This window comes from Pongo abelii, chromosome 8 (assembly GCF_028885655.2).
Source record: "Pongo abelii isolate AG06213 chromosome 8, NHGRI_mPonAbe1-v2.0_pri, whole genome shotgun sequence".
Classification (NCBI taxonomy): Eukaryota; Metazoa; Chordata; class Mammalia; order Primates; family Hominidae; genus Pongo; species Pongo abelii.
In genome coordinates this window covers 37,574,525-37,856,019 of record NC_071993.2, presented here as the reverse complement: position 1 = coordinate 37,856,019, position 281,495 = coordinate 37,574,525, and the positions used below count along the sequence as shown (strand labels likewise).

General features: G+C 41.0%; 3 protein-coding genes and 1 pseudogene across 27 annotated transcripts; 3 read left to right on the top strand and 1 right to left on the bottom strand.

Moving 5' to 3' along the window:
• The first annotated feature begins 43,864 nt into the window (after positions 1 to 43,864).
• On the top strand, positions 43,865 to 71,318 carry ZNF25 (zinc finger protein 25). 5 transcript variants are annotated; one of them, XM_009245291.4, is made up of 7 exons: positions 43,865 to 45,124; positions 49,187 to 49,293; positions 49,401 to 49,500; positions 63,603 to 63,729; positions 64,034 to 64,129; positions 67,391 to 67,454; positions 67,950 to 71,318. In XM_009245291.4, the coding sequence occupies exons 3-7, from the start codon at positions 49,486 to 49,488 to the stop codon at positions 69,016 to 69,018; spliced, it is 1,371 nt and encodes a 456-aa protein (XP_009243566.1). In that variant the 5' UTR covers positions 43,865 to 45,124; positions 49,187 to 49,293; positions 49,401 to 49,485; the 3' UTR covers positions 69,019 to 71,318.
• Positions 71,319 to 115,695: 44,377 nt separating this feature from the next.
• On the bottom strand, positions 115,696 to 159,626 carry LOC112135128 (zinc finger protein 37A-like). Of its 4 annotated transcripts, none has more exons than XR_008510379.2 (7): positions 159,034 to 159,626; positions 156,343 to 156,449; positions 148,479 to 148,538; positions 132,260 to 132,368; positions 131,889 to 131,984; positions 121,207 to 121,311; positions 115,696 to 115,867 (listed from the first exon to the last, which is right to left on the bottom strand). XR_008510379.2 is itself a non-coding variant. In XM_054522192.2 (6 exons), the coding sequence occupies exons 1-5, from the start codon at positions 159,050 to 159,052 to the stop codon at positions 131,893 to 131,895; spliced, it is 387 nt and encodes a 128-aa protein (XP_054378167.1). In that variant the 5' UTR covers positions 159,053 to 159,626; the 3' UTR covers positions 120,755 to 121,311; positions 131,889 to 131,892. The 4 variants fall into 4 exon arrangements, 2 of the variants coding, with proteins under 2 accessions (XP_054378167.1, XP_054378166.1); XR_008510381.2 differs by lacking the exons at positions 115,696 to 115,867; positions 121,207 to 121,311 and adding exons at positions 129,265 to 129,877; positions 150,483 to 150,585; XM_054522192.2 differs by lacking the exon at positions 115,696 to 115,867 and having other exon boundaries at positions 120,755 to 121,311.
• On the top strand, positions 159,626 to 246,495 carry ZNF248 (zinc finger protein 248). 18 transcript variants are annotated; one of them, XR_008510219.2, is made up of 11 exons: positions 160,618 to 161,096; positions 161,762 to 161,859; positions 161,957 to 161,998; positions 179,843 to 179,969; positions 180,242 to 180,337; positions 184,782 to 184,873; positions 212,720 to 212,788; positions 214,029 to 214,139; positions 238,111 to 238,155; positions 244,494 to 244,682; positions 245,795 to 246,495. XR_008510219.2 is itself a non-coding variant. In XM_063727222.1 (8 exons), exons 4-8 carry the CDS (start codon positions 161,984 to 161,986, stop codon positions 186,611 to 186,613), a joined length of 360 nt encoding a protein of 119 aa, XP_063583292.1. In that variant the 5' UTR covers positions 160,640 to 161,096; positions 161,573 to 161,618; positions 161,762 to 161,859; positions 161,957 to 161,983; the 3' UTR covers positions 186,614 to 188,942.
• On the top strand, positions 195,965 to 199,343 carry LOC103891617 (serine/threonine-protein kinase tousled-like 2; annotated as a pseudogene).
• Positions 246,496 to 281,495: the final 35,000 nt, after the last annotated feature.

Sequence of the window (281,495 nt, the reverse complement as noted above, 5' to 3'; positions counted from 1 at the left end):
GGACAGCTGTGTGTCAGTTTCCGTTTAAATATTAGGAAATAGATCTCGTCGATACGGTTTAAAAGACTTTGACACTATCAGCGATTCTTTGGGAGCGGGAAAAAAGGGGGAGGTGCGCAGGAAAGCTACTTCATCAAAATGGTTAAAGCAATAAACGGAAATTGTAGCTAAGTCAGAAAATAGACATAATCCGAAAGAAGAAAATAACTGTCACATATGATTTCCTCTGTGATATTAAAATTGCTTGAGTAAATGGAAATACTTTTAGTCTATCTGTACCTTAGGAAGACAAAATTCCTACAAGAGTATCAACAAATTTTTGTATGTATTTTTTCTCTTTGATCTTTAGTGTATTGTGTACTTCACAAAAGCATTCTCAACTTTATCTAGAATAAGTTAAAACCCAAATGAACAGCCAGTATACATTTTAAAAAGCAGGAAAAAAAAATGCCTAAGAAATATCTGTATCTATATCTATCTATATAATATTGCTCTATTCAAAATAGTTTGGCACCTGCTCCATGGAAATAAGACAGCTTGATTAAGAGTATTCTTTAATGTGTAGTAAATACAGCATTTCAAAACAGTGAGGGAAAGAATGGAGTATTCCAAAGAGCATGTCATTCCGAGCAGTTTGAAATGTAGAGATATACATAGATCACACATGATAAAATCTCACATGTATACAACACTTAAACATTTAAACCACTAAAAGAGTAAAAATTTCTGAAAATTGACAAGTGGACCAGGCACAGTGGCCCACACCTGTAATCCCAGCACTTTGGGAGGCGGAGGCAGGAGGACCACTTGATCCTTGGAGTTCAAGACCAGCCTAGGCACTATAGTGGGACTCCCATCTCTACAAAAAACTAAAAATAACAATTAGCCTGGCATGTAGGCAGGCACCTGTGATCCCAGCTACTCAGGAGGCTGAGGTTGAAGGATCACTTGAGCCCCGGGCTGCAGTAAGCCATCATGGCACCACTGCACTCCAGCATGGGTGAAAAAGTGAGACCTTGTCTCAAAAAAAAACAACAAGGGATGTGATGCCAAAGACAGAAACTATAAATTTAATATCAGTCACATTTTATAATAGAGAAAAATAAGCAACTCCATTCCAGCAAAACTTTTTAAGTCCATTATGAGAATTGAAAGTAATGCAAATATGGCCAGGCGTGGTGGCTCACGCCTGTAATCCCAGCACTTTGGGAGGCTGAGGCGGGTAGATCATGAGGTCAAGAGATCGAGACTATCCTGCCCAACATGATGAAACCCCTTCTGTACTAAAAATACAAAAATTAGTTGGGGAGTTGTGGTGCACACCTGTAGTCTCAGCTACTCGGGAGGCTGAGGCAGGAGAATCGTTTGAACCCAGGATGGGGAGGTTGCAGTGAGCCAAGATTGCACTACTGCACTCTCCAGCCTGGTGACAGAGCGAGATGGCATCTCAAAAAAAAAAAAAAAAAGGAAATAAATAAAATGCAAATATTTGAGTAAAAATACATGAAACATTTATTGAAATTTACATTTTTAAATTTATGCTTTATATACTGAAAAGTTCTTTATTTGATGCATAATTTTATGAGTTTTGACAATGCATAGATTTGTGTAAACACCACCACAAGCAAGACAGAAAATTGTTTCCTCTCTGTCAATAAAATTCCTCCATGCTACCTTTTTAAAGTCAGATTCACCACTCTTAGCCTCTTGCAACCACTGTCTATTCTTTGGGTCTATATGTTTGCCTTTTTTAGAATATTATATAAATGGAATCACACAGTATGTAGTCGTTGAATCTGGTGTCTCTTAACACAATGCAATTGGGGTCCCTCTGTGTTGTTTTGTGTACCAATACCCCTGTTTGCTTTTCCTGCTGTTAGAAACAAGTGCCTGGTGCCACAGAGAAAACCAGTGCATAGTCAGAAAATTCCTCAGCAAGGCAAATTTACTTCTGCAGAAGGGTGCAGCTTGTGCCAGTCACGATCGATCACAAGAGTATACTGAGAGGGGTAGGGCAGGGGATTTTATCCCTGATACAGCTCCTAGCACTTCTGTGTCCCTTCCCCATTGGCTGGGGTTGGACTTCACAATCTAAGCTAACTCTATTGGCTAAGGTTTAAAATTGAATAGGGTCTATTAGGCAGGAAGGAAGGAGGACTGTCCATTACTAGGCGAGAAGACATATCTGGACTTGTCTGGGCACGGCAAAGGCAGGAAGGTTGTTTACAGAACAGGTAGCTAGGAGACAAGGAAGTACAAGGAAGTTGGTCTTAAGCAACAAAGAACAGGGAACTTAAGCTTTTTGAAGAGGAATTTATCATCTCTGATATTGCTGACTCCTATTTCTTGGTATGGATTTACCAGTTTCCTTATCCATTCCCCAGTCCAGGGATATGCTAGTTGTTTCCAATCGGGGGAAATCGTAAATAAATAAAATATTTTTAAATTTAAGATTTGAAAAGATTGAAAAAAACACTAATATACACCTATGGTGTGGGCTTGGGGAAATGTTTATTCCCAGTGTATTAGTCATGATTCTCAAGAGAAACAGAACCAATAGGAGGGAGTAAGGGAGAAGGAGACATTGGTGGTGATAAATTGGTTCACATGATTATGGAGGCTAAGAAGTCCCACAATCTGTCATTTGCAAGCTAGAGATCCAGGAATGCTGGTGGTGTAATTCTGGTATGAATCCAAAGGCCTGAGAACCAGGGAAGCCAATGGTATAAATCCCAGTCTAAGGACAGGAGAGGATGAGATGAAATGTCCCAACTCAACAATGAGGCAGAAAATATGGGTGAATTCCTCCTTCCTCTGCCTTGTGTTCTATCCAGGCCCTCAGTGGATTGAATGATGTCCATACACATGAGGAGAGCAATCTGCTTTACTGAGTCCACTGATTCAAATGCTAATCTGTAAACACCCTCATAGATGCACCCATAAGTAATGTTTAATCTGGACACCCTGTGACCAAGTCAAGTTTACCATCGCAGCTATTCTTTTTTTTTTTTTTTTTTTTTGAGACAGAGTTTCACTCTTGTTGCCCAGGCTGGAGTACAATGGCATGATCTTGACTCACTGCAACCTCCACCTCCCGGGTTCAAGTGAGTCTCCTGCCTCCACCTCCTGAGTAGCTGGGATTACAGGCATGCGCTACCATGCCTGGTTAATTTTTTGTATTTTTACTAGAGATGGGGTTTCTCCATGTTGTTCAGGCTGGTCTTGAACTCCCGACCTCAGGTGACCCACCAGCCTCTGCTTCCCAAAGTGCTGGGATTACAGGCATGAGCCACCACACCTGGCCACAGCTATTCATTTTTATTGTGAATTTGATTAACTCTGTCTGATTTTTTGCCTCTCATTTTTTCTGTTTTTCTACCTTTTTCCCTTTTATATTTAGTTGACACCTAATAATTGCACATATTTAGGGGATATAGACTGATATTACAGTCAATCATATTTACTCTACAGAGCTGTGGAACACCAGAGCTCATTTCTTCTATCTAGCTGTAATTTTGTGTTCATATACCAAACTTTCCCCATCCTTCCCTCCCCACTACCCCCTCACCCTCTAATGCCCATAATTCTACTCACTACTTCTATGAGCCCCAATTTTTTTAGCTCCCAAATATAAGTGAAAATGTGCAGTAATTATCTTTCTGTGTCTGACTTATTTCACTTAATGACATCCAGGCCCATCCATGTTATTGCAAATGACAGGATTTCATTTTTATAGCATAATAATATTGCACTGTGTTTATATACCAGATTTTCTTTTTCCGTTCATCTGTTGGTAAACATTTAGGTTGATATTATATCTTGGCTATTGTGAATAGTGCTGCTATAAACACAGGAGTGCAGGTATCCCTTAGAAATATGGATTTCCCTTCCTTCGCATACGTGCCCAGCAGTGTGATTGTTGGATTGTATGGTAGTTCTATTTTATTTTTTGAGAAACCTCCACACTGTTTTCTATAATGGTTGTACTAATTTACATTCCCACCAATAGTGTCTAAGAGTTCCCTTTTCTATGCATCCTTACCAGCACTTATTTTTTGTATTTTTTATAATAGAAATTCTAACGAGGGTGAGATGATGCCTCATTGTGATTTTGATTGGCATTTCCTGATGATTAGTGATGTTGGACATTTTTCATATATTTGTTAGCCATTTGTATGTCTTCTTTTAAGAAATATCTATTCAGATCCTTTGCTCACATTTTAATCAGATTACTTGTTTTTGTTTTTGTTTTTGCTGTCGAGTTATTTGAGTTATTTGTATATTCTGGATATTAGTCCCTTTTGGATAAATAGTTTGCAAGTATTCCCTACTGTTCTGCAGGTTATCTCTTCTTCACTCTCATAATTGTTTCCTTTGCTGTGCAGCTTTTTAGTTTAATACAATCCCATTTCTTTTTGTTGTTGTTGTCTGTGCTTTTATTTATTTGTTTGTTTATTTATTTTGAGACATGCTCTCACCCTGTTGCACAGGCTGGAGTGCAGTGGTGTGATTATAGCTCACTAAAGCCTCTACCTCCTGGACTCAAGTGATCCTCCTGCCTCAGCCTCCCAAGCAGCTGGGATTACAGCTGCCCACCACCATGCCTGGCTAAACTTTGTATTTTTAGTAGAGGTGAGGTTTCACCATGTTGCCCAGGCTGGTCTCAAACTCCTGTGCTCAAGAATCTGCCCACCTCACCCTCCCAAGGTGCTAGGATTACAGGTGTATGCCACTGTGCCTGGCCTGTCTGTGCTATTTTTTTTTTTTTTTTGAGATGGAATTTTGCTCTGTTGCCAGGCTAGAGTGCATTGGCATGAACTTGGCTCACTGCAGTCTCCACCTCCCAGGTTCAAGCAATTCTCCTGCCTCAGACTCCCAAGTAGCTGGAATTACAGGTGTGTACCACCACACCCAGCTAATTTGTGTGTATGTGTGTATTTTTCGTAGAGATATGGTTTCACCATTTTGGCCTCAATCTCCTGACCTCATGATCCACCCGCCTCGGCCTCCCAAAGTGCTGGGAGTGAGTCACCATGCCTGGCCCTGTCTGTGCTTTTGGGTTTTTTTTTTTGTTTTTTTTTTTTTTTGAGATGGAGTCTCGCTCAGTTGCCCAGGCTGAGTGCAGTGGCCCAATCTCAGCTCACTGCAAGCTCCGCTTCCTGGGTTCATGTCATTCTCCTGCATCAGCTTCCCTAGCAGCAGGGACTACAGGTGCCCACCACTACGCCCGGCTAATTTTTTTTGTATTTTTAGTAGAGACGGGGTTTCACCATGTTAGCCAAGATGGTCTCGCTCTCTTGACCACGTGATCCACCCATCTCAGCTTCCCAAAGTGCTGAGATTATGGGCATGAGCCACCGCGCCTGGCCCCTGTCTGTGCTTTTTAAGTCTTAGTCATAAAATTTTTGCCTAGACCAATGCCCTGAAGAGTTTTCTCTAGGTTTTCCTCTAGTATTTTTACAATTTTGGTCTTATGTTTAAGTCTTCAATCCATTTTGAGTTGATTTTTGTACATAGTTATAGGTAGGGGTCAAGTTTTGTTTTTCTGCATATGGATATGCAGTTTTCCCAGCACAATTTATTAAGCAGGGGGCCCTTTACACAATGTACGTTCTTGGCAAGAACCTCATTTTAATTAAACTTTAAAGGACTTATAATATTGTAATTCCACTTATATACCTTTATAATAATAAAATAAATTATTGTTGATATATGTGCAAGTATATTTACATCAATCAGGGTTCAAATGGTAAAAGAGAGATCACTCAAGTATTACAACTGAGAGAATTTGATGAAGATTATTTAAAGCAGGTGTTTTAATGGTAAAAATGAACACTGAACCAACACAGGATGACAACATCAGGTAGCAGCTACCTGTCTAGGGCTGGGAAACAGTGGAAAAGGTTAAGGTCCTCAGAACCTAGAAACTCAAAAGAGTGGCCCCAGAGAGCTAGAATTAGACAGACAGTGGAGGCAGGGGCAGTGCCAGGATCATGATGGTACCTCAGGTATTCAGAGAAGAGCTTTGCAGAACTGGAATTCAGATGCTGTGCAGTTCCTATCTGAACTTCCAGAAAGGCGTGTTGAGGCATATTTTGTTCACCTCTGAGAGTCATTACTGTCCAGCTAGTGCTGGTAGCCAGAGTGGAATCAATGTGGAGAGTTCTGGGAGAGATAAAAGAAGCTGGAGGGTGATCAAAATGTTCTGGAATTAGATAGTGGTGATGGTTGTGCAACTTTGTGACTATAATTATTATTGAATTACACACATTTAAGGGAGTAAGTTTTGTATGTAAATTGTATCCCAAATTTACAAATACTTTTTTTCTTTTTTTGAGACGGAGTCTAGCTCTGTCACCAGGCTGGAGCACAGTGGCACGATCTCAACTCACTGCAACCTCCACTGAAGAAGGAATTCATGAATTTTACAAGTATAATCAAAGACCACCAAGAAATTTTTACTTTTTCCTTCAAAAGCTAAGTGTAATATAGCCCCCACCCTCATAGTCTAAGTTAGAGAAGAATACTAACTGCCTGGTTTTCCTTCTGTGCTCAGCAAGCCTTATCTGTACTCACCAGTTTCACATTCCTTGGGGCTCAGTGAATTCCTGCTTCACCTCCCTAGTGCAACTGCAAAGTTACAAGGTTGATAAGTTTATGTTACAGAAACATAGTTTCCCAAGGATGTGGAACATGTAGTATAGATAAATGTAAAACACTGATCAACTGCCTTTGTTCTCACTTCTTTAAGTACACTTCCTGCATCACATAGCTCCTGGGCATTGGAAGTTTAAAAGGAGGTTGCATTCTTTGTCCAGCGTTCAGACTTTCCTGGACGCTAGTCCTACTGAGCCAGGTGATCACCTTAATAAAGGCTTTCCTGAACTCTATTCGGTCTCTCGCATCTCTGATTGTCCCATAACATATCTGGGGGCCTGTCTGGGATTGGAGATCGCAGGTTTCTGTCTCCTTTGCCTGTGGGCTAGAGCCACAGGATGCAGGAGATTTGGGATCCTTGGTGCCACTGGGTAAGACTTAGCCCAGAAGGAAAATGGCTGTCCTGTGTATTGGAGCCTTCCCCTGACAGCGCAAATGGAACCGACTCAGGAGTTGCAGGACAGTCACAGGAGCAGCACAAAGGCAGACTACTGAACTGCGGTAAGGTTGGGCCCTGGAAAAGTCCGTCCCATAAGGACAGAAGGGGTGCTTGATCACCTTCCTGGGAACGACCACTTATCCAACCCAGAGTGGCTGGGGTCGCCAGGAGTGGCCTACCAATTTGGATGAACCTTGTGTCCCCACTAACAAGTGAAAGTAGTTCACTGGATCTGGAGACAGAAACTGGGAGGGTGTGGGTACATGTGAACCTACCCAGAACATGAGAGAGGCTCATTTCATCCGATGAGGAGTCTTGGGGTAGGAGTGGTCTGTGTATGTCTGTGAATGTGGAAGCCTACCTAGGCTCACCACCCAGGTCACAAAAGAGGCTCATTTCATCCGATGAGGAGTCCTGGGGCAGGGGAGATGCGAGAAAGTGTGTGGAAGAGATAGTCTCAGGAGAGGCTAATGCGGGGAGTGACATGGGGAGGTGCAGAACTCTTAGTGCAGACTGTGTCCTCTGAGGCGACTGTGGGACAAGCCAGACCTAGGTCACTGCATAAGACTGACAAGATTCGCTTCATAGCTTCACAGCAGTAGTTGGCTGTGACCTGGCCAAGCAGCATCTGAACCTCCTGTAATAGGACCCCATCTGGTGAATCCAAGAGTGAAAGTGAGAGTGAAAGTGCCCCATGAGGGAGGAAATAGGAGGGAAAGAGTCGAAGCCAACTCTATTAGAATGTATGTTGAAGATCTTTAAGAAAGGCTTTGATGGTGATTATGGAATTAAGTTAACACTGCAGAGGCTAAGAACCCTTTGTGAAATTGACTGCCCCTCCTTTAATGTAGGGTGGCCAGCTGAGGGAACCATAGATAGGAAAATAATTGGCCAAGTGTTTCAGGTGGTCACTGGGGTCGGAGAACAGCCTGGGCACCCTGATCAGTTCCCATTCACAGACTCCTAGCTGAACGTGATTCAAACCCATCCAAAATGGCTACAGGCCTGTTTTGAAAATTATTGTAAGACCCTAGTGGCTCATACAAAACAAGGAACCACAGAAAAGACCCACAAAGCATAGGCCCAGGAGAAAAAGCAGCAAGGAAAACAGGAAAAACCTGTCCTTCAGGCCCTGCCAAAAGAGCTGGAGACTCCACCCGCTTATGTTCCAATTTACCAGCCTCTGGCAAAGCTTAGGCAGGAAGTCACTCCAGCAGCTGCCTCCAGAGGGTCAGACTTGGAGGAGAGTACCCCCCAAACTTCACCATGTAGGGAAGAGCCAGGGCCACTGCCCAATAAATCAAAGGAGGAACTCCAGGATGAGGTTGGCCATTTCCAGTCAGGACATGCCTGAGCCATGCAGATGCCCCAGAGAGAAACTAGGGGACAGATCTATTTAGATGCACAAAATGAGGTTCAAGGAGGAGAATGGCTTTATGTTCACCAGCCCATCTCTACTATAGACATTTTCAATTGGAAACAGCATACTCCCTCCTATGCAGAAAAAGCCTGGGTTCTTATTGACCTGATGCAGTCCATCTTCTTAACTCACAACCCAACCTGGGCTGACTGCAAGCAGCTCCTTTTGTCACTATTCAATACAGAAGGATGCCACAGAGTAATACAAGTGGCTTATCAGTGCCTAGAAAGCAACACTCCAGTAGGCACAGGAGATATCCGACAGTATGCTGAGCAGGCTTTGCTGGTAGAAACTGACCCAGGCTGGGACCCAAATCAGGCCCAAGGGCTGCTGAACTTGCTGAGATACTGAGAGGCTCTGATACCAGGAATAAAGGCTGGTGGGGAAAAAGGCAACAAACATTGGAAATGTTTCAGAGGTCCATCAGAAACCAGATGAAAGCCCCAGTGACTTCTGTGAGAAGCTTTGTGAGGCTTACCGGCTCTACATACCTTTTGACCCAGAAGTGACAGGGAATCAGTGCATGGTTAATGTGGCATTTGTGAGTCAGGCACAAAATGACGTTAAGTGACATTTGCAGAAGCTGGAGGGGTTTGAAGGCATGAACATTTCCCAGCTTATCCAGGTGGCAACCAAAGTGTTTGTAAATCAAGATGAAGAAGCAAAGTGGGAGGCCAAATGTAGAGCAAAGGAAAAGGCAGAGTTCTTGGCCACAGCCCTGGTTGAAAGACAGGCTCAATTTGCAAGACAACATGGACATGGTCATGGATGTGGTCACAGTAAAGGACAAGCTAGGCCAGGTCAGGAGACCAGGACAGGTCAGGAATGTTGGTCTAGACTAGAGAGAAATCAATGTGCATGATGCAAGCAAAGAGGGCATTGGAAAGATGAATGTCCAGAGAAAGAAAAGGATAAAGGCAACAACCAGGGACAGAATGGCCAGGGACAAGGCCTCCTTCCACTGCTAGGCAAGACATAGTAGGATCTGATGTGGATCTAATTGGGCTGGCAGGAGCCAGTGACTACCTTGAAGACTGAGACAGATCGGGCTTCTTTTCATTAGGCTCTGAGGAGCCTACAGTCTCAATGGTAGTATGGAACCTAAAAATAGACTTTATGGTAGACACAGGTGCTGAACACTCGGTTGTGACTCAAACAATTGGGCTGTTATCAAAACTCTATGCTAATATTATTGGGGCCACAGGTATCGCAGAAGAAACATCTTTTTTTCAAATCAAAGAGATGTATGATTGGAAACCGAGAAGTCCAACACAAGTTCTTATACTTGCCAAACTGCCCAGTGCCCTTGCTAGGGAGAGACTTGTTGCAGAAGCTGCAGGCTCAAATCTCCTTCACACCAAGTGGAGATATGACCTTGAGCCTAGAGCAAAAGAAGGCTATGATACTAACTCTTGCAGTACCCAAGGCAGAGGAGTGGAGACTTTATGAAAGTAGTTGCCAGGAGTGTGGAAAGGAGTACAGCACAGCAGAAAAAGAAAAACTGTTCATGAACCTACTCCTTAAGTTACCAGGAGTCTGGGCAGAGGACAATCCCCCAGGGTTAGCAGTAAATCAAGCACCTGTCATAGTAGAGCTACTACAAGGAACCTACCCAGTGTGGATCCATCAGTATCCCATTCTCATAGAGGCTCACCAAGGGATTGCAAAACACTTAAAACAGCTCCTTGAGTTTGGAATAATAGAGAGATGTATCTCCTCATGGAATACTCCCCTATTGCTCGTGTTAAACCCTTCTGGCAACTACCAGCCTGTACAAGATTTAAGGGCAGTCAACAAGGTAGCTGCTACACTGCATGCTATTGTGCCTAACCCATACACTATGCTTGGACATACACCTGCTATTGCTGCTTGGTTCATATGCTTGGACATAAATGATGCATTCTTCTGCATCCGATTAGCCCCTGTAAGTTGAGACTTTTTTGCCTTTGAGTTGGGCCCATCTCAGTATACCTGGACTAGACTTCCCCAAGGATTTAAAAACTCCCCAACTATCTTTGGAGAAGCACTAGCCTCAGGCTTAAAGGCTTTCACACCACCAAGTGATCGCTGTGTCTTACTGCAATATATAGATGATCTGCTGTTAGCCACACCCACAAGAAAAGAAGGTATCCAAGAAACAGAGTCTCCTTCGAGTGCTGTGGGAAGCTGGCTATAAAGTGTCTAAGGAAAAGGCACAGATCTGTGGCCAAGGAGTTTGGTATCCTGGCCTTTACATATCCCAAGGGCAGCATGAGCTTGGGCAGGAGCAAAAAGAGACTCTCTGTAGCATTCCTCAGCCAGACACAAGGCAGCAAGAGTGGGAATTCTTAGGGGCAGCTGGTTTTTGCCACATGTGGATTCCTGACCACTCGCTCCTAGCAAAGCCTTTATATGAGGCAATCAAAGGAGGGGAAAAGGAGCCCCTCCTTTGGGGAAAAGAACAGGACATGGCATTCAAGGAAATCAAGAAAGCTTTAACCCAGGCCCCAGCACTAGGACTGCCTGACATGACAAAGCCCTTTTACCTGTATGTTCATGAAAGAAAAGGAATGGCTACAGGAGTCTAAGTGCCAATGCTAGGGTCGTAGTATCAGCCTGAAGCATATTTGTCCAAGCAAATAGACTTGGTGGCTATGGGATAGCCACCCTGTTTCAAGGTGCTGGCTGCCACTGCCTTGTTAGCTGAAGATGCTCACAAGCTCACATTTGGGCAGAAGCTGATAATTTGGGTGTCCCACATAGTTGTCACCTTGATGGAACAGAGAGGACTTCATTGGCTCTCTAACCCTAGGATGTTAAGATACCAAGGACTCCTATGTGAGAATCCATACATCACCTTAGAGACTGTGAATACCCTAAATCTGGCCACACTGTTACCAATAGAATGTGCAGAACAAGGAAAGCCATGTTATGTGCCCCAGGGTACCACTGCTGTGTAGAAACAGTGGATGAAGTCTTTTCAAGCTGGAAAGACATAAAGGATCAACCCTTAAAAAACCCAAATGTTGAATATTTTACTGATGAAAGCAGCTTCATATCTGAGGGTATCAGAAAGGTGAGATATGCCATAGTCACATTAAGCTTGGTGGCTGAAGCCTGCCCCCTAACTGTAGGAACCTTAGCGCAGAAGGTAGAACTAATAGCTCTCACAAGAGCACTATTTCTAGAGAAGGGAAAGTCAGTGAATATCTATACTGATTCAAGATATGCTTTTGCCACTTTGCATGATCATGGAGCCATTTACAATGAAAGAGGACTGTTAACTGCTGAAGGAAAAGAAATAAAGAACAAAAAGGAAATAGGCAGTTCCTAGAGGCTCTGTGGGCTCCAAAGGAAGTAGCAGTCATCCACTGTAAAGGACATCAAACAGGAAGAAGTGATAAGGCTGCAGGAAACAGAAAAGCAGACAAGGAAGCAAAAAAGGCTGCAATGACAGAAAACACAAAGAAGAGAATTATGCCATGCCCTTATTAGAACCTCCCCTTGCAGACACTCCTAATTACTCATCCAATGAGAAAGCACGGTTTGCACAGGAAAATGGGAGTTGTCAGAAAGGAGGCTGGTGGAAGTTTTCAGATGGGAGGCTTGCCATTCCAGAAGACATTGCCCCCTGATTTTAAAGCAGTTTCACCAAGGAACACACATGAGGAAGACAGCTTTAGAGATTCTCATAGGGCAGTATTTCTATGTGCCACGCCTAATTGCCATCACTCGAGTCGTCTGCAAGCAGTGTGCTACTTGCACCCAGAGTAACCCATGGCAAGGGCCTACTTGGCCTCCAGGAATTCAGGAAACAGGAGCAGTGCCATGTGAAAACCTACTTGTAGACTTTAGCAAACTGCCTCAGGCTGGAGGCTATCGGTACATATTAGTGTTTGTCTGTGCCTTTTCAGGGTGGGTTGAGTCATTCCCCACCAGAACAGAAAAGGCACAAGAAATAACCAGGATATTATTAAAATAAATTATTCCTAGATTTGGACTGCCTCTAACCTTAGGCTCAGAAAATGGACCAGCTTTTGTGGCAGAAGTAGTACAGCAACTAACTCAGATGTTAAAAATTAAATGGAAACTGCATACAGCCTATCACCTACAAAGTTCTGGAAAGTTTGAAAGGATGAATTGGACACTGAAACAACTGTTGAAGATATTTTGTGAAGAGACTTATTTAAGGTGGGACCAGGTATTGCCCATGGTCCTTCTCTGAGTCAGGCATACCCCTACTAAATTAACTGGTATTCACCCTATGAGATAGTGTATGGCCCACCACCCCCACTTATATCTCAAGTAAAAGCAAATTTAAAGGAAATTGGAGAACTGACCCTAAGAAGACAAATGCAAGCATTAGGTGAGGTAATGCAAGAAGTACAAGGGTAGGTAAGAGAAAGAATACCTATTAGCCTTACAGATACAATACATCCCTTTCAACCTGGGGACTCTGTATGGGTTAAATGCTGGAATCCTAACACCCTCGGGCCCTTATGGGATGACCCCCATATTTTGATCATGTCTACCCCTACTGCTGTTAAAGTTGCAGGTATTACACCTTGGATCCATCACAGCCAACTGAAATCTGCAGCCTCAGTTCAAGACCAGTGGATGAGTCAGCAAGATCTAGATCATCCAACTCAACTGATCTTGCAGAGGAACCAAGATGCAGCAGGAAAAGGTGACCACCCTGCTCTGACCACACCAGAAGCTGGTCTGTCAATGCATGGCTGAAGTTTAAAAGAAACGTTAAGCCCTGCTCTAGTCACACAACTGGAAGGTGACTAGTCTACGCATGGCTGAAGCTTAAGGAAAAGTCAAACCCTGCTCTAGTCACACAACCGGAAGCTGACTAGTTTATGCACGGCCAAAGCCTGAGGAAGCCAGCATTAGATAAGTAAATGTAGATTGAATTTACAAGTGTAGTTATACTATTGCTTATACTGATTGTCTGCTGTCATGGTATCTTTGCAATTGCTATCAAACTTTTTGCACAGGAGGATGCCTGTGCATAGTATAAACTTAATTGCACTAATGACAATAATGTTAACAGGCACAGGAGGAAACCAGGATAATTGTCATCATTGTATGATAGAAGGTTGGTCTTGTAAAGGTATAACTAAAACCTTGTTGTATCAAACTTATTATGAGTGTACAGGAACTCCCCTGGGGACATGTGTTTATAATCAAACCAGCTACTCTGTCTGTAACCCAGGAAATAGGCAAACTCGAGTATGTTATAATCCAGGCCTCCTACCCTATGACTTCTGGTTTGAAATTCAAATAGGGAACCATTTATTACCCTCATATGCCAGTCCTAAAGACGTTAGAACTGGAATACTCATAAGCAAAACACAGGTATTCCCTTATTCACATAAAGGATCTGTTTCTATATATTTTGATGCCTGTCAGGCTGCACACCTCAGCAACCTAAACAGCCTAGGAGTAGTCTGCAAGAACTTAGGACAAGAGAGAGTCAGCAGCAAGGCTGCTAAGATCATTACAGGAAAACCAGAAGAAGAAAGTCCTGATTGTAATATTCAATGGACCACACATGAGTTCAGCCAATGCCTTTATGCAGGGAGAGTAGCTCTGCTAACCAGCCAAAAAGCAAAGATAACTTTACCATACCAGAATTTGTTACAAGGTTCAATTCAAACCCAGGTGTCTGGCTATTAAAAACCCCTATCATTGGAAGATACTATGCAGCACAATGAGGAAAAGACTTTCAAACTCAAGTAGGAGATATGACTTGTTTAGGTCAGCAATATTTTGAAGAGTCTAAGAACAAGACAGTGGAGAAGCTTTATAGACAATTCCTCTGTACCATATTTTAACCCTCTCCCTCAGTTTCCAGCACTAAATCAATTGTGGTATCAACTAAATGCTCCAAATTTTTGGAAAGCACCGGCAGGTCTATATTGGATCTGTGGGACAAAAGCCTACTAACTATTGCCCAAGAAGTGGACCAGAGCCTGTGTTTTAGGGAGAATAAGGCCATCTTTCTTCTTGCTCCCACTAAAACAAGGGGAAGATTTTAGTTACCCAGTCTATAATGAAGGAAGAAAAAAGACCAGAAGAAATGTCGTTACTCAGATAAGTACTGTAGAAAAGATAAACACAAACATAAAGAAGGACATTGAGATAGGTAGCTGGAAAGATAAAGAATGGCCTCCTAAAAGAATTATCAAATACGATGGGCCAGCTACATGGGCACAAGATGGATCATGGGGCTACCGCACCCCTATTTACATGTTAAACTGAATTATAAGATTGCAAGCAGTACTAGAAATTGTAGTCAATGAAACAGCCTAAGCCTTGGATCTGTTACCCTTACAGGCCACTCAAATGAGAGATGCTATATACCAAAATAGTCTAGCATTAGACTACCTCTTAGCCTCAGAAGGAGGAGTTTGTGGCAAGCTTAATTTGACCAACTGTTGCTTACAAATCGATGACAATGGAAGAGCTGTTATGGAAATTACTGAGAGAATGTGGAAGTTAGCCCATGTCCCATTCCAGACTTTGTCCGGGTGGAGCCCAAACTCACTTTTTAGAGGATGGTTCTCATGGTTTGGAGGCTTTAAAACCTTGATAATTGGTTTCATAGCTATAGTAGGAGGATGTCTAATACTGCCTTGTCTTTTACCTCTCCTCATCAGAAGCATCCAGTCTACTATTGAAGCAATAGTGGACCAAACAACTACCACCAAAATAATGGCATTACAAAAATACCACTCAGTCCCCCAGGAAGAATGTGAGCCTACACAGGAAGAGAAAAATGATTGTGGTACTCTTTATTAATCTATATTTATGTTGAGCACCAAAGGTGGGGGATGAAGAAGGATTTCATGAATTTTACAAGTATAATCAAAGACCACCAAGAAATTTTTACTTTTTCCTTCAAAAGCTAAGTGTAGTGTAGATCCCACACCCCCGTAGTCTAAGTTAGAGAAGAATACTAACTGCCTGTTTTCCCTTCTTTGCTCTGCGAGCCTTATCTGTTCTCAGCAGTTTCACATTCCTTGAGGCTCAGCGAGTTCCTGCGAGCACCTGCTTCACCTCCCTAGGGCAGCTGCAAAGTTAAAAGGTTGATAAGCACATGTTACAGAAACATAGTTTCCCAAGGATGTGGAACATGTAGTATAGGCAAATGTAAAAGACTGATCAACTGCCTTTGTTCTCACTTCTGTAAGTACACTTCCTACATCACATAGCTCCCAGCCTCTGTTGGCTTAAAAGGTGTCTGCTTTCTTTGTCTGGGACTCAGACTTTCCTTGACACTAGTCCTACTGAGCCAGATGATTACCTTAATAAAGGCTTTCCTGAACTTTATTTGGTCTCTCCCATCTCTGATTGTCCCACAACACCACCTCCCAGGATCAAGTGATTCTCCTGCCTCATCCTCCTGAGTAGCAGGGATTATGGGCACACACTGCTGCGCCCAGTGAATTTTTGTATTTTTAGTAGAGACGGGGTTTCACCATGTTGGCCAAGATGTCCTCGATCTCCTGACCTCGTGATCCACCCACGTTGGCCTCCCAAAGTGCTGGGATTACAGGCATGAGCCACTGCGCCCAGCCCAAATACTTTATTAAAAGACGAAGCTGGAGACTAGAACTAATGGATAAAGTAAAGGGCTATTCCTGGGGTGAGATTAACAAAAGCATACTGCGAACAGGAAGGAGGAAATGCTTTAATCTGTTATCCTTCCTACAGTTATCATTATAAAATTTAAAAAATTAGGCCAGGAGCAATGGCTCACACCTGTAATCTCAACACTGTGGGAGGCCGAGGTGGGCAGATCACTTGGTGTCAGATGTTCAAGACAAGACTGGCCAACATGGTGAAACCCCATCTCTACTAAAAATACAAAAATTAACCAGGTGTGGTGGCAGGTGCCTCTAATCCCAGCTTTTCAGGCAGCTGAGGTGGGATAATTGCTTGAACCTGGGAGTCAGAGGGTACAGTGAGCAGAGATCATACCACTGCACTCTAACCTGGGTGACACAGCAAAACTCTGCTTCAAAAAAATAAAAATTAGGCTGGGCATTGTGGCTCACACCTGAAATCCCAGCACTTTGGGAGGCCGAGGCGGATGGATCACCTGCGGTCGGGAGTTTGAGACCAGCCTGAACAACATGGAGAAACCCCATCTCTACTAAAAATACAAAATTAGCCAGGTGTAGTGGCACATGCCTGTAATCCCAGCTACTTGGGAGGCTGAGGCAGGAGAATCACTTGAACCTGGGAGGCGGAGGTTGCAGTGAGCAAAGATCACACCACTATACTCCAGCCTAGGCAACAAGAGTGAAACTCCATCTCAAAAAAAATATTAGAATGATATTCAATGTTAAAAACACAATGCTTCATTAGCTCACACTAAAAAGATTCCAAAGTGGGGAGGAGCCAAGACGGCCGAATAGGAACAGCTCCAGTCTACAGCTCCTAGCATGAGTGACGCAGAAGATGGGTGATTTCTGCATTTCCATCTGAGGTAGCGGGTTCATCTCACTAGGGAGTGCCAGACAGTGGGCGCAGGACAGGTGGTGAGCGCACCATGCGTGAGCCAAAGAAGGATGAGGCATTGCCTCACTTGGGAAGCACAAGGGGTCAGGGAGTTCCCTTTCCTGGTCAAGGAAAGGGGTGACAGACGGCACCTGGAAAATCGGGTCACTCCCACCCGAATACTGTGCTTTTCTGACGGGCTTAGGAAATGGCGCACCAGGAGATTATATTCTGCACCTGGCTCGGAGGGTCCTATGCCCAAGGAGTCTCGCTGACTGCTAGCACAGCAGTCTGAGATCAAACTGCAAGGCGGCAGCGAGGCTGGGGGAGGGGCGCCCGCCATTGCCCAGGCTTGGTTAGGTAAACAAAGCAGCAGGGAAGCAGGAACTGGGTGGAGCCCACCACAGCTCAAGGAGGCCTGCCTGTCTCTGTAGGTTCCACCTACGGGGGCAGGGCACAGACAAACAAAAAGACAGCAGTAATCTCTGCAGACTTAAATGTCCCTGACAGCTTTGAAGAGAGCAGTGGTTCTCCCAGCACACCGCTGGAGATCTGAGAACAAGCAGACTGCCTCCTCAAGTGGGTCCCTGACCCCTGACCCCCGAGCAGCCTAACTGGGAGGAACTCCCCAGCAGGGGCAGACTAACACCTCACACAGCCGGCTGGGTACTCCAACAGACCTGCAGCTGAGGGTCCTGTCTGTTAGAAGGAAAACTAACAAACAGAAAGGACATCCACACCAAAAATCCATCTGTACATCACCATCATAAAGACCAAAAGTAGATAAAACCACAAAGATGGGAAAAAAACAGAGCAGAAAAACTGGAAACTCTAAAAAGCAGAGCGCCTCTCCTCCTCCAAAGGAATGCAGTTCCTCACCAGCAATGGAACAAAGCTGGATGTAGAATGACCTTGATGAGTTGAGAGAAGAAGGCTTCAGATGATCAAACTACTCCGAGCTACAGGAGGAAATTCAAACCAAAGGCAAAGAAGTTGAAAACTTTGAAAAAAATTTAGACGAATGTGTAACTAGAATAACCAATACAGAGAAGTGCTTAAAGGAGCTGATGGAGCTGAAAGCCAAGGCTCAAGAACGACGTGAAGAATGCAGAAGCCTTAGCAGCCGATGCGATCAACTGGAAGAAAGGGTTTCAGTGATGGAAGATGAAATGAATGAAAAGAAGCAAGAAGGGAAGTTTAGAGAAAAGAGAATAAAAAGAAATGAACAAAGCCTCCAAGAAATATGGGACTATGGGAAAAGACCAAATCTATGTCTGATTGGTGTACCTGAAAATGACGGGGAGAATGGAACCAAGTTGGAAAACACTCTGCAGGATATTATCCAGGAGAACTTCTCCAATCTAGCAAGGCAGGCCAACATTCAGATTCAGGAAATACAGAGAACACCACAAAGATACTCCTCAAGAAGAGCAACTCCAAGACACATAATTGTCAGATTCAGCAAAGTTGAAATGAAGGAAAAAATGTTAAGGGCAGCCAGAGAGAAAGGTCGGGTTACCCACAAAGGGAAGCCCATCAGACAAATAGCTGATCTCTCAGCAGAAACTCTACAAGCCAGAAGAGAGTGGGGGCCAATATTCAACATTCTTAAAGAAAAGAACTTTTAACCCAGAATTTCATATCCAGCCAAACTAAGCTTCATAAGTGAAGGAGAAATAAAATACTTTACAGACAAGCAAATGCTGAGAGATCTTGTCACCGCCAAGCCTGCCATAAAAGAGCTCCTGAAGGAAGCACTAAACATGGAAAGGAACAACCAGTACCAGCCTCTGCAAAATCATGCCAAAATGTAAAGACAATTGAGGCTAGGAAGAAACCGCTTCAACTAATGAGGAAAATAACTAGCTAACATCATAATGACAGGATCAAATTCACACATAACAATATTAACTTTAAATGTCAACGAACTAAGTGCTCCAATTAACAGACAGAGACTGGCAAATTGGATAAAGACTCAAGACCCATCAGTGTGCTGTATTCAGGAAACCCATTTCACATGCACAGACACACTTAGGCTCAAAATGAAAGGAAGGAGGAAGATCTACCAAGCAAATGGAAAAAACAAAAAAAGGCAGGGGTTGCAATCCTAGTCTCTGATAAAACAGATTTTAAACCAAAAAAGATCAAAAGAGACAAAGAAGGCCATTACATAATGGTGAAGGGATCAATTCAACAAGAAGAGCAACTATCCTAAATATATATCTACCCAATACAGGAGCACCCAGATTCATAAAGCAAGTCCTGAGTGACCTACAAAGAGACTTAGACTCACACACAATAATAATAATGGGAGACGTTAACAACCCACTGTCAACATTAGACAGATCAACAAGACAGAAAGTTAACAAGGATATCCAGGAATTGAACTCAGCTCTGCACCAAGTGGACCCAATAGACATCTACAGAACTCTCCACCCCAAATCAACAGAATACACATTTTTTTCAGCACCACACCACACCTATTCCAAACTTGACCACACAGTTGGAAGTAAAGATCTCCTCAGCAAATGTAAAAGAACAGAAATTATAACAAACTGTCTCTCAGACCACAGTGCAATCAAACTAGAACTCAGGATTAAGAAACTCACTCAAAACCGCTCAACTACATGGAAACTGAACAACCTGCTCCTGAATGACTACTGGGTACATAACAAAATGAAGGTAGAAGTAAAGATGTTCTTTGAAACCAATGAGAACAAAGACACAACATACCAGAATCTCTGGGACACATTCAAAGCAGTATGTAGAGGCAAATTTATAGCACTAAATGCCCACAAGAGAAAGCAGGAAAGATCCAAAATTGACACCCTAACATCACAATTAAAAGAACTAGAAAAGCAAGAGCAAACACATTCAAAAGCTAGCAGAAGGCAAGAAATAACTAAAATCAGAGCAGAACTGAAGGAAATAGAGACACAAAAATCCCTCCAAAAAATTAATGAATCCATGAGCTGGTTTTATGAAAGGATCAACAAAATTGATAGACCACTAACAAGACTAATCAAGGAAAAAAGAGAGAAGAATCAAATAGATGCAATAAAAAATGATAAAGGGGATATCACCACCAATCCCACAGAAATACAAACTACCATCAGAGAATACTACAAACACCTCTATGTAAATAAACTAGAAAATCTAGAAGAAATGGATAAATTCCTGGACACATACACTCTCCCAAGACTAAACCAGGAAGAAGTTGAATCTCTGAATAGACCAATAACAGGATCTGGAATTGTGTCAATAATCAAGAGCTTCCCAACCAAAAAGAGTCCAGGACCACAGGGATTCACAGCTGAATTCTACCAGAGGTACAAGGAGGAGCTGGTACCATTCCTTCTGAAACTATTCCAATCAATAGAAAAAGAGGGAATCCTCCCTAACTCATTTAATGAGGCCAGCATCATCCTGATACCAAAGCCTGGCAGAGACACAACCAAAAAAGAGAATTTTAGAACTGTATCCTTGATGAACATTGATGCAAAAATCCTCAATAAAATACTGGCAAACTGAATCCAGCAGCACATCAAAAAGCTTATCGACCATGATCAAGTGGGCTTCATCCCTGGGATGCAAGGCTGGTTCAATATACGCAAATCAATAAATGTAATCCAGCATATAAACAGAACCAAAGACAAAAACCACATGATTATCTCAATAGATGCAGAAAAAGCCTTTGACAAAATTCAACAACCCTTCATTGTAAAAGCTTTCAATAAATTAGGTATTGATGGGACATATCTCAAAATAAGAAGAGCTATCTATGACAAACCCACAGACAATATCATACTGAATGGGCAAAAACTGGAAGCATTCCCTTTGAAAACTGGCACAAGACAGGGATGCCCTCTCTCACCACTCCTATTCAACATAGTGTTGGAAGTTCTGGCCAGGGCAATTAGGCAGGTGAAGGAAATAAAGGGAATTGAATTAGGAAAGGAGGAAGTCAAACTGTCCCTGTTTGCAGATGACATGATTGTATATCTAGAAAACCCCATTGTCTCAGCCCAAAATCTCCTTAAGCTGATAAGCAACTTCAGCAAAGTCTCAGGATACAAAATCAATGTACAAAAATCACAAGCATTCTTATAAACCAATAACAGACAAACAGAGAGCCAAATCATGAGTGAACTCCCATTCACAATTGCTTCAAAGAGAATAAAATACTTAGGAATCCAACTTACAAGGGACGCGAAGGACCTCTTCAAGGAGAACTACAAACCAGTGCTCAATTAAATAAAAGAGGATACAAACAAATGGAAGAACATTCCATGCTCATGGGTAGGAAGAATCAATATCGTGAAAATGGCCAAAGTGCCCAAGGTAATTTATAGATTGAATGCCATCCCCATCAAGCTACCAATGACTTTCTTCACAGAATTGGAAAAAACTACTTTAAAGTTCATATGGAACCAAAAAAGAGCCCGCATCGCCAAGTCAATCCTAAGTCAAAAGAACAAAGCTGGAGGCATCACGCTACCTGACTTCAAACTATACTACAAGGCTACAGTAATCAAAACAGCATGGTACTGGTACCAAAACAGAGATATAGATCAATGGAACAGAACAGAGCCCTCAGAAATAATGTCGCATATCTACAACCATCTGATCTTTGACAAACCTGAGAAAAACAAGCAATGGGGAAAGGATTCCCTATTTAATAAATGGTGCTAGGAAAACTGGCTAGCCATATGTAGAAAGCTGAAACTGGATCCCTTCCTTACACCTTATACAAAAATTAATTCAAGATGGATTAAAGACTTAAGAGTTAGACGTAAAACCATAAAAACCCTAGAAGAAAACCTAGGCATTACCATTCAGGACATAGGCATGGGCAAGAACTTCATGTCTAAAACACCAAAAGCAATGGCAACAAAAGCCAAAATTGACAAATGGGATCTAATTAAACTAAAGAGCTTCTGCACAGCAAAAGAAACTACCATCAGAGTGAACAGGCAAACTAAAAATAGGAGAAAATTTTCACAACCTACTCATCTGACAAAGGACTAATATCCAGAATCTACAATGAACTCAAACAAATGTACAAGAAAAAATCAAACAACCCCATCAAAAAGTGGGGAAAGGAGATGAGCAGACACTTCTCAAAAGAAGACATTTATGCAGCCAAAAGACACATGAAAAAATGCTCATCATCACTGGCCATCAGACAAATGCAAATCAAAACCACAATGAGATACCATCTCACACCAGTTAGAATGGCCATCATTAAAAAGTCAGGAAACAACAGGTGCTGGAGAGGATGTGGAGAAATAGGAACACTTTTACACTGTTGGTGGGACTGTAAACTAGTTCAACCCTTGTGGAAGTCAGTGTGGGGATTCCTCAGGGATCTAGAACTAGAAATACCATTTGACCCAGCCATCCCATTATTGGGTATATACCCAAAGGATTATAAATCATGCTGCTATAAAGACACATGCGCACGTATGTTTATTGCGGCACTATTCACAATAGCAAAGACTTGGAACCAACCCAAATGTCCAACAATGATAGACTGGATTAAGAAAATGTGGCACATATACACCATGGAGTATTACGCAGCCATAAAAAAATGATGAGTTCCTGTCCTTTGTGGGGACATGGATGAAATTGGAAATCATCATTCTCAGTAAACTATTGCAAGGACAAAAAAACCAAATGCCACATGTTCTCACTCATAGATGGGAACTGAGCAATGAGAAAATATGGACACAGGAAGGGGAACATCACACTCTGGTGACTGTTGTGGGGTGTGGGGAGGGGGGAGGGATAGCATTAGGAGATATACCTAACGCTAAATGACGAGTTAATGGGTGCAGCACACCAGCATGGCACATGTATACATATGTAACTAACCTGCACATTGTGCACATGTACCCTAAAACTTAAAGTATAATAATAAAAAAAAAAAGATTCCAAAGCACATAAGACAAGCCTATGCTTTATTTGTAGGCTCTTGACATAAATGTAGTTAAGGGAACCACCACATAACTTTCACATAAACATGGATCTCAAGCCACTGTTCACACTGTGAAATTCTGTAACTCCTAAGACTCTTTCAAAAATTTTGAGGGAATTGAACTATTTCAACTTTTGAGCCTAACATGAGACTTTATTTATAAACATGATTAAGAATTCCCTTAAAGTATGAAAATTTAAATTCTTATAAAATATGAGAGAATATATGTTTTCTATAGGCTCATGTATAATGGATAAAATACAAGGGAAAGTTTGAAAAGAGCCTCATGAAACTGATAGCAGTCATTACCTTTGTGGAAGAGGCTACACTGGCGATGCTGGTCAAAAGAGCTTTTATACTTACATGAAAAGGCAATGCATTTTACTATTACTTATGACAGTGTAAATTAATAATTTCAAATAATAGACAACACAAACCTGATACATACACTCACAGTTGGGACAGCAGGAGGGGGACAACCTAACGTGGCTCTTTCTCTATGGCATGGGAAATTCCTCTCTCTGGTTTTCACTCTTCCCATCTTCAAACTGGGTCAATCTACTCTACCACCCAGGGTTCTGAAAATAAATTGTAGGAGCCCCTAGCCCAAGGCCTACCTGGAATATTGTAATTCCTCATTAAATGTGTTTTAAGTATTATATCAGGGTTCTCCAGAGAAACTAAGTGTGTGTGTGCATGTGTGTGTGTGTGTTTGTATACTTGCATATATACATGTGTATATATTTACATATGTGTGTATATGAGAGAGATTTATCATAAGAAATTGGCTTATGCAATCATGCAATTGTGGAAGTTGACAACTCTCAAGATCTGAAGGATGATGAGTCCATGTTTGGGGATCCAGGAGAGCCAATTGTATAGTTCCAGGCTGAAGGCCTGCAGGCATGAGACCCAGGAAGAGCAGAGGTTTCAGTTCAAGTCCTAAGGCAGGAAAAAGCTAATGTGTCAGTAAGAAGGCTTGTTTTATTCAATCCTTCAACTGACCAGATGAGGCACACTCACATCAGGAAGACAGTCTACTCAGCCTACCAGCTATGGCTTCTCTTGTTTTAGTGGGGGCTTTTGCTGTTTTTCTTTGAGGGGGGGAGTTATTTTTAGCATAATTAAGCTTTTTATGTTTTTAACTTTGTTTGATTTTAGATTCGGGAGTACATGTGCATGTTTGCTACATGGGCATATTGTGAACTAGTGGAGACTGGACTTCTAGTGTACCCATTACTTAAATAGTCAACATTATCCAAATAGTGAGCCCTCACCCCCTTTCCACCCTCCCCACTTTTGGAGTCCACAGTTGTCTATTATTTCCATCTTTGTGTCAATTTGTACCTATTGTTTAGCTCCCACTTATAAGTGTTAATATGCAGTATTTGGTTTTCTGTTTCTGAGTTATTCTGCTTATGATAATGGCCTCCAGCTCCATCCATATTGCTGCAAAGGACATGATTTAATTCTTTTAAAGGCTGGGTAATATTCTGTGGTGTATATGTACCATATTTTATTTATTCAGTCAACTGTTGATGGTCACTTAGCTTGGTTCCATAATTTTGATATCGTGAATAGTTCTGCTAGGAATATATAAATGCTGGGTTTTGTTTGTTTGTTTGTTTGTTTTTGAGACAGGGTCTCACTCTGTCACCCAGGCTGGAGTGCAGTGGTACATTCCTGGCTCACTGCAGCCTCAACCTCCTGGGCTCAACGGATACTTCTGCCTCAATCTACCAAGTAGCTGGGACTACAGGCGCATGCCATCACACTTGGCTAATTTTTGTATATTTTGTAGAGATAGGATTTTGCTATGTTACCCAGGCTGGTCGTGAACTGCTGGGCTCAAGGGATCTGCCCACCTCAGCCTCCCAAATTGCTAGGATAATAGGCATGAGCTACACATTTTTTTTTTTTTTGAGATGGAGTCTTACTCTGTCGCCCAGGCTGGAGTGCAGTGGCTTGATCTCAGCTCACTGCAACCTCTGACTCCTGGGTTCGAGCACTTCTCCTGCCTCAGCCTCCCAAGTAGCTGGCACCACAGGCACCTGCCACCATGCCTGGCTAATTTTTTTTTTTTTTTTTTTTTTGGTAGAGACGTGTTAGTCAGGATGGTCTCAATCTCCTGACCTCGTGATCCATCCGCCTCGGCCTCCCAAAGTGCTATGATTATAGGCGTGAGAAACAGTGCCCAGCCTAATTTTTGTATTTTTTTGGTAGAGACAGGGTTTCACTATGTTGGCCAGGTTAGTCTCAAACTCCTGACCTTGTGATCCACCCGCCTTGGCCTCCCAAAATGCTGGGATTACAGGCATGAGTCACCGCGCCCGGCCGTGTTTTTTATGTAATGTCTTCTTTTCCTTTAGGTAGATACCCAGTACTGGGATTGCTGGTTCTATTTTCAGTTCTTTGAGAAACCTCCACACTTTGTTCTGTAGAGGTTTATACTCTCACCAACAGTGTATAAGTGTTACCTTTTCTCTGTAAGCATGCCAACATCCATTGTTTTTTACTTTTTTTTTTTTTTTTTTAAGACTAGTCAAGTGCGGTAGTGAGAAGGGGAGAAGAAATAGAACGAGGAGTTCAGTCTATAACTGACTGGGAACAATCAGTTGAGATAACTCAGTACCTTCAGACCAGCCTTCACTTTTTAGCAATAGCCATTCTGCCAGTCTGCTGGTTTAAATGTTAATCTCATTCAGAAACTTACAGACACATCCAGAATGTCTGGGCACCCTGTGACCAAGTTAACACATAAAATTAATCATCACAAATATTAACCCTCATTGTTGTGCATAGGAGGAATCTGAGCCCAGAAAAGCAAAGTGAGATCACAGAGCACTCACTGACAAACAGGAACTAGCACCCCAGTTCCCTAATGAGGCCCCATTCATTGCTGCACAGGGACAACCTCCCAAGATGTGAAGGCTAATCCAAGTAGCCATGCAGAGACCTGGAATCCAATTTCCACAAACCCTGGCCCCACTCCCATCTGTGACTCCGTTTGGGATCCTTAATTCATTGACCATCTTTTCTGTCACCTGGAGTATGTCCTAGAGCCACGGTGGTGCCAGCCATGTCTACATCAGTGTTTTGAGCTGGAACAACCTGAATATGTACGCTGAACCCCCTCCCTGCTGCTTGGAGATCTTGAATTCCTTGTAGGAGGAAAAAGGGATGACTTGGTGATGAAATTCTTAGAATATGCTTGAGGTTATAACCCCTTATCCAGCTGGGTGATGACTTTGAAAGGTGGGACGTTAAGAACAAAGTTGTTAATGACAGGTCCAGAGTCTGAAAGGTGGGTAGCACCCATTGCCTCCCAACTCCCTTAAATAAAAGAACTGCAGGCCTCATCCCCAGAGAGGCCTTTTACTTCCAGGAGAAGCAGCCCCTCTTACCAGGATCTCGTTCACACCTATTCCCCCTGAGCAAAAGGGGCATGCTGGCTGCTGCAATCTGCCTTGCTCCCACAAACACAGTGGTAGAGCCCCAGAGGACTTACAGCCTCAGAACAGGGACTGGAAAGATGAGGGGACTATGGCAGCCTCAGAACAGCCACAAAGACTAACTCCTAAACATGTCAGTGGTGGGAACAACAGGTTCAGTGTGGACAGTGGTACAATACAGTAACATACAATGATCATGCCTTTGCTTCTCTTATTTTCTGGAATATATAAATGGCTATGAGACTTACGCTTTTAGCCAAGATGGAGTAACAGGAACCAAATTTATCCTCCCATCTGAAAGAACTCAAACAGCAGACAAAATATTGGAAATGGTGGCACACCAAACCATGGACATCAGGCAGTTGAAGGACAGCATTCCTGAGAGACAGGGATCAAGTGAGGTGAGCCCCCGACTGCCCCAGCTTACACAGACTGCCCCAGCTTACACGATTGCCCCAGCTTACAGCATGAGACATTCTAGGCAGTGGCATGGGGAGGGGAGCCCCAGGCATAGCCCAGAGCTCTCCCTGGTTAAAGAAAATGAAGCTGGGGCCAGGTGCAATGGCTCACGCCTGTAATCCCAACATTTTGGCAGGCCGAGGGGGGTGGATCGCTTGAGGTCAGGCATTCAAGACCAGCCTGGCCAACATGGCGAAACCCTATCTCTACTAAAAATACAAAAATTAGCCAGGTGGTAGTGGCATGTGCCTGTTATCCCAGCTACTAGGGAGGCTGAGCAAGAGAATTACTTGAGCCTGGGAGGCAAAGGTTGCAGTGAGCCAAGATTGTGCCACTGCACTCCAGCCTGGGTGACAGAGCAAGACTCTGTCTCAAAATACAAAATAAAAATAAAGGAAATGGAGCTGGCATTTACAGGACTGAGTCTGCAGGGGAGGGAGCTGCACCAAGAGGAAGCTCCAGAGATGATAAGCAGAGGAAAAAAACAGCCAGAAGAACTTAAGAGAACAGTGTCAAGCTTTAAACTCTAGCTTTTTAAATATACTCCTCCCATCATTCTGTCCTTTCCAGTTGGGCTCACTTAGCACTTCCAAGTTCCCAGGAAATTTCTGGAGTGGGTGTGGCACTGGAACTTGCCAAATACAAGTTATCTTTCTGTGATTTGCTCCCTTCAGAACCCTGGCACTTACACCTTAGTCCAGTGCCCCTCTGTGCTGGGAGAAAAGGGTCCATCACTCTGTGCCAAGGAGGTCCCCAGGCAATCAGGCAGATTCCCTTGGACTTCTCTCTGGAAGCCACCACACAGTCATGGCCCTGATGACACCCAAGGGTGCATAGAGCACAGGACTCCAGATGGAGCTCTGAGAGGAAATCTACCCTCTTACTTTCAAAATCATGGAAGTGAGGTTTGTGGATAGGTCAGAATTTGAATCTCCTTTGGAAAGTGACTCTTTTGGGGAAAGGGGGCACAGGTTAACGATCTGATGCGTGCTATGAACTGTCTCTTCAGAAACATGAACTTACTCAAGCAGCGACACAATTTTGCTCATTCAGTGAAGTTCATTAACTTCCTGCATCTCCTTAGCAGGCACCAGCTCAACAACTGCTAGAGACAAAGATGTCAGTTTCCTGCTTATCTGCATATGGAATCTGTGACTGTTCTTCCAAGTGGGGACTTGAGGAGCCTGAGCTTGATAAACAGAGCCAGCTGGTCACCCCGGGCCATTTCCTTCCATCTGGTTTAGGTGCATATGGCCTCCTGCTGGCCATTCTGATCCTAAGGCCAGAGAAAGGGTCGATGGTAGTCATTTAGCCACTTAGTCATGCAGGTGCTCAGTGAAGCCTGTACGTGGTCTAGATTTTGAGGCTTTGTTGGTTAGAGCCAGGCAAGCAAGAGGGGTTTGGCAAGGATCAGATCAACAAGCCAAAGTTTCCCACGTGCAGCAGTGTGATAACCTCTGTGCACAGATCCCCTCCATCTGTGATGGGCTGAACAGCATCCCCTTTAAAATTCCCACGTTGAAGTCCTAATGCCCAGTACCTCAGAATCTGACATTTTGAGGCAAGACCTTGGAAGACGTAATTAAGTTAAAAGGGGATCATAATCCAATATGACTGGTGTCTTTATTAAAAAAAAAGAGATTAGAACACAGACACACACACTGGGACGACCATGAGACAGACATGGGGAAAAGATGGCTATCTACAAACCAAGGAGAGGCCTCAGGAGAAACCAACCTGCTCCTTGATCTTGGCCTTCCAGCCTCCACACAGTAAGACCATAGATTTCCATTGTCTTTGCTGCCCAGGCTGCAGTGCTTTGTTATGGCAGCTGCAGCCACCCTACCACCCTGCCACCCTGCCACAGCACACTGAAGATGCTATAGCATGGGTGTCCAAGGGAGAGAATACAGTCATGGGTTCTTAGTTTCTGTTTCTGGTTGGGCCAGAAAAGCCCATTCCTCATCCTTCTTTTCCACTTATCGCTAGAGACAGAAACTAAAAACCATGGATTCAGGCTGCTAAAATCCTGAAATAAAACAAAACAGGACAACAACAACAAATAGGGTGGGTTAGACAAGTTTGGGAGAATAGACAGAAATCTGACACCTCCTGGAAGTCCAAATGAGACTTCTGTTTGTTGAATGAAAGACAGACTTGGCTAGCTACAGTGGCTCATGCCTGTAATCCCAGTGCTTTGGGAGGCTGAGGAAGGAGGATCACTTGAGCCCAGGACTTCAAGACCAGCCTGGGCAACATAGTGAGACCCAGTCTCCAGTAAATATTAAAAAAAAAAAAAATTGGCCAGGCACGGTGGCTCACACCTGTAATCCCAGCACTTTGGGAGGCTGAGGTGGGTGGATCACCTGAGGTCAGGAGTTCGAGACCAGCCTGACCAACTTGATGAAACCCCATCTCTACTAAAAATACAAAATTAGCTGGGTGTGGTGGTGAATGCCTGTTAATCCCAGCTACTCGGGAGGCTGAGGCAGGTTAATGGCTTGAACCCAGGAGGCAGAGGTTGCAGTGAGCCAAGACCGCACCATTGCACTCCAGGTTGGACAACAAGACTGAAACTCCATCTCAAAAAATATAAATAAATAAATAAATAAATAAATAAAGGCATAGTAATTAAAATGTTTAGCACAGTATCAATAAATAATTGATTGCAGCAGAACTCAGAACAGATGATGGTACACGGAAAATAGTGATATGTATGTATGTATTAAGTATTTAGAGATAGGGTCCTGCTCTGTCACCCAGGCTGGAGTGCAGTGGTGCGATCACAGCTCACTATAACCTTGAACACGTGGCCTCAAGCAACCTGCCACCTCAATCTCACAAACAGCTGGGATGACAGATGCACATCACCCCACACAGCTAATTTTCTTTTATTTTTTTCAGAGAGGGAATCTCATTATGTTGCTCAGGTTTGTCTCCAACTCCTGGCTTCAAGCAATCCTCCCAAAGCACTGGGATTTGAGGAGTGAGCCACACATGCACAGCCAGATATTGGTATTTGTTGGCTTCATGAAGAAGCCACAGCAGAGGTATGGTGTGGGTCTTTGAGCTGTAGAATCAGCAGCTCAAACAATGCTTGAGCCTGTTCACCATCATGCTTCTCTTTGCTTTCCTACGTTTCCACACATTTTTTCTCTTACTGAAAATGCATTCCAGTCACCAAGTAATTGGAACATAAACACCTCCAGTTATGACAATCTTAGGATAAGCTCTCAGTGGTTCAACTTAATCAAAAACTCATCAGTGAAATCTTCAATGTGAGACTAGGAGGGTGAGGTCCTGTGACTGGCCCATCTGGGTTAAGCACCAGCAGTAGAAAACTGTGAAAAGTAATGCAGAGCCTACAAATGCAACAGCCACTCCGAAGGATAATTTTGTATACAATAAAAAAGAAATTTCAAATCCATGAAATAATAGTGAATGAATTTAACAGTGAAAGATCAACTGGCTATTCATTTAGAAGAAAACAAAGTCAGCTTCTTAGTTCACACCATATTTATAAAGTAATAACAGACAGGGCTCAAGAGAGAATTCTATTTTTTAAAAAAGAGAGAGTATTCTATTTAAATTAAACACAGTTGTTTCATATGTTTTAAACAGAAGGAAAACCTGAAAAAAAAATGCAAATTCTAACAAGAATCTCGGCCAGGCACAGTGGCTCATGCCTGTAATCCCAGCACTTTGGGAGGCTGAGGCAGGTGAATCACTTGAAGTCAGGAGTTCAAGACCAGCCTAGCCAACATGGTGAAACCCCTTCTTTACTAAAAATACAAAAATTAGTGTGGTGTGGTGGTGCATGCCTATAGTCCCAACTATTTGGGAGGCTGAGGCAGGAGAATCACTTGAACCTGTGAGGTGGAGGTTGCAGTGAGCTGAGATCACACCACTGCACTCTAACCTGGGCAACTAAGTGAGACTCCATCTCAAATAAATAAATAAAATAAAAAATATAAATAAAAAGAATCTCATATTAACAAAGAAGAAACTTCTTTCATGTAATGGAATGACCACCAATTTTATTTCTAATCTTTAAATTCTGAACTTAAATGCCTTTATCTCTACTAACAGAAAAACTCCACATCAAACTGTTCAGTATCTGTGAGATAGGCAATATTATCTTCACTCTGCAGCTGAGATAACTGAGGTATAGAAAGATTAAACCACCACATAGGTCACACAAATAATAATTGGCAGAGACAGAATAGCCTGTCTGGGAAAACTATACTGTGGAGCATACTCCTAGGAAGGAAAATATGGCATTCCATCACAATAAATACAAATGCAGAATGTTCTTGGTTTATATCCAATCTGGGCTTCAGACAAATCAAAATAGGCACATCATTTAAACATATCACAAGTATAAAGCAGGAGAAATTTCTTCAAATAACATGCTTTTAATCTGCACAGTGTAATAAGTACTAGTGTTCAAGGCCACTTTTGAAAATTAACTCAGATATGTGTTATAAACAATTAGGTGCCTGATATTTGCACATTTAAGTAAACAATGTTTTATTAAACATTATTTGGCTTATCTGCCAAAAGGAGAGTTCTGTAACAATGTCTCTACACATTCATATATAATAGGAAAGAGAAGATAACACATATGACACATGGTACTTTGTATGTTCAAATGTTTCTTTTTTTTTTTTTTTGAGATGGAGTTTCACTCTTGTTGCCTAGCCTGGAGTGCAGTGGCATGATCTCAGCTCACTACAACATCTGCCTCCTGGGTTCAAGTGATTCTTCTGCCTCAGCCTCCTGAGTAGCTCGGATTACAGGCACACGTCATCACACTCAGCTAATTTTTGTATTTTTAGTAGAGACGGGGTTTCACCATGTTGGCCAGGTTGGTCTCAAACTCCCGACCTCAGGTGATCTGCCCACCTTGGCCTCCCAAAATGCTGGGATTATAGGCAGGAGCCACTGGGCCCGGCCAAAAACGTGTACTTTAAAATAAACATTTGAGGCCAGGCACAATGGCTCATGCCTGTAATCCCAGCACTTTGGGAGGTTGAGGCGGGTGGATCACCTGAGGTCAGGAGCTCAAGACCAGCCTGATCAACATGGAGAAAACCCATCTCTACTAAAAATACAAAACTAGCCAGGTATGGTGGCTTGTGCCTGTAATCCCAGCTACTCGGGAGGCTGAGGCAGGAGAATCACTTGAATCTGGGAGGTGGACGTTGCGGTGAGCCCAGATCATGCCACTGCATTCCAGCCTGGGTAACAAGAGCAAAACTCTGTCTCAAGCAAACAAACAACAAGAACAACAGCAACAAACAACTTCCAAAAACATTAAGTGGTCATTTAAAAAAAAATTCACCAAGTAAGATTGTTTCACTAGAGAAAAGATTCACAGAAATAATTTTGCCATTCCAGAAGTCAACTACTTTATTTTTATTTTTATTTTTGACACAGTCTCCCTCTGTTGGCCAGGCTGGAGTGCAGTTGTGTGATCTTGGTGATCTTGGCTCACTGCAACTTCTGCCTCCGAGGTTCAAGCAATTCTCCTGCCTCAGCCTCCCAAGTAACTGGGATTACAGGCAGGCACCACCACACCTGACTATTAGTAGAGACGGAGTTTTGCCATGTTGGCCAGGCTGGTCTCAAATTCCGGAAATCAGCTGATCTGCCCTCCTTGGCCTCCTAAAGTGCTGGGATTACAGGCGTGAGCCACTGCACCCAGACAACTACTTAATTTCTTTTCTTTTTTTTTTTTGAGACAGGATCTTGCTCTGTCACCCAGGTTGGAGTGCAATGGTGCGATCTTGGCTCACTGCAACCTCTGCCTCCCAGGTTCAAGCGATTCTCCTGCCTCAGCCTCTTGAGTAGCTGGGACTACAGGTGTGTGCCAACATGCCCAGCTAATTTTTGTATTTTTAGTAGAGACGGGGTTTCACCGTGTTGGTCAGGCTGGTCTCGAACTCCTGACCTTGTGATCAGCCTGCCTCAGCCACCCAAAGTGCTGGGATTACAGGCATGAGCCACTGCACCCGGCCTACTTTATTTCTTTATCTTGCCTGAATACTCTAGCAGATCCTCCAGAACAATGTAGTACAGATGTGGTTTGAGTGGAAATCCTTGTCTTGTTCCCAATCTTGGAGAGATTTTTGTATTTTTAGTAGAGACAGGGTTTCATCATGTTGGCCAGACTAGTCTCAAACTCCTGACCTCAGGTGATCTACCCACCTCAGCCTCCCAAAGTGCTGGGATTATAGGCGTGAGCCATGGCACCCATCCCCTTGCTTAATTTTAAGGTCTGAAGAATCTGTACTTTTTTTTTTTTTTTTGAGACAGAGTCTGGCTCTATCACTCAGGCTGGAGTGCAACAGTATGATCTTGGTTCACTGAAACCTCCACCTCCTGTGTTCAAGCAATTCTCCTGCCTCAGCCTCCTGAGTAGCTGGGATTACAGGTGTGAGCCACCACTCCCAGCTAATTTGTGTATTTTTAGTAGAGACAGGGTTTCACCATGTTTGTCAGGCTGGTCTTGAACCCCTGACCTTGTGATCCACCTGCCTTGGCCTTCCAAAGTGTTGGGATTACAGGCGTGAGCCATCGTGCCACTCTTATTCCTGATATTAGTCATTTGTTTGTTCCCTCTTTTCCTAATCGCTCTGGCTGGAGGCTTGTCAATTTTATTTCTCTTTTCAAAGGACCAGCTTTTCAGTTCATTTATTTTCTCTATTTGTTTCTATTTCATTGATTTCCACTCTGATGCTTATTATTTCCTTTCTCCTGCTTACTTTTGGCTATTTTTGCTCTTAAATGTTTCTGGTTCCTTAAGGTGGGAAGCTGAGGTCATTCGTTACAGACTTCTTTTTTTGAATGTTCAGTGCTAAAAATTTTCTTCCAAGTGCAGGTGTAATTGTATCCCACAAATTTTGATGTGTTTTTATTTTCATGCAGTTCAAATTACCTTCTAATTTCCCCCCTTTAATTTTCAATTTGACCCATGTGTTATTTTTTATTTTTCAAGATGGAGTCTTGCTCTGTCACCCAGGCTGGAGAGCTGTGGCACAATCTCAGCTCACTGCGAACTCTGCCCCCTGGGTTCAAGCAATTCTGTCTCAGCCTCCTGATAGCTGGGACTACAGGCATACGCCACCACGTCTGGCTAATTTTTTGTATTTTAGTAGAGACAGGGTTTCACCATGTTGGCCAGGCTGGTCTCAAGCTCCTGATCTCCTGATCCACCCACCTCAGCCTCCTAAAGTGCTGGGATTACAGGTGTGAACCACTGTGCCCGGCCTGACCCATGGGTTATTTAGAAGTATATTATTTAAGTAGGGTGCAGTGGGTCATGCCTCTAATCCCAGCATTTTATAGGCCAAAGCAGGAGAATTGCTTAAATCCAGGAGTTTGAGACCAGCCTGGGCAACACAGTGAGACCTGCTCTCTACAAAAAATAAGAAAAACTGCTGGAGGCATGGTGGCACATGCCTGTAGCCCTAGCTACTAGGGAGGCTGAGGCCAGAAGATCACCTCATCCCAGGGTGGAGGCTGCAGTGAGCTATGATCACACCACTGCACTCCTATCTAGGCAACAAACAAGAAAAGAAAGAAGAATAAGGAGAAGGAAAATGAGGAAGAAGGAGAAGGAGAAAGAAGGAGAAGAAAGAGGAGAAGGAGGCAAAGGGGGAGGGGGAGAAGGAGGAGGAGAGAAGAGGAAAAAGAAGAAGAAGAGGAGGAGAAAGAAGAAGAAATGAGTTTGGTATTTAGTTTCCAAATATTTGATTATTATCCAAATATAATTAGGTATTAATTTATAATTTAACTCCATTATGGCCAAAGAATGTATTTTGAATGACTTGAATTCTTTTAAATTTATGAGACATCTTTTATGGCCCAAATTATAGTCATTTTTGGTAAATGTTCCATGTGTACTTGAAAAGAATGTGTATTTTATTGTTGGAAAATGGAATTTTTTTCTTTTTTTTTTTTTTTTTTGAGACCAAGTTTCACTCTTATTGCCCAGGCTGGACTGCAATGGCATGATCTTGGCTCACCACAACCTCTGCCTCCTGGGTGCAAGCAGTTCTCTTGCCTTAGCCTCCTGAGTAGCTGGGAATACATGCATGCACCACCATGTGCGGCTAATTTTGTATTTTTAGTAGAGATGGGGTTTCTTCATGTTGGACAGGCTTGTCTCGAAGTCCCAACCTCAGGTGATCCACCCACCTCGGCCTCCCAAAGTGCTGGGATTACAGGTGTGAGCCACCGTGCTCAGCCAGGAAAACGGAATTTTTTATAAATGTTAGGTCAATAACCTAACATGGTTGATAGTGTTGTTTAGGTTTTTGATAGATATCCTTGTTGATTTTCTATTCCACCAAATATTGAGAAGGAGTATGAGATCTCAAACTATAATTGCAGATTGTAGTTTATCAAGCTTCCTGGTTCTCCCAACTATGGTTTTCATAAAATCTATAAAATGTCTGGCCATTAATGTTTCAAATAAAAATTTTACTGTCCCCTTCTCCACCCTCTTCTTGTGGATTTCAATTACATATATGTTAGACAGCTTAAAGTTGTCCCACAGCTCACTGATGCTTCTTTGTTATTTTTTATATTTTCTTATTGTTTCATTTTGAAGTTTCTACTGCTATCTTAAAATGTACCAATCTTCTCTTCAGTTTCTAATCTGTTATTAATCCTATTCAGTGTACTTTCATCACAGACATTGTAAGTTCCATCTCTACATATTTGGTTTGATCTTTTAATATCTTCCATGTTGGCTGTGTGTGGTGGCTCACACTTGTAATCCCAGCACTTTTGGAGACCAAGGTGGGTGGATAACTAGGTCAGGAGTTCAAGACCAGCCTGGCAAACATGGTGAAACCCTGTCTCTACTAAAAATACAAAAATTAGCTGCGTGTGGTGGCATGTGCCTGTAATCCCAGCTACTCAGGAGGCTGAGGCAGGAGAATTGCTTGAACCCAGGAGGCAGAGACTGCAGTGAGCTGAGATTGCACCACTGCACTACAGCCTGTGTGACAGAGCAAGACTCTGTCTCAAAAAAAAGAAAAAATATCTTCCATAAATATCTTCCATGTCTCTGCTTGTCTCTGAACATCTAGAACACAGTTATGGAAACTTGTTTAATGTCCTTGTCTGCTAAATCTGACATGTGCATCAGTTTTGGGTCAGTTTTGCATAGTTGATTTTTCTCCTCATAGTGAGTTACTATTTTTCTGTTTCTTTGCAAACCTGCTGATCATTTTTTTTTTTTTTGAGACGGAGTCTCACTCTGTTGCCCAGGCTGGAATGTGATGGCATGATCTCAACTCACTGCAACCTCCAACTCCCTTGTTCAAGCAGTTCTCCTGCCTCAGCCTACTGAGTAGCTGAGACTACAGGTGCCTGCCATGATGCCCAGCTAATTTTTGTATTTTTAATAGAGAGAGGGTTTCACCATGCTGGCCAGGCTGCTCTCCACCTCCTGACCTCAGGTGATCCACCCACCTTGGCCTCCCAAAGTGCTGGGATTACAGGCATGAGCCACTCCTGGCCAAGCCTGCTAATCTTTGAATGAGATTAGCAGATATTACAAATTTTATGATGCTTTTAGCCCCATAAAATGTTTTTGTATTTCTCTAAATATTCTTGAAGCTTCTGCTGGGGTGCAGTTAATTGATAGTATTGGGTCTTGCTTTTAACATTTGTAGCATTTATTCTAGGGCTAATTATTCTTTGTTGCTGAGACGAGATCATTCTGAGTACTCTACCCAATGCTCGTGAATCATGATTTTCTCATCCTGGCTGGTGACAGCAGGCACTTTTTCCAGCATCACTGGGCTCTATTCTCTTCAATCTTTTTGGATGATTCCCCAGCCTCAGGTGATTTCCTCATACACATGTTCCAGACAGCACTCTGCTGAGTTATCAAGGGGACCTTCTGAAAATCACCAGAGCTGTCTCTCTCTATGCAGCTCTCTTCCTTGGTAATTTGTCCTACAAACTCTAGCTGCCTTGGTGTCTCTGGACTCTCAGCTGCGTCTCCTCAATTCAAGAAGTCTATGACGCTCAGCCTGGGATCCCCCTCCTTGTGCCACAGCCTGGAAACTCTTTTAAGGCAGTAAGCTGTGGCAAATGTAGACCTTACTTATTTCATGTTTCATGGGTCACTCCTGATATCCAGTGACTTGAAAACATTGTTTCATATATTTTATCTGGTTTCTTCAGTTGTTTTAGGCAGGAGCATAAATCCAGTCCCTGTTACTCCACATTGGCCAGAAACGGTTTTTGTTTTGGTTTGTTTGTTTGTTTAGACAGAGTCTCCCTCTATTGCCCAGGCTGGCGTGAAGTGGCGTGATCTCGGCACATTGCAACCTCTGCCTCCTGGGTTCAAGTGATTCTTCCACCTCAGCCTTCTGAGTAGCTGGGACTACAGACACAGGCCACCATGCCTGTGTTGCAGGAAGTCAGGGACCCTGAACAGAGGGACCGGCTGGAGCCGTGGCAGAGGAAAATAAATTGTGAAGATTTCATGGACATTTACCAGTTCCCAAATAATACTTTCATAATTTCTTTCTCCTGTGTTACTTTAATCTCTTAATCCTATTACCTTTGTAAGCTGAGGATGTATGTGACCTCAGGACCACTATTGTGTTAACTGTACAAATTGAATGTAAAACATGTGTGTTTGAAAAATATGAAATCAGTGCACCTTGAAAAACAATAGAATAACAGCGATTTTCAGGGAACAAGGGAAGACAACCATAAGGTCTGACTGCCTGAGGGGTTGGGCAAAATAGAGCCATATTTTTCTTCTTGCAGAGAGCCTATAAGTGGATATGCAAGTAGGGAAGATATCGCTAAATTCTTTTCCTAGCAAGGATTAATACTCTGGGAAAGGAATGCATTCCTGGGGGGAGGTCTATAAACGACTTCTTTGGGAGTGTCTGTCTTATGCGGTTGAGATAAGGACTAAAATATGCCCTGGTCTCCTGCAGTCCCTCAGGCTTACTAGGGTGGGGAAAAACCCTGCCCCACTAAATTTGAGGTCAGCCTGGTTCTCTGCTCTCAAATCCTGTTTTCTGTTGTTTAAGATGTTTATAAAGACAATACATGCACCACTGAACATAGACCCTTATCAGTAATTCTGCTTTTGCCCTTGCCTTGTGATCTTGTTTTTTCCCTTTGCTTTGTGATCTTTGCCTTTGCCCTTTGCCTTGTGATCTTGTTTTTGCCCTTTGCCTTGTGATCTTTGTTAGACCCTTATCAGGAGTTTCTGATTTTTCCCTTAGAAGCATGTGATCTTTGTGACCTACTCCCTGTTCTTGCACCCCCTCCCCTTTTGAAATCCTTAATAAAACTTGCTGGCTTTAAGGCTCAGGTGGGCATCACGGTCCTACTGATATGTGATGTCACCCCCAGAAGCCCAGCTGTAAAATTCTTCTCTTTGTACTCTTTCTCCTTATTTCTCAGCCGGCTGACACTTATGGAAAATAGAACCTACGTTGAAATATTGGGGGCGGGTTCCCCTGATATGCCCAGATAGTTTTTGTATCTGTTGTAGAGATGGGGTTTCACCATGTTGGTCAGGCTGGTCTCAAACTCCTGACCTCAAGTGATCCACCTGCCTCGGCCTCCCAAAGTACTGGGATTACAGGCATGAGTCATCATGCCCAGCCCAGAAACAGTTTTTGAATTGGATCTTGAATCAGAAAAACAATTATCTATAAAAGTCTTAATTGAAGGCTGGGCATAGTGGCTCATGCCTGTAATCTCAGCACTTTAGGAGGATAAGATGGGCAGATCACGAGGTCAAGAGATCAAGCTCATCCTGGATAACATGGTGAAACTCCATCTCTACTTAAAAAAAAATACAAAAATTACCCGGGCATGGTGGTGCATGCCTGTAGTCCCAGCTACTCAGGAGGCTGATGCAGGACAATCACTTGAACCTGAGAAGGGGAGATTGTAGTGAGCCAAGATTGTGCCACAGCACTGCAGCCTGGGTGACAGAGTAAGACTCCAACCCAAGAAAAAAAAAAAGACTTAATTGAGACAATCAGTGAAATTTGAACATGGACTGTACATTATAGATTAGATATTATATCTTTGTTAAATTTTTCTGATTTTGAGCACTGTACCATGGTTATCTAAGAATTTTATCCTTGCTGATAGAAAATATACAGCTAAGAACTTAGGAGTGGAATGATTCCTACAACTGACTCTCAAATGATTAAGAAAAATTAATACATAATATACACAAATAGCAAAAATTATGAAGCAAATGTGCCAAAATATTAATGATGGAAATATCTTGGTGAAGGATATATGATAATTCAATTTTTTTTTTCTGAGATGGAGTTTCAGTCTGTCACCCAGGCTGGAGTACAATGGCATGATCTTGGCTCACTGTAACCTCTGCCTCCCAGGTTCAAGCAATTCTCCTGCCTCAGCCTCCTGAGTAGCTGAGCTTACAGGTGTGCACCACTACACCCAGCTAATTTTTGTATTTTTAGTAGAGAAGGGGTTTCACTATGTTCTCAAAGTCCTGACCTCATGATCCATCCACCTCAGCCTCTCAAAATGCTGGGATTACAGGCATAAGCAACCATGCCCGGCCTATATGAGAATTCTTTATCATACTTTTGCAATTTATTTATAAGTTAAAGATTACTTCAGGCCAGGTGCAGTGGCTCACGTCTGTAATCCCAGCACTTTGGGAGGTAGAGGTGGATGGATCACCTGAAGTCAGGATTTCAAGACCAGCCTGGCCAACATGGTGAAACCCCAACTCTACTAAAAATAGAAAAAATTAGCCAGGTATGGTGGCAAACACCTGTAATCCCAGCTACTTGGGAGGCTGAGGCACAAGAATAGCTTGAACCTGGGAGATGGAGGTTGCAGTGAGCTGAGATTGCATCACTGCACTCCAGCCTGGGTGATAGAGTGAGACTCTCTCTAAAAAAAAAATTAAAACTAAAATTACCTCAAAATAAATTAGTAAAATAAATTGCAATAATAAATTGCAAAACTGGTATTTATTGTTAGAAGTGAGGATGGGGGCTGGGCGTGGTGGCTCATGCCTGTAATCTCAGCATTTTCCAAGGCCGAGGTGGGTGGATCATCTGAGGTCAGGAGTTCCAGACCAGCCTGGCCAACATGGTGAAACCCTGTCTCTACTAAAAATGCAGAAAATTAGCCAGGCATGGTGGCACATGCCTGTAATCCCAGCTACTCAGGAGGCTGAAGCAGGAGAATCACTTGAACAAAGGAGGCAGAGGTTGCAGTGAGCTGAGATCATGCCATTGAACTCCAGTCTGGGCAACAAGAGAGAAATTCCATCTCAAAAAAAACAAAAAAACAAAAAAACAGAAATCAAGATGGGGCTACCTTTGAGAAGGAGAGTCATAATAGAGAATGGGTCATTCAAGGAGACTTCAGGCACTGGTAATATTGTCTTTGAACTCCTTGGTGTTTACGTGGTTGTGTTCACCTCTCTTCATCATTCACTTATCAATTATACAGTGATACACATGTTATTGCAAACTTTTGTATTTTTTTGTACTTCAATAAAAACATTTTTAAGTAAAATTAAATTATTCAAATATAACACCTTGAGGATTGCTTTCTTTCTGTGTCTTCTTTCCTGAATCCCTAGTGAAGTCCTCAGGTCAGGGTGATAGTCTCCTAGGTGGTTCTTTTCTTCATTTCAAAAGAATGGTTTTACTCCTTATGCTGTGGAGAAACCAAATGTAAAAATTCACCTTGTGTGAAGCCTTCACCAGTGACTTCAAATTGCTTCTTCTCTTGGAACTTACTAACTCCTAAAAATTAAGAGTGGACTTTCAGTAAATTTGAAATGAAACTTTTACATATGGCATACCAAATATCCATGACACCAAATCCCAGGAGCCCCACATGGATAGTTTATAGCCACCCTTAGGAGAGAGAGACCTCAAGACCAAATTAGAAAGAAAAGAAAAAAAGTATATATATATCTCCATACTGTTTTTTTTTCAATGAAAATTTTAACATATACTAAATTCTCATGTATATTTGGATCTTTCTGTGCTTTTTCGAAACTAGCATCAAACTTAAATTACTTATTTCATTTATTTATTTTTTGAGACACAGACTCACTGTGTCACCAGGCTGGATTGCAGTGGCACGATCTTGGCCCACTGTAACCTCTGTCTCCCAGGTTCAAGTGATTCTCCTACCTCAGCCTCCTGAGTAGCTGGGACTGCAGGCATGTACCACCATGCCCAGCTAATTTTTGTATTTTTAGTAGAGACGGGGTTTTACCATGTTGGCCAGGATATTCTCGATCTCTTGACCTCGTGATCCTCCCACCTCGGCCTCCCAAAGTGCTGGGATTACAGGTGTGAACTACCACGCCCAGCCTTAAATTACTTTTTAAATTTGCATTTTCAAAAAAAGTTCTGTCAATGAAAAAAGTCAACTCTGTAAAATATTTAAAGAGATTTATTCTGAGCCAAATGTGAGTGATCATAGAACTTGGCACAGCCCTCTGGAGGTCATGAGAACATGCGCCCAAGGTGGTTTGGGGTGCAGGTTGGTTTTTTACATTGTAGGAGGGCATGAGACATCAATCGAATACATTTAAGGGATACATTGGTTTGTTCCAGAAAGGCAGGACAACTTGAAGGGTGGGGGTGCTTCCAGGCTACAGGTAAATTTAACCATTTTCTAGTTGACAATTGGTTGAGTTTTTGTCTAAGGAGCTGGGATTAATAGAAAGGAAATGTTCAGGTTAAGATAAAAGGTTGTGGAGACCAAAGTTCTTTTGAAGTCTCATAGTGGCTATCCTTAAAAACAAGAGATGACAAATGTTTCCTATTCAGACCCTTTAAAAGGTGCTAGACTCTCAGTCAATATATTCAGAATTGGAAGAGCCTGGAAGGAAAAGGTCTAGCTATGTTAATAGAGATTATTTAGAGATGCGAATTTTCCCACAAAGGACAGCTTGCAGGGCCATTTCAAAATGTGACAAACATGTTTTTGGGTAAAATATTTTTATTTTCTTCCTTGTCTCATAATGTTATGCCAGAGTCAGGTTGGAAAGTAAGTCACAGTATATGGGGTTAAATAAAACCCATCTGATGTGAATTTATGGTTTGTAGGGCATAACTCCTCAGACCCCTTAGATAGAAATTTGGGTAAGATAAAAAAATAAGAGTTTAGTCTTCAGTTCCTTGCTATTCCCTGAGGTTGTTTCCTGAAGAAGTTGAAAGTTATTTTATCAAGTAAAACAAAACTAAGCTCCCCATTAAGATTTTTTTAATTTAAATTTTGATTGAAATTGTGTTACTTTTTATAGTTTTCTGTAAGGGTAAATATAAATATAAAAATTTGGGCTGGGCGCGGTGGCTCACGCCTGTAATCCCAGCACTTTGGGAGGCTGAGGCAGGTGGATCACGAAGTCAGGAGCTCAAGGCCACCTCAGCCAAGATGGTGAAATCCCGTCTTTACTAAAAATACAAAAAAAAAAAAATTAGCCAGGCGTGGTGGTGGGCGACTGTAATACCAACTGCTCAGGAGGCTGAAGCAGAGAATTGCTTGAACCCAGGAGGCAGAGGCTGCAGTGAGCCGAGATCATGCCACTGCATCCCAGTCTGGGCGACAAAGCCAGACTCTGTCTCAAAGAAAAAAATAAAACAACTGAATTTTCCTTCTTGCGAAAAGGGAAAAAGACCTTTACTCCTCTTTTCTTACAGCATTTCCTTAGGAAAACTTGTAATTGTAAATCCCTTTTCTGTCCCTGTGAGATTTAGCAAAACTTTTTAAAAAGTAAATAAGCTTCTTGCTAGTTTAACAACCCAGGAAAGTTTTTCTTAATGGCCTTGGGTTATGTCTTTGAAATGTAAGCATCAAGGAAGATTGCACCCCATCTCCCTGCCTCTGTGGTAAACTCCTAGGCTCCTGGCTACCTGCTGTTAACTACCTGCATATCATAGAGATACCAGAAACTTTACTTTTCATTTGCATAATGGCAATTAACTAACACTGATGGCTACCCTAATTATCAGGTGAATTTCAGATGAATTATGCATAGCAAATGTTGTTGTACAGTCGTCTTACTTGAGGACAAGTTATTTTTACCTTGAGAAAATGGAATGTGTTGTACCAGACCGGCTAATACAAAAAATGATAGTTCTTCCTGTCTTCATAAACTCATTAGTGGGTTGCCTGAGACGCACATCGCAATCTGGTTTAATGTTTATTCAATAATGCAACTGTTTTGTTCTTTTCTCCATCTGTGGAGAGAATTTTCTGGGTTGGCAAGAGGCTTTATTTCAAATTATTTCCTCAATACTTCCCATCCAGAAAGGTGGTGTGTGTGTGTGTATTATGTGTGCATTTTTTTTTTTTTTTTTTTTTTGAGACAGGGTCTCGCTCTGTCACCCAGGCTGGAGTGCAGTGGCGCGATCTTGGCTCACTGCAAGCTCCGTCTCCCAGGTTCACGCCATTCTCCTGCCTCAGCCTCTCCAAGTAGCTGGGACTACAGGTGCCCGCCACCACGCCGGGCTAATTTTTTGTATTTTTAGTAGAGACGGGGTTTCACCGTGTTAGCCAGGATGGTCTCGATCTCCTGACCTCGTGATCCGCCCGCCTTGGCCTCCCAAAGTGCTGGGATTACAAGCGTGAGCCACCGCGCCCGGCCGTGTGCATATTTTTTATATGTATATATATGTGTGTTTATACACATGACAATATATACCTTTTTTTCTAGATGATTCTACATGTTTTAATGTAATAAAGTTACTGACCAGGAAATACATAATTTGTTTTACATATACAGCCAAGTCCTCTCTGTATCCGCGGGGGATTAGTTCCAGGACCTCCCTCGATTACTCACATCCAGGGATGTTCGTCTCTGGTAGCAAATAACCTGGTATTTGCTTAACCTACACACCTCCCGTATACTTTAAATTATGTCTAGATTAATTGTACACCTAACACAATGTAAACACTATGTAAATAGTTTTATTGTATTGTTTAGGGTATAATGACAAGGGGGAAACTTTGTACATGCTCAGTAAGAGAATTTTTAAGTATTTTCATTCCGAGCTTAGTTGAATCCACAGATATGCACCCCCAGGATAAGGAGGGATGGCTATATATATTCCTTAGTGAAATGATAGTCATGGTATTCTATACCATTAGGTTAAAATTTGTGTAAATTCATGAGAAAGATGTTCACCTAACATTAAGCGCTTTTGCTTTTGGGAAGTGGTATACTCGTTTTCTGTTTTAGCTTATACATATTTTGTAGTTTATTACGTTTCGCGTACCGTTTGCACAATTGTGAAAGCTAGCATTCCTAAGAGGAAGCGGTTACAGGGCATTATCCTTCATTACTCCACGTACTCCTGTACCCACGGAGTTCAATCACTTTAACAAAACTGCCCATCAGTGTTCCTTGGAGCACCTCACGGTGGCCTTCTGTCTTCAGGCCCAGACCTGCGGTGTGCAGTTCTCCGGCCATCACTGAGCAAGGCCAGCGCCCTCTCCAGGAAACCCGACAGCAATCACTCAGGCCGCTGGAGGCGGCCGCGCCTCAGGACGTCATCCAAGATGGAGTCGCAGCCGGGCCTTCTGGGAAGCGTAGTTCTGGAGTAGGGCTAGGGAAACGTTCTGCGCATGTGCAGTGCCTTCTTTCTGGCGTTGGCGTTTTTGTCTTACGCCCTAGGGTGGGGAGAGGACTCCGGTGCCTTCGGGTCTGGGCTGGGCCGCAAAGGGCGGGGCCTGGGCCCGGCGCGGGCCGAGAGCAGAGGCCGAGACCCTGCAGGTGTGTCGAAGGCTTTTGCGAGAGGGCAGGGCCTGGGAGGCGGGGTCTCGAGCCAGGAAGCCGCCTCCTGGCCCCGGAGCGGCCTCCGCGGAGGGCCCCGGGTGGGAGCGGCCTGGCGGGGAGGTTGGCAGTCTGCGCTGGCGCCCCTGCCCGGAATGGCGTTTGCGCGATCTGCTTGAGGGGCGGCCAGAGGAGGGCTGCGGTGGCTGGGCGGTGGGCGCCCGGAGCAGCCGCATTGTGTGACGTGACCGGAGCCGCCACGTCAGGCGGCGCTGGCCGCTGCAGACGCGGCGCTCCAAAGCCGCAGAGACGTGGGCTCCGGTCCAGCGTCTGTAGGTGGTCCCAGTGCGGCTCGACGCCCATCTGGCAAATGATGGGGGCCTTTGGGTACTGAATAGGGTAATAGATGTAAAGTATGATACAGGACTCAATAAAGGTGAGCTGCTTCTATTATTACAAAACATGCTGTTTTCATTATTGGCTCATTTAATCATCCTAACCATCCTTTCGACTTAACCATCTCTATTTGAATAAATGTGACTACTAAAGATTCAGAGAGAGAAATCCGTTTATCCGCAGTATTAGCAGGTGGGATGTAAATCCTCACTTTTTCCTCTGAGTTAATGCGCCTTCCCACACTAAAATCCAGTCTTGGCTTGTATTTAGCACAGCATTTGTCCCTTGAGCACCACCAGAACGTAGCTGTGTAGTGTACTTGAACCCAGTCTCAACCAGGTAGTGTTCTGTTTCCAGAAATGCTTGGGGAATCTTCAGAGCCCTTGAGTCAAAAGGTGAATTATTTAAGGCCTTCCTGCATCTTCCAACCTTAGTCTCTTCTCAGAGGCCTGTGAAACATAGTATAAATTGAAACCACAATTTGAGCCCTCAATTTTGCATTTTACAGGAGAAGCTGGGAATCCCATCCAGCCCAGAGGCTAGTTTCTAAAGACAGGAAGTGGGACAAAAAATTTTTTTAAAGATGAGAACTGCAGTTCATCAGTTCCCCCATTTTATGGTGGTGATATTATAATGCCTCTCATTGGCTGATAACTGAGCTTAGGCATTTTGTAAGCACCATGCTAGCTGGAAGCGGTTTTTGCTGCTTATTTTAGTTTTTTTTTTTTTTGGTACATAATGCACATATTTGTGGGGTACATGCGATATTTTGGTATATGCATACAATGTGTCATGATCAAATCAGGGTAATTACAATATCCACCACCTCATTTATCATTTCTTTGTGTTGTGAATATTCCAAATCTTCTAGCTATTCTGATAGCTAATAAATTATTGCTAACACTTGTAACCATACTGTGCTATTGAACACTAGGACTTATTCCTTCTACCTAACTGTATTTTTGTACCCATTAACCAATCTCTTTTCATTCCTCACTCCCTACTTCCCTTCGCAGCCTCTGGTAACCATCATTCTACATCCTGTCTTCATGAGATCAACTATTTTAGCTCCTGCGTATGAGTGAGAACATGATATTTGTCTTTCTGTGCCTGGCTTATTTCATGTAACATAATGTCCTCCAGTTCCATCTTTGTTGTTGCAATGACAAAATTTCATTCTTTTTATGTCTGAATAATATTCCATTGTGCATATATACCACAATTTTCATTATCTGTTCATGCATTGATGGGTACTTAGGTTGATTCTGTATCTAGACTATTGTGAATAGTGCTGCAATAAAAATGGGAGTGCAGAGATATCTTCAATATACGGATTTCCTTTCTTTTGGATATATACATAGCAGTGAGATTGCTAGATCATATGGTAATTCTGTTTTCAATTTTTTGAGGAACCTCCATACTGTTTTCCACAGTGGCTGTACTAGTTTACATTGCCACCAAGGGTGTATGAGGGTTCTCCTTTCTCCATATCCCAGCATTTGTTATTTTTTTGCCTTTTTTATGATAGCTGTTTTAAGGGGTAAAATGGTATCCCATTATGGTTTTGATTTGCATTTGTCTGATGATTAATGATGTTGAACATTTTATCGTATACCTATTGGCCATTTGTATGTCTTATATTGTGAAATGTCTGTTCAGATCATTTGCTCAGTTTTTTTAAATCAAATTTTTTGTTTTCTGGCTGTTGAGTTTCTTGTATATTCTGGTTATTAATTCCATGTCAGATGGGTAGTTTGCAAATATTTTCTCCTATTTGTTAGGTGTCTTTTCACTGTTATTGCTTACTTTGCTGTGCCGAAACTTTTTAGTTTGATGTAATCCCATTCATCTATTTTTGCCTTTGTTGTTTGTGCTTTTGAGGTCTTATCAAAATTTTTGCTGAGAACAATGTTCTGAAGCATTTCCAAATGTTTTCTTCAAGTAGTTTCATTGTTTCAGGTCATACATTTAACTCTTTAATCCACTATCATTTGATTTTTGCATATGATGAGAGACAGGGGTCTAGTTTCATTCTTCTGCATATGGATATCCAGTTTTCTCAGCATTGAAGAAACTGTCATTTATTGAAGAAACTGTCATTTCTCCAATGTATGTTCTTAGTGCCTTTGTCAAAAATGAAATTGGCTATAAATGTATGTATGTATTTCTCAATTCTCTTTTCCATTGGTCTATGTGTCTCTTTTTATGTCAGTAACCTACTGTTTTGTTTGCTATAGCTTTATAGTATATTTTGAAGTCTGGTAGTACAATGCCTCCACCTTTGTTCTTTTTGCACAAAATTGCTTTGGCTACTCGGGGTCTTTGGTGGTTCCACATAAATTTTAGGATTTTGTTTCCTATTTCTGTGAAGAAAGTCATTGGTATTTGGATATGGATTGCATTTAATCTGTAGACTGCTTTTAGTACTATGGACATTTTAACAATATTAATTCTGCCAGTCCATGAGCATGGGATATCTTTCCATTTTAATATCTTTCATCAGTGTTTTATACTTTTTTTTTTCTTTTTTTGAGACAAGGGCTCCGTTTGGTGCAATCTTGGCTCACTGCAACCTCTGCCTCCCAGTGTCAAGCGATTCTCCTGCCTCAACCTCCCGAGTAGCTGGGATTACAGGAGTGCACCACCACACCTGTCTAATTTTTTTTGTATTTTTAGTGGAGACAGGGTTTTGCCACATTGGCCAGTCTGATTTTGAACTCCTGACCTCAGGTGATCCACCTGCCTCCACCTCCCAAAGTGTTGGGATTACAGGTGTGAGCCACAGTGCCCAGCCTGTTTTATACTTTTAATCATAGGATCTTTTACGTTTTTGGTTAAATTTATTCCTAGGTGTTGGGGTTTTTTTGGTAGCTGTTGTAAATGAGATTGCTTCTTGATGTCTTTTTCAGATTGTTCACTGTTGGTGTATGGAAATGCTACTGATTTTTTTTTTTTTTTTGAGATGGAGTTTTGCTCTTGTTGCCTAGGCTGGAGTGCAATGGCATGATCTTGGGTCACCGCAACCTCCACCTCCTGGGTTCAAGCAATTCTCCTACCTCAGCCTCCCGAGTAGCTGGGATTACAGGCATGTGCCACCGCGCCTGGCTAATTTTGTACTTTTAGTAGTGACTGGTTTTCTCCTTGTTGGTCAGGCTAGTCTTGAACTCCCGACCTCAGGTGATTCACCCACCTTGGCCTCCCAAAATGCTGGGATTACAGGCATGAGCCACCGTGCCTGGCCTGCTACTGGTTTTTTAATGTTGATTTCGTATCCTGCAGCTTTACTGAGTTCATGTATTAGTTATACCAGTTTTTTCGGTGGAGTCTTTATGTTTTTCTAAATATAGGGTCATGTCACCTGTGAACAAAGATAATTTGATTTTTCCTTTCCAATTTGGATGCCCTGCATGGTTTCTGCTGCTTATGAAAAGGACCTTAGGATTATGACATGTAGTTGCCTTTTGCTACATATATGAAGTGCTTGTTTGATAATTATGATGATTAACTGTTATTTTAGAAGGTAGATTTGTGTCATTGTCAGCAGATTAGATTCTCAAGTCAGAGTTCATCAGGGCCTAATTAAATTTTACCTTAGGCCCAGCCCAAGTTTTGAGGGGACAGTGCATTGCAGGTACTGTCTGTATTGGTGATCTTGGGTGAAGACTTATCGAAGCAGAATGGTACATGAAGGGTTGTTCAAGATTATCTAATTCCTACTCATTTTAAAGACAAAAGCATTGAAACTAAGACAATCACTAAGTTTATTAATAGCAGAGCCTAGGGTAGAACTGAGTCTTTAAGTTCATTATATTTACATCAAAAGAAGGTTCTTGGAGAAATGGTTTCTGAGAAACTGCAATTTAGGGAGAAGAAATGTCTTATGTTTGAGAACTTTGAAAATTCAGACTTTCTAACCTTGGGTTTATAATAGAAAAAAATGTTTATGATCTGTAACTTAATTACCTTTTATGTGCCAATAAATATATCTCTTCAACATCATTTCTAGTGTCAGCAAAGGGCTCCATACTTTGGATGTATTATACATGTTATTTGATCAGTCATTATTGGATATTTAAGTTTTCGATTCTTTTGTGTTATTCAGAAAACAGAAACATAATTTTCAAAACAGCCAATAGGAAAGAAATGTGTAGATTCACTAAAAAATGTCCCAGGCTCATCAAGATTAATATCAGAGTCAGAAGTGGACAGGTGAGTGCTACTTCATCATGGTCCTTACTATGCTTTCTAATGGGTCAAAGGGACATTTTCTCAAAGGTATATATTTTACTAAAATGTTGTATGGAAATTTCTCACAGGTGATTCCTGGGGCTGCCAGCTAAGGTCCCTTATGATTTCTGCTCTGGCTTTGCAGTTTTCAGCCTTTCCCAAGAGCAGCAGAAAATGAGCAAGTTCCAGGTGAGTCATTTACTTAGCCCTTACTTTGTTTCACTGTGTGTGTGTGTGTGTGTTTAGTGAGTTTTATGAACGAGAGCCTGTATACTAAATTAGAAATGTACAAATAGTTAAAAATCACCTACAGCCAAAATACCATTTGAATAAAACAGCAATTCTCAAAATGTGGTCTGCAGATCCCTGGGAGCTCCAAGATCCTCTCAAGGGGTCTATGAGGTTGAGACTGAGAGTGCTAAGATGTAGATTGCCTTTTACACTGTTGATACTTGCACTGATGACATGAAAACCATGCTAAATAGGTTACTGCCTGTTTGGCATAAAGTAGACAATGACATTGATACTAACAAATGTGATTTTTTTTTTTTTTTTTTTTTTTTTGAGATAGAGTCTCGCTCTGTTGCCCAAGCTGGAGTGCAATGGTATAATCTTGGCTCACTGCAGCCTCTGTCTCCCAGGTTCAAGTGATTCTCCTGCCTCAGCCTCATGAGTAGCTGGGATTATAGGCACCTGCCACCGCATCCAGCTAATTTTTTGTATTTTTAGTAGAGAAGAGGTTTCCCCATGTTGGCCAGGCTGGTCTCAAATTCCTGACCTCAAATGATCCTCCCGCTTTAGCCTCCCAAATGCTGGGATTACAGGCATGAGCTACTGCGCCAGGCCACAAATGTGATTTTAAAAATATATTTTATAACAATGTGTCAACATTTGAGTAATATTTCTGAGGTATGTGTTTGAAGACAAACTCAAGCAATTTAGGAGGACAAAGTGATACAGAGAAGTGAGGAACGAGTTATAGGTTGATTAGGACAATGCTACCCTAAAAGATAATGTTTGAGGAAAGTCCTGAATTACAGAGAGAGCCAAGTAGAAATCTGAGGGAGCAGCATTGTGGGTAGGAAAAACAGCAAGACAGACACCCCAAGGCATGTTCCAGAAACAGTATGTAGGATATTGAAGCTAGAGAGATATGACTTAGGGAAAGAATGGCAAGAGGTAACATCAAAAAGGTAGAGGAAACTAGAGTATGTATGACCCTTGTAGGCTGTAGAAAACATTGAATTTTGTTTTGTTTTGTTTTGTTTTGTTTGCTCGTTTAAAAATCATCCTTTACATAATCAAAGGAATGTACATAATGAAACCTGACCTTAGGGGGGAAAGAATTTAGCCATTCAATAATAAGGATGGTATAAACTATGGATTTTATATAAATGCCTTTTATCAGATGAAGGAAGTTCCCTTCTTTTCCTAGTTCAGAGTTTTTATCATGAATGGATCTTGAATTTTGTCAAATGTTCTTCTGCTTTTTTGGGATAATAATGTTTTTCATTTTTAGTTTGTTAGCATAGTGAACTACACTGATTGATGTTCAAATGTGGGATCAACCTTGCATTGCCAGGGTAAATTGGTCACAATGTGTATATTTTTATATATTGCTGAATTAGACTTGCTAACATTTTGTTGAGGATTTTTGCATCTATCACCATGAGGAATATTGATCAGTGATCAATATGCTAGTAAATGTTTAATAATCAGATTTTAGGGGTTGGGAAAGAAATCTGGTTTATACTGTTTACCAATTTCTGTGGTATAAATACTCCCACCATGGCAAATTTGAAGCTACAACATGCCAGCCAGTTCCTGAAAACAACCATCAGCTCTTCTGAGCTGATACACACTGGTGCCAGCAACCACTGTAGTTGTCATTTCTGGTAATGTTATGTTAGATTTGGGTCTCAGGGTCATGTGAGCCTTATAAAGTGAGTTGAGAATGGTTATTTTTTCTTGGTTTTATGGAAGAAATTACATATAATTGATATTGTTTCTGCCTTATTGTTTGATTGAATTCACCAATGAAACCATTTAGGCCTGAAGTTGTCTTTGTTCAAAGGCTTTGTTTACTTGTTTTAATTGAAGTGAAATTCACATACTATTCATCATTTAAAAGTATACAATTGTGAGGTATTGATATTTAGTACATTCAGTGTTGTGTAACACCACCTCTACCTAGTTTCAAAACATTTTCACCATCTCAAAAGAAAACCCCATTCCCATTAAGCAGTCATTCCCTGTTCTCTCTCCCTCTTTTCCCTGGCAACCACTAATATGTTATGTTATCTATCTCTATGGATCTACCTTGTCTAGATATTTCATGTAAGTGAGATCATACATTAGGTGACCTTTTGTGTCTGCCTTCTTTTACTTAGCATGTTTTCCAGGTTCATCCACCTTGAAGCATGTATCAGTACATCATTCCTTTTTATGGCTAAAATGCCATTGTATATATACACCACAATTTGTTTATCCATTCATCCATTGACAGACATTTGGGTGGTTTCCACTTTTTGGTTACTATGAATAGTGCTGGTATGCAAATTTATCTGTAAGTATTTGATACCTATTTTCAATTATTTTGGGTATATACCTAAAAATGGTATTTCTGGGATGTATGGCAATTCTATGTTTAACTTTTTGAGGAACTGCCAAACTTCCACAGCAGCTGCACCATTTTACATTCCCATTAGCAATGTACAAGGGTTTCAGTTTCTCCGTATACCCCCAACACCTGCCATTTTTAAAATTATGCCCATTATAATTGGGGTGGTGGGGTAAAGTGGTATTGTTGTGGTTTTGCATTGCATTTCTTTAGAGATGAATGATGTTGAACATCTTCTAGTGTGCTTTTTTCTTCTATTTTTTTTCTAGTGTGCTTTTTAGCCATTTGTGTATACTGTCATCATTTGGTAGATGCAGGTGATTGGTTCCAGGACCCCTGCATGTACTTAAATCCACACATACTCAAGTCCTACAGTCAGCCCTTCAGAACCCATGTGTGCAAAAAATTGGCCCTCCATATGTGTGGGTTTCCAATCTTGCAAATACTACATTTTCAATCTATGTTAGGTTGAAAATAATCTGCATCTAAGCCTGTGTTGTTCGAGAGTGAGTTGTGTTATTTGGAGAAATGTGCACTCAAGTTCTTTGCACATTTCCTACCTGGGCTGTTTATCTTTTTGTTGTTGAATTATAAGAACATTTTATGGCCAGGCACAGTGGCTTATGCCTGTAATCCCAGCATTTTGGGAGGCCAGGGTGGGTGGATCACTCAAGGTCAGGAGTTCAGACCAGCCTGGTCAACATGGTGAAACCCTGTCTCTACTAAAAATACAAAAATTAGCTGGGCTTGGTGGTGCGCACCTGTAGTCCCAGCTACTTGGGAGGCTGAGGCAGGAGAATCACTTGAACCTAGGAGGTGGAGGTTGCAGTGAGTCGAGATGGCGCCACTGCACTCCAGCCTGGGTGACAGAGCAAGACTCTTGTCTTTAAAAAAAAAAAAAATTGGCCGGGTGCAGTGGCTCACTTCTGTAATCCCAACACTTTGGGAGGCTGAGGCAGGTGTATCACAAGGTCAGGAGTTTGAGACAGGCCTGGCCAATATGGTGAAACCCCATGTCTGTTAAAAATACAAAAATTACATGTGCCTGTAGTCCCAGCTACTTGGGAGTCTGAGGCAGGAGAATTGCTTGAACCCAGGAGGCAGAGGTTGTGGTGAGCTGAGATGGCGCCACTGCACTCCAGCCTGGGCAACAGAGGGAGACTCTGTCTCAGATGATTTGCAAATATTTTCCAGACTGTGTGTTGTCTTTTCTCCATTGTGACAGTGTTCTATAATGCACAAACATTTCAAATTATGATGAAGTAAAATTCATTTTTTTTTGTTTGTGCTTTTGGTGTCATATAGAAGAATCCATTGCCAAACTCAAGGTAGGCTATGTTTTCTTCTAAGAGTTCTACATATTTAACTCATATATTTAGGTCATTGATTCATTTTGAATTGATTTTTGCATATGATGTGAGGTAGAGGTCCCATTTAACTCATGCATGTGGGTATTGAGTTTTCTCAGTATTATTTGATGAAGAGACTATTCTTTTCCCACTGAATGGTCTTGACAGCCTCGTTGAAAATCAGTTGGGGCTGGACGTGGTGGCTCATGCCTGTAATCCTAACACTTTAGGTGACCGAAATGGGCAGATCTCTTGAGCCCAGGAATTTGAAACCATCCTGGGCAACATGACAAGACCCCGTCTCTGCAAAATACAAAAATTAGCTGGGTGCGTGGTGTGCACTTTTAGTCCCAGATACTTTGGAGGCTGAGGTGGGGGAATCACCTGAGCCTGGGAAGGTCCAGGATGCAGTAAGCCATGATTGCACCATTGCACTCCAGCCAGTGAGACCCTGTCTCAGGATAAAAAAAAAAAGAAGAAGAAAATCATGTGGTCATAGATATATGGGTTTATTTCTGAACTCAGTTCTATCCCATTAGATGGTATGTCTGTCCTTATGCCAGTACCTCACTGTTTTGATAACTGTAGCTTTGCAGTAAGTTTTGAAATTGTGAAATGTGAGTCCTCTGACTTTATTCTTCTTTCCCAATGTTGTTTTGGCTATTGGGGACCCCTTGCAATTCCGTATGAATTGGAGGATAATCTTTCCCATTTCTGTGCAAAAGCCATTGGGAGTTTGATAGGGACTGGTTTGAATCTGTAGATTTCTTTGGGTAATATTGTCATTTGAACCATATTAAGTCTCCCAGCCCATGAATACAGGATGCCATCTCATTTATTTAGGTCTCATCTTAGTATAGCCAGCCAGCTCTCTTTTGGTTACTACTATTTTCATGAAATGCCTTTTTCCATCCTTTCTTTTCAGCCTACTTATGTCTTTGGATCTAAATTTAATTTTAGAAGGCATATATTTGAATCATCTTTTTAATATCCATTCAGTCAATCTCCACCTTTAACTGGTGAGTCTAATCTATTTAAAGTGATGTTTGATAAAGACTTACTTCTGCAACTTGGCATTTTTCTTCAACATACTTTATATTTTTTCCTTTAATTCCTCTGTGATATGGTTTGGCTCTGTGTCCCCACCCAAATCTCATGTCAAATTGTAACCCTCAATATTGGAGGAGAGGCCTGGTGGGAGGTTATTGGATGATGGGGGCAGACTTCCCCCTTGCTGTTCTTCAGATAGTGAGTGAGTTCTGACAAGATCTGGTTAAAAGTGTGTAGCACTTCCCCATTTGCCCTCTATCTCCTGCTCTGCCATGTGAAGATGTGCCAACTTCTCCTTCACCTTCTGCTATGACTGTAAGCTTCCTGAGGCCTCCACAGCCATGCTTCCTGCACAGCCTGTGGAACCATGAGTCAATTAAACCTCTTTTCTTTGTAAATTACCCAGTCTCAGGTAGTTCTTTTTTTTTTTTAAATTGAGATGGAGTCCTGCTCTTTCACCCAGGCTGGAGTGCAGTGGTGTGATCTCGGCTCACTGCAACCTCCGCTTCCCGGGTTCAAGAGATTCTCCTGGTTCAGCCTTCCAAGTAGCTGGGATTACAGGTGCATGCCACCACACCTGGATAATTTTTTTTATTTTTAGTAGAGACGGGGCTTCGCCATGTTGGCCATGTTGAACTCCTCACCTCAAGTGATGTGCTCGCCTCAGCCTTCCAAAGTGCTGGGATTACAGGAGTGAGCCACCACGCCAAGCCTTAGGTAGTTCTTTATAGCAATGTGATAACACACTAATACCCTCCAATACTGCCTTCTTTTAAATTTTTTTCTAATGTACCATTTTGCTTTCCTCCTCATTTCCTTTTGTGAGTGTTTAAAGGTGTTTTTAGTGGTTACTCTTAGTATTACAATTAACTTTTCTAATTTTTAACAATCTGGTTTGAATTGATACCAACTTAGCTTCAGTAGTGTATACAAATTACTTATATATAGCTCTGTTTCTCCCCCCTTTATGTTGTTACTGTCACAAATTATATTTTTGTATGTTGTATGACCGTTAACATATATTTATAGTTACTATTTTATGCATTTGTCTTTTAAATCCTATAGGAAGCAAACAGAGGAGACATAATTTAAAAAATACCACAATACCAGCTTTTCTATGTACCTATATAGTTACCTTTACCTGTGTTCTTTATAGCTTTGAATGCCCTTGAATTGCTGTCCAGTGTCCTTTCATTTCAGACTGAAGGACTCCTCGTAGCATTTCTTATAAGGCAGGTCTACTAGAAACAGAGTCCTTTAGCTTTTGTTTATCTTGTAATGCCTTAATTTCTTCTGCGTTATTGATGGATAGTCTTGATGGAAAAGAGTTCTTGAAATAGAATTCTCTTCTTTCAGCACTTTAATGTGTTATCACACTGCCTTTTGGCTTTCATAGTTTCTGTTAAGAAATCTGCTTCAATCTTAATGGATTAATGGATTAATCTTAATGGCTGGAGTTGACTGCTTTCAGCTTTTCCATGCTGAGGTTGCAAGTGGCTAGTGGCTCTAGCATTCCAAACTATGGAGGGCAGTGGCCCCCTTCCCACAGCTCCATTAGGCAGTACTCCAGTGGGGGCTCTGTGTGGAGGCTCCAACCCCACATTTCCCCTCAACATTGCCCTAGTAGTTTCTCTGTGGTGGCTCCATCTCTGTGGCAGACTTCTGCCTGGACACCGAGGCTTTCCATTGCATCCTCTGAAATCTAGGGGGAAGCTGCCAAGCCTCCTTCATGCTTGTATTCTGAGCATCTGCAGACTTAACACTAGATGGAAACCATGAAGGATTACAGATTGTGCCCTCCTGAGCTGTGGCTCAAGCTGTACCTGGACCCCCTTTAGCTGAAGCTGGAACCAGAGCAGCTGAGATGTGGGGAGCAGTGTCACAAGGCTATACAGAGCTGCATTGCCCTAGGCCTGGCACCTGAAACCATTCATCCCTCCTAGGCCTCTGGGCCTGTGATGGAAGGCAGAGTCCCGAAGATCTCTGAAATGCCTTTAAGGCCTTTTCCCCATTGTCTTAGATTGTTACTTGGCTCCATTTGAGTCATGCTAATCTCTCTAGCAAGTGGTTGCTCCACAGCCTGCTTTGGCTTGGATTCTTTCTGTACCACAGGACCAGGCTGCAAACTTTCCAGACTTTATGATTTGATTCCCTTTTAAATATCAGTTCCAACTTTAAGTCATTTATTTGCTCCTATATTTGATCATAGGCTGTTAGGAGCAGTCAGGCCACATCTTGAATGCTTTGCTGCTTAGAAATTTCTACTGCCAAATACCCTAGGTCATCAGTCTTTAGTTCAGTCTTCCACAGATTCCTAGGACATGCAGCCAAGCTCTGTGCCAGGACAAAAGATGGGTGACCTATACTCCGGTTTCCAATAAATTCCTCATTTTCTTCTGAGACCTCATCAGCTTAGCCTTCATTGTCCATATCACTATCAGCATTTTGGTCACAACCATTTAACCCATCTTTTAGAAGTTTCAAACTTTCCCTCAGCTTAGTGTCTTCTTCTGAGCCCTCAAAATTCTTCCAACCTCTGCTTGTTACTCAGTTCCAAAGCTGCTTCTTTATCTTCAGGTATCTTTATAGCAATGCTCTACTCCTCAGTACCTATTTTGTGTTAGTTCTTTGCATTGCTACATAGAAATACTTGAGGCTGGGTCATGTATAAAGAAAAGAGGTTTAATTGGCTCATGATTATGCAGGCTATACAGGAAACATGGCACTGGCATCTGCTCAGCTTCTGGTGAGGCCTCAGGGAGCTTTTACTCATGGCAGAAAGTGAAGCAGGAGCCAGTATATCACATAGTGACAGTGGGAGCAAGAGAGAGAGATGAGGGGTAGGTCCTAGACTCTTTATTTATTTGCTTATTTATTTTTTGAGGTAGAGTCTTACTCTGTTACCCAGGCTGGAGTGCAGTGGCATGATCTTGGCTCATGGCAACCTCTGCCTCCCAGGTTCAAGTGATTCTCCTCCCTCAGCTTCCCGAGTAGTTGAGACTACAGGCATGGACCACCACACCCGCCTAATTTTTGTATTTTTAGTAGAGACAGGGTTTTGCCATGTTGGCCAGGCTGGTCTCAAACTCCTGACCTCAGGTTATCCACCTGCTTTGGCCTCCCAAAGAGCTGGGATTACAAGCATGAGCCACCACGCCTGGTGCCAGACTCTTTTAAACAACCAGATCTCATGTGAACCAAATGAGAACTCACTCATTATCAAGGGAATGGTGCTAAACCATCCATAAGAGATAGACCCCCATAACCCAAATACCTCCCACCAGTCCCCAACTCCCACACTGGGGATTATATTTCAATATGAAATTTGGAGGGGACACACATCCAAACTATATCAGTAGGCCAGTAAGAAAAAAGTGCCACACATTTTCTCCCCCAAATTTAGCAGCCTCTTTCTTTTTTAAGTACTCCACTGAGGCCGGGCACAGTGGCTCATGCCTATAATCCCAGCACTTTGGGAGGTTGAGGCAGGTGGATCACCTAAGGTCAGGAGTTCTAGACTAGCCTGGCCAACATGTGAAATCCCATCTCTACTAAAAATACAAAAATTAGCTGGATGTGGTGGTGGGCACCTGTAATCCCAGCTACTTGGGAGGCTGGAGCGGGAGAAGTGCTTGAACCCGGGAGGCAGAGGTTGCAGTTGCAGTGAGCTGAGATTGCGCAGTTACATTCCAGCCTGGGTGACAGAGTGAGACTCTGTCTCAAAAAATAAATAAATAAAAAGAAAAGAAAAAAAAGTACTCCACTGGTTGATGGTTTAAAAAAAAAAAAAGGATTCTAGAGTTCCAAAAAGTTTGATTCTATCAGTTTTTGTCAGCTTTAATGGTTGCCTCAGTGGAGGGACCAATTCTTAGAGTTCCCTAAGTCACCATTTCTCATGAAGTCACTCATGTTGAAAGGTTTTTAACTACAGATTCAGTTTATTTAATATAATTGATACCAGGTAATATTATTTATCTTAGGTATTTCTTCCTGATTGAGTTTTGGTAGTTATCTTCTTTCAAAGAATTAATCCATTTCATCTAAGTTGTAAAATTTATGCACATAGACTGGTTCTTAGTATTCTCTTATTATCCTTTTACTATTTGTAGGGCCTATAGTAACTATTCCCCTTTTCATTTTTGATATTGTTAACATGTATTTTTTATCTTGGTCATTCTGGATATAGGTTTATCAGCTTAGTTTTTTCAGAGAACCAACTTCAAATGTTATTTTCCAATAACATTAAACAAAGTGCTCACCTATTATTTTCAAGTATTTGATGACATTCCAGATAAGTTTCTGTTACTGATTCTAGTTTAAGTCTACTGTGTTCAGAGAATGTATTTGGTAGATTTCAATTCTTTTAGTTTAAGATATTTTTCTGGCCCAGAAAATGGTCTTTCAGTGAATATTTTATGAAAAGATGTGAGCACTTTGTTAACATATTTAGAAGTATCTTTGAAGGACAGTTTAGTATACAAAATAGTCTTTTCCTTCTCACTTCTTCTGTAAGCAGTCCATTTTAAATTTTGCAGTTTCCTGTTAAGGCTATATGAGAATTAAGTTCTTATTCTTATATAACTGTTAGCTTTTTTTTTTTTTTTGAGATGGAAGTCTCGCTGTCTCTCCCAGGCTGGAGTGCAGTGGCACAATCTTGGCTCACTGCAACCTTTGCCACCTGGGTTCAAGCAATTCTCTGCCTCAGCCTCCCAAGTAGCTGGGATTAAAAGCAGCTGCCACCATGCCTGGCTAATTTTTTTGTATCTTTAGTAGAGATGGGGTTTCACCATGTTGGCCAGGCTGGTCTTGAACTCCTGACCTCATGATCCACCTGTTTCAGCCTCCCAAAGTGCTGGGATTACAGGCATGAGCCATTGCACCTGGCCATCTGTTAAGTTTTTTTTTTTTTTTTTTTTTGAGATGGAGTTTCAATCTTTGTTGCCCAGGCTGGAGTGCAATGCCATGATCTCGGCTCACCACAACATCTGCATCCCAGGTTCAAGTGATTCTCCTGCCTCAGCCTCCTGAGTAGCTGGGATTATAGGCATGAGCCACCACGCCCAGCTAATTTTGTATTTTTAATAGAGACGGGGTTTTTCCATGTTGGTCAGGCTGGTCTCGAACTCCCGACCTCAGGTGATCCGCCTGCCTCGGCCTCCCAAAGTGCTGGGATTACAGGCATGAGCCACCGTGCCCGGCCCTATTAGCTTTTATATCTGATTTGCCATGTGATTTTTGTTTGTAGTTTGAGTATATTCTAGAATGCCTTGCAAATATGGTGCATCATTTGTATGATTTTAACATCTTTGTATTTATGAAAACATCTCTTTTAATTATCCTTGAATGAAAAATTTGGCAGGGCATGGAATTATAGGTTCAAAACCTTTATCCTTTGTGGGCATTTTTTCTTTGTCTTTTAGCATTTGGTTCTACATATGAGAAGTCATATGTCAGTTTTGTCCTTATCCTCTTAGGTAATCTCTTAATTGCTGAAATAGAATTGCTGTCATCTAAGAAACTAGTACTTGTATGTTTTCACAGAAATAGAAGTGTTGCTTTAAAAAAATACAGATGTATTTCAACAGAATAAAATGTCCATGTGTGTATATAACACAATTTTGTGTTTCTCTTTTTGTATTGTGCCCATATTTAGGGACCCTGGTGAAGTAATCATGTTGCCCAATTGACCCTGGTAGCATTATGTGGTGGGGTCTTTTCATCAGCTCTTGCTTTATACTGGATGCTGTTTGGTTTTTGTTGTTGTTGTTTTTTAAGTGGGGAGTCTTTAATTAATTTTCCTATCAGTCATCCTTCTGTCCTTGCCAAACCCCAGCCCTTTGACTCTGAGCATAGAAGTTTATATGAGCTCTTTGTTAGGATGTGTGTCCAAGAGCTGGATTCTCTTATCTGATCTTAGGAATACTAGATATTTCCAAAATTTCCCAAAAGGCCTGCTTACTTATTACAGTTTTCACTCCTTTGCTGTGCTGGTGTGTGGTTATGCTAATTTGGACTCTTTACATTTGGATTTTGAACTACAACTGTCCCTTATTTGTAAATCTCCCTTTCTTTGGTTTCCTAGATACTCCTCCTGGCTTACTCTTATGTTTAGAGAAGTTCTCTCAGGCTCCATGGTCTGGGCCTAGTCTCCTGCCATTATCTCAGATACTGGTGTTCCCACAGCTTCTTTCTTTCTTTCTTTTTTTTTGAGACAGATTCTTGCTCGGTCACCCAGGCAGGAGTGCAGTGGTGTGATCTCAGCTCACTCCAACCTCCACCTCCCGGGTTCACGTCGTTCTCCTGCCTCAGCCTCCCAAGTAGCTGGGATTACAGGCGCCCACCACCACGCCTGGCTAATTTTTTTTTTTTTAATGTATTTTTAGTAGAGACGGGGTTTCACCGTGTTAGCCAGGATGGTCTCGATCTGATGACTTCGTGATCCGCCCGCCTCAGCCTCCCAAAGTACTGGGATTACAGGCATGAGCCACCGCTCCTGGCCCCCACAGCTTCCTTTTTGGGCTCTTCTAGAACTCTATTTTTTATATATTTGAAAATTCTGTTTGTGGAAACTTACTCGTGTATCTGCAAAAATGGACAATTCCAGCTTTATGTTCCACAGTCACTTTAAGCCCAGAATGAACAAAATTCAACTCATTAACTCCTGCCCAACTTACCCTTTTCCTTGTATTCCTGTTTTCATTTACAGACTTCCTGGTTGCCACACAATAATGTTAGTTGGTAAAAAATTAGCCGGGCATGGTGGTGGGCACCTATAGTCCCAGCTACTCGGGAGGCTGAGGCAGGAGAATAGTGTGAACACGGGAGGCAGAGCTTGCAGTGAGCCAAGATCGCGCCCCTGCACTCCAGCCTGGGTGACAGAGTGTGACTCCGTTTTAAAACAAACAAAAAAACCGGCTGGGCATGGTGGCTCAGGCTGGTAATCCCAGCAATTTGGGAGGCCAAGGTGGGCAGATTACCTGAGGTCATTAGTTCGAGACCATCCTGGCCAACATGCTGAAACCCCGTCTCTACTAAAAATACAAAAATTAGCCGGGCATAGTGGCGGTCGCCTATAGTCCCAGCTACTCGGGAGGCTGAGGCAGGAGAATGGCATGAACCTGGGAGGCGGAGGTTGCAGTGAGCCAAGATTGCACCATTGCACTCCAGACTGGGAGACAGAGCCAGACTCCATCTCAAAAGAAAAAAGAAAAAAAAATGAACCAAGAATTTATATCCAGCCAAGATGTTCTGCAAGTAAAAATACTGCCTTTCAGATTTCATGGAATATAAATAAAGCAATAATTAGAGGAAATTTCATAGCCTTAAACAGTTTTACCAATGAAAGTGAAGGAATGAAAATAATTGGTGCTATGACTGTACCGACGAGCGAGACATACAGACACTATGGGAGCTGCCCTCCCCCTTTCTCCCAGTGGTTAGTAACTAATTTCCAATTAATTACAAAGTTGTGTTATACTTCTTTCCCCCACTGCTGTTGCTTTCATATAAACATTTTTCTTATTTTTCTAATGTGCCATTTGCCACTTCTACATTAAAATTTTCTCCTAAACCACTGATTTACCCCTATAACTCCAGTGCTTACTTGACACATCTCTTCAGTGACTCCTGGTTTCTGTATTTTGATCTACACAGTGAATGGTGAGCATCTCAGAGATACATAAGACATTTCACAGAGTATGAAATGACAGAATATCTATTTGTGTTTTGTCTTATATAAACAAAAACAAACTTGTTAAATTTATTATTTTTGAGATGGAGTTTCACTCTGTCACCCAAGCTGGAGTTCAGTGGCACGATCTTGGCTCACTGCAACCTCTGCCTCCCAGGTTCAAGCCATTCTCTTGGCTCAGCCTCCTGAGTATCTGGGACTACAGGTGTGTGCCACCACGCCTGGCTAATTTTTGTATATTTTAGTAGAGATGGGGTTTTGCCATGTTGGCCAGGCTGGTCTCAAACTCCTGCCTTGAGGTTATCCACCTGCTTCGGCCTCTGAAAGTGGTGGGATTACAGGCGTGGGCCACTGTGCCCAGCCTAATTTTTTTTTTTTTTTTTTTGATAGAGTCTCGCTGTGTCTCACTGCAGCCTTGACTTCCCAGGTTCATGCGATTCTCTCATATCACCCTCTCAAGTAGCTGGTTTTACAGGCCTTAGCCACCACACCCACCCCCCTAATTCTTAATAAACATGAATACATGCAAAGGTATGTATTATATTAATAAGCAGAGATTTGTTAAGTGTGTATGCAAAATATATTTTACTGGTCCAAAAGACGGATTCAGAATTTCTTCTTGTCCTGTCCCTTGACTTTTCACTGTAACCTTCTAACTAATCTTGGTCCTGTGCCTTACCATAAGTACATACCTACCAACCTATGGTATACACCTACCATTGGTATATACCCACAATAGGTATGATACCTACCAAGTTATATGTGGTTTCCTAAACTTGCCATTTCTCATGCATCCACACCTTTGCCAATTGTGTTTTCTTTATTCCTAAAGTTAGTCAGTTTGACCACCTAATAAAATCTAACATGATAATATGAAATGCAAATAATTACCCTCATTTGTGACCATCTCATGTTGTATACATGTTTCTGTCATGGCACCTGCCTCACATACTGTATTTTAGCTTTTTCACCTTTGTCTCGCTGGCAAAATATAAGCTCCTCGATAACAGGAATAGAGTCATGTGTCACTTAGTGACGGGGATATGTTATGAGAAGCATATCATTAGGTGACTTCATTGTGCAAACATCATAGAGTGTCCTTACACAAGCCTAGATGGTACAGCTGACTGCACACCTAGGCTATGTGGTGTAGCCCATTGCTTCTAGGCTACAAACCTGTACAGTATGTTACTGTACTGAACACTGTAGGCAACTTGTAACACAATGGTAAGAATTTGTGTATCTAAACATAGAAAACAGACAATAAAATACTATTTTTTATAGGATCATCATCATATATGGAATTTGTCATTACTGAAATGTCATTATGCGGCATATGACACTCATTTTTTTTCTTCATCTTTCTATCTTCAGCAGAGTTCCAGGCATGGAGTGGGAGCTTAGTAAATATGTAATGAACAAATATTCCTTCTATGAATAAAGCAGGGTACAGCATGGCACATATCCTAACTCTCCAGAGTGAACTTTGCAGTTAGTACACTAAGAGCTAGCTCACATATCTTTTCAATGGTATGCAATCTATTCTGGTTACTTCAGATTGAACTGAAGTATGTTATTCCAGGGACCCGTGACATTAAAGGATGTTATTGTGGAATTCACCAAGGAGGAATGGAAGTTACTGACCCCTGCTCAGAGGACTCTGTATAAGGATGTGATGCTGGAAAACTATAGTCACCTGGTCTCAGTGGGTGAGGAAAACTTCCCTAGGTGTAAATCCCAGTAGTTTGCATCTATCTTCTCGGTTACTGGAGTACAAAATGTCCCTATAGGGTTGAATGATTGACGTTATCTATGATTCAGCGGTCGAAGTTAATAAATCCATTTTGGGTACTAGAAAAAATATTTGTGTCCCTCTCTCCCCGCTGAAAGAATCCAAATTTGCCAAGCCTAACTGGAACCTTCATCATTATCCTGAAACTCCACTTCCTCATCTTTCCCAGTCCCTAAATTCTAAGCAACTTGTATCATTTCCTTGATATTTTCCATTCATAGGTTACCATGTGAATAAGCCAAATGCAGTCTTCAAGTTGAAGCAAGGAAAACAGCCATGGATATTAGAAGTAGAATTTCCACATCGGGGCTTCCCTGGTGAGTTAGAAGAAATTATGTCCCATGTTACTGGTGAGTGGTTCGTGCCTCTTGCCTTCTGAAATACTTATTGGCTATCTCTCACTTTTTTTTTTTTTTTTTTGAAACAGAGTTTCACTCTTGTTGTCCAGGCTGGAGTCCAATGTTGCCATCTCAGCTCACTGCAACCTCCACCTCCCAGGTTCAAGCAATTCTCCTGCCTCAGCCTCCCGAGTAGCTGGGATTACAGGCATGTACCACCATGCCTGGCTAATTTGGTACTTTTAGTAGAGATGGGGTTTCTCCATGTTGTTCAGGCTGGTCTCTAACTCCCAGCCTCAGGTGATATGCCCACCTTGGCCTCCCAAAGTGCTGGGATTACAGGTGTGAGTCACCGCGCCTGGCCTTGGCAGTCTCTTTATAAATGCCCTGTAGTTTTGGAAGCGATTAAGGACACTTTATTTGCAAGTGTAAAAAAACCTAATTCATACCTCCAATTTTTATTCTCTCCACTTAAATTCTCTTCTTTGCTAGACATGTTTTAAATAGATTTACTTCTCTTTCCTGTATACAAACTCTTATCCCTCCTTACCCTTATAAGACTTTGTCTTTTTGTCTAGAATCTCCAGTTACTCCCTGCCGTTAGAGTATGCAACTATAAAGTGTTTGTAAATCTGACTTATAACTTTTTTAAATGCCATCTCCCTCCTTTTATTAACAACAAAATACCTCAGTTACTTTGGCACCACTTTTAACTTCCCATTTTTTCTTTAAACTCTGAGCTCAGATTAAAAATCGGTATGCCGCTCATCAATTCTTTCATTTCGGAGTTGCTACTTCCTGCTATACAGTGTTTATCCTTCCCACAAAGGCACTGCTTATCCTCCCTAAATTTATTTGGATAACACTCAGACAATCTCATCCTGCCTTCTTAAATGTTTGTCACATATTTTCTAACTTGTGTGCAGATGTGTTGCCAGTGTCAGGAACAATGCCTAGTACATATTAGTTGCTCGCTAGATATTTGTTGAAAGAATGAATATTAATTAACAAGAGACTGGCTGGGCGTGGCGGCTCATGCCTGTAATCCCAGCACTTTGGGAGGACAAAGTGGGTGGATCACTTGAGGCCACGAGTTCGAGACCAGCCTGGCCAACATGGTGAAACCCTGTCTCTGCTAAAACTACAAAAATTAGCCGGGCTTGGTGGTGCACACCTGTAGTCCCAGCTATTTAGGAGGCTGAGGCTTAGGCACGAGAATCGCTTAAACCCAGGAAGCCGTGGTTACAGTGAGCCAAGATCGCCCCACTGCACTCCAGCCTGGACAACAGTAAGACTCATGTTCATGAAAAAAGAAATAAAAAATATATAAAATAATTAACAACAGACACTTTCTACTTTCTGCTCTGTGCTCTTTTTATTAACTCTTATAGGAGCTCATCCATTATTAAAGCCAATACATTGGTTTTTATGATAAGGATTCCTAAAATTGACCTCTCCATCATCTTTGCCGTATTTGTATTCTGATCCCATATTTTTACCTTCTTGTAAGATAGTTCTGCTTATTCTACTTCCTTCCTTGTTAGAGTCAAAACAAAAATTGTTGATTTAAATTCCCACAGTAGTTGTGTAATGCAGCAGATGTACATTGCCAGAAGTCTGCATGGTATACTTAATACTGACTCAGTATTAAGTCATTTAAACAAAATAAAAATCTTACAAGGGTAAGGAGGTATTAGTAATATTCATTTAAATGAATTTTCTGTCAGGAACTAGTCTAGCCCTCTCTTGCCCATGCAACTTATTTCTCCTTGTGGCCCCCAAACACCTGTTAATCTCCATTTTACTATGCTCTTAAATGTTTTCCAAACATAAGATTTTTTTTTTAATATATAGAGTCTCACTCTATTGCCCAGGCTGTCGTGCAGTGGTGCGATCTCGGCTCACTGCAACCTCCACCTCCCGGGTTCAAGTGATTCTCCTGCCTCAGCCTCTTGAGTAGCTGGGATTAAAGGTGCCCGCAACCAGACCCAGCTAATTTTTGTATTTTTAGTAGATGTGGGGTTTCACCATGTTGGTCAGGCTGGTCTCAAACTCCTGACCTCAGGTGATCCACCCACCTCAGCCTCTCAAAGTGCTGGGATTACAGGCATGAGCCACCGTTCCTGGCCCATACATATGATTTTATTTCATGTGTTCCTGAGTTAACGTTGCATAAGTCCCTATCAAGTGACTTTTCTTATGTATTCCCCACCATTGCTATGAAATTCCAACCCCAAGCATCTGCTGATAATCTTTCACTTGCTTTCATGCATTTAAAGATGCATAAATATGAAGGTCACTAAAGATTCTAGAATTATGTTCAATAATTGAACCTTTAAAGATCCTGTAGTAAATTGGAAGCAGAGATGGAGGAAGCAAGATATGAAAACGAAATTCAAGACTAGTGTTGAGTCATGAGTAACAAGTGCTTTAGAAGTGCAGGATTTGGTGGTCAGGATGAGTTCAGGATTGAAAATCTCTGGTGGTACAACTAGGAATTCATCCTTGTATAGATGGCTTATCCCGATGCTTTAAGAAAATCCTTCCTTTTGGATATATGTGGTCCTCCATCTTCCTGTCCTGAAAATAAAGCCAACTAGATGGAGAGTGAAAGCCCAAGCTACAGAACTCTTTCTCTAAGCATGAGGAAACTGATGTTCTGAGAAAGTCACTTTAGTATTGACACCTAGATTGCTGTGGGTGGATGAAGAGGAAATAAAGTAGAAGTTTGTCTGCTAAATACTAGGAATCCTAGCAGAGTAATCTAGGTTTGAGGGAATAAAGACCTATACTTCAGCTCCTTCTTTCAGTTTAATCTTTTCCATGTATTCCAGGGAACACTGTTGTCCAGTGGTTTTTCTTAACCTGCTTACTGTTCATGGTTCTTAAGGGGCTCACAGTATTCTCTATACGTCCCACACTCCCATTCAGCAACACTTTGAATGTCCTATGTTCTCCTCTCCCGGTTCTTTTTTTGTCTTTAACTTTCGCCTCCAAGCTCTTATGGTCATATTTGTAAAAATGTCAGAGTACATGGGTCTACAAGTAGGATCCTTCTTCTGTGTGTGACAGCAGTTTTCAATGTTTGCTTTAGGTTTTTTTCCCAAAACAATGAGCTAGAGGAAATTTGCATTTGAGGTTGTTTCATTATGAGAAATTGACCTGAAGCCTAAGAATCAACGCTATGACAATATTAATGTGTAATATTTATAAAGTATTACATTTTTGATTCCCTTGTAGAAGACCTATGGAGCATTCATGATCTAGAAGCAAGATACCAGAAAAGCCAAGCTGGAAATTCAAGGCAAGTTCAAGAATTAATGTTTAAGATAGAAGATTTGTAAGCAAGAGTCTTGAAGGAGTTACTGGAAATGGGAGGACACTAGTTAATACTAAACGTGAGAAAACTAACACTGCAGAGCAAATCCCAAGGAATATAACCCAAATGGGAATGCCCCTTTTCATGGAGACCTTGTGCAGGATTGGGAGATTGAAACTGAAGTGGTCTTTTTACTCTTCTGAATTAAGTAATAAAGGGAGTCTTTATTACACAAAATAGAATGCAGGCAATTGAGAGACCCTGTGAATAGAATGCAAATGCAGATTCACTTTACCAAATGTTAAACTACAGTGCAGGTCAGAGAATGCTCACAGTGAGGAAACCCTATGGATCCAGTAAATATGAGAACATCTCTAGAAATCGGTCCTCAGAGGTACTTGGAAAATACACCCAGTGGAGGAGGGGGAACAAAAAGCCTTAAAAGTTTTACACATTAATGAATGTCAACTTTCTGTCTAGGAATGGAGAACTCACAAAACATCAGAAAACTCGTACCACAGAGAAAGCCTGTGAATGTAAGGAATGTGGGAAGTTCTTCTGCCAGAAGTCTGCCCTCATAGTACATCAGCATACTCACTCAAAGGGCAAATCCTATGACTGTGATAAATGTGGGAAATCTTTCTCTAAAAATGAAGACCTCATAAGACACCAGAAAATTCACACGAGAGATAAAACCTATGAGTGTAAAGAATGTAAGAAAATATTTTACCACCTATCATCTCTCAGTAGACATCTGAGAACCCATGCAGGAGAGAAACCCTACGAATGTAATCAGTGTGAAAAATCCTTCTACCAGAAACCACATCTCATAGAGCATCAGAAAACACACACAGGGGAGAAACCTTTCGAATGTACTGAATGTGGGAAGTTCTTCTATGTGAAGGCATACCTCATGGTACATCAGAAAACACACACAGGGGAGAAACCCTATGAATGTAAGGAGTGTGGAAAAGCCTTTTCCCAGAAGTCACACCTCACAGTACATCAGAGAACACACACAGGGGAGAAACCCTATAAATGTAAGGAATGTGGGAAATTTTTCTCTAGGAATTCACACCTCAAAACTCATCAGAGAACTCACACAGGAGAGAAACCCTATGAATGTAAGGAATGTAGGAAATGCTTCTACCAGAAGTCAGCCCTCACAGTACATCAGCGAACTCACACAGGGGAGAAACCCTTTGAATGTAATAAATGTGGGAAAACCTTTTACTATAAATCAGACCTCACTAAACATCAGAGAAAACACACAGGGGAGAAGCCCTATGAATGCACAGAATGTGGCAAATCTTTCGCTGTGAATTCAGTCCTCAGATTACATCAAAGGACTCACACAGGAGAGAAGCCCTATGCATGCAAGGAATGTGGGAAGTCCTTCTCTCAGAAGTCACATTTTATTATACATCAGAGAAAACACACAGGGGAGAAGCCCTATGAGTGTCAGGAGTGTGGGGAAACCTTTATCCAGAAGTCACAACTCACTGCGCATCAGAAGACACACACAAAGAAGAGGAAGGCTGAGAAGTAAGATGAGTTGGGAAATTCTCTTGACTGAATTAGTCCTTCAAAACAATCAGATAATTCACACAAGAGGTACACCTTTTGAATCGCATCAATAGAGGGAAATTTTCAGCTACAATCTTTGCTCTCTCTGTGTATCAGCAAATACATAGATTCTGTACATTTATTTGGGAGAAAATTTTATCATATTGTAGGCTTTTCTAAATATTAGATAATATAGATGGCAGAAGTGATGCAAATTGTAAAACAGGAAGGAAACCTTTCAGAAGTCATACTTTTGTTTTGCAACATAGAAATCACACAGGAGAAAAATTCTGTAAGTAAAGCGAATGTCAAGACATTTTTTATCAGGGCAGCCAGCTGTAGACATCCAAAAGCTCACGAGTGAGAAGCTCCTTGAGTATCTAGAAATCTCTTTACACAATTGGAGCTCATGTACTAGAGAATTCAAAGGGATAACTGCAAAGACAGTGGTAGATATAGAAGCCTTTATTAAGAATTGGTGTTTCATTCAATGTCAGATCACTGGTACTTGGATAGATATTTTAAATATTTGGAAGGTGTTCAATAAAAATTCAAATAATTTGTACTGAGGGAAACAGTTATACTAGAAATCATGTTGCAGATCTGATGCCAAGATTGTTCTATTTTAAAAGGAAGTCTGCAAATGTCTACATATATGAAGCTTTTAAAAAGCACAAATTATGAGGCAACATCATTAAACATACATTATATATATGTTAGTATTATATATACTATATATATACACACACACACATATATATGTTAGTATATAGGATTTTGTGTGTATGTGAGTGTGCTATAACATGTAACTTGCGGATGTTCAGTGTGCATGTGGAATCCATCCATAATGGTACATAGTGAAATAATATAATCTTAGTTCAGTAACTATTATGTCTATGAAGATGTTGCACATTAAGTCTCAGTAGTGACTCTTGTTGTTAATATTTGTGTTGTAAGTGCAATATTCCTTTTAAATTATAAGGCATCTTTTTATCCTTTTTCTGTGTATTTGTAAATGGATATAGACAGTGGTACTAAACTAATCCTTCAAAAACAAGTTAAAATGTTTTTGTAAAATTTTCAAATGTCAGCTAAGTTTTGCATTAGGGACACATATATAGCAAAAGCCTGAGCTGTTTTTAAACAGCTAAAAACAGTAATATTTATTAAAATCTGCACAATGAAAACAAATAGTGCAATGTAAGAAATATTATGTATTTCACTGTTGATGTGTGAGCAGGGAGCAGAGCTATCTGCATTTGTATTTTGTGTGAGAGTCCTAAATGTTCTTCACCAACTTTTTCTTCCTCATAGAAGCAACATGACATAGTTAAGGGTGTGGACTCTGGGCTCCTGCTGCCTGGGCCCCGATTCCAGCATGGGGCATGCTACTTAATATCTCTGTGCCTCAGTTCCCATCCCATAAAAGAGTAGTGATAGTGACAACATCTTAGGATTGCTTTGAGGTCTAAATGAGTTAACATTTTCAAAGCACTTAGAATAGTGTCTGAGACACAAGAGCTATATGTTAGAGGTTATCATCATTATTTGTATTTTGTGAATTACGCTGCAAGGAAAAAAAAAGTTGGCTACCCAACATTCATCCCCCACCTTCTTGCTGCCAGTGCCTTGATTTGGTTGTTTGTTTGTTTGTTTTCCTACAAGTGATTTAGGGGCAGATCCTGACTACACTAAGTTAGGGTTTGACAAATGACAGTCCATCAGACAGTTATGGCCCACTACACATTTTTATATCCTGCAAGCTGAGAATGGTTTTATATTTCTAAATGGTTGAAAAAAATCAAAGAATATTGTGACACATGAAAATTATATGATATTCAAATTTCAGTGTCCATAAATAAAGTTTTGAAAACATGAATACACACAAAAAATATCTATTTATGTTTGACCTGTGGCTGTCTTTGCACTACCCCAGCAGGGTTGAGTAGTTGTAGCAGACACCACATGCCCTTGAGCCTACGATCTAGCACCTTACAAAGTAAGTTTTTCTGTTACTTAGATCTGAAAATAAAAGCAATGTAGAGTTACGCTTTTATAAATATTTCATGTTTCAGAAATGATGCATACAGCAATTTGTAGGTGGGTGGTTTTTTGCAGTATATTTATTTTGTGCATTATATTTATATGTTAAGAGCCTGAGCTTAGAAGTATTTTTTCAAAGAAATGTGTTTTTTACTTGCTGAATTGTCATAACATCAAAACAAGAAATTTCTTGATGGAATGTAGCAGTAAATATATGAAATAAACATTGTCTAAATTAAATCAAATTGTTCATTGATCCCTCCCCGCAGTATTCCTTTGTTTTCTCCCAAATCAATGGCCAGTTTTCCCTGTATTGTTTTATAATTTTCTTTCTATCCCTAAGATACCATTGGTAAGTCATACTTAGCTAACGTAACCCAATAACAAAAAACTTACAATACCCAATTCCATCAGCTACATTACTAGTAATCTATAAAATTATTGCCTGCACTTCATGTAATTGTCATATGCTGCTACAATCTAAAACTGCCAGTGTCTTACTTCCCCTTCCTAATAGAGACTTTCGTTGATGTTCAGCTTCTTTTTGTGTGTGTGGCAGGGTCTTGCTCTGTCACCCAGGCTGGAACGCAGTGATGTGATCTCGGCTCACTGCAACTTCCACTACCCAGGCTCAAGCAATTCTCCCACCTCAGCCTCCCAAGTAGCTGGGACCACAGGCACACACCACCACACCCAGCTAATTTTTGCCTTTTTTTTTTTTTTTTTTTTTTTTGGTAGAGATGGGGTCTCCCCATATTACCCAAGCTGGTTTTGAACTCCTGGGCTGAAGAAATCTGCCTGCTTTGGCCTCCCAAGCTGCTGGGATTATAAGCATGAGCCACCACACCCATCTAATATTAAGCTTCTTAATCATGCCTCATTGTGACGTTCTGACCTGTCTGATGTTTAGCATTTATGAACCCCTAATATGATATTTACTGATTACTTGTATCTCAAGAACGTATACTTTGTACCTACATGTTATAACTTAAGAATACTTTATGGGAAAATATTTTTACCAATATTTCATTCTACTCAGCATTGCCGTGAGCATGCCATCTTGATGGAGGTTTGAGGTAACATCTATCTATAGGTAAGCCTTTAGGGTGGTTCTTTATTTTACTGTGAAAGAAAATACACTCTAAATTCCTCAGGCTTCTCAATAAAAAATTAAATAAAAATGAATACTTTCTGGGGACAGTCCAATAACTGTGACAAATCTGTTATCAAGAATAAAGCCAGTTGGGTGCCATGGCTCATGCTGTTAATCCCAGTATTTTGGGAGGCTGAGGCAGGCGGTTAACTTGAAGTCAGGAGTTCGAGACCAGCCTGGCCAACATGGCAAAACCCCATCTCTACTAAAAATACAAAATTAGCTGGGCGTGGTAGAACTAGCTACACAGGAGGCCATGGCAGGAGAATTATTTGAGCTTGGGAGACAGAGGTTACAGTGAGCCAAGATCATGCCACTGCACTTCAGTCTGGGTGCCAGAAAAAATAAATAAATACATAAATAAAGCCTGTACTAACAAGAACACTTTAATACTCTTAATGATGAGAATACCCATGTTCTCCATAGTCAAGCCTGAGATAGTTTCTTGGCCATAGTCTCAAGCCATGAATGGGTAACCACAAAAATTGATAGGAGACAAGTAATCAGACATTGAAAGCAATTAGTCAGACAATCTCTCCTCAGTACACATGCTTATGAAAGTCACCCAATCTGAGAGCTATGCATTTCTGAAAGCCAGTCAGCACCAGCCTTCACTCTGACCATGCTTTGGAAAGTTAGCTTTTGGCTCAGGCCAGTGACCATGCTTTTACCACCAAAAGAAAGCCAGTCCCTCAACACTCTTGCTTTCAAAAGCTGGCCAATTCCTGAATCCCATGTTTCCTAAAGCTCTGTATCATCTCATACTTTGGCTGTGATTTACAAGTACAGAGTTCCTTTGGTTAGTGAAGGCCACAGATACACTATCAATTCCTTCCTGCCTGCCATTCTGGTCACAAGAGGGAGATTCTTTTCCCCATCTTTGAATCTGGACTGGCCTGGGACTTGCATTAGCCTAGTACAAGAGGGAGATTCTTTTCCCCATCTTTGAATCTGGGCTGGCCTGGGACTTGTTTAGCCTACTACAACATGGAGAAGTTCCAGGGCTACCCTTTAGGAAGTGTGGCAGCTTGAAGCTAACCATCATGCAAAATGTTGGACTAGTTTGAGGCCATGTCATGAAGAAACCCAAGCAACCCATGGTGAAGACCCTGGTACCAAGCATGCTTGTGAAGCTCCGTTAGCTCCTCCAGCCCAGCCCCTCCACTGCTGAATGTACCAGTGACCTGAATGAGACACCAGCCACAGCCAACTGAAGCAGAATTCCCAGTACACACAGAAAAGTAATACATCATTCATTGTTTTAAGCCATTAAGTTTTAGGTGTTTCAGACTGAATCAGAGAGTAAGCAACAAATCAAAGCTTTTTGTTTAATAAATTGAATGGTTAGTCTCCTGCACAACAAGAGTTATGCCACCTAAGTGGCCCTTAGAAGTTTGCCAATATTTGAAATGACAGTTGTTTAATCTGATTTCTAAAAAGGACTTACCCAGGCTGAGCACGGTGGCTCAGGCCTGTAATCTCAGCACTTTGGGAGGCTGAGACAGGTGGATCGCTTTAGGTCAGGAGTTCAAGACCAGCCTGGCCAACATGGTGAAACCCCATCTCTACTAAAAGTAGAAAAATTAGGTGGCCGGGCATGGTGGCTCACATCTGTAATCCCAACACTTTGGGAGGCCAAGGTAGGTGAATCACGAGGTCAGGATTTCAAGATCTACCTGGCCAACACAGTGAAACCCTGTCTCTATTTAAAAATACAAAAAATTAGCCAGGCGTGGTGGCAGGTGCCTGTAATCCCAGCTACTCTGGAGGCTGAGGCAGGAGAATTGCTTGAACCTGGGAGGCGGAGGTTGCAGTGAGCCGAGGTCGCATCATTGAACTCCAGCCCAGGTGACAGTGCCAGACTCTGTCTCAAAAAAAAAAAAAAAAAAAAAAAAAAAATTAGCTGGGAGTGGTGGTGGATGCCTGTAATCCCAGCTACTCAGGAGGCTGAGTCAGGAGAATTGCTTGAACCCAGGAGGTGGAGGTTGCAGTGAGCCAAGATTGCACCATCGCACTCCAGCCTGGGGGACAAGAGCAAAACTCCATCTCAAAAAATAAATAAATAAAATAAAAAATAAAAAGGACTTACCCAAATATAACAATCTGTCCCGATGAAAGAGAGGTAGTGTTGGCTAAATTGGATTGTCTTATACTGCAAGTTGTCACCCAAAACTATATCCAGACCTTGAAACTTACGTAACAAAGAATAAACCCTAATAACAGGAAAAACATATCCATTTTTTTAAATGAAGATTTTATCCAAGATATTTAACAGGCGACCAAATCTTGCCTCATCTGTAAAGTTTACAGATGGCTTAAGACACTCTCTCATAGAGCATTTAGATATTTACAAGTGAGTTCATTCAGCTACTTGAAAGCATTAATCCTCTTTAAATATTTCGTATAAATTGTATTTTGATTATACTTTCCCTTGTGAAATAACTGTTATTTTGATTCAAAAGCTTTTTTGTTTTTTGTTTTGTTTTTTGAGATGGAGTCTCACTCTGTCACCAGGCTGGAGTACAGTGGCATGATCTGGGCTCACTGCAACCTCTGCCTCCCTGGTTCAAGCGATTCTCCTGCCTCAGCCTCCCAAGTAGCTGGGATTAGAGGCATGCACCACCACACCCAGCTAATTTTTGTATTTCTAGTAGAGACCAGATATCACCATGTTGGCCAGGATGGTCTTGATCTCCTGACCTCGTGATCCACCCACCTCAGCCTCTCAAACAGCTGGGATTACAGGTGTGAGCCACCATGCCTGGCATTTTTTTTTTTTTTTTTTTTGAGATGTTGTCTTGCTCTGTTGCCCAGGCTGGAGTGCAGTGGTGCAATCTTGGCTCACTGCAACCTCTGCCTCCCAGGTTCAAGCAATTCTCCTGCCTCAGCCTCCTGAGTAGCTGGGATTACAAGCATGCACAACTATGCCCGGCTAATTTTTGTAGTTTTTTAGTAGAGACAAGGTTTCGCCATGTTTGTCAGGCTGGTCTCGAACTCCTGACCTTGTGATCTGCCAACCTCAGCCTCCCAAAGTGCTGGGATTACAAGTGTGAGCCACAAGCCTGGCCCAAGAGCTTTTTAATTTTGTTTCCAACCTGGAGAATCCATTTCCCAGTGAAACACTTAAACTATATGATATTCTCATTTAAAAAAAGTTCTATCACCTACATTGTCCTAAAAGCTCTGACAGGATAAAATAAGTGAATTGTTTCAGATTCAAAACTTTTGGACAGGCGCAATAGCTCAGGCCGGGTGCAATGGCCTATGCCTGCAATCCCAGCACTTTGGGAGGTCGAGGTGGGTAGATCATTTAAGGTCAGTCTTTCAAGCCCAGCTTGGCCAATATGGTGAAACACCGTCTCTACTAAAAATACAAAAATTAGTCGGGCATGATGGTGGACACCTATAATCCCAGCTACTTAAGAGGCTGAGGCAGGAGAATCATGTTGAACTCGGGAGGCAGAGGTTGTAATGAGCCGAGGTCACGCCACTGCACTTCAGCCTGGGGTGACAGAGCAAGAATGTCTAAAAAAAAAAACAAAACTTTCTCTGTGTTCTAAGAATGTAAATGTTGGACATAGTGTGGGAAAGCTTGTGCAGCTACAGGAGGAAATGAGAACAAGACTTGGAAGTAAGAATTTTCTTACACTCACAGGTCCCAGACAGGGGTCACCTTGTGCCACACAGGGCCGTGGAGCACCAGTGTCAGTCAGGAGGTAGAAGCAAGATCCAGGGGAAAGCCTAGGCTACACCCTTTATTGGGTTTCTGTGGGAAGGGCAAGGCAGGGCAGGGTGAACAGTTTAGGATGGGCTAGTCTGAATAACACCAGCAGGCTCTAGGTGTGGTCTCTAGTCATCTGGCACCTGACCCTGGGATGATCTAGGGTAGGAGAAAACTTGCTTGGAGGATTAGATAAAGAGATGATTGAGCCTGCGATTGTTGGTTTGCAAATCAAAGACCTGCTCCAGGCTGAGCTCTTTGCTATCTGTAGGAACTGGCTAATCCTGGGAGGGGCAGTCTCTCCCAAGCCAGCAAGATGTCAAAACATCATAGACAGAAAAACTTTTAAAACATAATTAATACACAATGCTTTTTAAAAAACTTCATATTTCTTGGCCTATAGTTCTACAGCTATCCCTAAGGATGAGGACAATGTGATCTAAACCTTAAAATACCTGTAAACTCATCATATGAAATTGTTACTGAATAGGCTGGGTGCTATGGCTCACATTTGTAATCCCAGCACTTTCGGAGGCTGAAGCAGGCAGATCACCTAAGGCCAGGAGTTGCAGACCAGCCTGGCCAACATAGTGAAACCCCATCTCTACTAAAAATACAAAAATTAGCCAGATGTGGTGGCACACACATGTAATCCCAGCTACTCGGGAGGCTGAGGGAAGAGAATTACTTCAACCCAGGAGGTGGAGGTTGCAGTGAGCTGAGATCGCATCATGGCAGTTCAGCCTGGGCAACAGAATGAGACTCCATCTCAAAAAAAAAAAAAGGTACTGAATAACCTGGAACTTGGCTTGAATTTTCCCTTCACAGATTCTAAATTGAGATTACCAGATATTTCATGTCAGATACACAGTCATATGCCCAACAGGTAAACACTGCCTTTCCAAAGAGAAAGTCACCAGAAACATCTGTACATATTACATAATCAGAAGACTAAGTATATGCAGAGACATAAATGTGTGTCAGCCTTCAAATCACATGGAAGATTGTTGTAACCGAGTGAGTTGTAGAGAAATGCCACACTCTGAGACTAATTCAGGAGTCCTTTATTGCCGGTGACCGAGAGATGGCTAGCACTCAAAACTCTCTCGGCCCCGAAGAAGGGTCTAGATTTCTTTTTATACCTTGGTCTAAATAGGGAAGGGGGAGTTTAGCTGAAGCAATTTTTACAGAAGCAGAATAGGCAAAAAGTTAAAAAATTAATGGTTACACAGATAATTGCAGAAAAATAAACAGTTCCAGATGCAGGGGCTTAAACTATCACAAAGAGATAATGCAGGGGCTTTGGGTACCATCCACTGAACACCCCAGGAGCTGCTGGTACAGCTTGCCTCAATATCTTTTCAGCAAGTGCATTCCTGGATGTGCTTGGAGTCAGCTTGCACTCATTATGCCTTTAAGGGAGGGGGGCTGTAAGTGAAGGAACTAAAAGAGAGTCTGTCTGGCTCTCTCAGCTAAGAGAATCAATCAGGTTAAAACAAGGTAGGTATCACATTCCCCACTCGTGTTATGGGGAATCAAATCATCGATTCCTTGGTTATAACAAGGGGGTTATATTGGGTTCTAAGATACATAAGTTTGACAGAAGCTATGCGCTGCTTTATAAAGTTAAGAAACCAATTTAATATACAAGGCCCAAAGACTAAGCCAAACAAGAGGAGGAGAAAGGGTCCTGCCAATCCAGTAATTAGAGTAGTTAGCCATGGATTCCAGTTAAACATGTTTGGTACCAGGGGGTGTTATTTTCCTGTTTCTGTTGGCATCTATCTAGATTTTTTTGAACTCTTTGGAGTGTAACTTTTATGACCCCAGACTGATTGGCATAGAAACAACAACTTTCTCCTAGAGCTATGCATAACCCTCTTTGGGAGAGAAATAGCAGGTCTAAGCCTCAGCAGTTTTGAAGTACTACTTCAGCTAGAGACTCTACCTGAGTATGCAGTATACTTATGGCTGACTAGAGATTGCTTAAATCAGCATCTACTTATTAAGACAGGGACATTAGTCCAGTTGCTCCCTGAACCAGGGCAGCTGTGCCAATGGCTGCTGATCCAGCTATGCTAAGGCCGGCCAGAAGGGGTACGAGGAGTGGGGTGACTCAGCAAAACCTGGAATGTAATTCAGGTGGAGCGATGAGAAGTCATCCTTCTGGCCTGCTCTATACACAGACCTGGGGCAGTACATGAACCAACACTCACAGGAGAGGTCCAGGTTCAGTCCCATTGATGCAGTGAGTGGGGCCTGAAGTGCAGGCCAGCCAGGTATTGTTGGGTGCCTGGCAGGAGACAGAGGCATTTAAGGAAGTAAGTATAGACTGATTACAGGTAGCCTGAAAGGGAGAAGCAGATAAGTTATACCCTGTGCTAACTATACAGAAGGTGTTTCCTGACATGTCTCCTAGTGTAAGGGCATGGGGCCTTGTATGATAACAAGAGAGTTAATTTTGAACATGGCTTCTATTCCTAACCCAACATAATATGGGGGTTTGGCCTTCAGGCACAACCAGCAATATTGGGCTAGCTTAAGCTGGGTGAGATTAAGGAGGTGATGTACCCCATCCAGAATGGACATCAGGCTGGGTTGGAGATGTTGTCATTCTAACTGAGATCTGGGAACAAGGAGTGGTGGTGGGATGGTTAAATCAACCCTGTCTGGGTGTCTTTACAACATAGGGTCACCTAAATCAGTTAAAGGTCCGACTGGCTTAGGAGGGCTCCATAGGACCAGAACCTTTTTCTGGATGGTGAACATAGTTCCAACATCAAATCCTGAGATATAAAGCCTTAATCCCCATGACATGCCGTAATACCATTGAGCTGAATTAGGGCTATGGACAGTCATAGTAAGAGGATTGCAATTTTTTACAGTACACTGTCTAGGATGGGAAGTGCGAGTTATGGAAAGTGTTGAGGACCAGGTTGATCCTCCAGGGTATATGGCCAGGGTTACACATGACCAGCGAGGGCAGAAAAACTGATAAGAATCTAGACAACTAGAGTCAGGGTGATTTCCAAGACAGAGGTAAAAGTCAACACTCTGGAGTCCTTTTTCTGCACCTTTAGAGCTTCCACATCTAGTCCAGCTCCCTGTGTGTCCGAACCCTGCAGCAAGGTTGACATTTCCTGCTCCCATAACCGGCAGGTTGCATTGTCTTTCATGGGTTTGGGCAGGCTCTGGGAACAAAGCATATAAATCGACTGCAAAAGAAACTTCCTTGGAGGTTTCTGCCTTCCAGGTGGTGTTTGCAAACACACATACTGTCGTGAAAGAAGTGAGGAGAAAAGAGTAGAGGGGGCAGAGGGCATAATAGGCAGAAGCAACAAAAGAGGTAAACAAAAATGATTAATCTGATGGCTTCACTTGACTTACACGCAGTTTTAAGGGGCGTGGCCCAGGCTTGGGGATCCATGTTTCTTGCTGGGCTTTGTTGGCCTTTTTGATGTGAGAGTGATGACTCCAAGCAGGAATGCCATCCACTTTCAGAGCCATTGGCGTGGTGAGGATGACAGTATGAGGTCCTTTTCAGGCAGGAGTGAGTCCTTCCTTCTGGAACTTTTTAACCTATACTAAGTCACTCAGCTAGAAAAAGTGGCAGGGCCCAGTCTGTTCAGGAACTGGATTGGAGTGTGCTCCCCGGACAAGTGGCTGGATGATGTCTCGTGCCTGTTGGAGAGACTGCAGGTACTGAACAAATTAGCTTGTGAGATTTCTGCTAAATGGGTATCCCTTAGCTTAGGCAAGATAGGTGGAGCCCTTCCATACATGATTTCAAAAGGTGAAAACCCAGTCCATTAAGGGATGTATCTTACTCTAAGAAGGGCTAAAGGAAGGAGCTTTACCCAATTCTCACTGGTCTCTAGGATTAACTTAGTAAGAGTACTTTTTATTGTGTGGTTCATGCGTTCTACCTGTCCAGAGCTCTGGGGTCAATAGGTGCAATGGAGTTTCCAGTTAATGTTTAATGCCTTGCTGACTGACTGAGCCATGGACAAGGTGAAGGCTAGTCCATTATCAGACCCTATGGCAAGAGGCAGCCCATGTCGAGAGATGATTTTAATGAGTAAAAGCCTAACTACCATGGTGGCAGTTTCGTTTTCAGTGTCAAATGCCTTAGTCCATCCCGAAAAGGTATCTATTAGCACTAGGAGGTATTTATACTCTGCCTAGTGCTGTTTTATTTCTGTAAAGTCAACTTCCCACCTTTCTCCTGGAGAGCCTCCCTGGAGGCGGTGGACTGAGCTGGGCTTAGGACCTTGTTTGGTGTTTACCTGAGCACAAGCCATACACCAGAGAGCTGCTTGGTTAGTTAAGTCGTGAAGGTTGGGGATCTTGAAATGGCTTATTAGAAGCCGGGTGAATTTTAGTCCTCCCAAATGGGTGGTAGAATGCAGATGATTGATTAAAGTCTCCCTGAGGGCTTGGGGCATAAAGATTCTGGAATCAGGAAGAATCCACCAACCTTCCTGATATTTACTGGCCTGAAGATCTGAAGCTTATTTTTCTTACTCTGGGGAGTATTGTGGGTGGTCTGGTAGGTCAGGTTGTGGAAAGGACACAGTGGGCAGCAGGGTCAAAGGCGTGACTGGGAGCCAAGCTGCCTCTCAAGCTGCAGAGTCTGCTCTTAGGTTCCCACAGGCAATGGCCATGCCTTCTCTTTGATGACATTTGTAGTGAATTACAGCCACCTGCTGAGGAAGCCAAACAGCTTCAAGCAGGGACAAAATTTCTTCTTTGTTTTTAATAGTCTTTCCTGGTGAGTAGTCCTCGCTCTTGATAGATGGCTTTGTGTACATGTACAGTAGGAAAAACATACCTGCTGTCAGTGTAGATGTTAATACATTTGTCGTTACCCCATCAGAGAGCCTGAGTGAAGGTGACCAATTCAGCCTTCTGTGCTGAGGTACCTGCTGGCAGTGCCAGGGCCCACAGTACATCTGTCTCCATAGCAACGGCTGCACCAGCCTTTCCTACTCCCTGTTCAAGGAAGCTGCTACTGTCTGTAAACACAGTGGAGTCCATCTCTTTTAGAGGCACATCTTGGAGATCAGGTTGGCCAGTTTATGTAGTCTCTAACAGTTCTTGGAAGTCATGGACAGGTGTGGTAAGGTCTGGATCAGGGAGAAAGGTAGCTGGATTTAAATACCTTGTGGGAGAGAAAGTTAAACGAGGCTGATCTAACAGTAAACTCTGATACTGCAAGATGCAAGCATTCGACATCCATTTGCCAGAGGCCCTTTGTAGCAAAGTCTCTATGGCGTGAGGAGCCATAAGGGTTAAATTCTGGCCCAGAGTCAGTTTATCAGCCTCCTGGACCAGGCTTGCTTTTGCCACTATGGCTCACAGACAACTTGGCCACCCAGAGGCCACAGGGTCCAGTCTCTTAGACAAATAGGCCACTGGGCATCGCCATGGTCCTAAAATTTGAGTGAGTACCCCTTTAGTGACTCCCTGGCTTTCATGAACAAAAAGGTGAAATGGTTCTGAGATATTTGAGAGGGCAAGAGCAGGGGCCTCAGTTAGCGCCTTCTTTAGATTTTGAAAAGTCTGTTCTTTGTCAGTCCAAACTAGTGGGCCATTCCCTCCGGTGGTGGTGTACAGGGGCTTGGCAATTTCTGCTAACCCCAATATCCATAAATGACAGTATCCCACAGCCCCTAAGAATTCATGTACCTGTCTCCTAGTGGTGGGAGTGGGGATTTGCAGGATGGCTTCCTTTCAAGCAGTGGCGAGTGCCCTTTCTCCCTTGTTTATCTCGTATCCTAGGTAGAAAACTCTGGGAAGACAAAGCTGGGCCTTCTTGGCTGAGACCCAATACCCGAGTTCCTGAAGGAGGTAAAGTAGGTCCCTAGTATGTTGCAGGCAGCTGTCAGTGGTTTCAGCAGCCAAAAACAGGTCATCTATGTACTGGAGAAGAGTGCAGTTAGGGTGACTGCCTCAGAACTGTATAAGATCTTGTTGGAGGGCTTCCCCAAAAAGGGTGGGGGAATTTTTTAAACCCTGGGGTAACTGATTCCAGGTTAATTGGGTGGTGTCTCCTGAGCCAGGGTCCATCCATTCAGAAACAAATATAGGTTGGCTTTTAGGGGCCAGAGGTATAGCAAAGAAAGCATTCTTTAAGTCAATAACAGTGTACGCTGTAGGTTCTGGTGGAAGCAGGCTGAGTAAAATATAAGGGTTAGGGACAGTTGGATGGATGGTGACTGTCTACTTGTTAACTTCCTGCAAGTCCTGTACAGGCTGGTAATCATTCGTTCCAGGTTTCTGGACCAGCAAAAATGGAGTATTCCAGGCGGACTGAATATGGGGATTGATTCACTCTCTAGCCCACTGACTCATAGGATATTGTTTTACCTGGACTGGCAGGGCAGTGGCCAGGAGTTCTTACAACTACTGGCAGATGGTGCTTTGCCAGTTCTGGGGGGTTTGACTTGGCCCAGACTCAAGGAAAGAGAGTCTGTAAATCCAGTAGGAGAGGATTAGTTTTATTCTCCAGCAGTTATGAGGGTGAAACTAAGAGATATTCCTCCGACAGAGGGTTGGTTAGCAGGAGCTGGGCGGTAGAGGCTGTTGGGTCCCCTAATGTGAGGTGAGCTTATTGGGCCGAGAGGGAGATGGATTCCTGCAGCTTATGAAGCAGCTCATGAAGCTTATGAAGCCCCTTGCACAGCCACGTTTTTATTAGAGACACTGACCAAGGGTGTTTGCAGTACCAAGTCTTCTGTCCCAGTGTCGATTAGAAAGCATACAGGCTGGACCCCCACTGTGGCAGTCACCATGGGCTCCTGGGGGCAAAGGAAGTGGCATCCCTGGCCCCAGCAATCTTCAGATTCATCTGCAGTGGGGAGGGTGAAGACCTTTTTCTTCTCTTGTTTTTCCTCTGGTTTTAATGGGCATTCTTTTTTCCTGTGTCCAATTTGTTTGCAATAAGCACATTGGTTTCTTTGTAGGGGAGCCCACTCACCTTTTTGGCCTGTCTGGTGGGGACCTGGGGTCCCCTGGCTGGTGCTCTGTGATGGGGGTCTTGCCTTCTTGCTTCCTTGGATGGCAGCCACTAAGATCTTTGCCTGTCTTTTTGATGCTTTGTCCACAGCCTTTTTAGCTGCCTGAGCTACCTGTTTTTGCCTTTCAAACTCTCAACTGTCAAAAACTTTCTGGGCTATTTGTAAAAGTTGGCTGCTGTTCATTCCAGCAAATCCTTCCAGCTTTTGTAATTTTCTTATAATATCAGGGGCTACCTGAGTCACATATGCAAAATTAATAGTACGGCTATTCTCAGGAGCCTCTTGGTTGAAAGGGGTGTAAGTCTGATAGGCCTCCAGGAGGTGTTCTAGAAATGCTCCTGGTGACTCCTCAGGCCCCTGGAAAGCTTCAGTTGTCTTGGACAGATTCATGGGTTTTTGAGTGGCTCCCTTGATACCCAAAAGGAGATACCAGTGAAAATTATCCAAAGCTCTCTTCCCACCTGACGATTTTGGATCCCAATCAGGCCAGGTAGAGGGAAAAGCCTCCTCAAGGAGGTCCCGGGCTTCCTTCTCTGGTCTACCAGCTGATGTGAGGAAATACTTTCTGACCTCTCTTCAGATATGGTCCCTCTCTTCAGAGGTGAAAAGGGTTAAAAGAAGTTGCTGAAAGTCATCCCATGTGGGCCGGTGAGTCTGGAGCATGGACTCCATCAGTGAGGTCAAGACCTGGGGCTTTTCAGAAAAGGGGGGATTATAAGCCTTCCAGTTGTACAGGTCAGAAGTAGAGAAGGGGCCATAAACTAAAAATGGAGCAGAGCGCTCATTGCCCAGAGGGATTTGGGCCTCTCTCAGTGGGAGGAGGAGGGCCACCTCCTCCAGCCGATGCCATAATTGGGTGGCTATAGGCAGAGAGGCCACAGGGGATGTAGTCGAGGAGACAAGGAAAGATTCTGGGGGAGCAGGAGGGTTATAAGGAGGCGGAAATGGGTGAAAAGAACTTTCCTCTTCTTCAGAAGGAGACTGTACAGGAGGAGCCGAGGGAGCTGAGGGTCAGGACAAAAGTGTGGTCCAGCTCAGAAGGACCTTGGAGGTGGGATCATGAATGGCACATGAGCGGAGCCATGGAGGAGGTCTCTGGACAAAATCTAGCCATTGATCAATGTAAGGGAACTGATTGGGGTGTCCAAGAGTTCCAGCCATGACCCTGCCACACAGCCTGAACAGTTGTGAGGTTTAATGACCCTTCTGGGTGCCACCCAGTTCCAAACTGTGGCCATTCTACTTCACAGAGTGTCTGGAGTTTGCCTTTCTTAAGATGGACTCAGTAATCCTTTGAGAAGCCCAGAGAGAAATTCTGCAACATATATTGGAGAGGGCTCCAATCTCTACGGGGCCAGGAAGAAGAGTTTCCCATTCTGGAGGCAATTAACAAGGTTTAAGCAGAAATATTAAACCCAGCACAGACACAGATATTCATGGCCTGGGGGGCTATAGTATCAGAAGAACAGAAGTATTATAACCAGAAGAAGTAGGAAAACAACTATAGCCAACACTTCTTGCCACATAAGTTCTGTCTCTTTAAGCTTTGAGATCTAGAGAGAGGACAAGAGGTGGGTCTGAGGCCAGTGGGACCTATGTGATCCCCCCTTTCCTTTTTGACTTATAGCCAAATATCTTTGGTGTCTCCATGACTCAAAGGCAAAAAGTTCAAACTCGGCCCTTTCTTTTAAGGGTTTTATGATGGAGAGTAGAGCCAAATCTTGGAGGTGCTGGACTTGCTGTGACACAGGAAAATGAGATGTGTGGGGTAAGGGATGGGGATGAGGAGGAAAAGCGCCACTCAGGTCTTTCCTAAGGTAGGACAGTAGCCACGGGGGGATAGAATAAGGGTCCAGACAGAGTAAAGCAGCACGGGCATAGGTTTCTCTGCATAGTGCCTTATTTAAGGGCATGGGAAAAGTTATGGGATGACAGAAAAGGTGAGCAAGGAGGTCTGCAGGGTGGCTATTTTGAATCCACCACTGGTCTAAGGAGGAGGTAGACCAGTCATTGGGGTGTGGAGTATGGCAATCTTAATGCCAGCAATCTTTATGATGCCAAAATCCCAAATGGGTGAATGTCTTCCACATCCCTCCCCATAACAACATCTGAATAGTTTCTGACAGAAAAGGCAGGACTGGGATGGCCAGCCCAAATGACTGATGAGAGACTTGACCTCCTGGGATAGCAAATCTGTACTGAGGACCTTGAAGAAGTCCTTGCCCAGTCATCATGGGCAGTATTGGCGACCAGACACACGAAATTCAGACAGACACAAAACAGGACAATAGACACTAGGGTATAAAAACAAGTATGACCATTTTTATACACAGACAAGGGGAGGGGGTCTCATGATGGGATAATCAGATGCCTGCCTGGCCACTCCCCTTGCAGGGACTTAGGCTCCTCTTGGCATTGGCAGACTGGTATAAACCCCTGGCTTAGATCGAGCTATGCCCCATGCTGCTCTAAGCCTTATGAGGTCACCACAGAATGGCAGGTGAGGGCCCTCTCAAACTCCATAGCTTTTGCTGTGGAGCTACAAACTGGAAATTCAAGCACAAGACCTTGAACTCCACATTCACTCACTCAGTGACAGAGTTTATTACAATATTTTTTATTCCCATTCTAAAACAGGTCTCCTAGAGACCCGAACGAGAGAAGGAGATAGAGAAAAAGAGAGAGAGACAGAAAGAGAGAGCAAGAGACTAGACTTAACAGAGAAACCTGACAGAAAGCAAGACTCTGCCCTCCAGTATCCTGGAGTGTGGACAGAGTCTGAGGGAGGACCCTTGTTAGGGCCATTTCCCTCCCAGAGAAACAGAGTCAGATCTGACTTACCTTTCTGGGACCGGAGACTGAGGACTCAGGAGTTGGATTTGGTTGGGCACACTGGCAGTCAATCCACTCCCCTCTGGCATACAGTGGCCCACAGGGCCCTGGAACGTCTTCAGGGGGTGCCTCCCCTATAAGCCCACCATCTGTCCGGGGGAGCCCAGAACGAGTCTGGTCTTCACCCGCTGGTGCATCTCGCTGGAGCTTCCAAATGTTGTAACCGAGTGAGTTGTACAGAAACGCCACACTCTGAGACTAATTCAGGAGTCCTTTATTGCTGGTGACTGAGAGATGGCTAGTGCTCAAAATTCTCTCGGCCCCAAGGAAGGGGCTAGATTTCTTTTATACCTTGGTCTAAATAGGGGAGGGGGAGTTTAGCTGAAACAATTTTTACAGAAGCAGAGTAGGCAAAAAGTTAAAAAATTAATGGTTACAGAGATAATTGCAGAAACATAAACAGTTCCAGATGCAGGGGCTTAAACTATCACAAAGAGATAATGTAGGGGCTTTGGGTACCATCCAACAAGCACGTCCCCAGGAGCTGCTTTTACAGCTTGCCTCAATATCTTATCAACAAGTGCATTCCTGGATGTGCTTGGAGTCAGCTTGCATTCTTTATACCTTTAAGGAAGGGGGCGCTGTAAGTGAAGGAACTAAAATGGAGTCTGTCTGGCTCTCTCAGCTAAGAGAAACAATCAGGTTAAAACAAGGTAGGGTATCACAAGATGACCATTTCCTACATTTACATCCTTAATCATGAATAAATATGTTACAAGAATAAAACCATCACTAAAAATTACCAGAATGTGTGGTCCACTATTTATTTCTTACTTTGGAACAAATAATAAAACAAGTTAAATTGTAAAGGCCCTTCAGATGAAAATAAATTCACTGGCTAAAGTAATCCTAAAAAAATAAAATTGAGCACTGTACTGAGGTGAGGGTCAGATGACTCTAGTCATGGACATTTTAGAATGGTTTTACTACATAAGGGTAGAGGACTCCTGACTGATGTGTTACCCACAGGGCCCAGGGGACACCAAAGTAATAAGGAGTGCACAAGTGCGGTGACTGTCTTCTATTGGCCACAGTTCATAGTGACATGAGATGCGTTGTGGAACAGATTCCCAAATGCCAGTGGAAACGACAAAATTCTATTAGGCAGCACTAACAGTCAAAAGCAAAGTGGGTAGAAATACTATAAAGGACAACAGGGCCAGAGTGGTAACTATGGGGACAGGCAGTAGCCAGCGAGAACATTGCTTATGTGACTGAAAAAGATCAACAATGCTTCACTTGGGTGAAGAGCAATATATGCTTATTGTCTTGTCCCATGACTATGTTAACTCTCCTTTTCTCCATCACAAATTATCCCTCAAGGACCTTATCATGCAATTTTGCAGAGCACCAGGATCCAACTACTAATGATATTACATCAATCTGACCTGAGATACAGCAAGCGGCAAGTACTCTAGATGCTGCAGACAGAAACAGGAGCAGCAGAGGGTGGGGAATAGATGCTAAATATAGTCTGGGGCTTAGCACATCAGTGAAGCTTTCAGAGATACAGGGTTCTGGGACCTGCCAAGACATCCATCCAAGGCAAAGGACAAGTCACTGCACCTGCACTGTCTACTACTAAGAAAGAGGCAGGGCAATTGACAGGCCGCTTTGGACTTTGGAAACAGTGTGTGCCACTCTTGGCAATACTGTCTCAGCCCATTTACTGCCTGCTATGAGGAAAAGAGGACTGTTTCAGAAAGGAACAGGCTGTGCTGTAAGCCACCCTACCAGTCGGGTCATAGATCCAGTGGTTTTGTTAGGTAAGAATGCTGTCTGGAATCTCTGGAAACCACAATAGGGACAGTCACAGTGCAAACTCCTAGGTTTCTATGGCTAGTTCTTTCCTCAAATGGAAAAATCTCCTCCATTTGAAGAGCAGCTCTGGGAGTACTACTGGCACTCTTAGTGTCTGACCAAGACAAGAAGTGATGCTGCAATGACACGCCATCATGCACTGGGTATTGTCAGAGGCACCCAGCCTTATGATAGAGCTCGTAGATGAAGCAGTAATTTATTGTATGATGGAAACGGTACATTCTGGAGGACATTACATTAAGTAAAAGACAAATACCTCATAATATTACTTACATGCAGAATCTAAAAACTTGAACTCATAAAGTAGAGAATAGAACACTAGTCACCAGGGGCTGCAGTGAGGGTTGGAGAGTGGTTAGGGAGATGTTGGTCAAAGGATACAAAATTTCAGTTAGTTTGGAAGAATAAGTTCAAGAGATTGACTGTGTCTGGGTGCGGTGGCTCATGCCTGTACTCCCAGCACTTTGGGGGGCCGAGGCGGGTGGATTGCTTGAGGTCAGGAGTTAGAGACCAGCCTGACCAACATGGTGAAACCCTGTCTCTACTAAAAATATAAAAATTAGCCGGGGAGGCTGAGGCAGGAGAATTGCTTGAACCTGAGAGGCAGAGGTTGTAGTGAGCCCAGATTGCACCACTGCACTCCAGCCTGGGTGACAAAGTAAGACATCGTCTCAAAAAAAAAAGAGAGATTGATTGTAAAACATGATAACTACAATTAATAATATATTGTCTTCTCAACAAATGCTAAGAGAGTAGATTTTAAGTGTTCTCACCAGAAAATAATATCTATGTGAAGCAATGCATATTAGTTTGATTTTGCCATTCTACAATGTGTGTGGGTGTAAACGCACATATATAAACATATATATACCCACATATGTAAATGTATATGTATACATATACACACACACACACACACACATATATGTTTCAAAATATCATTTTGTACACTATAAATATATACAATTTTGGCCAGGCATGGTGGCTCATACCTGTAATCTCAGCACTTTGGGAGACTGATGTGGGTGGATCACTTGAGGTCAGGAGTTTGAGACCAGCCTGGCCAACATGGTGAAACCGTGTCTGTACAACAAATAAAACTAGCTGGGCATGGTGGCATGTGCCTATAGTTCCAGCTAATTAGGAGGCTGAGATGGGAGGATCACTGGAGCCCGGGAGGGCAATTTTGCAGCGAGTCACGATCACTCCACTAAACTCCAGCATGGGCAACAGAGTGAGACCCTATATTTAAAAAAGGGGCAGGCTGGGTGCGTTGCCTCATCTCTGTAATCCCAGCACTTTGGGAGGCCGAGGTGGGCGGATCACCTGAGGTTGGGAGTTTGAGACCAGCCTGACCAACATGGAGAAACCCTGTCTCTGCTAAAAATACAAAAAAATTAGCTGGGCTTGGTGGTGCATGCCTATAATCTCAGCTACTCTGGAGGCTGAGGCAGGAGAATCACTTGAACACAGGAGGTGGAGTTTGCAGTAAGCTGAGATTGCACCATTGCACTCCAGCCTGGGCAACAAGATTGAAACTTCGTCTCAAAAAAAAAGGGGTGGGGAGGGGCCAGGCACAGTGGCTCATGCCTGCAATCCCAGCACTTTGGGAGGCCGAGGCAGGTGGATCACCTGAGATCAGGAGTTAGAGGCCACCCTGGCCAACATGGTGAAATCCCATCTCTACTAAAAGTACAAAAATTAGCTGGGCATAGTGGCGGACACCTGTAATCTCAGTTACTCGGGAGCCTGAGGCAGGAGAATTGCTTGAACCCAGGAGGCAGATGTTGCAGTCAGCAAGATGATGCCATTGCACCCCAGCCTGGGCAACAAGAGCGAAACTCCATCTCAAAAAAAAAAAAAAAAGGGTGGGGTGGTGCTTTGGCTCATGCTTGTGATCCCAGCACTTTGGGAGGCTGAGATAGGAGGACTGCTTGGGGTCAGGAGTTAGAGACAAGCCTGGGCAACACAACGAAACCCCATCTCTACAAAAAAACACAAAACAGCCAGGTGAAGTAGCATGTGCCTCTAATCTCAGCTACTTGGGAGGCTGAGGCATGAGAATTGCTTGAACTTGGGAGGCAGAGGTTGCAGTGAACTGAGTTGGCACCACTGCACTCCACTCTGGGTCACAGAATGAGACTGTCTCAAAGATAAATAAATAATTTGAAAAAAAAAAACCAGTGTTAAAAACAAAAGCAGAAAAGAACTTGATATGGTTTGGCTGTGTCCCCACCCAAATCGCATCTGAATTGTAACTCCCACCATTCACATGTGTTGAGGTGGGGACCCAGTGGGAGGTAATTGAATCATGGGGGTGGGTCTTTCCCATGCTTTCTCATAAGAGTGGATAAGTCTCACGAGATCTGAATGGTTATAAGGGAGTTTCCCTGCACAAGCTCTCTTCTCTTGTCTGCTGCCATGTGAGACGTGTCTTTCATCTTCTGCCATGATTGTGAGGCCTCCCTAGCCAAGTGAAACTGTGAGTCCATTAAACCTTTATTTTTTTTTTTTTTTGTAAATTGCCCAGTCTCAGGTATGTCTTTATCAGCAGTGTGAAAATGGACTGATACAGAACTGATCCACAACCACAGGGTGCATTATGCAGAGGTGGCCCAGTCCACGTTACTTACTACTGCTGCCTCACCCCTATCTCACACTCACACATGTGGCCTGTATGGGTTTCCTGTGACAGCTGATGGAGAAGGGACTCAGGCCTAATTTATGGATGGATGAGTTCAATGGAATAGTGAGGGTTAGATAATGACCTGTTGCTGTCCTACAATCCTCTGAGGGCTGCACCTGACAGTGGTGAGGAGATGTCCTCTCAGTGTGCATATCTTTCAACAGTAAACCTTGTCATCAACACTAGGTGTAGGAAAAATTGCTGGAAGTATGAATACACATGAATTATTTGCTGACTCGGAGCAAAGGAAAAGTAAGATTGGAAAATTGGAAACAGGGTAGCCTGGGTGACTCATAGGAGTGGACACAGGTATATGGTTCTTTGTATCTTATATCTATTGCCACGAGAAGGCACTCACCAGAGAGGAGACACTGAACAACTAGGTCAACAGAATGGCTCACCCAGTAGGCATCAGCCAGCTGTGTCATCAGCCACCCCAGCGTTTGCACAATGAGCCTGTTACACGAATAGTAATGGCGGGAGAAATGAAGGCTGGGCATGGACCTGACAACTTGCACTCTCTCTCACCAAGGCTGATCTAGCCATGGCTGCTTCCATATATCTGACCTAGCTAGTAGCAGAAACCAAGCTCTCAGTATAGTACCATACCCCAGAGAGTCACTAGCTAGAAAATGGGTAGCAAGCTGATTACATCAGACCCCTTCCATCCTACAGTTATTCATTGTCCTTGACTGACAAGTATTTGAGGTATCAGCTTCCTTTTCTACTTGCAGCTTATTTACCGGTACACCGATTGAAGGGCTCACAAAGTACCTCATAGACTGACCTGGGATCCCATGTATATTTTCTTAACCATTGGGCCCATTTCAAAGCAAAGGAGGGACAACATTGAACCCGTGGCTCCATCATCCAAAAGATGCTTTCATAATAGAAGATTGGAATGACTTCTTCAAACCCTGGTGAAGTTACTAATCCCCAATGTGATGGTATTTAGAGATGGAGTCTTTGGGAGGCAAGGTGGAGCCCTCACAAATGGGATTAGTGCTTTTATAACAGAGGCTTCAGAGAGCTCCCTTGCCCCTTCTATCATGTGAGGTTACAGCAAGAAGGCCACCTATGAAGGCAGTGGGCGCTCAGCAGACACCTGATCTACCAACACCTTGCTCTTGGACTTCCCAGCCTCCAGAACTGTGGGAAATAAATTGTTGTTTAAGCCACCCAGTCTGTGGTAATTTGCTACAGCAGCCTGAGATGACTAAGATGCTCATCAGCTGGAGATGATACCCTGCAGGGTCTGTGTGTGCTCCTTCAGAATGCAGGATATACATTTAACCTCTGCAACATTGAACTCCTTGAGCTCAAGAGATCTTCCCACCTCAGCCTCCCAAGTATGTGGGACTACAGGGACACACCACAGCACCTAGCTAATTTAAAAGATTTTTTTTTGTAGAGATGGGGTCTTGCTGAAAAGGCCCAGGCTAACCTTTCTAGATTCAGCTCACCATTTTCTAGCATATGAACTGGTCTAGGTTGCTTGCTTGGTATGATAACCTAGAACTTCATTCCTGAGAGGCAGAGGGCTGGTATCATATTGAGTGTCAGTGACTGTATATTTTGCTGTCAGGCTGAGCATTTGGCAGTGGCAGTAGCTTTCTTTGCTTCTGGAAATTTGTTACAGACACATAGGAGCTCACAGCAACCTCTTTAGGGCAAAAAGATTGTCTGATGAATTAAAAGTAAATGGATCCGGCTGGGTGTGGTGGCTCATGCCTGTAATCCCAGCACTTTGGGAGGCCAAGGCGGGTGGATCACAAGGTCAGGAGATCGAGACCATCCTGGCTAACATGGTGAAACCCCGTCTCTACTAAAAATACAAAAAATTAGCTGGGCATGGTGGTGGGTGCCTGTAGTCCCAGCTACTTCAGAGGCTGAGGCAGGAGAATGGTGTGAACCTGGGAGGTGGAGCTTGCAGTGAGCCAAGATTGCACCACTGCACTCCAGCCTGGGTGATAGAGCAAGACTCTGTCTCAAAAAAAAAAAAAAAGTAAATGGATCCAATGTTACTAGCAGCATTATTGATTATAGTCAAAAACTAAGACCAATCCAAACATTCATCAGCTGTTGAAAGGATAAAGAAAATGTGGCATATTCATACAATAGAATACCATTCAGCAATAACATGTAATGAAGTACTGACACATGCTACAACATGGATAAACCCTGAGGACATTAAGCTAGTGAATAAGCCAGACATAAAGTCCCACATATTGTATGATTCATTTATATGAAATATCCAGAGTAGGCAAATCCATAGAGACAGAAAGTATAATAGATTAGTGGTTGCCAGGGTCTGGAGGCAGAGGGAATGAGGAGTGACTGTTAATAGGTAGGGGTTTCTTTTTTGGGTGGTGAAAATGTTCTGGAATTAGATAATGGTCTCGTTGCACAACTCTGTAAATACCCTAAAAACCACTGAATATCACACTTTAAATAGGTGGGCAAGATAACCATATGTGTGTCATACTTAGGGTACTCAACTCTGCCCAGTTTGCCAAAATTTCCCCAGTTTTAGCACTGAAAGTCCTGAGTCTTGGGAAAACTTTTAGTCCCAGTAAAAATGGGACAGTCATCCTAGGCTGGGACTTAGAAGAAAATTCTAGAAAATCTAATTCTTGGGATGAGTTTTGTGGCCCCAGTTGGAAATTTTAGAACAGAAAAATATAAAATATAAAATTCACTGGATAAATTTAATAGTATAATAGAAATGGCAAAGCAAAGAGTAAGTAAATTTGAAGCACAATCAACAGAAAATGCCCAATGTATAGAAGAGATAGAAATAAACAACTTAAAAAATATAACATTTAACTCTGGAACCAACCAAAAGGTCTAATTTATATGGAATTAGAGTTCTAGGAAAGGAGAGAAAGAATTGTACAAAAATAATATCTAATCCCAAACAAGATGAATGAATATGAAGAAATCCAAGACTAAAAATATGAGAGTTAAACTGAAAAAAAAAGGAAAAACATTTAAATCATAGGTAGAAGACAGTGCAAAAACATATTTTTAGTTCTGAAAGAATGAAAGGTCGATCTAGAATTATATAGCCAATAAAAGTATCTCTAAAGAATGAAGGCTAAAAACAGACATTTCAGATAAAGGAAAACAGAAAATTTGTATCCAGCAGAACTTCACTATTTGAAATGCTAAAGAAAATTCTTATAGATGAAAAGAAATGATATTAGAAAAAGACTCAGATTTTAAAGAACTAATAAAGAGCATCAGAAACAGTACATGTTTGGGTAAATATAAAAGGTTTTTTCTCTTCTTGATTTCTTTAAGATGTATATTACTTTAAAGCAAAGAATATAATATTATCTTTGGTTACTCCACACCTTTTGATAGGTTGCATTTTCACAATTCAATATAGTTTTGAATTTCTCATAAGACATTTAATCTATATATTATTTAGAAGTCTGTTTTTTTATTTTTATTATTTTTTACTTCATGAATTTTTTTTCTTTTTTTGAAATGGAGTTTTGCTCTTCTTGCCCAGGCTGGAGTGCAATGGCACCATCTCAGCTCACTGCAACCTCTGCCTTCTGGGTTCAAGTGATTCTCCTGCCTCAGCCTCCTGAGTACCTGGAATTACAGGTGCCTGCAACCATGCCTGGCTAATTTTTTGTATTTTTAGTAGAGGCCAGGCTGGTCTCGAACTCCAGACCTCAGGTGATCCACCTGCCTCAGCCTCCCAAAGTGCTGGGATCACAGGCATGAGCCACTGTGCCCAGCAGAAATTTTAATTTCAGTTGCATATATGAACTTAGTTATTGTAAGATATATGTAACAGAATGTAAAGTATATTTCCTCTACACACCTTTTTATTGTGGTAAGAACATTTAACATGAACTATACCCTGTTAACATTTTTTTCTTTTTTTGAGATGAAGTCTTGTTCAGTCGCCTAGGCTGGAGTGCAGTGGTGCGATCTTGGCTCACTGCAACCTCTGCCTCCTGGGTTCAAGCGATTCTCCTGCCTCAGCCTCCCGAGTAGCTAGGATTACAGGCAAGCACCACCATACCGGCTAATTTTTGTATTTTTGGTAGAGACGGGGTTTCACCATGTTGGTCAGGCTGGTTTCAACTCCTGACCTCATGATCTGCCCACCTCAGCCTCCTAAAGTACTAGGATTACAGGTGTGAGCCACCGTGCCCAGCCAACAAATTTTTAAGTGTAAAATACAGTATTGCTAACTGTAGACACAATGTTGCATAGGAGAGCTCTAGGATTTAATCGTCTTGCATACATGGAACCTGCTGCATAGCATCTCCTCATTTCTCTGTATCCCCAAACCCTGACAAAAAAAATCATTCTACTCTTTGATTCTATGAATTTGACTATTTTAGATACAGTAAGTCCTCAATGTCATTGATAGGTTCTTGGAACTGTGATTTTAAGTGAACCGAGGTACAGAAGGTTCTTGAATAGTTGTTCCCCTACAATGTTGATGGGGGAAAAAAAACAAAAAAAACAAAAAACAAAAACTGGCTTTGTTATATGTCCCTTACCTTAATGTTACATTTTCCAAGTACCTATCAATGATGTTAAGGGAAGACTTCCTGTACCTCGACATAACTGAAATCATGCCATATTTGTCCTTCTGTAACTGGCTTATTTCACTTAGTGTAATGTCCTTACAATTCATCCATGTTGTTGCATATGGCAGAATACCTTTCTTTAAGGCTCAACAGCACTCCATTTTATGTATATACCGTATTTAAAAAATTTATCTGTCAATGGACATTTAGGCTGATTCTACATCTTGGCTATTGTGAATAATGCTGCAATGAACATGGGAGTGCAAGTGTCTCTTTGAGATCTTAATTTCCATTTTTTGGATACATACCCAGAAGTGGAACTGCTGAATCATATAGTAGTTCTATTTTAAATTGTTTTAGTAACCTCCTTACGGTTTTCCATAGTAGCTGCACCATTTTACAGTCCCATCAACAGTGAAAAATGGTTCCAGTTTCTCCACATCCTTGCCAAAACATGCTATCATTTTTTTTAATCTTAGTAATCCTAACAGGTGTGAGACAATATCTAATTATGGTTTCAATTTGTATTTCTTTGATGATTAGTGATACTGACCAGAAGTGTCTTACTTAATCACCAAATACTTTAGGATTTCCTACCTTTCTGCTATTGATTTTTAGTTTAATTCCATTGTGTTGTGAAACCATATTTGGATGTTTATCCTTTTAAGTTTGTTGTTTATTTTATGGCCCAGAATGTGATCTATCCTGGTGAATATGCCATGTGAGCTTGAGAAGAATGTGTATTTTGCTGTTGTTACATGAAATATCTTGTAAATGTAAATTAGTTAGTTCAACAATACTCGTACTGTTTTTCTGTCCGCTGGATCAATTACTGATGAAAGAGCACTGAAGTCTCCAATTATAATAGTGAATTTGTCTTTCTCCTTGCAGCTCTTAACAGTTTTTGCCTCATGTATTTTGACACTCTCTTGTTAGGTGCATACACATTCAAAATTGTTATGTCTTCTTGGACAGTTGAACCCTTTATCATTGTGTAATGCCCCTCCTTTATCCCTGATAATTTTCCTTGTTCTAAAGTCTACTGTGACTGAAATTAATATACCTACTCCAGCATTCTTATGATTAATATTGGCATGATATATCTTGCTCCATCTCTTTACTTTTAATTTATCTCTCTTCTTATATAATGTGGGCTTCTTATAGTTGTTTTATAATCCACTCTGATAGTTCCTTAAATTGCTGTATTTAGACCATTCACATTTAAAGTGATTATTGATATAATTGGATTAATATATACCATATTTCTTTCTTAACCTTTTATTTTAGGATCAGAGGTACATGTACAGGTTTGTTACGCAGGTAAATTTCATGTTGCAGGGGTTTGCTGTACAGATTATTTTCTCACCCAGGTAATAAGCACAGTACTTTACAGGTAGTTTTTCTTTCTTTTTTTTTTTGAGACAGAGTCTCACTCTGTCATCTCAGGCTGGAGTGCAGTGGCACAATCTCCACTCACTGCAACTTCTGCCTCCCAGGTTCAAGTGATTCTTGGGCCTCAGCCTCCCAAGTAGATGGGATTACAGGCACATGCCATCACGCCAGGCTAAGTTTTGTATTTTTAGTAGAGATGGGGTTTCACCATGTTGGCCAGGCTGGTCTCCAACTCCTGACTTTAAGTGATTTGTCTGCCTCAGCCTCCTAAAGTGCTGGGATTACAGGTGTGAGCCACCGCGCCCAGCAATGAGTAGTTTTTCTACCCTCACCCTCATCACATCCTCTACCCTCAAGTAGGCCCTGGTGCTTATACTTCCATTTTGTGTCCATATGTACTCAATGTTTAGCTCCCACTTATAAGAGCATGTGGTATTTGCTTTTCTGTTTCTGCATTAGTTTGCTTTGGTTAATGGCCTCCAGTTCCATCCACGTTGCTACAAAGGATATGATCTTATTCTTCTTTGTGGTTGTGTAGTATTCCACAGTGCATACTGCCACATTTTCTTTATCCAGTCTACCATACATGGGAGTTTGATTCCACATCTTTGCTATTGTGAATAGTGCTGCGATGAACATATGCATGCACATTTTTTTTAAGTTTTAAAAAATTTCTTTAATTTTTGTATGTACATAGTAGGTGTATATATTTATGGTGTACATGAGATGTTTTGATACAGGAATGCAATGTGAAATAAGAACATCAGGGGAAATAAGGTATCCACCCCCTCAAGCATTTATCTGTTGAGTTGCAAACAATCCAATTACACTCTAAGTTATTTTAAAATGTAAAATTTCTTATTGACTATAGTCACCCAATTGTACTATTAAATAGTAGGGCTTATTCATTCTATTTTTTTTTTTTTTTTTTTTTTTTTGAGACAGAGTCTTACTCTGTTGCCCAGGCTGGAGTGCAGTGGCCTGATCTCGGCTCACTGCAACCTCCACCTCCCAGGTTCAAGTGATTCTTCTGCCTCAGCCTCCTGAGTAGCTGGGACTATAGGCGCGTGCCACCACGCCCCCACTAATTTTTGTATTTTTAGTAGAGACAGGGTTTCACCATATCAGCCAGGCTGGTCTCGAACTCCTGACCTTATGATCCACCTGCCTTGGCCTCCCAAAGTGCTGGGATTACAGGCATAAGCCACTACTCTGGGCCTATTTTCTGGTTATTAATCCTTTGTCAGAGGGGTAGTTTGCAAATATTGTCTACAATTCTGTGGGTTGTTTTTTCACTTTGTTGATTGTATTTTTTGCTATGCAGAAGCTTTAAACTTGATGTGGTCCCATTTGTCCGTGTTTGGTTTGGTTGCCTGTGCTTGCGGGGTATTGCTTAAGAAGTCTTTGCCCAGATTAACATCATGGAGATGGTCCCCAATGTTTTCTTGCAGTAGTTTCACAGTTTGAGGTGTTAGATTTAAGTCTTTTATCCACTTTGATCTGTTTTTGTATATGATGAGAGATAACTGTCTTGTTTCATTATTTGCATATGAATATCCAGTTTAATCAGCACGATTTGGTGAAGAGACTATCTTTCCCCCAGTATACATTCTTGGCATCTTTGTCAAAAATGAGTTTACTGTAGATGTGTGGATTTGTTTCTGGGTTCTCTATTCTGTTTCATTGGTTTAAGTGTCTGCTTTAATGCCAGTACCATGTTGTTTTGGTTGCTATACCTGTGTAATATAATTTGAAGTCAAGTAATGTGATTCCTCTAGTTTTGTTTTGCTTAGAATAGCTTTGGCTATCCCAGGTCTTTTGTGGTTCTGTATAAATTTAAAGATTGTTTTTTCTTTTTTTTTTTTTTTTTTTTTTTGAGACAGTCTCGCTCTGTCACCCAGGCTGGAGTGCAGTGGCATAATCTCAGCTCACTGCAACCTCTGCCTCCCAGGTTCAAGTGATTCTGCTGCCTCAGCCTCCCCAGTAGCTGGGATTACAGGGACCCACCATCACACCCAGCTAATTTTTGTATTTTTAGTAGAGACGGGGTTTCACCATATCGGCCAGGCTGGTCTCGAACTCCTGACCTCAGGCAATCCACCCACCTTGGCCTCCCAAAGTTCTGGGATTAAAGGCGTGAGCCACCACACCTGGCTGTTTTTTCTATTTCTATGAAGAAGGTAATTGGTATTTTGATAGGAATTGCATTGAATCTGTGGATTGCTTTGGACATTTTAACAATATTGATTCTTCCAATCCATGAATATGGGATATTTTTCCATTTTTTGGTGTCCTCTTCAACTTCATCAGTGTTTTATAGTTTTCCCCTTTATAGAGATCCTTCACTTCCTTGGATAATTTCTAGGTACTTAATTTTATCTATGGCTATTGTAAATGGGATTACCTTTTAAATTTCTTTTGCAGATTGTTCACTGTTGGCATATAGAAATGTTACTGATTTCTGTATGTTGATTTTCTATCCTGCAACTTTACTGAATTTTTTAGTCCTATCAGTTTTTTTGGTGGAGTCCTTAGGTTTTTCCAAATATAAGATCATATCACCTGCAAACAAGGATAATTTGATTTCTTCCTTTCCAAGTTAGAGGCCCTTTATATCTTTCTCTTTTCTGATTGCCCTCGCTAGAACTTCCAATACTATATTTAATAACAGGGGTGACAGCATGTGTCCTTATGGTAGAATGGTTTCTATTCCTTTGGGTAGACATCCAATAATGGGATTGCTGGATCAAATGGTAATTCTGTTTTAATTTCATTTAAAAATTGCCACACTGTTTTCCACAATGGCTGAACTAATTTACTTTCCTATCAGCAGTATATAGATGTTCCCTTTTCTCCACAACCTTGCCAGCATGTTAGTTTTTGACTTTTAATAACAGCCATTTAGACTATTGTGAGATGGTATTTCATTGTGGTTCTGATTTCTTTTCTCTAATGATTAGTGATATTGAGCATTTTTTCATATGCTTTTTGGCCACAAGTATGTCTTCTTTTGGAAAGTGTCTTTTCATGTCCCTTGACCAATTTATAATGGGGTTGTTTGGTTTTTGCTTGTAAATCTGTTTTAAGTTCCTTACAGATTCTGCATATTAGACCTTTGTCAGATGCATAGTTGGCAAATATTTTCTCCCTTTCTGTAGGTTGCTGTTTGCTCTGTTAATAACAGAGTTTCTTCTACCGTGCAGAAGCTCTTTAGTTTAATTAGGTTCCGTTTGTCAATTTTTGGTTTTGTTCCAATTGCTTTTGGCATCTGTCATGAAATCTTTGCCCTGTCCTGTGTCCAGAATGATATTTTCTAGATTATCTTCCAGGGATTTCGTAGTTTTAGGTTTGTGTTTCTAATCTATCTTGAGTTGATTTTTGTATATGGTGTAAGGAAGAGCTCCAGTTTCAATCTTCTGCATATGGCTAGCCAGTTATCCCAGCACCATTTATTGAATAGGGAGTGCTTTCGCCATGACTTGTTTTTGTTGACTTTGTTGTAGATCAGATGGTTGTAGGTGTATGGCATTATTTCTGGGCTCTCTATTCTGTTCCATTGGTCTATGTGTCTGTTTTTCTACCAGTACCATGCTATTTTAGTTACTGTAGCCTTGCAATATAATTTGCAGTCAGGTAATGTAATACCTCCAGCTTTGTTCATTTTGCTTAGAATTGCCTTGGCTATTTGAAGTGTTTTTTTTTTTTGTTCCATATGAATTTTAAAACAGTTTTTTAAGTTCTTTGAAGAATATCATTGGCAGTTTGATATGAATATCCATGAGCACAGAATGTTTTTCCATTTGTTTGTTTCTTTGAGCAGTGTGTTGTAATTCTCATTTTAGAGATCTTTGACCTCCTTGGTTATTTCTAAGTGTTTTTTTTTTTTTAGATGGAGTCTCACACTGCCACTCAGGCTGGAGTGCAATGGTGTGGTCTTGGCTCACCGCAACCTCTACCTCCCAGGTTCAAGTGATTCTTCTGCCCCAGCCTCCCGAGTAGCTGGGACTACAGGCGCTCGCCACTACACCTGGCTAATTTTTGTATTTTTATTAGAGAAGGGGGTTTCACGATGTTGGCCAGGCTGGTCTCAAACTCCTGACCTCCTGATCCACCCACTTGGCCTCCCAAAAAGTGCTGGGATTACTGGCGTGAGCCACCGCACCCAGCCCCTAGGTATTCTTTTTGTGGCTCTTGTGAATAGGATTGCATTATTGATTTGGCCCTCAGGTTGGATCCTTGAATGTTGTGTTGAATATCTACCATGTTTCTGTTTTCTCTTTTTTTTTTTTTTTTGAGACAGAGTCTCCTTCTGTCGCCCAGGATGGAGTGCAGTGGCATGACTTCAGCTCACTGCAACCTCTGCCTCCCAGGTTGAAGTGATTTTCCTGCCTCAGCCTCTAGAGTAGCTGGGATTACAGGAGCCCACCACTAAGCCCAGCTAATTTTTGTATTTTTAGTAGAGATGTGTTTCACCACCTTGGCCAGGCTGGTCTCAAACTCCTGACCTCAGGCCTCCCAAAATGCTGAGATTACAGGTGTGAGCCACCATGCCCAGCCTGACAGTGGCTGTATTATTTTGCATTCTCATCAGCAATGAGTGAGAGTTGTTGTTGTTCGACATCCTCAAAAGCATTTGGTTTTATCAGGGTTTTGGACATTGGCCATTATGTGTGTAGTGGTATGTTATTGTTTTCGTTTGCAATTCCCTAGGGACACATGATGTTGAGCATCTTTTCATATGCTCATTTGCCTTCTATATATCTTCTGTGGTGAAGTGTCTGATCAGCTCTTTTGCCCAGTTTTTAACAATTTTGCTTGGTTTTTTACTGTTTTGAGTTCTGTGTATATTCTGGATAACCATCCTTAATCAAACATGTCTTTTGCCAATATTTTTTCCAAATCTATGGCTTTTCTAGCTCTTCATATACTTTCAAAAAGTTTTTTGAAATAAATTCAAATGTTGTCCTAGAGTTTGCAACATACAGTGTAAACTAATTCAAGACCACTTTCAAGCAACACTATATACTGCTTCACAGGCAGTGCATGTAGGTATTTTGTAACAGAGTGATATGGTTTGGCTGTGTTCCCACCCAAATCTCATCTTGAATTGTAGTTCCCATAATCCCCACGTGTCATGGGAGGGACCCAGTGGGAGGTAATTTAATTATGGGGGCGATTACCTTTATGCTATTCTCATGATAGTGACTTCTCATGAGATCTGATGGTTTTATAAGGGTCTTTTTCCCCTTTTGCTTGGCAAGTCTTGTTGCTGCCACCATGTGAAGTAGGATGTTGTTTGTTTCCCCTTCCACCATAATTGTAAGTTTCCTGAGGCCTCCCCAGCCATGCTGAACTGTGAGCCAATTAAACCTCTTTCCTTTATAAATTACCTAGTCTTGGGTATGTCTTTATTAGCAGTGTGAGAATGAACTAATACACAGAGTATCCCCATCTGTTCTCTTTCATCCCCTATAACACTGCAGTCATTAATTTCATTTATCCATTAGCTATAATCACAAAATGCACTTCAACTGCTGTTAGATCAGAATAAGAAAAATAAAACATATTATTAGGCCATTATTTATTCCTTCTCTAATTCCCTTCCTTTATGTATATATGAGTTTCAACCCCATACCACGTTCCTTCTCCTGGAAGAGCTTCTTTTACTAGATAGGTCTACTAATGACAAACTCCTTCAATTTTGTTTATTTGAGAGTCTTTATTTCACCTTCACCAGTAAAAGATAATTTCACTGGATTCAGAATTCTAGACTGGTTCTCTTTCACCCTTTTAAATATTTCACTCCACTCTCTTCTGCTTGAATAGTTTTTGAAGAAAATTACAATGTAATTATTATCCTTACTTTTCTATGGGTAAGTTGTTACCACCCCCACCCCCATTGGCTTCTTTCAGTATTTTCTCTTTATGTTAGAATTTTCTGTAGTTTGAATATGATAGGCCTGGGTGTGGGTTTTCTGGTGTGTCCTACTTGGTGTTCTCTGAGCTTCCTGGATATGTGGTTTATGTTTGTTACTAATGTTGGAAAATTCTCACTCATTATTATTCCTTCAGTTCCTTTTTTCTTCCTCTGTTATTTCCAATTTACATTTGTTACACCTTTTGTAATTGTCCCATAGCTCTTACGTTTTTTAAATTTTCATTCTTTCTCTTTGATCATCAGCTTTGAAAGTTCCTAGTGACATCTCCATGTTCACTGATTATTTCCTCAGCTATGTTTTATCTACTGTCTTCATTTCTGTTAGAATGTTTTTTATTTCTACCATTTCCTTTTTGTTCTTTTAGTTTCTCACCCTTTGTTTATATTACCCATCTATTCCTGCATGTTGTCCACTTTCTCCATCAGAGTTCTAAGTATACTAATCACATAAACTTTAAATTCTTGCTCCAATAATTCCACAACCTCTTCCATATCTAAATTGAGATCTGATGCTTTTCAGTTGGAGGGTTTTGCTTGTTTTGTTTTGTTTTTTTGTCTCTTAGCATACCTTTGATTTTGTTGTTGTTGTTGTTGTTATCAAAAGCCAGAAATGATATATTGGGTAAAAGGGATAGATGGATATGGGCCTTTAGTGTAAAGCTTCATTTAAACAAATTTTTTTAATCTTTGTTTTTAAAATTATTCCTGAAACATCAAAGTTTCATTTCATCTGGCTCGGAGTTGGGCTGCATTTACCGTTTGCTGTAGCTGTGGTGTCAGAAGCTAACATTTCCTCTAGTGTTCTTATTTTTATCTTCCCTGTCATCCCTATGTTTCCCTATTCCTTCTTAAGTAAAGCCTGAGGCTTGCAGTTCTTTTACCCATAACTCCATTATTATACAGGCAGCTGATTGATGTGTGTTAAGGTGTGAGGTGAGGGGAAACATTCTATACTGATATCATTGGGTCTCAGTCTTTTACTGAGCCTCTGTCCTTTTAGCTGATGTGGAAAATAGTTTGGTAGTTTCTCAAAAAGTTAAACATAGAGTTACCTTATTGAAAGGTAAAAGGTTACATGGTTAGGGTGGGTCCTTGGTAAAACTCATTTTGTTTTGTTTTGTTTTTAGATTGAGTCTCGCTCTATTGCCCAGGCTGGAGTGCAGTGGCACAATCTTGGCTCACTACAACTACAACCTCTGCCTCCCAGGTTAAAGCGATGCTCCTGCCTCAGCCTCCTGAGCAGCTGGGATTACAGGTGCCTGCCACCACGCCCCGCTAATTTTGGTATTTTTAGTAGAGACAGGGTTTCACCGTGTTGGCCAGGCTGATCTCGAACTCTTGACCTCAAGTGATCCGTCCAACTCAGCCTCCCAAAGTGCTGGGATAACAGGTGTGAACCACCGTGCCCAGCTGGTAAAACTTTTTAAAGAGAGCAACAGCCTGAGAAATCAGGCTGCAGGCACAGGTAAGGAAACTTGCACAAATCTCCAGCCCACTCAGATAAAGGAACTTGTTCCCAACACAGAAACGCCTTTGTTGTTTGTGCCTAAAGACATGCCCACAGCTATCGTGGTATGAGAACAAGACCTAAAACATAGAAATGCCTTTGTCCTTTGTATAACCAGTGGGCTTCCAGGAAATAGTCTCTTCGTTTTTGGGCATGTACACAGTGGGTTCCAGTGGGCAGTTCCCTTTCCTTTTCTGGACACGCTTTGGATTGTGAGCCGAGCCACTATGAACCATCACTTCAGCCTCTGATTTGTCCCAGGCCAAGCTTTCCCTTCAGCTCCTGATTGGTCCCAGGCCAAGCTGAGTAGCACTCTCTTCAAGACTACTTAGGATGTCCTTTCCCTTCCCAGTCCATAAAAACCCCAGCCCCCAGCCTCACAGTGGGCAACCCACTCGGGCCCCCCTCTTTGCTGCAGAGAGCTTTCTTCTTTCACTTACTAAACTTTCTCTCCAACCTCGCCCTTTGGGTCCATGCTCCTTAATTTTCTTGGCCCCTGGGTGATATCTCATAATGAGAGACTGCTACATTGTGGTGTATTGGTAAGACAGCAACATTATGCGGCAGCAATTCCACTCCTGGTTAAAAATAAATGTTGGCACAACAACTTGCAATATAAATGTTCATAGCAACATTATTCATAATAGCCAAAAAGCAGAAAGAGCTCAAGTGTCCATGAACTGAAAAATAAACAAACTGACATATCCATAAAATAAACTGTAATTCAGCCATAAAAGGAACTAACTAGCATTTCTCTCAAATGCTAAAGAATGTTTCTTAGAAACATCATGCTAAGTGAAAGAAGCCAGAAACAAATAGCCACATAGTATATGATTCCATTTATATAAAATTTCCACATTAGGCAACTCCATAGAAACACAAAATAGATGTAGCAGTTGCCAAGAATAAGGGTGAGGAAATAATTGGGACTAACTGCTAATAGAGATGGGACACTGAAACAGAAATAGGACATATAAGGAAAGTTTTGTTTTGTTTTTAAGACAGGGGTCTTACTCTGTCACCCTGGCTGGAATACAGTGGCACAATCATGATTCACCACAGCCTGGACCTCCCCAGGAGAGCGTGATCCTCCCACATCATCCTCTCAAGTAGCTGGGACTACAGGTACATGCCACAACATGTGGCAAATTTTTTTGTAGACACGGAGTTGCACCATGTTGCCCAAGCTGGTCTTGAATTCCTGGGCTCAAGCAATCCACCTGCCTTGGCCTCCCAAAGTGCTGGGACTACAGGCATGAGCCATCATGCCCAGCCCTATGTAGAGTCTGAAAGAAATCTCTAACTATGGACTTCAGTTAACAAAAATGTGCCAATATTGGTGTGCTAATTGTAACATACTAAGGTATGACATCAACAACAGGGGAAACAGTGTGAAGTAATATATGAGAACTCTTTGTACTATCTTCACAATTTTTGCAAATCTAAATTAAAAGTTTTAAATTTTTGTAAATTTAAAATTACTCAACAAATGGTGAAAAGTATAAAAAGTGACCCATAAAAAGCAGCAAAACAACAATGAGAAAAAGTGATTGAGTTAAAGAAAAAACCCTAAATCATCAATTATAAATATGCTACATGTTTACCAACTAAAAAGAAAATGATGACAGAAAAGAAATATATAACATATGAAGCAAATGGAAATTCCAGAGATTTTCTTAAAAATTACTGAATGTGGCCAGGCACGGTAGCTCACGCCTGTAATCCCAGCAATTTGGGAGACTGCAGTGAGTGGATCACTTGAAGCAAGGAGTTTAAGACCAGCCTGGCCAACATGGTGAAACAGTGTCTCTACTAAAAATACAAAAACTAGCTGGGTGTGGTGGCACATACCTGTAATCCCAGCTACCTGGGAGGCTGAGGCAGGAAAATCACTTGAACCTGGTAGGTAGAGGTTGCAGTAAGCAGTAAGCCAAGATTGCACCACTGCACTCCAGCCTGGGCAACAGAGTGAGACTCCATCTCAAAAAAAAAAAAAAAAAAAAGCAATATCGAAAAACCCTATAAACAACAACAACAAAATGTTAAAAGGAGACAGAGAAAAAGCATACAACATATCCTGAGGAACAAAGATTTAAAAATTATCTTAGACTTGCATCACAAAGTATCCAAGCCAAAAAACAAAGGAATGAAACCTTTGCAGTATTAGAAGAAAAACACCCCTAGCAACATAATCCTATAGCCATCTAAAAAATCTCCCATAAAAAGGCAAGAAATACCTTTTCATGCCCCCAAAAAACAAAAGCTGGGAACATTTATCACCAGGAAAACTGCATTACCAGAAATGTTAAATGGAATTCTGTTAAGCAAAAGGAAAAGAATACCAGATGAAAATCTGAATATCTACAAACGAATGAAGAATTTACCAAAAATGGTAAATAATGAGACAAATATAAAATATTTCTCATTCAAAAATTACTCTAAAAGGGCTGGGCGCGGTGGCTCACGCCTGTAATCCCAGCACTTTGGGAGGCAGAGGCGGGCAGATCACAAGGTCAGGAGATCGAGACCGTCCTGGCCAACATGGTGAAACCCAGTCTCCACTCAAAATACAAAAATTAGCTGGGCATGGTGCCTGTAATCCCTGCTACTTGGGAGGCTGAGGCAGAAGAATTGGTTGAACCCGGGAGTCAGAGGTTGCAGTGAGCCGAGATCACCCCACTGCACTACAGCCTGGTGACAGAGCAAGACTCCATCTCAAAAAAAAAAAAAAAATTATTTAAAAGGTAACTGTTTAAAGCAAGCAAAATAGTATAATGCAGGATTTATTGGAAACACAGCAATGGGGCCAGGTGTGATGGCTCATACCTGTAATCCCAACACTTTGGGAGGCCAAGGCAGGTGGATCACCTGAGGTCAGGAGTCCAAGACCAGCCTGGCCAACATGGAGAAATTCCATCTCTACTAAAAATACAAAAATGAGCTGGGCATGGTTGTGCACACCTATAATCCCAGCTACTCTGGAGGCTGAGGCAGGAGAATTGCTTGAACTCGGGAGGCGGAGGTTGCAATAAGCCAAGATCATGCCACTGCACTCCAGTCTGGGCGACAGAGCAAGACTCTGTCTCTCTCAAAAAAAAAAAAAAAAAAGAAATGGAAAGTATGACAACAATAGTGCAAATAGGAGAGGGCAAACTAAGTACACTCTAAGTTAAAGGATCTATTATTATTTGAAAGTAGATTGTGATAAATTAAAGAAACTGATGTAAATTTCAAAGAAACACCCATATAATAATGTTTTTAAAGTTGATCCAAATTGTGAAAAAAATGGAATACAAAAATATATTTAAAAAGACAGATAAAAGAATAATGAAATAAATAAAAAACAATTAGTCTAAATAATATGGCATACAAATGTTTCTGCCTGTTCCTCCTTTCCTCTGGAAATAACAAGGGACAAGAAAAGGAAATTCTGAAAAGTGGTAAGAAAAAGGTAAACTGGCATATGAGCCCAGAACTGAAGGAACAATGCAACAGCATGGCACCTTATCTACACAGAATAAGGCGTTCCAGACCCAACATTTCCCGACCTCCAAACTAGCAACAAAGCAGCCCTAGTAAGCTCATTCCTCTCCCTAAACTAAAGGGAGTCCCCTCTTACAGTCTCAGGCAAGCCTGAAACCCCTGGCAAAGGCGACTGACCTGGAGAATCCTCCAACAATAAGCAGGCGGAGAACTGCTCCCCTCCCCTACAAAGAGACTGAAGTAGGTGAGGCCCAGCCAAGAAAAGGTCTCATCCAGGAAGCCTCTTTGTATCCACAGGCCTAAGAATCCTCCATCCCCACCAACAGATACCTCATGGACTGGCCTGGAGAAACTCCTTTGGCTCCTTCAGGCAGCACCAACAAGAACCAGAGGCAGGCCCATCTGTACTAGATAAAAGGAGTAGACTAAAATAACACCAGAAAGACTCTGAAAACTGTCACTGGAACCACAGCCCATAAAGGTAAGCCAGGAACTGCATGCTGAAACCTAAAGAAGGTATCTGCCTGCAAAAATAAAAGATTGAAATACGACTCACAGTTTCCAAACCTAAGTAGGAAAAATGTACAGGATACCTTTAAAAATCACACATCCTAACAAAAACCAACAACAACAACTTGAAAGAGAGAAGAATCAAATGACACTAACACTGAGATGGATCAGATACTGGAATCATCTGACAGACTTTAAAGCAGCCTTTAGAAATAATGCTTCAGGCCAGGCGCCACGGCTCATGCCTGTACTCCCAGCACTTTGGGAGGCTGGGGGCGGGTGGATCACTTGAGGCCAAGAGTTTGAGACCAGCCTGGCCAACATGGCGAAACCCCATCTCTACTAAAAATATAAAAATTAGCCAGGGGTGGTGGCACACACCTGTAATCCCAGCTACTCGGAAGGCTGAGGCAGGAGAATCACTTGAACCCAGGAGGGGGAGGTTGCAGTGAGCCAAGATTGTACCACTGCAGTCCAGCCTGGGTGACAGAGTGAGACTCCGTCTCATAATAATAATAATAATAGTAATAATGCTTCAAAATCAATAATACAGGAGTGACATCACCAAGGTGGCTAAGCAGAAGTTCCTAGAGCTAGTGACTCCCACAAAAACAACTAAAACAACTTCTTTCAATGAAAACAACTAAAGGAGATCAGAATAAAGCACAGGAGTCAAAGAATCCTGCAAAGCACAGAGACACAGAGAAACTCAGGCGGGCTGCACAGAGAAGGAAAGGAAATACCTCACCTCTGCCACCCCATACCCCAACTGGGATCAACTTGGAACCAGGAAGGACTTCTCCCTGCAGGGAAAAGGCATGCAGGAGGATGCCAGCAACCCCCATTACCACATGGACACCAGCAGTCTTTGCCACTGGGGACTCCTACAGGCCATACAGGTGCTGAGCCCACCTGAGGGAGCTGCTCAGAGCTATGCTGCACAGCTAGACCAGTGAAACAGCATGGACAGCCCAGAAAAAAACCAAATATATATCGTGAACTAATTTTCAGCAAGGGCACTACGAGGACACAATGAGGAAAAGGCAATCTCTTCAATAAATGGTTCTAGGAAAGCTGGTTTTTCAAATGCAAAATAATGAAATGGGACTTTTTTCTTATATCACACAAAAATCAACTCAAAAATACATAACAGAACTAAAAATAAGACCTGAAACCATAAGATTACTTGAAGAAAACACAGAGGAAAAGTTCCTTAACAGTGGCCTTGGCAATGATTTTTTTGGATATCACACCCAAAGGTCAGGCTACAAAAGCTAAAATAAATGGAACTAAAACTAAAATGCTTCTGCATAGCCAAGGAAACAATCAACAAAATGAAAAGGTAGCATATGGATTGGGAAAAAATGTTTGTAAACCATATAGCTGATAAGAGTTTAATATAAACAATTTATTTAAAAACTCATACAGTCAACAGCAGAAACAAATAACCTGGTTAAAAAAATGGACAAAGGACCTAATAGACATTTCTCCAAAGACATAAAAATAGCCAACACGTATATGAAAAGGTGCTCAATATCAATAATCATCAGGGAAATGCAAATCAAAACCATATGAGATATCATCTGACACCCATAGGATGGCTATTAACAACAAAAAAAGACAAAAGATACTAAGTATCAGCAAGGGTATGAAGAAAAGGCAGCCCTTGTACACTGCTGGTGGGAATATAGATTGGTGCAGTCATTATGGAAAGCAGTATGGAGTCCTACAGACATTAAAAATAGAACTTCTGGCAGGGCGCGGTGACTCACGCCTGTAATCCCAGCACTTTGGGAGGCCAAGATGGGCAGTTCATCTGCGGTTGGGAGTTCAAGACTAGCCTGACCAACATGGAGAAACCCCATCTCTACTAAAAATACAAAATTAGCCAGGTGTGGTGGCGCATGCCTATAGTCCCAGCTATTTGGGAGGCTGAGGCAGGAGAATCACTGGAACCCAGGAGGCGGAGGTTGTGGTGAGCCGATATCACGCCATTGCACTCCAGCCTGGGCAACAAGACCGAAACTCTGTCTCAAAAAAAAAAAAAAAAAAAATAGAACTTCCACATGACCCAGCAATCCCGCTTCTGCCTACACCAAAAGAAGATGAAATCATCACCTCATAAAGATCTCTGCACTCTGATATTCATTGCAGCATTACTCTAAGTAGCCAAGATATAGAAACCACCTAAGTGTCCGTCAGTGAGCAAACAGATAATGAAATTGTGAAATATTTATACACTAGAATATCATTCAGCCTTAAGAAGGTGGCTCTGCCATTTGCCGCAACATGAATGAAACTGGAGGACATTATGCTAAGTGAAATAGGCCAGATACAGAAATTAAAATATTGCATGATCTCACATGCATAACTTTTTAAAAAAGTCAAATATTGAGACAGAATAAAACAGTGGTTAACAGGTGTAGCGGCAGAGGCAAACAAATCAGGAGAGGCAGGTCAAAGCATACAAAGTAGCAGACATGTAGGATGAACAAGGCTACAGATCTAATGTACAATGTGAGGACCATAGTTAATTATACAGTGCTGTATTTGGAAAGACTATAGCTGCTCTTGCCACAAAAAAAATGGGTAACTACATATGACGGATATGTTAATTTACTATTGTAAACATTTTGCTACCTATATGTATCTCATAACATCATGTTGCATAACTTAAATATACAGCTGGCCCTTGAATAACACAGGTTTAAACGGCAGTTCATGTAAATGTGAATTTTCTTCCACCTCTGCCGCCCCTAAGACAGCAAGAGCAACCTCTCTTCTTTCTCCTCCTCCTCAGCCTACTCCACGTGAAGATAAGGAAGAAGACCTTTATGATGATCCACTTCCACTTAATGAATAGTAAACATATTTTCTCTTCCTTATAATTATCTCGGTAACATTTTCTTTTCTGTAGTTTTATTGTAAGAATACAGCATATCATACAATAACCTTCAAAATATGTGTTAATCAATTAATACTGGCAAAGCTTCTGGTGAACAGCAGGCTATTAGAAGTTTTGGGAGAGTAAAAAATTATACATGGATTTTAGATTATGCAGGGGTCTATATTCTTAAACTTCACATTGATCAAGGGTCAACTCCACTTATAAAAGAAAAAAAAATAGCTGTAAAACAGCCTTGAGCAGGTCCTTCAGGAGGTATTCCAGAAGAAGGCATTGTCATCATAGAAGATAACAGCTCCACCCAAATTACTGCCCCTGAAGACCTTCCAGAGGAACAAGATATGGAGACAAAAGACAATGATATTGATGACCCTTTGTGTACACCCTGGATAATGTGTGTGTTTAAGTCTTGGTTTTTAACAAAAGAGTTTTAAATGTTTAAAAAATTAAATTATAGATTGGGCACAGTGGCTCACAACTGTAATCCCAGCATTTCGGGAGGCCAAGGCAGGCGGACTGCTTGAGACCAGGAGTTTGAGACCAGCCTGGGCAATATGGTGAAACCATGTCTCCACCAAAAAAGAAAAATAAAATCAGCCAGGCATGGTGGCTCACAGCTGTAGTCCCAGCTTCCTGGAAAGCTGAGGTGGAAGGATCACTTGAGCCCAGCTGAGATTGCGTTGGGCCATGATTGCACCACCGCACTCCAGCCTGGGTAACAGATGAGACCCTGTTCCAAAAAATAAAAATAAAAAAATTGAAAATAGAAAAGAGCTTAGAAAACAAGAATATTAAGGGAGGAAATGTGTACTGCTGGCTGCACAATATGCTTGTGTTTTAACCTAAGTGTGTTATTACAAAACAGGCAATAAGTTAAAAAAAATAAAAAGTTTGGTCAGGCACGGTGGCTCACACCTGTAATCCCAGCACTTTTGGAGGCCGAGGAAGGTGGGTCATGAGGTCAGGAGTTTGAGACCAGCCTGGCCAACATGGCGAAACCCCCATCTCTACTAAAAATACAAAAATTAGCCGAGCTTGGTGGTAGGTGCCTGTAATCCCAGCTACTCAGGAGGCTGAGGCAGGAGAATCACTTGAACACAGGAGGCGGAAGTTGCAGTGAGCTGAAATTGTGCCATTGCCCTCCAGCCTGGGCAACAAGAGCAAGACTCTGTCTCAAAAATAAATAAATAAATACATTTAAAAGTTTATAAAGTAAAAAAGTCCCAGAAAGCTAAGGTTAATTTATTATTGGAAAAATAAAAGTATTTTCTATACATTTACTGTAGCCTAAGTGTCCAGTGTTTATAAAGCCCACAGTACTGTACAGTAATTTCCTAGGTCTTCATATTCACTCATCACTTACTGACACACAGAACAACTTCCACTCCCACAAGCTCCATTCAAGGCAAGTCCCCTATACAGGTGCACCATTTTTAAAATCTTTTACAATGTATTTTTATTGTACCTTTTCTATGTTTAGTTACACATATACCACTGTGTTACAACTGCCTTCAGTATTCAGTACAGTAACTTGCTGTATGGTTTGTAGTCTAAGAGCAATAGGCTATATCAGATAGCCTGGGTGTGTAGTAGGCTATACCATCTAAGTCTGTGTAAACACACTCTATGATGTTCAAACAATGACAAAATCACCTAATGATACATTCTACAGAAGATATCCCCTATGATTAAGTGATGCATGACTATATAAAGAAAATCTCAGGGATTCACAAAAGATATCAAAATTAAGTTTATCAAGATCAATGGAAATAGGGTCAGTGTACAAATACCAAGTGTATTTCTATATACAAACGAGGGACAACTGGTAATTGAAATTAAATAATAATATTTACAATAGCACCCAAAACCAAGATATACCTAGGGAAAAATTTAACATGTGCAACATCCATACACTGGCAATTAAAAGCGCTGTTGAGAAAGAATTAAAGACCCAATTAAATTAAAGGCACAATTAAATGGTGAGAGATATCATATTCATGGATGCGTCAATATTAAGATGTCAATTTTCCCCAAAGTAATTTAGAGTAAATGAAATCCTAATCAAAGCAGCGCTTTTTTTTTTTTTTTTAAAGAAATTGACAAGCTCATTCTAAAATTTAAGTGGAAATGCAAAGGACTTAGAAAAGTCTAAATGATGCCAGGCGCATTGGCTCATGCCTGTAATCTTAGCACATTGGGAGGCTGAGGAGGGTGGATCACCTGAGGTGAGGAGGGTGGATCACCTGAGGTTAGGAGTTCGAGACCAGCCTGACCAACATGGTGAAAACCCATCTCTACTAAAAATACAAAAATTAGCTGGGTGTGGTGGCAGGCGTCTGTAATCCCAGCTACTCAGGAGGCTGAGGCAGGAGAATCGCTTGAATCCAGGAGGCGGAGGTTGCAGTGAGCCGAGATCACGCAATTGCACTCCAGCCTGGGTGACAGAGCAAGACTCCATCTCAAAAAAAAAAAAAAAAAAAAAAAAAGTCAAAATGATTTTAAAACAGAAAACAAATTTGAAGAACGTATAGGACTTCATTTAAAGATGTACTTTAAAGCTAAGGCAATGCTCTGTAAAGAAGATACAAAGGTCGATGTAATACAGTGGTCTCCAACATTTGGCACCACAGACTGGTTTCGTGGAAGACAATTTTTCCAGACCAGGGTGGGTTGGGGAGGGGATGGTTTCGGGATGAAACTGTTCTACTTCAGGTCATCAGACCCTAGTTAGACTCTTATACAGCACGCACAACCAACTCCCTTGTATGCTCAGTTTACAATAGGGTTTGCCCTCCTGTGAAAATCTAATGCCGCCGCTGATCTGACAGGAGGCAGAACTCAGGCAGTAATGCTTGCTTGCTCACCCGCTGCTCACCTCCTGCTGTGAAGCAGGGTTCCTAACAAGCCATGGAATGGTACTGGTCCACTACCTGGGAGTTGGGGACCCCTGGTGTAAAATAAAGAGTCCACAGGTACATAGCATCCCCCTCCCACATACAGGCAAACACACACAAATAATTAACTGGATTTCAACAAAGGTACTGAGGTAATTCAATAGAAAAAGTTAAACTTTTCAACAAATGGTGACGAAACAACTGAATAGTCAAGTGGCAGAAGATACATCTCAATCCTTAATTTATACCATACACAAAAATTTACTCAAAATAGATCACATTTACTCAAAATACACCAGACATTTTGAATAAATTTGCTCAAAATAGATCTAAAAACAGAGTTAAGGCACTGAGAAAACATGGGGAAAAAAACTTTGCTAACATTAAAGATTTCTTAGACAAGACCATTAAAGAAGAAAACTGGCTGGGTGCGATGGCTCACACCTGTAATCCCAACACTTTGGGAGGCTGAGGTGGGTGGATCACTTGAGGACAAGAGTTCAAGACCATCCTGGCCAACAGATGGCAATACCCCATCTCTACTAAAAATACAAAAATTAGCCAGGTGTGGTGGCAGGGACCTGTAATCCCAGCTACTCAGGAGGCTGAGGCACGAGAATCACTTGAACCCAGGAGGCAGAAGTTGCAGTGAGACAAAATCACTCCACTACACTCTAGCCTGGGTGATAGAGCAAGACTGTCTCAAAAAAAGAAAAAAACTGATAAACTGGGCTTTATAAAAATGAAAAACTTGTCTTCAAAATGCACAGTCTGGCTGGGCTCATACTTGTAGTCCCAGCACTTTGGGAGACTGAGGTGGGCAGGTCACCTGAGGTCAGGAGTTTGAGACCAGCCTGGCCAACATGGTGAAACCCCATCTCTACTAAAAATACAAAAGTAGCCAGGCATGGTGGCACATGCTTTTCGTCCCAGCTACTTGGCAGGCTGAGGCAGGAGAATCGCTTGAACCCCAGGAGGTGGAGGTTGCAGTAAGCCAAGATTGTGCCATTGTACTCCAGTCTGGGCAAAAAGAGCAAAACTCTGTCTCACAAAAAAAAAAAAAAAAAAAAAAAAAATTCCACAGACTGGGGAATAATATTCACAATGAATAGAGAATTCCTGAAATTCAATAATAGGAAGACAAAAAACCCAACTAAAAAGTGGGCAAACAATGTAAGCAGACATTTCATAAAATATGACATACAAATGGCTAATAAGTGAAAAATGCATAACATCATTATTCATCAGGTGAATGCAACTGAAAAACACAGTGAAATGCCACTATACACTGATTAGAGTAACTACATTAAAAACAGTGACAATGCCAAGTATTGGCAAAAATGTAGAATTAAAACTCTCAAACATTAATGACAAAAATGTAAAATGGCACAGCCCTAGGTTTGCAAAGTAAGTATATATAAAGCCAAATGAAAGCTTTACATGTACTTATCCTACAAACCTAGAAATTTTACACAAGTATTCACCCAAGATAAATAAAAACACATGTCTACGCAAAAATATATAAGAATGTCCCCTGGCAGCTGTTTTAGTACGTTTTGTGTTGCTATAAAGGAATACATGATATAATTTATAAATAAATTTTATTTATAAAGAAAAGAGGTTTATTTGATTCATGATTCTGATGTCTGAGAAAGTTTAAGATGCGACATCTTGTGAGGGCCTCAGACTGCTTCTGTTTGGCAGAAGAGACCCAGTGATCACTGTGCATGGAGATCAAATGGTAAGAGAGGAAGCGAGAGAGTTAAGGGAGGTGCCAGGCTGTTCTTAACAACCAGCTCTCATGGAAACTATTGGATCGAGGACTCTCTCACCCTTGAGAGAGGGCATTATCTATTCATGAAGGATCTGCCTCTAGGATCCAAATACCACCTGTTAGGTGCCACCTCTAACATGGGATCAAATTTCAACATGAAGTTCGGACAGGACACACATCCAAATGATAGCAGCAAGTATATTCCTTGCAATCAAAAACCAGAAACAACAGAATATATAAGTCAAAATATACACATACAATAGAATACTAGTTATCAATAAGATGGAGGTGTTGCTAACACATGTTAAAACATAGGTGAATCTCAAAATCATGCTGAATCAAAGCAGACAGACACAAATGAGTAAATCCTGTATAACTCCATTTATGTGAAATGCTACAGAAGATAAATCTAGCCTAGTGATAGAAAGTGGATAATTAGGGCCAGGCACAGTGGCTCACACCTGTAATCCCAGCACTTTGGGAGGCCGAGGCAGGTGGCTCATGAGGTATGCCTGGCGACAGAGTGAGACTCCATCTGAAAAAAAAAAAAGAAAGTGGATTAATTGGTTGCCAGGGCCAGGATGGGAAAAGGGGAAGTGAGTGACTGGGAAGAGGAATGGGAAACCTTTCTGGGTAATGGGTATGCTCTGTATCTTTTTTTATTATACTTTTTTTTAAAATTATACTTTAAGTTCTAGGGTACATGTGCACGACATGCAGGTTTGTTACATAGGTATACATGTGCCATGTTGGTTTGCTGCACCCATCAACTCGTCACTTACATTAGGTATTTCTCCTAATGCTATCCCTCCCCCAGCGCCCCAACCCTTGACAGGCCCTGGTGTCTGATGTTCCCCGCTCTGTGTCCAAGTGTTCTCATTGTTCAATTCCCACCTATGAGTGAGAACATACGGTGTTTGGTTTTCCGTCCTTGTGTTTGCTGAGAATAATGGTTTCCAGCTACATCCATGTCCCTGCAAAGGACATGAACTCATCCTTTTTTATGGCTGCATAGTATTCCATGATGTATATGTGCCACATTTTCTTAATCTAGTCTATCATTGATTAACATTTGGCTTGGTTCCAAGTCTTTGCTATTGTGAATAGTGCCACAATAAACATACATGTGCATGTGTCTTTACAGTAGCATGATTTATAATCCTTTGGGTATATACCCAGTAATGGGATCACTGGGTCAAATGGTATTTCTAGTTCTATATCCTTAAGGAATTGCCACATTGTCTTCTACAGTAATTGAGCTAGTTTATACTCCCACCAACAGTGTAAAAGTATTCCTATTTCTCCACATCCTCTCCAGCAACTGTTGTTTCCTGACTTTTTAATGACTGTCATTCCAATTGGTGTGAGACAGTATCTCATTGTGGTTTTGATTTGCATTTCTCTGATGACCAGTGATGATGAGCATTTTTTCATGTGTCTGTTGGCTGCATAAATGTCTTCTTTTTGAGAAGTGTCTGTTCATATCCTTTGCCCACTTTTTGATGGGGTTGTTTTTTTCTTGTAAATTTAAGTTCTTTGTAGATTCTGCTCTGTATCTTAAGTGTGGTAGTTACTACATGAGGGTATACTGTTGTAAAAACTCATTGTATTAGTCCGTTCTCACTGCTATAAAGATACTACCTGAGACTGGGTAATTTATAAACAAAATAATTTTAATTACTCACAGTTCAGAATGGCTGGGGAGGCCTCAGGAGACTTACAATCATGGTGAAAAGTGAAGGGGAAGCAGGCAACTTATTAACAGGGTGGCAGGAGACAGCAAGCAAGTGCAGAGGAAACTGACGTTTTTGAAAATATCAGATCTCGTGAGAACTCCCTCACTATCATGAGAACAACACGGGAGAAACCACTCCCATGATCCAATCACCTCTTGTCAGGTCCTTCCTTCAACACATGGGGATTGCAATTCAAGATGCGATTTGGGTGGGGACACAGAGCCCCAAACCATATCATTCATAAAATTGGCTAAACAGGGTATCTTTTACCATGTTTAAATTATACCTAAGTTGATTTATAAAAATTATCATACATTGTTTTAATAGTGAAACAAAATTTTGAAATTTCATAAACAGGAAAATGGACAATGTTTTATAGTTACACAAAGTCATTTACTATACTTTATTAAAATAAGTAAAGCTAAACATATCAGCAGGTAAAAAGGTCAAAACCATGCATTTGAAGACAAAAGCTGAATAACTTCAACTTTTGCAAATACTTGCAAAACAACAAAATGTTATTGTACATACACAATAGTATATGTGTATATATGGAAAGAAAGAATAAAAGTAATGAGATGTGGTATCAATAAAAGCCAAGTTGAAAATAAGGCTTAAAGGTGGTAAAGGTTATAGGAAGTTGAAGGAATTTGGGAATGATATGCAGATGCTTCAACTACTTGTGTAATACTTTACTTCCAAGCTGCAATAAGTACACTGATGGTTATGTTATGAAATATTTCACTAAAACTACACCAGCCCACGTAAAAGGGTTCATTAAAATTGAGTCAATAGGCTTGGATTCAAAAAATTAAGCTGTACTGAGCTTCCTGTGGCTCTGAATTGGAGACCAAGGTCACACGGGCTAGAGGTTTCTAGATGGTCCTCTAGCTTTGTACGCACACTTAATGTGGTTTCCAGTCTCTGCACCTAGGAAGAGGGGCAGATGCAGCCTCAAGGACAACGTATATCCCACTGCCTCTGGCTGGTCCCAGTGTACGTTCTGGTAAGAGCGTGGTCCATCCTGAGCTCCCCTAAGGGTAGGTCCATTAGGCAGAAAACGCAGAGGCAACAGTATAGTTGGAGGGCAGACTAATCAAGGACAGGAGAGGCTAATGATAGGAAGGGCCATGGGGTAACACTCTTTCCCCAAAAGTGGACTTAGAGACTGAAAATGTTATTGAATTTATTTGTGCTTTATAAAAATCTTCATACTCTACAGTTATTATTTGTATAGAATTCTATTTACAGTTATATTTCCATTTAAAAATTTGGGGTCAGAACAAAACATGACTGATTTTTTTAAAACATGACTTTCAGTATAATATTGTATCTAGAAGAAAATTTCTATTCATTATTTCCTAAATTGACACATTTCCTTTAACACAATCTTCAGATATAATAAGGTCTGAATTTTTGTTAATGTCTTCACATTCAAAATATCTGTTATGACTTTAACTCAATATGAATTATCTTGCTCAGTAAAATGGCATTTCTTGATATAGGCTCAACTACATTTGCTGCATTCTTTGAGTATCTCCCCTATTATTTCTTTAATACACAATGAGTAAAACTTGTGCATAAAGTTGTCAAAAGAAAAAAAAACCCACAGAATGTGGACAGTTTTTTCTAAATGTGGTTTATCTTATTTTTATTAATGGCCATTCTCTGGAAGAACATTTTCATATATCCATGTGAGTCATTAGATTATTTCCTATGTAAGTTCTTTAATAAACTCCAAATTATAGCAAAATATTTCCCCATATTCCCTACCTGTATTAGTAGCATTTCTTCTACATGTATTCAGTTACTTTGTAGTTGTCTCTTACAGCAGATTTTCAGATGTTCATTATATTATTAGGAATTTCCCCTATGTCTATTCTCTTATTTACTTTGGAAGAAGACTTATGGTAAAAGGTTTGCCAAATTCTTTACATTCACAGGGGTCATGTCCTATTTGATTTCTCCTAAGTATTTTCAGGTATGAATTGCTTGAGAAAGATTTCTCTCATTTCTACATTTATAAGCTTTTTCCCATGTGTATCCTTGGATCTGCTATGAGACTTGATTTCTCAGAGGGTTTCCCACACTGGTTACACTCATAGGGTTTCTCCCTTGTGTGTTTTCTCTGATGTACTTCGAGGCCTGAGCTGCAACTGAAGCTTTTCCCACACTGATTACATTTATAGGGTTTCTCTCCTGTGTGTATTCTCTGACGTTTAGTGAGATCTGACTTATGATAGAAGGACTTCCTGCATTCATTACATTTATAAGGTTTTTCCCCTGTGTGTATTCTCTGATGTACAGTAAAGACTGATTTCTCAGACAAGGACTTCCCACACTCATTACATCCATAGGGCTTCTCCCCTGTGTGTGTTCTCTGATGTGATTTGAGGACTGAGTTGCAAATAAAGGTTTTCCCACATTTGTCACAGTAATAAGATTTCTCCCCTCTGTGTGTTCTCTTATGTACTGTATAGTCTGCCTTATGGTAGAAGGTTTTCCCACATTTTTTACACACAGGGTTTTGTCTCCTGTATGCATTCTCTGGTGTATTGTAAGGTATGAATTCCTAGAGAAGAATTTCCCACATTCCTTACATTCACAGAGCTTCTCACCTGTGTGTGTTCTCTGATGTCTGGTTAGGTCTTATTTATTGTAGAAGGTTTTTCCACATGCATTACATTTATAAGGTTTTTCCCCTGTGTGTATTCTCTGATGTACTGTGAGGACTGATTTCTCAGAGAAGGATTTCCCACACTCAGTACATTCATAGGGTTTCTCCTTTGCATGTGTTCTCTGATGTACTTTTAGGCCTGAGTTACGACTATAAGTTTTCCCACACTGAATACATTCATAGGGTTTTCCCCCTAGGTGAGTCTTCTGATGTTTAGTGACATCAGACTTGTGGCAAAAGGTTTTGCTACATACCTTACATTCATAGGGTCTCTCGCCTGTGTGAGTTCTCTGATGTAAGATATGAACTCCTAGAGCAAGATTTCCCACATTAATTACATTCATAGGGTTTCTCACCTGTATGTGTTTTACGATGTATTGTGAGAACAGAGTTGCTTATGAAGGTTTTTCCACATTGATTACATTCGTAGGGTTTCTCCCCTGTGTGAATTATCTGATGTACTGTAAGATATGACTTATGATAGAAGCTTTTTCTACATTCCTTACATTCATAGGGTTTCTCTCCTGTGTGAGTTCTCTGATGTATTATGAGGTATGAATTCCTAGAAAAGCATTTCCCACATTCCTTACATTTATAGGGTTTCTCTCCTGTGTGGACTCTCTGATGTAAAGTGAGGAGAGATTTCCTAGAAAAGCATTTTTCACATTTATTACATTCATAAGGTTTCTCTCCTATATGGATTCTTTGATGTTTGGTTAGCTTTGACTTTTCATAGAATGGTTTTCCACATTGCTCACATCCACAGACTTCCTCTCCTCTGTGTGTTCTCTGAGTTACATTAAGTACTGACTTCTCGTACAAAGGTTCCCCTGATTTGTTACTTTCAAATGTTTTCTCTCTTGTGTTAGGAAAGCTTGATCTGCTAAAATTCCTACACTTTCAATATATTTATAGTGTTTCATCTCCAAATGAACTCTATGTTTCAAGAAAGTGGACTTCTCAAAGGTTTTTACATATTCATTAAACTCATAAAAGTTTTCTCTTTTTTCTGACATTTTATGGACCATGAGAGTTGAATTATTACAGAACACTTTATTATATTCATTATGTACACAACGACTCTCTCCTGTGTAAGCTTGCTACATGTAATGAAAACTGCCTTTCCATAGAAATCCTTTTCACATTCCTTATATTCAAAAGATTGCTCTAAATTTTGAATTTTCAGATATGAAATGAAGTCCTCCTTATGACTGAGACATTTTCCATTTTGAATAAACTCATAAGGTTTCTCTTCCATATGAGTTTTTTCATGGTTACTATTGAGGAACAGTTTTCCATATGCACTGAGGTCATGAGGCATCTTTCTTAAATAGTTTTTCTTACTATTAAATAAATCTGAAATGTATTGCAAACTCATACCACATAAGTCACATTTACAAGGTATTTTTATGGAAGGAAGTGGGTCTATGCTGAAATCAAACACTTTTCCTACTATGTTACCTCTCTCTCTAGTCAGTGTTTTGTTGTTGATATACGGAGCTTGCCAGATACGTCTGTCCTGGATTTCCTGACAGTGCTCCAGTTGATCATCCACTTTGCAGACTTCTAGAAATAAGAAAAAATAACCACAACTTATGAGTCTTGTGATATTTGTGATGAAATTACACTTACATACATATGTGCTTTTATATATGTTGACTTAGTTTCCTGGAATAAAGTAATCCAAAAAGTGTTAATCTCCTCCAGCCCTTTGGCTAGAAAAAAATAAACATGAAACCTTATAATGTGGAAAGCAGGGTGGAAATTCAGAACACACAATGGGCAATTTACAAATATGTACTTCGAAACAACACAGAGGTTATAAATAACCATAAAGGACAGTGAATATAGAATAGACACAAATAATGACATAAAACATTAGATATAAAAATGATACTAAAAATATATAAAATAAATAATATAAATATAAAAATGGCTAATCTAGAAATGGGACATGCAGAGAATGAGAGGCGCAAGAAAAACTAGTAGTTAACAGTTTTCTAGAAAAATATCAGAGGAGGCCAGGCGTGGTGGCTCACACCTGTAATCTTAGCACTTTGGGAAGCCCAGGAGGGAGGATCACCTTAGGTTGGGAGTTCAAGACCAGCCTGACCAAGATGAAGAAACCCCGTCTCTACTAAAAATGCAAAATTAGCTGGATATGGTGGCACATGCCTGTAATCCCAGCTACTAGGGAGGCTGGACAGGAGAATTGCTTGAACCCAGGAGGCGGAGGCTGCGGTGAGCTGAGATCACACCATTGCACTCCAGCCTGGGCAACAAGAGCAAAACTCTGTCTCAAAAAGAAAAAAAAGAAAAAGAAAAAAGAGAAGAAAAATGTCAGAGGAATGGTTTTATTCGTATGAAACATATCAAGTTTTAAATGGTGTTCTTCTACCACTTGAACCCACAAGGCAGGGGTTGTAGTGGTTAGTGTTTCAGGTGGTATGAGTGAAAAGTGAAAATATAAAATGTAAAAATATTTAGAAGACAGTTTACAAAAGTAAAACAGTAATAGATATGTTTTGTCTTGTTTTGAGATGGAGTCTGGCTTTGTCACCCATGCTGGAGTGCAGTGGCACGATCTTAGCTCACTGCAACCTCTGCTTCCTGGGTTCAAGCGATTATCCTGCCTCAGCCTCCCGAGTAGCTGGGATTACAGGCGCCCACCACCATGCCCAGCTAATTTTTGTATTTTAGTAGAGACAGGGTTTCACCATGTTGGCCAGGTGGGTCTTGAACTCCCGACCTCAGATGATCCACCCCCCTCAGCCTCCGAAAGTGCTGGGATTACAGGTGTGAGCCACTGTGCCTGGCCTTTTTTTGAGACGGAGTTTTGCTCTGTCACCCAGGCTGGAGTGCAGTGGCATGATCTCAGCTCACCGCAACCTCCATCTCCCAAGTTCAAGTGATTCTCCTGCATCAGCCTCCTGATTAGCTGGGATTACAGGTATGTGCTACCACACCCGGCTAATTTTTTTATATTTTTGGTAGAGATGGGGTTTCACCATGTTGGCCAGGCTGGTATCGAACTCCTGACCTCAAGTGATCCACCCACCTCGGCCTCCCAAAGTGCTGGGACTACAGGCGTGAGCCACCGCACCCATCCCAATAACAGACAGTTACTTAACATCATTAAGAAAGGAGGACAGAAAGACAAAAGTAAAATAACATTATAAGGGTCATTTGTGAGAACAGCAGGCTTATAGAATGTAACAAGATAAGTGATGAAGATTTATGATTTGTCAGTAATGATTTTAGTTTCAGTTCTTGCCAGTTTGCAGGGTATCAGAACATCCTCCCAGACTCCTGACCGCAGGTAAAACACTGCGTGAGTGGCCAAAGGCACTGGAAATAGAAAGGGGAAGGTCATCAGACCAAAACTTTGTATCACGGATATAGCAAGAGCTTATTATTATTTTTTGAAGATTCAATTTTATTGTTTTTCAACAGGTAATTTATGGTGATTACTGAAAACATATCAAGTTGTCTCCTAAATGTTTGTATCTTGTATTTTGTATCTTGTTAGTTTGTATCTTATATTTGTATCTTGTATTTACTATGACATCCACTGCACCTTTCTTCTTTTTGTACTTTGTTTTTTTGATATTTCCCATTTTTTCTTCTTTACATCTTTGGAAGTTATACTATACCAGTTTCTCAATGGTTGGCTACCCATTAAATTTTACCAAGCTCTCTCATTCATCAAGATTCAGAGTTAGTTAAGTAATGATACAATATCCATTATATGCCACATACCAAAGTGAGTTAATATCGTAAACCTCTTTTCTGAATTACAGAAGGATTTTGAAACACAATTTGATTATCCCCACCTCATTTATATGCAATTATTGTTCATTATATAATTGTGTCTTTTTTAGCACTATAAATTATCGTTATTATTTTATACAAACATAATTTAGATTTACCTATGTTTCCTAATTTCCTATCACTTATTTACCAATACTCCCATCTCAAGCATTCTTTTAGGGTTCATTTTCTCTCTTCCTGAATTTGCTATTAGAATTTTACTAAAAAATATGCAAAAGGTATGGTTTTTATAATTTATTGCAGGATCAATCCAATTTTAATTCTTTTTAAATGTTAAATATAGTGTTCAGTAATCAGTGCTGATAGACATTCCTTCTTCCTTACTCCTTTTATTTCCTCTTTTACTACTCTGAATGTGTCTTACATGGTTGTTTTATAATTACTAATACATCCGTGGTCTTAATTAATGGGTGTTTGAAAATATATTTTCGATTATTTCTGTTTACTCTCACAAATGACTTATTTCATCAGGTTTTGGTTTTAAGCTCATGTTTTGTTTAACTGTAAGTGGGAATATTGGGGATGCTTATCCTTGAGAGGAATTATTTTCCTTTCCTTAAAGCAAGCTACCAACCTAAGGTGACGGCCTAGAGTCTGGATCCCCTAGTGTGGGAGTATAGGAGAATAAGGGTGCAGAAAAGCCCTCTATCCCTACAGCAGGAGTGCAGAACTATATTGGGCCCAGGATCCTTTACTGACAGAAAAGTAGAGGTCTCATAACACTGAAGAAGAAGCAGGCACAGTTGTACCTCAGGCTCTGCAGGGGATTGTTTCCAGAACTTCCCTCAGATACCAAAATCCACAGGTGATCAAGTTGCACAGTTAGCCCTGCCACACCTGCAGATACAGAGGGCTGACTGTACACGGTGAAAGCCCCCATGCTGAGGCCCAGGCACACAGGGCCTGCCTATGACTAAGGCTGTGTTAGAACAACAGAGAACACCCTTGCCCCCACCACAAGCATAGCATAGAGTAACAGGGAGCAGCAGCCTATTGCTGGCAGAGGGGCAAGAGCAGGGAGACACAGGCTTAGAGGGATAGCTAACAGCCGACACAGAGAAGCATAGGGAAAATTCTCCTAATGCAAAATATCTAAGAACAATGGGATAACAGACATATACAAGTAACAGGAGACCCAGGGAAAAAAGATGAAAAACATCAAACCACAGTTGTGAAAAGTGAGAGAACAGCAAGAAAGAAAAATGTCACACACACACAAAAGGCAAAATCTATACATATCATAGCCAAACAGCTAAAAACCAAGGATAAAAAGAAAATCTTTAAGGTAGCCAGAGAAAACAGGATATTAAATGCAGAAAAACAAAGATTTTTAAATTACAGCAGGAAATAATATATAAGTCAGAAGACAACAGAATGAAATATTTAAAGTATGGAGAAAAAAAATGTCAACCTAGAATTCTATACCCAGAGAAAAAAAATCTTACAAACAAAGATAGTTTTTTTTAGACAAACAAAAGCTCAGAAAATTCACTGCCAACAGAGCTTTGCTTTATGAAATACTAAAGGAAGTTATTTACACAAAAGGAGGAAGATACACAAAGATATTAAAAATGCCTAAAATGTTTTCAAAATGGGGGGCAAATATAAAAGTCTTTTAAATCATTATAAAAGATGACTGGCTTTATAGAGCAAAAATACTATTGATACATTGTGGGGTCTCTAAGTAAAAACATATGTCTACAGTATCACATACAAAGGGAGGAAGACTTTAGCCCAGGAACTCAAAACCAGCCTGGGCAACATGGTGAGAGCTCGTCACTACTAAAAATACAAAACAACTAGACAGACATGGTGGTACGTCCTGTAGTTCAAACTACTCAGGAGGCTGAGGTGGGAGGATCACCTGAGCCCGGGAAGTTGAGCCGTGATTGTGTGACTGCACTCTAGCCTGGGCAACAGAGCAAAACCGTATCAAAAAAACAAAAAAGAAAAAAAGGGAAGACGGAATGGAGCTGTATCAAATCTTAAATCTTACATTGTTGTAAGATTCTAAGGTTATATGTGAAATAGTATAATATCACTTGAAAGGAGACTGTGATAAACTGATAATGCTTATTGTATATCATGGGGCAACCACTTAAAACAAAAATTAAGAAAGAAGTACAGGCTGAGTATCCCTTACCTGAAATGCTTGGGACCAGAAGTGTTTTGGATTCCGGGTGTTTTTGTATTTTTTATTTTTTCAGATTTTGGAATATTTGTATATTGTCCTTTGAGGGAGTACTTGTGTGAGGGAATCTAGGTGATATGGTTTGGATTCGTGTCCCTGCCCAAATCTCATGTCGGATTGTAATCCCCAATGCTGGAGGTGGGCCTGGTGGGAGGTGATTGCATCCTGGGGACAGATTTCCACCCTTTGGTGCTGTTCTCATGACAGAGGTCTCAAGAAATGCAGTTGTTTAAATGTGTGTGGCACCTCCCACCTCTCTCTCTTCTTCCTGCTCCGGCCACATAAGACGTGCTTGTTTGCCCTTCACCTTCCGCTATGAGTGTAAGTTTCCTGAGGCCTCTGAGTCATGTTTCCCATACAGCCTGCAGAACTGTGAGCCAATTAAACCTCTTCTCTCTATAAATTACTCAGGTAGTTCTTTATAGCAATGCGAGAATGCATATAGCAATGCGAGGACGCATATAGCAATGTGAGGACTAATATACTATGCATGTATACAAAGATATATCACAGCTAAAGGGGGTTGAGAGAGTCTTTTTCCCTTAGGGACACTGAATAAACTATGTGTTGTGCCCCTACACTTTGTGCCCCATCACATAAGGTGTGGAACTTTCCACTTGTGGTGTCCTGTTGGCACTCAAAAAGTTCTGGGTTTTCGAGCATTTCAGATATCAGATTTTCAGATTAGGAATGCTCAACCTGTAATACTAACAAGAATCCAGCGGAGATAAAACAAAATAAAAATTATCAATCCAAATGAGAGAAAACGAGGAAAAAAAGGAAAAAGAACAAATGAGCAAGGAGGAAACACTCGGCAAAATAATATGAATCCAAACATTAAAAAATTGTATTAAATATATGTGGTTGAAATATCACAATTAAGAAGCAGAAGTAAGACTGGGTGCGGTGGCTCACGCCTGTAATCCTAGCACTTTGGAAGACCGAGGCAGGCAGATCACTTGAGGTCAGGAGCTCGAGACCAGCCTGGTCAACATGGTGAAATCTTGTCTCTACTAAAAGTACAAAATTTAGCTAGAAATAGCTTGAACCCAGGAGGCGGAAGCTGCAGTGAGCTGAGATTGTGCCACTGCATTCCAGCCCAGGCAACAGAGTGAGACACCGTCCCCGCCCCCCCAAAAAAAAAAAAAGTAGAAGTTTTCACATAAGGTATAAAAGCAACATCCAACCACACACTATTTTAAGAAATTCATGGCTGGGTACAGTGGCTCATGCCTGTAATCCCAGCACTCTGGGAGGCCGAAGCAGGCAGATCACAAGGTCAGGAGTTTGAGACCAGCCTGGCCAACATGGTGAAACCTCGTCTCTACTAAAAATACAAAAAATTAGCCAGGTGTGGTGGCACGTGCCTGTAATCCCAGCTACTCGGGAGGCTAAGGCAGGAGAATCGCTTGAACCCAGGAGGCGGAGGTTGCAGTGAACCGAGATTGCGCCATTGCACTCCAGCCTGGGTGACAGAGCAAGATGCCATCTCAAGAAAAAAAATAAAAGAAATTCACTTTAAATATAAACAGATTAAAAGTATGGAAAAAGGTAAATAAAATTAAAAGACAACTGGAAGAGCTAAATTAATATCAAAGTAGCGTTTAGAACAAAGAGTATTACTAGGTATAAAGAGAGACATTACATAATTATTAAGTGGTTAATTCATGAAGTGGACATAGGGATCCTAATATATACAACTTAATAATGCTCCAAAATTCATAAAGCAAAAACCAAAATAATCAAAAGGAGAAATTCAATCCAAAATTGCAACTGAAGATTTCACTGTTGTGTATCACTGACACAGAAAGTTTTTGAGTGTTAGACCTTGACCTCATTTTCCCATTAGTCCTATGATTTTTATTGTACTCATTTGCACAGAGCAGTGATTCTTAGGAATGTATACACTGCATTTTAACATAATTCACTTTATTAGAATACTGTCATTCTCCCCACTTGTTTTTAGCCTCCACTTAATCAAATTAAATACAGTCTATAACGCCCAGGTTTTCAATAACACATTCTCACATTTGCTTTAGAATTAGTTCCTCAATTAAATTCAGAGGTTACCACCAATATTTTTACCATGCTTTTTGTGTCACTTCTTGGTTATCTGATATTCATCCTCTAATAAAAGGTCTTAGGGATAAAGGGCCCAGAATTCTTGCCTATTCAAAAAAAGGTTTCCTCTTTTTTGTTAAAGAATTGCTCTTTAACCTGGTATAAAGTTCTTAATATGACCCACCCTAATGATTTTGTAGCAATTGCTCTGCAGACTTTTATCAATTTTGTTTAGCAAATTTTGTTATGGAAAAAGCTGAGATCAGCTGGACTTTTTTCTTATATTGACTGGCTGTCAAAATGATTCTTTATCTTTGAAAGCTAGTAATATTATTAGGAATATATCACGATGTTGATCATTGTTGGTCTGCCTTCCTGAGGGATGGTTTGTCTTTTTATGTAGATTCAATTGTATCTTCTTTTCCCCAAAAAGTGTTCTTGGAATATTTTCAATATTGGTTCTATTTATTTCATTTTCTACTTTGGGGAATGAACTGTATGTAATAGCATATATGTGAAATATCTTTTATACTATCTTCTTTATGCTATATTCACCTTTTATTTACTTCAGTTTCTTCTTGCTTGAAAGGCTTTCCACATTTATTTCTAATGTACATTTCAGCAATGCCTATTCTTTGGGAATCCTCCTATTTGCTTTTATTTATATTTTTTTTTTGAGATGGAGTTTCATTCTGTTGCCCAGGCTAGAGTGCAGTGGTGTGATCTTGACTTACTGCAGCCTCTGCCTGCTGGGTTCAAGCTATTCTCCTGCCTCAGCCTCCTAAGTAACTGGGATTACAGGTGTGCCACCATTCCTGGCTAATTTTTTGTATTTTTAGTAGAGATGGGGTTTCACTATGTTGGCCAGGCTGGTCTCAAACTCCTGACCTCAAGTGATCCACTGGCCTTGGCCTCCCAAAGTGCGGGGATTACAGGTGTGAGCCACTGTCCCTGGCCCCAATTTGCTTTCTTTACGGTGATTCTTATTTTCTCTTCCAATTCTTTTCTCAGCCTGACATCCCAGAATGCATTTTATTAAATGAATTAAAACATTATACTGTTGCCTTAACATCCTTCTTGAACTCTCATATCATGCAGGTAATCAATTCAATTAGTCGTTTTTGAAATTCATGGTTTATTATTTGGCCCAATTATTTATCTACTTTATGTCCACTTTGATCAGGTGACATTTCATCACCTACTTTTTTTTCTAATCTTTTTCACCTCTTTATTCTTACAGTAGTTTTGTGGGGCATTTTATGCTGGTTCCTTTTGGATTACTCAGCTTCAAAGGACATGAGCTTTTATACTGCATCAGTTTTACTAGGTAAAGGGAACAGAGCCGTGTCTGAACCTAACAAGAGAGCTTCTTATGAACAAGTGTTTTGCACATACACCAAACTCAGTTTATGCATCAACCCAGATTGTCACTCCTTTCTTGCCAGAGTAGCCTTAGTAATGGCTTGCTCTGTTATCACCCTCTTGTACTTTCTCTTCATCCTAACCAGCCTTACTCCCCATTTCCTCACTTCTGTAGTAGGTCTGCCCATCCTGACCAATAGTTATTGAGTAAATTTTTATTTCAAATTGTTTGTAGGAATACAAGCTAAGATAGCATGTAAGTTTATTTCCCCACATACAGGTGTCTGTAACATTTTTTTCTAAAATGGAAAGTCTCATTTTTTGCATTGTCACAGAAAAATATGACTTGTGTGTCTGTTTCCATACGTAACCCTACATCAGCTTCACAGAACCAAACTGCATTCAAAGGAGCTCCAGCTGTCCTGTGCACAGCACTGATGTTATTCCAAGAGAGATTTAAGCTTTGCACCTCAGAGTATGTACTTTGTCTCTCTCAAGTATATTACCAGTTCCTTCAAGCACCAGAAATGTTTTTATTTCTTTTCATCTGCTGGTACATATAGCCCTCCTTAATTTTTCAGTGATTCTGACAGCATTTCCACTTGTATTGATTTGGGGTTTCAGATATCCTCTATTGTCATGAGATAAAGTTTGTGTTGCTCTTTTTCCTTATTGCTTCTGGATGATCTGTAGACAGAGACAGAGAAAATGCTGACTTTACACATCCTGCTTCAGAGAAGCCCACTTTCTCCGTGAAACACTGTCTTCACTTGGCTGCAGGACACTACATTCTTTGTTTTCTACTCATCCCCAAACTGCCTTTTCTTTCTTCTTTGCTCAGTCTCCTCACTTTCATGACTTCTGAAAGCTAATGACCCAGGGGACAGCCTCCAGTCCTATCCCAAAAGAGAGGTTATCTAATCCATCAGCTTTAAGTACTAAACTTAAAAACTGTTAACTACTGCCATAAGCTGATAATTTCCAAATAAATATCTTCCTCTTGGACTTGTCCCAAACTACCTGCTTATATGCCCAAATGCTTATTTGCCATGTAAACCTGGATATTTTATAATCACCTGAATCTTTATGTGTGCAAACTAAACACGTAACAATCCCTCCAAAACTGTTTCTCCTCAATATCCCCCAACTGGTATCCACTTATCCAACTGCTCTGGGTGAAATCTTTGTAGTCACTCTTGACTCCTTTCTTTCTTTCATGTTCCATATCCCACCCAATAGCAAATGTTACAGGTCCCACATTCAAAACATATTGAAAAGCCAACCACTTTTTAATTTTTTTTTTGAGACAGAGTCTTGCTCTGTCACCTAGGCTGGAGTGCAGTGGCGCAATCTCAGCTCACCTCAGCCTCTGCCCTCCGGGTTCCAGCAATTCTCCTGCCACAGCCTCCTGGGTGGCTGGGATTACAGGCACATGCCACCACACCTGGCTAATTTTTGTATTTTTAGTAGAGACGGGGTTTCACCATGTTAGCCAGGCTGGTCTTGAACTCCTGACCTCAGGTGATCTGCCCACCTCAGCCTCCCAAAGTGCTGGGATTACAGGCGTTAGCCACTGTGCCCAGCCAAAAGCCAATCACTTTTAATAATCACCACCACTCCAAAGTGTAAGCTACTATTCACTTTTAATAATCACCACCACTCCAAAGTGTAAGCTACTATTGCCTTTTTGCAGACTGAAATACTCTCCTGACTCATGTTCCTGCTTTCATCCCTCTGTCCCCAATAGTATTTTCTTTGCTTACCAGCCAGAGATATTCATTTAAAAGACAAATCAGCAAATGTTCCTTATTGGGTCAATAGCTTCTCATTTTACTCAAAATAAAATCATAGTCCTTACCATGGCCATATGGCCCCACATAATTTGGGCTCCCATTACCTCTCCAACATCAACTCATACCACTCTTGCGTCATTCATTCTTTTCAATCCACACTGATATTTGTGTGTCCTCAAAGACCACAGGTGCACTCCTGCCTCAGTGCCCTGCACTTGATGCTTTCCCTGCTATCAAGACTACTCCCAACTCCCACCCTCATATCATTCAAGTTCATAGCATCCAAAAGCCCAACTTTCTAAAGTTTAACACTCCATCATTCTTAACTTTCTTTAATTTCCTTACTATTTTACATAACCACTTGGCATATCTGTGCATGTGTGGTAGTGTTGCCATTTTTGATCCTTATCTTTTTCTCCCAATCAGAAGGTAAGCTCCATGAGGTCATGGATAAAACTCAGTTCACTACTCTATTTCCAGCACCTAAAACTTGAGTGACACACAGTAGGAATGAACATATGAGCAAACTCTTTTTTTTTTTTTTTTTTTTGAGACAGAGTCTCGCTTTGTCGCCCAAGCTGGAACACAGGGGTGCAATCTCAGGTCACTGCAACCTTCACCTTCCTGGTTCAAGTGATTCTCCTGCCTCCGCCTCCCAAGTAGCTGGGATTACAGGCACCTGCCATCATGCCCGGTTAATTTTTGTATTTTTGTAGACATGGGGTTTCACCATGTTGGCCAGGCTGGTCTCAAACTCTGACCTCAGGTGATCTGTCCATCTTGGCCTCCCAAAGTGCTGGGATTACAGGCATTGAGTCACTGTGCCTGGCCATGCAAATTCTTGAGAATTAAAAGAATTCATACCATGTCACTGGCATCGTTCTGCTTAATACATGCCAATTCACCTGGTTATCTCTGGCCTGGGGGCTCTTCCTCTAATATCCATGGCTGCTCTCCTTGTTCCAATTTGAAGATCACTTCTGGTTTAGGGACGCAATATCCTGTGAACGAGAAATGACATGGAAACTAGGTGAGGATAATGGACTTTAGGGCCTCTGAAAGAGGGAGAAAATGAAACTTCAAAAGCCAATTTCAACCATGTGTGGGAAAAGTAAGAAAACAATAACATTCTTTACAGCACCCCAAACAGTTCTTCTGCTTAATACCCTGAATATCAAGTTTAGTTTAATTAACCTCAACAAAACTTCCACAAGTTCCAGCAACCAAGAAAATATGTACACACTAGGAGTCTACATGAAAAACAGTTCCTACCTACCCACTGAGACGAGGTGGCTGTAGTTCTCTAGCATCACATCCCTGTACAGGGTCGTCTGAGCAGGGTCCAGATGCTGCCACTCCTCCTGGGTGAAGCCCACAGTCACATCCTCAAATGACAAGTACATTCCATTCAAATTTAAGCAATCAAAATTTAAAGACATAAACGCCGTAAGAGGATTATTATAATGTTCACTATTCACAGATAATCCGAAAATGTGTTATAGGATGTCTACTTTTGCACTGTACTTGGTTGGAAAAAAGAAATCATAATAGTTATACCCCACCGCCATGATAAGTAATTGGTGTCCCACCATGTGCCTATGTGTCACAAAGAATTCTCCTACTTGGGCGGAATATGAAGACAACTAAAACAATATTACTGTTCTCAAGGAAAATACAGTCTGATAAGCACAGGCAAACATATAATCACATAACTACAATAAGATGTTGCAGGTACTATAGTGAAAAGATGTAAAAAGTTATCTAAGCTTACAAAGGGGGAGAAAAGTTCTATTCCTGCTATTTGGTTGGGTTTCACTGAGGAGGTGAAGATTTGAATTCTTAAACAACTAGAGTGTTATTCATGAACCCAGGCAATAGCATAAGAATGGATACAGCTATCATAATGTAGTTAAAGGAGTAACAATAAGCACATAGAATAGTATTGTTTGGGACTCTGATAAGATAAAGAGCTATAGAGGTATTCAGGGAACATCATTGAGTAATTTTGGACTTGTTCCTATAGAATTAGGGGTATCCAAAATATTTGGATATTTTTCAATCCTGGGTAACCTTTTTTTTTTTTTTTTTTTAAGATGGAGTTTCGTTTTTGTTGCCCAGGCTGGAGTGCAATGGCGCAATCTCGGCTCACCGCAACCTCTGTCTCCTGGGTTCAAGCAATTCTCCTGCCTCAGCCTCCTGAGTAGCTGGGATTACAGGCATGTGCCACCACGCCCAGCTAAGTTTGTATTTTTAGTAGAGACGGGGTTTCTCCATGTTGGTCAGGCTGGTCTCGAACTCGCAACCTCAGGTGATCCGCCCGCCTTGGCCTCCCAAAGTGCTGGGATTACAGGCATGAGCCATCGCTCCTGGCCCTATCCTGTGTAACCTTTTTGTTAATTTATAAATTATAAACTTATATTGCCAATCTACGTATTAAATTTCACTCTTTTTCTTAGATTATAATATATGTAGGTAGGCATTTGAATATTTTCTTCTTTAATCCAATGGACTGTCTCATCTAGCTCAGAGATGACTGACTGCTGTGGGTAGTAGGAAGCCAATAAGTAGACACAAACCAGCAGAGAGAGAAAGAAGTACCATTCCCAGGTTAGCAGCACAAACAGCTGGTAAATGTTCATGGCATACACTGAGAACTGGAAAATAGAGGAAAAAAATAGGTCAGAGTGTAAAAGTGAGTGGAATAAGGCAAGAAAAGATATAAAAAGTTATAAGAATTAGAAGAGAATAAATAAAGCTATCAGTATCTGCAGATGTCATAATTCTGCATGAAGAACATGCAAGAGAAGCTACAAATTATTGTAAGTAAGAAGTGAATTCAGTAAGCTTTTGGATACAAGATCAATGTATAAAAATCAAGTGGAGGCCGGGCACAGTGGCTCACGCCTGTAATCCCAGCACTTTGGGAGGCCCAGGAGGGTGGATCATGAGGTCAGGAGATGGAGACCACCCTGGCTAACACAGTGAAACCCCATCTCTACTAAAAATACAAAAAATTAGCTGGACTTGGTCGCATGAGCCTGTGGTCCCAGCTACTTGGGAGGCTGAGGGAGGAGAATCGCTTGAACTCAGGAGGCGGAGGTTGCAGTGAGCCGAGATTGCGCCACTGCACTCCAGCCCAGATGACACAGCGAGACTCTGTCTCAAAAAATAAATAAATAAAATCAAGCGGATTTCGGCTGGGCATGGTAGTTCACTCCTGTAATCCCAGCACATTGGGTGGCTGAGTGGGTGGATCACCTGAGATCAGGAGTTCGAGACCAGCCTGACCAACATGGAGAAACCCCATCTCTACTAAAAATACAAAATTAGCTGAACGTGGTGGCACATGCCTGTAATCTCAGCTACTTGAGAGGCTGAGGCAGGAGAATCGCTTGAAAGTGGGAGGCGGAGGTTGTGGTGAGCCAAGATCGTGCCATTGCATTCCAGCCTGGGCAATAAGAGCAAAACTCCAGCTCAAAAAAAAAAAAAAAAAAAAATCAAGTGGATTTCTATATACCAGCAACTAATTGTTTCAAAGTACCACCTACAGTGCCATCAAAAACATGAAATACCAGCCAGGCACGGGGGCTCATGCCTGTAATCCCAGCACTTTGGGAGGCCGAGGCAGGCGGATCATGAGGTCAGGAGATCGAAACCATCCCAGCTAACACGGTGAAACCCCGTCTCTACTAAAAATGCCAAAAATTAGCCGGGCGTGGTGGCAGGCACCTGTAGTCCCAGCTACTCGGGAGGCTGAGGTGGGAGAATGGTGTGAACCTGGGAGGCAGAGTTTGCAGTGAGCCGAGATCACGCCACTGCACTCCAGCCTGGGTGACAGAGCGAGACTACATCTTGGAAAAAAAAAAAAAAAGAAATACCTCAGAATAAATCTAGCAAATCATTTTTAAGACAATTACACAGAAAATTATAAAGCATTCTCGAGAAAAACAAAAGACTATCTTTAAAAAAACAGAATATCTTTAAAAATAAAGGAACTAATTATAGTCATGGATTGGACAACTCAATATTACAAAGTTCTCAATTCTCCTTAAATTGGCCTATAAATTCTAGGTAATCCCAATCAAAAGCTTAGCAAATATTTTTGTGGAAACTGACAAGTTGCTTCTCAAGCTTATATATAGAAATTCAAAGAACCAGCTCGGTGCGGTGGCTCACGCCTGCAATCCCAGCACTTTGGGAGGCCAAGCCAGGCAGATCACAAGGTCAGGAGTTCGAGACCAGCCTGGCCAACGTGGTGAAACCCCATCTCTACCAAAAATACAAAAATTAGCTGGGCATGGTGGCGTGCACCTGTAGTCCCAGCTACTCGGGAGGCTGAGGCAGAATCGCTTGAACCCCGGAGGCAGAGGCTGCAGTGAGCTGAGATCATGCCACTGCACTCCAACCTGGCGACAGGTCTCAAAAAGAAAAAAAAAAAAATTCAAAGAACCAAGAATGTTCCCATCATCATAAAATGAAGGCAAAAGGCCAGGAGTGGTGGCTTACACCTGTTAATCCCAGCAAATCTGGGAGGCCGGGACAGGAGAATCACTTGAACCTGGGAGGTGGAGGCTGCAGTGAGCTAAGGCTGTGCCACTGCACTCCAGCCTGGGTGAGAGAGCTAGACTGTGTCTGAAAAAAATAAATAAATAAATAAAAATGGAGGCAACATTTTTAAAACCAAAAAAAAAAAATTTTTTTAAACCACCAAGAATGGCCAAGGCAGTCTTAGAGAAGAACAAAAAAATGTGTGAACTCACACTAATTGTGGTTGTCAGAATTCTAACATAAGCCTCAATGACTTACATCGTTATATAATCTCCTCCTGTTAGTGTGAGAATTTGTGGCTCCAGTAAAGATTATATTACATTATATGGCAAATGGATTTTGCAGTTATAATTAAGATACCTTAATCAGTTTATTTTGAGTTGATCAAAAGAAAGATTGTCTTGGTGGGCCTTACCCAATCAGGTGAGTCTTTAAAAAGAAGGTAAAGTGGCCGGGCACGGTGGCTCACACTTGTAATCCCAGCACTTTGGGAGGCCAAGGCGGGCAGATCACGAGGTCAGGGATTCAAGACCAGCCTGGCCAACATGGCGAAACCCTATCTCTACTAAAAATACAAAAATTAGCTGGGCATGGTGGCGTGCGCCTGTAATCCCAACTACTCAGGAGGCTGAGGCACAGGAATCGCTTGAACCTGGGAGGCAGAGGTTGCAGTGAGCAGAGATCGCACCACTGCACTCCAGCCTGGGTGACAGAGTGAGCCTCTGTCTCAGAAAAAGAAGGTAAAGTATCAGAGAAAAGTTCCTACTGGCCTCTAAGAAGAAGCAAACCATTATGGGTTCTCATTTATAGGAAATGAATTCTGCCACATGTGTATGGGGGACTCTGAGCCTCCATTAAGATTAGGTATCTCAGGCAATATCTCGGTTGCGGCCTTATGCCTGAGCACAGGACCTAACTAACCCATTCCCAGACTCCTGATCCATGGAACCTGAGGTAATAAATTTGTGTTGTTTTGTGGCAAACTTTGTGGTAACTTATAACAAAGCATTAGAAAACTAACACACTAGTGGATATAAGAATTTATTATAGAGTAATTTAAGACAGTGTGGTATTGGTGAAAGAATACATTGAAACACCAATAGAAAAAAAGTATGGTATAGAAACAGACCTTCAAACATGGATACCTGATTTATTTTTAAAAGTTTCACAGCCAAGCAGTGAGGAAAAGGACAGTCTCAATAAACTATACTGATTAAATGGGTTTAAATATGGGGAAAACTTGACTTCAATCTCACACAATATGTGAGAATCAATTCCAGATGAATTGTAGGTTAAAATGTGATGAGTAAAAACAACAGAACTTCAAAAACATAACATGAAACTATATTCAAAGCAAAGTTTTTTTTAAAGCAAGATACAAAAGCACTAACCATAAAGGAGAAGACTGAAATAAACTGGACCACATTAAGAATGTCAATTAATCAAAAGACACCATTAATGCAAAAAAAATGCAAATCAGAGAGAAGAAAATATTGACAACATATCAAACTTTTAAAGGGACTATACCCAGAATATATAAAATACCTTCTAAAATCAATACAAGCAAGATGGCCTAATAGAAAAATGGGGGAAAAGATCTGAACAGTCATTTCACAAAAGACAACACTAACATGGCCAATAAACATGCTAAAAGTACTCACCCTAAATAGTCAACCATTGGGAAAGATTATTGGGAACAGGATGTTCACATAGTCTCCATATTCCAGCCAAAGATTATTAGTTTAAAAAAAGGAAAAGAAAGGCTGCTTTTCAAATGGAGATATTTGGTACCATTACAAATAGTGGTACAAAGAGATTATATAAAAAGTACATAATAAACTGGCATAAGACAAATGTATAGGCTGGGTGTGGTGGCTCACGGTTGTAATCCCAGCATTTTGGGAGGCCGAGGCGGGCGGATCACGAGGTAAGGAATTCGAGGCCAGCCTGGCCAACATAGTGAAACCCTGTCTCTACTAAAAATACAAAAATTAGCTAGGCATGGTGGTAGGCGCCCGTAACCCCAGCTATTTGGGAGGCTGAGGCACAAGAATCACTTGAACTCGGGAGGTGGAGTTTGCAGTGAGCCGAGATCGTGCCACTGCACTCCAGCCTGGGCGACAGAGCTAGACTCATTCTCAAGAAAAAAAAAAAAAAAAGCAAAAAAGAAAAATGTATAATCTGAATCTAATTGTGAGGAAAAACAAATCCGTCAAATACAGATGTGCAGACATTCTACAACAGTGCTTCTAAGCATGGTTGCATATCACCTGGGTATAGGAATATTTAAAGAGCTTCAAATTATTCTAAAGAGCAGTTAAATTCAAGAATAACTGTTCAACAAGACTCCTGACCAGGACTTATTTTAAATGTCCATTATTATGAAGGAATAAAAAAAATCATCTTTGATTGGCTCTTGGGCCCAGCAAAGCTACAGAGGACATTATTGGGGAAAATGGAAATTTTGTTTTGTTTTTTGAGATGGTAGCTCATTCTGTCACTCACACTGGAGTGCAGTAGCACGATCATAGATAGCTCACTGCAGCCTTGACCTCCCAGGTTCAAGTGATCCTTCTGCCTCAGCTTCTTGAGTAGCTGGGACTAAAGGTGCACACCGCCATGTCCAGCTAATTTTTAAAAATTTTTTGTAACGTGGGGTCCCATTATGTTATTCAGGGTGGTCTTGTACTCCTGGGCTCAAGCAATCCTCCCACCTTTGCCCCACAAAGTGTTGGGATTGTAGGCATGAGTCACTGTGTCTGGCCTGGAAAAATTACATATAGATAAAGACAGAGAGAGAGCATGTGGAAGAATACTTAAAACTGTTGAATCTAGGTAAACTGGTGTTTATTGTCCTTTAAAAAGGACAAACTGGGAATAAGTATCTGTAACTTAAGTGACAAAGAAAAGGCAAAGCGTTCCTAGAAATACAGAAGGAAAGGCCGGGCGCGGTGGCTCACACCTGTAATACCAGTGCTTTGGGAGGTCGAGACAGGCGGATCACCTGAGGTAAAGAGTTCAAGACCAGCCTGGTCAACATGGCGAAACCCTGTCTCTATTAAACATACAAAAATTGGCTGGGCACAGTGGCTCATGCCTGCAATCCCAGCACTTTGGGAGGCCAAGGTGGGCGGATCATGAAGTCAGGAGTTCAAGACCATCCTGGCCAACATAGTGAAACCCCATCTCTACTAAAAATACAAAAAAAATTAGCCGGGCATGGTGACAGGCGCCTGTAGTCCCAGCTACTCACCAGGCTGAGGCAGGAGAATCACTTGAACCTGGGAGGTAGAGGTTGCAGTGAGCTGAAATCGTGCCACTGCACTCCAGCCTGGGTGACACAGTGAGACTCTGTCTTAAAAATAAATAAATAAATATACAGAAATTAGCCGGGGGTGATAGCAGATGCCTGTAATCCCAGCTACTTGGGAGGCTGAGGCAGGAGAATCACTTGAACCCGGGAGGCAGAGGTTGCAGTGAGCCAAGATCGTGCCACCGCACTCCAGCCTGGGTGACACAACAAGACTCCATCTCAAAAAAAAAACAAAAAAACAAAAAAAAAGATTACCCTTTAAAGTTTAAAAAAAAAAATAAAAAGTAAAAATTGCATTGAACCATTCACTCCTATCAGACTGGCAGAAACCCAAAAGAATAACACATACACTTAGTTTGGTTTGCTACAGGCATAAAAGCATACTCATAACCTGCTTGTGAGAATACAAAATAAGCAGCCACTATGAAGTGAAATATGGCAGTATTCAGTTACATTATATATGTATGAATTTACCACTGGACCTAGAAATCCTACTTCTAAGAATCTACCACAAAGACACATTAGCCAAAAATTGAAAAGATGGGGCCAGGCGCGGCTGCTCACACCTGTAATCCTAGCACTTTGGGAGGCCGAGGCGGGCGGATCACCTGAGGTCAGGAGTTCAAGACCAGCCTAACTAATATGGTGAAACCCCGTCTCTACTAAAAATACAAAAAAAAGTTAGCCAGACGTGGTGGGCACCTGTAATGCCAGCTGCTCAGGGGGCTGAGACAGGGAGAATCTCTTGAACCCAGGAGGTGGAGGTTACAGCGAGCCGAGATCATGCCATTGTACTCCAGCCTGGGAAACAGAGCAAGACTCCGTCTCCACAAAAAAAAAAAAAAAAAAAAAAAAAAAAATGAAAAGACGTAGGCACAAAGCTAAAGCAGTATTTATATTGCAAAAGACTGGAAACAACCCAAATGTTGATTAGCAAACAACTGGTTGAATGTATGTCATACACTCACACTACAGAGTGCTAAGCGACTGAAACAAGACCTGAGGAAGACCTGCATATCCCACTGCAGAGTGAACTCCAGGTTCTATTATATGACCAAAGGAAGTCTGGGAAAATCAAGTATAATGTGGCAGCTTTTATATACAAAAGGAAAATATGTGTATCCACATACAGATCTGCTTATATTAAAAATAACAATAAAAAGATAAGTCATAAAACAAAATAAATCATTCTTCATAAGGTGAGGAAAGGAACAAGGAACCAGATGGAGGGAAAGGGATGAATCCCAGATTGATCTCTGAATATACTTTGCTTTACAGATTTGTCTTTGGAAACATTTAAATATTTTTCATAATTATAAAAAATGATTCTCAAAATAAAAACTCTAAAAACAAACAGCAATGAAACAAATAAATCTAGTTATATCTAAAGTTGATGCCGTACCACTCAGAGAATTATTTCTGCTAAATTTAAAACAAAGGAATCTAACTGTATGTCACAATGGGGCTGTGCCCTAAGGACAAAAGAAATGCAAAATAAATCTTAAACTGGTTTCAAAAATATTTTGTTAACAATAATATTGGTATTGTTATTTTGGTATATTATGCTTTACAGGATAAAGCAAATAATCACGTTAATGCCCTTTGGAATATAGATTTCCAAATTAAGAAAAAAGGCCAGGTACGGTGGCTCACACAACTATAACCCCGGCACTTTGGGAGGCCAAGGCGAGTGGATCACTCAAGGTCAGGAGTTGGAGACCAGCCTGGCCAACAGGGCAAAACCCCCTCTCTTCTAAAAATACAAAAATTGGCTGTAATCCCAGCACTTTGGGAGGCCAAGGCGGGTGGATCACTTGAGATCAGGAGTTTGAAACCAGCCTGGCCAAAATGGTGAAACCCTACCTCTACTTTAAAAAAAAAAAAAAAAAAAAAATTAAAATTAGCCAGGCATGGTGGTGGGCACCTGTAATCCCAACTAATTGGGAAGCTGAGGCAGGACAATTGCCAGAACCCAGGAGGCAGAGGTTGCAGTGAGTCGAGACAGCACCATTGTACTCAAGCCTGGGCAACAAGAGTGAAACTCCATCTTGGGGGAAAAAAAAATTAGCAGGGCATGGTAGCAGGCACCTGTAATCCCAGCTACTCAGGAGGCTGAGGCAGCAGAATTGCTTGAACTCAGGAGGCGGAGGTTGCTGTGAGCCAAGATGGTGCCACTGCACTCCAGGCTGGGTGACAGAGTGAGACTCCACCTCAAATAATAATAATAATAATAATAATAATAAGCCGGGCACAGTGGCTCACGCCTGTAACTCCAGCACTTTCAGAGGCAGAGGCAGGCAGATCACCTGAGGTCAGGAGTTCGAGACCAGCCTGACCAACATGGAGAAACCCCATCTCTACTAAAAATACAAAATTAGCCGGGCATGGTGGCACATGCCTGTAATCCCAGCTACTCGGGAGGCTGAGGCAGGAGAATTGCTTGAACCAGGGAGGCAGAGGTTGCAGTGAGCAGAGATTTACCTATTGCACTCCAGCCTGGGCAATAAGAGCGAAACTCTGTCTCATAAAAAAAGAAAAATAACACAAAGATTACTATAAAGGATTTCAAATTTATAAATTAGTAAAAAATATAGAACAAAATCAATAGAAAAGTACGTAAGGTATATGAAGAAAAGAAAACTGAAAGACTCAACCCCACAATCAGAGAAATTGAAATCAAAACAGTGAGGTTTTCTTTATCCACCAGATTGGCCATAATTTTAAAATATGGCTATATTAACTGCTAGGAAGAAGACAAAGAAAATGGTACTCTCGGCCAGGCGCAGTGGCTCACGCCTGTAATCCCAGCACTTTAGGAGGCCGAGGTGGGCAGATCACAAGGTCAGGAGATCGAGACCATCCTGGCAAACATGGTGAAACCCCGTCTTTACTAAAAATACAAAAAATTAGCCGGGCGTGGTGACGGGCGCTTGTAATCCCAGCTACTAGGGAGGCTGAGGTAGGAGAATGGCATGAACCCAGGAGGAAGAGCTTGCAGTGAGCGGAGATTGCGCCACTGCACTCCAGCCTGGGCGACAGAGCGAGACTCCATCTCAAAAAAAAAAAAAAGAAAATGGTACTCTCATAAACGGCTGTGGCATGGTAACTTGGTAGACAAACTAGTAGCACCAGGTAACTCTGGAAATCTCGCTCTGTTGCCCAGGCTGGAGTGCAGTGGCTCAATCATAACTCACCGCAGCCTTGAACTCCTGGGCTCAAGCAGTCCTCTTGCCTCAGACTCCTTATTAGCTGGGACTAGAAGCATGCACCACCATGCCCAGGTAATTAAAATTTTTTTTTGTAGAGACAAGGTCTCCCTATGTTACCCAGGCTGGTCAAAGACTCCTGGGCTCAAGCAATCCTCCCACTTTGGCCTCTCGAAGTGCTGGGATTACAGGCGTGAGCCACTGTGCCCAGCCTGGAAATCCTTTCTCTTTATGCAGACAAAGTAAAGGATGTTTACTGAAGTATTACACACAATAAAGAAAAACAGAAATGACCTAAATGTCTTTCAATGAAAAAATGGATAAATGCAGTATGGTCTCAGAATATATGGAATAAAAAGGAATAAACTAATCAACTTGGATAGATCTTCAGTGCAATATTAATTTTTTTTACAAGCTGCAGTAACATATATACCAAATGAGATGGGCTATATAATTCTAAAAAACATAATAAACAAAAATATATACTCTTCCATGATACAAACATACATCTCCATGTACTTATACAAAGAAAGTAAGAAGCCAATGCATGTATGTAAATAGGATGGAACAGGGAGTCAAGGATCAACACCCAGATGTGGTGGGCTGAACAATGACCCCACAGATATCCACGTCCTAATCCCTGGAACCTGTGACTATGACCATAAATGGCAAAAAGGACTTTGCAGATGTGATTATGAAACTTGAAAAGGGGAGACTGTCCTGGATTATCCAGGTTGGCCATAAATGTAATCACGTGTCTTTATGGAGTCAGAGGGACATCTGACTACAGATGACAAGGCATTTTTCAGACAAAGGCTGACTGAAGTCATCACATGCTTTGAAAATGGAAGGGGCTGTGATAACCTGAAATAAGCAAGAAAACAGATTCTCCCTTCACAGCCTCCAGAAGGTACCAGTCCCACCACCACCTTGATTTTAGCCATATAAGACTAATTGCAGACTCCTGATTTCCAGAGCTCTAAGATAATAAACGTGTGGTTTATGCTACTACATTTGTGATAATTGTTACATTCAGAAACAGGAAACCAATACATGGGGGATATGTTATTTACCATGAGGTTGAAAAGATTCCTTGAATGAGATGTCATTAGAAGGAAGGTAAGAGAAGAGGGTGGTGTGGTGCCACAGGAACCAGCAGCACAGGCTGTGTAGAAAACAGGCAGTAGGGTCAGGTGCTGCAGAAAGGTCAACTAACTCAAAACCTGCAAAATACTGGTGACAGACCCCAGTCTGGGAAAATGGCAGAGAGGGGAACACCCACGGTCCATCCCTCCACAGAAATACGGGGAAAAAAAGTCAGAGTAGCTTTATTAGAATTCTGGAATACAGACAAAGGTTTACAGCAACTAAGCAAATCTTAATCAGGAGAATGGCAGGTAAAACCTGGTAGGAAAGATCTATGTTGTTTTAACTCACCTTTGCCCCATCCCCCTCACAAGCTGTATGAGTTTGCTAGCGCTGTCATAATAAAGTACCAGAAATCAGGCAGTTTGAATGACAGAAATGTATTTTCTCACAGTCTGGATGCTAGAAGTCCAAAGTCAAGGTGTCAGGAGGGCTACTTCCTTCTGAAAACTCTGAAGGAAGGTTCTGTTCTAGGATTCTCTCCTTGGCTGGTAAACAGCCACCTTCCCCATGTCTTCACATGGTCTTCCTTCTGTACGTCTCTCTGTGTCCAAATTTCCCTTTTAAAAGGACACCAATTGATATGGTTTGAATTTGTGTCCCCGCCCAAATCTCATGTCAAACCGTAATCTCAAATGTTGAAAGAAGGGGCTGGTGGGAGATGACTGGATCATGAAGGCAGATTTCCCACTTGCTGTTCTCATGATAGCGAGTTCTCACAAGATCTGGCTGTTTTTAAAAGTGTGTAGCACCTCTCCCTTCACTGTCTTCCTCCTGCCCTGGCCATGCAAGATGTGCCTCTTTCCTCTTTGCCTTCTTCCATGGTTGTAAGTTTCCTGCAGTCTCCCCAGTCATGCTACCCATACAACCTGCAGAACCATGAGCCAATTAAACCTCTTTTCTTTATAAATTACCCAGTTTCAGGTGTTTCTTTATACCAGTGCAAGAACGGACTAATTAATACACCAGTCATATTAGATGAGGGCCCACCCTCATGACTTCACTTTAACTTTATTATCTCTGTAAATAATCTATCTCCAAATAAGGCAATGTTCTGAGGTACTGTAGGTGGAGACTACAATGAGTGAAATTTGCAGGAGGCACAATTCAACCCATAACACTGACTCAGTAACAGTCCTTAAGATGAAATCCCGTATTCCTGGTATGAGTTCCCAGTGCTTGAAGGAGCAGAATAGAGCTGGTTCTCAAACAATTGGGGTTGTCTGTTTTGCTCTGTCTGGTGGTGGCCGAAAGAGTAACACACAGTGCTAAGAACTCTCAGACAGAGAAATGACAATGTGGCAGGCACCTATTGAAATCATTTAAAGGTAAATGAACCAGCTGTGGCCTTTGGGGCAAAGGATATTAGTTGGGGTGAACAACAGATACATAAAAATAAGCCTGGGAGGAAGAGTGAGATGCTTTTGGGCTTTGGAAAAGCTTCCATATACTCCTGGGAATCCAGATGATGACACAGCAATCTAGGACAAGGCCCATGTTCAGAAAAGACCTGAGAAGGCCCTAATCTTTCACCTCTGTTAAGCGGTAAAACTATCTCTACTTGTAGATGACATGTTCTTATGAACAGAAAATCCTTGAGAATCCACAAAGAAACCATTAGAGCTAATAAAGAAATTCAAGGCCGGGCGTGGTGGCTCATGCCCGTAATCCCAGCACATTGGGAGGCTGAGGCGGGCAGATCACGAGGTCAAGAGATTGAGACCATCCCGACCAACATGGTGAAACCCTGTCTCTACTAAAAATACAAAAATTAGCTGGGCGTGGTGGTGCATGCCTATAGTTCCAGCTACTCCAGAGGCTGAGGCAGGAGAATCACTTGAACCCAGGAGGTGGAGGTTGCAGTGAGCCGAGATTGCACCACTGCACTCCAGCCTGGTGAAAGAGCAAGAGTCCATCTCAAAGAAAAAAAAAAAAAAGAAAAAAAGAAAAAAAAGAAATTCAATAAGTTGTAAGACCAAGATTAACACAGAAAAACTAGCCGTTTTTCTATAGCAATTAGAATCCAAGAAGTAAATTTTAAAAACAATTTATAGTTAAAAAAATTTCTAACTACAGTAGCATCAAAATAATACTTAGGAATAGATTTAACCAAGGAGGTCTAAGACTTATACACTGAAAACCATAAAACTTTTGCTGAAAGAAATTAAAGACCTAAATAAAGGGAAAGATATTCCTCGTTCATGAATAGAATACTTAATATGGTTAAGAAGGCAATACTTCCCAAAGTGTTCTACAGATTCAATACAAAATCGAATAACCTTTTTTGCAAAAACAGACATGACCGTCAAACTCATGGAACTGCAAGAGACCCTGAAGAGCCAAAACAATTTTGACGAAGATAAACAAATCAGGACTTACACTTTCTGGCTTCAAGACTGCTACAAAGCTACAGTAAACAAAACAGTATGGAACTGGCACAAAGACAGATATATAGATCAACTGAATGGAATTAAGAGTCCAAAAAGAAACCCATACATCTATGGTCAACTGATTATCAACAGGGGTGCCAAGACAATACAATGGGAGAAATAATAGTTTTTTCAAAATTAGTGTTGGGACAACTGGATATCTACAGGCAAATAAATGTGAAGTTGGACCACTTCCTCACACTATAAACAAAAATTAATCCAAAATAGGTCAAAGTCCTAAATGTAAGCGCTAAAACCATAACACTCTTAGGAGAAAATATAGAAGTAAACCTTCATGACCTTAGGTTTGGCAATGGATTCTTAGATATGACATCAAAAGTATGTGCAACAAAAGAGAATATACATTAACCAGACTTCATCAAAATTAAAACCTTTTATGAATTAAAGGATACTATCAAGAAAATGAAAAGAAAACTCATAGAATGAAATATTTGAAAATCATATATCTAATAAGGATCTAGTACACGAAAGTACTCTTACAATAAACCTGATTTAAAAACGGACAAAGGACTTGAATAGACACTTCTGCAAAAGAGATATACAAATGGCCAAGAAGCACATGAAAAGGTGCTCAAATGCATTAGTCACTAGGAAAAAGCAAATAAAAGCCACAATGAGATACCACTTTACAAACACTAGAACGGCTATAATTTAAAAAATAAACAATAACAGGTGTTGTCAAGGATGTGGAGAAACTGTAATCCTCAAACATTGTTGGTGGAAATGTAAAATTATGCAGCGCTGTGAAAAAGTTTGGTGATTCCTCAGTAAAAGACAAAATATATGATCCAGCAATTCTACGTCTAGGTATATATCCAGAAAACTGAAAACAGGTGTTCAAACAAAAATTTATATACATATATTCATAGATGTACTATTCGCAATAGCCATTAGGTATAAACAACCCAAACATCCAGCAACTGATGAATAAACAAAATGAGGTGCATCCATGTAAGAGATCATTCAGCAATAAAAAGGAATGAGGTCAGATACATGCCACAACTCAGATGAACTTTGAAAACATTATACTAGGTGAAAGATGGACATACAAAACACATATTGGCTAGGCACAGCGGCTCATTCCTGTAATCCCACCACTTTGGGAGGCGAAGGTGGGAGGACTGCTTGAGCCCAGGAGTTCAAGGCTACAGTGAGCTATGATTGAGCCACTGCACTCCAGTCTGTCCTGTCTCTATTTAACAAAAAAAAAAAGCAAAACCCATAGTGTATGATTACATTTATATAAAATATCCAGAATAGGCAAGTCCATAGAGACAGAAAGTATATTAGTGGTTGTGAGGCAGTGCACTCAGGGGTGAATGGAAAGTGACTGTAAAGCATATAGGTTTCCTTCTGGAATGATGAAATGCTCTGGAACTAAATAGTGATGATGGTGGCACAACATTGTGACTATGCTAAATGCCACTGAATTGTGCACTTTAAATTGTTAATTTTATGTTATGTATATTCTACCGCAATAAACAAATATATCATTGGTGATGTTTACAGACCAAAGTCCAACAAATGGTAGGAAATAATCCATTCTGCATGAAGCATGGGTTGAAAATTTGATTAAGTGCAGAAACATTTGCCAGAAAATAATCTCTTAACTGAATATTCTACAGATTAAGCAAGACTAAGAATTTTGGAAAGTTATTTTAAAGACATATAGTCAATTTATTCTCTATATGATTAAAGTTTTATCCAGAAAAAAAAAAAAAGACTAACTGAAAGCCATTTACATGGGCTCTAGTAACATGGTCCCTAAAAAACTTCATTAATTCAGTGTTGCTGAGTACCTTGCTTTTTGCTTTCACTAAAGAATAATTACAGGTGTTTATTTCATGGTTACCACCAGAAGGCTGTCCATCATTGTATAAAAAGCAAAAGAAAGGCCAGGCACGGTGGCTCACACCTGTAATCCCAGCACTTTGGGAGGCCGAGGTGGGCAGATCACGAGGTCAGGAGCTCAAGACCAGCCCGGCCAACATGGTGAAACCCTGTCTTTACTAAAAATACAAAAAACCAGCCAGGCATTGTGGCACTCATCTGTAGTCCCAGCTACTCAGCAGGCTGAGGCAGGAGAATCGCTTGAACCCTGGAGATGGAGGTTGCAGTGAGCCGTGATCGCGCCACTGCACTCCACCCTGGGCGACAGAGCAAGACTCTGTCTCAAAAAAAAGGAAAAAAAAAAAAAAAAGCAAAAAAATATTTTTTTTCAGCTTTCAGTATCAGTCTGCACATACGTACCAAAAGGAACCAGGTAGCATCATTCTCATCAGCAATGAAAGCCTTTAACAGATCATCTCTCTTTGCCATAGTTACCAGAAAGGTCAGAAATATTTGCAATTCAAATCTCATAACTAACTCCACATGATGTGTGTGTGTATATATATCAATATATACACATATATAGATATATACACATATATACAGATATCAATACCTGTGTATGTGTATATATAATGCATATATATACACAATATACATACAGATATGTGTATATATACACATATATACATACACATATATACGTCACATATATATGCCAACTTTGCCCTTCTGATCTGCTATTCCAATGCTATTGGCCTATAGACCTGAACCCTAGCATCATCGCCTGTAATCTTGTTAAAAATGAAAATTCTCAGGCCCTGTTCTGTTTTAATAAACTTTCCAGGTTACTTTTATGCACACTGACATTTGAGAATCATTGTGTTAACCCTGTTTCTTTGAAGTTCATTGTATCTATTTCGACTTTTCCAATTTAAGTATAAGAGTCAACCTGCTAAGATCCACTGTAAAACAAAGTACAGAATTACTTCTTCAACTCACATAAGATTTCTTCATTTTCTGCTGATCCTGGAAAAAATGTAGACATCTCTGAAGGTTTACCTGGGATTAAAAAAAAAAAATGAAGGAAGTCACTAGAAATATGAAATGCTTTGGAATTGCCTACTTAAAAAACTGCAAACATCACCGGGCGGGGGGTGGGGGGGGTGGTAAAATGTCTCTCTGTTGGAGAACATCCCTTTCAACCTGGAGAAGAGGCAAGGAGAAACCCATGAAGATGCACCCATGTGTCTATTGGTGACAGTTATATGATCACATGGAGTTTGGATGTGTCCTTTTTTTTTTTTACTGAGTGGATATAACTGTTTTTGGCTGATTTTTTAAAACATGTGTACCACTTTGTGTTCTCAAAGAAATAAAATAATTATAACAAAAATGATTAAACAAATCACAACACACTAAATGCAGTAAAGCTATGTAAGCCTTCCTCAGAAGTTTCATCGAACATGGATTTCTTTTTCCTCATTTTACTCCTTAAGTTAAAAGAACTCAACCAAAGCTATGAAAGAAGGATTGGAGGCACTTTAAGGTAAGGTCACTTAAGCTGTTTTTCTACAGTACATGTAGTTTCTCAAAAGACTGCCTTTTAAAGATGTCTGTTTTAACAGTGATAATGTGATTAGCACCAGCCAGGGGGTGAGGAGACTCAATGTCTACTCTCAGCTCTGCCACTAACACAAAGCCAGGGAAATTCACTTACACTCTCAGGGCCAATTTTTCCCAAGCTCAAACAAGACAAACAGAAAACCTTTCTTGTACTACTGTCGTACAATGTCAGAAGAAAGGAATTCATCAGCATATCTTTTGATGCCAGATTCATGGAGTGCAAAGATCTTGGGATCTGGGAAGAGGGAGTGAAAAAAGAGTGGGGGCTATACTGGGATTGGTGAAGACGGAATGTACTCAGCTCTAGCTCTAAAACCACTTTACCCACAGCATGTCTCCCAAACTCCTCCAGTGAAGCTATATTTCCTGCACGGCCTAACCCCTCCTTCATTCCTCTCAGCCCACTTTCCTACTTTCTTTTGAAATCTGGTGCAGACCTTCTCTGAGGCGTGTCTTCTGGATGTGGCAACATCATCCAAATCTTACTTATTCTGAGCATTGTGGGCAAATCTAGTATCTGCTCCTTTCTGGGAGCTATTGCCTCTGCTCAGAAACTCCGATTTGGAGTGGTTCTTTTCCACGTGGATCTTGTTCCTCAAGATGTATTATTTCACATGAAAGGGTTGTGATTGAGCAATCTAGGGGGTATGTGACAGGGGCTTCATGCACCAATAGTCAGAGTGAATCAGAACAGAGCAGGGAGTTTCACAATGTTCTTCCATACGATGTCTGGAATCTATGGATAACATCGGTTGCTGAGTCATGAGTTGATTTTTAACTACTAGGTTTAGGCCAGGCAGGCCCAGGCCTGGTTTCAGGTCTGGTTTTGGGTCTGGTGCCTGGCGCCGGGCTGCCTGCCTTTGGTTTCACTTCCTTGTTTTTTTCTTAAAACAGGTACTGAGTATAAAACAATATAAAACAATATGAGAGGGTCTCTCTCTCTTCCCTCACCATGATCCAATCACCTCCCAATAGGCCCCACTTCCAACATTCGGGGTTACAATTCAACAGGAGATTTGGTGGTGACACAGATCCAAACCATATTCCCAGTCAAAAGTATATTGCGAAAAATAAAAAAAAAAATGAAGATATTTAAAATATCACATAATATACCATTATGACATCTAAGATTGGAAATCATTTTAAAAGTTATATGAAAAGCTTAATTTAAATACTAAGAAATATTCAAGCTTGATGTAGATGTGGGAAAAAATGTTTACTTCTATCAAATTGTATTAAGTTGTATAAACTTTCTAGAAGCTTCTTTGTATCATATTTCAAAATGAGAATATCTTTAGCAATCTTACAGTTAAAATAATCCCAATAAAATAATTGTCAAGTGATTCTATACATTAGTCAGTTGTCAGAGAAAAGGCTTACATAAATATGAAGGCTTCCTTGATCCAAAAATCTGCAGGGTAGGCCAGCAGGGAAGAGTTGCAGTCTTAGTCACAATGTAGTCCACTGGCAGAATGCTCTCTTGCTTAGGGGAGGTCAGTCTTTGTTAATCTTTTCTATTCAACGTTCACCAATTTAAATGTTAATTTATCCAAAAACACCTTCACAGAAACATCCAGAGTAATGTTGACCAACTATCTGAACACTGTGGTCTAATGAAATTAACACATAAAATTAACCATCACATATACCTTGCAAATGAGTTCATAACAACAATTGAAAGCAATGCAAAGACAAATTATGATAGAGCAGTAGATCACCATTAAAAGTATGGATGTGAATGTACTAATTCACAGTTGCGGGTGGTTTTCCACAGCATGTTTTAAAATCAAAATTGTAAATTCAAACAAGAATATGTAAGGCAGGCTGGGCGCGGTGGCTCACATCTGTAATCCCAGCACTTTGGGAGGCTGAGGTGGGTGGATCATGAGGTCAGGAGTTCAAGACTAGACTGGCCAACATGGTGAAACCCCGTCTCTACTAAAAATACAAAAAATTAGCCAGGTATTGTGGTGTGTGCCTGTAATCCCAGCTACTTGGGAGGCTGAGGCAGGAAAATTGCTTGAACCTGGGAGGTGGAGGTTGCAGTGAGCCAAGATCGTGCCATTGCACTCCAGCCTGGGTGACAGAGCGAGACTCTGTCTCAAAAAAAAAAAAAGAAAAAAAAGACTTGGTGTGGTGGCTCACGCCTGTAATCCCAGCACTTTGGGAGGCTGAGGCAGGAGGATCACCTGAGGTCAGGAGTTCGAGACCACCCTGGCCAATATGGTGAAACCCAATCTCTACTAAAAATACAAAAAAGACCAGGCACGGTGGCTCATGCCTGTAATCCCAGCACTTTGGGAGGCCGAGGTGGGTGGATCATGAGGTCAGGAGTTCAAGACCAGCCTGTCCAAGATGATGAAATCCAGTCTCTACTAAAAATACAAAAAGTAGTTGGGTGTGGTGGCACACGTCTGTAATCCCAGCTGCTCAGGAGGCTGAGGCAGGAGAATCGCTGGAACCCGGAAGGCAGAGGTTGCAGTGAGCCGAGATCATGCCTCTGCACTCCAGCCTGGATGACAGAGCGAGACTCTGTCTCAAAAAAAAAAAAAAAAAAAAAAAAAATACCCTAGATATAACACAGCAGACACGCATAGAAAGACTCCGAAAGGCAGAGGTTGGGCACAGTGGCTCAGACCTGTAATCGCAGCACTTTGGGATGCCAAGGCCAGCCTGGGAAACATGGCGGAACCCAGTCTCTACCAAAAAATACAAAAATTAAGACTGGCATGGTGATGCCTGCCTGTAGTCTCAGCTACTCAGGAGGCTGAGGTGGGACGATGGCTTGAGCCCAGGAGGCTGAGGTTGCAGTAAGCCAAGATCACATTGCTGCACTTCAGTCTGGGTGATAGACTTTGTCTCAAAAAACAGACCTTGTCTCAAAAAACAAAACAAAACAAAATGAAACAAACTGACAGGTAGAAAGAAGACGGCAGTCTGCCCAGGGACCTTGCGTCTTCAATGATATGATGAGTTCCATGTGTTGCCTCTCAAATATCATAGAGCACTACAGAAGCCTCCAAAAGACAGAAAAAAAGAGGCCCTAAATAGCCTTTTCCTCTAGACAAAGGACCAGAAAAAGAGTAGCCTAACAGAACCCACCCACTCCCCTGCCCTGTGGAAGCAGGTGGTGGTGCTCTGATTCCCCCGCTAATCCTCCATTCCCTTCCTGGTAGAAGCAGGCAATGCTCCAAGTTCCCCTGCTGGGTGATATTGGCAACCCAAGCAGGGAGCTGATCTTCTATGCCTACTTATGAGGAAGCAGAAGGTGTTCCAGCTGACCTCCTGGAATAGTGTTAATGGGCTGATCCAGGAACTAATCTTCCATATCTCACCTGGTGGAAGCAGGCAGTGCTTTGATTCCCTTGCCAAGATAATGACAAAGAGCTACAGTGCCAAGCTAAGCCTCCATCCCCACCTGGCATCAACGAGACCAAACAAGATAGTACAAGTCAGTGCTCCACTTTCTTTCTACCCCTCATGTCAGTAGGGCCCAGGGGGGAGCTAAATCTATGTAGCCACCTTGCCATCTGAAGAATTAGAACCTACATAGCCACCCTGTCATCTGCAGATTGTGGACATCATCAAGGCTTACTGCTTTTGCCATCTGGTACAGTACTTACTGCTTGAGGTGAACCTATGTAGTCATCTTGCCATCTGAAGAATTAGAACTTACGTAACCACCTTGCCATCTGCAGAATGTGGACACCATCAAGGCTTACTGCTGGGCCCATCTGAACAGTGGCTGGAGTGACTGAGGACCCGTGCACTGGAATGTGGTACAGGGCAGCAAACGCTGAGGTGCTGTGGGTGCCCTCTGGACACCTGGTCCTAAAGGTCCTAGATTGGAGGGACAGTCTCAAAGATTTCTCAAATGCCTTCTCAGTCTTTCTCCCACTGTCTTAGTGACTAGCATCTAGCTCCTTTCCATCAGTACCAATCTTCTTAGCAAATGGTCATTTGGCCATACCCTTGGTTGGCCCTCCTAAAGATGCCTTTAGATTCTTTATATGGCCAGGCTGCAAATTTTCCAAATCTTTCTACTCTGCTTTTTTTTTTTTTAATTATAAATTTTGTCTCTAAATCATTTCTATCTCCTTGCATCTTACTATGTGCTGTTAGGAAGGCCGAGGCGGGTTGATCACAAGGTCAGGAGATCAAGATTATCCTGGCTAACATGGTGAAAACCCATCTCTACTAAAAATACAAAAAAATTAGCCAGGTTTGGTGGCGGGCACCTGTAGTCCCAGCTACTTGGGAGGCTGAGGCAGGAGAATGGCGTGAACCCGGGAGGCGGAGCTTGCAGTGAGCAGAGATCGCGCCACTGCAATCCAGCCTGGGCAACAGAGCAAGACTCCGTCTCAAAAAAAAAAAAAGTAGCCATGCAGCTTAGGCTGGGTGTGATGGCTCATGCCTGTAATCCCAGCACTTTGGGAGGCCGAGGCGGGCAGATCACCTGAAGTCAGGAGTTCAAGGCCAGCCTGACCAACATGGTGAAACCCCATCTCTACTAAAAATACAAAAATTAGCCAGACATGGTGGTGCACACCTGTAATCCCAGCTACTTGGTAGGCTGAGGCAGGAGAATCGCTTGAACCCAGGAGGTGGAGGTTGCAGTGAGCCAATATCGCGCCACTGCATTCCAGCCTAGGGGACAGAGTGAGACTCCATGTCAAAAAAAAAAAAAAAAAAAGTAGCCATGAAGCTCCTTTGAGACTTTGCTTAGAAATTTTAAGTTCAGAAGTTCGAGACCAGTCTGGCCAACATGGCGAAACCCCGTTTCTACTAAAAATACAAAAAATTAGCCAGGTGTGGTGGCGGCTGCCTGTAATCCCAGCTACTTGGGAAGCTGAGGGAGGAGAATCACTTGAACATGGGAAATGGAGGTTGCAGTGAGCCAATATCATGCCACTGTACTCCAGCCTGGGCAACAAGAGCAAAACTCCATCTCCAGAAAAAAAAGAAATTTCTTCCACCAGATATCCTAGTTCATTACTCTAAAATTCTGCCTTTCACAAAGGCCTTAGGCACAAACACAATTCAGTCAAATTCTTTGCCACTTTGTAACAGGATAGCCTTTGCTCCAGTTTCTAATAAGATATTCTCCATTACTGTCTGATACCTCATCATAAAGGCCTTTACCATCCATATTTCTAACAGCATTCCGGTCATGACCATTTAAGTAATCTCTAGGAAGACTCAGACTTTCCCTGTATCTATTCTTATATTCTGCGCCTTCACCAGAATTACCCTTAATGTTCGTTTCATGGCAATATAGACTTTTCTAACCTCTCTGCCAATTCTTCTGTCTACCCACTACCCACTTCCAAAGCTGCTTCCACATATTTTGGTATTTGTCATAGCAACACCCCACTCTTTAGCACCAAATATTCTGTCTTAGTCCATTTTATACTTCTATAACATAATACCACAGACTTGGTGTATTGCACTGTTCTTGCATTGCAATACATAAATACCCGAGACTAGATAATTTATAAGAAAAGAGATTTCATTGGCTACAGTTCTCCAGGCTTTACAGGAAGCACAGTACCTGCAACAACTTCTAAGGAAACCTCAGGAAACTTACAATCATGGCAGAAGGTGAAGTGGGAATAGGCATGTCACATGGGGAAAGCAGGAGCAAAAGAGAGAGAGTTGAGGGAGAGGTACCACACACTCTTACAGAGCCGGATGTCATGAGAGCTCACTCATTATTGCAAGAACAGCACCAAACCATGAGAGGTCCACCCCCATGACCCCAACATATCCCACCAGGACCCACCTCCAACAATGGGGATTATATTTCAATGTGAGATTTGGGTGGGGACAAATATCCAAACTACATCACTGGGTAATTTATAATGAACAGAAATTTATGTGGATCATGGTTTTGGATACTGGGAAGTCCAAGATCAAGGGGCCGCATCTTGTGAGGGCCTTCTTGCTGCAACATAACACTGCAGAATAAGCACATGGTGAGACAGGAAAGGAGGCTGAACTCATCTTTTTGAAAGGAACCTACTACCAAGTTAAGGGTCTTAATCCAGTCATGAGGGCCCTGCCTCTAATTATCTATAATAGGTCCCATCTCTCAATACTGTTGCATTGGAGATAAAGTTTCCAACACATGAGCTTTGGAGAACACATCCAAACTGTAGCACATAGATCAATGGAATGAATAGAAAGCACAGGAATAAACCCGCACAAATGTGGTCATTTGATTTTTGACACAAGTGCAAAGACAATTCAGTAGAAAAAGGATAGTCTTTTTAACAAATGGTACTGGAACATTTAAACATACATATGCAGACTGGGCGCGGTGGCTCATGCCTGTAATCCCGGCACTTTGGGAGGCAGAGGCAGGCAGATCATGAGGTCAGGGGTTCAAGATAAGCCTGGTCAAAATGGTGAAACCCCATCTCTACTAAAAATACAAAACTTAGCTGGGTGTGGTGGCGTGCGCCTGTAATCCCAGCTACTCCGGAGGCTGAGACAAGAGAATCGCTTAAACCTGGGAGGTGGAGGTTGCAGTGAGCCGAGATCACACCACTGCACTCCTGGGTGACAAGAGTGAAACTCTGTCTCGGAAAAAAAAAAAGAAAGAAAGAAAGAAAAGAAAAATACACATGCAAAGAAACAAGCAAACAAGAATATTGACTTATATTTCAATGTCATAAAAAATTATCTCAAAATGGATTATAGGCTTAAATACACTTAAAATTCTACAACTTACAGATGAATATGTAGGAGAAAGTCTTTGTGGCCTTGATTAGGCAAAGAGTTTTTAAATTGTATACAAACATCACAATTTATAAAAGAAAAAATAACTAAATTGGACTTTATTAAAATTGAAACTTCTTGCTCTGTGAGAAGATACCGTGTAGAGAAAAAAAGAGAATGAAGGTTGGGTGCAGTGGCTCACGCCTGTAATCCCGCACTTTGGGAGGCTGAGGCGGGCGGATCACCTGAGGTCAGGAGTTTGAGACCAGCCTGGCCAATATGGTGAAATCCTGTCCCTACTAAAAGTACAAAAATTAGCCGGGCATGGTCACAGGTGCCTGTAATCCCGGCTACTCAGGAGGATGAGGCAGGAGAACAGCTTGAACCCGGGAGGTGGAGGTTTGCAGTCGGCCGAGATCACGCCACTGCACTCTAGCCTGGGTGATGAGAGTAAGACTCTGTCTCAACAACAACAACAACAACAACAACAAAAGAACGCAACCATTTGTCTTTTACCTACCTTTGACCTGGAAGCACCCTCCCTGCTTTCAGTTGTTCCGCTTTTGCCGCCTTTTTGGACGGAACGAATGTTCATTTTACATATGTTGATTGATGTCTCATGTTTCCCTGAAATGTATAAAACCAAGCTGTGCTCCGACCATCTTGGGCACATGTCAGAACCTTCTGAGGCTGTGTCACAGGCCTGCATCCTCAACCTTGGCAAAACAAACTTTCTTTTTCTTTTTTTTAAGACAGAGTGTCAGGCTGGTCTTGAACTCCTGACCTCATGATCCACCCGCCTCGACTTCCCAAAGTGCTGGGATTACAGGCGTGAGCCACAGCGCCCGGCCGCAAAACAAACTTTCTAAATTAACTGAGACCTGTCTTAAGTTTTCAGAGTTCACACAGGAAATCACCATTTGGAACACCATAGTATAATGGTTGCAGCCAAGATCCACCAATGATAACTAAAATCAGTGGAAAAGTAGAAATAGGGTATTTGCATAGTCTCAAAGAATCTCTCCCTGAATTTACTAATCAGTGTGGTAATTTAAAAATATAACCACAAATTTAAAATGGAGCTTATTTCCTTTCCCCTTGAGTGTGGGCTGGACATATAGAGCCACTTCTATATATAGACTGGAAAGGCAAAAATAGGGAGAAACCTATCAGACACCATCTTAACCAAGTGCTGAAAGACAAATTTTAGAAAATTAAGTTTAGCCGAGTTCATTTCATCAAAGAAAGATTCTTGAATCAGACAATACTCAGAACTAGAAGAGGTTCAGAGAAATCTATAAAGTGGGCAGGGAGTATTTATAGATAGAAAACAGAGGTGCTCTACAGAAACAGCTTGACTGGTTACAGCTCAACTTTGGCCTTATTTGGAAATGGTCTGATTAGCTGGCAGCCTGTAACTGGCTTTAGCTCAGCTTCTGTAACTGGCTGACTCAGCCAGTTATAAAAGTATAACAAGCTATGCTTTGTTTGTTTACATACCAAGGTAGGGTGCAGTTCCTTACATCGGCCCTAAAGGTAGGGAGGCAGCCTCAGGACAAATTTAAGTTAATTTAATACATGTAATCATGGTCAATTAACCAGTAAAAAGTCATGTTGATATCATGCCATCTGATATCACACTATGAGAAAGCCACATCCTGTTTGTGGGGTGCTTCCTAAAAACTCACAAACTCAGTCTAATCAGGAGAATGTTACTATGTGGGTTCTTCTTGGCTGCTACCTAGAAAAAAGACAATAAACTGAGAACGATAGGATTGCGGCAGAAAAAGAGTTTAATAATTGCATGGTGGCCAAGCAAGTATGAGAGATAATTCTCAAATCTGCCTTCCTAAGAATTTGGAGGCTATAGTTTTTCAAGGATGAAAAACTTTGAACCTCTCTAGCCTCCTGCCCATCAGGAGGCTAGAGAATGGGGAATGCTGATTGGCTGGGTCAGGGATGAAATCATAGGGGTGTTGAAACTGTCTTCTTGTGTTCAATTGGTTCCTGAAGGGGGTCACAGGATCAACTGAGTCCATTTTTTGCTATGGGTTACTGGTCCCAGTGGCACCAGGTAGTCCATCAGAATGTAAAGTCTGAAAAATAACTCCAACACTAGTTTTAGGTTTTACAATAGTGACATTATCTATAGTGACAATTGGAGATGTTATAAGTCTTGTGACCACTGGCTATGTGACTGTGGAGTAGCAAGCAGTTACAAAAAGGCAGGTTATAAAAGCAAAAACTGGTTAGAGTTTATGCCTACATCTTACAGAATTCAGGTTCCTACCAAAATTCTAAACTTGTGGACTTCCACTAGTTTCACAAAGATGGTTTTTGTCCCCAAACAAGGAGGGGGTTAGTTTCAGGAAGGGATCATTATCATTCTTGTTTTAAAGTTAACCTATAGGCTGGGTGTGGTGGCTCATGCCTGTAATCCCAGCACTTTGGGAAGCCAAGGTGGGAGGACTGAAGTCAAGAGAGCGTGCTTTCATCTTCATAGCAAGGTCATGAAAGCAAGGTAGGAGCAACAAACTACTACAAACTGGCCAAGGCTAAGACATGACAAGTAAATGTGCTGTGATACTGAGAGACAGGACTAGGTGGATTTCCTAGGCCCACTAAGAATCCCTAAGCCTAGCTGGGAAGGTGACTGCATCCACCTTTAAACATGGGGCTTGCAACTTAGTTCACATCCGACCAATCAGGTAGTAAAGAGAGCTCACTAAAATGCTAATTAGGCAAAAACAGGAGGTAAAGAAATAGCCAATCATCTATTGCCTGAGAGCACAGTGGGAGGGACAACGATCGGGATATAAATCCAGGCATTGGAGCTGGCAACAGCTACCCTCTTTGGGTCCCCTCCCTTTGTATGGGAGCTGTGTTTTCATTCTATTAAATCTTGCAACTGCACTCTCTTCTAGTCCGTATTTGTTACGGCTTGAGCTGAGCTTTCGCTCGCCATCCACCACTGCTGTTTGCCGCCTTTGCAGACCCGCCGCTGACTTCCATCCCTCCGGATCCAGCAAGCTGTCCACTGTGCTCCTGATCCAGCGAGGTGCCCATTGCCGCTCCCAAGTTGGGCTAAAGGCTTGCCATTGTTCCTGTGCAGCTAAGTCCCGGGTTGGTCCTAATTGAGCTGAACACTAGTCACTGGGTTCCACAGTTCTCTTCTGTGACCCACGGCTTCTAATAGAGCTGTAACACTCACCGTGTAGCCCAAATTCCATTCCTTGGAATCCATAAGGCCAAGAACCCCAGGTCAGAGAACATGAGGCTTGCCACCATCTTGGAAGCGGCCCACGACCATCTCGGGAGCTCTGGGAGCAAGGACCCCTGGTAACAATATCCTTGATTGGATGCTGGTACAGAAAAAGGGCATTAGTGGAAGAACTGCTTAAGTCTGAATAAACTCTGCAGTTTGGTTAATAGTACTTGTACCCATGTTATTTTCTTAGTTTTGATAAATATACCATGGTCATGTAAAATACTAACACTAGTGGAATCTGGGTGAAAGGCATATAGGAACTATCTTTGCAACTCTTCCGTAAATCTGAAATTATGAGCAAATGAAAAGTTTTAAAAAGTGGACAATGACCAAGGAATTCATTTTTTAAATGAAAAGTTGTAACACACCCACATGCTCATAGTGTGCTGAAAATGCCAGATGTGCACATAAAAGAATGTACGTGTAGTGTAGTTCTGGGTAAAGCATGGTTGGTTTTGGGAAATGAGTGCGTGCTTTCTTCTTCAAATTTGTTACTCAAACAGCTTTTTTTTTTTTTTTTTTTTTTTTTAACATATACACAATTTTATGTTTGGGTCTTGAATTGCTAGCTTCTGTTTTTCCTTATTCCAGAGAATAACCATACTGGTCACAGATGTTAGTTTTCTCTTTCAGTCTTTCAGTTAAACGTTACCATGAATGTTTGTGAATGAATTCAAGCACACCTTTCCTTCTCTTGGCTTGTGTCTAAAAGGCACACTGATTTGATCCACAACCTCTGGGGACACTGACAGAATCCTGGTTCAAAGCAGGAGTGGGTAACTGAGACAGTAATCTCTCAACCCACTATACAAGGCTGTAGGAGAGCCTTATTTGTGATGACCAGCATGATATACAATGGTGAGAAATATACTGAACAATTTATATGTCAGACACCGGTTTAAGTGCTTTTACAACGTAAGCGCCTCCAATTCTCATAAAACCCCTGCTAGCTAGGCACTATCATTAGCCTCATTTTACAACTGAGGGGTGCGGCCAGAGCAGACGGGCACCGTCTAGCGCCGCTTCCAAGCCCGGCATCCACCAGCCTAACTCGGGCGCTCGGCCTCTCCCTCTGCGCATGTGCATCCCCGCCTCCCCCTCCCGGCGAGTCTTTCCCCGGCCTCCAATCCCTTGTGGGAAACAATCCCTAGCCTCCGGGTCTACGCGGCGAGGAGCAGCGGGTGAGCCCCGGAGCACTGGGCGAAGGCCAGGGGGTCCCCGCGCTGCCCCGAAGGCGGGCGGGCGGCGGCCAGAGCTCGGCGGTGGGGAGGGACCCCTGGCGCCTGCGGCGTTGAAGGAACGGTGGGACGAGGGCGTCTCTGTCAGAAGGGGATGAGGTCTGGCTGGGAACGCGAGTTCCGGGGTTCCCGGGGGTCCGTATACGTCCAGTCCCTGCGCCTGGCGCTCAGCAAGAGTCTTCCAGCAGCGGGTAGGCAATGCGCACTGGCCCGAAGGGGACGGAACCGGCTGCGGGGAGGGGACAGCACGCGCGTGCGTAGCGTGTGACGTTTGCCGTGCGCGTGCGCATGGCGTTTGATGTGTGCGTGTGCGCTTGTGCCCTAGGCCCGCGGGGAGGGGGCGGGGTTGCGGGGGAGAACGACTGCGCCAGGTCCGCGACAAATGAATTAGACACAATTATCCACGGGAGACTCGGTTTTCCTCTCTGTAAATTACGGATATTAGGAATACTTGCCGCCTGGGGTTGTTTTGAGCACTTTCATTGTTTAGGTGCTGTATTTATTGGGTGTGCGTTCCCTGGGAGAGCCCGGGGGAGACGGCTCCTGCACCGGCCCCAAGGGCCTCTCTGCCCGTGGAGTGCAGGAGCGAAGGGGCTGGCCTAGCTGACCACCAGGGCCCCTTCTGGCTCTGACCGCCCTCCTATCCCAAGTAATTATTTACACGTTGCGCGTTCGCTTATGTATCATGTGTAATCATGGCACAGTATCCTGAAGCCGTCGGAGTCTGTGTGCTGGTGCAAGGTCTGGGACAAATTTAAGAAGAGAGAGGTGAGCTGGAGCTGAGGGGTGGGCGCGCAGGCTAACAGGAATGTCACCTCTGGAGAGTCTGAGGGCAGGGACGGGTGAAAGGCTCACGGCCACAGCGAAGGAAATGCTGTCATCACCCCTCCGCGAACACCCGGCACATCCAGATGAGCTGCTGAGCTTCCTCCTCTCTCGGCCTGATATCCCCGCCGGATGGTAGTGCAGGCAGGTCATACTTGGGTTATCTGTTTTGACCTTATTTGAAAGATGGTAAAACAAAATTGAGTTTGAGGAGGTGACTAGTTCAGATCTTGTCATTCGTTAGTGGCAGAACTGAGATTAGAAGTCAAGTCTGCAGTTTCCCGAGCCACTGCTGCCCATTTTGTTACTCTATATCACAGTTTCTCATTAAAAGATCCTTTTGAGGAATTGTTAACAAGTTAGAACAAACATTTTTAAACTTGCGTTTAACACCCTATCCCCCCCCCTTTTTTTTTTAGAGGTTTTTTGCGTTATCTGACCTCAGGGCATTAATGGTGTTAACAGGTAAATAGATAAACAATATGGCCTGAGTTTTTTTTTTTTTATTCCCTACAAGGAATTTTGACAAACTCATAGTGTTTCTTCCTTTAGATTACTGTTACTTGTTAAACTCATCTTTTCATGTTTTTAATTTTTCTGTGTCACAGAACCTAAATTGGTAATAAATCAATAAGAAATATTTACATTCACTCAGTGAAAAGTGTCATGTCTGAGCTCAGCATATATCGGAGCCACACATGGACACGTAAGTATCTTGTGTGTGGAGCTGTATAGGCAGGTGAATCTCCGAACTGCAAGGCCGGCGAAGGCTCTCCTGACATTCTTCCTTTCTAATCCTTCAGCTCTCCCTCTTCCACTAAGAGCAGAAAATGAACAAATCCCAGGTGAGATTCTTGTTTCTTTATTCCCAGTTTGTTTAAAAATGGATTTCTGAAGTTTATAAGGGTTTATGTTTTGAAAATGGAAAAATAGAAATAGGCAAAAATTGACATTAAGGGAAATAAAACTGAAGTAGCAAATCCAAAATAGTGCAGTTGGCAAATTAGATGCAGGATTTTTAATTTTGCAGAATTATCCAAGTTATTGTAATGTTATCTCTAATTGTTCTATTAACAATTCTGAAATAAATGCAGTAAATTGTTTATAAGTATTTCTTTGTAGAAACAAAGAACACAGTTACAGAGCAGAACTCAGTGCATATGCTTTTCAGGAGACCAAACGCTGAGGTTTGATGGTCCTGCTTGATCTAGGAATAAAACCTTGACCATGTGGAGGAATGGAGGGACTGCATGTCCTCAAAACAGTTTTCTCTAACTGTTTGTGTCAGCTCGTTCTTATTTCTAGGTTGAATCACTGACAGTTCCGACTTGTTTGTGTGTTTCTCATTTATGTTTCAATCTGATGAATGCAACCTTGTTACCTCACCTAAACTCACCTGAATCAGTTCTGGCAAAGGCCGCCAAATCATAGTCAAGGCTAGTGCATGTTTTTGCCTTTGCATTACTTGCCTGGTCTGCTGCATATATTGTTAACCATGGTCTTTGTTTGGAGAGTCTCCTCTGTTGGTGTCTATAATGCCAGCCTCTGAGCTGTCCTTTCCTAACTGATTCCCTCCCTAGTCCTCATGAAGGCATCTTTTCTTTTTGCTCCAGGCATTGCTTATGCGTGCGTTTCCATCCTTAGCCTATTTAAGTTCTTCTCGGTCTGTTTTTCCTGACTGGTTTCATTTTTTTTTCTTTAATAAAGTGCTTTTGAATTAATAATACATTAATGTAATAATACATTACTTTTACTTTTTTAAAAGTAAGTGATAACAAAAGATGTTCAGACATATCATACTCCCTTCCTCTGTTCATGCAGTTTCTCTAGGTCGGGTGTCATTTAATCATTCAAACCGAGACATTTTCACTGAGAGTGAAAGAGGTTCTATAAATAATTATGCCGAGACAACTGGCATATATTGGGACAGTCCCAGACATACTGGAATGTATGGTCAACCTACCAAAGATGTCTATTTTTTTTCTAGTTTTTGGTTTACTTTGCCAGTGTTTCTTTATCCAGTTTAAAGAAAATATGTATGTATATTCTTATTTGCTTCCTCAGTTTACTTAAAAAGGAATCTGTTATCTCTAGGGCTTATCAAACTTAGATGTGATTGTGCATTCCTGGCATCTTTTTAACATGCAGGTTCTGATTTAGTAGCTGTGGATGGAGTCCTTTCTTCTGAAGTTCTGATAAACCTCCAGCTTAAGCTGATTCTGATGGTTGACTTACACACTATTTTCCATTATTCCTTTTTCACTTAACAGCATACAGATGTTTCTATGACAGAACATGAATGGCATTTTCTCTCTTTGTCACAATTGCATAGTAATTCAAGTCTATAGTTTATTAAACTACTTCCAGCCGTTTGCTATGACAAACCATGTGGTAATGAATAACCCTGTACATTTATAATTTTGTGTGTATATGTTTATATATTAGATGAATTCCCAGAACTTGATCAGCTTAGTGAGAATGCCTGTCCTAGAGATAGTATTATTTTGTTTTCCCATTGGCAATGCATGGGAATGCTTATTTCTTCACAGCTCCTCCCATAGATTATGTGGTTCAACTTTTGGATTTGGGTCAACTGATAGGTAAAAAGTGGTATTTCATATAGTTTGCATCTGCGATTTTCTTCACTGAGTGAGGTTGAATACCTTTTCGTGTGCCTAAGGGTGTCTTATATTTATTTTTCTGTGAACTTAACTGTTAATATCTTTTGCCTATTTTTCTTTTGGGTTTTCTGATCTTTTTTCCCCCCAGTGTCTTTTACCCCTATGTATTATGTGAGTTGCAAGCCATTATTTTTTGGTATATCATTTGTCTTTTGATAATTGTTCATGGTGTTTTTCCCTATGCAGAAATATTTGGTTATTTTTGTTGTCCAGTTTATTAATCTTTTCCTTATGGTTTTGGACTGATAGCATTTGGAGACATAGTTAGAAAGTCCTTCCCACTTAATGATTATAAAGAATCTGCCCATGTATTCTAATACTTTTATGCATTTTATGTTTAAATCTTTAATCCATTTGGAGTTTACTTGTATGTAAAAACTTAATTAAATTACCGCAGTATCATTCCATTTACTCCACCCTCCGATGTGTGCTGTTATTTTGAAGCTTTCTTCTCCTTGTGTTCTGAACCCCACAAGGTATCTTTAGTATTACGACTTTAGAGAGTGGTAGGCTTTTGTATTTACTGAAATAATTGCCTTTCCTGTGCTCTTTCTTCCCTTTTGCAATATCATGCTTCATCTACAGTTATTTGCCTTTATCCCAAAGAAGTTTTATTGTTTCTTGTGCAGATCTTTTGGTGACAGATTCATCATTTTTTTTTGTTTAAAGATGTCTGTATTTCTTCATTTTGAAGGATATTTTCACTAAAGACAGAATTCTGGAGTGAGAGCTTTTTTTTCTTTTGTTTTTAGCACTTTAAAAATACCATTCCGGTGGCCGGGCACGGTGGCTCCTGCCTGTAATCCCAGCACTTTGGGAGGCCGAGGCGGGTGGATTACCTGAGGTTGGGAGTTCTGACCAACATGGAGAAACCCTGTCTCTACTAAAAACACAAAAAAATTAGCCGGGCATGGTGGCGGGCGCCTGTAGTCCCAGCTACTGGGGAGGCTGAGGCAGGAGAATGGAGTGAACCTGGGAGGAAGAGCTTGCAGTGAGCGGAGATTGTGCCACTGCATTCCAGCCTGGTCGACAGAGCGAGACTCCATCTCAAAAAGAAAAAAGAAAACAAAAAACCATTCCGATGACTTCTGGATTGTTGTTTTGTCTTAAATCATGCTCCCCCTTTAAGGCAATTGATCTATTTTCCTCTGGTTGGTTATGAGATTTTCTCTTTTCTTTTGGTTTTCAGCAGTTGTTACTTAATATAACTTGGTTTGGTTTTCTCTGTATTTATCCTGTAGTATTTTGGCGGGGGTTGATTCTGAGGTATGATATCCTTGTCAGTTTAAAAATTCTCAGCCTTGGCCTGGCACGGTGGCTCACGCCTGTAATCCCAGCACTTTGGGAGGCCAAGGCAGGCAGACCACGAGGTCAAGAGATCGAGGGTGAAACCCTGTTTCTACTATAAAGTACAAAAGTTAGCTGGGTGTGGTGGTGCACATCTGTAGTCCCAGCTACTCGGGAGGCTGAGGCAGGAGAATTGCTTGAACCCAGGAGGCAGAGGTTGCAGTGAGCCGAGATCACGCAACTGCACTCCAGCCTGGCAACAGAGCGAGACTCCATCTAAAAAAAAAAAAAAAATTATCTGCCTTTTTTTTCATCAAATATTCTCTACTTTCCTTTTGGTACTGCAGTTACACCTATTAGATCTCTCAGTTCTCTAAATTAAATAAAAACACAAAATGTGTGTACTGTTTCTATATGAAATATATATATTACATATATAAATACATATATAACATATAAATATATATTATATCTATATCTGTATCTATCTATCTCTATATATATATATAGAGAGAGATAGGGTCTTATTCTGTCACCCAGGCTGGAGTGCAGTGACAAATTAGATTCGTTTATCCACTACAGAATAGCTGAATTACCATGAAGATCTCTCCTGTTGCCCTTTTTATAGCCACACCTATCTCCATCCTGGTCCTGTCATTCCCCAACCCCAGCCAACCCCTACTCCTCCCTAAATTAATCAGCAACCTACTAATCTGTTTCTGTCCTTTCAAGAATGCTACAGAAAAGGAAACATATAACATTAACCTCTTGGGGTTAGCTTTTTTCACTCAGTACAATTCCCTGGTGATTCATCCAGGTTGTATATGTGTCAACAGTTCATTCCTTTTTGTTATTAAGTAGTAGTCCATGGTATGGATATATCACTTTCTTTTTTTTTTTTTTTTTTTTTTTGAGGTGGAGTTTCACTCTTGTTACCCAGGCTGGAGTGCAATGGCATGATCTTGGCTCATTGCAATCTCCGCCTCCCATGTTCTAGTGATTCTCCTGCCTCAGACTCCCGAGTAGCTGGGATTACAGGCATGCGCCACCACGCCCGGCTAATTTTGTATTTTTAGTAGAGACAGGGTTTCTCTCCATGTTGGTCAGGCTGGTCTCAAACTCCCGACCTCCGATGATCCACCCACCTCATCCTCCCAGAGTGCTGGGATTACAGACGTGAGCCACCGCGCCGGGCTGGATATATCACAGTTTAACCATTCACCTGTTGAAGGACGTCTGGGTTAATTTCCAATTTTGGGCTATGAAAAATAAAACTGCTGTGAACATGCCATTTTATATTTCCACTAGCCACTGTACACATGATCCAGTTTCTCTCTATCCTTGCCATCACTTGGTGTTAGTACTGGTTTTTTTTTTTTTTTTTGGTCATTCTGATGGGTATATAGTGATTTTTTTTTTGTTATTTATTTGCATGAAAATCTTTTCATGGGTGTATTTTCTGCCTGTATATTCTCTTCATTGAAATAGTCCTTCATGTCTTAGAACTGTAGTGGAAGAATGGTAATTTTTTTTTTTTTTTGAACGCCCGTAGGTTCTTAGTTGGAGTGAACCCCTGTAACGAGATAGATTAAGAAGAGAAAAGCAAGGTTATTAACAAGTATATTTCATATATATGTGGGGGACACCCAGAGAATGAGTGTTTCACAAAGAGGTGGCTTTGAATTCTAGCTTATATGGCATTTTCATCAAAGAACACGAAATTTTTAGAGAAGTGTTAAGGCAAAGGAAAGGGGCCTGGAATCTGTAGGTCTGGCAACTTGGGGGAAAGCAAATAAATGGCCAATACAGGCTACTTTGTGAAGCTAGTTAATGCAGATTCCCCTGGTACCATCTCTAGGACCATCAGTTCTCAAGTTGTCTTCAGTTGTTAACCTTTGTTCTCCTTGATAGATGGAGAGGCAAGGATACTTTTTGTCTTCGTAAATCCATGTCCTGCTTTTAGGCAGATAGAGACAGGACAGCTTGTGTCTACTTCTTGCCTTCAGCTGAACAATTCTTCATATTTTGGGGTGGCGTATTTCTGGTGTCCCACATTACTATTTTCGAATTGGATTTTTTTTAATGTATTGAGTTTTAATAGTTTTTTAAATTTTCTAGATAGTAATCCTTTGTCAGATATGTGGTTTGCAAATATTTTCTCCTTGTTGGTAGCTTATCTTTTCATCTTTTCAGGGTGTTTCACAGAGCAAAGTTTTTCACTTTGATAAGGTCCAGTTTGTCAATATTTTGTTACAGATGATGCTTTTGTTATCAAGTCTTAAGAACTCTTGCCTAGCCCTAGGCAAAGATTTTCTCTTTTTTTTTTGTCTAAAAATTATATAGTTTTATATGTTATATTTAAGTACTTCATCTATTTAGAGTTGATTTTTGTGTAAGGTGTGAGATTTACATTGAGGCTCAGTTTTTGCCTAGGGATGTACAATTGCTTGCAGCACCATTTGTTAAAAATTTTTTTTCAACAAATTTGTGAAAATGTTACTGAACTCCTTTTGTACCTTTGTCAGAAATCACTTAAGTATATTTGTGTAGGCCTATTTCTGGGTTATCTTCTGTGTTCCGTTGGTGTATGTGTCTGTGCCTCTGCTAATACCACGCTATCTTGATGACTGTGACCATATAGTAAGGTTTAATATTGAACACAGTTACTCCTTTTACTTTATTCTTCTTCATAGTTGCTTTAGCTATTCTTAGCACCTATGCCTTTTATATAAGTTTTAGAATAAGCTTGTCTGTGCTTATAAAAATCCTTGTTGGGATTTTGATAGGAATTTCATCAAGATACTGATTTTAAGGGTAAGATATTTTTTTGACTGACTCTGCTGTTTTTTCATCAAATATCTTTCCTTTCCCTGAAGTTAGCATTTTTTTATCTTTCTTAATCTAGTCATTCATTCATTTAGTAACTATTTATGACTGTTATGTATTACTAAATCTTGTTGAATTGCAAATGCTGTTCAAAGAGAGTTGGTATAGTTTAAATTGCTCACTTGTAATGTGACGGCTGTTTAGTATACAAGGAGCTTTAGGCTCCCTTAGCTGAGCATTTGGGGTAGAGGAAAACAAGCCTGAGGTGCTTTGTTAGCCATTTTTTTTTTTTTTAGACAGAGTCTCTTACTCTTTCGCCCAGGCTGGAGTGCAGTGGTGTGATCTCAGCTCATTGCAACCTCTGCCCCCTGGGTTCAAGCAATTCTCCTGCCTCAGTCTCCCGAGTAGCTGGGATTACAGGCACCTGCCACCACGCCTGACTAATTTTTGTATTTTTAGTAGAGACGGGGTTTCACCATCTTGGCCAGGCTGGTCTTGAACTCCTGACCTTGTGATGCACATGCCTTGGCCTTCCAAAATGTTGGGATTACAGGCGTGAACCACTGCGTCCGGCCCCCTGAACTTCTTTATATTTATTTTTATTTCTCTTTTGTACTATCTTCCGTGTTCATTCTATTTCTAAAACATCTTTAAGGGTTCTTTGAAAATTTTTTTTTTTTTTGAGACAGAGTCTCATTCTGTTGCCCAGGCTGGAGTACAGTGGTGTGCTCTCTGTTCACTGCAAGCTCTGCCTCCCGGGTTCACGCCATTCTCCTTCCTCAGCCTCCCGAGTACCTGGGACTACAGGCGCCCTCCACCATGCCCGTCTAATTTTTTTTGTATTTTTGGTAGAAACGGGGTTTCACCTTGTTAGCCAGGCTGCCCTTGAGCTCCTGACTTCAGGTGATCCTCCTGCCTTGGCCTCCCAAAGTGCCAGGATTACAGGGCGTGAGCCACTTTGCCTAGCCATTTCTTTGAAATATTTAAAAATTTTTCACTATTTGTGAAAATCTTACAATTTAACCATGTTTTTAAATTTCTTTCCTTTTTTTTTTTCTTTAAAGACAGGATCTCACTCTGTTACAGTGGTGTAGTAGTCAGTAGTCATAGCTCACTGCAGCCTCAAATTCCTGTGCTCAGGTGATCCGCCTTAGTCTTTCAAAGTGCTGGGATTATAGGTGTGAGCCACCATGTCTGGCCTGTTGTTAATTTCTTACTCCTCTTTCTTTCTCCCTGAAGGCTTATCATGGCAGTGTGTTCTTGGTTTATGGAAGGAATAGTTTTAAAAATCTGTTTGAAGATATTAGAATTAATTTTTCATTTCTATTTCTTATATTGATTTGGTTTCTTAGCATTCATTTCTAGTCATCTTGGTGAGTATGCTTTATGCTGTTGGTTTTCCTCAAATATCTAGTAAATCCTTATTTTCCATTCATATTTAAAAGTGAAGAACTAGTTTGATCAGCACAGGTAGCTAATGTGAATTCACTCAGCTGTTGAGAAATGTGTCCTCTATTACTGTCTCCCACACTGGAAAGGCCGATTCAAGGATTGTAGATGAATTGGTAAGGAAACATAATAGTTAAGAAATCCAGCAGGTTTCCTGCCAGAACCTAGAACATCTCCAAGCTGGTGGCTGTGCTTGAAATGGACTTCATGCCTCTGACTTCTGTTTGATCTTACCATTCTGTATCTTTCAGAAATTACTCAAAATGTTTCTTCTGCTGAGAGGCTCCTTCCCAGGAGTATTCTTTTTTTTTTTTTTGAGACAGAGTCTGTCTGGCTCTGTCACCCAGGCTGGAGTGCAGTGGTGTGATCTCGGCTCACTGCAACCTCTGCTTCCCGGGTTCAAGCAATTCTCCTGCCTCAGCCTCCCGAGTAGCTGGGATTACAGGCACTGGCCACCATGAATGTCTAATTTTTGTGTTTTTAGTAGAGACCGGGTTTCCCCATGTTGCCAGGCTGGTCTCGAACTCCTGAGCTCAGGCGATCTGTCCATCTCAGCCTCTCAAAGTGCTCAGATTATAGGCATGAGCCACTGTGCCTGGCTGTATTCTTTTTTTTTTTTTTCTTTTGAGAGGGAGTATCGTTATGTTGCCCAGGCTGGATGTAGTGCAGTGGTGTGATGTTGACTCACTGCAACTTCCTCCTCCCGGGTTCAAGCGATTCTCCTGCCTCAGCCTCCCGAGTAGCTGGGACTGCAGGTGTGTGCCACTATGCGCAGCTAATTTTTTTTTGTATTTTGGTAGAGATGGGGTTTTACCACGTTGGCTATGCTGGTCTCAAACTCCTGACCTCAGGTGATTCACCCACCTTGGCCTCCCAAAGTGCTGGGATTACAGGCGTGAGCCACTGCGCCCTGCCTCTTTTATGTTTCTTCACTGATATTTTTGGAGTTAGGATAGATAAATATCTATTTCAGGCTAGAAATACCCATTCTTCTTTTAGCTTTTTATTTTGGAAAATTGCAAACTTACACAAAAATGAGAAAATAATATATTAACCCCCATGTACCTACCCATTCTCAGCTTCCCCAGTTATCAGCTCAGAGCTATCTCACTTTTACTTTTACCCGTTCCTGCTGACATTATTTTGAATCAAATTCAAGATAAATTTTTTTTTGTAAACATATCAGTAAGTGTCTCTGAAAGTTGAGGCCTTTTTCTTAACTTTTAATATGAAAATTTTCAAACAAAATAAACAGTTGTATAATTTTTACCTAGATTAAGCAGTTAACATTTTTGCCTTATTTGCTTTACCTCTCCTCTGTATATACATTTTATTCTGAAATATATTTGAAAATAAGTTACCCACATTATAACACTTTACCCCTAAATAACTTGGTATGAATTTCTTCAGCATAAGGACATTTACTTACCTAACCACAATATAATTATCATTCTAAGAAAATGAGCAGTAATCCACACTGTTTCCTAAATCCGTTGTACTTTAAAGTTTCCCAAAATGAGACAGTGTTTTAAAATAAGAAATAACTAGGATATTAGTGGAAGAGGTTGTGGTGAGGAAGCATAGCCACAAAATATGTACGTGTATATAGTAATCTTGTGGCTGAGATTGAGCCACTGTACTCCAGCCTGGGTGACAGAGGGAGACTCTGTCTCAAATAAATCAATAAATAAATAAAAATAAAAATAAAAAGTTAGCTGGGCATGGTGGCTCACACCCAGCTACTCAGGAGGCTGAGGTGGGAGGATCAGTTGATCCCAGGAAGTGGAGGTTGCAGTGAGATGAGATTGTACCACTGCACTCCAGCTTGGGCCACAGAGTGAGTCCCTGTCTCAAACAACAGCAGCAGCAACAACAAAACACCACAATACAGTTACCACAACAAAATTTGAAAATTTCTTAATGTATAATCGCTGTTTTCCAGTTTTTGCATTTTTTTACATTTGTTAAATCAGGATTCAAATATGGTTGAAATGTCTTTTATCTTTAAGACTTTGTGAGTTGTATGTTTCTTCTCCATATCTTTATTTACTGCAGTGTATTTGTTGAAGATTTTCCTTGTTGTGTCACTGTGGTTATGTTTAACGTGTTTCTGTGATCCCTGTATTTTCTCTAAGTAGTTGAACTTAATCCTGATTGATGCTTATGTTTTGGTAAGAATTTATCATAGATTGTGTTGTGTACTTCCATCAGGGCCACATAACATCTCATTGTCCTCTCGGTTTGTTGTTATTTGTTTTCTTGAGTCAGGATCTTGCTGTGTGTCCCCTAGGCTGGAGTGCATTGGCTCAGTCATGGCTCACTCCAGCCTTGAATTCCTGGGCTCAAGTGATCCTCCTGCCTTAGCCTACTGAGTAATTGGAACTACAGGTGCATGCCACTATACCTGTCCAATTAAAAAAAAATTTTTTTGTAGAGACAGGGTCCTGCCACCAGGTCCTGTTGACCAGGCCAGTCTCAAACTCCTTGGCCCAGGCAATACTCCCATTTTAGCCTCCCAAAGTGCTGGGATTGCAGGAATGAGCCACCACACCTGGCTTCATTGTCTTTTTGTAATGTTTGAAAGTCACTGATTATTGTCTAAATTTAGTAATTCATTAAAGATTGCAAAATGGTGATATTCGAATTCTATAATTCCTCTTTCTGTTACCAAACCAAACTTGGGTCCTCTCACCAAGCACACAGAAAAACCTAAAACTGACATTGGGATTTGCAGCAAGAGAAATGGAGGCATTTATTGCAGGGCATCGGGCAAGGAGAATTAGGTGGTTAACGCCTAAGACCTGTGATCCCTGATGGCTTATAAGCAAGGGTTTTTAAAGGTGATGGTACATTTCAGGAAAGCAGAAGTTACAGGCAAAAAATCATACATCAGTACATGAAGGTTATACATGGATTTCGCCAGCTGTCCAAGGTTTGTACCAGTTTACTTTGCCAGCAGCAGTGCATGTATGTTCTTATTCCACACATTCATCCTGAGACTTGGTATTTTATTTTTTATTTTTGCTCTTCTGTTGCATGTGTTGTGGTACTCTTTTGTGGTTATCCTAGAAGTTACAGGGAGCATTTTTGACATATTACAATGAAATACAAACTATTCATTGTACTACCTAGACCTGTAACTCTGAAACATGTTGACTCCATTTATCCCCCTTCATTTCTAGGCTTTTCACTCCTTTCTGCCTTTTCATAGTTCTATTTTGGGTCATTTCTCCTTTTCATGAAAACTCCCTTTGATGTTTCTTATAATGCATATCTGTTGGTTGGTATTACTCTGTTTATGATTTCCAAAATCCTAAACTTTTATTTTTGCTATATATAGAATTCTACCTTTGAGTTTTTGTTTTTTCCTTTCACTTTAAAGTTGTCTTTTCATAATGTTTTGGGTTTTTATATGGCTGCTTTTAAAGTTCTGTTTTGATTTTGTTTTAGCTTTTGTTTATTCTTAGGATCCACTGAACTCTGTGAATGCTTAATTTTTTTCATGCTTTTTTTTTTTTTTTTTTTTTTTTAATCCATTCCGCCAATCTCTGCCTTTTTGTTGGAAGAATTTAACCTATTTAGAATTAAAGTTGGCCAGGCATGGTGGCTCTTGCCCGTCATCCCAGCGCTTTGGAAGGCTAAGGCAGGTGAATAGCTTGAGTCCGGGAGTTAGAGACCAGCCTGACATGGCAAAACCCTGTCTCTACAAAAAATACAAAAATTAGCCCAGTGTGGTGGCACGCTTCTGGAGTCTCAGCTCCTCAGAAGTTCAGGTGGAAGGATTGCTTGAGCCAGCCCCTGGGAGGCAGAGGTTGCAGTGAGCCTAGTTGGAGCCATTGAACTCCAGCCTGAACCACAGAGTGAGACCCCCATCTCCAAAAAACAAGAAAGAAAGAGAGAGAAGGAGGGAAGGAGAAGGAAGGAAAGGGGAAAGGGGGAAGGGAAAGGGAAAGGGGAGGGAGAGGGAAGGGGAAAAGGGGAGGGGAAGGGAGAAGGAAGGGGAAAGGAAAGGGGAAGGGAAGAAGGAAGGGGGAGGGAAGAGGAAGGGGAGAGGGACGGGAAGGGGAAAGAAAAGGAAGGGAAGAAAATAGTTAAAGTCATTTCTAAGAAGGAAGGACTGACTTCTGCCAGTTGCTATTTTTTTTCTTTCTAATTGTTTGTTCATTGCTTTCACTGCTCTGTTTAGCTGATTTTTTGTAGCATATTTTGATTTACTTCCCATTTCCTTTCCTGTATTTTTTAAGATATTTTGTTGGTGTTTACCATGGAGATTAACAATGAACATTCCACATTTATAACAATCTAGTTTAAATACCAGTTTTGTCTCAGTATCATACAAAAACTCTGCTCCTATACAGCTGCCTTCTCCCTGCGTTGTTGTTGCTACAGATTACATCTTTATACATTGTGCACTGAATAACATAGATTTATAATTATTGTGTATGCATTTTCCTAAAGTCCTTTAGGAAATAAAGATTGGAGTTAGAAACTACAAATTGGAGTTACAAAGTACAAAATGCTGGCTTTTGTACTTACTAGAGCTCTTTATTTCTTCATACAGCTTTGAGTTATGAAGATCTTTTAATTTCAACCTTCCATTTAGTATTTTCTGTAGGGCAGGGTTTATGATAATGAGTTCTCTTGGCTTTTATCTGGAATGTTTTAATTTCTCTTTCATTTTTGAAGGATCAATTTGCCAGGTTTACAATTCCTGGCTGGCAGGATTTTTATTTTTGTTTTTTCCCCCTTAACACTTTAAAGATGCCGTCCCACTGCCTTCTGGTCTCTGTGGTTTCTGGCCTCTGTGGTTGTTATTTGGCTTTTGATAGTTTGATAATAATGTACCTTCAGTGGATCTCTTTGAATTTTTCTTACTTGGGGTTTGTTGAGCTTTGTGGATGTAAGATTTGTGTTATTCATAGAATTTGGGCAGTTTTTAGCCCTTATTTCTTTGAGTAATCTTTCTCCCCATTTCTCTCTCTTTTTTCCTTCTGGGACTCCTGTAATTGTATGAGAGATAGTCCACTCAAAGGTGTGCCACAGGTCCCTTAGGCTCTATTCACATTTCTTTATTTTTTTTTTCTGTTCTGCTCCTCATACCAGATTACTTCAATTTTTATATTCTCCAATTCATGATTCTTTCAGCTGTCTGCTCAAATGGGTTGTTAAAACCTCTAGTGGATTTTTAAATTTCGGTCATTTTATTTTTCAGCTTTAGATTTCTACTTGGTTTCTTTTTACAGTTTCCAACTCAGTTCAGCCATTGTTGGCCTCATTTCTTTTAGTTATTTGTCATTTTTGATGACACTTAAGATAATTTATTTAAAATCTTTGTTTAGTAAGTCCAATATCTGGGCTTCCTTAAGGAAGGAATTTGTTTTCCTTGAGTAGGCTCTGTATTCTTGTGTCTTTGAATAACTTCTACTTTTTTGTTGGAAATTGGACATTTGAATATTTTAATATGGTAAGTCAGGAAATCAGATTCGTACCCTACCCCAAGGTTTGCTGTTTTTTTTTTTTTTTTTTGACACAGAGTCTTGCTCTGTTGCCAGGCTGGAGTACAGCAGTGCGATCTCGGCTCACTGCAACCTCTGCCTCCCGGGTTCAAGCACTTCTCCTACATCAGCCTCCCTTGTAGCTGGGACTACAGGCATGCGCCACCACGCCCAGCTAATTTTTGTATTTCTTTTTTTAGTAGAGATGGGGTTTCACCATGTTGGCCAGAATGGTCTTGACCTCTTGACCTCCCAAAGTGCTGGGATTACAGGCATGAGCTACCATGCTCGGCCACATGCTATTTTTATAGTCTGGTTTCCTTGTTCTATGTGTGTCACTGAAGTCTCTGTTCCTTAGCTTGCTTTCAGCTAATGTTTTTACAGAGATTTCTTTGAATCTCTGGTGCTAAAGACAACAAATAAACATTTCTCTCAGTCTTTGCACATTGACTCTGCGCTGGGGTACTCCTTAACATTTAGCCAGGCTGTTTACAACCTTGCTTTAGCCTTCGTGTCCTGATTGCACTGAACCTCGAGCATAGCTGGAGGTGAAAGCTTATGGTCTTCTTAAAGCTTGTATACATTCTGCCTTGGGTATGTGTCTGGATTTCGAATTTTCTCAGTATAGATGGGGTTTTTTGAAAGCCCAAATTTCCCAAAGAAACCCTCTCCAGGTTTTCTTCTCAGGCTTTAAGTAGTGTACTATATGTCTCAACCATAATCCTCTGCTGCAGACGACTGCAGATATTTTGTTCCCCTTACAGTGTTTTTGAGCAAGGACTATTTTTTTTCTATGCTAAATGAGTTCTGAGTTAGGTGAAACAGAGACAAGCATATTGCATCAGTCCTTCAGATATTTCCCACATAGTTGGAACAGATAAGCAATTCCTTGTAAGTAAGGTCTGCTCTGGTCCCTCTAGAATCAAGGACCAGGGACCCACACTTGGAATACGGGCTGCCGTCTCAAGGCTGTCACCAAGCCAAGGAGGGTTGGGGTGAAGGCAAGAAGTGCCACAAAGCTTTCCTACCATTTTGAAGTTGCCTTTTTTTTTTTTTCTTTCTGATTTGGCATCTACTTGGTTGCGGTCAGCCTTTGACCTTTTCAGAATTCTGACGAAGTTTATTTTGACAGTTTCTGCTTGTTTTTTGATGTCTCTGAGGGGACCTGAGTTTGGTGCTGCCTACTTCTCCATTTTGCTGACATCATTCCACTTCATTAATCTTGTCTTCTTACATGTTTCTTTCTTATTATATAAACTTTCTGCTTTAGGAGAGTTTTAGATTTATGGAAAAGTTGTGAAGACAGTAGTACAAAGAGTTTCCATATACATCCCATAGATACAGTTTCATTAACATCTTATATTAATGTAGTACATTTGTCACAATTAATGAAACAATACTGATATATTATTAAGTAATGACCACTTTATTGGGATTTTCTTAATTTTTCCCTAATGTAATTTTTCTGTTCCAGGATGCCCACATTCTACTTAGTCATCATGTCTCCTTAGGCTCTTCTTGGCTGTGACAGTTTCTCAGACTTTCCTTGTTTTTGATAACCCTGACAATTTTGAGGGGTTCAAGTCAGGTGTTTTGTAGAATGTCCCTCAGTTGATATTTGTCTACTGTCTTTCTCATTATTAGACTGAGGTTAGGGTTTCTTAGAGGAAGACTACAGAGGTAGTGTCATTTAGTCACATCCTATCAAGGGAAAATGCTATGAGCATGATTTATCACTGTTGATTACCTGGTGGAGGTAGTATGGTCATGTATCTCCACTGTAAAGTTACTCCTTTGTCCTGTTTTCGACTGTACTCTTTGGAATGAAGTGGAGGGTTACGCTACACCTCCTTGACGGCAGAGTATACATATAAATTATTAGGAATTCTGTGCAGGAGATTTGTCTGTTCTTTTTGTGTTTACTTATTTAATCATTTATTATTAATAAATTAATTAATCATTTATTATTTATTAGTATGAACTCATTGCTAGTTATTTTATCCTTTGGTTATAATCCAACACTACCTTGTTCATTTTGTTGCTCCAACTGCTTCAGCTTGGCCATGAGGCTGTGTTTTCAATTGGTTCCTGTGTCCCTTTGACATAGCCCACTATTGTGTTTTCGTTTGAGTACTTTCTCATTTTCTGGTACCAGAAGTGATTTCAGGCTCATTATAAACGTGCCAGCCCTAGAAGCAGCTGGTTTTCAAAGGAGCACTGGTTTTCTTTTTTTCTTTTTTTCTTTTTTTTTTTTTTTTTGAGACAGAGTCTTACTCTGTTGTCCAGGCTGGAGTGCAGTGGCATAATCTCGGCTAACTGCAACCTCTGCCTTCTGGTTTGGGTGATTCTCCTTCCTCAGCCTCCCGAGTAGCTGGGATTACAGGTGTGTGCCACTACACCCGGCTAATTTAGATTGTTTAGCTCTGTAAGAAATTGCCAAACTGTCTTCCACAGGTGCTATATTATTTTGCATTCCCACCAATTGTGAATCAAAATTCCTGTTATTCTGCATCTGAACCTAAAATTGATACCGTCATTGTTCTGGATTTAACCATTTTAATAAATATTATGGTATCTCGTTTTTATTTCTTTAATGACACATGATGGTGAGCATCTGTTCATATGTGTATTTGCTATTGGTCTGTCTGGTGACGTGTCCATTCAGATCTTTTGCCTGTTTTTCAAGTTGCATAATTTGTGTTCTTATTATTGAGTTTTGAGGGTTCTTTTGCATATTCTGCTTCTAACACCTTTTTAGGTAAGTGCAAATATTTTTTCTCAGTCTGTGGTTTGTTTTTTCATTTTTGCAGAAGCATCTTTTGCAGAGCAAAACATGAATTTGATGCTATAAATTTCTCTCTGTGAACTACTGTCTCTGCATCCCATAAATTTTGATAAGTAGTATTTTCATTTAAAACATTTAAAAATTTCTTTTGAGACTTCCTCTTTGATCTATAGGTTATTTGTATGTTGTTTAGCTTTCAGGTATTTGGAGGATTTTTCAGCCGTCTCGCTTATTGGTTTCTATTCAATTCCATTGTAGGCTGAGAACATGTTTTTTTAATGATAGCTATTGCTATCATTAAGTTCGTTAAGGTGTGTTTTATGGCCCAAAATATGTTCTATGTTGGTGAATGTTACATGTGAACATGAACAGAATGTTAGAATATGTATTTTATTGTTTGGGATGAAGTATTGTATAAATGTCACTTAGATCAAGTTGGTTGATAGTGCTATTTTGGGTCATATATGTACCTACTGATTTTCTGCCTGCTTGATCCATCAGTACTTACAGGGGTGTTAAGTCTCCAATTATGCTGTATATTTCCAAGTTCCCCTTTTACTTCTATCAGTTTTTGCCTTATGTATTTTGATAGTCTTTTGTTAAATGCATAAATGTTTCAGATTATGTCTTCTTTAATATGATTTTGAACCCATCCAATAAGCTTTTAATTTCAGATATTGTACTTTTCAGCTCTAGAATGTCCATTTTATGTATGTGTGTGCACGTGTGTGTGTGTGTATACATGTATAAGAGGTATCTGAGACCATCCTCAGGTTATTAATGATGCCCTAGGATGACTCAGCATATATTGGAGCATGGCATTAGAAACCAAAATTGGGGTGCTAGGTGTGTCAGTTGTTACTGATGTATTGTTTCTTGTAGACCCATAGCCATACTTATGGCTATGATTTATTGTAGACCCATAGTCATACTTATGGCTATGATTTATTGTAGTGAAAGGATACAAAGCAAAATCAGCGAAATTCCTAGAGGTTTCTCCCAATGGAGTCTCACAGAACACACTTAACTCCTCTAGCAATGACATGTGACAACGCACATAAAATGTGTACCGAGGAGACTCACTAGACATTTGGTGCCCAGAATTTTTATTAGAGGCTGGTAACATAGGTACTTTCTGCCTGTCATGTACCAAAATTCTAGACTCCCAGAAGCAATGCACATACTGAGTATAAACCATATTACTTATACAAACAGACAGCTCAGGCTCAGTGAGCCGTTCTTATCAGAGAAGGTTAAGGTCAGAACCTTTCTGAAATCCAAGTTCCCAAATGCCCATCAACGGTGATCTTTTGTAGCAGATCTTTCAAAGGTTAGTAGTCTCAGGCTTGCTGTGTTAACCTTTTTCTGTGTAACATACATACCATGTATGTGTTGAACTTCTCTCATTTTCTCTTTTATTTTGTTAATATTTTCTTCTGTTTTGTTGAACATATTAATTATAATTCATTTTGAAGTTCTTGTTTGTTAATTCTACTATCACGGTCACCTGTGAGTTTGCTTTTGTTTTTTGTTTTTTTTTTCATTGTCCTTATCTCTTCACATACCATGAAATTTTTTACTAGATACCAAATATTGTGTTTAAAAACAGAAACATTGGAAACATTGGTGGAAGCTCCAGAAGATGATCTCATTGAGTGGAGAGGATTCATCCTTTTCTCTGATGGGCATGTAGACTGCAGAGCAGTCACTTGAATCAATATGTGCTGAGCTTGGTCATATTCATTTCAATCCCATTATTTTAATAACAAAATTTTACTTCCTTGATGACAGTTAACTTGATAATGTAGAAGGTAATATGAAACAACTAATATTTCCTCTGTAACTTCAAACTCCTTGGTACACACTGCTAGTTCCTGCAGTGTGCAACTTAATAAATGTTATTCTGTGTATCTCCTTTTCAAGTCATAAGCACTCTGGGAACAGGGATCATGTTTGTCTGTTTTCACCAGTAGGATTTGCAGCAGCTAGCACAATTCCAGATCCTTAGTAGAAACTCAATTTATACAAGATATTTTGTATTCTATATAGCATAGCACAGAGGGAGGTAACCTGTCATTTTTTAGTAAACTATAGATTAGTTCTCTTAAATCTTTTCTATATCATCTAGTTCTGACCATTTCATGTAAAAAGAATATACTATTACAGGAACAAGTGTCATTCAAGGATGTATGTGTGGACTTCACTCAGGAAGAGTGGTATCTGCTGGACCCTGCTCAGAAGATACTATACAGAGATGTGATCCTGGAAAATTATAGCAATCTTGTCTCAGTAGGTAAGGAGTTTTTTTCCCCACATGGCTGTCAATAGCATGCATTTACTAGTTGATGCCCTGTAGTTTTCTGATGTAAAGCTTGAGATTGAAGGCTCTGAGATGACTGATCCCATTTGGCCACCATAAAGGTGCTCTTCCCTCGTCAGAGATTGGTTCATTTGTGCACCTTCTTTGAGTAGCTGGTGAAGCTGTGCCTTTCATCCCCATCATGTATTCAGAGCCCCTGAAGCCAAGCTATTTAGCTCCAGTCCTGTGGTATTTTCTCTTAACAGGGTATTGCATTACTAAACCAGAAGTGATCTTTAAGATCGAGCAAGGAGAAGAGCCCTGGATATTAGAAAAAGGATTCCCAAGCCAGTGCCACCCAGGTGAGTTAGTGATTTCAGGGCAGATGAAAGCCAGAGGAAATTAGAACTTAGGTAATTGGTTTAGGATTTGTCACCTTTGGAATATTTTTCACAAATGTCTATTTTTAGCCCCAGACCTTTGGAAATGATTAAAAACAATTGGCCCACATCCCTGTTACCTTAATCACTCCTCCATATGTTATTCTCACTCGTAAATGCTTTTCTTGGCTGGGTGCAGTGGCTCATGCCTGTAATCCCAGCACTTTGGGAGGCTGAGGCAGGCGGATCACGAGGTCAAGAGATCGAGACCATTCTGGCCAACATGGTGAAACCCCCTCTCTACTAAAAATATGAAAAATTAGCTGGGTGTGGTGGTACCTGCCTGTAGTTCCACCTACTCAGGAGGCTGAGACAGGAGAACCATGTGAACCTGGGAGGTGGAGGTTGCAGTGAGCCGAGATTGTGCCACTGTACTCCAGCCTGGTGACAGAGTGAGACTCAGTCTCAATAAAAAAAAAAAAAAACACTTTTTTTTTTTTTTTTTTTACATTTTAAAGTATTTTACTTATACCTATAATCCAAACCAGTTGGCTTCATTTTAGATATGTTTTCTTGGTTAGTTTGTCTTTATCTTTTAAAATTGTTTGCCTTCCTTCCGTTGTCTTAGACACCTTTTGTTAGCTGACAGGTATTCATGCAATCCTTCTATATATTCATTTAACAACATATGATGAGCACTCACTATGTCTGTTATGTTTTAGGTAATTAACAGAATAATGTCCCTGGTATCCTAGTGTGTGTATTACAATAAAGGACAAAAAAATGCGTGTGTGTGTGTGTTTACATGTCTGTGTGTGTGTATATATGTACACACCCATGTGCATATGTGTGTGTATATAGGTACACACACACTGTGTCGGGTCATGGTAATTGCTGTGAAAAGAATTCACACAGGAAAGGAGGATGAAGAATGACAGTATAGTCTGTTTGGCGGTAGGTTAGAGAAAACCTTTTTGAGGAGTTCCCACATTAGAGATGAGGCTTTAATGTGAAAGTGTGAGCTATGTGGATTCATTGTGGTCCAGGCAGAGAGAACATCAGGTACCAAACCTCTTAGACAGGTGTGTTCTTAGAATGTTTGAACAATGTCAGGGAAATCACTGTGGTTGGAAGCTAGCGGGCATGGTGAAGACTGGTAGGAGATAATGTCATGAGAAGAAACATGAGCTATGGTAGATACATTAATTTTACTTTTGGTGCTATGAGAAACTGTTTTGAGTAAATGTAAATCAGCTTAAGTCATCAGATTTGATTTACAGTTTAAAAGGATCTCTCTGACATCTATGCAGTGTATATACTGTGGTGGGTGGTTGTGGGTGGCATGAGTGGGGATAGGGTACCATTATGTGCTTCAGAGGAGAGAGGATAGTGGCTGAGACTGTTGGAGGTGCCAGAGGTACTGAGAAGTGGTAGGTTTGTACAAATATTTTGAAGATGGAGCCAAGAGCATTTGCTGTCAGATTGGATATGAGAGAAAGGAGAATCAAGTGTGACCCCAATAATTTGTCTGAAGCAGCTAGATAAATTAGGTTATCATTTACAGAGACAGAAAAATTAGAGAGGAGACATATAAGGGAGTTATCACAGATTTAATTTTGAACACCAGAAGTTGGAGATAACTCTAAGAATCGAGTCTGTTTTTGACTAAGAGATTGGATATGTGTAAATACGTGGTTGAGGTCAGAACTAGAAGTATCAATTTGAAAGGCATCAGCTTTAGATGATGTTAAAGGAATGAGGCAGAATGAGATCTTCAAGAGCAGAAGTCAACAGACTTTTTTTGTAAATGACCAGATAGTAAATGTTTGAGGCTTGGCAGGCCACATATGATCGTGGTTGCAGCTGCTCCTCCTCATCGTCTTTCTTTTCCTTATTCCTTCTCATTCTCCTCTTGCTCTTTCTCTGTCCTCTTTTCCTCTTCCCTCTTCTCTACTGCCTCATCCAGCTTTTTCCCTTTAAAAACTTAAAAAACATTCTTAGCTCAAGGGCCATTGCCGTGCAGTTATATGCCAACCCCTTTTCTAGAGTGTGATTGTATGTAGGTGAGAGTAGTCCTGGGACAATAATGCTTTTAGTAAGTATTAAATTCATCCCTTAGAGGATATTGAGGAATAACAATCTGAGCTACACAAAAACCAGAAAGCCTGGTTTCCTGTAGTCAAATGAGGTACATTCTTCCATCTTACTGCTATCTTGAATGGCAACCATGGCATCACCGTACTAATAAACCTGTTAATATCTCCTACCGGTCTCTTTGTTCCTATTGTTATTTTTCATTTAAAGCTATCTTCTACATACCTTTATATTCTCACTTTTCACTGATATAACTCAAAAGTAAAACTATGTGTTCTCTCATTCCTGACTCAGTCTCATTGTTAGTTGTCTAATTTCTAATTCCTAGTTGGTTCTTTTCTCTTTTTTTTTAGCTTAAATTATTCAATTTATCTTCCTTTAGCTTAACAAACCTAAAGTTGCTGCTTATTAATATATTACATTTCCCTTTCTTTTCTTTTCTTTTTTTAATATTAAACCTTTGTGTCAAGGACTGACTTTCAATAGATCGCAACAAGGGAGCTGCTCAGTAAATTTCCCTTTCAATGACTATAATAGTGTAGTCCTTTGCTACCTGTCTTAAATTTCTTTGTTTCTGCTCCCTAAAATTTATGTCAAATCCCATCCTATTCTATATCTTAAATTTTATTTGCAAATGTTTTCTCATTTACTGAAAAACTTCCGTTCTTGTTTGCTTTGCCTTTTTTCAAGTAATTCATACTGTGTTTGTAAAGTGTTTAGACATTGAATAGTAATGGCTTGTTATTATTTCACTTGTTTTAAGTTAGAACTTAATTTTTTGCTGGAACTTAGATAGCCCAGATTTTATGACATTAACTCACCAGTGGCTGTATGCCAAAAACTTAGACCTGTTCATATGGCTTAGGGTTGCTTAGGGTTTCTTTCTGTATTGAGATTTTTGTTCTCCAAAAGAGAAGGGGCTCTCTTACTAACTTGGGTATTTTGATAATTACTTTGTTGATTATCTGTATAGCCAGATTTAGGAGAGAGCATTCATTTTCATACATTCTGAAAGTATTCTATGATACTCTTCCTAAATACATATTCCCATATTTTGTCTTCGTGTATTATAGTTGATCAGGTACAGGTTGGAAATAATTCAGTGCACGTTGCTTTATAAGAATAATGTACAGTTACATTATAGTAACACCTGCCAAGATCTGGACTCTGGTCACAATAGAGGCGATAGCATTGAGCAAGGGATTTATTTTATGTTACAATGAATTATATAGACAGTAACTTCTAAAGGATGGAGCAAGTGGAGCCTTAAAATGGTAGAGATGTTATAGAGATTTTTGCTATTATTATTAGTTTTTGTTTTTAAGTTAAAGTAGCAGTTCACTGAGGGATATCCAGGATCTAAGGAGAGATAAGGATAAAATGTTTCTAGTTGAGTGGAAGGTATGTTATTAGGGATGAGCAATTTCTGAGAGTCTAATCTCTAGCCAAACTGCACAGAAATATTTTTAATAGATTTGCATGATGTTGAGAAGATGAGGGTGTAAACCATGCTTTACCTCTGCCAAAACTAATTCTTATGTTTCTCACTACCACTCTATTTCCTTTTTAAAAAAACAACTCCCTTGAACTCATTCTCTGTGCATTTCCTGCTCTTTGAAAGAACAGCTCTCAGAATATCTCCATCTCCTGTTTATCATGTCTTGAGTTTATTTCACCTTCCCTAGTATGCTTTTCCTACAGCATTAAAAAAAATTATTTCTTCTCAATAAAACTTAAAACACTGGATCTTGGGCTATATAGGACTATTCTTTTGAACCCAAGGAAGTTGGTGTTTTCAGAAAGTTAGTTTTCTTGCTGATTCAAAGATAGAAAGAAGCGTGTACTCTGGTGGGAATTCCACCCCAGCAAACTGTGTGAGGAGATTAGGACCAAGCTCTGTTTTGTCTCCACCAAACCTAATGCATCCTCTGAAACCCCTTGTCTGCTAATCTTCACCATCACTTTATTCAGTGTTCACTGTCTCTGTTAGGTTCACCCCATTTTCTCCAAGTTTTTCTGTTTGTGAATCAGCAACTCTGGTTCCCTGTGCTGTGAATTTTATTTCACCTTTTCTTTTCAGTTTTGAAGGTTATATTTATAAAGTGTTAAATATCATTGCCAATTTCCTCTCCCTGTTTCCACTGAAGCATGTTTTATGTTTTCCACCTAAACCTTGGAGGGTAAAGAAAATGTACACTTGAACTCAGTTCACACCAGGAAACTGAATTTAAAACAAAAGAATTGACTGTATGATAGGGCATTTGTGTAAGAGTCTGATTCCATCAGAAATGTATTAAGGTTCATAAGATGTGGTTATTTTTCTCATTTCTAGAAAGGAAATGGAAAGTTGATGACATGTTAGAGAGCAGCCAGGAAAATGAAGATGACCATTTTTGGGAGCTTCTATTCCACAACAACAAAACAGTAAGTGTAGAAAATGGAGACAGAGGAAGCAAAACTTTCAATTTGGGCACAGACCCTGTTTCTTTAAGAAATTATCCCTATAAAATATGTGACTCATGTGAAATGAGTTTGAAAAATATTTCGGGCTTAATTATTAGTAAAAAGAACTGTTCCAGAAAGAAGCCTGATGAGTTTAATGTATGTGAGAAATTGCTCCTTGATATTAGGCATGAGAAAATCCCTATTGGAGAGAAGTCTTATAAATATGATCAAAAAAGGAATGCCATTAATTATCACCAGGATCTCAGTCAGCCAAGTTTTGGCCAATCTTTTGAGTATAGCAAAAATGGACAAGGCTTCCATGATGAGGCAGCATTTTTTACAAATAAGAGATCTCAGATAGGAGAGACAGTCTGTAAATATAACGAATGTGGAAGAACCTTCATTGAAAGTTTAAAGCTCAATATATCTCAAAGACCTCATTTGGAAATGGAGCCGTATGGATGCAGTATTTGCGGGAAGTCCTTCTGCATGAATTTAAGGTTTGGACATCAGAGAGCTCTTACAAAGGACAATCCTTACGAATATAATGAATATGGGGAAATCTTCTGTGACAATTCAGCTTTCATTATCCATCAGGGAGCTTACACAAGAAAGATTCTCCGTGAATATAAAGTGAGTGACAAAACCTGGGAAAAGTCAACTGTCTTAAAACATCAGATAGTACACATGGGGGGAAAGTCTTATGATTACAATGAAAATGGGAGTAATTTCAGCAAGAAGTCACATCTTACCCAGCTTCGGAGAGCTCACACAGGAGAAAAAACCTTTGAATGTGGTGAATGTGGGAAAACCTTCTGGGAGAAGTCAAACCTCACTCAACATCAGAGAACACACACAGGAGAGAAGCCCTATGAATGTACTGAATGTGGGAAAGCCTTTTGCCAGAAACCACACCTGACCAACCATCAGCGAACACATACAGGAGAAAAACCCTATGAATGTAAGCAATGTGGAAAAACATTCTGCGTGAAGTCAAACCTCACTGAACATCAGAGAACACACACAGGGGAGAAGCCCTATGAATGTAATGCATGTGGGAAATCCTTCTGCCACAGATCAGCCCTCACTGTCCATCAGAGAACACACACAGGGGAGAAACCCTTTATATGTAATGAATGTGGAAAATCCTTCTGTGTGAAGTCAAACCTCATTGTACATCAAAGAACTCACACTGGGGAGAAACCATATAAGTGTAATGAATGTGGGAAAACCTTCTGTGAAAAATCAGCTCTCACTAAACATCAGAGGACTCACACAGGGGAAAAGCCGTATGAGTGTAATGCATGTGGGAAGACCTTTAGTCAGAGGTCAGTGCTCACCAAACATCAGAGAATTCACATGAGGGTAAAAGCTCTTTCAACATCCTGAATGTTAGAAGCCTTTGTACACTTGTGAAATTGGTTATACAGTTTCAAAAAAGGAGATCAGAGAAAGCCAAAGAATGTCAGAAATTTGTAGAAAATGACTTCTTGTTTGAATATGTAAAAGCTTTCAAGAAAAATTAAAACTTCATTAGAAAATTTGTACTGAGGGGAATTCTATTCATCTAAGTAATATGGTGAAAATATTTATCTGGAATTTATGTTGTTTAGTGTTATATTCCAGACGTGATACCAAAATTTTATTGTAAATATAATGGACAATATTCATTTATACCCATATTCACAGTGGAATCTGAAGCTTATAAAAGTTGAATGACAGCAGCATTAAACATATATGTGAAGAGTCCCCGATGTTTGTAAACCTTATGTGAGTATGCAAATATAATAAATTTGAGTATGCTTGATTTGTATGTTGGAACTCAACATGATCATAAGGAGAAAATACGTACCCTTAATTGAGTAACTACTATGGTATGTGTTAATATTTTCTACACTAAATACCGTTGGTGTCTTTATAGGTTGACATAATTATATATGTGTATGTACATATGTTTGTGTGTATATGTAAATATATTTCTACACACATACTTAAATATAGTGATGTGCTCATATAACCTCATACTGACTTAAAAGTTCTGATTGTTAAATTTTAAGGAATTTTGTGAGCCAGTTATTAAAAACAGTCATTATTTAAAATATGTAAACTTAACAGTTAAATTAAAAACAAAGGTAATAAATACTCAGCACTCATCACTTCCTAATTATTTTGCTACATTTCACTATTACCTTTGCTGTTTTACTTATTTAATCTGTATGATGAAAATAGTGTATAATAAATAGTGTGCACTGCACATCTGTCTCTTCCCAGCTCCACATTCAGTGCTGTCTTGGTAGCTTGGACTTAGTGGGAGTGTTTACACCATGGAAGTCGACAAACTATAAATCAGGGTTTTAATTTTCTCAGAGAACCTGCTGTCAAATATTTACAGCACATCACTGTGTATATATGAAAACGTATTTGGCAATACAAACCACATACCCCTTCTATTTCCTGACATAAATAAATGGCTATGGCCATTTACAGCTGAACTGCGTCTGCAAGAAAGAAGCCAAAAATATTTCCGTGAGGTTTTTAACTACCTCTGAATCCGTCCTACTCTAAATACTACCGGAGTCTCTTTGTAGGTTGGCCAGTATATGTTTTTAGTGAAATATTATTTCACAAAGAACTATATCACGTACCTTTCCTCTGACTGTTTCCTGGCATATATGCATGAATATGGCCATTATTGAACTATCACTTCAGTAAAGAAGTTAAACAGTACTTTTCTGAGGTTTTTCAGCTACCTCTGGGTCATTCTGTAATGTAAATGCTGTTAATAAGAATGGTTTTTACATAAATTATGCAAAGGTTAACAAGCAGTAATACTGCACTCCTTAAAAAGTGGCGGTATGTAATGAAAGGCTCCTTTCATACACTTGATATTTCATTGTGTATCTGTTTAGTCATGGTCTATGTAACACTAGTTCTGCGTATTAGTATTTTAGAGTATCTCTGCCTCCCTTGTCCTGTTGTTTCTTTTGCCCCCTTGGAACACATTGGTCAGCAGTTCTAAGAGACACTGCCCACGTGATGGCCATTCCCTACTTTATCCTTGCTGAGCTAAATTTTACATTTTTGTGCATCCTTCTCCCAGATGACTTAGGTGGTAAGTCCAGATTAGTCAAAGCTAATCATGGAAGTTCCATTTTAATGATTTTGTTGGGGTGAACTTGGGAGCAATGAGATGTTTGGGAAGTATTGTGTAGTACTTCTGGGAAAGATCTCCTTGATACAACATTGTCATGACATGAGAAGAGACTCTTTCTGCTGGGCTTTTTCATGTCTGTAACATGGTATTGGCTTATCGTTTTTATCTCTGAAGGGCAGTAGTCTGAAGATAACAGTGCACAAGGTGGGAAAAGCCAGCTCAGAGGTGACGTTGCCGAGCTACTCTGCTCTCTATACCTGTTCTCTACTGGGACTTTGTATAACCCTCAATAACTGTTTTTTATTTGGTCTTAGGGCTGTCTGATACTTAGAGCTGAAGGCATTCCAGCTGACACAGAGGAATATTTTTCTAAGTGTTAATGTTCTATATGGTAATTAGGGGGAAGAATTATTTCTTTTCACAAGTTAATATAGGGATGGCTGTTTGTATCAGCCATGGTTCTTTCTGGTGGAAAACAGAATTCTCCAACTAAAAACATTTTAATGGCAGACTGATTACAGTGGTGTGGGCCAGAAACAAGGGACAATGAAACACCCAGAGACTTGTATCAGCAGGAAGCCATTGCCATTCTGAGCCTTGAAGGGCAAGGATGGAAACAGTGTTACCAGGGCCCAGTAAGAACTGCTGTCATGGAGAAGGGGCCACCTTATAAGAGACATCATTACTACCAGAACTGTGGTGCCAAATTGCTGGTGCCTGTCTTTGGAGAAACCAACCAGATACATCTGCTGGAGAGCCCAGGAGGGCACAGAGAAGGGTGGAGAGAGAATCTGGGGAGAGAAATGGAGAATAAGCAGCACAGTGTTTTTCATTTCTGTAAATTCCTATGTAGACGGCTCAGTGTTAGAAATAAAGTTACTCTACTAGTTGCAAGTCAAGTGTTTCTGTTGGTTCTGCTTTCCTATTGGCATAAGTAAACTCCCTTTGGAACTACACAGGTATGTCTCTCCTTCAACATGTGTGAAGCAGACATTATATTAAATTACATTATTCATACGTCCCTGTGGTGTTTCTTATTGTAGGTGGTGTAAGGTAAGCAGCTCTGTATTCTTCCAAATAAATAGCCAGTTGTCTCCACACTGTTTGATTAATTCACCCTTTCTTGTGTTAGTTTGATACATTTTTATTATGTACTTAAATATGTGTTATGACTATTGCTTTTGACTGCTCAATGCAACTTTTCTGCATTCTTCTAGTATTAGAACCTATCATTGTGATCACGGGGTGGCATTTACCCCAATCCTGGCTCTGCAGAGTACTGTGTCTTCATGTCCTCCACGTTTGTATTGATCCAGAAATGATAGTTTGTTGTAAAATAGGCCAGTGACAAGCCCTCCTAGAATATTTTTATTGGGGGGTCACTGTAGACCAGAGAGTTTGTGTCCTTATTGCTTCCAGCAGTCATATTGAGAAAGTAGATTTGCTCTGTAATCTATTGAAAGTCAGTAATCTATTGAAAGTCTGTAATCTATTGAAAGTCAGTCCACAACACAAAAATGAAAAAAGAGAAGAAGATGGCTATGATAAGCTCCATAAAGAAAAATCAAAATAGGAAAAGTTGTCAGATACAAGGTTTGATTTTAGATAGGATGGAGAGGAAAAGACCTCACTGAGCAGGCTACATTGAGGGAGGAGTGATGTGGATAATATCTCGAAGAAGAGTGTGTGTTCACATGTGTGTATCTAACACATGCATGTAAACCAGCAAAAGATTCTGTTTCGTGAGACCCTTACCCTAATTACCTGTAATGTACTTTGATATTTTCTCTTATACTGCATTCTATTAAAAGAAATACTTTTTCCCATACGCTAAACTGATCTCACAATGAACAGTTTATCCCCCAGTGCACTCATGTTTAAACCAGGATGAGAATTGCTCGGTCATAGATCTGTGGTTTCTGAAATGACTAATCACTCCCAGTGCCTGGAAGTAGTTTTCTGATAAACTCCTAAGAGCCTGTTTTTGGAACTGGGCCTACTTTCTGTCTTGAAATTACCCTCCTCTGGTCTAGTGGGCCCTGTCACTTCACACCCTACCTGTATTTAGCAGGGAAATGTGGAACTATTGCCTCTGGGAGGGTTCAGCCCTTGGGTATCCTTGATGCCTTCAACCCCTACCCCTATTTGCTTCTGGCAACCAGAGACTGTGGCTGTGACTGCCCTGGATCCTTTTGTCATATCTCTCCTTTTCTGAGGAAGACTTACCTATTCCTATTCCTATTTTTCTACTGAGTCTTCATCTGTCGCCCAGTGACTGAACACTGCACACCCAGCCTCCTCCCTTTATCTGAGGAACTCCAACTCCCTTTTCCCAACCTACCACTCTTCTCAGATCTTGCATTCCCAGGCTTCTCTTTCAGACAACAAAGAACCAGTGTCTCTCCTAGAGAGCACTTATGAAGAGCAAGGTCTCAGATACTTTGGTAGGTGAGAACTGATGACTAATATGAAGCTATCCCATGCTTGGAGTCCATACTTTGGTATGGCCAAATACTCTTTGTTATTGGTTTCTTTGTCTACAGAATGGGGTAGTTATCCTCTCTACAAAAGTGGGCCTTACCCGTAAGCTTGCTTTCAGTAACAGCCAAAAATTATCCCTTTACTGATCCCCTAAAGGAAGCTCAAGACCTCAGAAAAGAAGAGTTCAGAATTTCTTCAACTCAGACCCCTAGTAAAGGCTTGCCCTATTCTTGTGGATCTCTGATAACATCCCTTAAAACAGAAAATGAACTTGGAGAAGCTTGGCAGCTATGACTGGTGCCCATGACATAGTGGGACTTCCTTAGCTTTCTCAGGCCTAGATTCCCCTATGCTGATGTCTGCACCAGCTGCCATTTCTGGAAGAATAAATCTTCTTTGGCATTTGACAGATGAGTTATCTTCAACCCACCTCACCCACATACTGGTTCACTTCCCTAAAGTAACTTGGTTTTTAGTTCTGTCTGGGCCTTTTTCCACGCACTGTAACCAATATATATGTGCCTGTAGAGAATTTTTAATACACTGGAGTTTTATGGGCATTTGAGTATTACAAATCAAGAAATATGGTCAGAATATTAATCAAATGCTAGAATACATACAAAATCATAAGAGATTTGTTGCGTGGAATTAGATCCAGGCATGGCCGGAGAGTTTTAAGTTGTATTTTTAATTGCTTCTAAAGAGAAATAAATAGTAGTATCAGCTCATCCACAGGAAATTAACTGTAGATGAATTGATACTACTATTATGTATGGTTTTTAGTTTTCTCAGATGATATGGTGATTTGTACAGATATTATTGTTACGTTATTACAGTTAAAAATATTTTAAAGTTCCTATAGAAATGTTACCTAAGTTTTGAAACTGGTAATGTTAGTGGTAGTGATGAAAAACGTACCTGAACGTCAATAACTTTAGAAGAACAGTCAGGTGCTATCAAAGGCTGTGAAAAACTTTAACCATGAAACAACATGGAGTTAGTTTAGTAGGTAATGATGAGGAAATAATACTCAGAAAATAGACATTAAAATCACTGACATGACTTTACCACAGAAGTCATAGGGTTACACTCTCTGAAAATGTGTTTTTCCACTTATTTATATGAGAAAATTAGTGGGGAAAATAGTACTTTCTGTTATCTGTGTGTTGTGATAGTTTTGTCAGGGACTTTTGGTTTATTTTACTTCTTATATTTCAGTGTCCTTTTAGGATACACACACACACTTACACAATGGAAATACAATATATATGGTGAACTCATTTATAGTACACGATTAACAGTTTTCCATGTTAGTTTTTCTACCCTTACCTGATCATTTTTACAACTACTTAAAATTTCTCTGATGGATCAACAATATTTTATCTACACCTTATCAATGGCTCACTTTTAGGTAGCTTCCCATATTTTTACTCTTACAAATGAACATTATGGAGGAACACCTTTGAGCATGTACCTTTCTACACTTGTCCAAGTTTTCTCTCTCTCTCCCCTTTTTTTTTTTTTTTTTTTTACCTGCAGACACAGGGCAACCAAGTTGTCATCTTCAAATTAATTTCTCAGAGTCTACTCTCTGGATAATAGGGGTGAGTTTATTTTCAGTTCTAATGAAACTGACTCCAGGAGGTCTGTATGGATTTCATTCCCATTCAAAGTTTGGAAATGTGACGGCTGGGTGGGGTGGCTCATGCCTCTAATCCCAGCACTTTGGGAGGCCAAGTTGGGAAGAATGCTTGAGCCTGGGAGTTCAAGACCAGCCTTGGCAATATGGTGACACCCTGTCTCTACAGAAAATACAAAAAATTAGCCGGGTGTGGTGGTGCACACTCATAATTTCAGTTAACTTTGGAGGCTGAGATGGGAGAATCACCTAAGCCTGGGAAGTTTAGGCTGCAGTGAGCTGTGATTCTGTCACTGCACTCTAGCCTAGGAGACAGAGTAAGTGCCTGTCTCAAAAACAAAAGAAAAAATTTGGAAATGTGGGCCCACCATTGTCACAGTGGGTGCTGTTCTTTTTTTTTGTTAAAAAAATTCCAAACTTACTAATATGACATGATAAAATATTTCTTAAACATTTTAGTTTCTAAATTTTCTACAGACATTGAACAATTTAAAAATATTGATTAACCCTCACTTTCTTAATGTTGGCTTATATCACTAGGCTCACTTTAATTGAGGTGCTCATCATTTTATAATAGCTAGTCATGGAAGATTATTAAGATATTTTCTTGGTTTATGTGCTCTTACAAATCTAAGTACATAGTTTACCTTTTTACAGGAACAATGGAAACTTGCTTTTTTCACTTTATGAACAACATATCAACAGGATAGTCTTTCTCATTTCTGGGAGGTATACTTTAACATTTGTCTATGGGAATTTTTTTTTTAAGTTTTCAAATTACTTCAAGCTTTTAAGTAATTTTGGCTGGGTGTGGTGGCTCACACCTGTAATCCCAGCACTTTGGGAGGCCAAGGCGAGCAGATCACGAGGTCAGGAGATCGAGACCATCCTGGCTAACATGGTGAAACCCCGTCTCTACTAAAAAAAAAAAAAAAAAAAAAAATTAGCTGAGCATGGTGGTGGGCACCTATAGTCCCAGCTACTCAGGAGGCTGAGGCAGGAGAATGGTGTGAACTGGGGAAGTGGAGCTTGCGGTGAGCCAAGATCTGCACTCCAGCCTGGGCTACAGAGGGAGACTCTGTCTCAAAAAAAAAAAAACAAAAAAACTTTAAAATAATTTTTTGCCTCTGCAATTGGTATGCAGTCTTAACATTAAGATTATAAATGCTCATTATAATTTTTAAATGCTTTGGTAGTTTACATTTTATATTTCCATGTGAAGTATATTTATTATGTGAGGTAAACATTTACACGTACCATGTGATCTACAGAGAGAACCACTTACCCCAACACCATTTATTAAATAGGCCTATTTCTCTCTACTTTGAAATGTCATTGTGATGGTTAATTTTATATGTCAACTTGACTGGGTCATGGGGTGCCCAGATGCTTGGTCTAACATTTTTCTGAGTATATCTGTGAGGGGGTATTGGATGAGATTAACATTTAAATCAGTAGACTAAGTAAAGCAGATGAGAGTGGGTGGGACCATCCAATTGATTGAAGGCCTGAATAGAACAAAAATGCCACCACTCATGAGTAAGAATTCCTACCAGTGACCTTCAAACTGGATATCAGCTTTTTCCTGGCTTTAGACTCAGTTGAAACATTAGCTTTTCCTGGGTCTTGAGCCTTCAGACTGGAATAACACTCTCAGTCCTCCTGGGCCTCAAGTTTGCTAACTCAACCTGCAGATCTTGGGACTTGCTAGCCTCCATAATCAGGTGAGCCAATTCCTTATCATAAAGCTCTTTCTATATATACATCTTCTTACTGGTTCCATTTTTCTGGAAAACTGACATAGCCACCATTATCATATACTGAATTCTTACATCGTCTTAGGCTTTTACATATTTTTTTTCAGACTCTAAAATACTTAGTTTATTCTAGCCATTAAAGATGCATCTTTGCCCTGGTATGGTGGCTCACGTCTGTAATCCTAGCAATTTGGGAGGCCGAGGTGGGTGGATCACCTTAGGTCAGGAGCTCAAGACCAGCCTGGCCAACATGGTGAAACCTTCTCTCTACTAAAAATACAAAAATTAGCCAGGCATGGTGGCATGTGCCTGTAGTCCTAGGTACTGAGGAGGCTAAGACACAAGAATCACTTGAACCCAGGAGACGGAGGTTGCAGTGAGCCGAGATCGTGCCACTGCACTCCAGCCTGGGTGACAGAGCGAGACTCTGTCTCAAAAAACAACCAATAAATAAATAAATAAATAAAGACACATCTCTAGTCAAGCTTTAGTCTGTATCTTCACAAAATTCTTGACCCCCCTCATTATTTCACACAAAATTTACATTGTCCTAGCACCAGTACAAAAGATTTGAAAATACAGAACGTTGAGAATTTGTTGGAATGTTGTGACATAATATCCTTCATTTTTTTGTTAAAAAAATGATTGGTTCCTGTTATTTGCTTTTTTTTTTTTTTTTTTTTGGAGACGGAGTCTCGCTGTGTCACCAGGCTAGAGTGCAGTGGCGCAATCTTGGATCACTGCAACCTCTGCCTCCCAGGTTCAAGCAATTCTTCTGCCTCAGCCTCCCGAGCAGCTGGGACTACAGGCACGTGCCACCATGACCAGCTAATTTTTGTGTTTTTAGTAGAGACAGGGCTTTACCATGTTGGCCAGGATGGTCTTGATCCCTTGACCTCGTGATTGGCCCACCTCAGCCTCCCAAGTGCTGGGATTACAGGTGTGAGCCACCGTGCCCAGCCACTATTTGCATTTTTTAAGCTGTCATCCAATAAACTTTTATAGTTTCCTTCACATAGCCTACACATTTAATTCTGTGTGTTTTTTAGAACATGTAAACATCTTGACCAAGTTTTATAGTTTCCTTCACATAGACCGCACATTTATTTAATTCTAGATATTTTTTAGAACGTGTAAACATCTTGATCAGGCTTGTCTAACCTGTGGCCCATGGGCTGCATGTTGCCCAGGATGACTTTGAATGCAGCCCAACACAAATTTGTAAATTTTCTTAAAACATTGTGAGCTTTTTTTGTGTTATTTTTATTTTTTTTTAGCTCATCACCTATCGTTAGTTAGTGTTAATGTATTTTATATGTGGCCAAAGACATTTCTTCCTTCCATTGTGGCCCACGGAAGACAAAAGATTGGACACCCCTGATCAAGATTGGACACCCCGGATCTTGGCTATATTATTATAATGAATATAACAGAGACATTTTATTAATATGTATTTAATAAATATATATTTACCACTGAAGATTCTCATGGTACACAGTTCAGTGAAGAGATTATCACAAAGCATCACGCCCTTTCTAAAAATGTCAGACTTTGCACTTCAAATGAACTGAGAGAATGAGTCATTTCTTTTAGATTGTTTTCTGAATTTTTTTTCATTTTTGTTTAATATATATGTAATTTTTCCAAGTTGATGTATTTTGCAACCTGGGAAAAAAAACAGTCATGGAGATAACACTTTAATTGTTGTTCTCATTCTCAGCTTTATTTAAATGTTTTTTTCTGTGTTCACAAGTGAAATTGATAGGCAGTTTGGGTAGCTTTCTATGTAGACACAGGCTGTTATTTAAGACCACTCCAGACCATGTCCTTTGTGATTGTGAAGGGGCAAGGCCTCCAGAGAGAGATTAATTTGAGCAGCACCAACTTATTACAACTTTTGGAATGATTGCTACCGAGTGTCTACAGTGGCTCATGGGACACTAAATTCAGCAATGTGGTGAGTTGGGCCTCTGACGACACCGGGAGGGGAAGGCATAGCCCCTTATGTGGGGCTTATGTTGTCTCCAGCCTCTGAGGGAGCTGATTACTGAGGCTCCAGTCTTTAGCCTTTATCCTTTGGAGAACTGGTTCTGGGCAGAGAACTGGAGAGGAAGTTTGTGCACTTTGGAATTGGAATTGGTTTGAGGGGAGTTCAGTGGTATTTGGTAGTTACAGAGAAAAGAAGGTGAGATTAGCTTATAGTAGGTGGGATCCAAAACTCCAAATGACTGTTATTGGAATCCATTAGCGTCTTGTGTTTTCAAGCCTGTCCTGGATGTAGGTAAAGGCCTTTGAGGATAGGCTGTGCTCCAGGGTCAGGGTTGAAGAGGGAGTAAGGGTAGGGACTGGGACTGAGCAGTGTGTTGGCTGTGGTTGCCTTTGTTGCTTTCTTTGAGGAAAGCTCCCTGTGTAAGTGGCCAGGTATGTTCAGTAAAATGTGCAGGCCTTAATTCCAGAAGAACTGACCCTCTGCAGCTGTCTGTACTGCGGAGTGAGGCTCTTGAATGTGATTGAAGAGTTGTTAAAGGCCGTCTAGTAAGAGCTGGACTGAGGGGTGAGAGCTGGACTGAGGGGTGTGAGCGATCCATAGTAAAGCACACTGTTCAAGAGCATGGACTTTGGAGTCAGTGAGGCCTGCATATACATCCACCACACTTAACAAATATGTGACTGGACAGGTAATTTAACTACTGAAAACCTCAGTTTCTTCCTCTCTAAATGCGAATGGCAGTAGTACCTACTTTGTGGGGTTATTCTGAGAGTTAAATAAGAACCAAGGAAATCCTAAATATATTCATCCAACCAATAGGTATAAGTCATTTTTATAGTTGCTTAGGAGTTATTTCTAAATGAAACAGACAAAACTCTGTGCTTTTATAGAACTTATTTTCTAGTGGGGCAATAAATATAAAAAGTTACCATGACTTCCACAATGGCAGCATAAGGACCTCTGTAGACCTACTTCTCAGTGAAGTGAGCATAACTGATTAAAATTATATAGGTCTTTGGGATCCCAGAGCACCTTTAGTCCCGGGAGACGCTCTGCCAGCCAGAAATGATGGAAGAATTGCATAGCCTGGACCCACGATGGCAGGAACTATTGGAGGCCAGGTTTACTAGAGTAGGTGTTAGTAAGGAAAACTAGAAAAGAAGATGAAAAAACAATAAATATGCAAGAAGAAATAAATACATTGCAAAACAGAATGGGAAATATTCAAGAGTTGGAGAATCAGGAAACAAAAGGCAAAATGAAGGAGAGTACATCAGATTTAACAAAGGGACCACTTAATAGTGAGTCTTCCAACCAGAGCTTGTGCAGCGTGGGATCCTCGAGTGATAAAGAAGTAGAGACTCCCGAGAAAAAGCAGAATGACCAGCGAAAGTGGAAAAGAAAAACTGAACCACATGGAACTAGCCAAGGGAAAGGCACTGCTGGGGGACATAAAATTAGTGATTACTTTGAGTTTGCTGGGCGAAGCGGGCCAGGAACCAGCCCTGGCAGAGGTGTTCCACCAGTTGCACGATCCTCACCGCAACATTCCTTATCCAATCCCTTACTGTGAGAAGTAGAACAGCCCCTCTGTGGTTTAGATGGCAGCTCTGCAAAGGAGGCGACGGAGGAGCAGAGGGGAGCTGGCCTCTGCTTCACTTCTGTTTCAGCTCAGCAAAACAGTCCCTCATCTATGGGATCTAGCAACACAGAGCATTCCTGCAGCTCCCAAAAACAGATCTCCATCTGGCACAGACAGACCCAGTCTGACCTCACAATAGAAAAAATATCTGCACTAGAAAACAGTAAGAATTCTGACTTAAGAAGGAGGGAAGAATAGATAATTTATTAAGAGCCAACTGTGATTTGACACAGCAGATTGATGAACAGCAAAAGATGCTATAGAGATACAAGGATGATTAAATAGATGTGTGACAATGAGCAAGAAAGTCCTCATAGAAAAGTCAAAAAGAGAAGATGGCATGTAGAGATAAGAGCATGCAAGACCGCTTGAGATTGGGCCACTTTACTACTGTCCGACATGGGGCCTCGTTTACTGGACAGTGGGCAGATGGTTGTGCTTTTCAGAATCTTATCAAGCATCAGAAAAGGATAAATTCACAGAGGGAAGAGATAGACAATGGAAAATGTTAGCAAAGCGGAAACCTCCTGCCATGGGTCAGGACCCTCCTGCAACCAGTGAGCAGAAACAGTGGAAAAGCAAGACCAATGGAGCTGAAAATGAAACGTTAACATTAGCAGAATACCATGAACAAGAAGAAATCTTCAAACTCCGGTTAGGTCATCTTAAAAAGGAGGAAGCAGAGATCCAGGCAGAGCTGGAAAGGCTAGAAAAGGTTAGAAATCTATGTATCAGGGAACTAAAAAGGATACATAATGAACATAACTCACAATTTAAAGATCATCCAACGCTAAATGACAGATATTTGTTGTTACAACTTTTGGGTAGACGAGGTTTCAGTGAAGTTTACAAGGCATTTAAACTAACAGAGCAAAGGTACGTAGCTGTGAAAATTCACCAGTTAAATAAAAACTGGAGAGATGAGAAAAAGGAGAATTACCACAAGCATGCATGTAGGGAATACTGGATTCATAAAGAACTGGATCATCCCAGAATAATTAAGCTGTGTGATTACTCTTCACTGGATACTGACTCATTTTGTACAGTGTTAGAATACTGTGAGGGAAATGATCTAAACTTCTATCTGAAACAGCACAAATTAATGTCAGAGAAAGAGTCTTGGTCCATTATCATGCAGATTGTGAATGCTTTAAAGTACTTAAATAAAATAAAACCTCCCATCATACACTATGACCTCAAACCAGGGAATATTCTTTTAGTAAATGGTACAGTGTGTGGAGAGAGAAAAATTACAGAGCTTGGTCTTTCGAAGATCATGGATGATGATAGCTACAATTCAGTGGGTGGCATGGAGCTGACATCACAAGGTGCTGGTACTTATTGCAATTTACCACCAGAGTTTTGTGGTTGAGAAAGAACCACCACAGAGCTCAAATAAAGTTGTTGTGTGGTCGGTGGGTGTGATCTTCTATTAGTGTCTTTCTGGAGGGAAGCCTTTTGGCTATAACCAGTCTCAGCAAGACATCCTACAAGAGAATACTATTCTTAAAGCTGCTGAAGTGCAGTTCCCACCAAAATGAGTAGTAACACCTGAAGCAAAGGCGTTTATTCGACGATGTTTGGCCTACCGAAAGGAGGACTGCATTGATGCCCAGCAACTGGCCTGTGACCCCCTACTTGCTGCATCATATCTGAAAATTGGTCTCTGTGAGTAGTCCTGCTGGGGCTGCTATTGCATCAACCTTTGGGGCGTCCAACAGCTGTTCTTCGAATTGAGACTGACTCCAAGGCCACAAACTGTTCAACACACACAAAGTGGACAAATAGCATTTAGCAGCAGGTTTGGAACGTAGAGAATCTGAATGGATCTGATGAAACCTGAACCAGGTGCTTATTTTCTTGCTTTTTTCCCATCCATTGAGCATGACAGCATGGATTCTCTTTAAGGAGAAACCATGGGCAGCTCCAGCCAGGCCTCATAGGAAAAGGCCCCGCATGAGGTTCCAGCATCAATGGCCACTGTGTATGGCTGCTCTGAGTGAGGAAAAATTAAAAAGAAAAACTGGTTCCATGTACTGTGAACTTGAAAACAGGCAGACTCACGGGGGTTCCTGATGCAATGCTTCAGATGAAGATTGTGGACTTGAAAATACAGACTAGATGGCCGGGCACGGTGGCTCATGCCTGTAATCCCAGCACTTTGGGAGGCCAAGGAAGGCAGATCACAAGGTCAGGAGATTGAGACCATCCTGGCTAACATGGTGAAACCCCGTCTCTACTAAAAACACAAAAAAATTAGCCAGGCTTGGTGGTGGGCGCCTATAGTCCCAGCTACTTGGGAGGCTGAGGCAGGAGAATGTCGTGAACCTGAGAGGCGGAGCTTGCAGTGAGTCGAGATCACGCCACTGCACTCCAGCCTGGGCGACAGAGTGACACTCCGTCTCAAAAATAAATAAATAACAAATAAAAAATAAAAGAAAATACAGACTAGGCTAGTCCAGTGTCTATATTTAAACTTGTTCTTTTAATAAAGTTTAGGTAACATCTTCTAAAAAGTTTGTAGCACAAAGGCTCAGCTGGGGATGGTGTTTGACTTCGGAGGAAAAAAAATGCTGTTGCCTATTAAAGACACTGGAGTTAGTGTTTGATCCCTAAATAATTTCAATTTTTAAAAACATGCAGCTTCCCTCTCCCCTTTTTTATTTTTGAAAGAATACATTTGGTTGTAAAGTGAAACCTGTATTAGCAAGTACGTGGCAATGTTTATTCCAATCAGATGCAGCTTTCTCCTCTCTCTGGTCTCCTGTTTGCAATTGCTTCCCTTCTCTCAGTAGGGAAAAAATTGAGTGGGAGTATTGAGATGTGTGGGTTTTTGCCATTGGACAAAGAATAAGTTAGAAGACTGCAGCTTGGAGTCTCTCTAAGTTTTCAACTATTCCTTCACAATTTGAACACTTGATGATTGTCCCTTTTAATTTATTTGAAGTGCTATTTTTTTAAAAAATCAAGGTTCATCCATGCAAAAAAAAAAAAAAAAGAAAATTATATAGGTCTTTGGAAGTGCTTCTTAGGGCATACAGCAACTAAGCACTACTTATTCAAGAAAAATCTACTAAAAGTCATTAGGAACAGTGAGAGTCTGTGGTATTTGAACCACAACCAGTGCCCTCCCGTCTTCCTCCCAGGTCAATATGACAAACTCTAAGTGGGTGCAGCCAAGAAAACAGAGCTCCCTTGCCTCCCAGCTCCCGTTTGAGGGCAGTGGCATCTACATGGGAGGGGCAGGCTGCTAGTATTTCTCATACATCTCCTGCAGGTTGTTTAAGAGGCTAAATTGCAGGTCAGTACAGCTGAGGAGAAATCCCGGACTCCCTTCCACCCAGACCCCATTCACATGACACAGGCTCTATCTCAGGCATGGTGTCCTGAGAATATAGGGGCCCAGTTACCCTTACTTTGACTCAGTAGTGTGGAGGTTCCAAGCCAGAAGAGGAAGGCCTAGAAGACCAGCACCCTCCTACCCTCCCTACCCAGCACCCTTCTCCTAAAACATGGGTGCTAGAAATAATCATTCCACTCTCTCTACCTTAGCCTCTGGGGCATGGCTCAGAGATTTCACCAAGTGGGGAAAACAATTCATAAAATCAAGAGGTCAAAAGCTCTGCTAATGAACTGACCGTATTTGAATGAGTGTACAGGAAAGGTCAAATCTAAGGGCACTCAAAAACGAGATTTTGATGAAAAACAAGAAGAAGCTGAGAGCTTCAGTGAGAATTCCAAGCTAAACATAGGCCACATGTTTACCAGAGGTGAACCAACAAAAGAGACAACTAATAATAGGCCCCCCTTGTGTCAGAACAAACCTCCAATACTGACCTCAAAAGCTTTTCCTGTAGGAAGGCTTGTGTGGCAAATTGTGGTTACGTGTGGTTAATTTTAGCTCTGAGCATGGTAGTGGCTACCCATCACCCGTGCCAGCAGCTTTGAATGTGTTCCTGAAGCAGCTTGCTGAAGCCAGGATAGGCATTAAGGACCCTGTCCTGCAAATATTGGGGAACTGTGCTGTAGTCACTGATTGCTCCTTCTGATCATGGAGGTGCAGACACGGAAGTGTAAACACAGAGGTGAGCAGCTATTGTAACTCATTGCCATTGTTGCAAGTCCTTCCCCTTTATTCACTGGAGAGATGCTCTTTTGATTTAATGAATTGTGTCCCCCCTGCCCCTCATCCCCCCTTCCTTGGCAAAATTTCTGAGCCATTCCCAGAGCCTAGGGTGGAGAAAGTGAAATGGTTCTTTCTAGCACCCACGTTTTAGATGAAGTGAATTCCTGAGGATTTAAAGACTTCGTGCTTTTCCCCTTCATTTCTCTCTCTCTCTCTTTTTTTTTTTTTTTTTTCCATTATCGGAACCAGAAACGTAAGGACTGGGACCTTTAGCAACCACATATACAGAGGAATTTAGAAAGTTGCCACGCATGCCCAGGAAAAGGTCCAGGCTCAGAAGTGACCTCAGAAGAGCCTGAGTTTACATCTCAGGCTAATCTTTCATATGCAGACACCCTGTAACTATTTTTTAAAAATAAATGAATGAGAACAAAAAGCCTAGCAAACCTTGGGTAATGGGGAGAATCTGATCTCCAGAGATACCACACCATAAATTTCAGATGTCCAGTTTTCAACAACAACAAAAAAATCACAAGATGAACAAAGAAACAAGAAAGTATGACTAGTTGAAAGCAAAAAAGAAAAGAAACTGTCCCTGAAAAAGACCAGATTGTGGGCTTACAAGACAAATTAAAAACACTGTCTTAAAGATGTTTAAAGAGCTAAAAGATAATGTGGACAAAGTCAAGAAAACTATAAACAAAATGGAAACATCAATAAAGATAGAGAAAACAAATTCTGGAGCTGAAAAGTACAACAAATTTGCTAGAGGGATTTAAAAGCATATTTGAGCAAGCAGAAGAATGAGTGAATTTGAAGATAGGGTCATTGAAATCAAATTTAAGGAACAGAAATAAAAAAGACAAGCTGGGCACGGTGGCTTATGACTATAATCCCAGCACTTTGGGAGGCTGAGGCGGGCAGATCACCTGAGGTTAGGAGTTTGAGACTAGCCTGGCCAATGTGGTAAAACTGTCTCTACTAAAAATACAAAAATTAGCCATACGTGGTGGCATGTGCCTGTAATCCCAGCTATTTGGGAGGCTGAGGCAGGAGAATCGCTTGAACCCAGGAGGCAGAGGTTGCAGTGAACCAAGATCATGCCACTGCACTCCAGCCTGGGGTACAGAACGAGACTCCGTCTCAGAAAAAAAGTCTGAAAAAAAAAATGAAGAAAGCCTAAGAGACACGTGGGACACCATCAAGTGGATGAATATATGCACTGTTCGGAGTGCCAGATAGAGAAAGCATAGAGATAATTTGGAGAAATAATTGGTGAAACATTTTAAAATTTGCTGAAATATATGAATATAAACCTAGAAGAAACACAATAAACTTCAACTAAGATAAAATCAAAGAGGCCCACGCTGAGGCACATTATAATCAAACTGTCAAAGGCCAAAGACAAAGTTTTAGAGCAGCAAGAAAGAAGCAGCTTATACATAACATACATACATACAAGCTATTCTCAAAGTTATTAGCAGATTTCTTATCAGATCTCGGAGGCCAGAAGGCAGTGGGTTGAAATGTTCAAAATGCTGAAGGGAAAAAAAAATCTGTCAGCAAACAATCCTGTATTTGGTAAAATTTTCCGTCAAAAGTGAGGCTGAAATTAAGACATTCCTGGATAAACAAAAGCTGAGGGAGTTTGATAGCAGTAGACCTGCCCTGCAAGAAAGCTAAAAAGAGTCCTTTAGGTTGAAATGAAAGGACAATAGACAAAAACTAATGCCATAAAAGAAATGAAGATATCTGATAAAGGTAAATGCACAGGGAGTTATAATACAAAGATGTATTCCTGTAACTTTGGTTGGTAATTCCACTTTTTGATTTTTACATGATTTAAGAGACTAATGCATAAAAAGGTTTTGTGTCTCTGGACACAGTGTATAAAGAAGTCACTTTTTGACATTAATAACTTAAAAAGTGGGGACAGCGCTGTGTAGGAGCAGAGTTTTTTGTATGTTATTGAAGTTAAGCTAGTATAAATTTAATTTATAGTGTTATGACTTTAGGATGTTAAATGTAACAAAACAGCCATAGAGAACATACATAAAACGAAATGAGAAGGGAATTAAAAGATTTTACTAGCAAAAATGTACTAAAAAGAAAAGAACTGTAATTCAGGAAATGAGGGACAAAAATGCTGTAAGACATAGAAAACAAAAGCGCAATGATAGATGTAGATCCTTCATTTTTGGTAATTACTTTAAATGTAAATGGCTTAAATTCTTCAATCAATAGACAGAGATTGGCAGAATGGATTAAATAAAACCAAATGTGATTGAACAGTACTATCTACAAGAGACTTGGGTTCTAATCTGTGTCCAAAGACACTAATGGGTTAAAAGTGAGAGAATGAAAAAAATATCCCATGCAAGTTGTAAAAAGAGCAGATGTGAGTGCAGTTGATCCTTGAACAATTGGTGGTGGGTTAGGGGCACTGACCCCCAACACAGAAACACACACAAACACATGCACACGCACATAACTTTGGCCTCCCCCAAAATGTAACTACTAGTGGCCTACTATTGACCAGAAGACTTGCCAATAACATAAACAGCTGATTAACATGTATTATGTATATGTATTATATACTATATTCTTACAATAAAGTAAGCTGAAGAAAAAAGAAAATCGTAAGGAAGATAAAAATATGTTTATTCATTAAGTGGAAGTGGATCATCATTAAGGTCTTCATCCTCATTGTCTTCACATTGAATAGGCCGATGAGGAGGAGGGAGAGGAGGAGTCAGTCTTGCTTTCTCAGGGGTGGCAGAGGCAGAAGAAGTGGAGGAGATGGAAGGGAGGCAGGAGAGGCAAACACACCTGGTATAACTTTCCAGAACTACATCATAATTTCTGACATTTTTTGCTTTTCTAAAAAGGTATCTATACAGTAACAGTCCTATTGTTTGTTTTAATTTCACCACCTGTATTATAAAAGGGTCCATGTCATAAAAGAAGTTAAAAGCAGTCTCGAATAATTGGAAACCTTCTGCCAGATTGTCTAATAGCAGTTTGTTTTACGACATTGTTTCTTGTACGTCTTCTATGTCTTATGCCTCATGGTCGGGCCTTAGAAGTGCTCATCTCTATCAAGTCATCTTCTGTTAATTCCTCTGGTGTGATATCTGTTAGATCTTGAATTTCTCCAAGATTCATATATTGAAATCTTTACTCTCCTGCTTCCACCACCTTTTTTTTTTTTTTTTTTGCGCCATATCCACGATCTCTTTTATGATTTCCTTGATTGTCTCTGTCATAAATTCTGTGAAGTTGTATACAACATCCAGATATAGTTTTCTCCAGAAGGAATTTATTGTTTTGGGGTCAATGGCTTCTATGGCTTTTTCTGTAACAGTCTTGCCACTTTCAGTGCCAGTGGTGTCATCCTTCCAGTCTTTCATGATGTTCTATCAGGGTTCTCTTCCATAGCATTAACCATCCTTTCCATGGAGTACCATTGTAATGAGCCTTGAAGTTCCTTATGCCCTCTTCATCTAAAGCCTGAATTAGAGACACTGTCTGGGGGCACATAGACCACTTTGATGTCTTTGGTGTTGAACTGATGGGGTTCTGGGTGGCCAGGGGCATGCTCAATATCAAAGGAGCTTCAAAAGGCAGTCCCTTACTAGAAAGGTATGTCCTGACTTCAGGGACAAAGCATGGTGAAACCTATCCAGAAAAATGGTTCTCACTGTCCAGGCCTTTGTATTGTGCAACCAAAAGACTGGAAGCTGATGTTTATCTTTTCTCTTCAAGGCTGGGTGTTAGCAGTTTTATAGATAAAGGCAGACCTAATCATAAACCCAGCTGCATTTGTACCAAAGTAGAGTTAGCCTTTCCCTTCCTGCCTTTAATCTTGGTGTCCATTTCTCTTCTTTAGTAACAAATGTCCTTTGTGGCACTTTTTTTCCTTCCCAAAGACACTTTTGTCTACATTAAAGACCTGTTCAAGCAGATATCCTTCCTCCTCAATGATTTTCTTTCTTCCTTTTTTTGAGACAGGGTCTTGCTCTGTCACCCAGGCTGGAGTGCAGTGGAGCGGTCATGGCTCACTGCAGACTTGACCTCCTGGGATCAATCGATCCTCTCACCCCAGCTTTCTGAGTAGCTGGGACTAGAGGCATGTGCCACCATGCCTGGCTAATTTTTGTATTTTTAGTAGGGATGGAGTTTTGCCATGTTGCCCAGGCTGGTCTCGAACTCCTGGGCTCAAGCAATCTGCCTGCCTTGACTTCCCAAAGTGCTGGGATTACAGATGTGAGCCACTGCGCCGAACCCTCAGTGATTTTCTTAATGGCATCTGGGAACTTGTCTGCTGCGTCTTGATCAGCAGAAGCAGTTTCTTCTGTTATTGTGACTTTTTAATTTTTATTGTTTACTTTTTTTGACACAACATCTCACTGTCAGCCAGGCTGGAGTACAATGGCATGATCACAGCTTACTTGCAGCCTCAACCTCCCTGGCTCAAACAATCCTCCCACCTCAGCTTCCCAAGCAGCTAGGACTACAGGGGCATGCCACCACACCTGACTAATATATATAAATTTTTTTGTAGAGACAGGGTTTTGTCATGTTGCCCAGACTGGTCTTGAACTCTTGGGCTCAAGCAGTCTGTCCACTTCTGCCTCCCAAAGTGCTGGGATTACAGGCACGAGCCACTGCGCCTAGCCTAGAAATTTCTAAAGCCAAACATCTTTCTAAAACTATCAAGCCGTTCTTTGCTGGCTTTAAATTCTCTAGCTTTAAATCCTTCATGGTTTTTATTTTTTTATTTTTTTATTTTTTTATTTTTTTTTGCTCTAAGTTGTCGTATAACTTCACTATTTCTCAAATTGCATTAGAGTCTATAGGTATGCCTTATGGCAATCCTGCAGCCACATAAAAACTGCATTTTCAATATGAGATTACAAGTATTTTGTTGAAAGTGCAAAGTTTTTGCACCTGTGGCACAGCTGCAGTGACAGCTTCATAAATTTTCTTTTTCTACAGTGGTTCTTACACTGGATTCAGTTGTCTTGAAATAGTGGGTAACCACAGCTGCAGACCTCAATCTAAAGTACATATTAAGCAATCCATCTTTTTCTTGTCATATCATGACTTTTCTCTGCTTCTTGGGAGCACTTGCAGCATCACTAGTGGTACTTCATATGGGTCCAGTAGTGTTATTCAGTGTTTATGGAAATGCACTAAAAATGATGAAAAATATGTGAAAACTGTAAGAGGTTACTTTTACTCTCATATGCAGTTTACTGGAGAAATGAACTGCTCACACAGAGATGATTAGCTTTACATGATATTTTAAGCAGATACTTCAGCTCACCACAATAGCAACAGGACTTGGCTGTGAAGTTATTATAGTAGTATAGTATATACTACAGGTAATTTTATGCCATTATGATTTAATACTACCTCTTCACGTCTGTTAACATTTCTCTTGACAGCTAATGGTACCATGTACAGTCTTTATTTGTGTATGTTTTAATAAATTTTAGCTTTTTATAGGAAATTTATGTATTTCTGGATAGTAAATGATAAGATAGACTAGTATCTTCAGATATTTTATACATTCATTTTATACCTCTTTTGCTTAATTTTTTCAGTATTTCTAGGCCACATGGTTTATCTGCAAGTTTTTTTCCAATTGTCACAAATCTCCAAAAACTTTTCCAATATGTTGGAAAAACTCCATATATAATAGACCCATGCAGTTTAAACCCATGTTGTTCATAGGTCAACTGTATGTTAACATCAGACAAAATAGGCCTTAAATCAAAAAGGTCACAAGAGATAAAGAAGGATATTGTATGTTAATAAAAGTTCAATACAGCAAGAAGATATAGCAATAATGAACATTTATGCACCTAATAAAATAACATCAAAATAAATGAAGTGAAAATTGACAGAACTAAAGGGTAAAATAGACAGTTCTACTATAATAGTTGGAGACTTCAATATGTCATTCCAGTAATGGATAGAACAACCAGACAGAAGGTAAGGAAACATAGGACTTAAAAACACAATAAGCCAACTTGATTTAACAGACATCTAAGTTAAATTATGTTTGCAGTTCAATCAAGGTTAAGGTTATTTTTAGGGCCTAACTGGCTTTGTCTGCTCTGGGATTATCCAGACCTGGTCTGCATTTAAAAATTTCCTTCAATACTCCCTTTTAGGATCAAGTAATACACAACACTATATCCAACAACAACTACTACAGAATACCTATTCTTCTCAAATGCACATTAGTTATTCTCCAGGGTAAACCATATGTTAGGTCACAAATTAAGTCTCAATAGATTTTAAAAGATAGATATTATACAAAGTATATTCTACGACCACAACAGTATGAAGTTAGAAAATAATAATAAAAGGAAAACTGGAAAATTTATAAATTTGTGGAAATAATTTAAATAATATACCTTTAAACAACCCATGAGTAAAAGAAAAAAATCACAAGGGAAATTGAAAAATACTTAGAGATGACTGAAAACAGAAACAAAACATACAGAAACTTATGGGATGCAGCAAAAGTTGTGCTAAAGGAGATATTTATAGCTATAGGTGCCTACATTTAAAAAGAAGAAAAATCTCAAATCAGTTATCTAACATTACATCTTAAGGACCAGAAAAAGAGCTAACTGGAGGCTGGGAGCAGTGGCTTATGCCTGTAATTCCAGCACTTTGGGAGGCCAAGGCTGGTGAATCACTTCAAGTCAGGAGTTCAAGACCAGCCTGGCCAACATGGTGAAACCCTGTCTCTACTAAAAATACAAAAATTAGCCAGGCATGGTGGCAGGTGCCTGTAATCTCAGCTACTTAGGAGCCTGCCGTGGGAGAATCACTTGAACCTGGGAGGTGGAGGCTGCAGTGAGCCAAGATCATGCCACTGCACTCCAGTCTCGGTGACAGAACTAGACTCCGTCTCAAAAATAAATAAATAAACAAACAAACAATAAATAAAAAGGACTAAGCTCCGAGGTATCAGAAGGAAGGAAATAAAGATTAGGGCAGAGACAACAAATTAAAGAATAGAAAAACAATAGAGAAAATCAATTAAACCAAGAATTGGTTGGTTGAAAAGATCAACAACAAAATTGACAAACCCTTAGCTAACTAGACTAAGAAAATGACTCAAACTACTAAAATCAGAAATGAAGACAGGGATATAAATACTGATTCTACAGAAATAAAATATAAGAAAGTACTAAGAACAACTTAGTACAACAAATTGGATAACATGGATGAAATGGCTCAATATCTAGGAACACAATATCATTGACATAAGTCAATACTGACTCATGAAGAAATAGAAAATTATGTAGGTACATAATTAATAAGGAGACTGAATCTGTAATCAACTCTTGACAAAGAAATGCCCCAGACCTGATGCCTTCCTTGGTGAATTCTACCAAACATTTAAAGACCGACTAACGTTAGTCTTTTTTAGGCTCTTCCAAAAAATTAAAATGAAGGGAACACTTCCAAATTTGTTCTGTGAGGTTAGTATTACTTTGATATCACAGCCATACAAAGATACTACATGAAAATAAAACTGCACAGTAATATCCCTTATGAACCCTAATGCAACAATCTTCAACAAATGCTACCAAACTGAGTTCAGCAACATATTAAAAAGATTGTGTACCAGCTGGGTATGGTGGCTCCTGCCTGTAATCTCCAGCATTTTGGGAGGCCAAGGCAGGTGGATCACTTGAGGCCAAGAGTTTGAGACCAGCCTGGCCAATATGGCGAAACTCCATCTCTACTAAAAATACAAAAAATTAGCCAGGTGTGGTGGGATGTGCTTGTAATCCCAGCTACTCAGGACACTGAGGCAGGGGAATCGCTTGAACCTGGACAGTGTAGGTTGCAGTGAGCTGAGATCACATCACTGCACTCCACTCCAGCCTGGGCGACAGAGCAAGATTCTGTCTCAGAAAAAAAAAAAAAAAAAAGAAAAAGAAAAAAGGTTATATACCATGACCAAGCAGGAATAAGAAAAAAAGGTTATATACCATGACCAAGCAGGAATTTTTTCTGTTTATTTCTGTAATACAAGGATGGCTCAACATATGAAAGCCACCTAATGTAATACATCACATTAATAGAATGGAGGGAAAAACATGATGTCAATTGATGAAGAGAAACCATTTGACCTATTTCAACACTCTTTCATAATGAGCTATGCACATGTGATAAGTCAACATGTGTAAGAAATAGAAGGAAACTACGTCAATGTAATAAAAACCTTATATTAAAAATACACAGCTAATGTCATACTCGGGTAAAAGACTGAAAGTTTATATTCAGCATAATATGGAAGTTCTAGCCAGAGCAATTAGGCAATAAAAAATAAATAAAAGGCATACAGATTGGAAAGAAGTAATTTTTTTTGTTCTTATATGATTTTATATGTAGAAAACCCTAAAGAGTCCATCCACTAAAAATGGTTAGAATAAATGGACTCAGCAAAGGAGCAGAATACAAAATCAACACACAAAAATCAATTGTGTTTGTATATACTAACAATAAAAAATCCTAAAAGGAAATTCAGAAAACAATTTCAGGTACTATAGCATCAAAAAAGATACATCCAGGAGGCAAAAGACTTGTACACTGAGAACTACAAAATGTTGCTGAAATGCATTAAAGAATAAATGGAGATGTGTAAATCCATTCATGTAAATTGATAGGAAGACTTAATATTGTTAAGATATTATATAGTACTACCCAAAGCAATCTACAGGTACAATGCGATCCCTATCAAAATACCAAAGATGTTTTTGCAGTAGTAGAAAAATATATCCAAAAACATCTATGGAATCCAAAGGGACCCCCGATAGTCAAAATAATTTTAATAGAGAACAACATTGGAGGTCTCGCACCTCCTGCTGTCACTCCTCCTGATTTCAAGAGTTATTACAAAGCTATAAATCATAATAGTGTAATAGTGTGGTGCTGCTATAAAGACAGATGTATAGAACAATGAAAAAGGATAGAAAGCCAAGAGGTCCTCAAAAATATGGGTAAATGGTTTTAGACAAGGGTACCAAGACCATTTAATGGCAAGGACAGTATTAAAAAAATGATGCTGGTGGGTGTGGCAGCACATACCTGTAATCCCAGCTACTCGGGAGGCTGAGACAGGAGAATCACTTGAACCTTGGAGGCAGAGTTTGCAGTGAGCAGAGACTGGGCCACTGCACTCCAGCTTGGGCAACAGAGTGAGACTCTGTCTCAAAAAAAGAAAAAAAAAAAATGCTGGGAAAACTGGGCATTGACATGCAAAAGAATGAAGTTGGATTTTTACCTAACACCATGTTCTCAAAGTAACTCAACATGGATTAAAGGCCTACATGTAAGAGTTAAGGTTGTAAAGCTCCCAGAGGAAAACATAGGGAGAAAGCTTGATGACATTGGATTTGGTAATGATTTCTTGGATATGACACCAAAAGCACAAGCCATAAAAGAAAAAATAGACAAATTTTACTTTATGAAAATTTATAACGCTTGTATGTTTTTTAAAGGACATTATCAACAGAATGAAAAGGCAACACAGAAAATGGGAAAAAATGTTTGCAAAACACATATTAGATAAGAGATTAATATTCAGAATATATAGATAACTCCTAAAACTCAACAACAACAAAATGAACAAATTGATTAAAAAATGGGCCAAGGGCTTGAGTAGACATTAAAAAAAAGATATTCAGATGGCCCATAAGCATATGAAAAGATACTCAGCATCACTAGTTATTAAGCAAATGCAAATTAAAACCACAATGAGATACCACCTAATCCTCAACGGAATGGCTACTATCAAAAGAAGGAAGGGAGGGAGAAAGAAAGGAGATAGGAAGAAAAAATATCAGGTGTAGTTGAGGATGTGGAGAAGTTGAAACTCTTGTGCATTGTTGATAGGAATGTAAAATGGTACAGCTGCTATGGAAAATGGTGCAGCTATTATGGCAGTTGCTCAAAAAATTAGAAATAGAATTACTATATGATCCAGCAATTCCACTTCTGAGTATATACCCAAAATAATTGAAAGCAGAGTCTGAAAGATATTTTCACACCCATGTTTATGGCAGCATTATTCACAAAAGCCAAAAAGTGAAAATAACCCATGTGTCCCCTGATGGATGAATGGATAAACAAATTGTAGTATGTTCACACAATGCAATATTGTTCAGATTGAGAGTGTTAAACATAACTTTACCATCTTGCTCAACAATTCTACTCCTAGAAATATACTCAAGAGAAATGAAAACAGATACTCAAATGCTTGGACACAAATGTTCATATGTACATGTTTGTACTGCATGTATTCATATTTGTCCTGCAAATGCAAGAATCTGAATACTGTACCATATGTATGTATACACACATATGCATATGTGTGTGTATCTATATATATAATATGCTATTGGTGAATATTCTTAACATTGTGTAGGTAACCGCCCACAAAAAAAAAAAAAGTCTAAAAACACTTTTTTTAGAATGATGCAAAAAGAGTATTATTAAGTTAGAATATTTTATACAATTTCCCTATCCCAGAGAATGGCTCCATCATGTACATTGACCCAGTGATTCCTTATATACTCCTCTTACAAGAAAAACAGACATGATGAAAAATTTTGGAGAGTTTACTTGAGCAAACAGCAATTTGTAAATCAAGAAACACCAAACCAAAAGAAGCATAAGGGACAGGTTTTTACAGAGTGAATGTGGAAATAAAGAAAATATTTGATGGGTTATAGTTGTACAGTTTCCTTATTTGGTCTATTCCATTGGAAAGTCCCTAGTTATGTAAGTTAGTTGGCTGCTTCTGATTGGTTTAGCATGTATCATATACCTCTGATAAACTGCTTTAAAGTCTGCTCTATCTGAAATTAATATGGCTATCCCCAGTTTCTTTTCATTAATACTAGCATTCAGATATTCAATTGTACCAGCATCATTTATTGTACAGATCATCTTTTCCTATTGAATTTCACTGGTAACTCAATAGTGTACTCTCTGCCTAGGTTCAGCCCATGTGGAGAAATGGTAAATGACCTAGTGAAGAAAAAGCTAGAAATCCTCAGGGTGCCCAGGCAAGTCTCCTCCTCTCTAGAATTGAATTTCTGTTGTCCTCATTACTTCTACCACTCTCTGACATCTTTGAAAATACAAAAAATACAACTTATTATTTGTCTAGTTTTTTTCTAGGTGTTGAAGTGGGAGCATTGGCCTAATACAACTTAGTAACTATATCCTTTTTTAGGAGTGGAACACAGAATGACATAATATGATTCCTTTTAAATTAAAATAAAATTGTAATGAATCAGAGTTTATAAGCTGATATACAAAATAAAGTATAAATAATGTTTATTATCATTATACAATTATTCAGCTATTAAAGAAGAATGAACTCCATTGCTTTAGTGCTTGTGAATGAACCATACTCTTATTTTATGGACTTGGAAACTTTGTCAATGATTTGATAACCCATCCTTGATATTAAGATTCACATTATTAATATCAGGCTGGGTGCCGTGGCTGACACCTGTAACCCCAGCACTTTGGGTGACCTAGGCAGGGTGAGTGGATCACTGTAGCTCAGGAGTTCGAGACCAGCCTGGCCAACATGGCAAGACCTTGTCTCTACAAATAATTAAAAAATAATTAGCCAGGTATGGTGGCAGGTGCCTGTAGTCCTAACTACTCGGGAGGCTGAGTGAGGATCACTTGAGCCAGGGAGGCGGAGGTTGCAGTGAGCCAAGATGGCAACACTGCCCTCCAGTCTGGGTGACAGAGTGAGACCTTGTCTCAAATAAATAAATAAATAAATAAATAAATAAATAAATAAAATAAATAAGTTTCACTATTATAATTCAAATAATCATTTTAATAATATATAACTATGTTTTCTACTCAGTAATTAAGTAGTATTGCTAGTTACAAGGTTGAAAAAGTATTCTTGAAAATCCTCAGTGTATGAACTGAAGTTTGATGTTATAACAAGATAGATATTTAAACCACCACCCTCAGGTACAGTTAATGTAGTAGACTGCACTCTGAAATATTGCTTGAGCCGGGGAGGCGAAGGCGACGGTGAGCCGAGATCGCGCCACTGCACTCCAGCCTGGGTGACAGAGAGAGAGACCCTGTCTCAAAAAAAAAAAAAAAAAAAAAAAAGAAAGAAAAAGGAAACAAGTTGAGGGAGGTGAAGTGACTTACCCAAGATCATATAACCAGCCACTGCAGGAACCTAGTTTTTGAACTCTGTTCTCCATGTCTCCTTGTTCTTTTTAATTATCCACCGTGTCTAAAACCCAACATTGTTATTCACAGCATTGAGAACTGATGTGCCTTCACAGGAAACTTGGCCCGTGTGTTTCCGGGATTCTTGATGTTTCTTCTGAGTTCCAGGGTCAGGCAGTATGATTGAAGTTTCTAAGCCAGGTAAGCCTTGTCCAGCATTTGTCCTTGGGGGACTTTGTTTGAATTCATGGATGGCCCAGGCCTTGATTCTCAGGGAAAGTGTGTTATCTGAAGGTCAGATTGAAGGTTCCAACTAAATTTACTTTGTCCCCTTGTCCCAGCATCCTTGGAATAAAGTAGCTTTTGAGGTAATAAGGAGTAGTCCCTAAGAACCCACGTGGAAGGTCACACTTCTGATCTGAGACCTTTCAGCAGAGCCTCAGAGCAGAGTGGAAAAGGCCAGGAAAGAGCATGTATGGAACTGCCTGTTCACTGAAGACGTTCTTGGCACTCCTGTACAGTTAAATAACACTTGGTGATGTCAGCACATGCAGAAACCATGGCAGACTGTCCAGTGGATGGGCTTTCAGGAAGAATTAGGCTGCCAGGGTGAGCAAGGGGCAGGCAGCACAGGAGAGGACACGTCACTGCCCACTGTGAGGACTGTGAGGACACAGTCTGGGAAAGGCATCGCCTAGATGGGGAACTCATCCCTGTGCTCCTCCATAAACCTGCTCCCTTCCTGCCTACTCACTGTCTTTGCAGCCTGTGGAGATGCATCATTGTTCCTATTCTGATGTTACAAAAATCAAGTGACAGTGTTGTATAAAGGTCAAAAAATGGGCCTAGAAGGTGTGACTTATTTAATCATTTCATTTGTTAGTGGCATACTCAGAAAATAACTCATTAGGGCTGGGCTCGGTGGCTCATGCCTGTAATCCCAGCACTCTGGGAGGCCGGCGTTGGAGGACTGCTTGAGTCCAGGAATTCAAGACCAGCCTGGGCAACATAGTGAGACCCGGTCTCTACAAAAAAAATTATCTGGCTGTGGTGGTGCGCACTTGTAGTCCTCCTACTTAAGAGGCCGAGACTGGAGGATCACTTGAGCTTCAGCCCAGGAGTTCAAGGCTGCAGTGAGCTGTGAATCATGCCACTGTGGTACAGCCCGGGCAACAGAGCCAGACCCTGTCTCAAAACAAAAAACAAAAAAGTCTAAGTGCCATCCAGTCTTAAACAATTAAGCCACGTCAAGTTTTTAAAATTAAAAGATCCTTTTGAGAAACTGCAACTGAGTTAAAATAAACAACTAAAGCACCCGCATCTGTTTTCTGGAAATGTTGAGGAGGATTTTCTAACTGAAGGGACAAGTACTATCGTTAGGAAGGCTGAGAAACAGTACAGCCAGGGTGTTTTTTTCCAGTGTTTTAATGACTGCAGTTTTTCTTTTCTGTATTGTAATTTGCTTGATTGATTCTCTGTTGTCTTAAATTTTTCTTTTAGCCAATGGGAGGGGAACATGCATTTTTTATGAATTAGTAGGAAATATTTACAGTGATCTAATAAAAAATTGCACGTCTAAACTTTTGGTGACCTGTCAGAGTCGGCATGGACATGTGGGTGTTCCTCCACAGTGTCTCTCCTGTTCTTAGGGTTAAAGGGACATTCCCCCCAGGGGCCTTGCATGCAAGTTTTCTAGGCAGGTGAGTCTGCAAGCTGCATGGCAGCCAGGTTGCACAGGATCTCATTCTCTTTCCTTCTTCCCCAGCTTTACCTTTATAATTATCTTCCATTCTCCATGAGTAACAAGAAACGAACGGATCCCAGGCGAGTTGTTTATTCCCACTTTGTTTTACAATGGACTTTGTGAGATTTATAAGGGAACAGAAATTAAAACAGAAAAAACAGAAATAGATAAAACTCAACATCAGGGAAACTATAAAGTAGCAGGTCAGTAACTGAGCAAAGTCGGTTTTCAATACATGCAGGTCCTGTAATGTCCCAGATTATCCAAGCTGAGCTGCAGATTTTTGATCTTTCTGATCAAAAATCCTCTGATCTTTCTGACAGCAAAAGAGAATTCAAAGAGAAGTCTTTCAGGAGATTAAAACATTGGGGTTCAAGTGGACAATTTTTCAGTGGTCTTGCTTCATCCAGACATAAGATTCAGAGTATCCAGAAGAAGGCTGAATGGTCTGCATGCCCTTAACATAGCTCTGCTTGAACAATTCCTTCCTTTCATCTGTGGTACTGCACATGAGACTGCCACTCACTCTGCTTCCTTGCTGACACTTGGTGTTGTCGGACTTTAGGCTTCTTGCCAATCTAACTTCTGTGAAAACTCTGTCATTTTAATATGCATTTTTCAGATTACTAATGAGCTTATATATCCTATATTTATGGGTTTTTTGTAAACAAATTACTATTTTTGAATCATTTTTCTATATTATTTTTAAGGCTCTCGTATATATTTTGGAGAATAATTCTTTGTGTATTATATTTGTTACCAACTCTCCAAGTTTTTCTCTTGCATTTTATTTATACATTGCCTTTGGCTTTATGAGAATATTTTTATCTAAGCTGATCTGTTGATTTTTTTGTATTTGATTTTTTAAAATCTTAAAGTTCTTATTTAATTCAATATAATGTTTTTTTTTTGAGACGGAGTCTTGCTCTGTCACCCAGGCTGGAGTGCAGTGGTGCAATCTCAGCTTACTGCAACCTCCCACTCCTGGGTTCAAGGGATTCTCATGCCTCAGCCTCCTGAGTAGCTGGGTCTACAGGTGCATGCCACCACGTCCAGGTAATTTTTTATATTTTTCATAGAGATGGGGTTTCACCATGTTAGCCAGGATGGTCTTGATCTCCTGACCTCATTATCTGCCTGCCTCAGCCTCCCAAGGTGCTGGGATTACAGGCGTGAGCCACCGCGCCCAGCAAATATAATGATTTTTTTTAAATGTTGTTTAGGCCGGGCGCAGTGGCTCATGTCTGTAACCCCAGCACTTTGGGAGGCCAAGGCAGGTGGATCACCTGAGGTTGGGAGTTCGAGATCAACCTGGCCAATATGGTGAAACCCCATCTCTACTAAAAATACAAAAATTAGCTGGGTGTAGTGGCAGATGCCAGCTACTTGGGAGGCTGAGGCAGGAGAATCACTTGAACCTGGGAGGCAGAGGTTGCAGTCAGCCAAGATCGTGCCACTGCACTCCAGCTTGGGTGACAGAGAGAGACTCCCTCTCAAAAAAAAAAAAAAAAAAGAAAGAAAAAATGTTGTTTAATGTTCATACACTGCTGGTGGGAATGTAAATTAGTACAGCCACTGTGGAAAGCAGTTTAGCAATTTCTCAAAGAACTTAAAACAGAACTACCATTCTACCTAGCAACCCCATTAGTGGGTATATACCCAAAGGAATATAAGTCATTCTGCCATAAAGACACATGCACACATATGTTCTTTGCAGCACTATTCACAATAGCAAAGACATGGAATCAACCTAAATATCAATCAACAGTAGACTGGATAAAGAATATATTGCACATATACACCATGGAATACTATGCAGCCATAAAAATGAATGAGATCATGTCTTTTGCAGCAACAAAAGGTGGAGCTGGAGGCCATTATCCTGAGAGAACTAACACAGGAACAGGAAACCAAATACTATATATTCTCACTTATAAGTAGGAGCTAGACATTGAGTACACATGAACACAATGAAAGGAACAATAGACACTGGGGACTATTTGAGGGTAGAGGATAGGAGGAGGGTGAGTGTCAAAAAACTACCTGTGGAGTACTATGCTTATTACCTGGGTGACAAAATAATCTGTAAACCAAATCTTCGTGACATGCAACTTACCTATATAACAAACCCGTACATGTACCCCTGAACCTAAAATAAAAGTTTTTTAAATTTTTAAATTAATATACTATGTCTAGTATTTTCTTTTTTCTTTTTTTTCCTTTTTTTATTTTTATTTTTGATAGAGACAGAGTCTCATTATGTTGCCCAGGTGTGTCTTGAACTCTTGGGCTCAAGCAATCCTCCTACCCCAGCCTCCCAAAGTGCTGGGAAAACAAGCATGAGCCACCACACCTGGCCTACTTCTAGTATTTTTTAATACTAGAAAAATATTTAAGTCTTTGAAGCAATTGTGAATGGGAGTTCACTCATGATTTGGCTCTCTGTTTGTCTGTTATTGATGTATAAGAATGCTTGTGATTTTTGTACATTGATTTTGTATCCTGAGACTTTGCTGAAGTTGCTTATCAGCTTAAGGAGATTTTGGGCTGAGACAATGGGGTTTTCTAGATATACTATCATGTCATCTGCAAACAGGGACAATTTGACTTCCTCTTTTCCTAATTGAATACCCTTGATTTCCTTCTCTTGCCTAATTGCCCTGGCCAGAACTTCCAACACTATGATGAATAGAAGTGGTGAGAGAGGGCATCCCTGTCTTGTGCCAGTTTTCAAAGGGAATGCTTCCAGTTTTTGCCCATTCAGTATGATATTGGCTGTGGGTTTGTCATAAATAGCTCTTATTATTTTGAGATATGTCCCATCAATACCTAATTTATTGAGAGTTTTTAGCATGAAGGGTTGTTGAATTTTGTCAAAGGCCTTTTCTGCATCTATTGAGATAATCATGTGGTTTTTGTCTTTGGTTCTGTTTATATGCTGGATTACATATATTGATTTGCGTATATTGAACCAGCCTTGCATCCCAGGGATGAAGCCCACTTGATCATGGTGGATAAGCTTTTTGATGTGCTGCTGGATTCTGTTTGCCAGTATTTTATTGAGGATTTTTGCATCAATGTTCATCAAGGATATTGGTCTAAAATTCTCTTTTTTTGTTGTGTCTCTGCCAGGCTTTGGTATCAGGATGATGCTGGCCTCATAGAATGAGTTAGGGAGGATTCCCTCTTTTTCTATTGATTGGAATAGTTTCAGAAGGAATGGTACCAGCTCCTCCTTGTACCTCTGGTAGAGTTCGGCTGTGAACCCATCTGGTCCTGGACTTTTTTTGGTTGGTAAGCTATTGATTATTGCCACAATTTCAGCTCCTGTTATTGGTCTATTCAGCGATTCAACTTCTTCCTTGTTTAGTCTTGGGAGGGTGTATGTGTTGAGGAATTTATCCATTTCTTCTAGATTTTCTAGTTTATTTGCGTAGAGGTGTTTGTAATATTCTCTGATGGTAGTTTGTATTTCTGTGGGATCGGTGGTGATATCCCCTTTATCATTTTTTATTGCATCTATTTGATTCTTCTCTCTTTTTTTCTTTATTAATCTTGCTAGCGGTCTATCAATTTTGTTGATCCTTTCAAAAAACCAGCTCCTGGATTCATTAATTTTTTGAAGGGTTTTTTGTGTCTCTATTTCCTTCAGTTCTGCTCTGATTTTAGTTATTTCTTGCCTTCTGCTAGCTTTTGAATGTGTTTGCTCTTGCTTTTCTAGTTCTTTTAATTGTGATGTTAGGGTGTCAATTTTGGATCTTTCCTGCTTTCTCTTGTGGGCATTTAGTGCTATAAATTTCCCTCTACACACTGCTTTGAATGCATCCCAGAGATTCTGGTATGTTGTGTCTTGGTTCTCGTTGGTTTCAAAGAACATCTTTATTTCTGCCTTCATTTCGTTATGTACCCAGTAGTCATTCAGGAGCAGGTTGTTCAGTTTCCACGTAGTTGAGCGGTTTTGAGTGAGATTCTTAATCCTGAGTTCTAGCTTGATTGCACTGTGATCTGAGAGATAGTTTGTTATAATTTCTGTTCTTTTACATTTATTGAGGAGAGCTTTACTTCCAAGTATATGGTCAATTTTGGAATAGGTGTGGTGTGGTGCTGAAAAAAATGTATATTCTGTTGATTTGGGGTGGAGAGTTCTGTAGATGTCTATTAGGTCTGTTTGGTGCAGAGCTGAGTTCAATTCCTGGGTATCCTTGTTGACTTTCTGTCTCGTTGATCTGTCTAATGTTGACAGTGGGGTGTTAAAGTCTCCCATTATTAATGTGTGGGAGTCTAAGTCTCTTTGTAGGTCACTCAGGACTTGCTTTATCAATCTGGGTGCTCCTGTATTGGGTGCATGTATATTTAGGATAGTTAGCTCTTCTTGTTGAATTAATCCCTTTACCATTATGTAATGGCCTTCTTTGTCTCTTTTGATCTTTGTTGGTTTAAAGTCTGTTTTATCAGAGACTAGGATTGCAACCCCTGCCTTTTTTTGTTTTCCATTTGCTTGGTAGATCTTCCTCCATCCTTTTATTCTGAGCCTATGTGTGTCTCTGCACGTGAGGTGGGTTTCCTGAATACAGCACACTGATGGGTCTTGAGTATTTATCCAATTTGCCAGTCTGTGTCTTTTAATTGGAGCATTTAGTCCATTTACATTTAAAGTTAATATTGTTATGTGTGAATCTGATCCTGTCATTATGATGTTAGCTGGTTATTTTGCTCGTTAGTTGATGCAGTCTCTTCCTAGTCTCGATGGTCTTTACATTTCGGTATGATTTTGCAGTGGCTGGTACCGGTTGTGCCTTTCCATGTTTAGCGCTTCCTTCAGGAGCTCTTTTAGGGCAGGCCTGGTGGTGACAAAATCTCTCAGCATTTGCTTGTCTGTAAAGTATTTTATTTCTCCTTCACTTATGAAGCTTAGTTTGGCAGGATATGAAATTCTGGGTTGAAAATTCTTTTCTTTAAGAAAGTTGAATATTGGCCCCCACTCTCTTCTGGCTTGTAGGGTTTCTGCCGAGAGATCCGCTGTTAGTCTGATGGGCTTCCCTTTGATGGTAACCTGACCTTTCTCTCTGGCTGCCCTTAACATTTTTTCCTTCATTTCAACTTTGGTGAATCTGACAATTATGTGTCTTGGAGTTGCTCTTCTCGAAGAGTATCTTTGTGGTGTTCTCTGTATTTCCTGAATCTGAATGTTGGCCTGCCTTGCTAGATTGGGGAAGTTCTCCTGGATAATATCCTGCAGAGTGTTTTCCAACTTGTTTCCATTCTCCCCGTCACTTTCAGGTACACCAATCAGACGTAGATTTGGTCTTTTCACATGGTCCCACATTTCTTGGAGGCTTTGCTCGTTTCTTTTTATTCTTTTTTCTCTAAACTTCCCTTCTCGCTTCATTTCATTCATTTCATCTTCCAGGGCTGATACCCTTTCTCCCATTTGATCGCATCGGCTCCTGAGGCTTCTGCATTCTTCACGTAATTCTCGAGCCTTGGTTTTCAGCTCCATCAGCTCCTTTAAGCACTTCTCTGTATTGGTTATTCTAGTTATACATTCTTCTAAATTTTTTTCAAAGTTTTCAACTTCTTTGCCTTTGGTTTGAATATCCTCCTGTAGCTCGGAGTAATTTGATCGTCTGAAGCCTTCTTCTCTCAGCTCGTCAAAGTCATTCTCCATCCAGCTTTGTTCCGTTACTGGTGAGGAACTGTGTTCCTTTGCTTCAAAGAGAATAAAATACCTAGGAATCCAACTTACTAGGGATGTGAAGGACCTCTTCAAGGAGAACTACAAACCACTGCTCAAGGAAATAAAAGAGGATACAAACAAATGGAAGAACATTCCATGCTCATGGGTAGGAAGAATCAATATTGTGAAAATGGCCATCCTTCCCAAGGTAATTTACAGATTCAATGCCATCCCCATCAATTTACCAATGACTTTCTTCACACAATTGGAAAAAACTACTTTAAAGTTCATATGGAACCAAAAAAGAGCCCGCATCGCCAAGTCAATCCTAAGCCAAAAGAACAAAGCTGCAGGCATCACACTACCTGACTTCAAACTATACTACAAGGCTACCGTAACCAAAACAGCATGGTACTGGTACCAAAACAGAGATATAGATCAATGGAACAGAACAGAGCCGTCAGAAATAATGCCACATATCTACAACTATCTGATCTTTGACAAACCTGACAAAAACAAGAAATGGGGAAAGGATTCCCTATTTAATAAATGGTGCTGGGAAAACTGGCTAGCCGTATGTAGAAAGCTGAAACTGGATCCCTTCCTTACACCTTATACAAAAATCAATTCAAGATGGATTAAAGACTTAAATGTTAGACCTAAAACCATAAAAACCCTAGAAGAAAACCTAGGCATTACCATTGAGGACATAGGCATGGGCAAGGACTTCATGTCTAAAACACCAAAAGCAATGGCAACAAAAGCCAAAATTGACGAATGGGATCTAATTAAACTAAAGAGCTTCTGCACAGCAAAGGAAACTACCATCAGAGTGAACAGGCAACCTACAAAATGGGAGAAAATTTTCGCAACCTACTCATCTGACAAAGGGCTAATATCCAGAATCTACAATGAACTCCAACAAATTTACAAGAAAAAAACAACCCCATCAAAAAGTGGGCGAAGGACATGAACAGACATTTCTCAAAAGAAGACATTTATGCAGCCAAAAAACACATGAAAAAATGCTCACCATCACTGGCCATCAGAGAAATGCAAATCAAAACCACAATGAGATACCATCTCACACCAGTTAGAATGGCAATCATTAAAAAGTCAGGAAACAACAGGTGCTGGAGAGGATGTGGAGAAATAGGAACACTTTTACACTGTTGGTGGGACTGTAAACTAACTCAACCCTTGTGGAAGTCAGTGTGGCGATTCCTCAGGGATCTAGAACTAGAAATTCCATTTGACCCAGCCATCCCATTACTGGGTATATACCCAAAGGACTATAAATCATGCTGCTATAAAGACACTTGCACACGTATGTTTATTGCAGCATTATTCACAATAGCAAAGACTTGGAACCAACCCAAATGTCCAACAATGATAGACTGGATTAAGAAAATGTGGCACATATACACCATGGAATACTATGCAGCCATAAAAAATGATGAGTTCATGTCCTTTGTAGGGACATGGATGAAATTGGAAATCATCATTCTCAGTAAACTATCGCAAGAACAAAAAACCAAACACCGCATATTCTCACTCACAGGTGGGAATTGAACAATGAGAACACATGGACACAGGAAGGGGAACATCACACTTCGGGGACTGTTGTGGGGTGGTGGGAGGGGGGAGGGATAGCATTGGGAGATATACCTAATGCTAGATGACGAGTTGGTGGGTGCAGCGCACCAGCATGGCACATGTGTACATATGTAACTTACCTGCACGTTGCGCACATGTACCATAGAGCCTAAAGTATAATAATAATAATAATAAAGAAAAAAAATATTTAAGGCTTGAATCAATCTGGAACTCATTATTGTAGATAATATGAGGACAAATATAATTTTACTTTTTTCCACATAACACCAGTTGCAACCAACCCTAGTTATTAGCGTTTTTCTCCAGTGAATTATAATGCCACAGTTATCATTACATGTATTACTATGTCTGTGTGTATTTTTTCTTCCATTCATCCTTAATTAATTCTCCATTAGGTTCGTCTTGTCCTGTCTCACCCTTCTTATGAGTCTTACTGAGTGTAAGCTGGCATCCTAACCGTGCACCTGATTTTCAGAGATAACTCAGGAAGTGTTAGCAAACACTGGAAGTTTTTTTTTTTTTTTTTTTTTTTGAGACAAAGTCTCGCTCTGTCACCAGATTGGAGTGCAGTGGCGCGATCTCAGCTCACTGCAACCTCCACCTCCCGCGTTCAAGCAATTCTCCTGCTTCAGCCTTCCGAGTAGCTGGGACTACAGGCGTGCGCAATCACGCTCAGCTAATTTTTGTATTTTTAGTAGAGATGGGGTATCACCGTGTTGGCCAGGATGGTCTCGATCTCTTGACCTTGTGGTTTATAGTTTTTCTGGTTTTCTAATAACTCTGGTCCAATTTTGGATACACATTTATTTTATTTTTTCACATACTTATTTTAAAATTGTACATTTTTTAGGTTTTTTATTATATATTAATCTTTAAAAGGCATGATTCTTAAAATCTTTAATCTGTAGTTAATGTTAATTTTTCATTCCAGTTTTTATCAGTTATTATATTGCACTTTAATAAGGAAGCTGTTGATTAGAAAATGAAAAACTGTCTTCTGGCTGGTCAAACATCTGAAGACCTAAAATGTTAGCATGTACATACAGGGTTGGCATTTTCAGATGGAGATGTCATTCTTTAAATACTCTGCAAGGAGAAGACATGTACACTTGACCTAACAGTGCCAGCTATTACTAGATAGTATATAGCAAACTGTGATGATTTATTTTTATTTTTATTTTTCTGTGTGTGCATATAGGTTGGGTAATGTACTTACATTTTGAAAAATTAATACAGTATAAACAATATAAATGTTACACAATGTGAATTCTGACTTCTATACCTGTTCCATCACCACCCTCCCCTTCTAGGGAATTATAGGGAACAAAGTTTTTACATGTGCATTTTTTTCATTTTTTTAATGCAGACAAGTAAATTAGGTTTTATATCAATCTACCTACCTGCATGCATATATGTGTATACATATATGTTTGTGTCCACACATAATATATATTTTTACCCCTTTCTTGTTATGTTTGTATTCATGTGAATATACATGTACATGTGTATCTGTGTATATATTTCTACACTCTTCTTACACAAAGGATAGAACATTATATACCTTGTCCTTTAATTTTTACATATAACAGTATATACTGGAGATCTTTCCAAATTAGTACACATGGAAATTCCTCATTGTTTTATTAACATTTTTTTATTGAGATGAAAGTCACATACCACAACATCCACTAGTTTTTAGTGTATTCATATAGTTGTACAACCATCACTCCTATCTGAATTCCAGAACATTTTCATCACTCTCAAAAGAAACCCCATAGCCATCAGCAGTCACTCCCCTAGGCAACCACTAATTGGCTTTTTGTTTGTGTAAATTTGCCTATTCTGTATATTTCATATAAATGGAATTATATAATCTGTGGCCTTTGATGTCTGACTTCTTTCACTTAGCATAATATTTTCAAGGTTCATTTATTGTAGCATGTCTCAGTACTTTATTCATTGTTAAAGCTGTGTTGTGTTACATTGTACAGATATACCAAATTTGGTTTATCTATTATCAGTTCGTAGACATTTGGATTGTTTCCACCTTTGGGCTATTATGAGATGGAAACAATGCTGCTGTGCATTTGTGTATACATTTTTGCATGAAAATATGGTTTTAATTCTCTGGATATATACCTAGGAGTAGAGTTGCTGAGTCATATACTAACTCTCAAATTTAACTTTTTGAGGAACTACCAAACTGTTTATCAAAGAGGAAGCACCATTTTGCATTCTAACCAACAATGTGCATGAGGGATTTAACTTCTCTACATCTCCCCAATACTTGTTTTTGGTCCATCTTTTTTATTACGGCCTTTCTAGTGAAAGAAGATCTCATTGTGGTTTTGAGTTGATTTTCCCTAATGGCTAAAGCTGTTGAACATCTTTACATGTGCTTGTTGGCCATTAATGTTATCTTCTTTTGAGAAATTTCTATTCATATCCTTTGCCTGCTTTTTAATTGGGCTGTCTTTTTGTTGTTGGGATATAATAATTTTTTTTTGAATATATTTGAATACCAGACCCTTGTCAGATATGTAATTTTACAAATACTTTTTCCCATTCTGTGGGATGTCTTTTCACTTTTTTGATGGTATCTTAGGAAGCACAAAAGTTTTAATTTTGTTGATGTTCAATTTATTCATTTTTTCTTTGGTAGCTCATGCTTTGGGTGTCATATCTAAGCAACCACTACCTAATCTAAAATTAATCTAAGATTTTGCCCTGTGTTTTCCTCAAGGGGTTTTAAAGTATTAGCTCTTTCATTTAGGTCTTTGATCCATTTTGAGTTGATTTATATATATATATCATGAGGTAGGGGGTCCAACTTCATTCCTGAAGCCTCCTGAAACACCTAGATCTTTGTTTAAAGTGTAATTTACATCCCCAGATACTTTGAATGTTTAACTTCAATTGCTTTCAAGAAACTATTCTTTACTACTCTGGTTGTATGTCTTTAGACAAGTTTCTTAATCTTTTTATGCCTTAGCTTCCTCATCTTTAAAACAGGGATAATAATATAACCTATCTCAAAGGGTTGTGAGGATTAAATCAGTTAGACTTAATTACTATTAGATGTTATAATTCTCTCCTTTCTTATCTTCCATTTGCAGTTAGGGGCTCTAGAAAAAAAAACTATATTTGTTGATGCATGAGGTTTCTTTTTTTCACCTTGCTTATAATTCTGCTGTATAACTGCCTCTATTTTTGTCTTCCTAATGTTTATGTGTAACTGATATTCTAATTGATTGATGGAGGAGCCAGTTGAGGGAGAGATATTTTTCTGTTCTCCCCCAAAATGGTAGAAACTACAGATGTGTGAACCAAGATGTAAAATCGAATTAAACAATATTATTTTACAAATACTTTTTTTTGCAAAAAAAAAGGTAACCTAGAATATTGAAAGGGGGAAAATGGGATTTGGTGATTAGGATCGGCTTATTACTAAACAACTCTGATAGACTAAGATGACTATATCAGCACTCATAAAAAGCTGTGAACGTAGTCTTGATACAAGGATAGATCATCATTTGGTGTATTTATTCCTTACAAGTATTAAAGATTTGCCAGGTATGGTGGCTGATGCTTGTAATCCAAGCACTTTGGGAGGCTGAGGTGGGTGGATCACTTGAGGACAGGAGTTGGAGACCAACATGGCCAATGTGGTGAAACCCTGTCTTTAATAAAAATACAAAAAAAAAAGCCAGCTGTAGGTGTGCATGCCTGTAATCCCAGCTACCCGGGAGGCTGAGGCACAAGAATTGCTTGAACCCAGGAGGCAGAGGTTGCAATGAGCCAAGATTGCGCCACTGCACTCCAGCCTGGGCGACAGAGCAAGACTGTCTCAACAACAACAAAAAAAAAAGTATTAAAGATTTGTGTTTGGAGAACACCACAGGTATTTCTATTTATTGCTTGCTTCCCCCCCCTTTTATTATTACAAAATATTATTTCCCATAGTTAGTTATATCAGTTAATCAAATAGATAGACTATAACCAATTAAGAGGAATTTGCATTTTCTTCCTGAGAGAAATGTATTTGAAGCCAAAGCTTAGCAACATTTAAGTGCAGTTGTATAACCAATTCATAATGAACATAAAATTCACCAGATGTGATTAATTTTCTTCTATTCTAGAAAAAGTCTGGGGACTCCAGAATATTCAACACCAGCAACCCAGACAGGTTATATTAATAAAAAACAAAATAATGATTAATAATAAAAGTACTTTACGTGGAAGGCATTTAATATTGGTACTAATCTTGTTGATTCAAGAAAAGTACTCTATCAGTAATATAATTCATATGATAAAAATTTGAAATATATTTCAGAATTAATGATTAGTAATAGAAACTGCATGAGAAAGGTGCCTCATGGATGTGATATATGTGGGAAGTGACATTGCATTTAAACTTGAGGAAACATCTACTGAAATTAAACCTCATGAATATAATCAAAATGGAAAGGATATCAGTCATAATGAATACTGTGTTCAGCTTCAAATTTTGGGGCCACACTAAGGATTTAATGAATATGGAAAACACTTTTATAAGGCAGACTCTGGCAGCCAAAAGAGATCTCATGTTGGGAGAGGGGGGAAAAAAATGCTTTTTGAATTTAATGACTGTGAAAGCACTTTCTTCCAAAAGTCAGTTGTCAGGATATATGAGAGAACTGAAATAGAAAGTAAGCCCATGAAAGCAATGAGCATGGCCAATCCTGCACAGTGTCAAAAAAATTATATCAAACAGCACATACAGGGGAGAGCCTCTTTGAATATGGTTCATTTGGGAAGACCTTTGGTTACTCATCAACAATTATTATACATCAAAGAAGTCAATCAAAGTAGACATCTCATGATTATCCTCAATGTATGAAAACTATAATTGAACCATCACATTCTACTGTACATCAGAGAGCTCCTACAGGACAAGAATCCAATGAATATAATGAATGTAAACAAGCAATTAAGATTTCAAACTTTAAGAGAATTGACAAAGTAGAGAAACTTTATGAGTTTACTGAGTGTAGAAATGCCTTACACAAAAAGTTCCACTTTACCCATTATCAGAGAACTCGCATAGAAATCTTGTGAAAGTAGTCAGTGTGGCAGAACCTTCAACAAAAAGTCTTATCTCACAAAACATCACAGGCTACACACAGGGGAGAATCCCTATGAATGTAGTGAATGTGGCAAAGCTTTTTATAGTAAGGTACATCTCACTAGACATCAGAGAATACACATAGGAGAGAAGCCCTATGAATGTGCTGAGTGTGAGAAAACTTCCTGTGTGACATCAACACTGAGTGTGCATCAGAGAACACACATGGGAGAAACCTTACGAATGTACTGAATGTGGGACAATCTTTAACCACAAGTCAACACTCAGTGAACATCAGAGAACACACACAGGAGAAACTATGAATGTACTAAATGTAGGAGAACCTTTTTTGCAAAGTTAAAACTCATTGGACAACAAAAAATACACACTAGGGAAAAACCTTATGAATATGTCAGATGTGGGAAAACTTTCAGTGGTAATTCATGCCTCACAGTACATCAGAGAAAACACACGGGAGAAACCCTATGAATGTACCGACTGTGAGAAAACCAGTAGCAATTTAAATCTCACACTACATCAGAGAACAGATACAAGAGAGAAACCCTATGAATGTACTGAACATGGGAAAACCTACACTCACAAATCAAGTCTCAGTGAACATTGTAGAATATAGGGAAAAAGCTCTGTGAATGTAATAAATGTGACACATCATTGTGCCACAGTTCTAGTCCTTACTAAATGTCAGAGAATTCAAAGAGGAAAGAAGCACTATAAGTATAATGAATGTAAGAAATCCTTTTGCTAGAAGACAAACTGTGGTACATGAGATAGCACACATAGCGGAAAATGTCTTTTAAATGTTGAAAATGTCTTAAACATTGAAACTCCAAAATTAAATCCATAAACCAAACTCATTATATATGAGAGAACTGATGAAATGCAGCAGTGAACATCAAATAATCATAATAATGCAACAAATTAAAAAAAAACCTTGCATATGTAAGCATAACTACTTGTACATCAAATTATTAGTCTAGGATTTAAACCTTATGGACAGTTGGTATTAACATTTGACAAGATTTAAAAAAATTATACATCTGAGAATCCATTTTTAGGGATCTTAACATGGAAAAACGTATTAAAAAGAAATGTCATCACAGTTTTTGCATCAGATGTGATGTGAAATATTTTATAGCGTAAAGCCAACATTCTTATATGTATATGTGTACACACATATATACATGGAAAAGTAGGAAATCCTTTAAAATTTGGATAAGTTTAATGATCAAGAAAATAGAAATAAACATATAAGGTCTCTGAGATCTATATGCATATGTTGCATCACAGGAATTATGCACATATTGGATTTGCATATGTGATTCCAGAATAAGTGGGTATAGAATGAATATATTTGCCCTTAATATCATCATTAGAACTAGGCCCACTGAATTCTCCACACCACTTTGCCTTAATATCTTTCAACACTTTTATTTATTATATCTGACAAATGTAAAATGTTATATTTGATACCCTTTCTTCAACATTTTGTTGGCCTAATTAGATGGTATTGGCCATTGGTATCGAACCACATCTTTAATAAAGAATCCGTGTTTATTGTTATTTGTGTTTGTTTATGTTTCTATATGCTTTATTTAAATAAAAGTTTTATTTTTGAATAATTTTTTTTTAGACAGAGTCTCTGTCTGTCACCCAGGGTGGAGTGCAGTGACGTGATCTCGGCTCACTGCAACCTCCGCTTCCCAGGTTCAAGCAATTCTGCTGCCTCAGCCTCCCGAGTAGCTGGGACTACAGTCATGTGCCACCATGCCTGGGTAATTTTTTTTCTATTTTTAGTAGAGATGGGGTTTCACCATGTTGGCCAAGCTGGTCTAGATCTCCTGACCTTGTGATCCGCCTGCCTCAGCCTCCCAAAGTGCTGGGATTACAGGTGTGAGCCACCGTGCCCAGTCAATATTTTTAAATTCAGAGAAAGTTTCAATGATAATAGATTTCCTGTACACCTTTCACCCAGTTCTCATGATGTTATCATTATATACAACCTTGGCATAGATGTCAAAATAAGAAATTAACATTGGTACAACACTATTAATGAAAAACTTTGTTTGGATTTCACCAGTTTCCGTTAATGGTGTTTTTCTGTAGACTGGCATCCAGTCTAGGATGCCACATTGTGTTTAGTTGTTATATCAGTTTTTCTGTCTTTTTCAAGACCCTGGCACTTATGAAGAATACTGGTCAAATGTTTTGTAGAATGTCTTTCAATCTGTGTATGCCTAATGTTTTCTTACAATCATACTGGGGTTGTGGAATTTGGGGAATAATACCACAGAGATTAGGTATCCTAATTGCATCATATGATGGTGTGCATGATACCAACATGACTGTTGGCTGATGGTGTTAACTTTGATCACTTGGTTAAGGTGGTGTCTGTCTGGTTTCTCACCTGTAAAGTTACAGTGTTTTCCTTTCCATACTCTTGTTTTTTGGAAGTGAGTTGCTAAGTCTAGCTCATACTCTAGGCATGAAGAGTTAAGCTTCACCCCTTGGAGTGGCGATAAATACATATATTATTTCTAGTCTTCCAAAAGGAAGGTTTGTTCTTTCTCATTTGTTTATCAGTTTATTCAGCCATTTATGTCAATGTGGCCTCATGGATATTTATTTTATTCTTGACATTACTCCTTTTGTTGCTCAGTTTGTTCCAGCTTTGGCCACTGGAAGTTTATAGGGAAACAGTTCCATGATGGCACCCTGGCAGTCTTACATGTCTCCATACATGGCCACATAGGACAGGCTCAACTGCAGGCTGACCTGTGTCTTGGCAGGTAGTGAGGAGCTATCATGAAATTACATCTCATTCACCTCCCTATCTTGTGGGAGGCAGTTTCTCATCTGCCTCTCTGGTCCCAGGCATGAGACTTTGTACCTTGTCACCTTCCTCCATGGGTAGATCTGCAAGCTATAAAACCACTTAACTGTGGTCTAGAATTAGCTCTTCTGCAAGAGAGTACCCCAGCTACTCATGCTGCCCATCCTGTGGCCCTTTTATTCTTGGTATCATCCTGTGGGAGAGGAGATACAGGCAGCTGACACTATGGTGATCTTGCATATGTGATCTATGTAAGGAATAAACTGTTTCAATCCATTTGTGCTTGCTATGTCCTTACCAGCCAATAGCTACAGTAGTCACTGCTGCTTAGAGACTGCTTGAGAGCGCTCTTTCAGGTTGCCTTCTGGGTTCTTTCAACATGCTGCCAACCTTTTGTTTTTAAAGGAATTAAAAGGTTTATTACATTTATAAGGTTAATTTTTATTCAAATGTCTTTCTTCTTTTTGTCTTTTGTTGCTGCTTTTAATTATTTGGAGAAGGTTATATGCTTTTCATAATGATGACATCCCACTGAAATCCATCTGTCTTCCACTTCCCTATTGTGGAGTGGCTATTTCAAGTTCATCAGATAAGCCAGAAGCTAATCTCCACTTCTTCAATTGGTATATGAAAAACAGAAAAAGTCCCATACAAAAGAGTATACCTGAAAACGAATATACCTGAAAGTAATAGAGTGCTAAAACTGCCAAGGCTTTACTCACATTTTTGTATCAGTGTATTCACATCTAGCATAATAAATGACCATTAACATATTGTAGAAATAAATAACAAAGGCCGGGCATGGTGGCTCACACCCAGCACTTTGGGAGGCCGAGGTAGGCGGATCACGAGGTCAGGAAATTGAAACCATCCTGGCTAACATGGTGAAACCCCGTCTCTACTAAAAATACAAAAAAATTAGCCGGTCGTGGTGGTGGGTGCCTGCAGTCTCAGCTACTCGGGAGGCTGAGGCAGGAGAATGGTGTGAACCAGGGAAACGGACCTTGCAGTGAGTTAAGATCGCGCCACTGCACTACAGCCTGGGAGACAGAGTGAGACTCCGTCTCAAAAAAAAAAAAAAAAAGAAAGAAAGAAAGTATAAGAGAAACAAAAACATAGACCATTTTTCAACCCCAAGGTGGGAACTTGACTGTTGTCATGTCAGAGCTAAAGTACACTTCTAGTACACTTTTTTTTTTTTTTTAAGATAATGGGGTCTTAGTCTCTTGCCCAGGCCAGAGTGCAGTTGTTCAGTCATGGTTCACTGCAGCCTTGACCTTCTGGCCTCAAGCAATGTTCCTATCTCAGCCTCCCATGTAGCTGGAGCTACAGGAGTGCACACTCACACTTGGCTAACTTTTTTTCATTTTTTATTTTTATTTTTTTAAAAAATTATTTATTTATTTATTTATTTATTTATTTATTTAGAGATGGAGCCTTGCTCTGTCGCCAGGCTGGAGTGCAGTGATGCCATCTCGGCTCACTGCAACCACCGCCTCCCAGGTTCAAGCGATTCTCCTGCCTCAGCCTCCCGAGTAGCTGGGACTACAGCTACTCGTACAGGCGTGCGCCACTACGCCCAGCTAATTTTGGTATTTTTAGTAGAGACCGGGTTTCACCATGTTGGCCAGGATGGTCTCGATCTCTTGACCTCGTGATCTGCCCGCCTCGGCCTCCCAAAGTGCTGTGATTACAGGCGTGAGCCACTGTGCCCGGCCTAACTTTTTATTTTGTAGAGGCAGGGTCTCCCTATGTTGCACAGGCTGGTCTTGAACTCCCAGGCTCAAGCGATTTTCCAGCCTCAGCCTCCCAAAATGCTGGATTACAGGCATGAGCCACCATTCCCAGCCCTAGTATACTTTTTTTTTTTTTTTTTTTTGACACAGTGTCTTGCTCTGTCGCCAAGGCTGGAGTGCAGTGGCGCGATCTCGGTTCACTGCAAGCTCTGCCTCCCGGGTTCACGCCATTCTCCTGCCTCAGCCTGCCGAGTAGCTGGGACTGCAGGCGCCTGCCACCACGCCCGTCTAATTTTTTTTTTTTTTTTCTATTTTTAGTACACACGGGGTTTCACTGTGTTAGCCAGGATGGTCTTGATCTCCTGACCTTGTGATCCGCCTGCCTCAGCCTCCCAAAGTGTTGGGATTACAGGCATGAGCCACCGCGCCCGGCTCCAGGCAGGTTTTAAGTACAATTGAAAGAAAAGATAAAGCTTGTGGTTCATTCATCCACTTCCTACTAGAGTGGAAGTAGTGTCCTAAAACTTCAGGTGTTCTTAGTAAACTAAGCTGGAGGAATTTTTCCCTTGTTCTAGTCCAGAGCAAATATTTGTTTATTGAGAAATATATAACTCCTTCCCCTATCTGTGTTAGTCACCTATAAAGAGATGAATACAGGCTGGTATCCTGTTCCTTTAGGCTTCTCAGTCAACACAGCTGATGTTATAGAGTTCATATTTTCTAAGAAGAAACTTTTTTACAATAAAGGTACCAGAGAGAGGCTGAATGCCATCAGCTCCATGTACTTGGGTACATTTTTGGATGAGTAAGCTCATAAATTATCTGTTGTTCTATAATTATGTTTGCACCTTGCCTGAGAGAAAAAGATCTTCATTGCCCTGTCCCTTGAAAGCACTGAGAAGGGGTTATCAAAAAAGACACTTCTGAAAATGGCTTATCTTTCTAGATTACCATAAAACACCATTTTAGTTGATACTGATATTCAGCAGACACCTTTTGAGCTCTTCCTGAAATGTTTGCCCTCTCCACCTAACAATAAGTTTATGGAGTCTGAAAAATTACTCTGTAGAGGGCATTTTTCCTCAAAGCAGTCTCCAATGGCTTTTTAGCAGTTTTTTTTTTTTGAGATATAATTTATGTAACTTAACATTCATCCACAGTGTGTACAATCCAGTGATATTTATTAAATTTTAAGAGTTATGCAAACATCGCCACGATCCAGTTTTACATTTATATCACCCAAAAACATTCCTTCATGCCAATATGCTGTCAGTCCCCACTCTAACCCCCAGCCAATCACTGATCTCCCTGACTCTATAAAGTTGTCTTTCAGCCTGGCCAACATGATGAAACCCCATCTCTAACAAAAAATGTAAACTTTAGCCAGGGATGGAGGCATGTGCCTGTAGTCCCAGCTACTTAGGAGGCTGAGGTGGGAGAATTGCTTGAACCCAGGAAGCAGAGGTTGCAGTGAGCCAGCACTCCAGCCTGGGAGAAAAAGTGAGACCCTGTCTCAAAAAAAAAAAAAAAAAAAGTCTTTCTAGACATTCATATAAATATTTAGTCTTTTATGTCTAACTCATTTTATTTAACAAAATGATTGTTTTAGGTTCATCCATGTTGTAGGGGTTCCAGTTTCTCCATATCCTCAACATCATTTGTTATTGTCTGTTTTTATAATAACCATTCTAGTAATTATGTAGTGGTATCTTATTGTATGTTTAATTTGTACTTCTCTAGTGACTAATGATGTTTTCTTTGTTTGCATTTGTGTATTTTCTTTATTTTTTGAGATGGAGTCTCATTCCATCACCCAGGCTGGAGTGAAGTGGTGGCTTCTTGGCTCACTGCAACCTCCATCTCCCAGGCTTAAGTGATTCTCCTGCCTCAGTCTCCTGAGTAGCTAGGATTAACAGGCACATGCCACCAAGCCTGGGTAATTTTTGTATTTTTGGTAGAGATGGGGTTTCACAATGTTGACCAGGTTAGTCTTGAACTCCTGACCTCAGGTGATCCACCTGCCTCAGCCTCCCAAAGTGCTGGGATTACAGGTGTGAGCCACCGTGTCTGGCCCTTGCATTTGTATATTTTCTTTGATAAATGTCTCATTCAAGTCTTTTGCATGTTTTGTTTTGTTTTTTTTTTTTTTGAGACGGAGTCTCACTCTGTTGCCCAGGCTAGGGTGCAGTGGCACGATCTTGGCTCACTGCAACCTCCACCTCCTGGGTTCAAGCGATTCTCCTGCCTCAGCCTCCTGAGTAGCTGGGACTATAGGTGCCCATCACTACACCCGGCTAATTTTTTATTAGTAGAGATGGGGTTTCACCATGTTGGCCAGGCTGGTCTTGAACTCCTGACCTCAGGTGATCTGCCCTCCTCAGCCTCCCAAAGTGCTGGGATTACAGACTTGAGCCACCGTGCCTGGCCAAGTTGTAAGTCTTTATATATTCAAGTTATGAGACTTATCAGAAATATTGCTTGCAAATATTTTCTACTAATATATGGCTTATCTTTTCATTGTCTCAATGTTATCTTTTGAATTACAATAGCGATCACTTTTAATGAAATCTAGTTTACTTTTTTTATATGAATTGTGCTTTGTTGTCTAAGAACTCTTTGTCTAACCAATGGTCACAAAGATTTTTCTTCTATATTTTCTTCTATAAATTTTATACTTTTAGCTCTTATATCTGGGTCTTTGATTCATTCTGCTTTAATTTTCATATATTGTGTGAGGTAAAGGTCTAAGTTATTATTTTTTTTTGGCATGGGTATGTACAATTGTCCCAGCATGATTTGTGGACATACAGTTTGTTTTAATGCCAAATTTAATTTCCTCTTGAAGTATCTTGGCACTTTTGTCAAAAATCAGTTGACCAAAAATACATAAATAAATAAATAAACCAAAAACTGAAAAACATACATACAAAAGCAAAACAGGAAAAAAGATCAGTTGACCAGTGACACATAGCATCCCGGGCAGTGAAAGTTTATTCCTGGACTCACTTAATTTCCATTATCTATGTGTTTGTACTTATGCCAGTGCCACACTGTCTTGATTTTGGTAACTTTATAGTATACTTTATTTATTTATTTATGTATTTTACTTATTATTATTATTTTTTTGTTTTGCGATGGAGTCTTGCTCTGTCACCCAGGCTGGAGTACAGTGGTGTGATCTCAGCTCACTGCAACCTCTGCCTCCCAGGTTCAGGCGATTCTCCTGCCTCAGCCTTCTGAATAGCTGGGACTACAGGCACGTGCCACCATGCCTGGCTAATTTTTTGTATTTCTAGTAGAGACAAGGTTTCACCATGTTAGCCAGGAAGGTCTGGATCTCCTGACCTTGTAATCCGCCTGGCTCAGCCTCCCAAAGTGCTGGGATTAAAGGCATGAGCCAAAGCGCCTGACCTATAGTATACTTTAAAATCAAGTAGTATAAGTTTTACAAATTCGTTCTCTTTCAAGATTGTTTTGGTTTCTTAGACATGACACCTAAAGCATGAGCTACCAAAGGAAAAAAATGAATAATTTGGACATCAACAAAATTAAAACTTTTGTGCATTATCACAATATTCAGCCTTATTTAATCCATAAACATGGAATGCCTCTTTATTCAGTTCATGTAAATAAAAATTTTCATAAAATACACAAAGGTAGAATACAATTATTAACCCTACAAAATGAATTTTGAGAAAGAAAGCAGCTGTAAACTATATTATACTTTGAAATCCATAAAACAAAAAGTAGTACTGTTTAAAAAACTAAACTGATCTTTCATACTCTTATTTTTTCAATGGAATGATTCATGTATAAACATACATAACATTAAAACTATGCAACCTCAAGTTTATGTCTACATTTTTAATTATTTGCATTATATAGTCATATAATGCATATAGCACTTTTTTCTTGTTTTTCTAATTTTTACTGGGTTGTCTTGGAACCAAATAGTAGGCTATTGGAGCTGATGTTGTTGGTTGCCTACTCTACAAGTTATTCCACTTCCACATTACTTCCCTGCTGTCAACCTGGATGTTAACCCTCCCACATGATTTGGGAATGACATGAAACACAGAGGCACTGTGGGCATAAAAACAACCTATAATCAGAATATATTTGAATCCCAAATAGAACAATTCACTGTTTTTCCAGAGTAGAAGGATTCCCGTGAAATCATCCTGCCAGAAGAATCTGATTGATCTCTGCAAAAAATGGTAATATATTGAGTGCTCTGCATTGATCTCTACTTCTGAAAAGTCAGATATTTAGCAGGAGCTTTATCAGCCTTAGTGAGATAAAACCCATGTTGTCAGGCCCAGGTATAGTTCCCATTTCCTGCTGTCATGGCTACTCCATTCTTGGGCTTGTGTGAAAACTCATGGGACCTAGGCTGACAGCCACTGGATAAATGATTCTGTCCACTGCTTCTTCTGTGGTAGCTGCTCTTTGATGGACATTAACAAAAGGCTCAAAGATCTGCACAATTTGTGTGCACGGCCAGATATCTAACCCCCTGCTTCTTTACAAGACCTCCTTGGCTCCAGTCTTCCAATCCTGTTGCAACCAATCAATCTATTTACCAATCTTCAAGAATCTGGGTATTACCTTAGCTGACTTTTCTTGCCACAAATAATAATAAACAAGTGTGTGATGTGAAGTCCTGTTCATTGGGAGGATTTCCCCATCATCACCATCTTTCAGGGACATTCCTGAGTGGAATTTTAGTGGCCATGGAAGACAGCAATGTGAGAGAACCAGGCCCAGGATTTTCCGCTGATACTCTGTCACAGGGAATACTCCATGGAGTGTTCATTCTTGGATGAGAGAGAAAGATCTCTATTGAACTCTCTACATGAATTGAAGTAGAGGTAGTCATATGACAGGGGTAAGTGCCATGGGTCACCTATTTATATAAATTACTTAAGTTGCTGAGACCTGTTCCGGCCCAATTCCCAATGCACCATTTTTGTTGCACAATAAACTGTTGTTTCCCTGCCTGTTTTATGATTTGGTGTGAGTCTGACAGTAACCCCAAATCACGGGCAGCTATAGTCACATAGTCAATAGATAACACTAAGTCAGCTGCTCAGTTTGTACTAGGATCAAGTAGTACACAGGAGCTGCTTTTGAAACAATGAGAGGTTCTTTGCTGCAGATGGCATGGTTTTGCTCCAGAATCCTAGAGGACTGTGCTGTTACTGGTCTATTTTGGCTTGTCAGAACCCCACACAGTGTTATGTTATACCACTGAGAACTTTAGTGCCATTGGATGAAGGACAACAGATGGAACCTGCTATGAAACCCTTTCCTGCTGTGGGCCCCACTCAAAACTGGCCTTCCTCCAAGGCACCCAGTAAGTGGGACAAAACAGTATTCCCAAATGTAGTAGGTGTTTTCCCCATGTGTAAACAGACCTTCCAAATACCTTTCTTTTTTTCAGCGGCAGGAAACGCAAGTTGTGTAATAGCTCGATCTTAACACTGGGGTAAGTGTCCAGCCTTGTACCAAACACCAAAATGCTGACATAGGTGTTTTTGTTTGTTTGTTTTGTTTTGTTTTGTTTTCCCTCAACCTCTACCAAACACTTATCTTACCAAGGTAAGCAGAGTACTTGCCTCTTTCTCCTCACCAGGTTCCATTGATGTGCCATCCATGTAGTGGCCAGGATGATGTTTTGTGGAACTCACTGTGTACTACACTGTGACAGAGGGCAGGAAAATTAACAAGACTAGGACAAGACAATATATGCTGCTATCTAGTCTAGAACAAAGTGAACTGCATTTGAGTCTTCTTCAGGGAAGTTGAAAAGGATCCTTTTGCAGTTTAATAGCTGCATATTAAGCTCCAGAGATTATTATTTTTTCTAGTAAAAGCACAATTAGCACAATAGCTATGGTTATTACCACTCTGCGATTGATATTGCTTCTGATTTACCAATTTAGCCAGGGAGAGGGAAATCTTAATTGGCAACACTGGCCTTAACTACAATTAATGGCTCTTACTCCACAAGTCCAGGAGGCAGCATGAAGGCTCTGGCGCCTAATAAGTTTATCTATTCCAATTATTCACTCAAGGGCTGAGTAAAAGACCGCAGGACATATCTGTATACTCTGGACTTTAAGATGGACTTGGATGAGGACTCTAACATCTGGCCTTTGTACATTCATAACATGCATACTGGTGGCATTTTGGATTGCCTGGTTTCAATCAGATTATACTCTGAATATAAACATTCCAAAGATCTAGTATTCCTTTTTTGCCAGTGTACTGTTGCTCTGGTAAATGCATAGACACCTCTTTGGGAGGCTGGGTACAGTGGGTTACGCCTGTAATCCCAGCACTTTGGGAGGCCGAGGCAGGCAGATCACCTAAGGTAGGGAGTTCAAGACCAGCCTGACCAACATGGAGAAACCCCATCTCTACTAAAAATACAAAATTAGCTGGGCGTGGTGGCACATGCCTGTAATCCCAGCTACTCAGGAGGCTGAGGCGGGAGAATTGCTTGAACCCAGGAGGCAGAGATTGCAGTGAGCCGAGGTCACGCCATTGCACTCCAGCCTGGGCAACAAGAGGAAAACTCTGTCTTAAAAAAAAAAAAGTCTCTTTGGGAGAAATATTAAGGGACTAGCTATTGTTTATAATTGCTATGGCTTTGGGAGGCCCTCAAAAAGATTCTTCCTTCCCTTCCATCCATAAACTGGATCTCAGAACTGGTTCAAGGAGGAAAACTGGGTGAGAGATTGTTAGTATTTTTCCATTACACCACCTAATATCAACCCATCCATTCTTGACCTGTTTTTTATTGTGTAAGCCAGATGTTTCAGGAAGTGAATTGTCACTTCTCTTTTCACTTTCTTGATAACATCATTTGATGCACAAAAGTTTTTAACTTTGACAAAATCTTATTTATTTTTTGCTTTGGCTGGTTGCACTTTTGGTGCTCTATATAAGACCACATTGCCATATCTAAAATCATGAAGATTCACCCCTGTATTTTCTTCTTAAAGTATTATGGTTTTATCTTCTATATTTAGATTATATATCTATTTTGAGGTAATTTGTGTATATGGTATGAGAGGGGTTTAGCTTTTTATGCTCTCCTTTAACAGTACAGTTTATCTCTTAATGGTAACTGCCTCCTGGGAATAAGATGGGGCATGATATGACCAGTGAATACTCCAGAGAATTGTCTATTGCTGGGTATTCTTGGCTGTAAACTTGGCACCATTCTTTGACTAGATATGTTTGGAAATTTAAGCATGTGACATAGTCCACTCAAGAGTTCTTGAGTGGTATGGCCTGCATCTGCCACGTAGATAGGAATTGTGCCATACCCAAAAAAAGGTTTCTAGCACAGTCAATGCTGGTAGTATCCTCAAGAAAAGGGTAGATCATCTGCATGGTCTATTTGCTAAGGCCTTCCAGGTTTGGTGCCCCAAGCTATGTGCCCTGGAGTCCCTTTGCCATTTGTATTAGTTTCCTGGGGCTGCCATGACAAAGTACCTAAAACTGGGTGGCTTAAACAATAGAAATTTATTCTGTCACAGTTCTGGAGGCTAGAGTGTAAGCCTCCAGAATGTGGCAGGCCCATGTTCTTTCTGAAGCCTGCTGGGGAGAATCCTCTCTTGCCTCTTCCTAGCTTCTGGTTGTTGCTGGCAATCCTTAGCATTCCTTGACTTGTAGACACATCACTCCAATCTCTGCCTTCATATCAAATGGTGTCCTCCCAGTGTATCTCTATGTCTACATTTCCCTCACCAGTCATTAGAAAAGGGCCTACTTAATCCACTGTGACCTCATTTTAACTTGATTACATCTAAAAATACCCTATTTCCAAATAAAGTTACATTCACAGGTACTGTGTGTTAGGACTTGAACATGTCTTTTTGGGAGGACACAATGTGACCCACAACAACCTGCCCTCTGCCCCACAACCCCTGCCAAAATTCATATCCTTCCTATGTGCAAAATATATTCACCTCTTCCCAATATGCCCCCAAATCTTAACCCATTACAGCATTAACTCTAACTCCAGCATCTTATCTAAATATAATAAATTCAAAAACTCCTAAATCCAATCTTGTAAATCATCTTAATTAGTCATGGTCCATCCTGGGGTAAAATTCCTCTCTGTCTACAAACTGTGAAACTCAGAAAAACAATCTGTTTCCAAAATACAATGGTGTGCAACATAGTACTAGAGGCAAGACCACAGTTGGTGGAGTGGTGGTTGGCTGCACATACTCCTGGTAGATTGACTTCATTGAATTCTTCAGGTGAGTTTTGCTGTTCCAGCCTTTGAAACTGAACCAGGTAATATTTTATTTAATGGACATCCATATACTCAAGTGTCTGTAACTGACAATGCTAAATCTATTATAAAAATTGATGTTTTCATTATGTGTAATACTTCTCCGAATTGTAAGGGATGTTCCCAGAGTAGAAATTACACAATTACAATGGATACTGGGACAAGTGCACAGGCAGTCTTCCCTAGCCCAGCCATGTAATGTCAGTCAATAAATGCAGGAGAAGATTAATAACCTTATTAAAGAGCTGGTAGAGACAGGAGTGCTTCACTGTTCAACAAGCTGTACAGACTGCTCTCCCACTCAGGCCAATTAGTCCTAATAAGCCTTTAGAGCTACAAATGTCAGTGCCTGGTCAATGTACAAACTACAGTCACCTAAGCCTCAATCACACCTTTCTCATACATAAAAAGGTAGCCAGTTACTTTCCCACGTGCGGGTAGCCCAGAGGTTGGAGTCTGTTGGGTGCTGGTACACTGAAGTCCCCGAGGAGGCCCAGACTGGGTTAACAGATTAGCTGAATTAACGGCTGAGGGGTGTACTGAGGCATTATGGCTGTGCAACTACAGGAAAAACTGTTACAAACTTTACATGAAAAAGAAAACTCCAACCAATGGGCAGAGTTGTGGGTCATGGGGCTTGTCCTGGATGGCACACCTTCAAATGCATCTTGCTACATTTTCACTGACTTATGGGCAACAGCCAACAAGATGGCAAGTGGTCTAAGACCTGGACGCAGGAACAAGTCCTAAACCCTGTCAGGTGGTACATTATGACAGCAGATAGTCCAGTATGCTTACCTCTGTCACTCACGTGGGCTCCCATGGAAAAGGACCCTTTACAGTGAATATCGGTGGCATCAACAGATGTTGGGTCCAGCTGATGGGACCTGAGCCACCCAGGTAAAGACCATAGACATCTGGATATACCATCACACAGGACATGCTAGTCCTATATTCCAGGACCCTTTTTGAAATAAAATCACATTCTAGAGTTCTGGGTAGACACACTTAAACCCAGTACAAGGGTCGAATTAACCATCATATCCTCGCAGTTCACGTGTCCCAAATGGTCCCCAACAAAAACGTGTCCCCATGGTCCCCAACAACTGCGCTCTGCGTCTTTTGCAATCTCCTGCAGTGCTTCCCTGCGTTTCCGTTCCTTGCAGAGATGCCCCGGAACCTTCAGGTCTATACACCACTCCGGGAGCGGGTTCAGCCCGAGTGTGACAGGCAGGCGAGCTGAGGAGGTTTGGGCTAGGGCCAGGGTCCCGCGCGGCTCGGGGGCAGTGGGAGCGGGGGCGGGGTGTCCCTGTGAGTCGGAGGGTGGCCGGGGATCGCAAGTTTGGGCGCGTGCGCGCGCGTCCAGGCCCCGCGCGGGGTGCGCGCCTTCGCCCTGGAAGGGCGCGAGCTTTGCTTCCAGGCTGAGCTGGGTGTGAATTAGTCCCTACGCGTGGGACGAGGAGTCCTCACCTGTAGAGGGATGCTGTTAATATGTCTATCAAGAAGAGTCGAAGACCAGGCTGCAATGCAGTAAACCATGGCGTTTATTGAGGTTTTAGGAATTGCGATTCGGGAGACGCATTGGGCTGGAAGCCAAATTGTATTCCAAAGAGAGGGAGGGGAACAGGGAGGAAATCAGAAAGGAAGCTACGGGTGTTTACGCAAGTTCTGAAAGAATTATCCGTTGGTGAAAGCGGGTGGCTTAATACCTGAGTCCATAGTTCATTGGTTGTTACTGTTCAGGAGTTGCAACACTGGTCAAGTTCAGCTGTTTTCCAGAATTTTGTGGTCGTTGCAGTTTGGCCCACTTCAAAGGTTCAAGGCAAGTTCCGTTTTTTTTTGTTTTGTTTTGTTTTGTTTTTCCCTGCAGGTTTGTAGGATGTGCAGGCAGCCCTTAGAATGACTTCCTACCTCCAGTTTAGAGCTCTCAATCAGAGTAAGCCCATTTTGTATAGCACATCCCATCAATAATATGTGCCATGAAGAGTGGTTCTGAGTTTCACATTTTTGGCATATGTAAAAAATTTGGCACAGAGCTTAGTAGTTAACCTCAGCTGATAAGGTATTTGGAAAATACTTTGTTCTTCTCATTAGCTCTTCTATTTAGTCGTTACAACAATCTTTATGTGACTGTCTTCCATCTTGACAAACAAGAAAACTGAGGGTCTGAGGGTTCAAGTGAAATGGTGAAGGTCACATGGCCAGGGTAGACCACCCTACCTAAAACCATCTTGTATTCCTGAAATCATACTGAAGTGGGTGGGGGGCGGCTGAGTGTCACCTTGTAGTCATGTATTCTGGGGTTTCTCAACATCTCGAAGCCGTTGGGTCAGGCTGCATGACTGTGTTGCTTGGACTCCTGCACTGTCCAACCTTCAGTATAGTCAGTGCCTTCAGAGTTTAGACAAGGAAGTTCTTTGAGATTTGGAACCCTGGGTGAAGCTTCTGAGTAAAATGATTTTGTCCATTAAGCTCAGGTTTCAGCTCCTCGGAATAAAGCAGTTCTTGTGAAGTAAGAAGGGGCCCTAGGAAAAGGAATCCCACCTTGAAGATTGCTTCTCTAACCTGAACATTGTCAGCTCAACTTCAGAGCAAAGTCAGGAAACTGCCAGAAAGGGCAGAGCCTGACAGTTTGCACAGCCTGAAGTAATTCTTCCTCCTGCTCAGAATGAGTGATGCTCTGTAAATGTTATCACATCCAGAAGGTCTCCCCACTATGATGAAAGGTTTGGACCACGTCTCAGAAAAGATAGGTGACTGGACTGAGTGGTGGCAAGGGGTATGCTGGTGGAAATATTAATCTTGGAGGGTTGGTGTGGGCATGGTCTGGAGGGAGACATCACTGGGCGTAGCTGGAGGAGTTCTATCTCCAGTCTTTAACCAACATGCCCCACATTCAGTCTCCATGGTCTTTGTCCAGATTCTGAGCTGCTCTCATACCATGTCCATTGTGATATGGGCCCTCTAGAGATGTGGTGCCGCCTTACCTACCCTGATCCTACAGAGGCAGAGAGTAGGGGTGTCTGTGTCTGCATCATTGCAAAGCTGAGAAACCTTGACTCTTGGATGTATAAGTAACCTGCCCAGACTCATCCAGTTTGTAAATGGCAGAGCAGGAATAGAAAACACCCATCCATCTTATAACAGGTAAGTCACCTGCCAGGTTCTGTTGCAACTGAGTTAGAAGCAAACAATCTTAAAACAGATCTTTCCCCAAAGCACTCCCACCATTTGCTGCAGCATGATTTCCTTAAGGGTTAGCAACTCAGTAGGAATGTAAGTAAACAAATATCCTGAGTATTTCATCTACAGGAGTGAACATGGCAGGTAACAATTTGTCTTCTGATATAATATTATTTGTTGAATTAGTCCCGGATTAGTTCTGAAAGAAAAATGAAATTGACCATTTGGAAGTGAACCCAGTGAAAAGTTGCATAGCCAACTTCTGTGAGATCTTGTCAGATTTACATGTGTGAATTCTCACTCATCATGGCTCTTGCTGTCTCCTCAAGGGCCGAAGAAACTTTTTCCCGTAGAAGAGTGTGTAACCAGTTGGTGGGCAGCAGTTTTTAGGAAGCTGAATCTCAAAGGTCCATAGCAGGCCAGATCTCGCATGACCACCCCTGTGTTCTTCTCCCGTAACTGTACATTCAGCTTCCCCTGCACTTTCCCAAGAGCAACAGAAAAAAAGCAAATGCCAGGTGAGTTGTTTATTCATTTCTCTTGTTTCCATTGCATAAAATGATAAAAGATTAACATGATAAAAATTATCAAGGAATTTATAGTTAACAGAGCTAAAATAGGGAAAAGTCAACATATTAATTATAAAGACATCAAGATAATTATAATAGTTTTATTTTAGTGTGTATATATTATACATTGTGTTGTATAACTGTAATTGTTAGTAACGTGCAGACTTATCTCTGATACTCTGTGCAAAAGGACAGTGCTTTGTTTTGACCGTAAGAATAAACAAAAGAGGCCAGGTGTGGTGGCTCATGCCTATAATCCCAGCACTTTGGGAGGCTGAGATGGGTGGATCATTTGAGATCAAGAGTTTGAGATCAGCTTGGCCATCATGGTGAGACCCAGTCTCTACTAAAAATACAAAAATTAGTCAGGTGTGGTGGCGTGTGCCTGTAATCCCAGCTACTTGGGAGGCTGAGGTAGGAGAATCGCTTGAACCCTGGAGGCAGAGGTTGCAGTGAGCTGAGATTGTGCCACTGCACTCCAGAGTCTGCATGACAGAATGAGACTCTGTCTCAAAAAAAAAAAGAATAAACAAAAGTAATTCTTCATGGAACACAAAGACTTCCTGGCCTGAAGTCTAAGAAAATGTCTTTAACTCTCTTCATGAAAGTAATGTAGTTGACACCCTCAGTTAACAAGCCTGAAATGCATGCTGCCTGTGATTGCCACGCTGTTTGTTCTTTAGTGGCACAGGAGGTAGAAAGTCAAAGGACAGCTCAATTGATCCAGGTGGTAGATTTCTTCTGTCTGCTTCATGTTCTTGTCTTCCTGGAGTTTTATAGCCTAGCATATCCCCAGGTGTTTTATAACTCTTACCCTATTTTTCTTGACTGATTACATACTCTCTAGATTTTTAACCATATCAAAGGATAAGATAACCCCTCGAGAGCTGAAACACAAAAGGTGAATTTAGTGCCTTTAAAGTGATAGCTCTCACTGGTTAGATGTGCTCTCACTGAGCAAAGCAAACTTAATTTTCTGTAGGATTTTTGCAAAATGTTGGTGTATTAATTTCCTGTGACTGCGGTAACAAATAACCACAATCTTTGTGTTCTGTTAACAGAAATGTATTCTCTCCCAGTTCTGGATCAGTCTGAAATCAAAGTGCCATCTGGGCCATGCTCCTGCTGACAGACCTAGAGGAGACTACTCCCCATTTCTTCTGGTGGCTGTCAGGAGAGAAGGAGGGAAATGGAATGGAGGAAAAACTTTAAGATGAAGAAAAATAACATGCCCTAAGCCCTGTGTCAATCACTGTTCTCCAGAGAAACAACTGATAGGATATGGGTGCATGTGCCTGTTTTTTTTTTTTCTGTGTGTGTGTGTATGTGTGTGTGTGTGTGTGTGTATTCATTTTAAGAAATTGGTTTATGTGATTATGGGGGCTTATTGAATGTAAAATTTGTAGGGCAGGCCAGCAGGCTGGGAGCTAGGCAGACGTTAATGCTGCAATCTTGAGGCATAATTCCTTTTCTGAAGCCCTAACCCCCTCAATGCCTCAGAATGTGACTGTATTGGAGATAGGGCCTTTACAGAGGTAATTAGGTTAAAATGAGACCATCAGCATGGGCTGTGATCCAGTCTAACTGGTGTCTTCATAAGAAAGAGAGATGAGGACATGCAACCAGGGGGATGTGTGTAGAGAGGATGACCTTGTGAAGAGACAGTAAGAGGATGGCCACGTGTAAGCCAAGGAGAGGGGCCTCAAGAAACCAACCCTGTTCTGACACTAGGAGCATGACAAATAAATTCCTGTTGTTTAAGCCACCTAGTCTGTGGTACTTTATTAGGGTATCCCCAGAAAATGAATGTATACATATAGTGATTCTATTTGTAACATTTTGAGGAAACACACCATACTCTTTTCCATAGCGGCTGCATTATTTTATGTCCCTCCAACAGTGACAAATGTTCCAATTTCTCTATATCTTCACCAACACTTACTTTCTGTTTTTTGATAGCCATTCTAATAGCTGTGAAGTGAAGTAACATTCTCTTGAGTATAATTGAGGATACTAATAATCTCCAGTGTCTCCAAAACACTCTCTTCTGATTTCTTGATACAGATTATTATTATTATTATTTATTTTTTAGACGGAGTCTTGCTCTGTTGCCCAGGCTGGAGTGCTGTGGCATGATCCCAGCTCACTGCAACCTCCACCTCCTGGTTTAAGTGATTCTCCTGCCTTAGCCTCCTGAGTAGTTGGGATTACAGGTGTGTGCCACCATGCCCAGCTAATTTTTGTATTTTAGTAGAGATGGGGTTTCACCATGTTGGCCAGGCTGGTCTCAAACTCCTGACCTCAAGGGATCCACAGGCCTCAGCCTCCCTCATTGTTTTTTTTTTTTGATAGTCACATCTTCAGTTCATATTGGTACATATGTAGCTTGTGTTACTGGTTCTGAAATTTCTAGTGAAACTTCATTTTCCATTTACATTTATAAGTGAAGATTTGGTTTGATTCATGGAGGTGGCTATTGTGAGTTTAGTCAGAAATGTGGAACGCTGTTACTTCATCTGTTTACTTCCCTCAATGAAAGAGCTGACTTCAAGGATCTGTAAATGAAATCATTGGAAAGATGAACAGGAATAAATTCCCTGTCAGGTTATCAACAGGAAGCATATAGGTGACTAAAGGGATTCTCCATGTCTAAAGTGCAGGTTTCTCATACTGTGGTGTTAGACCACTGTGATCTGTCTCATCGAAGACTTGCCTTAAAGCAAAATCTTTTTCTCTCTGGTTGATTTGGCCATTATCAGAGCCCCAAATATTTGCCCATATTTACATAATACATTCTTTTTATCTGCTTTATCTTTCAGCCTCCGCTGTGCTTATACAGTGGCAACTTCCCAAAGGGGTCTGATATTCCTTCAGTTGTTTCCTCGGCTAGTCCATCAGCACACTGCCCATTTGGAGTTCAGCGGTGTCTGGTGGCAATATGTATTATATATGTAACACACACAGACACACACAGTGCATACAGTTGGTTCTCACTTTGCACGATAGTGTGGCACTCTAAAAATGGCTGTAAAAGCAGAAACCAGACTAGAAATACTTTTTTTCTTTTTTTTTCTTAAGAGAGTCTCACTCTGTTGCCCAGGCTGGAGTGCAGTGGCATGATCACAGCTCACTGCAGCATCCTTGACCTTCCAGGCTCAAGAGATCCTTGCATCTCAGCCACCCAAGTAGCTGGAACTACAGGTGCATGCCACCATTTCTGGCTAATTTTTGTGTTTTTTTTTTTTTTTTTTTTTTTTAGTTTTTTGTTTTTGGAGAGATGGGGTCTCCCCATATTGCCTAGGCGGGTCTTGAACTCCTGGGCTCAAGCCATCTGCCTGCTTTGGCCTCCCAAAGTGCTGGAATTACAGGTTGTGAGCTACCACACCCAGCCTAGAAAACTTAATTGATGGGAAGCATTTCAGTTGTTCCATTACCTTTAGAAATGTTTGTCAAGGCCAGGCAGGGTGGCTCATGCCTGTAATCCTAGCACTTTGGGAGGCTGAGGCAGGTGGATCACTTTGAGGCCAGGAGTTTGAGACCAGCCTGACCAACATGGCAAAACCCTGTCTCTACTAAAAATACCAAGAAAAAAAATGTTTGTCAAAACATTAAAAAACACTTTTATTATTGGTTATAAATGTATATGGAACTGAAAAAATAGTACAAACTAGTATTTATTTAGTACCAAGTTCCCTGTCACTCAATCCAGCTGCCTAGAATGTCTTAAATGGCAGTGGGGTCAGCATTCCCATGGTCAGCTGTTTCTTCTACACCTGCATTGATATGTCCAGTTTGAATTTCACTTCTGCTGTAATCACTTTTCATTTCTTTACTGCTCTCTCATCTTTGTTTTGGCCAATTTCTTTTTCCTTTTTTTTTTTTTTTTGAGATGCAGTCTTGGTCTGTTGCCCAGGCTGGAGTGCAGTGGCATGAACTTGGCTCACTGCAACCTCCACCTCCCGGGTTCAAGTGAATCTCCTGCCTCAGCCTCCTGAGTAGCTGAGATTACAGGTGCATGCCACCACGCCTGGCTGATTTTTGTATTTTTGGTAGAGATGGGGTTTCACCATGTTGGTCAGGCTGGTCTCGAACTCCTGACATCGTGATCCGCCTGCCTTGGCCTCCCAAAGTACTGGGATTACAGGTATGAGCCACCACAGCCGGCCTTCTTTACCTTTTAATCATTTTTGCAAAATGTCTTAGGGGTTTGTTCCTGGGAGATAAGGAGGCCCTACACAATTACATGCTTTGTGATTTGTGAATGAACTGAGTGAGAGATGTGAGTGGTTAGCCACTGGCTGACTTTGAAAGAATGACATGATTAGTCATTGATCTTGGTGTGCGTCGATTATTTTTTTAATTTAATTTTATTATCATTATACTTTAAGTTTTAGGGTACATGTGCACAATGTGCAGGTTTGTTACATATGTATACATGTGCCATGTTGGTGTGCTGCACCCATTAACTCGTCATTTAGTGTTAGGTATATCTCCTAATGCTATCCCTCCCCCCTCCCCCCCACCCCACAACAGTCCCCAGAGTGTGATGTTCCCCTTCCTGTGTCCATGTGTTCTCATTGTTCAATTCCCACCTGTGAGTGAGAACATGCGGTGTTTGCTTTTTTGTCCTTGCGATAGTTTGCTGAGAATGATGGTTTCCAGTTTCATCCATGTCCCTACAAAGGACATGAACTCATCATTTTTGATGGCTGCATAATATTCCATGGTGTATATGTGCCACATTTTCTTAATCCAGTCTATCATTGTTGGACATTTGGGTTGGTTCCAAGTCTTTGCTATTGTGAATAGTGCCGCAATAAACATACGTGTGCATGTGTCTTTATAGCAGCATGATTTATAATCCTTTGGGTATATACCCAGTAATGGGATGGCTGGGTCAAATGGTATTTCTAGTTCTAGATCCCTGAGGAATCGCCACACTGACTTACACAAGGGTTGAACTAGTTTACAGTCCCACCAACAGTGTAAAAGTGTTCCTACTTCTCCACATCCTCTCCAGCATCTGTTGTTTCCTGACTTTTTAATGATCGCCATTTTAACTGGTGTGAGATGATATCTCATTGTGGTTTTGATTTGCATTTCTCTGATGGCCAGTGATGATGAGCATTTTTTCATGTGCTTTTTGGCTGCATAAATGTCTTCTTTTGAGAAGTCTCTGTTCATATCCTTCGCCCACTTTTTGATGGGGTTGTTTGTTTTCTTCTTGTACATTTGTTTGAGTTCTTTGTAGATTCTGGATATTAGCCCTTTGTCAGATGAGTAGGTTGTGAAAATTTTCTCCCACTTTGTAGGTTGCCTGTTCACTCTGATGGTAGTTTCCTTTGCTGTGCAGAAGCTCTTTAGTTTAATTAGATCCCATTTGTCAATTTTTGCTTTTGTTGCCATTGCTTTTGGTGTTTAAGACATGAAGTCCTTGCCTGTGCCTATGTCCTGAATGTCCATTCAGGACATATGTCCTAGGTTTTCTTCTAGGGTTTTTATGGTTTTAGGTCTAACTCTTAAGTCTTTAATCCATCTTGAATTGATTTTTGTATAAGGTATAAGGAAGGGATCCAGTTTCAGCTTTCTACATATGGCTAGCCAGTTTTCCCAGCACCATTTATTAAATAGGGAATCCTTTCCCCATTGCTTGTTTTTCTCAGGTTTGTCAAAGATCAGATAGATGTAGATATGTGGCATTATTTCTGAGGGCTCTGTTCTGTTCCACTGATCTGTGTCTCTGTTTTGGTACCAGTACCATGCTGTTTTGGTTACTGTAGGCTTGTAGTATAGTTTGAAGTCAGGTAGCGTGATGCCTCCAGCTTTGTTCTTTTGGCTTAGGATTGACTTGGTGATATGGGCTCTTTTTTGGTTCCATATGAACTTTAAAGTAGTTTTTTCCAATTCTGTGAAGAAAGTTATTGGTAGCTTGATGGGGATGGCATTGAATCTGTAAATTACCTTGGGCAGTATGGCCATTTTCATGATATTGATTATTCCTACCCATGAGCATGGAATATTCTTCCATTTGTTTGTATCCTCTTTTATTTCCTTGAGCAGTGGTTTGTAGTTCTCCTTGAAGAGGTCCTTCACATCCCTTGTAAGTTGGATTCCCAGGTATTTTATTCTCTTTGAAGCAGTTGTGAATGGGAGTTCACTCATGACTTGGCTCTCTGTTTGTCTGTTATTGGTGTATAAGAATGCTTGTGATTTTTGTACATTGATTTTGTATCCTAAGACTTTGCTGAAGTTGCTTATCAGCTTAAGGAGATTTTGGGCTGAGACAATGGGGTTTTCTAGATATACAATCATGTCATCTGCAAACAGGGACAATTTGACTTCCTCTTTTCCTAATTGAATACACTTTATTTCCTTCTCCTGCCTAATTTCCCTGGCCAGAACTTCCAACACTATGTTGAATAGGAGTGGTGAGAGAGGGCATCCCTGTCTTGTGCCAGTTTTCAAAGGGAATGCGTCCAGTTTTTGTCCATTCAGTATGATATTGGCTGTGGGTCTGTCATAGGTAGCTCTTATTATTTTGAGATATGTCCAATCAATATTTAATTTATTGAGAGTTTTTAGCATGAAGGTTGTTGAATTTTGTCAAAGGCCTTTTCTGCATCTATTGAGATAATCATGTGGTTTTTGTCTTTGCGTCTGTTTATATGCTGGATTACATTTATTGATTTGCGTATGTTGAATCAGCCTTGCATCGCAGGGATGAAGCCCACTTGATCATGGTGGATAAGCTTTTTGATGTGCTGCTGGATTCGGTTTGCCAGTATTTTATTGAGGATTTTTGCATCAATGTTCATCAAGGATATTGGTCTAAAATTCTCTTTTTTTGTTGTGTCTCTGCCAGGCTTTGGTATCAGGATGATGCTGGCCTCATAAAATGAGTTAGGGAGGATTCCCTCTTTTTCTATTGATTGGAATAGTTTCAGAAGGAATGGTACCAGCTCCTCCTTCTACCTCTGGTAGAATTCGGCTGTGAATCCATCTGGTCCTGGACTTTTTTTGGTTGGTAAGCTATTGATTATTGCCACAATTTCACAGCCTGTTATTGGTCTATTCAGAGATTCAACTTCTTCCTGGTTTAGTCTTGGGAGGGTGTATGTGTTGAGGAATTTATCCATTTCTTCTAGATTTTCTAGTTTATTTGCGTAGAGGTGTTTGTAGTATTCTCTGATGGTAGTTTGTATTTCTGTGGGATTGGTGGTGATATCCCCTTTATCATTTTTTATTGCGTCTATTTGATTCTTCTCTCTTTTCTTCTTTATTAGTCTTGCTAGTGGTCTATCAATTTTATTGATCTTTTCAAAAAGCCACCTCCTAGATTCATTAATTTTTTGAAGGGTTTTTTGGGTCTCTATTTCCGACAGTTCTGCTATGATTTTAGTTATTTCTTGCCTTCTGCTAGCTTTTGAATTGTTTGCTCTTGCTTTTCTAGTTCTTTTAATTGTGATGTTAGGGTGTCAATTTTGGATCTTTCCTGCTTTCTCTTGTGGTCATTTAGTGCTATAAATTTCCCTCTACACACTGCTTTGAATGTGTCCCTGAGATTCTGGTATGCTGTGTCTTTGTTCTCATTGGTTTCAAAGAAAATCTTTGTTTCTGCCTTCACTTTGTTATGTACCCAGTAGTCATTCAGGAGCAGGTTGTTCAGTTTCCATGTAGTTGAGTGGTTTTGAGTGAGTTTCTTAATCCTGAGTTCTAGTTTGATTGCACTGTGGTCTGAGAGACAGTTTGTTATAATTTCTGTTCTTTTTACATTTGCTGAGGAGTGCTTTACTTCCAACTGTGTAGTCAGTTTTGGATTAGGTGTGGTGTGGTGCTGAAAAAAATGTATATTCTGTTGATTTGCGGTGGAGAGTTCTGTAGATGTCTATTGGGTCCACTTGGTGCAGAGCTGAGTTCAATTCCTGGGTATCCTTGTTAACTTGCTGTCTCATTGATCTATCTAATGTTGACAGTGGGGTGTTAAATTCTCCCATTATTATTGTGTGGGAGTCTAAGTCTCTTTGTAGGTCACTAAGGACTTGCTTTATGAATCTGGGTGCTCCTGTATTGGGTAGATATATATTTAGGATAGCTGCTCTTCTTGTTGAATTGATCCCTTCACCATTATGTAATGGCCTTCTTTGTCTCTTTTGATCTTTGTTGGTTTAACATCTGTTTTATCAGAGACTAGGATTGCAACCCCTCCCTTTTTTTGTTTTCCATTTGCTTGGTAGATCTTCCTCCATCCCTTTATTTTGAGCCTACATGTGTCTCTGCACGTGAGATGGGTTTCCTGAATACAGCACACTGATGGGTCTTGACTCTATCCAATTTGCCAGTCTGTGTCTTTTAATTGGATCATTTAGCACATTTACATTTAAAGTTAATATTCTTATGTGTGAATTTGGTCCCGTCATTATGATGTTAGCTGGTTATTTTGCTCGTTAGTTGATGCAGTTTCTTCCTAGTCTCAATGGTCTTTACATTTTGGCATGTTTTTGCAGTGGCTGGAACCAGTTGTTCCTTTCCATGTTTAGTGCTTCCTTCAGGAGCTCTTTTAGGGCAGGCCTGGTGGTGACAAAATCTCTCAGCATTTGCTTGTCTGTGAAGTATTTTATTTCTCCTTCACTTAGGAAGCTCAGTTTGGCTGGATATGAAATTCTGAGTTGAAAATTCTTTTCTTTAAGAAAGTTGAATATTGGCCCCCACTATATTCTGGCTTGTAGAGTTTCTGCTGAGGGATCCACTGTTAGTCTGATGGGCTTCCCTTTGTGGGTAACCCGACCTTTGTCTCTGGCTGCCCTTAACATTTTTTCCTTCATTTCAACTTTGGTGAATCTGACAATTATGTGTCTTGGGGTTGCTCTTCTCGAGGAGTATCTTCGTGGCATTCTCTGTGTTTCCTGAATCTGAATGTTGGCCTGTCTTGCTAGATTGGGGAAGTTCTCCTGGATAATATCCTGCAGAGTGTTTTCCAACTTGGTTCCATTCTCCGCCTCACTTTTAGGTACACCAATCAGATGTAGATTTAGTCTTTTCACATAGTCCCATATTTCTTGGAGGCTTTGTTCCTTTTTATTCTTTTTTCTCTAAACTTCCCTTCTCACTTCATTTCATTCATTTCGTCTTCCATCACTGATACCCTTTCTTCCAGTTAATTGCATCATCTCCTGAAGCTTCTGCATTCTTCCTGTAGTTCTCAAGCCTTGGCTTTCAGCTCCATCAGCTCCTTTAAGGACTTCTCTGCATTGGTTATTCTAGTTATCCATTCGTCCAATTTTTTTTCACAGTTTTTAACTTCTTTCCCATTGGTTTGAATTTCCTCCTGTAGCTCAGAGTAGTTTGATCGTCTGAAGCCTTCTTCTCTCAGCTCATTAAAGTCATTCTCCATCCAGCTTTGATCTGTTGCTGGTGAGGAGCTGCGTTCCTTTGGAGGAGGAGAGGCACTCTGCTTTTTAGAGTTTCCAGTTTTTCTGCTCTGTTTTTTCCCCGTCTTTGTGGTTTTATCTACTTTTGGTCTTTGATGATGGTGACGTACAGATGGGTTTTTGGTGTGGATGTCCTTTCTGTTTGTTAGTTTTCCTTCTAACAGACAGGACCCTCAGCTGCAGGTCTGTTGGAGTTTGCTAGAGGTCCACTCCAGACCCTGTTTGCCTGGGTATCAGCAGCGGTGGCTGCAGAACAGCGGTGGCTGTAGAACAGCGGATCTTGGTGAACCGCAAATGCTGCTGCCTGATCGTTCCTCTGGAAGTTTTTTCTCAGAGGAGTACCCGGCCGTGTGAGGTGTCAGTCTGTCCCTACTGAGGGGGTGCCTCCCAGTTAGGCTGCTCGGGGGTCAAGGACCCACTTGAGGAGGCAGTCTGCCCACTCTCAGATCTCCAGCTGCGTGCTGGGAGAACAACTACTCTCTTCAAAGCTGTCAGACAGGGACATTTAAGTCTGCAGAGGTTATTGCTGTCTTTTTGTTTGTCCGTGCCCTGCCCCCAGAGGTGGAGCCTACAGAGGCGGCAGGCCTCCTTGAGCTGTGGTGGGCTCCACCCAGTTCGAGCTTTCTGGCTGCTTTGTTTACCTAATCAAGCCTGGGCAATGGCAGGGGCCCCTCCCTCAGCCTTGCTGCCACCTTGTAGTTCGATCTCAGACTGCTGTGCTAGCAATCAGCGAGACTCCATGGGCATAGGACCCTCCGAGCCAGGTGCTTGATATAATCCCCTGGTGTGCCATTTTTTAAGCCCATTGGAAAAGCACAGTATTAGGGTGGGAGTGACTCAATTTTCCAGGTGCCATCTGTCACCCCTTTCTTTGACTAGGAAAGGGAACTCCCTGACCCCTTGCACTTCTCGAGTGAGGCAATGCCTCGCCCTGTTTTGGCTCGTGCACAGTGCGCTGCACCCACTGTCCTGCACCCACTGTCTGGCACTCCCTAGTGAAATGAACCCGGTACCTCAGATGGAAATGCAGAAATCACTCATGCTGGGAGCTGTAGACCGAAGCTGTTCCTATTCGGCCATCTTGGCTCCCTTTCCATGTGCATCGATTATTAATATGGTGATTCGTGGACTTAAGAGCTAGGAGTGAAGTTTGTATTTTATGCAGTTACAGATAATATACCATGCTAAATGAAATCTGACCTTTGTTGTTAGGACACTAGTGTTACTTAACTGAATTGTCATAACTGAAATTCCTGCATATCAGAATCATGCAAAGTGTGGACCACCTGGAAATATATCTATATTCATACATACCTATCTATTGCTACAAAATATGTGGATGATGAAACTTTTTTCCTGGCTGGGTGAGTCATCAAATACTTTGGAGACCATTTGTTTAAAGGAATAATCTCCAAATTGCCACGTAATTCCATTCCCTAAACAGCTCAAGGAATTTATATCATTAGAGCTCAAACTTGACCAGGCTCAGTGGCTCACACCTATAATCCCAGCACTTTGGGAGGCGAGGTGGGCGGATCACCTGAGGTCAAGCGTTTGAGACCAGCCTGGCCAACATGGAGAAACCCCATCTCTACTAAAAATATAAAAATTAGCTGGGCATGGTGGCCTGTAGTCCCAGCTACTCGGGAGGCTGAGGCAGGAGAATCTTGAAACTGGGAGGCAGAGGTTGCAGTAAGCCAAGATTGCATCACTGCATTCCAGCCTGGGCAACAGAGCAGGATTCTCTCAAAAAAAAAAAAATGCTCAAAAAGTGTCTTAGGTGTTTTAATAGCCACATAAACTAGTGTGGATTCATGCATATAATATATTTTGTCTGCATGTCTTATGCATGAATTAGAAAATTAACTGGGTATTTTTAATGTTTTCCTTTCTCCCACAAAATATGACATAAAATAAAGAATATAGTAAACATCCTATATTAACTTTTTCTGATGATCTCAACAGTCAACATGGCAAATAATTAGTTCCTACATATTATCAGGGGAACCTGCCCCTGATAATTCAAAATGAGTCCTTTTCTATTTTCCTGGTGTTGGCTTGTCTGAGAAATAAAGGTAAAGAGTACAAAAGAGAGACATTTTAAAGCTGGGTGTCCAGGGGAGAGTCACATGTCGGCAGCTTCCGTGATGCCCCAAAACTAGCATGTTTTTATTAGTGATTTTCAAAAGGGATGGGAGTGTACGAATAGGGTCTGGGTCACAGAGATCATGTGCTTCACAAGGTAATAAAATATTACAAGGCAAATGGAGGCAGGGCGAGATCACAGGACTGGGGCAAAATTAAAATTGCTAGTGAAGTTTTGGGCACACATTGTCATTGATAACATCTTATCAGGAGACAGGGTTTGAGAGCAGACAACTGGTCTGACCAAAATTTATTAGGCGGGAATTTGCTCATCCTAATAGGCCTGGGAGCGCTACGGGAGACTGCGGCTTATTTCATCCCTTATCTTCAACCATGAAAGACAGACATTCCCAGAGCGGCCATTTTAGAGACCTCCCCCTAGGAATGCATTCTCTTTCTCAGGGCTGTTCCTTGCTAAGAAAAAGAATTCAGTGATATTTCTCCTATTTGCTTCTGAAAGAAGAGAAATACGGCTCTGTTCCGCCCAGCTCTCAGGGACCCAGACCTATTGGTTATCTCCCTTGTTCCCTGAACATCACTGTTATCCTGTTCTGTTTTCAAGGTGCTCAGATTTCATATTGTTTAAACAATTTGTGCAGTTAACACAATCATCACAGGGTCCTGAGGTGGGTGACATACATCCTCAGTTTATGAGGATGACAGGATTAAGAGATTAAAGTAAAGACAGGCATAGGAAATCACAAGAATATTGATTGGGGAAGTGATAAATGTCCATGAAATCTTCACAATTTATGTTCAGAGATTGCAGTAAAGACAGGTGTAAGAAATTATAAAAGTATTAATTTGGGGAACTAATAAATGTCCATGATATCTTCACAATTTATGTTCTTCTACCATGTCTTCAGCCGGTCCCTCTGTGCGGGGTCCCTGACTTCCTGCAACAACATATCTTTTCTGTCTTCTACTTTTTTTCATTGGAACGCAACAGAATCAAATGCAAACATTAAAATCCTTACTTTAATAACCATTATGACTTAATTATTGTAAATCACTGTGTTCTTTTTTATATTAATACAGTCTTTTATGTGAAATAATATTTGATACATTTTAAATATTACAGTAGCCAAAGGCCTGTGGGACGTGACCAACTCAGCATTCTGCTGAAGGCTATATGATCAAACAGCAAACTGTTTCTCATGAATGCAGGATGTGGGCAAACTCACACTGCCCTGCCAGCAAAAGGTTTGTTTAGGGACATCAGTCCCTGGTGCCAGACTCCTTGAAGTTATCTACTGAGAAAATTAGTACCTATTGTTCAAAGGATGCAGTCTCACAAGCCTGCTGTGAACCAAATGGCTGACTGAAAATTACCTGACAATCATCCCCTCTTTTTCACTATCCCTTTGGCCTAATACATATGGAGAGCTGTGTAAAGCTCAGGGCCCTAGTCCAGTAGAGGCGTGGTGCCCCTGACCCCTTCTTCCAAATATACTCTTCTTTTGTCTCTTGTCTTTTATTCCTGCATTCACTCCCCTTTGTTCAATCCAATAGGTCCGTGAAAAGTATCCTACTATAAGCATTTTTCTCTACCATTTCCTGGCATATATTAATGGAAATGACCATTGTTGTTGAGCTGCCTTTTCAATAAAGAAGCCAAACAGTGTTTTTGTTAGCCACACATTTTTTTAAAAAAACATTTACATGAAAAATGCAGTGATCAAGTACATAATTTTTACATTTAGCACAGCCTAAATTAGTTTAAGGAAATAGCTGAGAATAGTAATGCTCACTGCACTATCCCATAAAATGCTTAGTAAGAAAACCACCCGTATTTCAATATCTTGAAATGTCTACATGGGAAGCCTCGAGTGTACCAAGCTTCACTTGTATGTAACCCAGGAACTATTTGTATGTAGCACACGTTTGTTGTTATTTGCCATTACTTCCTAGTACTGGCAACCTGGTATAGTACAGGAGTTGGCCAAAAATTTTTATAAAATGCTATAAATACTTCAACCTTCCAGGCCACATACTTATTTCTGTCATTTTTCTTAACCCCCCATCCCCCAATCTTAGCTCATGGTTCATTGAAAAACAGATTCTCAGCCAGATTTGGCCTCTGGTCCAAAGTTTGCTTACCCCTGATACAGTGGTTAAGAACATAGACCTTGGAACTAGACTTCCTGGGCTTAAATCCCGGGTCTGTTACATATTAGGTGTGTGATCTGGGGCAAATCCTTGAACATAGGTTCTTTAGTTTCCTCTTCTGCTAAATGATGATACTAATGTTACCTCCCTCATGGGGTTCTAGTAAGGATTAGTTAAGCTAGTAAAGTACTTGACCAATGTGTAGAACATTCCAAGTGTTAGCACTATTATGAGGAGCATTATTCCTTGCAACAGATTTGTAGGAGCTTTTGCAGGTTTTTGATTTGCTACTCAACAGTTATCCCCCACTTATTCCATGCCAGGAGAACCTTGATTTTGTTTCATTGTCTACCTAGAATTATTAGTTCACCCTAATTTTGAAAAATGTTTCCTGGCCAGTGAAATACTGAGAATGCTGAATGAGATTTGAGACAGTACAATTTCATAATGATTAACAGATTTCATAAGACAGCCCTTTGATTTTGATAGATGTTCTTATGTCTGGACGTGTGATTCTATCTTTTGGTCTTGAGGTAAGATCTGACAATAGCAGAACACAAAACTGGGAAGCAGTTGGATTGATGGTCTCTAGCAGGTAAATTAACCAACTCTGAAGCTTTATATGAGATAATAGGTTTTTTTGGTCTCATTATACTGGTTTAGTTGGGATTTTCTATTTCTTAGAGCTGAAGGTGGTTTAACCAACTCAGGCAACCTTTTTGAAGAATTATTAATTCAGAAATATTAACAGCAGTCTCTGGGGAGAATATGCTCTTAGGAAAAATTGATTCATGGGTAGCTGTGTTTCAGCCCTAGAAATCTTCATGTGGCGAGCCTGATTCTTTGAAGTAAAGTTATTCACTATTCCATTGTAAGAAACAACGAAGCTCTGCTTCATTGCACTTTCATTGCATCAGCACAAGAAACTCACTTGGAAATTACCATTATCTCATGTATATCTTATATTTAAAATATGTTTACTAAGTTTAATTGTTCATTGATCTGTCCCTGTGTTGTTGCTATGAGGTAAGGATTTAACTTTGTTTTCCCAAATGAATAGCCAGTTTTCTCTACACCATGTGATCAGTTCACACCTTTCCCACTAATTTGAAATACTATCTTCATGCTAAATGGTCATTTCTCAGCACCCCATCCCTCTGTTCTTATAGTTACCAACCTGCCTTCATGACCTAAGGGGTGGCAGATATTCCAGAGATTTCACATCCTTCTGGCTCAACATTTATTCCAGGGAAGGGCATTTAATCCAAGATGGGCCAATAAGAGTCCGTGGGTTTTTGTAGTAGGAGATCATCACATTCTGTCTGTTGGTGACCTTGGAACTGCCAGTAACCCTGTTGAGAAAATGTGTCTACATGAAAAAGTTACCATGTGGACATTTGAAAGGCAGATGGAGTTGGGATGATGCACAATCCAGGAAGCAATGACTCTTTTCTTCTAGATACCCTAAAGGCCTGCACCATCATGCCATCTTGTTCTTGTGGTTTCATTATTAAGCCAACAAATACTAATATCCTGACATTTTATGTTTCTGACATTTGTTTCACTGATTTCTTTGTTTGTCCTCATACAAAAGGTAATGTTTTAGTATGTCTTTATAATACTTTTTTTTCCCCCAAGACAGAGTCTTGCTCTGTCATCCAGAGCTGGACTGCAATGGCATGATCTCAGCTCACTGCAACCTCTGCCTCTTGGGTTCAAGCAATTCTCCTGCCTCAGCCCCCTGAGTAGCTGGGATTACAGGCATGCACCACCACGCCAGGCTAATTTTTGTACTTTTAGTAGAAACGGGGTTTCACCATGTTGACCAGGCTGGTCTCGAGCTGCTGACCTTGTGATCCACCTGCCTCAGTCCCCCAAAGTGCTGGGATTACAAGCATGAGCCACTGCACCCAGCCTATAATATTTTTAATAAAGAATAGCACTTTAGGCCAGGCACAGTGGCTCATGCCTATAATCCCAGCACTTTGGGAGGCCAAGGTGGGCGGAAAGATTGAACCCAGGAGTTTGAGACCAGCCTGGGCAGCATAGTGAAAGCCTGTCTCTACAAAAAATTATCTGGGCCTGGTGGCATGTGCCTGTAAACCTGGCTACTCAGTAGGCTGAGGTGGGAGGATTGCCTGAGCTCTGGGAAGTCGAGACTACAGTGAGCTGTGCGTTGCACCACTGCCCTCCAGCCTGGGCAACAGAGCAAGACCCTCTTTCAAAAACAAAACAAAACAAAAAACCCAGCATTTTCTATTTCTTGAAGTTATTCCTCCATATATTTTTGTTAAAGGTTTTATTTACTCCATTTGTTAGTTTCCCTCACCCCATAAAAAATTTTGAGTTCTGATTGGATTTGCATTACCCTGAGGTGTAAAAACTTTTCCTTGCTTTCCAAGATCAGGCCAGAATCCAGGGATTGGGACTCAGATTGCACCTGCTTTTCCCTCTTCTGGACAGCTCCACTCCTCAGAACCACCTCAACATTACCAACTGCCTTGAGGTCAGCTCCCTGAGCCCTGATTTTGCCTCCTCCCTGCCTAGTGGTTCTTCCACAGCAGGTCTGTCTTCATTTCCAGCAAATGGAAGCCTCATCTGGACACCGATGCATCTCCAGGTTTTCTTTCTGTCTGCTTAAAAATGTCTTCAGGATGCCACGATTTGGGGTTAAGTGTGATTCTATTCAGAGCAGATTTTCCCACTCTGAATGTGGAGACAATATTGAGACTTTGGGCTCTAACCTCAACTTGGTATTTGCTTGTCTGACAGAGCAACATTCTAACCACTGCCTACCTGCCTACTAATCTTTACTAAAAAGGCTCTGTCTTGTTGGTTAGCTGACAGCTTTCACTAAGCCATCTATCTGACCATAGTTGTCTGTGTGACTAACAGAGATGAATGGATTAAGGGCTTTTGCCAGGGTGAGTGGCTGGGTGATAATTTCTCTCCTCATTCTTCACAGCTCTGGAACACATCCCCTGCTCCTGCCTTCGCACCTTCTCCCATCTGGAACACATTAAGGGGTTTCATAAGCAGATGTAACTTAGCATACTTCCTGACCTAGCACCCAATGTATAGTTTCATGAACTTGTTCATATGTGAACTGCATATTTCTGGGGAGTGTGTTGGTAGCTTCCATCATACTCTCAGAAGAGTCAACAAACCAAGAACCACAGCACAAACGAGACCCTCAGAAAACTCTCAGATGGCTTAGACTGCCCCCAAAGGCCACTTTACTGCTTTTCTTTTTAAATTTATTATACTTTTTTACATGGGTCTAGCAACCAAAGGAATGTTTTACTGCTTCTCAAATCTGCTCTGAGAGCCAACTTTGAGAGTTGGAGTTGAGGATCAGGGCTGCATGTTAACCTTGTTGGCTGTGAGAAACCTGCGTAAGTGGCTTCCAAGAGAGGTCCAAGGGAGTCCATCTGATCCTTCCTTGCCTAGTGGTTTCGTTTAGCACAGACAGCAGAGCATTCTCTCTGTAGCTCATTCAGAGCCCTTTCGCTCTGAACTGAGAGATAAAGAATAAGATGTCAGATGTGTTTCTGCATTGGGATAAGTAAGGACAATGCATATTCTGTGGGAAGGATAGCTTTTACACCCAGAACTGTCTGAGATTTCACAGTTAAGCTACATCAAAAACATTAAAAACAGGGAAACAAAAATATCAAGTAAGAATGAATCTAGTAGAAATATCTCAAAAGATAATAATAATATGTTTATATATTTGTACTTTGTGCTAATTATTTGTGAAATATTTTTCTTGCATGAGGCAATAGAGGCAACTCCTGCTTCTTTGAGCAGAATGAGAATTTAGTTTAAATATATAGGGGAGAAAATAGAATAAGTACTGTGGCATTGGATTGGAATAGGAGTTATTATGAGTATATGATTTTCATTAAAATAAGAAATATGTAAAAGTGCAAATGTGGGTGCTTTTATGCACACATCCCAGCTCTGTTCATTGAGGGGGCAAGGTAGCACTAATAAACTATTAGTAATAAGCATAGCTGGTTTCTACATTTTGGTTCCCAGATGCCATTCTTTACTAAAATAACCTGGTGTCCTTGAAGAAATAGCTGATTGCAGGACTGGGACAAGGAAATTACAAGATTAGCCTGAAATATTTTTTGTGTGAGGAAGTAAAGAAGTGCTCACAGCATGATGAGATTGTCGAAAGTACACAGTTTAAGGAAACCTAAAGGAACCCGTATTGGCAGAATCTGGGACAGTGTAAGAATAATGGTAGTAATGGACTGTAGAACATTGAGTAAAATAGAAATCCATAACTCTACACTAATACAAATGAATGAAGAGAAGAGAATGCTCTTCCTACCTGATAAATGCAGAAGGAATAATGGTACTAATAAATTACCATTTGGTTGTCATCACAGTAATGATTACTTCAGGCAAGAAACACGAGTGGATACCAAAATTAGTGGAAGAAAGTGGAATGAAGAATGGTATTTGATATAGTCTCAAGAGTATCACTCTACAACAGTCTTAGTAATTCAAGGGTGAAAAAACGGAGTGGAAAACATAGCAAACACCGTTTTGATCAAGTGATCAAAGTTAATACCATCAGTAATTGATTAAATCAGCATCATGGTGCCTCCTGAGAGGACGCAGTGGCAACTTGGCATCATTTCAGTGACAATTCAGCCACAGGATACTCTGGGTCTACTTCTGAGAAAACATCAGGCAGAGGAAAACTGAAGTATATTCCACAAAGTGACTGAGTTATTCTCAAAAACATCAAGGTAATCAAAGTGCAGGAAACTGAGGAACTTCTCCAAATTGAGGAACTGCTCTGGTTGTCTGATCTGGAGGAACTGCTCCAAATCGACAACCGGGTAAGCCACACAACCCTGGATGGATTATTTTCCTATAAAGGGCTTTATTAGAACGATTGGTGAAACTTAAATTTGGTGAAGTATATTCTTGAGTTTTTTTGTGCTGTACTTACTACTTTCCTGAAAGTTCAAAATTGTTTCAAGGATACCACGGCAACTAGAAAGTGAAGGAGGAAATCCAAGAAAAAGATTCACAGAGGGTGGAGTTCAAAATTCTGTACATAAAATCAGCTAGTATATCTAGCTGACACCTGAACTGCAAATTCCAACCAAGCCATCTTAGGCTGAAGAGATTTCAGCTGCTTTCCACGACCTAGTAGAAAGAGTTTGGAGTTTGAATCCAGACAATAAACTAACTACCGGAAGAGAAACTATCAGTAACATTTAGAGGAACAAAATAGAACCCAGAGTCTCTACCATCTATCATACACAACGTCCAGAATCACTTTGCATATGAAGAAACAGAAACACATGAACCACATCAGAAGAAAAGACAATCAATGGAGACAAGTTCTGAGATGAGCAAGATATTCATGGAAAAGTTATTTTTTTTGTTTGTTTGTTTTCTGAGTCAGAGTTTCACTCTTGTTGCCTGGGCTGGAGTGCAATGGCATGATCTCGCCTCACTGCAACTTCCGCCTCCTGGGTTCAAGTGATTCTCCTGCCTTGGCCTCCTGAGCTGAGATTACAGGTGTGTGCCACCACACCTGGCTGATTTTTTATTTTTTATTTTTAATAGAGACAGGGTTTCACCATGTTGGCCAGGCTGGTCTCAAACTCCTGACCTCAGGTGATCCACCCGCCTTGGCCTCCCAAAGTGCTGGGATTACAGATGTGAGCCACTGCACCTGGTCAGAAAAGTGTTTTTGCTGTTGTTGTTTTTTAAAGTGGCTTTTTTTTTTTTGGATGGAGTTTCACTCTTTTTCCCCAGGCTGGAGTGCAATGGCACAATCTCAGCTCACCACAACCTCTGTCTCCTGGGTTCAAGCGATTCCCCTGCCTCAGCCTTCCGAGTAGCTGGGATTACAGACATGCGCCACAACACCAGGCTAATTTTGTATTTTTAGTAGAGATGGGTTTTCTCTGTGTTGCTCAGGCTGGTCTCAAACTCCCAACTTCAGGTGACCTGCCTGCCTTTTGGCCTCCCAAAGTGCTGGGATTATAGGTGTGAGCCACTGCGCCCAGCCTAATGTGGCTTTTAAAACTGTGCTCGGCTGGGTGCGGTGGCTCATGCCTGTAATCCCAGCACTTTGAGGGGCTGAGGCAGGTGGATCACAAGGTCAGGAGTTTGAGACCAGCCTGACCAACATGGTGAAACCGTGTCTCTATTAAAAATACAAAAATTAGCCGGGCAGTGGTGGCACACACCTGTAATCCCAGCTACTCAGGAGGCTGAGGAAGGAGAATTGCTTGAATCTGGGAGGCGGAGGTTGCAGTGAGCCAAGATTGTACCACGGCGCTCCAGCCTGGGCGACAGAGTGAGACTCTGTCTCAAAAAAAACAAAAACAAAAACAAAAAACCCCAAAAAACTGTGTTCGAGAACATATACTCATAATGTCATATATGACATATGTTCATAATGAAGGAGAAAATGAATGGGAAGTCCCAGCATAGAAATATAAATTACAGAAAAAACCACATGGAAATTATAGATCTAAAACATAAATTACCTAAAATAAAAAATTCACTAGATGTGGCCAAGTGCAGTGGATCATGTAGGAGGATTGCTTGAGACCAGAAATTCAGGGCCAACCTAGACAACATAGTGAGACCTTGTCTCTTAAAAAAAAAAAAAAAGCCAGGTGTAGTGGTGTATACCTGTAGTTCCAGCTACTCAGGAGGCTAAAGCAGGAGGATTGCTTGAGCCCAGTAATTGGAGGCTACAATGAGCTATGATCATGCTACTGCACTCCAGTCTGGGAGACAGAGTGAGACCCTGTCTCTAAAAATAGAATAGGTAGGGCCCCAACAGTGGAGGAGTGTGCAGCCGCATAGAGGGGAGCCTGACCCTCTCCCACCCATCAGAGCCAGATTTACCTAAAACACACGAGGCCATGAATACCACAAAGATCTGCATGGTGACAGCACTTGGGCTCTTCTTGTGCTGCTCTGGGCCACCTTTGTATTTGGTTTGCCTAGACCCTCTCCTCCCAAATCCTATCTATCTGTGGAGGTCGCAGCCCCACATCTAAATAAGGATGGAAACGTGTGGCATGCAAAACTGACTCGTTTCTATCAGTGCTGAGACACAGCACTGGATGAGAACTTCACAGAAATCATCTTTCTTTCATCTTGGGCTTCGCAGAGTCTCTGGCTAAGTGCAGACTCAGACCCAGCCCTACAGTGCAGGAACTGGGTCTGTGGGTACATCTCAGGGCTTGGAATTATTCCTGGCACCTAGCATGGATGGATCCTGCCAGGGAAAAAGGAAGAAAAAAAGCACACATCTAGTGACTGCTATAATACAGCTTCTCAGGAGAGCAGCTATAAATTTCACCCAAAGCTTAGGGGAAAATAATGGCTAATGGTAGGTAACACAGAGTACCTACAACACTCTGTTATGGGACAAAGCTAAAAGGAGACTGCATGGTTAGCTTTCTTCTTAGACAGCTTGAGAGCTGAGTTCCTACAAGTTCTCCCCTTGATACATAACCTGCAGTGGGCACTAGAGGGCACAGCAGTGTCACTGTTCTGGTGCCTTCTGGACTTTCTAGAATGACAACTACAGCTCTGGAGAAAGGGGCACCCAACATGGACCCAGATCTAGGTTTCCCCTGTGAGCTGTCAAGACCTGCAAAGGGTCTGAGATTTTACTCTCCTGCAAGCTAACTCCTGAGCCTGCCAGTTTCACAAAAGCTGGCAGAAGACATGAGACACCTGTGTCAGAGGACAACAATGTTATTACACACAGAAGCTGCCATAGTCAGAGTATCTGACTTTTGTGATGCCAGTTTGTCAAGCCCCACATGGTGATGGAAAAGACCCAGATGATGTGGATGTGCAGTGGGTTGTTCTACAGGAGAGAAGCAGCGACCCTGAGCTTAGAGAACCTAGATCTTTTACACTGGCAGGAGGCATGGCTGCCGTTTGCTCCCAGGGACACACAGTCTCCACCTTCTAAGGCTGTTTGCTGCACAAACATCCTGGAAAAGAAAAAAGACTTTGTTCAGACAAGTCCTCAACAAAGACTTGCAGGAGACATGAGATATCTCTGCCCAGGAGATGAGCAAAACACAAGTGATGCAGGCAGCACTGTCTTCAGACAGTGGCTGTGCTTGGAAGTAAAGGCCTTAGAGATAGTGACCCACTAGTGCACTTTGTAGGAGCAGCTAAAGGGCTCAGGCATTAGGAGCCCGAAAGGAGCCCAACCAGCATCCATGCAGTCACTCATCATTCAATAAACTTTGCTTGAGCACCACTGTGTACCACGCATAGAGCACTGGTTCTACTCAAATTGGAGCCTTCACCTTACACTTTTGATGACAGCCTTCACAGTTATCTTTTATCTTTCCTCAAATCCTCTAAAAACATTCTTAATCTTTTGACGCGTTGGGTCTCTTTGATAGCCATGTGAAGCCTAAAGACCCTTTCTCAGAATATTTTTAAACTATTAAAATACCTAAGAAAATAAAACACCTAAATTAGATAAAATAAATATGAAAATAAATAAGGAAAATATCTAATAAACTATTACTGTTATTAAAAACCAGTTGTCAAATATTTTAAAAATATACAAAGTATACAGAATATTTTTAAAAACTTATTTAGGAATAGTCTACGTGCTTCTCTGAGCATTAAAATAAAAAGATTTAGTGCTGGGTCCGGTAACTACTATGACTTCAAAGTCGTGAGGAGCATAAAGGATATTTAGAGGTCTGCTACACAACAGTAACTCCCGACTCTAGACTGGCCTTCATGTTTTGGAATAATGCCAATATTTCAGACAAATGTACTCATTTGGGGTCTAGAGAATAAGACCCCTGCATATATATAGAATCTCAGAGGATAGAGACCATCTAGGAGGAAGGTGGAGCTCGGCCAGCCACTGTGTCACACCCTGGGAACAGCAACAGAAGAGTGCACGTGCACTTGGGTGAAGAAGGCAGCATCCGCATGGCCCAGCCCAGACCAGTGAGCAAAGACCCCATGAAGAAGGGTATGTCTTAGCAGAGGCCCCAAGAGCACATGAGGAGGAAGGGGGTGAACTGGACAGAAGGCGGGAGGCCCAAAGAGAGGAGCAGGAGTGGAATGGTGTGATGTGTGCCTGAAACTACAAGCTGCTTCAAGTTGCTACGTGGGAAGTGGAGGCTGGGAAAGTTGGCAGGCCAGGGCCTGGAGTTGGACAGACCAGGCAACATCAACCATTCCAACGGAGCCCATTCCCTGCTTTCTAGAATGTGGAAAGACATGGCCAGGTGCAGTGGTTCATGCCTGTAATCCCAGGACTTTGGGAAGCTGAGGTGGGCAGATCACTTGAGGTCAGGAGTTCGAGACCAGCCTGGCCAACATGGTGAAACCTTGTCTCTACTAAAAATACAAAAATTAGCTGGGCGTGGTGGCACACACCTGTAGTCCCAGTTACTGGGGCGGGGGGGCAGGGGCTGAGGCATGAGAATCGCTTGAACCTGGAAGGCGGAGGTTGCAGTCAGCCAAGATCATGCCACTGCACTCCAACCGGGGTGACAGAGCGAGACTCTGTCTCAGAAAAAAAAAAAAAAAAAAGACTTTCTTACTGGTTAGTAAATAGCAACTGCCCCAGGGTCCCTATACTAACCCCACTTACCCAAACAAGCACACTTCTCCCCATGGACCCCCACCACCCTCAAACTCAGAAATTAAAAGACTAACTCCCAGGCCATTTGGGGACCGCTATGCTCTGCCCCAGCATGCGTCTGCTCTGACTGATGAGTGTTCATGCTGCGGTGGCCTGCACACCCAGGGACCAGATGTGCTACGGAAGACAATGCACAGTCAGCTTTGCATGCTCAGGAAGTCACGCCAAGGCAGTAGGCTCACTTGGAGCTGCTTCCTTGGTCTTCAGCTTGAGCAGAAGGCTCTTAGCTGTGCGGATGGAAAGGCCCTGGCTGGTGGAGTGTTCAGGAGTGTCCTCTGGTGGCCTTCTTGGACCACTGTGAGTTGTTCTCTGCTGTCAAGCATTAAGTTCAGCCTAAAGCTGCCTCCTTATGTAGTTTAAGTTCACCAAAAGATTTCTCCATGCACAGTGAACTGTAATCTAACAGGATGTGTAACAGGCTGTCACCTACAATTGTGATTGTACCAATCAGAACTTCGGCCAGTCACAGGCGGCTGACTGCTCGATCTGTGTTCAAAGAAGGCAGAGGTGAAGCTGTGACCAGTCCAGCTGTTTCTGTGCCTCACTTCTGTTTTCTGTCCCTCACTTTCCTTTTTCTGTCCCTAAATATTATCCAACCATGGGGCAGCCGCAGAGTCTCTTAGAACCCCTTCAGGTTCTAGGGGCTGCCTGGTTTGCAAATCGTTCTTTTGCTCAGTTAAACTGTTTAATTTTTCTAAAATCTTTATTTTAATAGAAGTCAAATTGAAGAGCCAGCCTGCACACCCATGGTCTCCAGCATTTTCATGGTTCACTGCAGGACTGTGGGCTGAGTTTGCCCTCCTGATCCTGCCCCTTTGCAAGGCTCAGATGAGCTTTCGTGAAGTTGGTGGGGTGGCGAACCTGCTGGTTCCCTTCTAAATGACAGCACATCTGCTGTAGCTGGGTCTCCCTGCAACAGAAGTCAACCCTGATCTTGGATTCCCAGCCGTGAGCGTGGCCTGGGACTCCGGGTACTTCTGAGAACTCATCCAGGAACTACTTACCAGTTGGTTTCCCTGTGCATGTGATCAAAATTCTGGCTTCAAACAGCCTCTTGGTTCATGTTTAAAAAACAGATGGAGAAGGAAATATCATTGAAGAGAAGTAGCAACAGAAGAATACCCCCAAAGCAGTTGCCCTTCCCAGGGTAATGCAATAAGTGAAAACACAGATAATTCAAGTATTTTATTTTAGTCAACATTAATTGAATATTTCTTTCAGACAGGAATTTGAGGTTTTTTAGTTTTAAGTTTTTATTTTAGTGTAACTAGATTTGGTACAGTGCCTGGCATATAGTAGGTGCTCAATAAATTATTAAGGATAGTTCCAATAAGTTTACTGCACCTTTAAGTTAATAGAATTCAAGATATTGATATAATTATCATTAGATATCTTGGTGAAAAAAGTGAAAACTCAGGTGTCAAGCAAAACCCTCAGGAGACTCTATACCAGCAAAAAATTGGAAAGCAGTATTTAGTGAGAATAAATTTTTCTGTGGACAATATGCCTATTAATAACTGTGCTAAGTGTGCGTTTCTGTTTTTAAATGAGCAAAAATGTGTAAATGCAACTATTAGAAATGTAAAATAAATTGAAGAACAAGAAAACAGATTAAAGGAAAATAACTGCTATTGAATTAATAGATTGTATACCACTCCTAAAAGGAAACTATGTATATCAGCCTGAAAATTTCCTTCAAAAATGGAAATGTCTCCTAAAGGAAACAGGACCAGGTATGCTGGACACCTGACCAGGTGTGGTAGACACCTCTGTATGCTAGACACCTAACCAGGTATACCGCACACCTGACTAGGTATGCTGGACACCTGACCAGGTGCAGTAGACACCTAACTTGGTATGATAGATACCTGACCAGGTATACTGCATAACTGACTAGGTATGCTGGACACCTAAGAATGCTTTATCCTGACGGACAAGAGATCATACCCTGGAGTCAATCTTCCTTCTCAGGGCATTTAAATTGTGTTTAATGCCTGCTAAGGCATTTAAATTGTGTTTCTAAGTTGGTAAGATATTTTCCACATGACTTCAGAAAAATCTCAAATGGTAATAATGGCTATTATTTATTAAGCATTTGCTATGTGCCTTGCTCTGAGCTAAATGTTTAACATACATTCTTTTGTTTAATGCTCACAATACTTACATGGAATAATTTTTTACAAATGGGGAAACATTTAAAATTGGAAAATAATTGCTTAAATTCCCATGAATAATAATCAGTTCATCTGAGCACAGGTGTGTCCCATGTCCGACTCTTAGCTCTGTCACCTCCTGTCCCAAACAATGTCACTGGTTTGAGCCCACAGTTACACCTGCATAACAAGACCATAAATAAGAATATCTTGACATATACAACAGCAGGCAATCTGGGGGGCTTGTGTAAGCAGTTCTGCAAATACTTGGAGTGAAGAGGCGGTAGTCATTGGTGGCATCATGCCACAGGTAAGCATTTAAATGTTAGAGATGCTTTCATTTGATTGATAAAGCAATATTCTCAAACTTGATCTCATACAGCATACTAATACGTCTTTAGATCAGTATACCTGTAGGTCAGTGGCACAGATGTCCAAAGTGTGCTTTAATAAAATGCAAACACTGAGTGTATTTTTGAGGCTGGAGTTGTGTATTCCTCTTTGTGAGAAAAACAGGACTTTTTTTTCTCATTAGTGCTTGAGGCAAGCTTGAAATACAAGTTAATAGGACTCAAAATTATCTCCATTCAATGTTTTTAAAGGCAATCTTCTTTAACATAATCAGAGGAAAATAGTATACTTTGGAGACCAAAAAAAATTGGCATGCCTTAGATCAAAGGTTTTTCCTGGTGATTGTGTTTGATTATCTTTTAAAATATGCATAAGAGTTTCTAGAATGCAGCAATTGGATTTTTTACTTTATATACTTCCAATTCTGACTTTTATATCATAAGACAATTGGTGTGTCTCTTTATAATGATGGTAATCTAGAGAGGGGAAAACTATATTTTCTTAATTTTTCATGAATACATTTATTTCTAGAACTGTAACTAAGGTTTTTCAATAGCTTCACTGAGAACACAGCATGCCGCTGGCTGGTCCCCAAGTTTCTGGTGCCTTCTCAGTCCCATTTATGAGAAGATAAAATGAGAAGTCCTAGGCACCCAAGCGTATGATCCTGGTGTATGTGTGCTTTGAAGAACAGCAAAAGTCCAGGAGGGGTAGGACTTCGCATACAAATGTGGAAGGTCTGTTGAATGAGGCTTTTCTCTAGGTGGTACAAAGAAATCCCCTGTGAAAATACCTGATATTCACACAAAGGGCTTGGTATGGGACCAGCCTGTGGTGCACCTGGTAGGGAACAGTATTACTGTCAATATTGCAACTGACCAAAGTCATGCACTTCCATAGATGGATGTCTCAGGATGGCTGCTGTCATCCACACAGAGCAGAATCTGAATAAAAATAAGACACAGGAATTGAGAAGTATTTGTGGGCATGGCTTTGGGGCCAAGGGCAGTGGGGTCTGGAGGATGACCATAAAGGTGGCTGCCTGGGAAACAGACTAAATAATTAATAAGCTCGCCAAGGTCGCCCCACACGCTGCAATGATTTGCTTGATTTTGAGCTGTAGGAACAGGAGGCTGCCATGATAAAATGCCACAGGCTGGGTGGCTTGAACAACAGAGGTTTATTTTCTCACAGCACTAGAGGCTGGAAGACCAAATCAAAGTGTTCTCTGGTGATGGTTTCTTCCTGGCTTGCAGATGACAACCTCAATGTGTGCTCACATGGCAGAGAGAGAGAGAGAAAGAGAGAGATGGAAACAGAGATAGAGATGGAGAGAGACAGAGACAAAGATGGAGGCAGAGACAGAGAGACAGAAACAGAGATGGAGACAGAGAAAGAGAGAGACAGGGACAAAAATAGACAAAGACAGCTAGACGGAGATGAAGATAGAGACAGGGAGAGAAACAGAGAGAGACAGAAAGAGAGACACAAAGATGGAGAGAGACAGTGATGAAGAGAGGGGACAGAGCAATCTCTTCCTCTTCTAAATACTCCAGTCCTGTGAGAATTAGGGCCCCACTCTTAGGACCTATTTACCCTTAATGACCTCTTTAAAGATCCTGTCTCCAAATACAGTCCCATTGGTGTTAGGGCTTTAACTTATGAATCAGGAGGACACAGTTCAGTCTGTAACCAGGGGCAAGGGGACACAGCCATCTACACTGAATTCCTTGTTTTTCAGCACTGTTCCTGCTCCCAATCTTGATAAATTGAGGACCCTCCCACACACAAAAAAAACACCTTGAATGTCACAGAGAGACTCTTTATGCTGCGTTATATTTATAAAGTGGTAGCTCCTTTTGAAAGGAATGATTCACTCTCTCTGTGGGAACACCCTAAGTACACGAGGGGCAGAGCCTAAATACAAGAGGGACACTGAGAGAACAGGCTGGTGTCAGCTTCCTCCGTATGGGTGTCCAAGGCTGCCGCTCTGGCTCTGGCCAGCTCATCAGAATTGGGGCCGTAGCTTCAGAAAGATGAGAAGTGACTGTCCCCACCTCTGTGCTGGCCCCAGAGTCCTCAGGGTCAAGCCTGCCAGCTGTTGCTTGGCCCCAGCAGAACCACGCAAAAGGGCATTGTCCACGTGCTCACCATACACAGAGGATGTGGGGGTGCTGAGGGTGAGGCACGACTAGGAAAGTCATGCCCTCAGATGATACTGAGTCATGAGACCTCGATGGCAAGGCATCTGTCGGAGGCTGATGCCCTGAGAAAGGAAGCAGCGTACCCACGGGAACAGGGCCAAAGCGCCAAGGCTTGGACTCACTAGTCAGGCCCCTCTCTCAAGGGGAAAAGAAGACCCATAACAGGGCAGTGTAGAGCAGCAATGTTATTTCTAAAAGAATAAGTTCAGGCCAGGCTCACACCTGTAATCCCAGCATTTTGGGAGGCTGAGATGGGAGGATCCCTTGAGGCCAGGAGTTTGAGACCTGCCTCAACCACATAGCAAAACCTCATCTCTACAAAAAAAAAAAAAAAAAAAAAATTAAAAAATTAGCTGGACGTGGTGGTGTGTGTCTGTGGTCCCAGCTACTCAGGAGGCTGAAGCAGGAGGATCACTTGAGGTTGGGAATTGAAGGCTGCAGTGAGGATGATTATGCCATTACACTTCAGCCTGGTTGACAGAGTGAGGCCCTATCTCAAAAGAAATAGAAAAGCAAAGAAAAGAAAGAGTAACTTCAGGACCTTCAGAAAGCTTTCAGATTTGGTCTTATATTCAGCAACCGATGGGTACATTGCAGTGGCATCACACATGGTTTTACCATATGTGTTACTGACCTCCCTGGCCACATAGGATTATGTGAGCAGTTTTGCTGGAATACAGAAACCCAATCTCAACCTGGTAATTCAATCCTGTTAAGTGGGGCAATAAGAACAATGACAGATGGAAATTGATTCAGCAAGGATCTACTTTACAGTGAAAATGCTGGGCATACACAGACACACTTGGAGGGGACCTGAGGTCAGTTTATGAACCATGGCATCACATTTGTTACAGACTTCATGACACTGATGCTGCTCACAAAGGTAAGGGACTCGGAAGGAGCAAGGCTTGGACAAAATTATAACAGGGAGAAAAACGGACTTCAGAAGGTATGCCTATCCTTGACTGCAGACCTTGACAGTGTTTTCTCTAACAGGCTGACTTAGAGTAGTGTTTTATGGCAAACTGAAGTTGAATGGCAAAACAACTCAACAAAGTGATGGGCGTCAGGCCTGAAGAGGCAGCAAGTGATAACAACACAAAACAGGCTCCCACTCTGGCACAAGACCCAGTGAACTGTCAGGGAATCCCAGGTGCCCCTGCAGGATCTGTCTCATGGCAGGCAGAGCACATCAGCCGGGCCAAGGCCCGGGTGAACTGACCAAGGGGAGGTATGGACTTCCCAGGGACAGGGACATGGTTAGGAGCCATCCATTGGAAAGATAAATGATGGAAAAGCACTCGAAAGAAGTCTCTGAACTGTTCAGAGTGTAAATTTGGTGAAGGAGGGAATTTTAGATTTAAAAGCGAGGTGGATAAATACCTTTCCATGCCATAGAAAAATGGTAAAGTTCATTATTACAGCTGTAAGATAAAAGTACAGATGTTCTTAAAGTGTGTTTGTATAAAATAATGCAAGGTTACTCCACAACAGATTCTCATGACGGTGTTTAGGATTTCGAAAAGTTAGGAGAAAGAAAATGTAATCAATACAGACAGTTCTTGATTTATGCTGGTTCAGCTAGCAACTACATCAATAAATGACTTGAAATGTTTAACACCTTATTATAAAATAGGCTCTGTGTTACATGACTGTGCCCAACCGTATGCTAATTTAAGTGTTTTGAGCACGTCTAAGGCAAGTTAGGCTAACCCATGAAGTTCTATAGATTAGGTGTATTAAGTGCATTTTCAACTTAACCATATTTTCTTTTTCTTTGTCTTTCATTTTTTTTGAAACAGAGTCTCACTCTGTTGCCCAGGTTGGAGTGCAATGGCACAATCTGACTGTCTGTAACCCCCGCCTTCTGGGTTCAAGTGATTCTCCCCCATCAGCCTCCCAAGTAGCTGGGATTACAGGCCTTCATGCCCAGCTAATTTTTGTATTTTAGTAGAGATAGGGTTTCACCATATTGGCCAGGCTGGTCTTGAACTCCTGACCTCAGGTGATCAGCCTGCCTCGGCCTCCCAAGGTGCTGGGATTACAGGCATGAGCGAGCAAGCCCAGCCTTCAATGTACCATATTTTCAATCTGCAATGGGTTTATCAGGACACAACCCCATCACAGCTCAGGGGCATCTGTTCTAGACTAGACTACCCTTTGGTTGCCATGACATCCCCAGGCCTCCTTAGCATCACAGCAAAAAACAAACTGCTTTAACTGGGTGTTATATCCAATTGTACAGTAAGATGTGGCCAAAGTGTTAGAACCAAAACGGTATGTAAATTGCATAATCCCATGTGCAAGACAGGATTCAAAGAACCAGCTTCTAATTCATCAGTGACACATATGGTAGTCACACAGATGTAGATTTATGATCGATTGGGGATTTATGAAATACTTTTTCTTCCATAATCTTTTTTCTTCTGCAGTGAGCCTCTCTCACTCTCTTCATTCATCCTTGGGTTGTACATTCCTTTTTCTCTTAAAGAAGTTCTAATATTTTCTTTGTTGTTTTCATAATACTTTTAACAGAACATGACCCCAGATTTGAAAGCAGTAAAGAGTTGGTCAACATCTGTCCTAGGGAGGAATGACTGGATTTCCCTGTGCTAGAATTTCTATAGAAGGGGTCCACCTGGAGAACATGCTCACTCTCTCCCATGGAACCTTTGATTCTGTGGCAGTGCCCTGTGTCTATGGGCCACTCTTCACTGCCTCTCTCCAACAAGCAGCAAGGTTTCCAGGGCAGAGAAGTGCTTCTAGCAAACACCACTAACACCTTCCCAGGACTCCAGCAACCAGCAGGTGAAACATCACTTGCTGCTGCTGCTGCTGCTGTCCCCATTGTCCTTGCTGTGGTTCGCCTGGGGTGAGCAGCAATCTACTTAGGAAGTTTGTTTTTCTCTCACTGTCTGAAATTCTCACCAGAATCTCTTGTCTATTGTTAGCTACACACCCTGGTGGGTCCTTAGAGCACTGGTTTCTGACAATATAATAATGTGATTAAACCTATTTGACCCTCTTCTCAGAAAAAATCAATGTGGATATATACATGTGCAATAAAAATTTGCAGCTAATGTTAGGAAGTTTAAAAGCCACTGAAGCTTGAATGATTCTAAAGATTTCTGCACTAGAAAAATTTGGGTAAATAAAATTTAACCTCCTACAAAAACTTTTGGAAATTTTTTTAAGGTGTTTGTTTGGACTAACAGATTTCAATAAGCTGGTTGCTACTTATGTGTCTATCTTCACTCCCAACATTGTCTCCAGGGTGTTAGAACCACCTTCTGTTAAGAATTACATCTGTGAGCAATGCACAACTATTGAAATATTGACTGTGGTTGCCGTCATATATGTTATATTGCTCACAACATTGATTTGACTTTGGAACATGTTTGTGTCCCAGGAAACAGGTCTATGCCTCCTTTGGCTTTGGCTTTCTGCAGCCAAATCTCCATGGCCATAGGGTTTTCAGGCCTCTGCTTATATCCTTAAGATAGTCTCAGGCTGAGAGCCAAAAAGCTTGTGGGGGAAAGTTAGGTCATTAACTAGCAGGAGTTTTGAAAACAGTTCTCCCAACCTAAGAAAGTGTGATTATAAATACTATTCTAGAACAGTTTACATGCCTGCATCCTGATAGAGATTAGGCCTTTGTGTGTTTTTAAGACTACAGTCTCACTTAATGATATATTTGTTTTTAATAAAACTCGGTAAATATATTATCTCAGCATCTCCGGAGGATATTATTTTATAATTTGCTGCATTTGGATTCTAAATATTCTTCTTATTGTCCAGAAGAACAACAATACAAAAACTTTTATTAGCAGAGAGAAAATAAGACAGATAATCCTTGCCTTCCTGGAGGTTCTGTAAGTCAGACTGGCCTGCCCTGTGAAGACAGCATTCTTTCCTCTTTATCTTCTTTAATGACTGCTCTGCTAATCACACCTGACTCCTGTTATCAATCCTGTGGTTGTATCTTTTCAGGGTTTTTACTGTGGTCAGAGGTTTCCAGATACTCTATTATTATTATGAAAAAGAAACATTGTCATTATCAGACCTAACTTGGGACACAGAACAATGAACAATTTTTAGAAAGGAAGGAATCTAGCAGATATTCAGCTCTTGTATCTTTTTACTTTGCATCCTGAGAAAAGGCATCTACCTAGGTGACAGGAATTCAAGGGAAAAAAAAAAACCTGAAAAACAGACACAGAGTCTTTGGGACACTGAGAGGTTGGCCATTGTGTGTCTTCAGTCATGCTTTGCATTGTGCCACACCAGGACTCTTGCGTCCTTCTGGATCCATTTGGATGTCACGTAATTATTTGCAAGGATCAAGGTTGTCACACATGGGCTATTCACTTGGAATCTCTTGAAGAGCAGAGCATTATTGCATTGTAGACTTCATGGCAAATATTTTCAAAAGCAATGTGTAGGTTCATCTGTGCTTATATATCCAACACTTTATTCACATATAGGTTGAGAGCTTGTGTACTACGTTAAATATGAATTACATGAGGGATATATTCAGGGTACCTGAGAAGCTTGCTCTGCTGCTGTCTAATAAAAGGCCACTCCTGACTTTTTATGCAGGACAGTGTAGATGTGGCTTTCTATGAAACAGCATGTAGGTATTGCCATGTCTGTGTGAATATCAGCCGTTGCTACAACCAGGAAGTTCATAAGCACATGCGCTTTCTGTAGGAGATTCACCTTTGAGCTCTTTTCTCTGCATTAATCACAACCTTCTCTGGGCTTTCACAGCACTTGACACACATACTAATACTGCAACAGTTAACAGTTTCTTAGTGATTATCACTTCTTACACAGCGATTCTCTCACTCTCCTGCTGGAATGAAAGCTACTGCAGGGCAGAAACTAACTTATTTATGTCTGCATTTTCAGAGCTCAGCACATGGCATGGCCCCCCCCATTCCATGTCCTCAATGAATGTTTACGGAATGAATTAACACAGAAACGGAAAACCAAATATCACATGTTCTCATTTATATATGGGAGCTAAGCACTGAGTACATAGGACATAAATAGGGCAACAGTAGACACTGGGGACTCCAAAAGAAAGGAGGGATAGAAGGGTGAGGCTTGAAAGACTTCCTATCAGGTACTGTGCTCAGTGTATGGGGATAGGATCAATAGAAACCCAAACCCCAGCATCACAAAATACACCCTTGAAACAAACCTGCACATGGATCTCCTGAATCTAAAATAAAAATATTTTTAAATTAAATTAATATATTTAAAAAATTTATATGGCCAGGCGTGGTGGCTCAAGCCTGTAATCCCAGCACTTTGGGAGGCCGAGATGGGCAGATCACCTGAGGTCAGGAGTTTGAGACCAGCCTGGCCAACATGGTAAAACCCCATCTCTACTAAAAATACAAAAATTAGCTGGGTGTGGTGATGGGTGCCTGTAATCCCAGCTACCCTGGAGGCTGAGGCAGGAGAATCACTGGAACCCTGTGGAGGGAGGTTGCAGTGAGCCAAGATTGCACTACTGCACTCCAGCCTGGGAGACAGAGTGAGATTCCATCTCAAAAAAAAAAAAAATTAAAAAAAAAACATATTCTAGGACAAGCACGGTGGCTCATGCTTATAATCCCAGCACTTTGAGAGGCCGAGGTGGGAGGATCACTTGAATCTAGTTTGAGACCAGCCTGGCCAATATGGTGGAACCCAGTCTCTAAAAATACAAAAATTAGCCTGATGTGGTGGTGCACCCCTGTAAGCCCAGCTACTCGGGAGACTGAGGCACGGAGCACAGGAGGTGGAGGCTGCAGTGAACCGAGATTGTGCCACTGCATGCCAGCCTGGGCAACAGAGTAAGACCCTGTCTCAAAAATAAATAAACAAATATTCTGAAGCATAAAAGTCCTCAAACATATCATTCTTGACAGAAGCAGAGAAAGTTCCCAGGAACAAAAGATTATCATGAAAACAATTATTGGAAGAATGAACAAATAAATGAAATGTAAGCTGTCTTCCTGTGGTTCAAAACCACACCTGCCCCGTGTATGTTAGTTAAGCGTGGGAGGTCCGCACACCCTCTAGGGCCACTCACTGGTGCGAGCCTCCTCTTGCAAACCGTGCCACAGATCAGGCTGGCATCCACAACAGCCCACCTGCCCTTAGATCCTCTTCTCACCCGGTGTTGCTCTGATTTTCTGGTTGTTTATTTGAATGTTTCTGGGATGCTGTGTCTCCCTCATGGTCCCTGCCCTCCCCGCCCCCACTGGCTTTGCCTCCCCCAGTGCCCGGGGTCCTGGCACAACTCTGTCTTCCAAGTTGTGATGGGGAAATCGAGTAGAGAACTCAGACTGAGTTGTGTCCTGCAGATCTGATCTTCACCCCGAGTGATTCCAGTGTTGTCTACATGGCCGTGGGGGCTCCAGGTATTTGCCTGCCATGCAAATCATGACGGGGGCCATCTGCCTTTTGACTCTGAGTCTGCAGCTGCTCCCAGACCTCTCCCACCTTGCTCCGAGGTCGCAGTTGTTCTCCCCAGGCTCTCAGAAGGAAAGTCCCGCTGATGAAGTGAAGGGACTGTGGCTCATAGCAGAAAGAAAATCCCTAAATGACACTTCTTGATGCAAACACGTTCCATGTAGCACGGCTCACCATGCCAGAATTCCATCCCAGAACGGTGCGTCCTCAGGACTCAGCATCACTGTGAACTTCCTGCAGGCCCAACCCAGGACCCCTGGCCCCAGCGCCTAACAGGTGCTGCCTCTGCAGATTTCTCCACCAAGAGATGTAAACTAAAAAAATAAAATTCTAAGCTCCTCAACTGATGGGGCAGATCCCCTCTTGGCCAAGGGTACCCAAGGGAAACCTTAAAACTGACTTCCCAGCCATGATGGCATGGAAGGTGGGACACGCCTCATTATACCTCACCTTTTTGGGGTTTAGACACAACTGACCAGCAGTAATGTCAGAACAAAGACAAGACTGATGGAGGAGACTCTGGCAATAAGATACCAAAATTATACACAGGGCCTAAGGCTGCGCCAGGCAAGGATTAAGACATGCAACCTACACTGTGCATGGAGTAAACTGTGCTCTAACTCTCACAAGATTTTTCTATTTCTCTGTCAGCTAAACAAGCCCTGGCCTTGAGATAAACAGTGTTGCAGCAGTTACAGGTAACCAACCATCAGACGCGGCCTAACTGAACCCCATTGCACTAGCCACGACTACAGCTTTGATTAGACAAGAGACTGAGTGACTTTCTCCTGATAAAAAGACCCCCAACCATGGACTGGCTCCAGCCACTTTACAGAGGCTGTGCCCTTGAGTGCTTTGGTGTCCTGAGACCTTTTGATGTATATAGCCCAACTGTAACACATTTAAATGTTAGGTTTCCATCCCAAGGTGAACTTGGTTTATATGTAACATGCATGTTTGTCCATCATGCATGTGCCAGGACCCCCTTCCTGAGTATTCATAGCTCCTCCTGTAACCCGTTGAATATGTGTGCTTGAATCCATTCAGCATGGATCCCTGTGCCACACTCCCCTCCCTCACAGTTCTGCCTCAAAGGCTCTGGGGTGGGCTACACTTCCCAGCCTGTGGGGATGGCCACCTTGCAGCCCATAAACCTTTGAGGAAAATTTCCTTTTTAAATGTGTAGGTTGTGTGATTTTTAGTTAATGAAGTTCTTGAAATCTCGCTTTCATTTTTTAATAAATATGCTATTCCACGCAAGGCACTAGAAGAAGTGAACAAGACCTCTGTCTTATTTAACGTAAACTCTTTTATGTTAAACTTTAAGGAACATTCAATCCAGTGAGGGTAAACAGACAGGGAAGCTGGCAAGTTCACAGGCAGTGCAAAGTGCTAAATAAAAGAGCCCTCCCTCGGTCAGACCCCCTGTAATGCACAGGGCCAATGGACAGCTGGGGCTGGGCACTACCCAGTGTATCTGGCTTCCTGGAAAGTGGGCTTTATGCCTTGGCAAGCTACAAGGATCCCCTGCACAATCAGCTACGTGGGGCCCCTTCCCTCCAAAAGAATCAACTATTCTGGTTGATTAAGTATGTCTTATTCACGTCTGTGCTTTCAACCCCAAACAAGCCACCCGGCACACAGTAAGTGCTTGTTATTATTTATTTATTTATTTGAGATGGATTCTTGCTCTTGTTGCCCAGGCTGGAGTGCAGTGGTACAATCTCAGCTCACTGCAACTTCCGCCTCCTGGGTTCAAGCGATTCTCCTGCCTCAGCCTCCTGAGTAGCTGGGATTACAGGTTCCTGCCACCATGCCTGGCTAATTTTTCTACTTTTAGTAGAGACAAGCTTTCACCATGTTGGACAGGCTGGTCTTGAACTCCTGACCTCATGTGATTCACCCAACTCGGTCTCCCAAAGTGCTGGGATTACAGGCGTGAGCCACCGTGCCTGGCCTTTATTTTGTTTTTTAAGACTTGCAAGCATCAGTTTATGATAAGATGGGACAAAACTCCAATTAATCAGTGCCTCATTAGCAGGATGGTAGCCTTGAACCTAGGGAATGAGCCTGTAGCCATGAGTCCTGACAACTGGGGACCACTTGTCACTAGGCCCGGAGAGTTTCCAGTGGACTCTTAGAAGGTTATAAGGCAGCCAGAAGCAGCTAGCCACCTGGGCCAGAGTGAGCATCTTTGACTCAGTGGGTGT

Excerpts from the sequence above, each read along its gene's own strand:
- ZNF25 (XM_009245291.4), top strand. Across the intron at positions 63,730-64,033 it reads TAGTCACCTGGTCTCAGTGG|GTTACCATGTGAATAAGCCA; the intron begins GTGAGGAAAACT and ends TTCCATTCATAG. Across the intron at positions 67,455-67,949 it reads AGCCAAGCTGGAAATTCAAG|GAATGGAGAACTCACAAAAC; the intron begins GCAAGTTCAAGA and ends CTTTCTGTCTAG.
- LOC112135128 (XM_054522192.2), bottom strand. Across the intron at positions 148,539-156,342 it reads AGGGTGCTTCCAGGTCAAAG|GTAAACCTTCAGAGATGTCT; the intron begins GTAGGTAAAAGA and ends TTTTAATCCCAG. Across the intron at positions 131,985-132,259 it reads CAGCCACCTCGTCTCAGTGG|GATATTGCGTCCCTAAACCA; the intron begins GTAGGTAGGAAC and ends TCTCGTTCACAG.
- ZNF248 (XM_009245294.4), top strand. Across the intron at positions 179,970-180,241 it reads TAGCAATCTTGTCTCAGTAG|GGTATTGCATTACTAAACCA; the intron begins GTAAGGAGTTTT and ends TTCTCTTAACAG. Across the intron at positions 180,338-184,781 it reads CCCAAGCCAGTGCCACCCAG|AAAGGAAATGGAAAGTTGAT; the intron begins GTGAGTTAGTGA and ends TCTCATTTCTAG.